Source organism: Lissotriton vulgaris, chromosome 3_1, assembly GCF_964263255.1.
Source record: "Lissotriton vulgaris chromosome 3_1, aLisVul1.2, whole genome shotgun sequence".
Classification (NCBI taxonomy): Eukaryota; Metazoa; Chordata; class Amphibia; order Caudata; family Salamandridae; genus Lissotriton; species Lissotriton vulgaris.
Window position 1 is genome coordinate 205568687 of NC_141689.1, and position 288358 is coordinate 205857044.

The window sequence follows — 288358 nt, forward strand, 5'->3', positions numbered from 1 at the left end:
ACAGGAGTCGCCACCACCTCAAGACACAACGTTACACCCAGGCAGCCTATCATCGCAATCTCGGATCAGCGACTTCTTCGAAAAAAAAAGTTCTCTCCAAGAGGGCTCTCCTTCCACTCATCCACTATGGCCCGACGCAGATTTTAATGCTGCCACTCAGAGCAAAAACTATTGCTCTCCTAGCCCAGTTTACATTAAAAACTCAATTCTGGAGAAACCCTCTCTGTCCTCGCCTAAATCCTTCGCTCCACATGAGGCACACCAGCTGCATACGCTCTCTCAGGAGGTTGCTTCTACGACCCAGGACAGTCTCTCTGCCTCACTGAGCACCTCCTTTGCAGCCCTGGGAAACTCATCCTCACCTGTTCTCGGTTCTGACCCCTTAAATACTACTGTATTAAACACTGCAACCAAGCTGCAAGTCCAAGCTCAGGTCTATGGCAGCGCCCAGCAGCAGACATCACCAGATCACCTTGATAACTGTAACGCGGCTAATCCAACTCTGAAGCCACAGCTTCAACACAGCCCAAACTTATGTTCAGTGGCTCCTTCAATTGGACATAATGACTATTCATCTTTAAACAAGAGTTACAACTATGATGACTCTTCCTTACCTAATAAACTATCCAACCGATTCCTGGCCTCCTTAGAAGCCCGAATCGAAGATTCACTTGCTCACTCACCGGGCCTTGCCCGCTCTCAAACACTCTTAGAACATTAACGGAGGACTGGGATTCTCCAGTGTTTACCTCCTCGGACACCACAAACTCAATTTTGGTCTCACTGACATCCCTGCATGCAAAGCAAGACGCAATAGCTAAAGCCACGTTATGGCAGTCGCAGAAAATGGAGCGGCAGATCGACCTAATGCAAACTCTGGCCTCAGCACTATCGGACCTGGGCTCCAGGATATCCTCTCTTGAAGGCTTGGTGGCGTTAACGGGTAATCCGAATTCTTGCCCGTGCTCCCCAATAATCATCAAACTTTCGTCTCTCCCCGAAATTTTGAGTGCAATCTTGAAAAGTGTGAAGTGCCATAAAAATGGAGAAGGTCCATTAAAGCCCACACGAGAGCCTCATCTTTCACTCACTGTTGAAGAGCCCTCATGCTCAGCCATAGTGCCCAGTCCATCCTCAGCGAGAAAAAATACTTCCCCCTATATCAGCCCAGTCACTACAAGTCCAGCCCGCTTTACCCCGGGGACTAGTCCCCGCCCCCCCAAAGCGGGGTCTGAACACACTGAAGTTACTAGTCAAACATCAACGTAATTATCAACTACACGATCTGTCTGCTCCGACACTGTCCATATGGACATGGCCCACAGCTTTCCCAATGTCTCATTGAAACCCTCACTGTCAAGGAGGGAGAAAAAGAAACTAAAAAACAATCCAGAAAACAACGCTTAGCGAAAAGGAGAGCGGGGCTTGAAGGCTCAGCAGACTCAGTTTGCCAGCCACGAAATCAAAGTGCCTCCCTTATTTTCCTATTTTCAACTTGCCTTCAAAATCCAAAACAAAAACCACTGAAACAAGCTTGCATGCCGTGGGTTTAAAGGCCACTAGCGAACAGCCCGGTCTATCAACCCAGGGAGGTCCTGGGGCCACAACAGCCATCGATTTAAACCTCCCACCAACAGCGAATGATCCATTACCTAAAAATTACAGTATCAAATATTCACGATCAAAGACCTAGGAATCAGACCATCAACGAACAGTCCGCTGTAGCAACATCATAAACACGGAAGAGTCCACTTGATTGTCAGGTAATGGCGAAACTACTGAAAGCGGACCCGCAAAGTGCAATAGAGGGCGACGCAACAAGCCGCTGTGCTTATCATCCATCTGAGGATCCATCTAGAGCCGGTTGGCTCTCCACTGTGCACATACAGAGATCTTGTCCTCCCCAATTGCCACAAGTATCAGAAACGGTAAGCCACTCGGGGGGGGAACAATCACCCACCTGAAGTTCGCCTCCAAACTCTGACGGCGCCAGCACCTTCAAACGACCCAGCTATGACCCAGAATCACCAGAACCTGGAAAAGGGAGCAGAACTAATCTTTTTTCCTCACTACGAGCATAAGGGCTCATATGACATCCTCAATAGAGGCAATCTCATCCGTCTATTCAAATGTGTTCCAGTGTTGTCTGGGGTCACCTCCCTAGACCTTATATCGGTCACGTTTTCTACAATACCAGGAAAAGGGGGCTCAGAGGCCACCACTACATCATGGTCCCAGGAATCCGTTACTAAAGCAATCCTTAGGGAAGCCAATTTATTTGAAAATTGGGGCATCGAAATGTGGGTTCCTACCCATCAAAAATATCCCCACGTTCTCCTCCCCCAGGCCCCAGTGAACCAGCATACTAGCGTACTGAAGGGGTCCCGGGGCAATACCCATGCCTGGCTTCCGGAAGCGTCAAAAGTAGACAATCTCTTAAACATCGCATGTCATAACAACCAACATTTGATAAGTTGCAACCCTAACTGTTCTGCCTTCTACGCAAACGATATTCACCACGGCTATTCTGCCCTTCAGCCTCTTACTAAATTAGTCCAGCAGCGCCCTTCCTAATGCAGGCGCCAGCCGGTTCAACCCTAAATTAACCATCTCATCCTGGAATGTGGCTGGGCTAAAGTCAATTCTTGCCTCAAAATCAGCCGTGGACTTCCTGAACAAAAGTGATATCATATGTCTCCAGGAGACTTGGTCTCTATCTCCATCGCCTCTGCTTGGCTATTACGAACTTTTTCAACAAGCCGTCCAGGCCAACCCCTACGGAAGACCCTCTGGGGGCCTCTCAATTTACATTAAGCACAGCTGCAGGATAACGGTCACACCTATTCCTTGGAACCTGACAACAGGGCAGACAGTACTTATCACCGGCCTCTTACTGTCAGGTAGGGCCCTCCCAATTCTCCTAATCAATTGTTACCATAATATAGCGAAAACCACAAAATCAACTGCAACTGATCTACTAGTAAAACATCTGGAAGATCTTCTATTGGAATTCGCACTTACGGAGGTACTGTTATTACGAGACTTTAACATCAAAGACCTTGCAACTAATGGTCTCCTAGCAAGGAAAACCAAAGAGCAGGAAGTAATGACCATTTTTCTAACAACCTACAACCTCCGGTCAGCCCAGCAAATTATACTGGAACAGCACCCGGGTGTTCATTTTCTGCCCACGTTTAGAACCATCTCAACAATTGACTATATTTTCTTATCACCGCTTTTGGGCAATAATCTGGCCAGGATGGAAATTCTAGATCTTATGGAGAGCGACCACAACCCCCTAACGTTAACATTGCATTTGCAAACGCCGGTTGACCCAGAAACAACAGAAGTGGGGCAATCATCGAGGGCCGAACTCCACACCTTGGCTAGAAGAATTAAATGGGATTCACTGGGCTCTGTCAAGGTGGGAATTTGGCTTAAGGCCGAAATAGCTAGCTTCAGACTAGAGGCCCCCACAGAATTACATCACCAGTGGGATAATGCCATCGTTAAATTACAGGATCTATTGGTAGGCCGCGTGGTTCAGCCTAGATCATCTGGGCCACGTCCGAAGCAAATTCATGATCCAGCACTAGCCTCCCAAAGAAAGACCCTCAGGAGGGCTGTGCGCAGGCACAAACCGATCGGAACTGTACATACTGCCAATAATGTGGCATTGCTGCGAAAGACCTTCAAGAAATCCTTATGGGAAACCAAGAGACTAAAAGAACAATCCGAGTGGCTAAAATATTCAACCTGCTTAAGGGCAACAGCCAGTCCAAGTTTTGGACCTACATGAACAAACTCCGTTCCACGAACAAGATGAGAAGAAACGCGGTTTGCGAAGAAGACTGGGCCCTGCACGTGTCCCAACTATATCGCAGTGATACCTCGGACCCAGTGGTGATCGGACTAGGAGATAGTGTTGAATCCACTCAAACAGAAACTCATGAGTTTACCACTGCAGCCGAGGTCTCCAAGCATCTGCGAAATATGAAAAATGACGGTGCTCCAGGGCCCAACGGTCTTCCGGCTGGGATATTTAAATGTGCCCTGGAAGAGTGGGCGGCCCTCTTGACTCCTCTATACAACAACGTGTTCAGGACTTGCCAGCTACCAGACTCATGGTTAGGCTCGATTCTATGCCCCATATTCAAGAAAGGAGATCCCATGCTCCCGGCTAATTACCGACTCATCGCACTGTTAGACCTTGAGGCAAAGGCATACGCACAATGTCTTCTTAGGGTGCTTGAAAAATGACTTGCTGACAACAACATAATACCATACTACCAAATGGGGTTTCAGGCATCAGCCTCCACAATAGACAATATCACCACTCTAGCTATCCTGAGTCAACAAGCAGCCCAAAAAAAACATCTTCCACTTTACTCCTGCTTTGTTGACTACAGCGCGGCTTTTGACAAAGTGTCTCGGAACACCTTGTGGAGGAAATTGAACAAGTGGGGGATCCCGCAGAGCCTCCTAAGACCACTCATCTCACTGCACAAGAACACATGGGTGCAAATCAAAACCGGCCCAAAGACAGTCTCTTCAAGAATTAGTGTCGCTGACGGGCTAAAGCAAGGCTGCGTTCTCGCCCCTCTCTTATTCAATCTTTATACAGCTGATCTTGGAACATTTTTAGAGAACAGCAATCTCCTTCCGCCAAAACTCAGTCCTGGTAAAAAGTCCCTGCATATATTACAATATGCGGATGACGTTGTAATAATGTACCAAGCCAAATCGGGTCTCCAACGAGCGTTAAGTACGCTCCATATATACAACATCGCTAATGCCTTGAAAATCAAACAGGCAAAAACCAAGGTACTGATATTTGGCAGATGTAAGAACAAGAAATCCTTAAGGTGGAACATCGGGCCTGCCAGGATCAATACAACCGTAAAATATAATTATTTGGGAGTCTGGTTCAATGAGACGTCTAGACCTACAGTTCATCTAGCTGCCGTGCAAAAGAAAGCAGGAGCAATCACATACTCCCTGACTCGGCTGAACCTGTCCCTGTGCAGTCCCTCTGCAGAATCCATTTTGAAGGTGATCAAAGCTACTCTACTTCCTGCCTTAACCTATGGGCATCAGGCCTTTCCCGGGGCATTCTCTGCTAGTCTTGATCTCGCCCAAATCTCCACCTATAAAAAAATCTTCCACCTCCCAAGCTTCATTCAGCGATCAAGACTACGTTTGGAGCTGGGCCTACAAAGACAATCAATTTACTGTGAGGCCGATACCCTGAAATATTTCATACGGCTATTAAAAGCCGGTGACAACACTTTAAAATCCCACCTAAAAGAAATCTTTTCCAGTCTTGGCAACCCTTGGAACACTCAGATTGCAAATGCCATAAGAGTGCTAGAGATGGAAAACGCATCCCTCTTTTTAGATTCCATTCCATACTCAGCCTGGAAAAATACCATCAATAGACAGGTCAAGTTAATTTCCCATCGCATGGATTTGCACTCTGTAAAAATATCATCCATTTTGCTCCCACTGAACTCTTCATATCTTCCTGGGAAACCGCAAGCCTATTTCCAGGAAAACTTAAATGCAGTGGCACAGAAGAACATTATGTTCATGCGACTTCTTGGCTTGCGTTCAACGGCTTTCAACAGATGGGCTCCAACAAGGGAGGGGGGGGTTTGCAGACTGTGCAATTACCACTCTGAGTCATGGCTGCATCTCCTGTGTTGTTGCCCGGCCCTAGCTGCCCCAAGAAAGTCTCTCTTAAAAACCTTGTATCTAAGATGGGGCATTAGGACATACTGGGAGGCTTCGGCTCTTTGTTTCGCATCCACTGACATTCAAGTGCTTGCAAGGTCGGGAACATTTGTGAGACTCTTGGACAATCTTCTGTCACCTTCATCGGCCCCCGCTCTCCCACGTCCTCCCCCTCAAAAACTCATCACAGACTTTTTTTCCCCGTGGTATAGCACTTTTTGTTTTTATTATCTTTCATTTTGGTTTTGCGTAGCAAAATGTTTATATCGGCAACTACAAGACTGTTTTCTTTAGAAGCACAACGGCCACTAAGCTCAGTGAGCAGTTTCTCAGCTTTGTGTTTCTGTTTTCTTTCTATTATCCTAAACATGACAAATGTGTTATTGCTGATTTTTTATATATGTGCTAATGCTGTTTTTATAGCAATGGTTTTAAGTAACTGTGCTAAACTAATAAAACTTTGAAACTATATATATGTCTTTTGTATATATTTTTGTAATATTGATAATAACATTATTTTGTGGTGTGCATGTGGTCATGAGCTCTGTGTAATCATGAAATAGTGTGTTTTCTAGCAAAGAGAGTGGTTGGCTTAAGATTTATTTCACAGTTGAACCATACATGAGTGACAGCTGTACATGTCACGTGAAATTTTGTGCTATATTTTAGCACAAAATGTGTCCTCTTGTACTAATCTATCATCAATATATATTTTGTGGTAAACAAAATAGTACAAAATGCAAAGACTGGCATTTTGGTTAATAATCGTAGTTTTGCAACATTTTGTTGCCTATTTCGTATCATTTTCACAAAAGAAATTACACAAATTTCACTTCGGGATACTCTAGTTCCTATTCAGGAAACACAGTTTTAAGCTCCAAAATTAGTCTTAGCTCGTGCTTGCAATTTCTCGATGTATTGATGTTTTTGTGGAAATTTTGTTAATGGTCCAGAGTGAAGCCAAGTGATTTGGCACTCTCAGTTTAAGATATTTTTTTTGTCAATCTATTTTTAAACTAGTGTACTAGAGGAGTGAGGAGAGATGAGTAGGAAATCAGTCTTTTTAGGCTTAAATTTTAGGTGATGGAGGTATTCCAAGACTGTGCATTATCTAAGGTTCAAGCTAGTAAAGAGTTGCCTGCATGAGTATGGGTAGTGGAGCAGCACAATTTTGATCCCACCCTAAGAAGATGCCGTAGGAGTGCATTATAATCATGTGTAGTCAGCACTCAATTATATTCTGTGTGATTAATGTTACTCAGAAAGATGTGGTATTGCATATTTAAAGTACTCCACATGAAAACTAATTAGATTTATAAAGGGTGTGCCTACAAATGTGACTAATTGAAATTCCTGCAATACTTATATATTAATATGTTAAGAGAAAGCTAAAGTTATAACATGTCTCATTGTGAAGCAGATGATATGATACATGTGCGTACTAATGTTTAGATATTTATACATGTAAAAAGAAACAATATACATATTGGTGTGTTTTGAAATAACATATTTTACATAATGTTTGGTAATAAGCACATATTTGTAACCATGTGCACTATTAATTTAACATGATTTTGCTGCCTCAGGTATAGTTTCAACACAATCTCACATTTCCTGTCTAACATTTATTTTCATTTAACCTTCAATTTAGAATGTGTTCGCTTGCATTTTTATTTTCACTGCAGGTGCACACAAAGATTCACTAGTTAGTAAAGAAGGGTGTGTGTTTTAATGGGATAGCGAGGTAATTTTACAAGGAGAAACACGGTAACAAGGAAGGAGGCGAGTTCTCATGTAGGAGGAGGAGAATGGCCAAAGACAAGTGAAATACCAAGTTTTTGATGTGGGAAAGATGGTGCCTGTAGCCAATTTGTCCCTAGATTGTGGAAATTTACCGGAACTGATCACATGATACACCTTGAATACAGACAATATTTTATTATGCAACTTAGTGAAGTCTAAAAATTGGGGTGTGCATTTTCTGGAGGAGAAAAGAAGGGGGTAGGGAAAGGGGGAACAAGAGAACATCTAATATTCCGGTTCAAAGGAGTAGGGTCCAATAGGAGCAAGTGCCCTCACACACCCCAAGAGGTGTCATGCTTCCTCATTTGGGCATGCTCCTCATTGGGCTGGCCCTGCAATGCCCGACAGGCACCCTCTAGGAGGCTCTTTGCTGGAGATCTTTTATTTGCCATATGATGAGGTGTTGGTTGTGTTGTGTGTGTAGTGTGGTGGCAAAAAGTGAATTAAAATAGATAATGTGCCTGAGTGGTTTACAATGATTGGAAGCATAGGAAAAAAACTTGAGAAACACCTTACGCACTCACGGCCATTGAAGTAGTCGTGCCATGACTAGTTTGTGTACCGGCGTAAACATGTGTAACCAAACATTTGTAGCAAACACTTGCCCTCATTAGGACCAAACCGGCCCCAGGAGGATAAGACAGAGTGTAAACACCTATTAGCGTCGGAAGGAAACAAACAGGGCACTTTCATGAAAATCAAGGCCTCTTACCCCGGTTCTGTTGTGGTTGTCATGACTGCTAGTTTGTACTTACTCAGACGCAAAGAAGCGTCTAACTGGAGACCTACCCAGGCTCTGCTTCTCGTGGAGACATGAGTCACAGGGTACGGTGCATTACATTGCATTCGCTTCCTGTCAGCATGAGCATGAAATGAGTAGATAGGTTCAAGGTCAATGGAAAGGGAAGAAAAACGCGATGTTAGCTGATATTGTCGTCTATTGTTCAGTTGAGAGACACTACCAATTATAATGATGATGTCTGATAAAAAAGTTTTTAAAGATCTCCTTCATATTAATGATGTAAAAAATATATACAAAAACCCCCCTTTTGTTTAATTGGAACACCATGTGGCAGTGAGTCTTCCATGGAGGCAGTGCATTTCGCATCTAATATTCTATGACTGCAAAGCGGATCGCATAAGATGACACACATCTCAAATAGAGTTGCCTGATGGCAGTGAGTTTTTTGATTGATGGAATACGACTCATATCTAATACTCAAAGAGTGGATGGCGTTTTGCATCACCTCTGTTATTATTTATCAAGGGAGGGTCCATGGGGAATTATCACCCGTGTTAGTGATTTCGGTGGACATTCCTCTTGTCAGGGTCAGGGTAGCTCTCCTAATGGTGATGGAACTTAAGGGATTGATGTGTTAGCATGTTCTCATCATCTGTGTGGGTAGATATTCTAGGTGGTGAGACCATTTATTCAGTTACACCCACGGGATGTCATCGTTCTTACCGTCTCTATGTAAGGATAACCTGAAAATCCAGTTTTGTTCTTTTCTGAATAAGCCTTCTTGTTGCAATTGTGGGTGTTTTGCAAGGAAGGTCAATTTAAAGTCATCAGGGGAATGGTCTACAGTGGTAACATGGGCACACATTTTGGTGGCTTACGTTTTGCAAAAACAACAATTGATGGACGGAATGTTGCACAATGGCAAAACATTCACCCCCAGTTTACTTTTTGCACCTTATATTACTCTGATGTTCTGTAATGCGCACCTTTACTGCTCTTGTAGTCATCCCCCTATGTTGTAGCTGACATGGGAAAGTGATCAAATAAATGCAGTTGCGTGTGTTGCAATTGGTGTGCTTCTTCTGTGTGAATGTCAAAGTGTCATTGAGCTGGATGGCCAGTGTCAAAGGACGTACATTGCAATGGCCACAAGATTAAAGTCCCACCACAGGCAGCAAATTCCAAAGAGGCCTTTGCACGGGTTTAGTGGGCGTTCTTGGCCTCATGTGGATCAGCATATCTTTCAGATTCGCTGTTCTCTTGTATGCAAATATAGAGAGATTTAACTATTTTAATTCACTTTTTGCCACCTGACAACACACTCAAGACACATCCCATGCACTCACACCTGATCATACCACAAACAAAAGATCTCCGGCAAAGAGACCCCTAGTGGTTGCCCTGCCCCGGTGAGGAACAGGCCCAAATGATGAAGCATGACACCTCTCGGGGTGTATGAGGGTACTTGCTCCTATTGGAGCCTACTCTTTTGACCTGGAACACTACATACTCTGGTTTTTCCCCCTTTCCCTATCCCTTCTTTTCTCCTAGAAGAGCTACAGACCTATTATTGCAAGGAGCAAGTTTGCTGGACTTTCCCAAGTTCCTGTGTTCTCACTTTTTAAGTAACTTAGTGAAGGACAGAGAGATATCTGAGGAATTCATGAGGTACCAACCTCGTGTTCTGCTTTGTGTGGCTTCTTGCTACATCACCCTTGGTTGGAGTTTCTTCTACTGAAGACTCTGACAACTGACACCTTTTATATTATTCATACTCACTCAATACTTCTTAGTTTAGGGTTGTCTTTTTTAAGGTAGTGTAGGAAGAGATAATGTGCTCATGCTGAACTTCGATAATCAATTGATGCTATTTAAAGTTCAATTCTTTTTCCTTATTACTTGCACTGCCATAACTACATTGTTGTATGCTTTTTGTTATATAGGGTAAAACTCTTTAGGAGATGTTTGGACACAGTCTGTTTGTCCTACATTTCTATACTGTAGTGTTGAGACTGATTTATATTAATCTCTTTCTGAATTTATAATTAAAACCTTTCTAATTTCAATCCTAGTTGTCAAGTATTTCTTGTGTAACCAATATACTGTAGTTGACTTCAATTGTGATTATTTCTCCCTCTTACCTCTCAAGCAAATAAAAAGACCATCTGGCTGATTAGGGGTGTTTAAGTAGGCCTGAGCTTTCTCAGTTGGTAGCAGAGTAGGCTAGTTATTTCTCGAAGTGAAAGGAGATAAAACCTAACCTAGAATAATCTAGACCCAACCCCAGTTGCCCTAGTCCAGAGCCCAAGATCAATCGAGACTTGGAGAATAGATGGCATTCCATTGGTGTTCATCAAAACAGCGGCGAAGGAGTAAGTATTAGTAGGGTTGTGTGTATGAGGAACTGCTTAGCTTGTGTTGAAATAGTGATTCTGTGATGCCTGGCGGAGATGTTGCGAGAGTTGTGTGAATGTGGTTGCCGAAGTTTTAATCGGGTCCGATGTGACCTAATATCCATAATAAAGATGCAGAAGACACTGTGTTGTAATAGTCTGCTAACGTTTTGTGGTGTGTGTCGTGAGATGTCATTGACGACCTAATTGAGACAGGGAACTTTCTTTGTGTAAAAGACAATGTTGTGATTAGTGTGGTGGACCTTTTGGGAGAAGCAAAGCTATACAGATGTAAGCGATTCCCCGCTGGTTGTGGTTTTGTTGGCGAACGTGTGTTTTTTGGGTGATTGAAATATATCAATTCTTTTAGTAAAGTAGACAATTGTTATTTTTTGTTTTTAATATAATTAGAGTTCATGAGAGAGAATGTGAGGAATTGTGAAGGAGGGTTAACTGCTGCAAAGAGCAAGAAAGTCATTAGAATGTGCCAATCTGGGATAGGTCCATTAGTGTAACCCTGCGTTGGGTTGGTTGCGTTCATTATTGTATGCTGCGCTGTTATTGGTTGTCGCATTGTTATGGAACTTGAAAATGTATTGAGTTTAGAATTTTTTTGGAATACTTCAGACAAAAGATTTTAAAATGTGATGTTTTAGAACATTAAGAGATATGATACAAGGAAATGTGAATGTACCTGTTAGAGTGTGCGAAGAGACACCACCGGAAGATATGCCAGCTCATTATATGGTGACACATGTAGTGCTCCACCCCATTATCTGGCAAATAAATTGGCATAGGGTCACAGAGAAAGAATGTGCATTAGCATTTCCACGCTATAGTAAATTTCATTTGAGGATAAGTAACAAAGTAAGAGGGATTTTGTTTTAAATGAAACCTTTACCTAGACCTATGCACTTTGAAGCTTTTATTGTGTGTGATCAAGCAGCACATGCAAAACAGAGAGACAAATATCACTTGAGAATAAAGAAAGCAATACTTGCATATGCAATTGCAAGCTGTAATGAACAAAAAAAGAGACGACGGGTAGACAAGATTGAGGGAGTGAGATTATACCCTGCCATAACATGTGAATTGAATGATATTGGAGGAGAGAGAAAGAAAAGGAAAAACAACAATACAGGAGTTTAACTTGAGAGCAGGGACACAAGTGACAGCCTTTTGGACAGACTGTTAGCAGAACACCCACCCCCATATAAACAGTCCCACTCTGGAAGCAGGGGAGGTATAAATGTTACTATAAATTCTGGATGTGCTTCAGCACTGGTAGCTCCGGTGTTGTTTGGGTTATATTGACAGGCATGATACAAACTCCAGTGGGAGGAAGTGTGCGACTGTGTGGTCCTGATTTTTCTGACATATGAAATTATAACTAGGCTTAAAAGTTTCCGGGCGCTCTTTCGGTACTGGTTACCATTAGTCCTATAGTCAATATGTATGACCCTGGTTTGATTTGGGATGGAAGTCAGAAAATGCCTGTTCCTAAAGAAGTGCGGACATTAGCGAAGGGAATAGACAGCCCCCATGTGAAATTTTTCCTGATAACCTCAACGAATGCAATTTCAGACCCCTCTGCAGTACAGAATGGATTCGGACTTATAAGGTTGTTTCCTGGATTTGCAGTTATGGATTTGCCTGTTTGGGAAACACTCCCAAAGTGTGTGACAGGATGCCTCATGGAAGTATTACACCAAAAAGAACTTCAGAGGGCCAACACATATTTGATGTTGAGATTTTAAATCAATCATGGAAGGTTCACAACAATATTTCAAATGAGAACCAGAATACAGAGACAAGCCACAGAACCATAAAATCGGCTATAAAGGTGGATTTGATTGATGTGGTTAAATTAAATACTGAATTAAATTAAATGAAAAAGCAGGAGCCTAGAGCTTACCTGAATAAATACTTACCAACAAAGTGAATTGCTAATAATGAGTAAAGATGTCACTAGGAGAGCGAGACAGGGTCATGAGATATAATCTGAGTTGCCTCAAAGATATGATTTTGAGTTAGAATGGACTAAAGTTTTACAGAAAACTCACAGAGATACATTCAGCGATCAGGACTTAGAGACCCTAAGATTACCAGGGTTCAATACTCAAATCCTAGATTCAGATTTGGAGCACATTGGACAAATGGAAAGGGAGAAAGAACAACGGGAGAACCACCTCCCTTAGGGGAAAGGGGAACGAGTGTCAAGGCTTTCCCTTTATGAGAGATATCAAGTGGAGGCTATGTGCATTTACCTTGGAGTAGACGTGATCATGCAGCATTTACCAATGATTTCCCGAGGTTGAAAGAAAAGCCTGTAGAGTGGTCCAAACAGGTCAATTGATTTGATAACATTTCAAAGGTGTTATGGATTGATTTGAATATGCTGTTTGAGTTTGAAGTTCCTAGTGATTTGTGACCTGCATATAAAAATAGCTACAGAATAGCCTGAAGACAACCCTGGGAGACATGCAGTGAGTCAAGGTCCATCACCCATAGTGATGAAAAAATAGAATCAGGTGATTACTTGGCTAAAGGCTATTGTGCCCCCACAAGATATTGACTGGGTAAAGACTGACAGGATGATCAAAGGACCTAAGGAGACAATTCATACATTCTACGAAAGATTGCTGCAGGCTTTAAAACAGTATAGTGGGATGGACAACCTAGAATCCAAGGATACAGAACAGTTTGTGTCCTTATTTGTGACTGTGTTTAGACCTGAAATGAGTGTGATGATTCAACAACATTTGATTTTGTGGCAGAATAAGTCAGTCAACGAAATGTTGCATTATGCTAAATATTGTTGTGATGAGATTGAGATGAAGCACAAGAAAAGTTGGTGATGGAGCAGATGAATGGATGAAGTTGATCATAGAGGAAGTCAATGTTAGCCTTATGTTGGGAATACCGTCCCTATGCAGGGAGTCTACTAGTCAGGGACTCCAATGTAACAAGGTAGGGGATTTCAAAGACAGGGAAGAGGAAGACTTGCTTCTATAGATCCCAAGACTGGAATTTATGTTGCCACTTTATAGAAGTCTAATACATGTCACTATTGTAAGAAGTTGGTGCATTGGAAGCATGAGTGTTGTCTTAATCCTACAAATCAAGGACAGAACGGCTGGGTAAATCAATCGCAGGATAATGTTATACAACCTCAGAATGTGCCCAGGCCAAGATTTCAAATTTCAGTTGCTTCCCAAGGTCCCATAATGCAAGACGCCTGATGCCACAGCAAGCTATAAATACCTCTCAATTTAAACCACAAAGCAGACAAGAGTGGAAACCAAAATGTGTCCAATAACAATCTATTCCAACAGTTCCCCATGTTTGAGACTTCCAATGGATACAGCTCACATCAGTCCTTATGCCGATGCCTGAAGGGGGAGGAAGACAGTACTCTTGGTGCAGTCTTAGAGGTGAACCTTTCCTGATCGACAATGGTGCTACCCGCTCTGAGGAACCAATGAATTTAACAGGATTTTTAACTCCAAAGGGGTTATTTGTATTCTGTTGCATACCTTTTGGGCTGGCTAGTGCAGCAGCGGTTTTCAGAGGTTAATAAAAGGTAAATCTTGATGGTTTAAATGGGGCAGCTGATTTCCAGCATAAAATGCATGTTTTCGGCAAAGATGCTAATGATCATGATCACAATCTGATAGAGGTTTTGATGGCCTTTATTGATAAAGGCGTCACTTTACACCCTGACAAATGGAAGTTCAAACAATCTGAGGTGGAGTACTTAGGCCATTTTATCAGTGGTTTAGGTATTAGGTCTAAGCAAAACCATGTTGAAATTATTACCAAGGCTCCTATTCCCAATTCCAAGGAGCAATTGGTGGCGTTCTTGCAATTAACTAAGTTTTACTCTGAATGTATTCCTAATTATGCCACCAAAGTGGATGCTTGTTACAGTTTGTTTGGACTGAGAATATGTCTGCTGCATTTCAAACGTTAAAGGAGTTCATTGTTGAGGCACCTTGTTTCAACCATTTATGGTTGGGAAACAGTGTGTGGTAATGGTAGATGCCAGCAATTACGGCTTAGGAGGTGTGCCTATTCAGAGAGATTGAGGTGAGGAATGGATAGTTGCTCATGATTCTAGAGCATTGCGGTTTTCAGAAAAAAACTACTCTGTAATTAAGAGCAAATTGTTGGCATGTGTGTGGGGTGCGGGAACATTTTGAAACCGTTGGTGGGGTACCAAACATTTTATCAAAATGAACCACAAGCCTTTAATTTACATGATGGCACCTGATGCGTTCTATGTAAATGTAAATGTATAGGCATTTATATAGCGCACTACTTACCCGTAGGGTCCCAAGGCGCTTCGACCGCTGCGAAACCCTTCCTGGCTTCCCTGAGAGATGGTCCCTTCATGGGTATCTCCAGGGTGAGACCAGGCATCCCCGGCGGTCTGGTGGGGCCGTTAGTGAAGATGAGGCAAGCTAATGCCCAGAGTTGCCGAGTGTGATCGCTGATCAGAGTGGGCACCGAGGCGAGAGAATTATCGAGTCCGCTGACCCTGGTCCAGAAACCTGCCGCGCCGGGAATTGAACCCTGGTCCCGGGCCGTCCTCTGCTCTCGGGTCTGCCGCCTCTAACCAGTGAGCCACACTACTTCACTATGTCTGCAAGGTTTGCAAGGTCAGCGTCCAGACTGCAGAATTTTCAGTGTCAATTAGAATTTGACATTGGAAAAAACTATGTGCATGCTGATTGTTGCATGGCCTTTTTACCCAAACCTTTCAGTGTTGATGATGTGAGATGATAGATAAGAAAGACTGCGAGGTAAGTTTCTAGGTGCTGAGCAACCCATTATTCTTGAATCTATATCACGGAGGAGAGGGACAAAGATATCAAGCTCATAAAGGTTAAGCATTGGATTTCGCATGGTTGGCCAGAGAAAAGGAATATATCTGGAGAATTTTTGGGATACTCCATGGTGCAGGAGGAATTGGTTGTGGAAAAAAGCATCATAGTATTGTGGACATAGTCCATGAATGTCACATGGGTATTTTGTGCACTAGAAAATGGGACAAGGAGATTTACTGGTGGCCTGTAGTGGATATGTTTCTTGAGTATAAAGTTGTGTGGCAAGTGCGCATCTAGTGATGAGTCAGCCAAAACCATTTGTGCTGAACCACAACCTGCTGAATTACCTCTTGACCCATAGCTGGTGAATTACGTCACTTCACCGAATGTTGGTGAATGTTTAGATGAAGGTTTTTCTCAGGAACTTGTAATTGAAAATAATCCTGAGTTTGTCAGTGCATTAATGGAGAACTTTTTCGACAAATGTGCTTTATGGGAGAATAGCTGTGTTCCATCCTGAGGCTAATGGTCAAGTTGAGAGGTTAAGACGTGTGGTTAATGAGCTGATCCAACTGGATGTAAATGGAGGTCTCAAATGGAGAAATGTGTTGCAGTCTATGCTGTTAACCTAATACTGTAACCAATGTGAGTCCCTTTGAGTTGTTGATAGGACACAAACCTAGTAGCAGATTGGTTCCTTGGTGGCTTACGAAAAACACAGGGGTGTTGGTTAAGTGGCTGAGGTAGGTTTCAAGGGGATAAGACGTAGAGTGTAGCAATATAAAAAGAAAATTAAACAAGAATTAAGGAGAAAGAAGGGTCCTGTAAGCAAGCAAATGGTCAAATTAGGTGATTTGGTTTGCATCAAGAAATTGAGAGTTGAGGGGAAGGGATGCTGTGAAGCTGCCAGAACAAGAGAACTACTGGGAGTATGTAAAAGTCAAGGAAGATTAGGGACTGCGGGCTGGAAGATGTTTGGGCTGGGATAGACTATATCATACCACACATCTCATCACTGATGCAGTGGTAAACTTTGTGACACAAGTGATTTTAGTACTGGGTTTTATATACAGATGCCTACAACACCCAGGATTCCTTTAATTTGGCAGATATTGTCTTGATCATCATCGTCCCCGTTATGAGTTCATGTAGAGGGGATGACAGTCCCTCCCTTCTTGAGAGTGATGGGAGGGTGTACTCTCCCAGTCAAGGGTATGTAGGCTCTGTGGCAGTTCTATGAAGCGCTATTCCATAACAGAAACAGACCACATTCCAGTGGGACCAGTTGCAATTGAGGTGGGAGGTGGTTCAGAATCGGCTTAAAGTGAATCAAGTGTAGAGCGAGTGAGTACTCAGTTTTGGTTTTTGGCAGGTTGTTCGAGGTTGGTGATTGACAGGTGGTGGTGGGTTTCAGCGGAGAAAGTCTGACCTGTGAGTGCATGGAGGTTGTTGCAGGGGGTCTGAGGCTGAAGCTCATAGGGGAATTGTGCAGTTGTGAGCAAAGGATAAGCTACATGTTGGTGTGGTCATGTGAAGAAATAGTGAATGTTATCTCCCATAAGCAGGCAAAGTCATATTCCTGTGAAGAGTAGATCATCCTGAAGGGATTCAAGGGAAGGTGTGGGCTATGCTGTAGTCGCTTGAAATGATATTCAAAGTTGAGTGGGGCAGGGTAAGTGGGATTTTGCTGTGTGTGTTGCGCCTTTCACTCAATTTTAAATATGTATCTCAGCTTCCTGCTGACACACTGTGTAACCAGGCACTTTAAATCACATCTCTGATGAATGGCGAGCCCTGACCTAAGGGATGTTTGCTCTTCCACCCAGATTGTCTCAGAAGGGATGATTTTGGTTAGTTGCATAGTAAGCATGGGCGAATTTTGCGAATCTCGCGTTCGCGAATTTTGCGGATTTGCGAACTCGCAATCCGCAAAATCCACGAATTCCCGCGAATTTGCGGATTTTTTTTTTTTTGTGTTCGCGCGTGTTTCTGCCAGTTCGCGAGGGTTTTTACAATTTCGCAATTTGCGAACTTACCTGTCGGGTCGCAAGTTTTGCGAACTTGTTGTTTCTACGTGTCCAGCCTGTTTGGGACACTCTTCTTCATCACTGCCACTCTCTGTCACCACTGCCACTCTCTGACTACTCATGCCACCCTCTGGCCCACCCATGCCACCCTCTGTTTCATCACCACACCCTCTGGTTGTCCAGTGTACATTATTTTCGGCAAAGCAAAGCACACCTTCCCTGCCTCAAGTGACCTGAAATAATTTGGGGCTGATTAATGTGTCACAGAATATTTTTTTAGCTGGCACCTGCTTCCTTAGTGCTTCCTGATTAGTGATCTTTTGCACTTGCTAAGTGCTTTCATTGTTGCAAAATTAGTTACAACACCTGCCCTGCCCCAACTGACAATAATGAATTAGGGGCTGATTAATGGATTTTAACTTCCAGCCTGGCTCCTGCTTGTCTCCCTTAGCTGTAATTCAGGACCTTTGTGGCATATGTGTAACTATTCTGAGGTTCAGAGCAGGGTCACATAATAGTTGCAACTGGCAACTGAACTCTGGAGGGGCCCCTCAGGAAGCACTACAGGAAATGGCTACTAATGATGAGCCTGAACTTTTGAACCTGGTAAGTAGTTTCAGTTTTGCTAAGATCGTATTTCTGCAATTTAGCACTTACTCGCGGGGTGCGAAGTTGTACTGGCAAGCCGCGAACTCACGCGAACAGTGCGAGCAAGCCATAAAATCCGCTGCTCGCGGATTTGCGGATTTTGCGGGAGATTCGCGGATCTCGCGGATTGCGAATTTACCGAAAATCCGCAAAATCCGCGAGCGAAACTGATTTTCCGCCCATGCTTATTGCATAGATACAGACACTGAGCCCTGGCCAACGTGTGCTCAAGACATTTGCCTGAGCACATCACAGGCATCCTAACACACCAGCAGCCCTTTTTTCTCATTTTCCCTTCACTTAAAACAGCAATGTAAGATGGCAAAATGCAAATGATTGACAGCCAAATAAAAAAATGGAATTGGTAAAGTACCTCTTATAAGCTAACGGGTCATCAAAGAGAAAAAAGAATGGACTAAAAAAAAAAAGGGAGCTGGAAGGATAAGCAAATGGAGATGTATGAGCCCCAAAGAAAAAGGCAAATAGTCTGAAAAAAATGTAAGCACAATGAGGGTGTGAACTACTTTTTTGAAGTAATTCCCATTCACAAAATACTATTTGGTTGATGCTTATGATGATAGACAACCACTAAAGCTGATGCCTAAAACCTGATGGACGACAGTGGTCCATTTGCTGAAAGGGGCTGTCCAAAAGCCCATTTCTCTATCCATATGCATGTGAATGTGGATGTTTTGTATAGGAATGTTATGTGGTTTGTTTAGTGATGACATTAGGTCTCATCAGACAGCTAAAAAGGTCGGTAGACAAAACCTAAAAAGTTTGTCCACTATTCACCCTTATGTTTTCCTTCAATTTCATGTCCTGTGTCTGCCGGGTATGCCCAGATGTGTGTCCCCTGATCAGTGTGCCACTGGAGCTAAGCTACATGCTCGTGTTGAGGCACAAAACCAGTCCCAGCAGTCTAATCTGGAGTATTCTTACTGAACCAAGACCAAGACTGATTTGCATATGGCTAGTTTCTGTCTGAGGTTGCCTAGTGAGCAAAAAAAGACACAATGGAAGACACCCATCCTAATTACTAGTGGCTGAAATTAATTCTACCAATCCACCCATCCCTTTTTAGGTTGAGCATTTGAGACCTCTTGTATACTTTAGTATATACTTACTATATACTTATATGTGTATGTACTTTGTGGGCTCTGAAGATCATCCCTAGGATGTGTCTGCTTCCGCTTAGGGACTTTTTTTCTGTTCAACTGCCTCTATTTAACTGTCTTGATTGAAAACGACCAGCAGAGGTCAGTAAAATACTAGATTTGCTTTCTGCTGAGAGACTTTCTTTTTCTTTTCTTTTTCTGGCAACTGCCTCTAATTAACTTTCTTGATCACGACCAGCAGAGGTCAGTAAAATAGCAGAATCCCTTTAGCATTCTCTAGATTCCAGTCCAGAGAAATTGTCCTCCACGAGCACCCGTAGACAATAATTTTTTTTTCAAATCTTGTATTTTCAATCATATGACCACTGAAGGCCCTGATTTTATATTAAAAACAGAGCAACTATACCATTTCCCACTGAAAGGTATTATTTCTCTCCATGTGTTCCCATACCTGGTGTGTCACACCGTTTGGTGCTTACTTTCCCTCCATGTTAAATAACAGTAGATGTTTCAGCACCAAGGCTAATGTGCCTCATAGCTAAATACATATAAGGTCCCAAAGGCGAGACCGATTGCATTGTAAATGCTTGTTTATTTTCCTTTCTTACTAGTAGGCTACTGTCAGATTTCCTACAATGGGATGTGCCATGAAAACAACCATGAGGGCAGTGGCGCTAATGTCCTGCTGTACAACCTGTCATATATGTGTTCATTCCTTACATGCATTATCATGGTTTACACTTATTAATATAGCGTAAAACGTATGCCATATTTGTTAAGGTGCTCAATGAGCCGGAACCTATTTAAATAATGCTGGTGCATCAAAATTACCTATTCATCAGGCTATTTTCTTTACACTGCTTTTTTAAAACACAATGTACCTCTGTGTCTACCTGAACACCCTGTTCTTGCAGTGTACCAAATAGCCAGGCATGCATGGTTACCTACCTACACGAGCGAATGCGTTTTGCAATATGGAGTGTGCAATCTGTCAACAAGGAAGGACCACATTTTGAAAAATGAATTCCTACTGCACATGCAATATATATATTTTCTGTGCCTAATGTCTCCAGCTACTGTTTAACTAAGATTGCAGTTGCAGGCGAGCCATCTGTCACATACAAATATGTCCAATGCCAACCTCCAATCTGACACGAAATTTGGTCTGCCATTAATGTCAAATCATTTATAATTTTGGATCGTAGCACAACAAAAGAAAGATGACAGGATACTATTTCACACCCTGATGTTTCAATGAATAAAAATTACGCCTGCCCTCTTGCAAAAATAATGACAGTGGCAAGGTGTCTCTAGAAGCCGGAAGCTAGCTTCAGAATGTGTGGCGCTAAACACACTTTCAGTTCAGGCACGTAATTTAACATTGCATGGCGTATATGTTGAAATTAATAAAAATGAAAAAGCAAGGATAAAATGGATTTTAAATAAAAAACCACTACTTGTTTTTAATTAAATTGACCAAGTAGTGCTTTTTTTAAATGCAGACTGCTGATGTGTTATGTGCCATATAACATTCACGTTGTACTAGTGGTGGTTTAAATAAAAACTCAAGTATGTAAAATAAGAAATTACAATCGAGGCAATCTTTTTCCATTTTAATAAGAAAGGTTGCGAAATATGATCGGTTAAAATTTTTATTAGACATGCAACAATGTATAGAAATAAACATGTTGCAATATATATATATTTTTTACAATACATCTAATTCTATTTGTGACTTCTTGCAAGCTCTTTTTGTAATATGGAGTGGAGAAAAACGTACCTGCACTTTTTTTGTAATCAGGAAATTAGTGCAATTTGGCAAGCAAACCCTAAATTAACCTATGCTTAACCCTATGGTAGCTTGGCTCAAAAGAGGTCAGGCTGAACTTAAAGCAGAGGTCACCAAACCTTTGGATGCTGAGACGCAAATGAAATGTTTTTAGGCATAAGGACCCCCATACAAAAATATCTAGAACTTGGTACTCCTCATTGTCGACAACCATAAATGCCCCAATTCCCATAGCAAATCATTTTAGGGTGGGAAAATAATATCAAACAGTGTTTAGCAAACCAAAGGTTCGTGGGTGGCTGTGGTTCGTGGTCAGTGGCTGACTACACAGTTAAAGCAAAACTCTCCAAAAAGAATTGCCAAAAATGCACAATGGTACATTATTTTTTACAAACAAAAGATAATTTGATAAAATGTATTCGGAGGATAACACCTTCCTGAACTAATGTGGTGGGTGGGCCTATTTTTCTCCAGAGAGAATGTCAATCTGTGGATGTATTCTTACTACTGCCTTGATAAGTTTGCGCTCCTATTCCAGTTGTGAACGGTAATTTGTCTTTAATATTGACAATGCTGAAAACCCAATCTCACCTAAATATGATGAGCTAAAAGGCAGAAGCCTCTTGACTGCAATTTTTGACAAACCTGAATGTTCTTTAGACATTTTCAGCCAAAATTCCCAATTAGATTTTGCTCAATTGCATCTAGAGAGCCTGGTTACTCTGGACCTCAATTATGTCTTCCTAAAGGTGCACTGGTAGAGGAGTACCTGCATCCAGTAAAGGCGGATGAAAGACCCAGTCATTGACATAATCAGTGTCTTCAGGAAAGTACTTTCCTAAACTGCCCCTGAGAGAAGGCAAGTGATTTTGTATTACCTCTGCAGAACTTTAAAGTTCATGTTCTGTGTCCTCAAGAGCTTCTGCGTAACATGCGCATGCCTCAAGCAGGCCACCTTGAATTAGTCTTCTCCGCAACTACAGCTTCTTCTTAAAGGCAGATATTTTTCTTATACATGGTGAAAGATGTACTTTCAGCTCTTGTGAAGAAAACTTCTAGTAAATCAATTTATCAAAGATGTCTGCAAGTTATGCTATACAAAGAGGCCAACGGGGATCACACAGCTGTTCTGCTATGTAGGGGTCCAAATCCAGACGGAATTGTCATACTTCATTTTTCAATTAAAAGATGCAATTTGGCACCTTCCTTCTGGATAACCACCAGACTTCTGTAAGGAAAATCAAACTATTGTGTTAAGCTCCCATTCCTGCTCATAAACTTGCAAGCAGGCAATCTCTAATGGGTGAGCTTTTATGAAATTAACAATTTTCACAGTAGAATTCAACACATCCTCATTTTCTTTATACATGTTTTGGACTGCAAGGGCTCCCTGGTGTATCCTACAGTGGGTCCATATAATATTAAGAGCCACTTTCAACACTTTGGCCCTTAGGCCTGCGCTAGCCCCACACATGGAAGGACCACCATCTGTACAGATCTAAACACCCATTTTAAGCCATTGGAGCACAGGAAATCATTGAGAATATCAAACAGTGCTGATGCTGTTGCCTGTCCCTTGATCGGCTTACTGATAAAAAAACAAATCTTCTAATATTGCAGTTTTCTGGCAGTAAGGAACTAAATGAGCTTCCTTAGATAAGTCAGTCGCTTCATCCAATTGCAAATAAACTCAATTTCAAGCATGCACGTCTGTGGATATCCTCTGACATGTTAGAGATGCAGCAGCAAACTGTTGTGTCTGACTGAGGTACCTTTTTAAACTTATCCACTGCTTTTTCACCAAGCATTGCTTGGCCATGTTGAGAATTGCAGGAAGAATCACTTTTTCCCCATCTGTTAAAGGCTTTTTGTTTTTGGCACTGTGGTATGCCGTTTGATAGGATGATTTCAATACATTTGTTGGTGTGGAAAATACATTTTTCACAGTGTCATTTTGGTGGATGATGTCTTCCGTTTATCTGGGAAACAAATCTCTATTCTTTCCTACCAGTGACCCATGTTTCATTTCCAAGTCTTGCTTTATTTTTTTGGTTTCATTCTTTCATTAGACAAGGTCATGCCACAAAAGGGGGACTCTAGAGAGCCCGTAGCAAGATGGCACACTTTAGTGCTGCTATCCTGGTCAAGACCACAAACCCCCCCAAGGCCTGTTTATTTAGCGCCATTCACGGTTGTAAGGACTATAACCTGACTCCTGTGGCACAGAGGAACACTTTGTGGTTACTTCTGCAATGTTTCATCGATTGGTGCTAGATGGCGGCCCTGGAGTCCACTGGCTGTTGAGCTCCCCTGCCAGGATTCTCTCTTGCCCCGCTGCTGTGTACCACATCTGAGATGTCTGACTTGAACACCACGCTTGCCTGACAGCATTTTTTTTTTGGTGGCGTGCCGAGGAGTGTTTGCATTCTTGTCTCCCTCTTTGCTTGTAGGGACGGACAGCTGCCATTTTGGGAGCTGGTGAATTAACGTTAGGTGCCGGCGTTGCGGCCCGTTTCCTGATTCGGCTGCCGCCGCGGCGAGAAGTGATTTCAGACAAATATAGGCTGTGGACTGACAGGCCCCATGTCCGTATAAAGCGACAGTCCCCATAGCACACTTTCATTCACTGTCCTATCTGCAGCCCCGATCTCTCCTGCATGTAAACCCTACCCTGCATCACTACCTGTGCTGTGGTGACACAGCACACTTTCTATATTCAGCACCATTTACCCGGCTGGTGGCGGATCACTATGGAGTCGGGTACCGCTGACTCTTCGGATCTGCACCTGAGCACGTCAGCTCCTAACGAGTTTGGAAGCGGACTTATATATGGAGGTATTGATTGCTGTACTTTGAATTTAGCTGCCAGTCTGCGTGCATTTTCCCCCGATTTCTTTACTGCTCCTTTCCCAACTCTGCAATCACTACCTGTGCGACCTGGCATGTGGCTGGAATGTGCGGCTAACATGGTGCCACAGTGATAGTTCTCCCGCCTAGTCTCATCTTCATAACCCTGTTAACCCTGGGACTGACTTGCAGTTTGCCGCAATTGCTGGAGTGTGTTGGGCCAGTACACCTCAGAGTTCTGCCCAATATTATACTCATTGTGGCACAGATCGACGCCACCATGACAATGAGCGTGTTGATGTGCGGAGTTGGTAGCTGCGCCCTCTTTCGTCGGGAGTACATTTCCTGGATCTGCTGTGCTGTGTGCTCCTGATGTAATTCTTGTGGAGGTGCTTTATCTAGATATGCTGCGAGTCAAATACATACCCTGATTTATCCGGCTGGGCAGTGGTTACGCTGCTGTGCTTATCTGCTGCACCTTCGCTGCTACACAACTCATGACTGTGTATTATACTGCACTGCATGAACGGAGCTGCAGGTCCTGGCGGCTGAGGTCAAGTTGTTGTCCATCTGGTGTGGAGAATAACATTGACGAAGGCCTACACCTGTCTTCATAAACTGGCTCTTTGCTGTGCTGCAGGTGATGGGGTCAAAGCAATCGATCAATCCTCTGCCTGGCCCTGGTTCTCTGGCCTTTTGTTTCTGCTCAGGCATTTCGCCCTCGACAGTCAATATCTGTGCTGGACCACAGCCGTAATGGCGAGGACAGACAAGCAGCAGAGCAAGTTGAAATTCGAGACCACGAAACACACAAAAGCCCAAACCTCTAACGCTTCAGACATGGACCCAGATCCTGAAGTGGGATCGAATACAAAAGTAGAGCGTCTGATATTGAACATGCAACAGAGTTTACAGTCCATAAACGCAGAGATCGATCGCTTCAACCTGCGCATGGATAGCATGGTGGCGAAAATAGATAAGCATGGTACCCAGATAGCGGATGCTAAGCAGCACATTTAGACTACGGAAGATCGCATGGAGGCTGTCAGCTCATTCTGTACCAGTATGGAGAAGCTGCTGGAGGTGATCAGAGTGAAGAATGAAAGCATTGAGGCTTGGTCCCACAGGAACAATCTTTGAATAACAGGCATTTCGATATGCGGCTTGTATCCCACCCGGCGCTTAACATTTCTTCAAAGTGCTCATACTGGAAAGTGCCCACCGTTCCTTGGCTGCCCGTCCTGTGCCTGGCGATCCACTGCGACCCATCATAGCCCGACTTTTGAATTAACGGGATCGGGACACAGCACTTTGTTTGGCCAGAGAAAAGGGCAGTCTGGACTATCAGGGAATGAAGGTGGGACTCTTTCCCGATTTCACCATAGCTGTGCATGAGGCGCATCAAGAATTTTAAGCTGTCAAAAAGAAACTGCAATCCCTTCGTATCCAATATGCGATGCTATACCCAGCCCGACTGCGGATCCAACATGCAAGGAAAGCGCGCATTTTCACAACGCCCAAAGAAAACCTGCAATATATACGGAGGATTCTGAGGGCTTAACACGTGGCACTCATAATGTTTGCTGTATTTAGTTGCATTATTCCTAATGGCTCACTGTGATATCTTAAATACTAGGCCCAGTTATTGTTAGTACATTATTTGGTTACTAGTTCGCAGCTGATCTTTATAACATCACCAACTATGTTCCTCATGTTGTATGTCAGTTGTAAAATGCTTCAATTCCTGATATTGTAAGTTGCTTACTCTATAATGTTGGCTCTCTGATTGTATTAGGTACGAGGGCACGTTAACTGTTCATGTGCTGATGGCTGGTTAGCCTACCTCTTTTTGTCTTGACCCACCCTGTTAATTTGGGGGACTGATGGCTACTAGTGACCCACAGTATGGGTATTCCCTGCAAGGTTCTTTCTTTCGTTCAGGTGCTCTATGGAGCCTTTGTGGTGTTGATTTCTGTATTTTCTTACAGTTTTTTCAAGACTTACAGATGCAACTGTATACGTGCTGTTTTGTTTTGAAACAGGGTACTCACAGCATGGTTCCAATGCTGATGTGGGTGGGGAGGCTTGTTGGGGAACACTATTACATTGTTAAAGCGTTGGTCACTTCACGTTGGCAGAGCGGGGGTTGCACTAAATTCATTTTTAGGCAATGGCACGGATACATTCCAAAACATCGATAGACATGACTTATTCCAAAGAATCCACAATGTCTTGGTTAAGTTGGAATGTTAGGGAGCTTAACAACCCTAAAAAAGTGCGGCAGGTGCTCTCATACCGGGATCGTCACCACTTCCAGATCGCTCAATTACAAGAGACTTACCTTAATAAATGGGCAGCTGCAACCATAGCTACCAGATGTGTGGGTGTGCGATTGGCTGCGTCTTACTCCTATGCACAGGGAGTTTTGATTCTTATAAAGAAGGGCATCCCTTTTGTGCCAATACATTTAGAGGAGGACGAAGAGGGACATCATAGTGCAGAGAACACTATGTGGTATGATGTTGGATATCGTGAACCTATAGGATCCCAATGTTGATGACCCTGCATTTTATGACTTGCTATGGGGCAAGCTTTCTAAACTACCGTCATCAGCCATTATCTGTGGGGGCAATTTTAATGTTGTTTTAGATCCTTTATTGGACAGAGTGTCGACAGTTGACCCCCTCCAAGAAAGTCACTGTGTCTGTGCATGACAGTATGGTGTCCCTGGGGCTTACGGACATTTGGTGATTGCGACACCCAGGCTCCCTGGAAGGTACGTGCCTTTCATGTGCACGCCGGGCATGGTCACTCATAGACTACTGGCTGGTTAAGCAAAATGTTGGTGCCTGGATTGTACATATTAAACATCTACCTAGGACATTGTTAGACCACTCCCTGGTATTCCTCAGCATGACACTACCATCTCACATCCCCACCCAATCCCAATGGCGACTACAACTGTCTTCCCTCTTAGGCCAGGTTTTTTGTGAGGGTATTTCTTACATAACACTGGGTTGGTTCAAACTGTCGAAACGCTATGAAAAGCTTTTAAAGTGACCATTCGGGGGGGGCCTGCATAGGTTTGCAAGCCGGAGTGTTGAAATCGTTGCATCGCACTATAGCTGCACTTGAGTGAGAACTGTGTCTCAACCCATGGAGACGCAGAGGCTCCATGGGTTGGGGGGGAAATCTGCGCCTTCCACTAAACTATGGTTACAGGACCTGGCATATTGTTGTGATCAGCTCACGTTCTTCACCGATTGCTTTGAAATTTTGACACAGCATTGGATTTGAATATGCGTGTGAGTTCATATACACAAAGTTGGATTCCAATACGCGCGTGTCAAATACGCTTGTGTTTTTTATCGAAAGCCCGAACAGACACATAAAAATGTCAATTTTTTTTGTTCAAAATCTTAAATCTCCGAAAGTTCTTCACTGATTGCTTTGAAATTTTGACACAATGTTGGATTTCAATACGCGCCTCTTTTTATATACACATCGTTGGATTCCACTACGTGCGTGTTGAATACACGCATGTTTTTAATTGAAAGCCCAAACAGACACATAAAAATGTCAATGTTGGTTTGTTCAAAGTCTTAAATCTCCGAAAGTTCTTCACCGATTGCTTTGAAACATTTACACAACGTTGGATTCGATTAAGTATGTGTTTATATATACACAATGTTGGATTCAAATACACGGTGTCCAATACGCACGTGTTTTTAATTGAAAGGCTGAACAGACCCTATTGATTTGGTTGCTGCGCAACAACTACAAGGGACGCATAGAGACAATAGTCTACATATATTAGGTTGGACTGTTGGTGTCAGGATGGCAGACCGGGAAGTGGGTGGAGGGAGTGGGTAGGAGTTGCTTCACTTTGTAACATTAAGAAAGGACGCATAGGGACAATAGTCTACATATATTAGGATGGGCAGTTGGTGTCAGGTTGGCAGACCGGGAAGTGGGTGGAGGGAGCGGGCAGGAGTTGGTTCACTTTGCAACATTAGCTCGTGTTTATATATACGCTGCGTGACCCCCTACTGCTTTCCTGTTTTGGCTTGATTTTAAACTTTTAAAAATAGAACTTGCACTTAGAAACATCGCGCTGCGCGAATATAGGACGCAGGCGCCTTAGCTTTGCAGTTTCATTGGGTAACATTAGGCAGAGCTTACCTGCACTCTAATTGTTTTGCACCCACATTTTGCGGGACAGAGGGATATTGGGGGGCTCTTTAGGAAAGCTTCGCGCTGCCGTTTTTGGCCGCCATATTGGGTTGGGCATCGAGGGGGTGAGCATACCTAGGTGCCATCTTGGGTGAGGGGCCAGCGGCTTGCCCTCACATGACTCTTGCGATCTACGGTACTAAGGATGGACGCCGCCCAAGCGCGCTGCGTTGGTGAGTAGCGGGCACGTCGTAGGCGCGCCAGAGGTGCACCAGAGGTAAGCCCGTTTGCGCCCGTTCATGCACAGGTTGCGCCGGGCGCCGGGATCGCTGCCTCTCTTACCTCCCATCGCTCTGTCTATTCTAGTTTAGAACTCAGGCAGCTCAGGCCGGACCAATCGCTTCGTGGACAGCAGCACATTGCTGTCCGCAGGTCGGAGGTGCTTGCCTGCGGTCTACTTAACGTGCGGTCCCTTTGTAAGCATCATACTGAGATAGCCTTGCTTATCGAGTCTCTTGGGCTGGACGTGCTCTTTCTTACGGAGACATGGACGCGGGCAGATAGTAATGTAGAACTGAGATTAGCATGCCCATCGGGCTACAAAATTAGTCACACTCCTCGTCTGAAGAACAGAGGTGGAGGAATAGGTTTTATTTTTAGAGAGACCTTAGCCCTCACTCAGTTGGAGATTAAGGAGGTGCAAGGTTTTGAATTGATGGGCTTCTCCTTTAAAGGACAGAAAGGAGTACTACAATCTGGGGTGCTTTGTTACAGACCTCCGGGTAACACAGTATCTACTCTGTCTGAACTGATCGATCTTATTTATGACCTCTCTAACTCTCATACTAGGTTATTAATCTTGGGCGATTTCAACCTGTGGCCAAATGGCCCTCTACATACTGCCTATAGTATTCTATGCCAGGCCTGCAGTAATATTCAGCTGCAACAGCTGGTACTCTCCACAACTCATCTGAGGGGCCATATTTTGGACTTAGTCTTTGCGGATACCATGCAGGTGTCGGTGAAGGACATAATCCCCCAGTGTTGGACGGACCATGCACTGGTCTCCTTCTCTCTTTATCTTTCAGTGGACTCTTCAAATGGTGCAGGGCCGAAGCCTACCAAAGTGGGCAGACCATGGTCTAAACTTTTCAAAACTCCAGCTTTGCCTATTCTACTTCCTGGCGAGTACGTGTTGGGGACTAACGCAGAAGAAAGCTATGCTTGTCTGTGTCAGCAAATCTTGAACTCTTTGGACAAGGTGGCTCCTCTCCGTAGGTCAAGGGATAGACAGAGACAAGCCAAGCCTTTGTAATCCACCTATCTCCAGCAGGTGAAGCAGCGATGCAAGCGGGCTGAAAGGGCCTGGAGGAAGCATTATTTAGACTTGGCAAAAAACATCTTTAAGCTCGCTTTGACGGAATATAAAGCACAGATTAAGTGTCCGAAGGCTACCTATCTTGAGGAAACACTGAATCAAGTGACTAAAAAGTCACAGACTTTGTTTAGGGTTGTTAGTGACCTTTCCCGGCCTGCATGTGCCCGTCATCTCAGGCTTTATGCGACTCTTTGGCAGTCGCTTTTGAAGACAAGATAGCTACCATCTTGAGCAGTCTTACCATGTCTGACTCTCAGCCCTTGGTGCCCCCGGCCGTTCCATCTATTCAGGGTGACCCGGAAGACCTACTTGACCGACCTCGGCTGAGCTGCTTCTCTGTCCCGCATTTCGATGATTTTTGTAGACTGGCACAGGCTGTGTCCTCGGGCTTTCCTATGGACCCCCTCCCTCATAAGTTCTGGAAACTTTTCCATGGGGAACTCTTTTGCCCACTGTATTCCATCTGTCTCCAATCCTTTGAAACCGCAATGGTTCCCGAGTGCTGGAAGCTAGCAGTGGTGTCCCCCCTTCTGAAGAAGCCCACATTAGACCCCACCTGCTCGGCGAACTACAGGCCTATTTCACTGCTCCCTTTCCCGGTTAAAATCATGGAGAAGTTGGCTACCCAGTCTCTGTCCAGATACCTGGAAGATAATATCTGTCTGGACGTGGCCCAGTTCGGTTTCTGGCCAGCGCATGGCACGGAGTCGGCACTGGTGGTCGTGTTGGACAAACTTCGTTTGCGAGTCGACACTGGTCAAGCAGCCTTTGTAGTGCTGCTCGACATGTCAGCCGCGTTCGACACGGTCAGCCACTCGACTCTCATCAGGAGACTGGAGGAGGCTGGGGTAACGGGGCTGGCACGGGACTGGCTAGTCTCAAACCTTAACAATAGGCAGCAGGTGGTGGCATTGCCACCTTTTAGATCAGGTGTGCGGAAGGGAGGGCAGGGTTTGCCCCAGGGCTCAGCCATCAGCCCAATACTATTCAACCTGTATCCATGCCCCCTTATTCAATTGATAAGTTCCATTGGTATCTCTGTATTTAATTATGCCGACGATACTCAATTAATTTTTTCCCTGGAAGGTAAAGATGCCGTTTCCTTAGAGATCTTTTACCGCTGCATGACAGCTACAGCAGACTGGCTGTGTTCCAACTCACTCCAGTTTAATAGGTCTAAAACGGAGGTGCTGTACTGCTCCAACGACCGTGTCCCACGATCCCTGCCAGAGGATTTCTGGCCCTCCTCCTTCTCGAGGGCAGTGATGGCAGCAGAGTCTGTCCACAATTTGGGGGTTATGTTTGGCCCAAATTTACAACTGGATGCCTTCGCCAGTAAGACCATTGCCACATGTATGACGTTGCTTCGTATGTTACGCAAAGTCCTTCCTATGCTCCCAGCACAGGCTAGACCTGAATTCGTGCGGGGGATTATTTTAAGCAGGTTGGGCTATTGTAACGCACTGCTTCTGGGAGCTCCTAAAACCTTGGTTGGTAAGCTTCAACGTATACAAAACATGGCAGCCAAGTTGGCTCTCTCGCATCCGCACACTGCCTCCTCCACTTCAGCGCTGCTTGATCTCCATTGGCTGCCTGTCCAGCAACAGATCCTTTTTAAGGCATCGTGTTTGGTTTTTAAAGCTTTGCATGGACAGGGACCTGTTCTGCTGCAGAATCTTTTCTCCTGGTATGCTACTCCTCGAACCTTGCGCTCCTCTTCGGCATGCCTGGTAACGGTTCCCAGGTTCCAGAGGTCAGGAATGGGAGGTCGCTCTTTGCGCGTTTCTGCTGCTAGGCTCTGAAATTCTCTTCCGCTTCCATTGAGAAGCCAAGGCGAATTTCCATCTTTTAAGAGAAATTTGAAAATGTACTTTTTTCCAAGAGTAGTGTGATCTCTATGAGTGTGTGCCAGTCATGTTTCGTCAAAGTGTCAGGATACCCTTTGGGTGACAGTGTTGCGCTTTATAAGATTGCAATACATACATACATACATACATACATACATACACAACGTTGGATTCAAATACGTACGTGTACAATACGTGTGTGTTTTTAATTTAAAGGCCGAACAGACCCTATCGATTTGCTTGCTGCACAACAACTACAAGGGATGCATAGAGACAATAGTCACAAAAACATATTGTGTACCCACAAGCATTGTGAAATTAAACATATTAGAAATGTGCGCTTACTCTTTTCTTTCTCGTCCATTTAATAAGACTGAGCCACAGCAACCCGTGGCCGGGTACAGCTAGTGTGTTAATAAAAAACAAAAAGATAAGGATTCATAACTCTGGTAATTAATGTACCTGCTGTTGAGAGAGGTGGAGTTTGGTCTAGTCCCTGTTTTGATTCACCATAAAATAGCACTGAGGGTTAAAGTGCCCACTGCAAAACATCTGTACCATGCAGGTCACAGAATTTTACATATATAGCTCAATGAGCTGCTGATTTTGTCACAGATATCCTTCTGTTATTAAGTTAAAATCGTAATGTAGCATGAACTTCCAACAAACAGCTGTTTTTCCCCTGTCTATCTTTATCCTGAGGTGTCTTCGGGTGGATAACAATTCCTATTAGTAAAGCCAACCCCAAACACAGTGTTACATTTTAAATCTGAGTTTTTACTTCTCCTGATCAAGCACTCTTGAAATATAATGTCGACCAGAATGGATGACATGTGACTCCTACACCATGTAGTCCTCATTGCATTATACATCATTTCAGTATATGTGTTCAATTGACTGTTTCTAATAGCAAAAGTAAAGAAATGCTCAGCATTTCTTTCCAAGGAAGGTGGCAACCCTGAACCCCTCAAGTGAGTGACACCAAGAGTGACAATTTCCTGTGAATAGAGCCAAGCAATGAACATTTCGAAAGTCACATTATTAGCATGTCTCCCTTTATTGTCTGTTGGATTTCTTCGCGCATATTGCTATGTACAATGGCTGTAATGCATGGGCTGCCACTTTAGTCCACAGCATCCGAGGAGAACCGTATTATTTTTTGTGCGATGCTGATGACTTGGTTTTTACAGCTGCATGGAACTGGAGGTTGCTGAACAGCATTCATCATAGTTAAAACATAGCATTTACAATCTTTAATGTTGAACTGTAAGGTCCAAGTGGGATGCTTTCTTTAATTTCAGGGGCAAAAAGTGGTCTTTATCTTCTTTCACACTGTTTTTACCAAAATGCTTTTATTTTTCACATTTTGAAAACAGACACATATTTTAACAACAACTGTCTCCTGGTTATATTAGGCTGTGATACCTGATCAGGCAAATGAAAGGGAGTATCTATATAATTAAAATAGCCCTTATAGGAATGATCATGCTCGATGCCGAAAAGGCATTGGATCGTGTAAACTGGGACTACCTATGGGGTATATTAAAGGTCTATAATATTAAGGGTGGTTTTTATGATTGGGTCCGAGCCTTATATGGGTCTCCAAATGCCAAGCTAACTTATTTAACTTACCAGTCTACACCTTTCAAGGTTCTTAGAGGCACAGGACAGTGGTGTCCTTTATCACCCCTACTTTTTGCTTTATATATAGAGTCATATATTAAACCTTTGCTTTTCAATCGATCTATTCTTCCTGATGTGTTAGGGTCTGAAGAATTAAAAGTCACGGCCTATGCCGACGACATCGCAGTATTTTCTACAGACCAAATAAAAGCATTAGAATCAATTCAAACTGAAGCAAGCTTATTTGGTTATTTTTAAGGATATAAACAGAACTTTAGTATGACGCAGACTATCCTTAACTTTCAATCAAGTCTGTCTATAGCTGGTGTCTGCGCGTCAGCTACTTATTTAGGTGTAAGATTGAGTCCGATATTCGCAAGATTATAAAAATGAATTACGATACTCTATTAAAATCAATAATATCTAAAATGAAGAATTGGCATAAATTACCAATTAGTATTATAAGGCGATGCAAAATTATAAAAATGATTGTATTACCTAAATTTCTTTATTTATTCAGGGCAATACCACTGAGAGCAAACTTGAGGGTGCCATTAGTAGTTTTATTTGGAGTTATAAACAGCCGAGACGAGCTATAAAATATTTAAAGCTTCCTTGCTGTCAAGCTGGATTTAAGTTACCAGACTTTAAATTATATTTCTGGGCCTCCTTCATGGGACGTCTTCATGATCTCCTAGATGCTAGGAGTAAACAAAGCTGCTATATTCTTGACATTGGCAAAGAGTGTAATATGTTCATGTATAGAATAAATGACCCAAACTATTTTAAGAGAGTCAGATTGAAGACTCTTAAAGATATAGTGTACATATGGTGGGAAATTACAGCTAATCATTCTCTGCCTCTGATACATCTTAATACGCCTATATGGGGGAACCCTTTATTTCCTGATGTTTTTCATGATGCAGTAGCTAAATCCTGGGATAGATTTGGTATTGAACAGCTCACTCATTTGTATAATACTGCTGGGTTCCGTACATTTTTAGATCTGCAAACATCATTTGGCCTCCCGAAAAATATGTTTTATAAATATCTGCAGCTTAGGGATTACCTACTAGGATCTAAATAGATAAAACAACCTATGGGCTCAGATTTATTGCAATATATGTATTCAGACTCAAAATTGACTATTAGTAAAGCATATCAGATACTTTCCCAAACTTGGGTGGATGATTACCCAAAGATAGCACTCAAATGGACTGGGATACTGGGCCAAGCTGTTAACTCGTCTAAGAAAGAAGAATCAATGGAGAACTTGAATAGCTCGGTTCACTCTATTAAGCTTAAAATGCAACAGTTCAAGACAATGTTTATGCTTTACTATACACCGGAACGAATAGCTAAATGGATAGATGTTGCTAATATAAATACAAATGATAAATGTAAATGTGCTAAGTGTGGAATGATAGCTGTAGATATTTTACATATGTTTGTTACTTGCCCGGATTTGGCTGTTTTCTGGAATGAGATACGAGATATTATAGCTGATCGTCTAAGCATTGATCTTTACTTAGCAGAGAAAGCGATTATGCTTGTTTGTAAGGCAGATGTACCTCTTAGACTAAGATCTCTAATATCAACTATGCTTGTAACTGCGTGCCTTTGTGTAGCCTGTGGTTGGAAATCTAAAACTCCTCCTAGAACTTTTGAATGGTGAACAGCATTAATGGATATTTTAGAAAAAGAGATGGCTATAGCTAAGGGCAGAGGCATAAGGTCAATGAAGAAGTTCTATCAAAGTTGGGGACTTTTGATAGATTAAGTAAGGAAGAGTATATACTTTTGTAATTTTTCTTTATACTCTATCTGTTTACTTATTGATTTACAGTATAATGGCATCTTCTTTTGTTCCTGCTGTTTATTTACTTTTCTATGTATGACTATGTTTAATGGATTATGATGATATGATTGCTTTGTTATTACAATGCTTACTCTCCCCCCCCCCAAATTTTTTAAAATAGCCCCACTCTGAACTAAAGTGCTGATGTTACTATTCAAGTGAACCAAGTGCACTGAACCCTCTGTAGAACAGCTTCCTTGTCTCTTCCATCCATGCATCTTTACAATCATTCACCCTTGCACTCACCTGCTGATATCCACAATTACTCTGTTACATTCTATCATTCTTCCATCATTCAATCTTTCCCCATTCCACCCATTCACCAAATCTGCCATTCATCCATTAATACACCCATCAACTCCTAGATATTGTCATGGGTGACAAGTAGCACTCTATAAATCTACTAATTGATTGATCAGCCCACTCTGCCATCCTTCCACCCATGGATCCAGTCACTCTGCCATATATCTCTTTTGCCATCCACCCACCTAATTTGTCATTGATCATCAACTTTGTCATTCATATCTTACTCCACTCTGCCACCCATTCATCCTGCCATTCATTCAGCTACTCTGACATCCTTTCTCCTGTCTATCCGACTATCGTTCACTCATCCTTTCACACACTTAATAAGGCAGCAGGGGTTCACAGCTCCTTTAGGTAGTGGTGAAGGGGCCCAGGGTTTCATTAATGAGATAACAGTGCAGGCGTCTGCACTTCCTTTAATGAATTTTCTTTTTACTGAGTTTTATATAGAGCGAACTTGCCAAATCGGGTATCAGAGTGCTTCACAAGCCCCAGTTTCATTACATGGGGACAAATTCATTTTTGTTAGGCACGGGGAGATTAAGTGATTTACCCAGAATTAAAGGATGTTCAGCGCCATTGCAGAGGCTCAACCCAGTTCCCCAGATTTGAGATTGACCACCCTAGCCATTAGGCCAACTGCTCTCCCCAATGAAGGAGTGGTGCAGGTGTTCATGGCATCTTTAGGTACCGGTGCAGGGTTCGCACCTCCTTTAGTGAGGTAACATTGCAGGGGCCTGCAACTCCTTAAATGAATGAGCAGTGCAGAGGCCTGTGATTCCATTAGATAGCTGTACAGGGGCCCGTGGATACTTGTGGTAGTGGTGCAGGGGCCCACTGTTCCTTTAAAAAGATAACAGTGCAGAGGGCTGTGGTTACGTTAATAAATAAGCGTTGCAGGGGTTCATGGTTCCTTTGGTTAGCAATGCAGGGGTCTGCAACTCCTTTAATGAGGTAACAGTGCAGGGGACTGCACCTCCCTTAATGAATGACCTGCTCAGGGGCCCATCGCTCCTTTAGGTAGCTGTGCAGGGGCCTGTGGCTCCTTTAAATGAGTGAGCAGTGGAGGAACCCATGATTCCCTGAGGTAGGACAGTGCATGTCTGCACAATGTAAAGTTGGCGGTGTCCCTCACTTTAAAAAACACATATATAGGGTTCAATTGTGCCCAAAATCTAGTCACCATGTGCTCCTGCCTCTCTGCCGAAATGACTGTGCAACCTTTTCCAGTAGTCACGTATTGTTGACGAGGCATGCGCAAAACTGGAGGGACGGGCGGCAGCTTTATTGGGAGGAGTGAACTGTACTCATTGAGTCGTCAGGCAGCACAGTGTACAGTGCAGCGCTCCAATTCTTGTCAACCTCCTACCATGCCAAATCCACACCGGAATGGACAGTCACGCCAAAAACACGGTGCAATTATGCGCCTGCCAAAAAATGCCCCTTTCCGCCACTTCTCCTATAATTCCAATGGTGCTCGATATGGATTATAGGTTTAGGGATGTCTTGAAATTGGTGAAAAAACAGCTTTTAAAACAAAAAGAGAGATGCTTTTGTGTGCCGACGGACAACCTGATATGCAAAAAGAAATGACGCTTAAAGAAAATTTCATAGATTAAAATATGCAGGGTGCACCGGGCATTACTCCTTTGCCCTATTCACCACAGCAATGGGGTTTCATAGCCTCTTGTACAGCTAAAGAATTTACAGCAGGAGACCTAGCTCTCAACCTTCTCATGGAACACATAATTAAATCAAACTTAATTGGTGCAAGCAACCTTGGACTGGGGCCGGACTGGACATAGCCGGCACCGGGCATTTTCCCAGTGGGCCAGAAATGTTGGGGCCGGTTTTGGACCAGTAGGGGCTGGTTTTGCTACTGGGGGCCAATTTTGCATCAGTGTTGCAATATCGGCCTCTTGTGACAAAAGCACAGCAGCACTGCTCCTGCTCGCTCCACCCCTAGCCCAAACCGGGGCCGATCAGACATAATTGTCAGGGCTGATTTGTGATCCCAGTTTGGCCCGGCCTTGCATTGACGTTCAAGATATCACTGCAGGATCGTGGTTCAGCTGTATATCATCTTGAACGTATAGAGGTGTAAAACAAGTGCACAACCATTGTTGAATAAAGCACCATCTTAAACAGTTGCTACATATAACAGCAAAAATGGAAATAACCCCTAAAATTTACAACAATCAAAGTAAATAAATGAACTGGAGTCCTTGTCCCAAACCCTGACATGGTTCAATAAGGTAAACAGATAGGAATGTATGTGTGTGTGTGTGTGTGAATATTGAAGAACTTTCATAAATCATTCCAAAGAACCATATATACAGCCCTAGTTTGCAGCATTTCCTGATATTCATGGTGTAGTCTCTCTGATTGGATGACAGTCGTTGAAAAGGTTGCTACGTTATGATTAGCTTCTTTTATGATGTCCTCCAATCAGAGCGCCCCTAGAGATCCCACTATTTTGAAGCCAAAACGAAGGGGAAACATTTTGTATTCAAGGCACGTGTGACTGAGGAATGTGCGACCCTCTTCTCGTGAATCTACAGACCCCCAGGGGGTCTCATCCCACAGATTGAAGACCTCCGAGTTGAAGACAGTGTGTAAAGTAGTTATACAGTACTCAAACAGTAATAAAGTGAAAACATACAAAAGAAAAATACCACACCAAGTTAGGAAAATAGAGTAAAATATTATACATTATTTGACACCAAAATGACAAAAATCCAATTGGTAGGAGAGGAGATATGCAATTTTAAAGATTTAAGTGAAAATAATGCTTAGAAGTACAAAGTGCAAACCTTGGTTATCTGGTTGCACTGGACTGGGAGAAAGTCACAAGTTCAAGCCAACCGCAAGGGAGCACAGCCCAGGTACAGGTACCTAGTTAGGCCCGCTGAACAAGAGTACCTTAAATCCTGGTTGCGGAGCATTGCGAGATTCTGTGTCAAGGATGTGAAATGCAACAGATGTGATACAAAGACCTGATGTTGAGATGCATTGTGCAGTGGTGGTTCCGGGAAGCTGTGAGACTGTGATGCGAATTCCTCAGTCGTTGTTGATGGTGTCATCCACTAGGGGCCTGCAATGCGTAGTCCTTCGTTGAAGATGTGTTGGGCACCTGCTGGTTCCGAAGAAGTTGCAGGGCTTGTGATGCAGAGTCCTGCGTTGTAGTCAAGGAAGCTGTTTTAAAGAGGCTTGCGATGGGAAGGTCTGCATGAAGAATGCATCGTGCAGCGGCGGTTCTGATGAGGCTGCGATGCAAAGTACTGCATCGGAGAATATTCGGGCAGCGGTTTCAATCCAGAATGTTGTGGGGTGGTGGTTCCGCTGGGACCACAGCTGAGCTGGAAGTGCACCATTTGTCCCACTTCAAATGGACCAGGACTGTGGTAGAACCACTTGGGAGGGTAGGACTCACAGCAGACAGAGTCCAGGTGCTGGGTTCCAGGTGGTTGGAGACTTCTGTCCCTAAGGATCTGGCCAAGAGGCCAGCCAAGAAGCTATATGAGTCACTCTGGTTATCATGGTTTCAAGATGCAGGTCCATTCCTTTACGAAGGCAGCAGGGCAACAGAGTCCTCCAGTCCTTCTGAGTCTTCTACAAATCCAAAGCCTTTGTGATGTGCCTATGTGGTAGGTGACAGCTACTACCCCTCATCAAGTCAGAGATGGCTCATCCTGTTCAACACTTATTGACATTTGTCTCATTGTCTTCCAGCAATGCTCAAAGACAAACTGCCAGCTAAACAGAGTCATGTGACCAAGGATATAGGCAGTAGGCACGAAATGCTTAGAGCAAGAATATGCCAACACTCTAAACGTGTCATTGTCAGAATTATGATTTACCATTAAAGGGGGTTTTAAATAAAAATTCTATGGGCACCTACCTCCCTGCTCTCATTTAAAAGTTGTCACTTGGTAAATGTAATAAGTTACCCCAATGTTATCCTAGGGAAAAGGCTGGCCTTGCAGTAGTAAAAAACAATAACATTTTAAAGACTTTTTCACTGCAAGGGCATTTAAAAGTACTTTTTAAATACATTATACCCTGCCGGCTGTTTAGGGCCTACCCATGGGGTGACATATGTATTAAAAAGAAATGTTTAGTCAGGGCAAAAGGTATTTATATCCAGGTCGAAATGGCCATTTAAACTTTGCACAAAGGCTGCAACGGCAGGCCTGAGACATGTTTAAAGGGCTGCTTAAGTACACTCTGTGCTGGAGGCCCATTAGTAGCACTTCATTCGAAGGCCCTGCGTACATGTAGTACCACTTTACCAGGTACTTACAAGTAAATTGAATGTGTTAATTGGGTGTAAGCCAATTTGACCATGTTTAAAAAAGAGAGAACACGCATGTTAGCACTGGGTAGCAGTGGTAAAGTGCACACAGTCCTAAGGCAAAAACAATGAGATCAACAACAAAAAAGAGAAGGCAGGCAAAAGGTTTGGAGGAAAAATACCCCATAACCATCAGGTGTAAGAGCCATGTTATGTCATGTTATTTGATATGACTTGCAAGCCACATGTTTGCATCCTAGATGGGCCAATCCAGCATCAGATTTGTCGAAGGTCCCTACAGATCTAGATATAAACAAGTTGACCCAAGAAATAAAGGGTTTGTGTAAGAAGTGATGCGCTGTTTTTAAGTTCACTTGTGACTTAATCAGTATGCATTTTACAGTATTTGTAAACAACTATCTATCATATTTTTAGACTTTAGATACCAAGCTATTTCACAAGAAAAGAATGTATCAATACTTAAATCTGGATAAATTGTCCTTGCTTATGCTAAATGTTAACAATGCAAAGTTTTATTTTGCTTGAGGGTAATTCAGCCCTGTCCTTTCCCAATCATCATTAACCTATGGGCATACAGTTACAAACTGAATTCTAAAGTCTTCGGGTTAGATCAACTTGACATCAAAACAAATGGAAGATATGTTTTCTGTATTATATAAAGATGTCTGATGCTGGTCTAAAATTACATCTACTTGTGTATCAATGTTTGGAATGACCTGGAAAATTGTTGATTTTCAGATGGCCCAGGGTGAAAATTTTATTTTTGCTCTGGATAGCTGGTGGAAATGTTAGGGAGATAGTGCATGGTCACCAGTGCAGACGGTGTAATCTGCAAATACCAGGTCACAATTGCATCAGTACTACCAGAGTCCAACCATAATACCAATTTTAATACTGTTTTAAGTCTGAATATTGTGCAACAGATAAATAATTTCTTTAGTCCACCTGTTCACTTGGATTACCTAAACTGTTTTGGAGAATCGGGACCTCTCATAGAGACAGGTGTTAATGGGAAACCCATCAACGTCACTGGGTTTCTCAGCTGCACATTGCTCAGTATCCTCATATCAGTTAGTGGTGGGAAAATTGCAAAGTTTCAGTTGGAGGCTTCTCAGCAGCTCCTGCCTTCCCAGTGGCTCAGCTGCCACAGTACCACGATGTATGATCATCCTGTCTATTTAGGGCAGTGCATTCATTGCTGTTCTTTACTATCCGAAGCTGTCATGCAATACATAACTTGCAGGCAAGTAAGAAAGAAAAATGCCCCTGATCAAAAATGAGAAATATGTTGCTAATTAGACAAGGCTGCCATGGAAGGGGCCAGTGGATATTGCAGTTTTGGTACCCCTGAGTCTGCTGAAATAGTCCCACATATTGTGACAATGTTTGTTGGGTGCAAACATTTATCCAAATTACATCTTAATGATTGTCTTATTTATTTTGAAAAAAAAATATCTATTCATTTACTGACAAAGCAACTGTCACAGAGGAAACATCATTGCATTTTCTTATACAAGAGGCAAACTGGTTATAACTAGAACAAAACAAAAAGTAACAATTATGTATAAGGGTTGAGGTAAAAAAGGCCTGCACCTGCTAACATCTGTGGCTACAAACTTATGATGATGGTGCTCATGAAACCAAGGAACACAACCCTGTTTGTTCCTTCATGGGCAAAGCCCAACGCACAAAGCAAGAAATATGGAATCCGCACCCATCAAGAAAATGTCTTAAACAGTCTCTGGTATCCACAGTAATTCAAGAAGTGATTCTCATAATAAACAGGTCCGGACTTGAATGGTGCTTCTTTTTCAATTCTTTATTATGATGATCAACAACAGATTAAAAATCCAGAATTGCATGTAAATTTTTCCTTTTAGCCAACGCGTTTCGTCTCATAAATTAGACTTCTTCAGGGCTCATAGAGCTGTCTTTACCAATAATAGTGCAAGAAATGGTCGTTCCTTTGTGATATCAGATTATTAAAATATTCTGTCAATCAAATTCCTTGTCTTGTATCAACAGAAAGGGCATGGTAGCCAGGAACGTGACAATCATCAATGGATGGGCAGCATACTTCTTTTTTTAGGTCAGTCTCTTCTAGACCAGTATTGACTGGATACCCAACAGCCAAGTGACTTGGTCATCACAACATCTTACAATAAAAGAGGACCTTAGGTCGTTTCTACCAATGTTGCACTTTTAATACCAATAGGTGGAATCACTGCAACTCAAAAAGAGCATCCCACATTTAGAGCTCTTTACATCATTTGTGAGAAATATAATGTAGATAGGTACTACTGCCCATCTCCATGTCAATTGATGGATGGGTATATGGATGGATGGAATGACGCATATATACTTTATATAGATACATGTATCTATATGGGACACGTTTGCTTACCATGTCTCAGGGTGCTCAGGTGCCTATAACTTTTGATCAGGATAAAGACTTGCAAACTGTTGTTTAGAAATAGTTCTTCCCCAAGCTTCAGAGGCAAAAGGTGTGCTATCTGTGGAGTCCTGTATTTGAGGAGAATATTTTTTTTTTTAGGTTATGTAGAATATAATTTAGGGAAACATTATGCACGATGCACTTGACTAGAATGTGTTCAGCAATTCCTTAAATATCCTGAGATACAATGGGTTTCCATAATCAATCCATGCAGTAGCTTTGGTGCTAATAACCACGTATTTCATAACAAATTGAATAAACAGAGAGTTTGTATAGACTCAGGTTTTTGAGAATGGGAAATTTGATGCAAATCCCAGTCCTTTCTCCTGGATCAGTGTAAGGCGCCTTCACAATACACCTTGGCCTGTAAGAGACTGTAATGGGTGGAAAACAGGAGGGAGCAGATAACACAAATGAGTTAGTTAAATAATCTCTGTGGATTGCTGGTCATATCAACAGGCGGGTAAGTAAGAGTGAATAATAAAACAATCTAAGTGGAAGGAAAATAAAAGACACACTATGGTGGTGTTAATAATATAATTACACCAACTGGTTTGGTACCCAAAATGAACAAGGAAGAAGGAACTTGCTCTATGTCAGAGCCCCAGCAGATGTGATGTCCCCAAAAAATGCTTCCTTTTGGAGCCCACATGCCACTGTACACTTGCAAGTATGCAATCAGCAGGAATTAATATTGTTGGTTGAAAAATCTAATCACTGCAGGTCTATGGACCCGTAGCCAGTGCGTGTTCAACTTGACATATCCCAAAGGTATAAAATCTTGACCCAAAGGCAGTACTGTACTGTCGCCTTGTGTGCCTATGAGACGTCTGTCAAGGTTGCTTCTCCCCACACTTTTTAGCAGATTAAAATCACCCACTGATATAGTGGGGAAGCTAAGTGAGTCTAGCAGGTCAACAATGAACTCTTTAGCATGAGAACAGATAGCACACTTTTCCACAAAGTCTGTGACAGCATTTGACAGCTTTTTGTTGACAAAGCCTCCAAAATACCTACAAACTACTTTAAGTTCCTTTGTTTCTCTACTATATCCTGTCATTGGATTATCATGACACCATTTTTTCTGTAGTCTTTCTTGGGGATGTCTACTGTTTGCTTTGGACAGAGAAGTCCAGTTATTAGTTGCCTCTTGTTTAGGTCTATACAAAGTCACTTTGGATTGTATATTTATAAGTCCAGTACTGATATCATATGTTGATATGCCAAGAGCAACCCAAATATGCATGCAAACGTAGCTATCTAAGCAAAACCCACACAGACGTTCACATTGAATCAATGTTTTCAATTCTCAATAATACAGCAAACTATACAAAAAATGTGGTAACCAGTTAAGCAAGAACAAGCTCACAGCAATTCAGGGAAAGTAACAAGCGGAATGTTCATAAATGGTGCTCCAGGAAGATCCAGAGTTGGTTACCACAACCTCATATTTATCTGCACAAGTGGAGTAACAGAAATAGAACAGAAACGTCCTTCCGAGCACTCAACAGTCAGTAGTATAATATCAATGAAAAAAGTTTCTTTCTTCAGTTGTCGGTCCAGTCGGCACAGTTTCCCGGATTTATTAGTTCCAATAATCAAAGACAATTCAGTTCCAATTCAAAGAGACTTCAGTACATCCAGTTCCAATTCACAAGATATACGCACAGCTAACACGTGTTTCGTCTTGCCAGTATAATGCAATTGACTTCTTCAGAGTTTATTCCAATCTTGAAATACAAAGTTTCCTCACTTTGGTAATTCAATTCAAATCATAAAAATAACGGTATTCTTCAAATCAAAACAATAGTCACTATAAACAGTCTTCGTCAGTATTCCTATAAGTAAAGTAATTTCTCCGTAATCCATAGTCAAACTTGACAAAAAAATCACCTCCATTAATCCCAGCTATACCATAATTTCAAGTTTATCTTCCTCTCGATCTGCACCCAGTAATCAAACCGCAACTTCACGTGTACGTGATCTCAACTCTGAAGCGACATCGCGCTACTAACTCCGGCGTCCCGGAAAAAAAAAATATATATATATAATTTTTTTAATACATATTTAGATATATATCACAAAGCAAAAATCCTGGGAGAAGATATTCTCAGGAAGGCTCGCACTCCACAGTTATAGTTTTCAACAAAGCTTTATTGGCAACACGTTTCACCCGATCACGGGCTTCCTCACGGACATTACAAAAGAAAACATGGCCCCCTATCGCCTTTAAAAAGCTCACATAGGTTGGATAGGCATCTTCTGTTTTGTAAATGGATGGTGTGACTCACTGATTAGAGGCGGCAGACCCGGGAGCAGAGGACGGCCCGGGACCAGGGTTCAATTCCCGACGCGGCAGGGTCGTGGACCAGAGTCAGCGGACTCGATAATTCTCACCTCGGTGCCTACTCTAACCAGGGATCACACTCGGCAACTCTGGGCATTAGCTTGCCTCATCTCCACAACAGCCCCCCACATATGCCGGGGATGCCTGGTTTCACCTTGGAGATACCCAGTAGGGACCATCTCACAGGGAAATCCAGGATGGGTTCCCCAGCTGTCTATTGCGCAGAGATAGTCCTTCGGCAGTCAATTCTAGCGCGTTAGAAACCCGCATTAAGATCTTCTTTTACTAACTTTTTACAGTGGAGATGGTAATCCTCCAATGCCTGGGTGTACAAAGGGGCTGAGGCCTTGGGAGTGTGTTTTTTTTAGGTCTCGCCTAGGCAGCGCATGCGCTGTCTCATCGAGAGATGCTGTATACACTATAATGGGGAAAGCTCCACCCACTTTCCACCCATCTTTTTGATTGGCTTTAATCATAAATTTTGCATTGTGATTGGTGTTTGACTTCTTAGTCCTGCCTCCTGACGCTTATGTCATTAATTAGCTCTTTCCCAGGATATCAGCCCCTTTACTCAAACACTTTTTTCTTGCCCTGTGTCCTCCTCGCCCCGCCCGCAGTTCACAGATTTTTTGCCCCTACCTTTTGTTTGTGCCTTCTTAAATTCGGAAGCTCTCATTTGTAAAGCAATATGTTTTGCATAAATGTGAGTCGTATTGCGTTGCAAATGCTTGTTTTTAAGTAGTGCGCAAAGTAAAGGAAGAGCAAAAACCAGAAGGCAGAGGTCTCGTGCCTGAGTGTGGGCGGAGCTCCCATGCACCACGGAGAGCCCAAGAGCTGCAGGGAATTGGAGAAAGCATGACAGCAGGAGTCCAGACCCATCCAGAAGTGGGACGGTAAGGTTTATTTTATATTTTTCATTTTTCTTTAATTAAACCCCCCGCATCCCCCCCCGTGATGACCCCATTTTCCATTTCCCCCCTCTCCCCCCCCCCACCCTCCCATCATGCCGGCCACGACTGAAGGGGAGATTAGTGATATGCCCAGAAGCCCAACATGTGTCTACGTTTCGAATTCTTTGGTTTAATATGAAAGTTTTCATGTTTATATGCCAGACAACAGAGCAATCCTAGCTTCCATGGTGACTTGATTGCGTGGTAAAACAACCAGTCAGTATTACGCTAATAATTTATTTTTATTCACACAACCATAAAGCACTGGCGGTAACACATTGTACAACAGTTCCTCTCTGCGACCACATCTCTTTACATTTGCTTTTCATTGCAGTATTCCATGCAAATCAAATATAGCGATTTACTTTCCGCTCGTGAATCGAAATGATTATATCTGTGCCATTGTTTCCAGCACGCAACATGAAGTGGTGTCTGATAAGTACAGCCTCCCCGCACCTGTGAGTAAACCTTCATCACAGGACACCTGTAGTTATTTTCCAGAACCTGCGCCAACTCGCTCTCTCAGACTGCAAGAGGGAATGTGCGAGTCAGTCAGGCCACAAATTAAAAAGGAAAATTAGCAATTTGTCATTATTTGCATTGAAGACTCCAGCAACATGATTAGGCTGCGATTTTTAAGAAAATATGATTTAGAGTGGACTTTCTCAGAAACACAATGCACATGAGATTGTGCAGATTTTTTATTTATTTCACCACCTGGATGATTGGAAGCGTTCCTAGGCCCTTGTTATTTTTATTGTTTTGTGTTCATTTAATTTTCGCTCCAATGCTGTTTCCATGGAGGGATTGCAGTCCCGCCCACTTTGGCGTCCTAATTGCCTGCTCAGTATTCGCTCTTAGCTTTTAGTGAACTTTTTTTATCTGTTCTTCTGCAGTATACTCGTCATCTTTTCAGCAGTTGAGATTGTTTATGAATGTGCTTGGATGGTGTGTCTCTAGATTGTTTTTTTTACGTAGCCTCAATGCACTAGTGGTTAAAACAACACCTGTGTCACCCTTTCAGGTATTTCTGTCTCTTAATATGTTCTTCTGCTCTCCATGTCTTCTTTTTCCTTTTCCTCGTCGCACTCCTTCTCTCACTTTCTCCACTTCTATCCTCTGTTCTTCTGTTTTCCTTAGCACTAGGCTTCTCCTTCTTCTTCACTGCCATTCTCTGTTGCTCTCTTTTTCTCTCGCTGTTTATCCTGCTTTCTCTCTTTCTTCCTCACTTTCTTCTTAACTTCCCTCACTAGATCCACCTCTCTCTTCTCCATCACCCTGTTGCTAGGCCACTCCATTGTCCTTTCCTACTCTCTCTACCTTTATCTTTCCATCACACTTTCTCAGCTAATTAGTCCTTTGCATCTTCCTTCCAGCTTTCCTCCCATTTCCCTTTTACTTATTCCCCTGCCTCTTTCACCTCTGTCTTCTTCTCTGTGTATCTCTCTCTCTCTCTCTCTCTCTCTCTCTCTCTCTCTCTCTCTCAGGCTTTCTCTTTTGATAGCTTCCTTGCGTTGGGTCTTACCTGCGACAGTACATCAAACACTCTCGCTTGTTTAGATCTGCCCTGAATATTTAGCAACATGGACAATGAGATAATACCGCTGCTTTAGCATAATGAATTGGTCCAAAACAGAATGTGTGTAAAACTAGTTCCAAAGGTTAAGGCAAATACTGCTTATATCTACGCAAATCCAGAAAGTTGGAGGATAGAAGACTGGTGGTAAAATCGGGCTTGGGTACACTCTTGTGTCACAGGTTAGTGTCATCAAAGGTAACATGGCTGCCACCGATTTATATGGGGGTCAAGAGTTTGCATTTAATGTAAGATTGCTCAGTGGGTTCACAAGTTTTGTTACAAAGATCCTTGTGTTACTGGCAGGTCATATGTTACGAGCCATGTAAAGTAGCTGAGTTAGTACGGTCTCAATTTAAAAAAATAAAAATCTCAGTTGAACCTGCGCGGCATACATTTAAGAGCCAGGATTTTTTTAGCTCCAACTTTCATTACAATAAATTTGAAAAAGTGGTTTCTAAAGTATAGTAATAATCACGCATTATTTTGTGAATACATTAATGCAGTTTGTTCTAAAACCCATATACATCATTCTGAGTGTACATCGCATACACAGGTCTACATATCAGGTTTCCATTCAGAGCCTGAGAAGCCTCCAGCAAGGTTACACTGCAGTCGTTTTTTGATTCTCTACATGACTGCTCGGTGTGGAGGCCAAGGTAGGTGTCTCATTTCCTTACCAAATGCTCCCTGCTATACCATCACTTAATAATAATAATAATAATAACATTCTTTATTCAGCTTATTTACAAAGGATAAACCATAAAAGAGAGAATTAATAAAACACATTACATTTTTACACAAATAATATAGTCGAGGCGCATGATTTTAGAAGAAATTCATACAAAGAGCTAATACAATAGAAGAAGATTGATTATAAAAATGTCATCAGAAATCAGCTCAGAATATCCTTAATGAGGGCGTTTATAAATTTTTCCTGTGCTTCATGATGCATTTTAAAAAGTTACTTACAAAATAACAGACATTTTTAGTTTCCAGCATTTGGAGTCTAAGAAGAGCGGGCCTGCATGGTCTCAGTCCCCAGTTCCTCAACATTGGTAGTAACCAGATTTTTCTATGCGGTTGATGGAATTTGCAGAGCATGATCACATGTAGAATGGATTGTATTGATAGTCCATCACACGGACAAGGTGGGAGAATAACTTCCCAACAGATTTTCGATGGAAACGTGACCAATCTAAAAAAAGTATTTAGCCTAAATCTGGTTATTAGCATTCTCTCATACGTTGATATTTGGAGTGTCAGATACGGGTGAATTCCTGGGGCTAATTGTACCATGTTTGCATGGACTACCGCAGGTTTTAATGATTCAGATGTCAGTCTTAGAGACTCCAAGTGTCTTAGTGCTAATTGTTTAAGGTCTCTCTTCGAGATGTCCATTATAGATTCTGGTTCAAGGAAGTAGTTCTCTAACCCTAGATCTTTGAAAAAGTCTCTTACATAAGAGAGCCATTTTACTTTAGTGGATTTGTCGAGGGCCATCGAATCAACAATGATGGACTGGGTCAGCGCGTTTTTATCAGATGTCCAGATGCGCCGCCACAGCATCAATGGTTCAGTTTTGATTAGATCCTCTATATAGGGTATTGCTAATTCCAGGTGCATGGCATAGGTTGAAGTACCTTTCGGGGTGGCTAGGAGAAATCTAAGAAAAACATTTTCAGCCTTCTGAATGGAGCTAGTGTCGGTGTATCCCCAGACTCCCGCGCCGTATAGGGCGATAGCCTGGCATTTAGCATTATAAATTTTCAATAGCTCCACTGGGGGCCTTTTTCCCAGTCTCTGAGAAAAGCTCGTTAGAGCGGCTATTGATCTCTTAAAGAGATGTCCCCTTGAATCTACTGCTGGCTTCCATGTCAAATGATCATCTATCATGATGCCCAGGTAAGGGTATTGGGGGGTGACCTCAAGCTTTTGATTATCTAGGTAGAAGGCCTTTGTTCTTCTTTGCCCCCTGCCTGCTGTCATGACAAAAGTTTTCTTCACATTCACCCGCAAATCCAGATTTCCCATGAAGGTCGTGTACCTATTCAGTGAGAGTTGGAGCTCGCGTGGTGTGCACGCGAGAATGACGGCGTCATCCGCGTAGAGCAGGGCGGGAATCAGGCGCTGGTTTATGCGTGGGAGGTCCTGAGCCCCCCTCAACATCTCCCCCTCCAGACCATTAGTGTAAAGTGAGAAGAGGAAGGGGGCCAGGACACATCCATGCCTGACTCCACGCCCTACGGTAAACAGGACTGTCAACTCGCCATTCAGGCCGAATCGCACTCTGGCCGTTGCGCTGGAATAGAGTTCCCTCAAAAAGTCCAAAAGAGATGATTCTACACCCATTTGTGCTAGGACCGTCCACAGTTTTGCATGCGATACGCAGTCAAACGCCGCGGAGAGGTCGACAAAGACCATGTAGATCTTGGTAACCTTGGCCTGTATATATTTTCCCATTATTAGGGTGAGATTGAGGGCCTGTTCTACTGTTCCGAAACCCTCCCGGAAGCCAAATTGGATATCGGAGATAATGCCTCGATCATACCATCACTTCCGTTAAAGGAATTACTTCATCCCTGTGAACATAACTTTTAAACATGCTGCACAGCAGCCACACTGCTGTACAACATAGCTTAAAAACATTGGCAAAGCCAATTGGCCCCTATATTTTCTCTTCGGCCCAGCTGTCCCCTTTTCTCAGATTCCCTCCATCTCAGTTTCATTTTCCTCCTTTATATAGTATCCTTTCTGTTTTCATTTTCTTTCCTCTTTCACTCTTTTGGTAGGTAATAGACATACGGCCACATGCATCAACCTATTTAGGAAGTGCAAACGGTGCGAATCTGTAAATTCGGCCGTTTGCGATTCCTAAATAAGTTTTTGGGATGCATCGTGCATTTTTGTGAAATTCGCTATTTTTAGCGATTTCCAAATATGCGATTGCTTTTAAGGAATCGCAAATTTGCGATTCCTTAAAAGCAATGCACGATTGTGTTTCAAATTGCGAATTCGCAATTAGGGGGTGCAAATTACCACGAGGGTGAACCTCGTGGTAATTTGCGAAAATGTATTAAAATGCTCAAAATTGCATTTGAAAACACTGTCATGTTACAGACACACATGTCCTTAGGACATGTGTGTGTGAAACATGCACCTCAAAATACATTTCAGGGGTGCAGGTGGGGTCCTTTGGACCCCCCCCTGCACCCATGGAATGCATTAACATTTTGCGAATCGCTAATTGAAATTCACAAAATGTCAATGCCTTCCCATTGATTCCTATGGTCCTTTTGCCCCATAGCAATCAATGGGAATTGCGAAATCGCAAATTAGAATTCGCATAATATTTGCTATTCGGTAAAAATTGCGATTTTTATTGAATCGCAAATATTATGCGATTTAAATCATGCATCCCATTTTGCGATTCCTTATTTGGGATTCCCTAAAAATCGCAAATAAGGAATCGCAAAACCTTACAATATTTAACATCTAAGTGTCGGACTTGGCGAGGGTCATTAAATCCCATCACCTGGCGGTGATATCCTACGCTGATGACACCCAGATTGTCTTGGCTATTAACAAAAATGGAGATGAAGTGGCATCCAATTTTAATCAGGGAATGCTAGCAATAAGTGACTGGATGTCCACAAATTGCTTGAAGCTTAACTCCGATAAAACGGAGGTGATGGTGTTTGGTAATCTTTCCCCAGTTTGGTCACCCACTTGGGGGCCTGCTGCCCTTGGACCACCTCCGTCCCCAGTGACCAAGGCAAGAAATCTAGGAGTCTTACTGGACACTAAACTTACTCTTATGCACCATGTTAATGCGGTGGTATCATCCTCATTTTACACCATGAGAATGATCAAAAAACTACTTCCTTATCTTCCCATGAGCATGGCCAGAACTCTGGTCAGTGCATTAGTGATATCTCGCATTGACTACTGTAACGCGCTCTTAGTCAATGCTCAGGAAGGAGTCATAAAAAAACTTCAGTTGGTGCAGAATGCTGCGGCCAGATTCATCACGGCCACCCCCAAGTATACCCATATTTTCGGCACTATTGAACAGCTTCATTGGTTGCCAGTAAAGAAAATATTTAAATTTAAATCACTCTGCATTGCGTATAAGGCAATTCACTCTCTAGGACCTGCTTTCTTAAAAGATACATTCTGCCCTTACAATCCTGTCAGATCCCTCCGCTTTTCTACTGCCGGTCTTGTGCAGGTCCCAAGGACTAAGAAAGTCTCTTGGGGCGACAGGTCCTTTATAGTGACCACTACCAAACTTTAGAATAGTCTTCCAAGCCAAATCAAAGCCTGTACTTCCTTTCTCTCTTTCCGCAAAGAGATAAAGACTTGGCTTTTCAAACAATTATTATTCATGGACAAGCACAGTGGACACTCAGCGCCAAGACACCCTCGGGTATTTGTGCGCTTAACAAATTTCCTAAATAATAAATAAATAAATGGCAGGAACATCCAGCACTAACGACCAACGCCAACACAGGATGACCGCAAAGCACCCAAACCGGGAGAAGGAGCTGGGACACAGAGACAGGCCAAGACATAGGCACTCGCAAAGAACGTAGGGGACACAACCCCCAGAACAGAACACCTCCTAAGGAATACAATGCTATGACCAGGAGGCAGCAGGTCAATGAGCAACCCAACACCAGCCGCTGGAAGACCAACCAGAAAGGCCAGGCAGCCAGAAACACACATCCTAACTGAACAGGAAAAGACAGGGGGAGAGCCATGCCAGAACCCAGCAAAGCACCACACCCCACCAGGAACAAGGCCAACAATGGGGCCCTATCCAAGAATAACCAAGAGGCGGCCAACACAGAGAACCAAAAGCAGGGCAAGGCAAACCCCCAAGGCCACAGAGACCAGGGGAACCCAAACACCAACCAGGCACAACAGGGAAAATGAATGAATGAGAGAGCATTTTTAAAGCGTGTGGTTACCCAAGGGCATCCCAGCGCTAACCCCGCCCCAAACAACACACACCAACTGTGACCCAAAACAATAAACCTGGGGGCCGACTGAAGGTGAAAAAAACACCATACCTCCTCTGAAAACAAACCACCGGCCGCCTGAGATGAGCCAGACCCTGGCAAAACAAGCAGGCAACCACCACCACTGACCACAGAGCCCCAGTCAGACACCCCATTACCATCAAGGGCAGAGAGAAAGTCACCAGAATCAGCCACAACAAGGCCAAAGAGGCAACAGAAAGCGGCTGGGTAGCCAAAGCGTAAGCTAATTAGCCTGCACAGGCATGCCAACTCCATAGCCCAGCCTACACCTGGAAGTGCAGAGCCAAGGAAAAAGCAGAACCGTACACCACCCAGAAACCCTACGAATCAGGAAGCCCCCAACTAGGACTGTTTTTCTCTGTGTAGAACATGTTAAAAGCCTGCCTGTAAGTGTAGATGGAAAAACAAACAATACATTTAAAAATCAAGGAGAAAAAAAGCATAAATTACGAAGGAGTGCAAACCCTTTCAGAGCGGCATGGCTAAATCATGTTTACTCTGTTGTCTGTTTCCAGCATTAACCAACAACTGCAAAAGAACAGAGCTGGCCATCAGCGCCCACCCATCCTCCTCCTAGCTTAGATTTTGACTGAGCCAGATGGAGCATACATGTCAAATATACAGCAACATGGCATTTTCCAAAGTAAGTAATTAAATAAATGGAATGCACAGCTGTCAGTCATACCCCCACTTCTACACTCGTGAGGACTCAACTCCACCACTACACAGAAATGTAGGTCTGCTGTGGTTGTTGTTGACTTCTTTACCTTTTATGTCACTCATGAAACGCCCTGAGGTATTCCATCAATCATCTCCAATCCTACTGACTGACTGCAAAGATATTATGTCACTGTGGTCATCATCATGGTGTTGTCCAACTCAGTCTGCAGTGTACCGAGTGAGTCCAGAGATTCCAAATTCAAAAATTCAATGGATCAGCCTGCAGTTGTAGTACAATTTTTTTATTAAACAACTAGGGAAACGTTGACTTGAGTCACTTTTAGTGTGTAGATTAAATAATTGTACACAATGAATTCACTTCATGCACAACAAACAATAAGACAAACACCAATCACTCCGAGTCAGCGTCCAATGCATGCCTCATTACCTGTTCCTTGCTCTCATCTTAAGTTAAGGGGCAGTCTCTCTTGGCTTGGAAATGAGGATAGATTGTAGTCATCATGTTCCATTTCTTTTGGAGGGACTCGACGAAGCAACATTTTCTTGTACTGTATCCTCCGTCCAATCATCATCTGGCTTAGGGAAATGGATTTTAGGCGAGTTCAGAATATGGAGCAGAGCTCAGAGGAGTGGACTTAACTTAAATGCTCGAAGCTGCAAATCCAATATGGCAATAAAAAGACTAGAAGACGGTGGTGATTGATTTGTTATGATTCGAAGTTTCGAACCAGAAAGACAGATACACACACAAATAAAAGTAAAATAAGAAAGAAAGAAAGTAAGAAGTTCAAAGCCTAGTTGTCAGGGAAGTTTAGCTCGTCCTCAAACTCTGGTGGTTCAACCAGAAGTAGGTAATCATCTAAGACACTACTACCGTCACCGAAGTCGTTCTCGTTATCGTCCTGCGTTGATTCACATATTTTGTTATTTAGTGGTATAAAGTGCTGATTCGTTTTGATCGTGGTTAACCTCTCCACATTTTTGGGCAAGAGACTAGTCTTTTTCTCTGTTGCAATGGCACAAGCAGCACTGAAAACACGCTTAGAAGAGACACCTGCAACAGGGAAAGCCAGATAGTTTTTCGCCAGCCTGCTGAACACTGACCATTGGCCCCTTTTCCCATACCAACACAGCAATTGGTATTGATCAATGTTGACCTCTGTTGGGTCATCCAAATAGGCCTAAACCATCCTCTCAATGTTCAGGGGTGCTCCACTTTGCTGGGACTCTTTTGTATTTCCATCAGCACTGGACCTAGCAAGACCTTGCTGTAAATACCAATCCCGTGCTGATTTTACTGGGGTTGGTGATGTTCTGGTTCTTGCTGTTGTCGTCAGTGTTGGTGACAGCTCTGAGCCAAACGCACTGCCCTCAGGCTCTGAAGTTGAACTTGAAGCCGGATGCCCTTCTGCAGAACTTGTTGTGGGTTTGAGTAGTGGGCCTTTAATTACCAGCCATTTATTTTCCAATTTATTGGCTGCCTCAGCTATCCACGTTTTGTACTGGGCAACATCCACTACTGAAAAAGGAATTAATGTCGTACTGTTCAGTGCTGATTTGTACCGTGGATCCAGAATTGTGGCACAACTGTAATGTTTTTCTGAAACAATGCGAGTTTGCACCCTTGTATTTTCAGCTAAGCAACAGGATATGCTCTCCACCAACGGATATGCTTTATTTTTTTCCTCCACACCTGTGTATGTTTCAAACACTTGCTTCAGCTGTTTGCCTAGCATGTGCAACAATGGGATAGCTTGGCCCATAGTACAGTCCTCCTTGCTGACTTCATGTGTGAAGAGCTCGAAAAGGAGTAGCTTCTCTGTCAGGTATTTAACTAGGCCCCATTGGTCCATCTGAACAGTCATGCCTTTCAAAGTAACATCCCCTCTTTGCATGACGTATTCATTGATTGATCTGTACTGCTCAAGCAGACATTCATGCATGTAATGTGTTGGCATGTCCTGGATGAGTGCTTTGACTGGAATTCTACAGTCACATTGAATGATCCTCAGCTGCTTCCAGGTTTTAAAAGAATGGCTGACATGTGTGCATATTCTTCTGCAGGTAGTCAGTAAGTTGCTGACCCAGGCTTCTTTTTTCAGAAAGTCTTGAACAATAATGGTAATGCAGTGCGCCAAACACAGGACCCTGAAATAGGCACCATCCTCCATGGCCTCATCTATATTAATGCCATTATCTGACTCTCAGCACACAGATGCCTTATTTATGTGAAGAAGAGTTGCCACCAGGGGAACAGAGGTTGGGAGGAGAGAGAGAGAGAGAGATTTGCCTTCTTCAGAGATCAGGTTGAGCTCTATTAGGCAGGTATTTTTTATTACTGCTCAACTATTTCTTTGAATGCTCGGTTAAAGTTCTCCTTTACAAAGCAAACACGTCACCAATAAATGAGACAAGTATTCATGATGTCTTCTACATGTACTCAATCATCAATTCTGAAAATTCCCTGAGCAATTACTTTTACTATTGTTATTTTTGGTAAGGATGGCTGAAATTAATTATATCCCCTTGATCCTGTCTGGGAGTGGGAATCTACATGCACAAACACCAGGTTAGCTTTAGGTTCAACAATTAGCTGTGGTTGAGAGTTATACACTTGAATTTTCTTTCTAATCTCCCCATTTATAATGTATTTTTTTATATTCGGTGGATCCCTTAAGATCTCTATAGAAGTAATGAATGTCCCTTACCAAACTGGCTAATAAATATGCTGGGTCTTATCTCATTTCAAAAGGTGGTTTCTCTGAGAAATGCAACTTGACTCAGTGAATTTTGCTGATGTAGCTATTACCTTTGAGTGGAAACAAGACTGGATCCTGAGGAGGTAAGTATCAGCGCTGGATTTCGAGGAGGGTGCCAGAACAGGATTGCGAGGTGTTCTCTCCCTAGATTTCGTAAAACCAAGCAGACCATTGTAATTTCAGCAAAGTTTTATAGAGTCATGTGCAAGAAGATCAAACTGATTGGGTCCAATGCATCCTAGTGGCCTATGTATCCTCTGATCCAGCTGTCCCACCAGAGGACCTGTTGTCACAGCAACAAAGCAGGGTTGTGCACCGGGCCTTCCCAATTTCCACATTCATGCTGGTATACTGAGTGGTGGCAGCTGAACTCCTTTGATTTTCAACTGATTGATGTTGTCTTGGCACCCCGGCAACCCTTGATGAAATCTGTATGCACTTTTCCTTAGGGACAAATGTGGCGCTTGGTACTGTACTCAACACCTAGTCCCCCTCCAGGTAAAGTTATCTGATGATCATGCCAGAGTACACAGAGTGGATGGACAGCTCTTTATGGGGCTCCCTGGAGCAAAGAAAGGCACAACTGTGCATAAGGGAACCTTCTCCTGCCGGACTTTCTAGTTTGAGCCCATTCACAGACCATCCTCCAAATACGTGCTTCTTTGGTATCTACCCAATATGTGAGGAATCTGAAGCTCGAAGTCTCTATCAAACGAAGAACTCACTTATCTTTGGTAGCACTCTTTCTGGTAGAGACTCTAACTGAAGATTCATCCCTGACCCTACCTTTCTCCCTGTTCTGTCGTTGACCTCGATGCATTAATAAGATCACAAGTCTGGGAATCTGCATATTGGTCATTCCAACTTGAATTTGGGGCTTTGCATATGAATGTACAGACAGTCTCGAAAGCAACTGACAGCAGTATTAGGGCGTGGTGCCTATAGAGCTCCCCAACAATTTCCTATCGGTGAGCAGAGGTACTGCCCAAACGTTGCCGGCCCCAGTCTGACGTCTGGGAAATTTTATTTCAAATAGTGAGGAATTTGCTGCTAGATAGAGGTTCTAGCAGAAAGAGTATTAGTGATGTTAAGAAACTTGTTTGAAAATTTGAACCTAGCACTGGATTAAAAGTACTTTCTGGACCCCACGTAGTTGGAAAATGCATACTAAGAACATTAGAGCCAGCAACACGTTCTGACTCATTTCTACTTCATCCGGAATCATATTTAATCCATATATTGTGTTCAGCCCTATGGCCTTGATTGAGCCAGAGAAGTGAGCACAATGACTTTGATTGGGCCAGGTGAGGGCAATATATTTACTGCACCCAGTATGTACTGATACAATGAGGTGATATATTTATTGGGTGCAGTAAATACCTCAGATTTGAAGTTTTTCACCGGAAAATGAGGAACTACGTGCGGAATTTGGTATTTTCTGGACCAAATTATACATGTTTCAAAATTTACAGCATGTTTCCCCCAGTAACTGACCACCATAGTTTGTCAAGAAAAAATTGAAAGGCTGTGGTATTTACTCTTGTTTGTCCAGGGATTGAAATGTATTTGCCACCCTTATACACACACACTTGTACTCAAGGTTCAACATTTGAAGCACCTTCTCTAAATTTCCCAAACAGTTGTTAGAGTTCTGAGGTTCTTTACACATTTTCACTAATTATGTGCTGACAAACTTCACTCATCTACCCAAGGCGAGTATTTTAACCCTGGAAGAACTATCATCATAAATGATGTAGGGAAAGAGGACCAGGACAGGACAAAGCCTTTGTGTACAAAGATCTGTTCCAAAGTTCAGAAGGGAGCCCATCTTAGACTTCCACCTACTGTCTGCACAATCTGTACATACTCTTTAATTCTGCCTGTATCTCCAAGATATTTATCAAAGTAAGCACATCTGGAAGGCACTGTTCCAGGGGTCCATCTATTAAGGAGGGGATGATAGTGTGTCTTCAGTCGGGCTGGGACAGAATATAAGAAAATGTCCAGCAATGTTGCTCAGTCACTGAGTTTATGAAATATTGACAGGCATGGAGTCACAGCCATCCGTCACCGTCGGAATAGAACAGGGGCCCTCCTCCTTTTTACAAATGATCCAATTAAAGGGAACACGTTAGCTATAAAAGTCAAAATCAACAATGCACTGTACACTGACAGCTCATCCAACATAAAAAATCAATACCTCATTCGTCTTCAGTGCCGCGGCACGAGCCAACAGTAGCAGATTTCCAACCTCTTTAGTCAATTATGACACTGTATCAATCGATCACATTTTAGTGCTTATTAATCACCTCTTTAAGACGAAAGCAAAGTAACTTAGCATCCTCCTGCAAATTTCATATTAATAGCATCATGTTTCGATTATTGCTCGCTTGTCATATTGCACAGAGATTTGTCACGTGTTCACTCACAAAAGACAAACATGTTTCGGTTTCTACACAATTATTCCAATTTTTGCGCCCACACACACACTACATACATTTCAGTTACAAAGTGCCATAAACACTGCATCAAAGTTTTTTTTTTTTAATCAATCTTTTTAACTGGGCAGAACTAGCTCCAGGAACAATAACACCTCCGAAAATCTGTGTGCTATTGTTCACTCAGACACACACCAGACCCTGTGAACATGGAAAAAACTCCCCCTGTCCTTGAGAATAACGGGTTTCATCCTCATTGATGACAACCTCAAGCCATTCTGAGTACTTTTACGGTTGTTCAACATTTTTATTCATGCCAAGTAAACAAAACATAAACATTCCAATTGCAATCAGAGCCCATTGTTAACGGCACCTTGCAGTGAACAGCCTCTCCCTTCAACAGACAACATGTCTTATTTAACAAAGCAAATGTTTTTTTTCCAGAAAATTATACATTTCCGTCTATGCAATTAAGTATGACAACCAGACAGAACAGTCCAGTTTTTTCAGTTACTGCTTTCAATAAACATTTCTATTTGGAGGAAACACGTTTTGAAGCTAAATCGTCTCTAAATAAACATGCAATTTTAACTGAAATGTCTATAACAAAAACAATCTGTCACACTAGATGCCATTATCTGTCATGCTAAAGACCAGGCTTGCTTCCTTTACAGGAGTCAGTGCATCTTTTGTGCCACATGCTGCAGTGTGTTGCAGCTATTTACTCTATTGTAGGTGCACCTCCTGAGAACATTTTGACTCAGGAAAGGTACACCAATTGTGTCACAAAAAAACACAAGGTGGGATTGGTGGGCACATCACCTACAGCACATCTGCAGGTCTATGATTGGTTGATGGTATATACTGTTAGGACTTGGCCATATGTGTGATGATGGATTTATTCTGTTTCTTGAGCCTGGATTGCCCATATCAGGGCTATTATCTTGGCTCCAAGGGCCACCAGTGATTTCCTCACATCAGTAATTCTTTCCTAAAGGCATCCTGGATGGAGATATCTAACCCTGAGAGCAGTTCTTCAGATCATGTTGGGTGGTCCTACTGGTGCATTGTTCTGAAGTGCCTTCTTAATGTCCATCAGGGTGTTGTCTGTGCCAGTAAGGTAACTTCATCTTTTTGGAGCGCTCAGCCATGCACTGAAGGTCCCGAGACTGCCTGATAACAAGCATATCAGCATGTTTTGTGGCTAGGCCATCTCCAATCACCTTTGCAGTGTATTTGTGGCAATCAGTGATACGAATGTCAAAGTTCAGAGTTTCATTTCCTTTTCAAGCGCTTTATGACAACCTGGAAATGTATTATGAGCTTTATGTTGGTACCCCTTCAGCACTGCTGTCACTGATGCTGTGTACTTTTATGGTGTTATGTCTTGCAGCAACAACATGATGTTCTCCCATCACTGCTTGCTGATGTGGGCTAAATGTATATGGACAACAACTAGTGGGAAAACCACTGGTATACCAAACGCACTGCAAAAATCATTTTAGAGTATAACAATGAAATCACATGAAACTGTACATGTTAATCACAAATTAACCAATAAAAGATTCAAGTTTGAGTCATGAATAAATCAGCTTCTGTATTCATTTTCATTTTCATGAATTACATGAAGGTTTTGATAGACTGCAGAACTTTTTCCTGTACTGCAGAAAAAACTATTCACACTGTTACTATTGACAAGACAATGTAAGCATTGCTGTCAATTTACAAAACTGATAACTGTAGAATCATTATTTTAGTTACACAACCAAAAAACAAATTAGAAAAGGCCCAATGCATTTCGGGTAGATCCCTTCTTCAGGGGAACTGTGAAAAAATGACAATAAAGAAAAAAGAAAAACAGCAATAAACATCATGTGAGAAGTTCGTATGTACATACTATTACATGAAATTTAGAAGATGTATGCTGCTTCAACATCCATAAGAGGTTGCAACTATGTTCAGCAGAGAAAACCTTATGGGTCTGCTTGAGGTCAAAAGAAAAGAAAACGTCAAGAAAGCAACCACCAAGGGTATCTGCATGCAAAAGAGTGCTCAGAAACTGTGCACCTGTGTTCAACTGAATTGTAGCAAGTGACATGATCGTGAGTTATAACTAGCATCACCACAACCGACAACTCCTTGTCATATAAGACTCACTTCGTGTTTTCAGTTGTGTTAAACTTGTCTGTACTGGAAGCCTTAAGGATAATACATGAAAATGAGGGTTGTAAGTATTATATAGCGCTGCAGTGTCTAAACAAGTAACAACATCTAGTGTCTTCCCGTGAAAGGCCTTCACATCAACACTTACTGTAATGTATGCTGCGTTGGAGATCTTCTCTCTTTTATAGGAATTTGAGCTACTGTCCCAGGGTACTGCGCAGAGCCAAAATCTACCACAGGTCAAGAAAACAAAACTCGCCTAAGTGTGCTGACATGCTATTTAGAACTCGAACCTGTGATGAACCGTTTTAACACAGTTGTGATACTACACGATGGAAAAGCTCACCATGTGTAACTTTAGCCGGCAAGTGTAAAGCTCCGGGGCAGTAAAGATTTTTTTCTCTGTAGTGGGATTGAGAGCTACTGTCTTTCAAGGTGCTGCGCTGGGCCAAAATCTGAACCTGGTCACGCGTACTTGTCGGTCAGAGGAATGTTTACGACTTGATGCTGGAACTTATCATGGCTCCATAACTTCAACTCAGAAGGACGACTGTTCATCTCTTCTATTGTATAATAACACTTGGAACTTTATTGCATAGAATATTTACGAAGGAATTGGGATTGAAAACAGCGTTGGTGGACAGAGTGCTGTGCAAATTGTTTTTCGGCCTTGAGAAAGCCCATATGGGGCGAAACGCGCGAATGCTGTGAAGAACCTGGTTTTAAAAAGAAATAAAAATTGATTTGGGTCTACACTACGTGATTCCTTTGGATTAAGAAATCGAATTTTGGAGTGCGAATTGCACATGGATAAAAGAAACTATTGATGACATGCACTGATGTGATCCCTTGTTTCATGGTTGGGACATTCTGTAACACCTTTGGTGGGCGGATTGTCCTTGGTTAATGCTTGAGGAGGATAAGCATTTTTCATATTATAGTTGCACTCTAAAACTGATATATGTTTGTAAATACTGTTCTTGGACAACAAGGAGACAAATGCTGATGTGCAGATCGAATATAGCAAATCCTTCCCCCTTTTTGTAAATCTTTGAAAATATATTGGTTTTCCTGCTGTCTCCCTTTCAAACAATGCAGTGCAGAAACATAGCTTGGTGAGCTTTGCTGCATTACATGAAATGTTAATAAATATGCACCTGAGTATTTAGGTAATGTGTCGCTGATGCATGAGTTTGAGCAATTTGAAATGGAAAGTAGATCACGTTCCTGCCTGTAACCATATCATTATTTTTTAGCACAGAATGTTTTTAGTGATTTTTATGACGATACCTCTTACTTGCACTTTGTTGCACCTGCTATTGACTTTCAATCAACTTCTACAGGCTCTCAGTTCCCATGCAATATCCCCTGTTGCTCTGCGGATATAAACAAGCTTTGTCTCTTAGTGCACTCCTTCATATCAAATATTGTTTAATCATTCTGATTTTACCAAGGAACTCATTTCAAAGTACTGCTTTCTTGGCTGGAGGTCATTTGGAGATCACAGGAAGTTTTTTGTTGATTAAAATCCTAGTTTCTCCTTATATAACATTTTTCATTCTTTTCCCTTCTTCGGTGTTCTGTTATCTAACTCCCTTGCATCTTTCTCCACTTCTCCTTCCTATATTCTGCTATTTTGTGGTCTTCATATGACGTCCTCATAAAAAACACATAAAGGGGCCGATTACAATGTAGGTCGGAAAGTCTCCAACCGCTAGTTGGATGCTTTCCGACCATTGTCGGAGATTTTCTCACCGACTCTGTCAGTGTGCGGTCTGACCAACTGATTACAAGGTCAAGTCAGAACATAATCCGGCCGGCTATTCCGACTCAGTTCAGACTGGCGCTCGGAATATTCCTATCGGTCGGAACCACACTACATCCCCTATGGGCGGCATTTCTGCCATCAGGATTACTATGTCGATTTCCGATAGCGTTTCCGTGCCGGCCTTTTTGACATGGAAAAGATGTGAGAAGTGACTTTGGGTGTCCCTAGCAGGGGCCCCTTGCCTATTACACCTACGTTTGGTAGTCCAGGGAGTACCTAGGCTAGCCCCCTGTGGAAACCTGCACCGTGTGGCAGGCACCATGAGATGCCTGGCACAGGGTGCAGGGCTTTACACATACACCCATTTCTCTTTGAGAGCCTAAATTGCGACCGATTAGGGCCATAGCACATGCTCCCATAGAGAACAGTGGTAATCCAACCGCACAGTGTGCGGTCGCAATGTAATCAGGCAGATGGAACCGCCGACCTCGAGTAGTACTCGAGTCCTAGATGGTGTCAGTCATTCGCAACTCTGTCCGACATTGTGTCATTTTGTGCAAATTGCATAACATATAATGTCATGCAATTACATTTAATAATAAGGTAATATAAACACACACCTTGCAATGTTTTTACACTCTGAACACCTGCACAAGCAATGTCATCCTCTCCATAAGTAAACTTGATATAGTGCCAAATTTTGAACTTCACATAATGCTGCATTTTCAAGTCATAGAGACCCCCAGTTTGATCTGCACCTCAACACAACCTAAATGAGACATCAACAGAACTTACTGAGATTGTGAACTTAGTGGAACAGTTTTTATTACAGTCATATCAAAATACACATATAGAAAACACATTCATGTAAAAAACATTTTTAGGTCAAATATTGGCAAAACATTGTGAAGTATTTGGAACTTGTGATAAAACAAAACGTCACTCAACAAACAATGCAGGATTTAGACTCATGAACACTAACAACACCAAAGACCTTCCGCATTCCTAAACGTTATTGGACCACATAGGTGTAACCACCTATATCAATGGGGGTGATCCTGTCTCACTGTCTCTTGTCCTCATCCCAGGGGCACCTACCCAAACACCAAGTTACCAAAAAGGGCTGCAATGGGGTGGCCAGGAGCAGCAGCCCCATGTCCACCTCGGTGATCTCTGAAAGGGGAATGCCATCTTCATGAAATATAACCTCACCCCTCAGCAGTTTGTGCGGAATCTTCCAGAGGCTACCCTGGTTGTGGCATGGCCTTGACAGCTTAGAATGTAGACATCACACAGCTACATTGATTGTCCTAGTCCTGATGTCCTTACCACAATTTTTGCGGGGGACCATATGGCACCAACAATGGGCTCTCCTGGGAGGACCTTTTCTAGCTGTGCAAACTCCTTCAAAATCACCTCCCTGAGCCCCTTGTGGCCCATTTTTACAAAGTCATTGCCTCCAAGGCGGAAGACAATGAGGTCCAGGAACTGAAATCAATGCAACCCCTGGATACTGTGATAAGCCGTTGTAAATGGGAAATGTGAAGGCCTTCGATCACACACCACCGGAAGGATACACCATGCAGGGCTTGGGCTTGGGCTTATGGACCAGTTGCAACCTCTAAGCCGCCTGCTGGACAGAGAAATCACCAACAACCCACATGACCTATGATGGCATCCTAATAAAAAACTGAAAAAACATAGGTATGAACACACAATGAGAAAGTGAAACCATGCAACAGAGCCCCTTCCCTGCAAGCTGGGGTGAATGTAGTGCTTATAGGACTTCAAATAACAGCGTCCTATCTTTTGTACCTCTTCACAAGACATGCCCGTGCCCACCGCTACCGTAGCCGCTCCTCTTCCAAAGGAGTGTGAAGAGTAACCATTAGAATCAACACTGGCAGCCCTAAGGGTGGCAGTCAAAACTGTTGTAAACTAATAACACGAAAGGCAATCATCATTTGGGTGGATGACCAAAGCAGATGCCCCTTGTGCAGGCCGAATGGCTTGGTAAGACCCCAATCGAGCCACAGGACATAAATGGGAGCCCGGGGCTGCTCTCAGTTGGCTTGCTGCATTTTTTCTCTCCTGATCAGTTTTGAACATTTACACTCAGAACAGTAGCCAGTCATCACCCAACCAACCTTCCCTCACTGTAGGCCCCCTGCAAATTCAGTCCTGGAGGACTTTACCAGTTCGCTTACTCTAAAGGAGCCGTAAAAGGGCACTGTGAATGTCGCTTCAAATAAAGTCATCTTGTATAGAGAAAAGAACACCTTTTGCGAGAATTTTAACCAATGTCTTCCACTTAGTGTATCCAACCAGGGCTCCATCACAGTCTGCCTCAAAGTTTGACTTTGCCCTGGTCAAGCACGACCATATGTCCCAAAGTGGTGCTATATGTTTTTAAGCACTAGAAAGTATTTATTTCTCAAAATTCATATCTCTGGATCCCTACATTGGATTTTTTCATTCTTATAAATTGAAGTTGGGTGTTTAGTGTGTTTTGTGTCTTACTTATTTAATGTATTGAGGTTTTGAAATGCTTTACACACCTGTCTACTAAGTTACTGCTGCCTGCTCATTGCCAGATACCAATGGTTGAAAAAGTAAATTATTTATTTAAGGAACTTGACTGGCCCTTTTATTGTTTTACTAGTGGTAAGTCACTATTTATCACTACTAATAATCCACTTTTCAACAGGGACACTGTTAGACCTGGCATCTTTGGCGTGGTTTCCCCTGTCTTTTTGCCTCTGCTTACTGTATTTTTGACACTGTGCTGGATTTCGTTTTTGCTAGTTTACATGCTTTGGGGACTTTGCCATTGCTGATCAGTGTCAAAGTAAAGTGCTCCCTGTGTATATTATTATTGTAATTGGTTATCCCTGATTGGCATATTTGTTTCACCAGAAGTCCCTAGTAAAGTGCACTGAGTGTGCCAGGGTTGGTGATATAAATGCTACTAATGGACCTGTAGCACTGATTGTGCCACCCATTTTATGGTGTCTCAGGCCTGCCACCGCAGTGCCTGTGTGCAGTCTGTGAACTGCTATGTCCTCCTGGTCAGTGTCCCCTCTGACCAAGCCTAACCGTTCCCTTTCTGTGCACATGGGTTACCCCTATGGAAGGCCCAAGGTACTCCCTTGGGCAGGGTGCAGTGTATGTGAAAGGGAGCGCATTTACTAGTGCAGGTGACATGCTCTGGTAGTGAATGACAGCCATTTTCGATTTTCACTATTGCAAGGCTACCTTGCCCATAGGCTATCATGGGGAATGCTGGCTACAGTCGCTACCAGCATAACTTCCCATAGGAGCAAGGTAGGACATAAAAGTCTGGTATACCTGAACTCAGAATTTAATAACACATCTTTTAGGAAAGGTGGTTTTTGAATCCTATGTTTGAGAACAGCACTTTTAGAAAGTGTCTGTTCTCATGTCTGACCTGTCTGTGTGCCTTGGCCTGTTTGTGAATTGACTGTCTTGTTTGTGAGTGACAGGGGCTGTGTGGCTCCCAGAGGCTGAGTGGGCCATCCCTGGGCTGAATAGCTCCATCTGCATCTAGAGTGGTGGGAGGGGGTAGCACCTGGGCCAGAATAGGGCTGTGTCTGCCTTCCACAATGCTGGCTCCACCTCCTGCTGGGCGGCTGACGACCCTGCCCCTCTCTCTGAAAGGAAAGGAGAGGACAGGAAAACAAAGTGCTCAAGGAACACCCAGAACTGGTTCAGACCAGGCTCAGAGCCCTCCTGCACAAAGGGAACAAAGACTTTTAGGGGTATAAGTACAGGACCCCAGACTACAGAAAATTAGATCATCCTGGAACCAAGAAGGAGCCTCTGCCAAGGAGAAAGCTGGAAGACTGAAGAAGGAACACTGTCCTGCTGTTGCTTTGCTGGAATGACCTGCAGTTGCTTTGCTGCAAAGGAGAGGTGAAGGACTTTGCTTTGTGCTGTGTCCCCTTGCTTGAAGGAATCTCCAAGGGCCTGAAGAAGAGCTGGCTCCCTGTTAAGAAGTCCCAGGAACAAAAGGACTTCACCCCCAGATTCCCTGAACTCTGCTGAGCGAGTTCTGTCCTTCCTAGAGTGCTTGGGCCAGCTGTGGTGCCTGTGGAAGTTGTACCTGTGTTAGGAAACTGGAAACCAAGATTTTAAAGACTTTCTGCAAGTTTTAACGCATTGCTCGCTTGCGGAGCGCATCCCCGTCAGTGTGAGGAAATTCCCGCCGCTATGAAGGCCGAGTCGTCGCATCCTTCGTTTTCGGGATGCACCAGTCCGGTGCGGGAAGATTACCATCGCTATGAGTATAATCGCAGAGCCTGTCGTCACTGGGTGAGACCGTCGCACCGCTTGCTTGCGGACCGCATCAATTCGCTGTGAGAGTCGTCGCAGAGCCATCGCATCGAGGGGCCGTGAGAGTAGAAGATCGCCGCTGAGCCGCGCATCGTCGACAAACCGGAGATCATCGCCGCCCTGAACATCGTCGCATCGTACCTTTTGCAAGCTGCTTCCACCGAAACCTGTGCACCGGAATCCACGCAAGGTATCGCTTCCCTCCCCATTCAGACCGGAGTCACCGCAACACACCCGGTACATCCAGCGGGGTTGGCGCATTGCCTCCCCAGGGTCTCAGGAGTGACTCATTGCTTGCTTTTCACCGCCACAGCTTTCTCTTGGAACTTTTGTCGCATCTAAAGGTACTGTTGGCTAAAACGTGACGCAACTGTGGATTATTTTAACGCAACCTTAAGAAAACTTTTGAAACCATATTCTTGAACTGTGTATGTTGGATTTTTGTCATTTTGGTCTTGTTTTGTTTAGATTAAATACCTTTATTTTTCTAAACTGTTGTGGAGACAGGGCAGGGATCCAGAGCACACTATATGTATCTGTATGGTATTTCCATGTTAATGTATTCATTCATTCGGGATAGATCAAACCAGATGTAAATTTCCAAAAGTTTTATTTATCAGCAGTGTTCACCTCTTGGGAATCACTGTACCTGTCACTCAAGCCTACACGTGTTTCATCACAGCATGTGGCTGTGACTCTTCAGGGCTGATCTTAATGATCAAGGCACGTGGTCGGGGAACCGGTGATAATTCCAACCCGGTCCTTATCGGGTGGTTTTTAGTTTTCAAGATCACGGCACCAGTCGGTTGGTCCGGTTGCCGTCAACAAATTGTTAATGTGAAGTTCACACGAATAGATTCAGTAGCGGTAAGGCCGTGTTCAGCCCGGTCTCCAAGTCCCGCACTTGGAGGCCGACGCTGTACGAGGCATAATTACGGGCTGAACACGGCCTTACCGCTACTGAATCTATTTGTGTGAACTTCACATTAACAATTTGTTGACGGCAACCGGACCAACCGACTGGTGCCGTGATCTTGAAAACTAAAAACCACCCGATAAGGACCGGGTTGGAATTATCACCGGTTCCCCGACCACGCGCCTTGATCATTAAGATCAGCCCTGAAGAGTCACAGCCACATGCTGTGATGAAACACGTGTAGGCTTGAGTGACAGGTACAGTGATTCCCAAGAGGTGAACACTGCTGATAAATAAAACTTTTGGAAATTTACATCTGGTTTGATCTATCCCGAATGAATGAATACATTAACATGGAAATACCATACAGATACATATAGTGTGCTCTGGATCCCTGCCCAATCATAATAAGAGGGAGGTTTCTGTACCCCGCTTTTTTCACAGAGGTTAAGGTTTTCCACTGACCAAGAAGCACCTACCTTGACACCACAACAAACTAATACCCTACCGTGAGAAGTTGAGCGCCAAAATTTCTGAATACCTAAAAACCTAATTGTTGACTATTCAAAAATGTTGTGGAGACAGTTTGTGATGTTTTCACTGTGTTACTGTGAGTGTTTGTACTAATAATTTGCACATTGCGTTTGATAATCCTGACTGCTCGTGCCAAATTTCCAAGGGGGTGAGCAGGGGTTATCTAAAGGGTGTATCCTTCTTACCCTGTCTAGAAGCAAGGGTCCCTATTTGCACAGTGGTACCTACCTTTGCCAACGAGAGACCCCCAGTTCTAATAGACGCCTACATGAATAAATAAATAAACGAATATGCATTTTAAGTGAAGCATTTTCAACAATCAGTGCTTTCTCTACAGAACCAATCAGAAAGTTTATAATGTAGGTTCTACATTTCAGACCCTGTGAATTCAATTCTACCATAACAACAACCCAGCAGAACAACAAATCGTGCAACAGACTGATTTCTCAGCATTGAGAGCCAAGCCCAATGAGAAAGAACAACACAGGGTAGAAAGCATCAACTCATTCTTTTTCATATTGACTGGGATACGCACTTCAATGGATGCTATCTCTAGAGGGCAGAGATTGGCTAAGCCAGCTATTCTCAGCCAATCACATTTATAATTCTTGCTTTTGCTACGAAAGCTTAGCTACATTGGATTTGTTTTCAAAGTCTTAAGCAGGGCATGATTGGAGAGGAGCAGTTGGCTTGGACTTGCTTCCACACCCGTGGGTAACGAAGTTGGGGAGATGATAGTTAGTAGTCGTATTGTGCACCTGCTACAGTCATTCTCACCTGTAAGTTGCCCCCTCCATCATCATGCAACCTCCACCTTAGCTTTGGCCATAATGAGGAGGGCAAATAACAGCGTCTAACACCCCCTGCAGATTGAGAAAGCTCTTTAAAAATATAGACATCACCTGTTAATGTTCATTATATTATTGACATTGTTTTCTCATTGTCACAGACTTTGTGGCTTTTTCCTTTTAATTTCCCTAAAGTTTGGCAACATCTCATTGAGCCAAAGCATTTGAGAGCCTCCGGGAGATTGCCAAATATGACTAGAATAAAGGGGTCCCAGTGAGGGAGAAGGACGTATTATTTAGAAACAACTTAATTAAATCCAGTAAACACAGAATACATCTATAATGTTTAATTCACATTATAGGAAAAAAGGCAACGATAAGTAAATATACAAATTGTCGTTGTATTAGTGCCCCTGGGGGTAAGGGGGAAGTGAAGTTGTGAGGGTAGGGTAGGGGGGAATTTGTGACAATAAAAACACATATCTATCAAACATTAGTATGATTTCAATGTCAGATACACAGTGAGGCGATCATAAATCAACACAGTGGTTCAAAATACACATGCCCCAATGTCCATACTATACAAGCATTGTGGGTAGGAGGAGGCTGTGTTTGAAGACAAGGAAGCGTGTCGACGTTTCGACCTTGTTAGAGCAGGAATGGTTGGGATCCTTGCAGGTGGGTCTTCATCAGGACGGGGGTAGTGGGGCATACAACCTAATATTAGAAAGATAAATATCATTCTTAGCACTGATCGAATCTCTAGTGTGTTGTGGGTAGACACATTATATTAAGAGCATACCTGAATAAATCAGTGTTGAGGACTAGTAATCAGGAAGAAAGTCGGTGACGGATATTCAATCCTGAGAAAAATCGTTAATGTACCCATTAGAAATATAGTAGAGCGAATAACATCCTAGTAACTAAGGCTAGGAAAGGAAGTTAGACTTACTTGGTAAATAAAGTCCAGTATCCCAAGGGGATGGGGCAGAGGATCCGAGCACTGGACGGGGAAGAACCACTCTACGTATCTGTACAAAGGGAACAATATTCAAAAATGGGCCGACCAGAGAGGACTAACTCGGAATGAGAATTCAATGGTCGGTGGGGCTTACCGAATTGCGTGGAGGTTCTTGCTGTCCGCGGTGTTAAAAGGATTACGTCCGATTAAATCTGGATACGTATCCTAAAATGGGGAGAGAGTAGAGGGGCGCCATAAGTATTTGGTTGGCAGGATGGAAAGCCAACAAGTGCTATAGGTCGGGAGCCGGTTGTAAAGAGTGCTTACCGGTCGAAAACGATTCGGCGTCTCTCTCTGGAAACCTCGAGGAGAATGCTGAACTTCCTGATGCCGTCGTTGACATAGCAACAGGAGGTCACATGGGCAAGAGTGATGGAAGAAAGACTAGAAAGTCGTCCGTTGCCATGGAAATCAGAATAATCAGGTCAGGGTTAGAGAAAAAAGGAACTCACTTGGGATACTGGACTTTATTTACCAAGTAAGTCTAACTTCCTTTCCTAGCCTTAGTTACTAGGATGCTATTCGCTCTACTATATTTCTAATGGGTACATTAATGATTATTCTCAGGATTGAATATCCGTCACCGACTTTCTTCCTGATTACTAGTCCTCAACACTGATTTATTCAGGTATGCTCTTAATATAATGTGTCTACCCACAACACACTAGAGATTCGATCAGTGCTAAGAATGATATTTATCTTTCTAATATTAGGTTGTATGCCCCACTACCCCCGTCCTGATGAAGACCCACGTGCAAGGATCCCAACCATTCCTGCTCTAACAGGGTCGAAACGTTGACACGCTTCCTTGTCTTCAAACACAGCCTCCTCCTACCCACAATGCTTGTATAGTATGGTCATTGGGGCATGTGTATTTTGAACCACTGTGTTGATTTATGATCGCCTCACTGTGTATCTGACATTGAACTCATACTAATGTTTGATAGATACCTGTTTTTATTGTCACGAATTCCCCCCTACCCTACCCTCACAACTTCACTTCCCCCTTACCCCCAGGGGCACTAATACAACGACAATTTGTATATTTACTTATCGTTGCCTTTTTTCCTATAATGTGAATTAAACATTATAGATGTATTCTGTGTTTACTGGATTTAATAAGTTGTTTCTAAATAATACGTTCTTCTCCCTCACTGGGACCCCTTTACTCATAACGCTAGATACCCAGGTCCCAGCGACTTTATTGGGTTAACCCTCTTCTTTGATACTATACTTCGTGCAGACGCTGTCTGCGAGGTTTCTCACTTAGAATTCAATTCTACATTCTAGGGTATTCACACAATTATGGTTGAACGTGAACTATTGTCTTATTCTGAAGATTATATTGATAAACTTCTAGAGAATCCTGATCATAATTTCTTAACAACGGACGTACCCACCATAGACTTTAGTCTAAAAGATAAAATCCAACGTCTAGAACGATTGGAAAAGAAATTGATCCGTACCCGCTGGCACAGACACCTACTCACGAAATATCTGAAAGAGAACATTATTCCTATTGGCCTACAGATAAAGATTGAACCAGCTATCTTTGTCGAGGTTCCTAAATTCAGGGAAGGGTTCAGCCATATATCGAACAACTGCTCTCGCCATTGGATGGTGCTTGGGATAGAAACAGCTGCCCAACAGATCCAAGTACTGACCAGCGAAATCAAGTCACTGAGAGCAGAGATTGCTGCGGATGCCAACCTAACAGGCGCTAAAGAAACCCTTAACAACTTGGAAGCCACCTTAAAAGATTTTGATCTGACCACCCAAAATCGGAGACTAGAGAAACTTGCCAGAGATATAAGACTTTATGATAAAAAGAAAACTTACCCCTACCTCCAAGACGACTATTATAAACAAGATCAACAGGGTAGATTCACCAACAGAGGCCGAGGAAGTTTTCGTGGTAGAAGGAATTACACCACCTTCTCCGATTCTTCCTGTAGTTCTGAAGGCGAACAAGAATTTGCAGGTCCAAGTCGCCCATATAACTACCCAGACTACGGATATCAATCACCTCAATACGTACCTTTTTTAGGACAACGACCCGCACCATGGCGTCCTCCGAGAGGAAGAGGGAACTATTCCAACAGAGGCCAAACACGTGGACAGAACCAGAACAACACCAACTGGGATACCGGACGAGGCCCAGCTCCGAAACAGGTGCATTTTCAACAGGAACAGCATGGAGAGAGAACCACACGGAACAAAACCTATCGCTGGTAAGGGATACTTCTACCACAAATCCTGTGGTGAACATTTCGCACTATACCCTGAATGAACATGAACTACGTGCACTAAGTAAAGGACTATCATATGTCCCCACCAATAGACCGGACCCCTTTACAGTCCGCACGGAACTGTTCAAATTTTTCAGGAAAGTCAGGCTCAAATACTTTTTCAGAAATGCTGGACCATACAAAAATCCTTCACATACGGGTCTAAGGATTCCATCCACGTTCGTCCCACCATCCTGTACCATGACTAACAAAATCTTGGCGTATGAGGCAGTTGTTTGGAGAGATGTAAATTCAACACTACTCAATCATACCTATACTAGGTACAACACCAGTAAAATTGAAAAAGATGCCCTCCAATCGCTGGCCAAGAACACAGAGGTTGTGATTAAACCTGCTGATAAGGGCGGTGCAATTGGTATTCAGGACGTCAAGAATTATGAATCTGAAATCCAACGACAACTAACAGATGGAATCAGCTATCAGAAACTACGTTCTGATCCCTCACGGGCAATAGCACGCGAGATTTTGGAAATAACTCAACTCGGATTGGATCTTGGCTTTCTCTCCAAAAACGAATTTGAATACCTCAACCAACCACATCCACGTTTGGCTATGATATATACACTGCCTAAAATTCATAAAGACATGACCAATCCACCTGGACGCCCGATTGTTTCCGGTTGTGGCTCTATATTAGAACCACTCGGAAGATACATTGATTTCTTCTTAAAACCTCTGGCAGAGGCCACTCAAACTTATTTAAGAGACACTCTACAAACCATCAATCTAGTTGAAAACTCACCATTTGACCCATTGAGAGAATTGATGGCTACTTGTGATGTGGTATCTCTCTATACCTGCATTCCGCAAGAGGAAGCATTAGCAGTCATCACAAGGTATTTGGACTCTAGACCAGCACCCATGCAAGTTCCAACCGAATTCATCACAGCTCTACTTCGGATTGCAATGACCAAAAACTTTTTCACATTCAAAAATGAATTCTTTCTACAAACCCAGGGGGTGGCAATGGGGGCTCCTTTCGCCCCAGATGTAGCCATTCTATATATGGCAGCCTTTGAAGATAACAACATACTTAATATTCAAAATCCCCTTCGAGATCATCTGAACCTTTGGGTTCGTTACATAGATGACATTTTAATTATCTGGAATGGTAACTCAACTACGCTCACTGACTTCCACATCTGGCTGAACCAACAATCACCCCATTTACAATTTACCATCAAATCTGACAACCAAAGTATAGATTTCCTGGATATTACCATCTACCATCAGCAAGGTCAACTTCTAACTACACTCTACAGAAAATCATCCAAGAGGAATTCCCTACTTCAATATAATAGTCACCATCCTCGTGCCCTAGGAGATAATCTTCCATTTGGTCAGTTCTTACGTGTTCGCAGAAACTGCTCCACGAAGGAACACTACTTCCAACAATCTGAAGACCTGTCGGACCGTCTGAAAGCACGTGGGTATCCTAAAAGACTGGTCACAAAAGCTCGCAAAAGAGCCTGGTTTTATCCCCGGGAGGAACTTCTGAAAATTAAGGACTCCACCACCAACCAAGTGGATCGCATTGTATGCGTTACCACTTTTTCTACCAAGAGTAACCAAATCAAGAAAATTGTTAACCACCACTGGCAATTGATTGCTGACGACATCAAACACCTAGACAACCCTCTCCATGCCTTCAGAAAATCCAAAAGTGTCAAGGACCATGTAGTGCGCTCTCTCCTTCCCACCAAGGAGGACCCAACCATCAGGTCACTTTGGAATCTCCAGCCGGTTACCGGCCACTTTAAATGTGGCCAATGTAAAGCCTGTACCAGCTCTATACAGACCAAAGAATTCCAACACAACCAGAATAAAATCCAACTGAAATCGCTAACTAACTGCAACACTGCAGTCGTGATATATGCCATCACCTGCCCGTGCAACCTCATTTATATTGGCCAAACTCAGCAAAAGATCAAACAACGTATCCTACAACATATGAGCAGAATCAGGTGTGAAGTGGTAGGTGCCCCACTAGTAGACCACTTTAGATCAGCGGCACACCCTCCTGAAAGCCTGAAAGGGGTTGTAATTGAGAAAGCCACCTTAGGCCCAAGGGGAGGTAATATCTCGAATATACTGAACATCAGGGAACTCAAATGGATGTTCTTTTTCGATTCCATCCAATCAGGTTTAAATGAACAGAACAGCTCTTTTTCACAGCTTGCCACTTTACCATAATGATGTTCACCTGCTTTCTAAATTGAACATATGACGTCTCTCTGTAACCTTGGTAGTCTATATATGTTCGGTACTGACTAATACTGCCTTTACCATCATGTGACAGGTACGCAGTACATTTCTTGATTAAGTACTACCTGATTGTTTTGTGATATAGCTGGCTGATGGTTACTTCTACACTAATGGATATTAATATTTAATAGTTTTCTGTCCTGTAATAATGAACACTGCCTTTACCATCTTGTGTTAGGTACGCAGTATAACTGATCAATTTTATTATAATTGCTTCACAAATTGTTATTTCATGCCCTGATAAACTGCCTTTACCATCTTGCGAGAGGTACGCAGTCCATTCACGCATGTTCGGCTTTACCATCAAGTTTTGAAAATCAATCCGTTACAATCTTTATTATGTTTCATGACATGAGGTCCAATTGTTACTATCCACCTATGAAGTTACCCACTCCATGGCTCCTAACTCTGCCGACCGATGAGATATGTGAGTTCCTTTTTTTTTTTTTTTTTTTTCTCTAACCCTGACCTGATTATTCTGATTTGCATGGCAACGGACGACTTTCTAGTCTTTCTTCCATCACTCTTGCCCATGTGACCTCCTGTTGCTATGTCAACGACGGCATCAGGAAGTTCGGCATTCTCCTCGAGGTTTCCAGAGAGAGACGCCAAATCGTTTTCGACCGGTAAGCACTCTTTACAACCGGCTCCCGACCTATAGCACTTGTTGGCTTTCCATCCTGGCGACCAAATACTTATGGCGCCCCTCTACTCTCTCCCCATTTTAGGATACGTATCCAGATTTAATCGGACGTAATCCTTTTAACACCGGGGACAGCAAGAACCTCCACGCAATTCGGTAAGCCCCGCCGACCATTGAATTCTCATTCCGAGTTAGTCCTCTCTGGTCGGCCCATTTTTGAATATTGTTCCCTTTGTACAGATACGTAGAGTGGTTCTTCCCCGTCCAGTGCTCGGATCCTCTGCCCCATCCCCTTGGGATACTGGACTTTATTTACCAAGTAAGTCTAACTTCCTTTCCTAGCCTTAGTTACTAGGATGCTATTCGCTCTACTATATTTCTAATGGGTACATTATTGATTTTTCTCAGGATTGAATATCCGTCACCGACTTTCTTCCTGATTACTAGTCCTCAACACTAATTTATTCAGGTATGCTCTTAATATAATGTGTCTACCCACAACACACTAGAGATTCGATCAGTGCTAAGAATGATATTTATCTTTCTAATATTAGGTTGTATGCCCCACTACCCCCGTCCTGATGAAGACCCACGTGCAAGGATCCCAACCATTCCTGCTCTAACAGGGTCGAAACGTCGACACGCTTCCTTGTCTTCAAACACAGCCTCCTCCTACCCATAATGCTTGTATAGTATGGACATTGGGGCATGTGTATTTTGAACCTCTGTGTTGATTTATGATCGCCTCACTGTGTATCTGACATTGAACTCATACTAATGTTTGATAGATACGTGTTTTTATTGTCACAAATTCCCCCCTACCCTACCCTCACAACTTCACTTCCCCCTTACCCCCAGGGGCACTAATACAACGACAATTTGTATATTTACTTATCGTTGCCTTTTTTCCTATAATGTGAATTTAACATTATAGATGTATTCTGTGTTTACTGGATTTAATTAAGTTGTTTCTAAATAATACGTTCTTCTCCCTCACTGGGACCCCTTTACTCATAACGCTAGATACCCAGGTCCCAGCGACTTTATTGGGTTAACCCTCTTCTTTGATACTATAAATATGACTAGAAGGCACACACCTGCTGCTCCCAAAGGCAACCATCAGGCCTCTTTTTGTTTTGTTGGTTTTATATAGCGCAAACTTGACCCAAAGATATTGGAGCACTTTATCTGAGCACCAGTTACATAACACAAGGACACATTAATTTGTGGTAGGCACAAGGAGATTAAGTGATTTGCCCAGAATCACAGGATGTTGAGCTGACACCGAGACTCATACCTTGTTCCTCATCTCCAAAGTCATCAGCTTTGGCCGTTAGGCCACATTCTCTTGTCGCTAGCCGAAAAAGAGTGCCCAAACAATAAAATAATATCTTGCTCGTGACCACATCAATCCTTTCACCAAAGCTGCTAGGGGCTTCGAGTTTCACTGATAAGCAATTAAACATGAAACAATATTAATCACGAACTCCAAATTGGAAGAAAAAAAAGTAAGTATAATTTCAGAGCATCAAAAATATGAGCGATGGAAAGAAATTAACTTCCCACCATTACTGTAACAAACAACAGGAAGGAGAGAGCGCGAACCAGCAATTACGGATGTTGAAACAAGAAAGCAGGCCTGCTTCAATCACCGCTGCAAACACACAGAGGCACCGGGAGGCGGTGGTTATGAGCCATCATGAAGAGAATAGCAGGCTTGATGAAGTACCCTGTAGAGCTACTCCTTTCACATGTCCTTCAGGAACTTGCCGAGTGCGCCGCGAGGTCTTTAATCAGGGAAATTCAATGTCAAAAGAATGTATCTGCATGCTATTAGGATTTGTAATGTATTGTGTCAGGCTTAGAGGCAAGAAAGGAAATGTTTAATAATGGAGTGCTTTGGTCTGGTGTTAGTTCTTGATCTCACGCTGAGACTAGTTCCAGATGCAATCTTTCATCTGTAGAAAGCATTTTGTTTGTTTCATGTTGTTATCAGCGCTCATCAAGAAATGCCAATTAGGAGACAAACATTGCTCATTATTTTATCAGTGTCTCTAGACGAATTAAAAAAAAAAAAATCAGAAACCTCCGGATGGAGATGGAATGGGTGAAAGGGAGCAATGGTTTCCATGCTTTCTAAATCAACGTAATATATAATTGATTAAGTTGTACCATGGGATATATTTTGCTAACAGCGATAGATAATCGACGCTTTGATTTTTTTTCTTTAGCTTTTCTGAGTTTTTGTCCATGACATGTTAGAAGGGTGCAAAATGCACATGATTTGCTTTCTGAAATATCGGATATAGCAGAAAAATTAGGTGAAATTGTACAAAATACAAAGCCAGTTTTTCTTGCACTAAAAATAGAACAAAAAACACAAGCCCTGCAAACAACACCCTCTTGCATTTTGTTGTTTTGGTGCGCTCGCGCTAACTTTACTCCAGGTTTTACTGTTTACTGTCACCATGAACAGTCCCTAATTGTGACATTTCCGGTATTTCACCAATAAGCACAAAACGAAATTGTCATAAATGGACGACATTTCGCAGGCATAATTCAAAAGTCGCCGAGACAATTTTGGTGTCAATGCAGGTGTAGTTTTAAAAAGAATCATTATTATTTAAAAATATGACAATGATCTGGAACACGTCTGAGTTTACAATGGCCTGCTACGTGAAGCAAACCAAAAAGTTAAACATTTATTACAGTATTAAGGGTATTTTTATATTAGCAATACTATTGTCAAACGAGGATTGTGATAGATAAATGTTGTATAAAATAGTTTTAAAGCCTTAATTTGCTGCTTTTAATAATGCACTTATTAGGTCTGACTTGACAGCGCAGCCGTCTGCAAGGCATATTGTGAATTCTTAAGCATGTACCTTGGCTCCATCCAGAAAGTCCTTCCATTGTTTACCATATGCAAAGTGCCCTCGATCGACCACAGTATCTGTCAAATTCAAATATTAATCTTCTATTTGTAATCTAGAGAGAAAGTAATCCTTTTCGTCATATTTTCCCAGAACTGACAAAGCCAACAGGATTGGCTTTTTCTCTTTTCAATGACAGTAACAATGACAATGGTATGCTGACATCATAAAGGTAAAAGTGAAAATAAATGAGCGGCTGTCTTGTTTTACCTACACTTTATTCAGTGCTTGGGGAAAAATCAGTCCCATGAGCACCAATTGTCATGGAGGAGATATTATTGCAAAGAGGATATTTCGCCTTTCTAATGATATCTCCCAAGTAGATCCCTGCTTCATTGGGCCTTTTTGCCACCTCCACAGGGCATAGGGGCAATTGGGGGATGTAGGAACCCACTTGATGCCAGAAGAAGGTAGCAAAGACTAACCTTGTGCCAGGAGCTGCAGTCCCTGAGTCCTGAAAAAAAACTATAGGGGGGCAGCATTGAATATCCTGACCCACTAGGCCTCTCGAGGTATCGCAGAGGGGTCCTGCCCCACTCCCCCCACCCCAAGCCAAGCCAAAATAAAGTAAAATATATATGGTACTATGGGAAAAAAATTCAAAGAGCAGAACCACCCTTTTCCACTAAAATCCCCCCAAGATGGGCCAGAGCCTAGGAGGGGGTGGTGCATTACATTATTTAATTTATAGTGGGGAGAGGGGCATGTGTGAGCCCCCCATCTTGAGCCAGGTATCTCTAAGGACCTGAGCAATTTATATTTGGCATGGAGCCGGTGAGTGGCAGGTATTGGCCACGGGGTTGCCTTGGGCAGGAGCTGAAATCTACTTTCTGGAACAACGCATTGCTTCCACTTTGGGAGCCGAATTTTTCCCTGCTCCCGCAGCATGGGAGCATGTTCACTGCTGCGGGGTCCAACCGACATCCAGAATGGTTGTCGGTTGGTTTGTTTCTCACACATTTTTTTCTAAGCAGAATTCAGTCCAACACTGGTGGTGTGGACCTCTGACATTGACCTAGATAGGTCATAGTACTTGTTGTTCTGTGTTTCTGTCAAGGAAAATAGGCTGCCTTTTTAAATGTTAATTTGGGCGGAGTACAGTGCATTGTCCCCTCATAAATTGTAGAGGACAGGAATAGGTAACAGTACATGCTTTGACGTCCGTGGACTGCGTCTTTTGTTGTAGGACTAAGTTTGAGTGGAGGGCGACCCTGTCCTTTTCCCCTCTGAGCTCCCATTGAGAATTTGACTCCCTCTAAAGCCCCCAATGTGAGGCAATGTTGTGGGTGCCCCGCTTGGAACGAATTCTACTCAAAAGGGTAAACCAATATTCCCTTGTGGGCTCGGTTAACTGTACACAGGTAGGTAAAATGTTCATCATTTTATCAATGATGCTTACGAATAAAATTCTCAACTGAATTAAATATGATTCACTTTTCATAGAATAATTTAAAGGAAAATAAATCAATCCAAATGCAGGTGTATATATTTTTTAAAGTTTGCATTGAAATTAGATCAAATAGTAACAGGGGTTCAAAACACAAATCTCATGGTACAAAGACAATATTTGTTACAACATTTTTACAAGTTTTTTGAACATATATCAATGTACTTGTTGGCTACTTTCTTGCATACAGCTGGGTACAGTGTTATTCAAAACACATGACTCTTAGAATGCTTTAACAACTTCTAATATAAAGTTGGGTTGTGCAAAAGATGTTTCGGTCTCAAATGTTGCACATATGTGAGACCATCTTCAGGACTGTGTCTTTGAATGAAAATGAAGGACCCCACTATGGACATTTAAAAGAGAACATAACTCTCATATACGAAAATGCTACTCTTAAAGTATACACCTGTTGTGCAAAGAGCACAAATTGCTCGTAGAATGTGAGGATAAAAGCCATAACCGTTGGCCATATTATCAAGAAAGGGCGATACATTATCGCTGCTTTTATCGGCAGGAAACTGCAGCTAAAGCGGCGTTAATGGGCTTGATAATATGCCCTTGTGAATTCCTATAGAAGTCCAGGTTAACAAGAGAACCTGGGCTTCTAAGGGAATTCACAAGGACATATTATCAAACCCATTATCGCTGCTTTAGCGGCAGTTTCCTGCCGATAAAAGCGGCGATAATGTATCGCCCTTTCTCGACAATATGGCCCCATGTTCTTACTCAATCTCCATTGTGTTATAGCCTCTCCAAAGATATCAGGAATTATAAATAATTGTGCCCAGGATGCAGAAGATCATACAATAAGATTTGTGGGAGGAAAGGGAAAGAAATTATTTTGAATAGAAACTTTGTTGGCAATGCTGCACACAAATTAGTTAGACAGACGGCCTTCACCAGACTGCGCCAGCTACAGTCTATTTGGCATCTTTTTGGGTGCCATGCATTAAAAAAATGCTTATTATGAGGCCAACAAATTGGTATTTGGCAGTGACAGAGCTGTAAAGTACAGGCAATGAGTAAACTGACAAAAAATAGTTCTGATGTCAACTTTTGGGTACTCACATAAAGATTGTAATCCCAGAGCAAACCTAATGCTGTTCTGAAATATTTACATGTGCAGGGCAGATATTGGTAGTTCATTAGCATACATCTAAAACCCTGAAAGGATATAGACCAATGTGAGGGATGGGGAAATGGCACAAACTGGTCAAATGTATCTGTGCAATGTTTTAATTTACCCATTTACTGTGGAATTAAATTAGGAAATCACTTTCTCATACTACTTTTCAATCTTGGAGTATGAGCTTGAAGAGTCTTAAGGCGTGCCGTCAAATAAAGTGATACATTTATGGTGAATCTTTGTTCAGATTATAGTGACATAAACTGTCTTTCCGACCTCAGACTACTGCGGCTTGGCCTATGATGGTAAAATGATCCCCGTGAGGATACCGATATAAAAATACAGTAAAATAAAGCACATTTTGACTTAAGTGTGGAATTTTCTGAATGCTTGCCCATTGATCACAAATTTATTCAGGCTAATAGACTGGAGGGCCACTGATTATTTTGTAAAGAAATAAGCACTGGATGCCAAAATATTTCTTGAAGGTCACAGCCCACTTCCCTTTTGGATCAGTCCACTTCAATATGGGGGCCACCCATTTTCCCTGCTTGTGCCATTCATTTCCACCACAGGCTTGGCACTGCCCACTACCTGGCACTGAGCAGGTCCTCGTGGCAGCTCCCCCTGCCACAGTTCTCCTGTCTGCTACCCTCTGCTGTCTTTCTACCTGTTGCCCTCTGTTTCTGCCTGTTTCTTGCACTGTGTTGCCTTTTCTGCTCGTTTTTCTGCCTTCTGTTTTTTATTTTCTGCTTGTCTTTCTGCCCTCTGTTTTGCCTTTTTTTCTCATTTTCTTCTCTCTGTTTTGCCTTCCCTGCCCATTTTTTTGCCCTCTGCTTTGCCCTCTTCTACCTTGTTTTGCCCTTTTCTTCTAGTTTTTCTGCCTTCTGTTTTGCTCACTTCTGCTTTGTTTTGCTTTTTCTGGGTGTCGTTCTGGTCTTTGTTTTGCCTTTTTCTGCACCTTTCTTCCCTCTTCCTGCCATCTCCTTCCTCCCGCCAGCTAGCACCCTGCCCCCAAGCACTTACTTAGAGAAGGTCGTAGTGGGCCCCATTGAGCAGGTCCTAATGCCAGCTCCCTTCGACAGTTCTGTCCAGCTTGAATGCTGTCTGCTACCCTCTGCTGTATGTCTACATGCTGCCTTCTGTTTATGCCTTCCCTGCTCATTTCTTGCTCTGCTTTGCCTCTTCTGCTCGTTTTCCTGCTCTCTGTTTTACCTTTTTCTGCACATTTTTCTCCCCTTTATTTCTGCTTGCTTTACTGCCATCGGTTTTGCCCTCTCCTGCTCAGTTGCACAGTTCTGTTCATTTTCTGCCCCTGTTATACCTTATTTGGCTTACTTTTCTGCCCTCTGTTTTGCCTTTTTGGCTCGTTTTTCTGCACTCTGTTTTGTCTTTTCTGCTCATTTTCCTGCCCTCTGTTTGTACTTTTATGCTTGTTCTTCTGCCCTCTTATTTGCCCTCTTCTGCTCTGTTTTGCCTAGCATAGAATGCTGGGACAATTCGAGACAGCATCATCCAGGAGTCACTAGACACAACTTCTCTTGCAACTCACCTCTGCCCTTTTTTGACATCACTGCCGGGCCTTTCTCACTAGATATTCATAGGGTAGCTCCCTCTGTTGGCTCCTGAGGCCTGGGCTCCCTCCTCAGTTTAATGGGTGTGGCTGGCCCATCCCTGGTACAGTGTGAAAGCTGATTGATTGATGCATATCCCTCATCTCCACCCCTTTTCCCCTTAGGTGCTGAGTGAAACACTGTTAATTGCTCCCTTTGTGTGGAGAGGCCTTTATTCTTGCTGCTGGAGAGAAATTAAATTAACTTGGTACATCAGGGTAACAAAAGGCATGGCCTCTGATTTTGAGCTGAGCCAGAGAAATATGACAATTTGGGATGACCAATAGGTTGTGCGGATATTGCCTTGGAACTCGCATATTTGATTTTTTCGCATAGGGTACACCCCATTTTGATATGTAACTGGACTTTGTAGGCCACAGCGATGTAAAACTGCACTCTAAGGCAGTTTCCTCCATGGGTTGAATTAAGTGTCACTACCGCCAACATAGTAAATCACGCTTAATTTCCCTATTAGTGTGCACTAACATTACAAGGCCTAACTCACTTCAAAATGGAATCCTGCAGAGTCCCATTTGCACCGGACTAGCTGGGCACCTTTACCATTCTGCGCACAACAGCAGTCTCACATACATGTGTAACCAGCCAAGTGCCTTCTTACCGTAGCTGCATTGCAGCTGCCTTATCTTAAAAGGTAGACACTGGAGCTATACATGTGCAGTTTGTTTGCCATGTGATTACTGTCATGTAGTAAGACTCACTCATTGTAAAAAGTCCAGAACTCAGTGATCCAAAAAGCAAAAAATCTAGGTGTACTGAATGGGTGGTCCCCATTTGCAACAACAATGGGACCGCTACAGAGAGTTGTATTTTTAATTTTTTTACTTATTGAGTTTTATATAGCACAAACCTGACCAGAGAGCATCACAATGCTTCACAGATTTAGCAGCATATAATTGAGATACATTTGGAGTAAATGCAGATACACAGTGATAGAAAGTGATGAGGCATACAAGGTATGAAATTTCATATGTTGAAATATGTAAGATACTTTTAGATACAAATAGATACTTGGTGACATTGTGAGATGAGGAGTACCAAGACATTGTGGAAAAATTGCTGATAGAATTTTGAGGTAGAAACAGTATACACAATACATATCGCTTTGCAGAGCACAGCTGCAAATGTGCACAATTTCCAGTGGAGTAAAACAATAACAGCAAAACATATAGTATCAATAAATATGACACAACAGGTTGAATAGAAGTAAAGATAAGCTTTGAATGTCTGAGGTAGCTGGGGATAAGGCCTCTAGTGGATGGGGGGAACTAGAGGCACAGATTTCCCTGGGGTAGTGGTGCACAGATTTATTTTGAGAGAGCACGGAGGGAGCCCGCAGGCTACGCAGGAGTTTTAAGTTGGGATTTGGTATGTTATGTTATATTATGTTAAAATGGATTTATGCCACGCTCAAATACTCAAGAGTGTCCTGGCGTGCAGCGTTACCCTGGTCTAATGGAGAAGAGAGTTAAATCGCCTGATTGAAAAGGAAGGTTTTGAGTTGTTTTTTTAAAAAGTCTGACGTCCTGAATAGACCGTAATTCCAGAGGAAGCGAGTTCCATGCTGTAGCTGCTTTAACAGAGAGGAACTAACCACCAGCCGCATCCTGCGGAATCAGGGGATCGCCTTCCGTCATTGGGTGGCTGAGCGCAAAGATCGACTGGGGACCTGGAAAACAAAAACGCTTCCTAATATACATTGGTCCAAGATCGTGCAAGGCTCTATGGGTCAAAGTAAGAGCCTTAAATTGCACTCTGTGGGCCACAGGAAGCCAATGAAGATCTCGTAAATGCTGTCTTACGCTAAATCTTTCTGAGATGTTAAACAGAATTCTAGCCCCAGCATTCTGTATGGTCTGCAATTTTTTTAAACACATATCCAAGGATGCCAATGTACAAGGCATTGGCATAGTCAATGCGAGAGAGGATTAGAGCGTGGGCGACCATCTCCTTGGCAGGCCTTGAAAGCATGGGGAAGTACCTTCTTAATGATTTAAGAGTGCCATAGCAGACTCCAGTGAGTTTCTTGATTTGCACCGAAAACCGAAGGTCTTCTCCAAACCAGACCCCTAAGTTCTTTGCAGGGACGCCCTCTAACTTGGGTCGAGGGAAGTCTGGTGGCCACAAGGTTTCTCTTAAGGTGGGTGGAAACTGACCATACAGAAGGACCTCCGACTTGTCCTCGTTGCATTTCTGTTGGGCATGAGCAAGCCACTGAAACAGACTAGAGACATTTCTGGGCAATTTCTGTCGACAAGTCGGAGTCCTTCCAGGTAATAGGAGCTGGGTGTCATCTGTGTAAGCTATTATTTTTGCTCCCAGCTCCTCTGCCAGAAAAATCAAAGGAGTCAGATAGGTATTAAAGAGCAAGGGGCTCAAAGTAGAACCCTGTGGGTCTCCAGTAGACATTTTCCTGGCAGCCAATGAAAAAGGTGGCATCCAGACCTGTAGAGTGCATTCTTCCAAAAAAGATGTCATCCAATCCCAGGCGGGACCAATGATGCAAATGTTTGAGAGTCGAGTGAGCAATAATTGATGGGGCACCATATCGAAGGCGGCAGAGAGGTCAAGCCCGCGTCCAGGCAATCCCTAATCACCTCAGCCATTTCCACCAGTGCGGTCTCAGCGCTATATGATGCCCTAAAACCGGATTGCGCCGGGTGGAGAACACCAGATGCTTCAGGATAGGCCTCAAGCTGACGAAAACCACCTATTCACAAACCTTAGTCAGTGCCGGGAGGAGAGAGATGGGGCGATAGCTCGCAAGTTTAAGCTGATCTAACGAAGGTTTTTTTTAAAGTGGCAGATGTTTTGCCTGTTTCCAATTTAAAGGTACAGTAGCAGTCTGTAGGGATAGATTGATAATCATATTCACCTCTGGATAGACCACCTCAGCAAACTAGGCCAGAACTCTAGCTGGACATGGATCCGTCGGGGAACCCGACGTTAGTGATTTGAGGATGGCCAATATATCAGACCAAGCGTTGGGCAGAAACTTCGTAAATGCAGAGGCCGATGGAGTAAGAGCTAAAAAGGACATTAGAGAGGGATCCCTCAGCACCCATGAGCCCGTCCCCAGGCTATCTTGGATGTTCTGAATATTTTCAATAAAAAAAGAAGACAGCTCCTCCACCATTCGATGAAGCTGGTAGGGCGGATTGTTCAGCTCAGGGTGCCGGAAAGCTTCTAACAATGGAAAAAATCTCCCTACTATTGTTATTAGCCTTGGCAATCCGCTCCGCATAAAAGCTACTTTTCGCCTCCCCAATGGCTGCATAGTACTCTCTCTGGGCCTTGCGAAGAGCACTTTTGCCCAAGGGACAATACTCCTAATGCCATTGTCGTTCCAGTTTTTTACATCCCAATTTAAGCCCTCTAAGAGTGCCAGAGTACCAAGGTTGAGATTGAGTCAGTCTTGATTGCCTATTGGAAAAGAGTTTGGAGGCGGAATCAACCCCTTAGCTGATCCAGGTGGTAAAACTATCTACCGCTCCTTCAAGATCATGGACTGCCGCCAGGCGTGAAAGTAGAAGGGCCTTAGAGAGGGCTGGGATATCGATCTTCAGTAATAGCTTGATTGGGCTATTTGTAGAGGAGAAGAAGCTTTAGTTTCTTCTTGAAGTGAGGGAAGAGTTAATTTTGCCGCAGTACCTGTGCACGGAGTTCCAGGTGAAGTTGAGGATGTGCGATTTCTCTCTCTTCAATTTTGTTGGGACTAAAAATGGTCTGTTTGAGCTTAGTAGTGGCCTCTTTTGCCAGCTTTTGAACATTTATTTGTGAGGTAGATTGGCTTTTCACTGTAGAGCGCTCCGTGGGTGAGGCAGACAGTTTTTAGTATGGCCCTTGCCTCGATAAGTAGCCAGTTGGATTGTTTCAGGTCGAGAGTGTTGTGATCAAAAAGCCTTTCCCTTGATACAAGTCTAGCCGCAGCATGAAGAGTGGCTTTCATTGGGGGCTAGAATTTGGGCACCCGTAACAATTGTGTTGCCATAGTCAAGCTTGGGTAAGACTAAGGATTACACAACAGTCTTTAGGCCTTTGCTGGGGATGAATGGTTTCACTTTTTTTGTTTTTTTCAGCATGTAGAATGCGCTTTTTGCAAATGCATTGATATGGTCTGTCATGATTAGGTGGGAGTAAATGGTAATCACCAGGGATTTGCCAGAGTTCGTGATGGACAGTTTGCAGTTTAAAGCAGTGATGTTGTTCACCCAGCATTCCACTGAAAAGGATTTTTTTTGGGATGGATGAGAAAGCGTCTAATTTTACTGGGGGTTGAGTTTGAGGTGTTTGCTGGTCAACCAGGCTTGAAATGCAAGGAGAGTGTTGCTTTGGTGCTGTGTGTCTGTGACTCATGACCTTTTCATGTAGAGTTTGGTGTCATCTGTATATAGATGGCATTCTAGTCTAGCTTGCCTCAGGATCATTGCCAAGGGTTCCATATAGAGGTCGAATAGTGTGGGAAACAGGATTCACCCTTCAGGGACTCCTTGGGAGACTGGTGTTGTTTTTGAGAATAAGTTATTGAGCATCATGAGCTGACAGCGTTTGCTTAGAAAGGAGGAGAACCACTGAAGGACAGTCCCATTGCTGTCTGCCCATTGTGAGAGTGTATTTAGGTTGATGCTGTTGTTGACAGTGTCAAAGGTGGCTGAGAGGTCTAGTAGGACTAGGACCCTGGCCTGGCCATCGTCCAAAGATCTCTGTATGTCGTCCATGATGTTTAGTCTAGCAGTCTCTGTACTGCAACCTTTCTTAAACCCGAATTGGAAGTTATAATTCTCAATAAGGCTGTTGAGTTGGACAAGCACACATTTTTTCATGGTTTTGGCGAGGAGGGGGAGGTTGGTTATTTGTCTGTAAGTTTTTATCTTGTTCTGATCGGCATCCGTTTTTTTGATGAGGGAGGTGGCCAGGCCGAGTTTGAGGGGAGCCAGCAGAGAGCCACTTAGAGTTGATGACTTTGGTCCAAATCGGTGAGATGATGTGCCTGAGAGTTTCCCCCATCGCAGCAGGGAGGGGATCAGAGATGTGAGATGCTGGCTTCATGATGGAGAGTAACTTGAGTACTTCTTCTTAAGGGGTGTATTTGAATTTAGACAAGGTTACATTTTCTTTCAGTTGAAGGGGGAAGAGGTTGTCATGCTTAGTTGGAGAGAGAGGGAGGCATTCATTCATTTACGATAGGGTTATGGGTTTGCCCTTTTTTACGGGGATGTCATTAGTGCAGGGTGTTCGATATTTGTTCCACAAAGAACGTGGTGAATTCTTCACAATACTCTGAAGGTTTGTTCTTGAAAGCTCGGGTAAGGAGGTTTGCTGTTTGATGATGGTGAATAGGTCTTTAAGTCTGTTCCTAGACCTGTCAAGTTGATCTCAGACGAAGGCAGATTTTTCTTTGAAGAAGTTTTTTTTGTATTTGTATTGTGGCGTTCAGCCCAGAGGAGCAAGAGATTGGATTCCGATGGTTGTTGTCTCCAGGTTTGCCATTTCAAGCACGTATGTCCCAAACCTGATGGTAATCACAAAGTTATGCAGTGTGGTCTGCAGTCATGAGCTGTAGGGTGCTGAGGAAGTCAAGGATGGATCTTGGCAAGAGCAGAAGGACAGAGGCTGGAGGATAGACTGCATTATTAGATTTCTGTATATGGGGAAACCAATGAAACTTTGATTTAGATTGGGTTATGAGGCACTTCAAGTTCAAAGATGGGATAAGAATATGTGCTCTTTAAAGGGACATGGTGATGTGGTTTGGGCTAAGCTGATGAACAAGGTATGAGGCAGTAGAAGGGAATGCCTTTTTGACTATTGGTCTTTGGAAAGATTAATAATTTCACCCATTGTGGTTGTGCCCAAAAAGGAGTTGGGGGATTTTTGGTTGATTCTACCCTTGTCTTGGCTGGAGGGTTATTCCGTTAATGACTTTATTTTGGAGGAGTTGAGCATTTAGATAATAAGCAGATTCGGCCTTTGAATGCTAGGTGCAATATAAACTCAGCTTTTCACCTGTTGACTGTTCATCCTTTGGATTTTGAACTTTTAGGAGGGCAGTTTGGTGGTTACTTCTTTTTTTATAAGGTATTGCCTAGAGGTTGCTCTATATTTCGTGCTTTGTTTGTGGTTTTTAGTAGCTTTTTGCAGCATTTGTTTGTATTTTCAACAGGTGCGGAATGCATGATGACTACTTAGATGATTCTTTTCATGTTTGCCCCTCACAACTTCACCAGAGTGTTTGGAGCTGCTGGTGAGATTTCAGGACTTAATACAGGACTCAGGTGTGCTTTTGGCTCCATAGACGATGGTGGGACCGAGTAAATGTCTGATTTTCTTGAAGTGAAACTACATTCAATGAGAATGGAAGCACAGCTGTCAGAGGAGAAACAGAGAACACTGCAGTACCTGTTGGAATGAATGAATTGAGTTTGAAAGAAAAAGAGAAAGTGGGGGATATCCAGGTTCTTACCTGGCACATACATTTTGTGTATAGGGTTGTTATGTTTCAATTAAGATACCCGTATATAGGTTTCCTGAATCATGCCCTTATATAGGCACAACTCTCATTGCCCTTATTTAGGCATGGGATTCCAGCCCTTATTTAGGCATCAGCCATGCAAACCAAATACAGGCATGGTCACCTACATCCATCCATCCCACGTCATGAGTTCTTGGAAAACCAGACTCTTAAGTCTTTAGGACTTCCCCTGCATAGATTATTGATTTCTCCAATAACTCATTTATTATGCATGAACATCTATTCCTTAGGGGTTCATACATGACGTTCCTCTGCCTGACTTTTACGTCAATACTGGCATTCCTAAACATCTTCAAGTTATAAATATACATGCACTTGCCATGGCAAAACCACGTCTCGGATGCACAGCTCGATACGGCTTGCCAGGGCAAGTGCAGAAGGAAATCGAGTCTCCGCCTGAAGCACTGGCCAGACGCTGTCATCCTCTTTGCAGAGAAACCAGCTCTAGTCTTTCTGGATCCCTTCGCTGGGTGTTAGATGGAGACACGAAAAGAGATTCTAACCTCTCTCATTCTAAAGGTATGGAGCAGACTAGAACCTAGAGGGACTTTGGGCAAATACTAACTATAGCTAAACTAGACTATAGAAAAACAGCTCCAACTTCTTACCTCATACTACACTTAGGTTAGGTACACTGGAGTAGAAATATTTAGAAGCACCAGATGATTATTGACATTTTAGCCTGTGTTATTTATGTATGTATTTTAGGATTATATCGATACAAAAGGGGATGATGGACGGAGCATTTGAGCAAATCAAATGCTCACCCCAGTCAACTGATCTGGGTTTAATCCATTACCATTCTTTAGCTCACTCTGCCACCCCAGTTCTGACATGGCCATATGCAAATCAGTCTGACCCTGTGCCTCATGGGAACAGTCCAGCCCGAACTGTCAAACCATGTCTTCCCTGGACCGGAAACAAGCATCCTGGGACCGGTTTCGGATTCATAATCCTCATCAGCCGGGCTATCTTGAATCCAGTGGCAAAGTGAGCAAGGGACTCACGTCTGAGCATATCCTGCCAACTTAGGACGGACAAAAACGGAAGCTCTCCTATAAAATATTGAAACTGATGCTAGTGCTGGCTAGACGTAGGGTCTGAAGATGGCTGGAATGCCAGAAACCAGTCCTCGGAATTTTGTTTCCGGTCCAGGGAATACTTGGCTTGGCAGTTCGGGCTGGACTGTTCCCATGAGGCACAGGGTCAGACTGATTTGCATATAGCCATGTCTGAAATGGGATGGCAGAGTCGGCTAAAGAACGGTGATGGATTAAACCCAGATCTTTTGACTGGATGTGAGTGTTTGATCGATTCAGATGCTCCGTCCATCATCACCCCCTTTTGTACCGCTTTTTGGCCGCCATAATTGTGGCTGGGTACGCTCAGACGGGAGTCCCTTGCTCACTTTGCCACTGGATTCAAGCAAGCCGGGCTGAAGGCGGCTGGAATTCCAGAAACCGGTCCTCAGAAGCTTGTTTCCGCTCCAGGGAAGAATTGGCTTGGCAGTTCGGGCTAGACTGTTCCCATGAGGCACAGGGTCAGACTGATTTGCATATAGCCATGTCTGAACTGGGGTGGCAGAGTGGGCTAAAGAACGGTGATGGATTAAACCCAGATCTTTTGACTGGGTGTGAGTGTTTGATTGATTCAGATGCTCCGTCCATCACCACCCCCTTTTGTACCGCTTTTTAGTCGCCATAAGTGTGGCAGGGTATGCTCAGACGTGAGTCCCTTGCTCAATTTGCCCCGGATTCAAGCAAGCCGGGCTGAAGACGGCACGAATGCCAGAAACCGGTCCTCGGAAGCTTGTTTCCCGTCCAGGGAAGACTTGGCTTGGCAGTTCAGGCTGGACTGTTCCCATGAGGCACAGGGTCAGACTGATTTGCATATAGCCATGTCTGAACTGGGGTGGCAAAGTGGGCTAAAGAACGGTGATGGATTAAACCCAGCTCTTTTGACTGGGTGTGAGTGTTTGATTGATTCTGATGCTCCGTCCATCACCACCCCCTTTTGTACCACTTTTTGGCCGCCATAAGTGTGGCAGTGTATGCTCAGACGTGAGTCCCTTGCTCACTTTGCCACTGGATTCAAGCAAGCCGGGCTGAAGACGGCTGGAATGCCAGAAACCGGTCCTCAGAAGCTTGTTTCCGGTCCAGGGAAGACTTGGCTTGGCAGTTCAGGCTGGACTATTCCCATGAGGCACAGGGTCAGACTGATTTGCATATAGCCATGTCTGAACTGGGGTGGCAGAGTGGGCTAAAGAACGGTGATGGATTAAACCCAGATCTTTTGACTGGGTGTGAGTGTTTGATTGATTCAGATGCTCCGTCCATCACCACCCCCTTTTGTACCTCTAGACGTAGGGTCGCCATCACGTGGATGGGACAGAGATCCCCCGAGGTAGACACATGGCTTAAGGATGTGAGGGAATGGACTCTCGCAGAGGGAACACACATGCAGAATACTAGTAGGGATGAAAAACTGCAAGAAGACCTGCTGGCATGGTGTACCATGTGTATGACAGGGTTGGCTACAGAACGGTATTCATCACACAGTGACTCTGAGGGAACTAGTGGAGAATTGTTTTCAGCGCTAGAATCTGAGGCTGAGGGGGAGGGAGGAGAAGTCCACTGAGGGGTTAACCGAACAGTGTATGTTGATGGGACTGGCCTGTTTTTCCTCACAATGTTATTTGTTATCTCCTTGCTATTCTACTGTGCCGCATGGGCTTAAGTGCTATCAGTTGTTGTCCTAAATCCGTGATGTGCCATAATGAGTCTGTCGAGCTGTGAACAAATGTTTTTAACAAGGCCTTGGGGGGGGGAGATTTTTTCTCTTGTATTTTGCAAAATTGAAAAATAAAGTTAAAAAAAAAATTCTTAGTGCGAACAAACCGATACAAAAGGGGATGATGGACGAAGCGTTTGAGCAAATCAAACAATCACCCCTAGTCAACTGATCTGGGTTTAATCATTGATGTGTTTTATCTAGGATCCCGATTCAATATTGTGACCTTATGCCCCTATACGGCTATAATCAATACATATTCCTATAATGGCATAATATTCAGAGCCATATTTTCAGTAAATCGCCTCTGCAGTCCATGACACAGCAGAAGCTACTTCCTTAGATTCCTAGAGAGCACATTCTTTCGACACACCAAACCCCCAGCAACCTGGGAAAGGCCCGCTTGCTTTGTTTTGATTTGTAATAGAACTCCTGCGAGCACTGTAAGAACGACCAGTTCTTAGTGACATCTTTATTGACGTCTTATGTCCAAACCTTACATCAAACTCGGCACCTTTCAGGTATAAATATACCAACGTTGCCTCAAGCAAATACACAGTGGTGATTCTGGAGCAGAGAAGCTAATCTACTTTCCGAGAGCCCAGCAGAAGCAAGAAGCCCACGGACGCTGCCCCTCCTCTTTGACGCTCTGAGAAAGAAGCTGTCTTTTCTCCTGCCGAGAAAATCCAGCTCCGGCGTTTCCAGCCTACCCTTGCGGGTGACTGGGATATCGGGTCCTGAGAGGGAGATACCAGACCTCCTACATTCTATTCCCAAGGTACAGTGCTGACTAAACCCGTAGAGAGAATTCTTGAACAGATCCTTGGCAAAAAACCTACTTAACTTAAATTGCTACTTACTTACTACTTCCCACGTATTAGGCTTAGGTCAGGTACACCGGGGTGGGCGTGTTTTAGAAGCACCAGTTGAGCATGTTACCCTATGTATATATATGTATATATATTTTTTCAATTTTAAAGTATCTTATGGCTAAGAAACCATATCAATGCTTTTACAGTATTATTGCATAATACTCTTTTTACTGTACGTACTTTGCTTTATCACAAGTCTTGCAATTGTGGCAATTCATTTCTCTTGCATGAGAAGGAAGACTGCTCAATAAATAATATCTTTTATTGAAAACGCCCGTCTCTCTATTCTCTGCACCCTGGTGAAATTAAATCTGCACAACTGACTGAGTGAAATAGCTGTCTATTGATTCACACGACTCTAGAGATTGACTCTTATTCTGAGGGAGCAAAGTTGTCATGTTTATGCGGTTGTCGGAAGCTGAATCCCTTCTTGTCTGAGCCAGGGAAGCTGATCACTTCCTATTCAATCTAGAAAGTTTCCAATGACCTCTGAGCTAGCTGGCGCAAACCTAAATTAAGTCTAACATAGTCAGTAGAGACCTAGAAGACATCAGTCCTACGTCTAAACTGCTGTTTATGTTATTCCAATGCGCAGGGCCTATAGGGAAAATAGGAACTACACTACATGGCGCCCAACGTTTGGTAAGGTGATAAAACTAATGCAAGATGTTAGAGTAACTCAGTCGTGCTTTTTCACACAGACCCTTTCTCCCGTAAATACTCCAATAGACGTCTGGAGTGGGTGAAAGGTTAAAATCCGCCGGAACTTAGTATGAAGAGATTCCTATGTAGAGTTTTTGGTTTAGTCAACGTTGAAGGATACAGTGTTCCAAAATATTGTGCACCTAATTTTTGTCTCCTTGAAACCTGATCTGCAACAAAAAACCTTTCTGACAGTAAAAATGCCAGACAGTGATGATGATAGGGATGCTGCTATATTAGCAGCCCGACTACTAGAGGATGACACAAGTCTCCTACAGAACGACTAGAATGCTATCCTTATTCCGGTCAACATAAGAAAAACTATAACTTTAAAACTTATAGAAAGCAGACTGTCATCACGAGGTGGTACAGTCATTTTTGTGATAGAGGCACACGAATATCGGCAGACAGAGGTATTCTATTCATGGATATACTTTCCAGTCGCAAACGCTACAACACACAAATTCCACTATTACAAAATAGAGGAACCACCGAAAGAATATACTCCTTTCCAGGATATTGAAATACCACTAAAATACCAAGAGCACCTGCTCTGGTTTAAAGGCGCCCTAAAACATATTGATCACATCACCAGGCTCGTCCCCTAGGTAGACCAGGAGCAACGTGGCCGGTTCTAGCCAGCTACACACCACATCCAGACATTGATAAAATGTCAAGAATGTCAAGAGAAGAACTTTTAGCACAGCTAAAATCACTAATTAAAATTCACAGACAGTTAGTCCAATATGTAATGAGGACTGCAACAGTCCAACCAGCTGTTAATATTCCACAGCTGACCCCTCATCAGGGGAACACAAAGAAAATGACACCCCAGAACATACAATCATGTCTAGGGAAAACACCCGCAAAACGGGAACAAATTCCATTCTGGCTAGCACAGAAATAACTCAAATAGAGGCAGTTTTCCCGAATACTACCCCTATTGAGAAACGCAGAATTCTGACTATCTGCCTTCCAATGGGGGTCGCACCACATGTGGAGGACTGTGACACTTGAGGTACAGTCTTTGCTTCCATTTACACAAAAACACATGGTGTTCCGTCTCTGGCGGTAATACCAAATGTGCTAAAACAGATTCAGAATGAACACGGTCCAGAACCTGCTTTAACTCTCGGTATGAAACTACTGAAAGACTTCAAGCAGGTCTCGGCTATATTATTAGCCAATATAAAAGGAGAAGCAGCGTCTGTGGCGATCCGCCAAAAATTGAAAGAAACAGATATAACAGATCAACCTATTGAGCTTGCCAGAATCATAGAGAAATGCTATGAAGAACTAGGTAGAGATAGTTTGGGTGGGAAACTGGTAAAACCCCAACTACTTGAAAATCCTGAAAAATTATTTATTACAAATAATCTAAACACTCCTAAAAAGAGCTGGGATGGAAATAAACAATCCACTCCCAAAGAAAGAAGGTAGCCAGTATTAAAGTAATCAAACATCCTGAGGATACTGAGGACACAGCTGAAAAACGGAGAGTGGGCACAGACGATGCTAGACAGCGCAGCAGAAATCAGCATAGCTCGCAAGATCCTGATGAATCATCTGGAGACAGTGGACACGAATGAATACATTCAAGGGGAAACTGCAGATACCAGAGTTAGCGAACCTCATAAAATATGCGAAATAACATTGCGTATAGAGGGAGATAAGACTAGGAAAATAAAGGGTCTGTTTTGGGATAACCTCTCAAAAGGCTATGACATCCTGTTAGCTGAGAAAGATTGGCCCCAGAGTTTGTTAGGGAGTGCCCTCATGGCGAAGAAATGATTATGCCTGCCTTCTCAAATAATATTCCAATTCACACTAAATATGTATATGCAAGGAAATGGGCAGTAGCTCTAGCACCTGGATTATATAAGAATCATGTAGGATGGGATGAGGACTCTCCTCCTCACAAAATCCAGTTAAAATGTCAACCTACTGCACAAAGGCAGTACCTGATTAAGCAAGAAGCTAAAAAACAAGTCAGGGAAATTTTAGATAAACTTGAATACCAAGGGGTGATTAAAACATGCACCTCTTAAATGAACAATCCTTTGTTTCCTGTCTCCAAACCAGACGATTCGTATTGTCTAGTCTTGGACTACAGACACCTTAACTCATGTTGCAAAACATTTGCTGTACAAAATTCGCGCAGTGCGGCACTAATGAATAACATAGTTCGCAAAAAATACAAAACAACATTAGACATTTCTAATGGGTTCTTTTGTCAAAATATTGCACCAGAAAGCAGGTACTTGACCACTTTCTCAATAATGGGGTCACAGACAAATTTCTGTAGACTCCCAAAGGTATTCCAGAACAGCCCAGGAATATTCTCAGCCTGAGTAATAGAGTTACTACAAATGTATGATGATGAGGCATTATCTTATGTCGATGACATCTATCTCACAGACGACGACTTGGATACTCACTTGAAGAGAGTGAACACCATAATACTTGGGTTCGCATCAGAGGGTTACAAATTCAACTTTAAAAAGTCATGAATTGCCCATCTAACAGTCTTATTTTTAGGATACAAATTATCAAGTGAAGGGAAAAGCCTAGCAGACAACTTCTTAGAGAAGTGTGCTGTACTCCAAGCACCGAAAACGCTGAAGAACTTACAATCGATTCTAGGCTTCCTGAATTTCGGAAGAACTTACATTCTGAATTATGCAGAGAGGGTTAAACCTCTCTACGAATTAATAAAACCTGATTTAAAACCAATCAACTGGACTCAAAAACACACAGAAATTTTGAGATCACTGCAAACAGACATGTTAGCTAAAACAAAATTAGAAACACGTGACAATACACGCAACCTTGTAATACGAGTCATCCCAGGAAGATGCGGATTCACGTACCTGACCTCTAATGAGGGAGAAACGGTACCAATAGCTTACAAATCACATTTGTACACAAAAGCAGAAAAAACATTCAGTCTTACAGAAAATACTATAAAGGCAGTTCAAACTGCTGTAGCAAGAGAACGAGCCCTAACCCAAGGCAAAAGAATAACTGTTCAGCAGAATCATTCTTCGAGGCGCTATTCTGCCCATTAAATCTAAAAACAGTGGCACTAGATCCAAAATGGATACAGTGGGAAAATTCTCTTAATACAGAAAAAGTGACATACTATTATGTCCCGAACATGAAAAAACTGAAAGATTTAAATATGAAGAAGAATATCCTCTGCCAATCGAAATTCTGCCTCTCCAACCAACAGTACTCTTGTATAATCTATACAGACAGATTTGTACAGCACTACAATGTAGATGATAAATCCTACAATGCAGCCTGCGCGATTGTTAAAGGTCGCTGGCTCTGCGGTAAATTCAGACCGAAAATAACAAAAACTGAATCAATGAGAAACTGTTCAGCTCAGCGAGCTGAAATCAGATCTTTAAAGATGGCGCTTGAAAATGCCGAACGTGAATTCCAGACACTAATAGTGTGCGATTCGCATTTCTGCGTCAAATCTTACAATAATGATTTGCAGAGCTGGGTTCAAAATGATTACAAAGATGACACAGGTGCCACAATCAAGCATAAAATGCTTTGGAAACATGTAGTTCTTTTAAAGAAGGAACTACAAAAGACTCACGTATACACACTCTGAGTCATCAGCGTGATGGCGTTCACGTTGCAGGGAATTCATTGGCTAATGTAGCCACAGCGGAAGCAACTAAACCGGCTTCCGTAGCCACAAAAAAGCGTTCAGAAAAATACATAGATGGGGAAACCATGCTGGCGGTAAAAACTTCTTCAAAAGACAACTGTGCGGCACTACCCGTGAATTATCCACTCAATTATACATACATCATTGACGCAAACTCCGTTCCTTTTGCTCGAATCCCTGGAGTGGGGGATAGGGTAATTCCAAACACGAACCGGAGAATCTTATTAATAGTAGACGCACACATGGGTGAAGTTCCAAGGCACAAACAGATGAAGGAATCACTGACAGAATTACAATCAGAATACTGGTGGCCGGGGATGAGCCTGCAACATTATAGATTTGCGAAGAGCTGTCCAGACTGCAACAGAGACCGCAGTAACGAGACAAATGGAGTATTGCCATGGCCAATTCTGTAGTTAGCATAAGGCTATCTATGCATAAAATCCAGTGTACTATTAATTCCTTTTAAGACTAAAATCACTTAAGAATGTGGCCCCAGCGCTCGGCTGACGCCAGAACTGTTATAAAAGATTTGCGAGTCTTTATCGGCACATACGCTATTGCCATGCTTCATTCTGACCAGGGTCCTGCTTTTAGCTCTCGAGCTTATAAGGAGGCCATGACCAGCATGGGCATTGTGTTGTGGTTCTCTTGTCCCTTCCATCCTGAGGGAAACGGGGTTGTGGAAAGAAAAAACCAAGACATAAAGCAATCTATAACGGCAGAGGTATTAGGTTCGGGTGATGGGTAGGTCCAGCATTTAACAAGTGTCCAATGTAGTCTAAATAACTTGCCAAGAAATTCTCTAAAAGGTTTCAGCCCGTACAAACTATTGTTCGGAACTAGAATGTATGTTCAGGACTTAGATAGTCATGCTTCAGTGGTAAAAGATAAGAAAAAATGCTTTGACATCAAAGATCGTTTGGCTGTTTTACAGTACTTAAATGAAACAAGAAAAGCCCTGAGCAACATAAAGTTAAAACAGCACCCAACAACCACTGAAGACACACCACCTGTCCCAGCAAGACCTGTCTGGATTCCAAAGATTGGGGATCTGGTCAGAGAGAAAATAGCGGTGAAGAAGGAATTTGGGCCTTTTTACAGAAAAGCAGTACCTGTCTTAGCAATCAACGGAACAAGATCAGTTGTACTACCGCCACTTGCTGGTAAAAAGGAGAACCGAGTTGTATCCATCGACCTGGTAAAACCACAATTATGTGGCCAATAATAAGTAGTAGGCCCAGTGGACTCTCAAGAAATTGCAGAATACAAACATTTGCTACAATCCAAGAGGTTCAGACTGAGAGACTAATCACATTTGATAAACCTACAGTGAATAAAAAAGGTCTATGCAACAACAATGTCATGGAACTTGTGCTTCTTGAAACCCAAATTGAAACAGTTCATCATGAAACACCAGTCTACAATGATGTAGCATCAGAATGTGCTATTGAAAGGCAAATTGAAAAAACAATTCCAACAATTGACAGAACTGCATCTGGCTACTTCATCAATTTCGAAAACTTTTCTTAAGATCAAAGCGAGCCTGAAGTAACGCCAGCAACAAGGACTTTTAAAGACAAAGCAAAAGAACTCTTTCATCAACTCAAAGAAACCTATCTCATTTCTCCTTGGTTAGAATTTTGGATTGTGCTAGGGGTATTTTTCCTCCTGCTTTGGCTCATCATGGTACTTTGTTTGGGAAAATTCATTGAGGGAAAATACAGTACAATGGACACAGCAAGTCAGAACATCAACTTAGTTCTGAAGCCACACAAGTCATCTCACATCGAGAAAGGGGAACTATCATCAGTGAATGTCACAGCCTTTCCAATACCCGGCGGGGTAGTTTGGGACAAAACAGATTACGAAATATCGAACTCTTGAAATATCCTCATCAGTTTAAGGTTTCATTAAGTGACTTTGTAAAACCAAGTACATTCTCTGATGATTGGGACTTTGAAAGCATAAATAATATGATGTCAGATTTAGTTATGTCAGCAAAATTTACAGAACATGATTATTTGCAAGGTTCATCAAATTATGAACAGATGTATTGCTATACCCATTATGCAGACCACTATTTACATAAATCTGCTCAACCTAGAAATGTTTTTAAATATAATCGATGGGAACATTGTGCAACTCCACCTAAAAGCAGTTCAAAAACATTCTATGAGAAATTCCAATACTTCTCAGGGTTTAACACAAGTGATGCAGAAACATTTTATTATAAACTGTTAGATAAAACAGGGACAAAAACTATGCTGACAAATACCAAATTGATATATTCCGAAGAATTTTATGAAAAAATGATTACATTTGGTTTTGATTTCTGGAGAAACAACATTGAAACAAAAACCATCCGGGGTACAAAAGATTGGCAGGTACAAGGCCTAGAAGCATTATTTCGAGCCTGCATGATCCCAGAACAAATAATGTTCTTGAATGACACATTCAACAAACTACCTGTTTTGGCCTAGCCAAAATCAAAGACTTAAACAAACGGTCTATTCCAAAGCCAATACCTGATAACACAACCTCAGATATTGAGATAGACGTTTCCCAAATTCTACATCAAAATAGAACACATCCTGATTGGAAAAAGTGGTTAATCTGGCCAACAGACACAAATAAATGTCAAGATAGATTCCTGAACAAAATACCGGGGTTAAAAATGACCAGACCAGACCCTAGATACTCCCAGAGACAACATCCAGGGATTGTAACTACATACAGTGTAGGGAAACTGTGCCTTGAATGGCTACAAACATCCACACTGGCAGAAATTAAGCAACACTTGTCTTTACTTAAAGATGGTGCTCACTTGCGCGATTTCATAATGGGACCACGCAAACAGCGTCAAAAACATTTCATAGCGGCCAGTATATACGCTGCTTACAACGAGGCATGGAAAGTGACTCAAATTGAGACAGCAGAGAAAATACGAGAAATTGATCGTATTAATTTGGAAAAATCACTTTCTGTAGTGGACAACAGGTTAATGACTCTGTCCTCCAGAACATATTCAATGCAGTTAGCGTTAGTTCCATGGTCACTTGCTGTATGCAAGCATTGTATCCTAACGGCCCTGGAGACTCAGAGGCGACAATTTGGCCTCAGTTGAATATCTCTTCTATACAAATTGATACTTTGAGCAGAATGAAGTCTGTGCTTTTACAGACAACAGTGCCCATCACGTCATCAAAAGAAACGTATGATCTTCAAGTTGCAAGGACAACAGCAAGAGAGATACATACACTTTTATCAACTAATTGCCCCTTGCATTTCGCTGAAAAGCTAAGCCAAATCCTAAATATGTCAGATGCCAGTGGTATCGCGAATGTATTTAAGACCATTTTTTTGGGACTGTTAACACCCTTCGAAGCAGTCCTGGGCATCTTTCCCAATTTCGTCCATTCGGTTTTTGGTGGCCTACCACTACTTTTGGGACTTGTAGCAGGAATCTTATTTTTGACTCTTCTGCTCCGCTAGCGCTGTTACAGAAGCAACAAACACCTACAATTCCTGCCGCCATTGACGGCGTGCTGCGAGGCCACGCCCACTTCGAGGCCACGCCCCGCCCTTCCTGTATATAAGCGCTGACTGCGAGCGCTGCATACAGATTCACTCACCCTCCTGAGGCAGAAAGCCGGGAGCGAGATTAGCTGTTTTTAAAACTTTTGTGTCACTTATAAGTTGTGTTATTTTAAAAAAAGCACCTACTTCGATTTCCTGGCACCTTCAGGACATGCCCTTTGAACTTTCTGCACAGCGGATGTAGCGCTGTTACAGAAGCAACAAACACCTTCAATTCCTGCCGCCAATGACGGCGTGCTGAGAGGCCACGCCCCCCGCCCTTCCTGTATATAAGCGCTGACTGCGAGCGCTGCATACAGATTCACTCACCCTCCTGAGGCGGAAAGCCGGGAGCGAGATTAGCTGTTTTTAAAACTTTTGTGTCACTTATAACTTGTGTTATTTAAAAAAAAAAGCACCTACTTCGATTTCTTGGCACCTTCAGGACGTGCCCTGTGAACTTTCTGCACAGCGGATCTAGCGCTGTTACAGAAGCAACAAACACCTACAATTCCTGCCGCCATTGACGGCGTGCTGCGAGGCCACGCCCACTTCGAGGCCACGCCCCCCCGCCCTTCCTGTATATAAGCGCTGACTGCGAGCGCTGCATACAAATTCACTCACCCTCCTGAGGCGGAAAGCCGGGAGCGAGATTAGCTGTTTTTAAAACTTTTGTGTCACTTATATTTGTGTTATTTTTAAAAAAGCACCTACTTTGAGTTACTGGCACCTTCAGGACGTGATCTCTTGACTGGGTGAGAGTATTCTGCTTAATTCAGAAACTCTGTCCATCACCACCCCCTGTTGTTTAACCTTCAGGACGTGCCCTTTGAACTTTCTGCACAGCGGATCTAGCGCTGTTACAGAAACAACAAACACCTACGGGCGCAGCGGGCGCACCGTTAGCGCGCTGAAGGCGCGCCTAAGGCAAGCCCGTCTTCGCCCGTCATCGCCAAGTCATCGCCTCTCGCAAGTCCCCCTGGTCGGACTCCATCAGCACCCCTTCACTACGACAGGAAACAACTACTTGCCTGGAACTCTGGACGGACCTGTGCCCACACAACACGTACGCTTGGTCACACGTGCCTTCAATGTAAAATCTGTCATTTTACTACAGCCAACCCCCACCACATTCGACAATTACAAGACTTACCCAAAACCACTCCCATTACGATCCTCCATCTCAACGTCAGGTCACTCATCAAACATCACCTTGAGGTTAACACCCTCATACTGGATGAAAACCCTGACATCCTCTTCCTCTGTGAAACCTGGTTACGGGATGGCACTTCAGTCATACCTAACCTCACGCTTCCAGACGACTACCTTATGTCGACCCTAAATAGGGATGGGAGAGGCGGAGGCATTGCTATAATCTACAAAAAACTATTTTCATGCTTATTCACCAAGAAAGATCTTCCCGACTGTGAATGTGCTCACTTCAAAATTACTATAAATCCCAACTTCACTATGTCGGGCCTCTACATCTATCACCCACCTGGACCTGCTTCAAAATTCATCGAAACTCTTCTTGAGACAGCAAACCCTCTAGTGTCTCCATACCACCCTTGGGGAATTCCATCATGAGACTTACCTAGACATCAACATGACCTATAGCACATTCCATGACTGGATTACAGGAGGTTTAGACGCTCTTATCCCTGCGAAATGGACGAAAGGACGTACCTCACCTTCCAATCCATGGTACAACGACACCCTCAAAGCCATGCGCAAAGACTGTAAAAGAGCTGAGCGCCTATGGAGAAGGGAATACAACAATGAAGATAAAAACAATTATCTATTGAAACAAAAAATGTACCACAAAGCCATCCGCGCCGCACGAACCGCCTTCTATGCAGATAAAATCAACTCGAGCCCTACCCCTGCCAAAGAAGTTTTTAAACTTGTTCAAGAACTACAGAGCTGCAAATCTCCTCCCCCTAGCATCTCCTCCGCGCAACAATGCGAGGATCTCGCCACGTTCTTTGTCGACAAAGTACAAAAGATCTATAGATCCTTCCCTCAGCACTCCCCCAGCCTCACTAAAATCACTAATCCCCCCCTAACTATATTATCTTGACCCACACACCAGAAATTTCCTTTGACAATCTCACCAAATTATGCCGAAAAGTCAAAACTGGCTCTCCGTCAGACCCCATGCGCCCGGCTCAATTGTTGGAGTCACTTAACTTTTTTCTACCTTCCCTGGCCTCTATTCTGAATCTCTCCTTCTCCTCAGCGAGTTTACCATCTGCCTGGAAGCAAGCGTGGGTTTCACCTATCATCAAGAAACCCACCCTAGATCCATCTAAACCGGAAAATTTCCGACCGATCTCTCTGCTTCCATGGCTGTCCAAACTGGCAGAAGCCCATGCTAACAGCATTCTGTCCCAACACATGGTCCAAAATAACATCCTGGACCCATCCCAAAATGGGTTCAGACCGGGCCATAGCACGGAGTCTGCTCTCCTGGCCACTACCGAGTACCTCCGGACGATCTTAGATGCCGGTCAAAGTGCTGCGCTGACTCTTCTCGACCTCAGCGCGGCCTTTGATACGGTATCCCACGACATCCTTCTTAATCGTCTGGAGACATTCGGAGTATCAGGCCTTGCTTTAAAGTGGTTCCGATCTTTCCTCAAGGACAGATCCTTCCGGGTCTCGACACCCCCCTTCCTATCTAAACCTCATCCCATTGCACAAGGAGTTCCGCAGGGCTCTTCGTTGAGCCCATCCCTTTTTAATCTTTATGTGCAACCTCTTGCGGCAGTGGCCAAAGAGTGGGGCCAGACACTGGCGTCGTACGCCGACGACACACAGCTGGCCATCACTCTTACGGAATACCCTTCCATCCTGGCCTCTAGATTTAAAAACGGTCTTTCCGCAGTAGCCCAATGGATGACAGACAACTGTTTACAGCTCAATGCTGGAAAAACAGAAGTGCTAGTCCTTGGTAAAAACACCAGCCATTGGAATGAGCACTGGTGGCTGTCTTCCTTAGGCACCACCCCACCCCCCAAATCCCTAGTTAAAAATCTAGGAGTGTGGATGGATTCCTCACTTAACTATCAGACCCATACCAAAAAAGTCGCTGGCACCTGTGTCGGCCTGCTGAGGAGTCTCAGCCACATACTTGGCTTCTTTGACGCTAAGGTCCGCCAGCTTATCATTCAAGCAACTATCCTCTCGCGTTTGGACTACGCCAATGTACTCCTCCTAGGCGCCAACAAAGGAGAGATAGCACGTCTGCAAAGTGTGCAGAACTCTGCGGCCAGAGCCTTAGTCGGCCTTCCTCGCAGATGTTCGGCAGAGCTACAATTCGCAAACTACACTGGCTACCCGTTGACTCCAGAATTAAATTTCAAAACCCTAATCGTGACCTTTAAAATTCTCAAACTCGGAAGTCCAACACTGCTACAACCTCTTCTCACTCCCTACGCTCCGTCACGCAACCTGCGATCCTCTAACCAGCCCCTTCTGTGCCTTCCTTGCATAAAACTTTGCTGCATGGGCGGCCGCTCCTTCAGGGTTCTGGGAGCCAAGCTATGGAACGATCTGCCACTAAATATCCGCTCCATAGAAAGTCTACCTGCCTTCCGAAAAGCCATTAAAACGCACCTATTCCCCTCCCCTAACTCTCCTCTCAGGCTAGGGTCTGTGGTTTTCTCTAGCACCGGGACGCCTCTTCACTGGGGCAGCTGTTTTGCGCTTTACCAAATCTATAGAATAGAATAGAATAGAATAGAATAGAATAGAATATGGCAAGCCAAAACACAGACATGACTCCGGCAACAATGGAGGAATCGATCCTGGCAATACGCTACCGGGACCGCATAACTAAAGTCCTTGGATTAGCTCGGCTAAGAGATCTGAATATGACCTGGTTTCTTTCGTTCAGACCTATATGGCAGAACTGCATCTTACCTGTGCTTCGATGTATGCTATGCGGAGAAGAATGCGTGTTAGACACAATGTCTTACACTACAATCAGCAGTACCAATGGATATCGATACTTTGCTAAGTCCAGTAACGGCTCATGCATCGTGTTGTCCCCAGCGGTTACCAATGCTGATGACAGCATTTGTTGAGACTTCTGCACATTGATTAGGTGGTGGCAGTGAAGCAAGGAATGAGAGCAACATCACTCAGGTACGACCCTCTGTGAGCATTGCTGATCCTGAAATCGATGATAGCAATCATTCTCACAACTGCCCGGTTACAGCACTATCATCCTTGGTTGAACTTTCACCTGAAGCTGTAGACTGTTTTTTTGCACATCTCTCTGAAGTCATGTTCTCCCCTGAACCAAAAGAATAACTTTAAGCCAAGCGGCACACAGCGTTCCCCTGAACTCTGAATCCGGCCTTCAGCTTTGAAAAACAAAAGCTACTGAAAACATTTGGAACTATTTTTTCCCCTGAAAGCGAAATTATTTTTTCCAAAATTCCAAAATACTTACTTTTTTTTTGGCACTTGTACTCGCTTGAAGTAGAACTATTCATAAAGAACAGAGCTTCTATTTTTAGATAATCTAGAGACAATATATTACCGCAGCCTCTAGCAAACTCACATGCAATTTCATTTATATGTGATGAATTAGTCTCGACCTTCTTTTCTGTAAATTAAGAGACTTTTCATGTGTAATTTTAGCAAATCATTCAACTGAATATATATGCACTTTTGAATGATTACACTGCTTAAAAACGTACAGTACCTATAACGTTATGTGTATTTCGCATACACCATTTCAAATGCAAAATGTTTTTTGGGGTGGGTTGGAATACACATGCATCTTTTTGCTTAGTTTTTAGTGATTGATGGACATAAAACCGTGGAGTGGGTGATGTGTTTTATCTAGGAACCCGATTCAATATTGTGACCTTATGCCCCTATACGGCTATTTTCAATACATATCCCTATAATGGCATAATATTCAGAGCCATATTTTCAGTAAATCGCCTCTGCTGTCCATGACACAGCAGAAGCTACTTCCTTAGATTCCTAGAGAGCACACCGAGTTTTTTCGACACACCAAACCCCCAGCAACCTGGGAAAGCCCCGCTTGCTTTGTTTTGATTTGTAATAGAACTCCTGCGAGCACTGTAAGAACGACCAGTTCTTAGTGACATCTATATTGACATCTTATGTCCAAACCTTACGTCAAACTCGGCACCTTTCAGGTATAAATATACCAACGTTGCCTTAAGCAAATACACAGTGGTGATTCTGGAGCAGAGCAGCTAATCTACTTTCCTAGATCCCAGCAGAAGCAAGAAGCCCACGGACGCTGCCCCTCCTCTTTGACGCGCTGAGAAAGACGCTGTCTTTTCTCATGCCGAGAAAATCCAGCTCCGGCATTTCCAGCCTACCCTTGCGGGTGACTGGGATATCAGGTCCTGAGAGGGAGATACCAGACCTCCTACATTCTATTCCCAAGGTACAGTGCTGACTAAACCCTTAGAGAGAATTCTTGAACAGATCCTTGGCAAAAAACCTACTTAACTTAAACTGCTACTTACTTACTCCTTCCCACGTATTAGGCTTAGGTCAGGTACACCGGGGTAGGCGTATTTTAGAAGCACCAGTTGAGCACGTTAGCCTATTTATATATATGTATATATATTTTATCCATTTTAAAGTATCTTATGGCTAAGAAACCATATCAATGCTTTTACAGTATTATTGCATAATACTCTTTTTACTGTACGTACTTTACTTTATCACAAGTCTTGCAATTGTGGCAATTCATTTCTCTTGCATGAGAAGGAAGACTGCTCAATAAATAACATCTTTTATTGAAAACGCCCGTCTCTCTATTCTCTGCACCCTGGTGAAATTAAATCTGCACAACTGACTGAATGAAATAGCTGTCTATTGTTTCACACGACTCTAGAGATTGACTCTTATTTTGAGGGAGCGAAGTTGTCATGTTTATGCGGTTGTCGGAAGCTGAATCCCTTCTTGTCTGAGCCAGGGAAGCTGATCACTTCCTATTCAGTCAAGAAAGTTTCCAGTGACCTCTGATCTAGCTGGCGCAAACCTCAATTAAGTCTAACATAGTCAGTAGAGACCTAGAAGACCTCAGTCCTACATCTAAACTGCTGTTTATGTTATTCCAATGCGCAGGGCCTATAGGGAAAATAGGAACTACACTACACCATCACCATTCTTTAGCTCACTCTTTTCAATTCTGTCTTACGATTGTAGCAGTTCATATCTCTTGCATTAGAAATAAGACTATTCAATAAACCCTTTTTATTGAAACGCCCATCTACCTATGTCTGTGTATCTCTGTAGAAACAAAGCATGCACGATTGACTGAGTGAAACTGTTATCTATTGTTTCCACGATTCTGAGAACCTTTCCGATTCTATGTTATGTTATGTTATGTTAATAACCTTTTGTATAGCGCACGTACACCCAGATGTTTCATGGCGCTGACTAGCAGGATCCCAGTGGATAGGAGGGTTATGCCTCGGCCTGAGTCAAAAGCCAGGTCTTAAGCTGTTTCTTGAACATTACGAGGTCAGTGCAGGAGCGGATCCCCAGAGGGAGGGAATTCCAGAGTCTGGAAGCAAAGGTCGCACACCAACGCCCTCCCTGACGTTGCAGTTTGAAAGTGGGAGTAACCAAGAATGAAGATTGGCAGACCGGAGGTTACGAGAAGGGATGTACCTGGGTAGGAGAATGTTAATGAATTGGGGACTGCGAGCATGGAGAGATTAAAAGACGATACATGCTGTTTTAAATTCTACCCATTGGGAAATAGGGAGCCAATGGAGTTGTTTTAACAAGGGCCTGGCTGATTGCCAATGAGGTTGCTGGTGGATCAATCTGGCTGCTTGATTCTGCACCAGTTGAATGCATTTACTGAGAAAAAGAGAGAGGCCCAGATAGATGGATTTGGCATAATCAAGGTGTGACAGTACTAACGCTATCACCACCTGGGTTAGCATCCGACTGATTTTCTTGATCCTGCAAAGCTGGTAAAAGCAGGAGGATACCACTGTGCCTACTTGGGTTTTCAGTGACAGATCCCTCTCAATGACTACTACCAGGCTCTTTACCGAGGTAGAGGGGGTAGGCGGGGAACTTAGTTCGGGGGGCCAATAGTGTGGACCCCAGAATATTTGGCTTTTGCTGTTAAGAACTAATTTGGTCTTGCCGGGGTTAAATTTTAAGTGATTAGAGTCCATCCAATAACAAATGTGCAGCATGGTATCCTTGAACTCCCTGATAGATTCAGGAGAATTGTCTATTGTAAAAATAAGTTGAAGGTCGTCTGCAATAATTGAATGTGACATCCTTGAACCTTTTCAGGGACTGGATCAAAGGAACAAGGTACAGATTGAACAAAAAGGGAGACAACGAAGAACCCTGAGGAACCCCACAGGGGATCGGAAATTTGGGGGCAGTGAAGGGGGCAAGGCGGACCGCTTGAGTGCGGTCGCTGAGAAAGGACCGAATCCAGCTGTAGGCTGAGTTGCAGATGCTAACTTGTTCGACACGGTCCAATAAGATGGCATGGTCAACCGTGTCAAACCTTGGCCGAGAGATCCAGTAGGACCAGAGCCTGAGGTATTCCCTTATCTGCATTGTCGCGAAGAGAATCCACAACAGCGGTGATAACAGTCTCGGTGAAATGAGCAGGGCGAAACCCAGCTTGATGAGGATCCAAGTAGTTAGATTGTTCAATAAAATTGGAGAGATGGGTGCTTACATGGGCTTCCAGGACCTTAGCCAAGTAGGGGAGAAGAGAGATTGGCCTATAATTGGAGAGGATTGAGACATCCGTGCCTGTTTTTTTTAGGAGGGGTACGACTACTGCCTCTTTAAAGACTTAAGGAACCATGCCCTGTGACAGAGAGGCATTGAGAAAGGTCAGAATGGGGGCGGAGAGGGCCGAGAAAATTTCCTTTAAAATATAAGAAGGGCAGCAGTCCTTAGGGGAGCCGGATTTTACCCTTATTAAAAGGGCTTGTAGGGAGTGTGCATTGAGAAGTGGAAACTGGTCGAAGGAGTGGGCGCTGGAGATTTGTGTGGGGGGTTCAGTTTAGGGTCAATAACTGAGATAATAGCTTTGATGGTAGTGATTTTATCAAAGAAGTATTGGTTAAGAGAGTTGGGTCAAAGTCGGTTTTGGAAGAGCTCTCTCCATGTTTGGCAATTTATTGACAATTGCAAAGATGGCTTTGGATTTATTTTCCAAATAAGTAATTATTTTTGAGAAATACGAGGCTTTGGCTTGGCTGATGGCCTTCTTATAAGCTGCACGGGCGGCCAGATAGAGGGATTTTACGTGTGGATCATAGTCTCTCCTCCATTTTCGTTCATTTCAAAGAATATCTAGTTTTTGGACCCTTAAGTCGTGAGAGAACCACTTCTAGGCGTCTGAACGGCGGGCGGTTTTGAATTTTTTCAGAGGGGCATGTACATTGCTCTCTGCTAGCAGCCAATGCGAGATATTGGTTTCAGCCTGCTCAAGGTCCATATTGTCGACTGGAATGGAGCTAGCTAAGCTTTCCAGAAGGGCTTGTTTGTCGATGGTGCTCCATTTTCTGATGAGGTTCCTTCCATTGCCGGGTGCTTACTATCAGTCGAGATAGAGATGGTAAATTTGAGCAGGAAATGATCAGACCATATGCAGGGGCATATGGTGAGTGTGGAGATAGTGACATTGTTACTCCACACCTGATCATGGGTATTTCCCTTAACATGCGTGGCGGAGGTAATGTGGTGGCAGAAATTAAGGCCAGAGAGAAGTTCCATGAATTCACTGGCCTGAGGGCCACCTAACTCATCGTTACACCAGTAGTTGAAATCTCCAAGTAGGAGAATTTTTGTGTAGTCTATAACCACAGTGGCTATTTGTTCGCACAGGGAAAGAAGGAATGAGGGCATATATTGAGGGGGTCTGTAGATTAAAACGCAAATCAGTGGGCCAAACTTAGATTCAAGTTTAATGATTAGGTTGACTGCTGCACGGAGATTCAGGGCGGACATAGAGGTAAAAAGATGGTCTTTCTTAATGATGGCTGCTACTCCACCGCCCGTCTTTCCTGGAGCCCGGTCGGCATGTATAATATAATATGAATCTGGAAGAGCTACCAGGATGTCCGGGGAGGAGTCAGTATTGAGCCATGTTTTGGTAATAAAAAAAACATCAGGTTTGTCGGAAAGGAGAAACAGGAAGATATCCAATTGATGCTTGACCAAGGAACGGGTATTAAGATAGGAGATGTGAAGTTTTAAGTTAGTGACTGGCACTAAAATGGGCCTCTTGCTCTGGCAGGGATTGATGGGCAGGAATTCTGATGTATTCGGGGAATCTCAGAAGATATCAAAGTGTTTTAGATAATCAAGAGTAGTGGGGCAGAGCGAGAATTTTGCCTGGTGTAGTGTTCTTAAATCTTCCGACGAATAAATGGTCGTTTGAGCAGGGGGACTGGCCTCTGGACACGTCCTGGCATGGACGGGTGCAGATGGGCTTGACTTTGGCACGCCTTTGGCGTGCCATCGGTGCGCCCGCTGCGGGCGTCCACTGCGTGTCCGGGTGGGTAGGGCCATTTGATCCTAACGAGTGCGGGAGGGCAGAGCAACTAGTCCGTCAACCCAAATCCTCCCCTAAAATGGCGGTTGAGGAAAACCCCCCGACAGCACCTAATCGGCTGAGGTGGGAAGGTAACAATGCAGGTCCGTGACAGACAGTGCAAAGGAATTTAATTAAACACCATTTTAAAATCGTACCGCTAAGCTATATTCCTGGCTTCCGCCTCAGGAATGAACTCTGCTAATCTGCGCACGTGGGCAGGGGCGTGTCTTTTATCCTTACGAGGGCGGGAGGGCAGAGCAACTAGTTTGTCAACCCAAATCCTCCCCTAAGATGGTGGCTGAGGAAAAACCCCCGACAGCACCTACTCGGCTGAGGTGGGAAGGTAACAATGCAGGTCAGTGACAGACAGTGCAAAAGAATTTAATAAAACACAATTTTAAAATCGTACTGCTAAGCTATATTCCCGGCTTCCGCCTCAGAAATGAACTCGGCTAATCTGCGCACGTGGGCAGGGGCTCATCTTTTATCCTTACGAGGGCGGGAGGGCAGAGCAACTAGTACGTCAACCCAAATCCTCCCCTAAGATGGCGGCTGAGGAAAACCCCAGACAGCACCTAATCGGCTGAGGTGGGAAGGTAATAATGCAGGTCAGTGACAGACAGTGCAAAAGAATTTAATAAAACACAATTTTAAAATCGTACCGCTAAGCTATAATCCCGGCTTCCGTCTCAGGAATGAACTCTGCTAATCTGTGCGCGTGTGCAGGGGCGCGTCTTTTATTCTTACGAGGGTGTAAGGGAAGAGCAACTAGTCCGTCAACCCAAATCCTCCCCTAAGATGGCGGCTGAGAAAAACCCCCTGACAGCACCTAATCGGCTGAGGTGGGAAGGTAACAATGCAGGTCAGTGACAGACAATGCAAAAGAATTTAATAAAACACAATTTTAAAATCATAATGCTAAGCTATATTCCCAGCTTCCGCCTCCGGAATAAACTCTGCTAATCTGCGCGCGTGAGCAGGGGCGCGTCTTTTATCCTTATGAGGGCAGGAGGGCAGAGCAACTAGTCCGTCAACTCAAATCCTCCCCGTAAGATGGCGGTTGATTAAAACCCCCCGACAGCACCTAATCGGCTGAGGTGGTAAGGTAACAATGCAGGTCAGTGACAGACAGTGCAAAAGAATTTAATAAAACACAATTTTAAAATCGTACCGCTAAGCTATATTCCCGGCTTCCGCCTCAGGAATGAACTCTGCTAATCTGCGCTTGGGCAGGGGCGAGTTTTTTATCCTTACGAGGGTGGGAGGACAGAGCAACTATTCCGTCAACCCAAATACTCCCCTAAAATTGCGGCTGAGGAAAACCCCCCGACAGCTCCTAATCGGCTGAGGTGGGAAGGTAACAATGCAGGTCAGGGACAAACAGTGCAAAAGAATTTAATAAAACACAATTTTAAAATTGTACCGCTAAGCTATATTCCCAGCTTCCGCCTCAGGAATGAACACTGCTAATTCTAAGGGAAATTTAGGGGCATATTAATAAGGGCTTTATCTCCGTTTTCTTGGCTTTAAAAGCCAAAAAAGCTGAGATAAATCTATCGCCCTATTTACAAGAGGGTGCTAACATGCATAATCGCATGTTATCACCCTTTTTTCCAGACGCCTCCCTTTGCATCTCTAATGAGATGCAAGTGGGCGTCACTGGGCAGTACAGCCTTTCAAATATCGCTGATGTGCACATCACGATATTTGCAAGGCTACCCCAGCATTTTATCAGACATTAGATTAGATTAGTTTTCTCCAAAACTAACATCTGCTAAAATCCTGACTTACCCATCCCTAACATAGGGGGTGGATTATGCTGCTATGACCACAGGGTCGTATCAGCAAGGTTATCGCCCTTTTGCAGGAAACATCGCTGGAAAACCAGCGATGTATCCTGCAAAACGGCAATTTCCCCCACTATCTCTGGAATTTTTATCGCGCTGGAGCAACGTGTTGTTGATAACACGCTACCAGGGCGATAAATTCCAGAGATAGACGGCGATGAAAAACAAGCGCTAAGCACGCTTTGTGTTATTCATCGCCGTTCCTTGCTGATATGCCCCAAAGTTGTCAATTTTTTTGCGGTTGTCAGAGACTAATTCCTTCTTATTCATTTAAGAAGTTTCTAGTGACCTCTGAGCTAGCTGGAACACACAGGTAATTAAGTTTAATGTACTCGATAGAGACATACTGACCTCAGTCCTATGTCAAAACTATAGTGTCTATCATTCCAATGCGCAGAGCCTATAAGGGGTATAGGAACTACACTACAGGGTGGTGAGGGCAGGTTGCCTATTCTATAGGTAATTGGGGTTGGTGCTGTCTAGTGCCACACTTCTCCATCACACAATCTCCTTGTCCACGAACCTGAAGGTTGACCTGAGAATTTGGCAGACATTTTTCATGGAATTCAATGGGGTTGGGGTGCCCTATTTTGAAATGGGGGTAAAAGCAGAGTAGTCTATTGAAATTTTCTGAGATGCAGTAGGTGTATCAGGCTTTGGATTTTTTGGCAAGGGAGGTGGTGTGCCGAGACTTGGCCCAAAAAGTGGACGTGTGGTAGTTGCTGCATCACATTTGTTATGTTTTTCCATTAGTAGTTTCTGTTCTGCTCTTGGGGAAACACTCTGCTAACAAGAAAGTTGTGTTTAACACTGACAATATGTCAGTAGTCAACATTTTTAGCAGGCAGTCTGCTGTGGATGTAAAGATTTTACAGCTTTTGAGGGTTTTTGTTTTGGAATGTTTGCATCGGAATGTAATTTTTAGGGTGAGGCACTTCCCCAGAGTTGGTGATGACATTTTGAATGCCCCCTCTCGTTATCAGTGGAAAAGATTTGTGGGCTTGCACAAACAAATTGAGCCGTCATTGTTGACATTCATTGGACAGGTGTATTGTCAGACATAGTTGGAAATTCTGCCATTGGGTGCTTGGAGAAGAAATCCTGAGGATGGTATTGAAAAACAGGGTGGATGTGGTTAATGTTTTGGATGCTGTTAATAACTGAGAAACGTTTGTCAGCAGTAACAATTTCAGGTGAGATTTTGGTATTTTTTGTGAAGATGTACTGGGGGTACGAGCCATCTCCTGGGGAAATAGGCTGGAGGATTTCGGAAGGTTGGGTCCCAAACTCGGTGGTAGAGTTAAAGTGTCAACGCCTCTGATGTTGTAGTTATTAAAAATATTGATTGATGTACTGCCAATAGTATGCAGAATTGCGATGGAGACTGTAGTATTTTCAGTGAATATGGTTTAGCTCTTTCATGGGGCATTCAGGGTCATGGAATTGTTGAGTTTGAAGATAATTGAAGGTTTGTGCTCAGGACAAGTTTGGTGGGGTTAGTGTGAGTGCAGAGGGGTCTTTTGTCATGGTGATAGTTCTGAAGGTTTCAATTCCCAGTTATTGGGGTTTTTTGCACAAGACCTTTGGCATTTTAGGGCTCACGCGGGCTGAGTTTGGTACAGATTCCTTTCGATTGGCATGTCAATGGAGGCAGTGCAGAGGGGTTGATCCAGTGAGAAAATATGAAAGGCAAGGAGATAGAAGTCAGGTTGTTACAAGCGCTATATTGAGCTTGAATGGGTTTTGTTTTAGTTTTTGTTATTGTTTGTGCTGTTTATAACAGGTTTTCTTGCAGTGCAGAGAAGAGGACATATTAAGGTCTGGACTAACTGACACCCATTTGTAAAGTGGGTTTCAAGACTGGTGAAAACTCGGAATTTGGGGAATAAATTGAGGTTTGACAACCTGAGGATACAAATAATGTTAGATTTGGGAGTCTCTAGTTGGCACAGGTAGGTGCTTGTGACAAATATGGACCCTTGCCTCTAGTTAGAGTAATGGGGTACACTTCTAAAATAACCCTTGTTCACCCCCTTGGTAGCTTGGTACGAGCAGACAGGCTTATCTCAGAGACAGTGTGTAAAGCATTTGTGACCATATACAGTAATCACGTGAAAATACTACAGATGGACACCACACAGGTTATATATTAAAATAAGTGTACTTTATATAGACTTATCAGAAGACCACAAACGACAAAATCCCCAATACTGTACTTAAAATGGTAGTTTTAGCTTAGTTCTCTTTAGTTCTTAAAATGTGACACTTTAAGTCAATGTACCTTATGATGTGACACGCAGGGCAAGAAAATTGTTGCAACGTGGAAATGCAGAAAAATCCGGTGCAAAGAAATAAAGACGTCAAATTCTTCCTGATGTGACACGCTTCTCCGATGATGCGAGAAGTTTCGATTCGATGCGTCAGCTGCAGCGGGAACACTCTAGTTCCGCGATGCGACGACAACAGCTTTGGCTGCAACACACTTTTCCGGCGAAACGCTTCCGCACAATATGACAACTACAGCGGCGACATTCAAGATGTGACGGCAGCAGCTCCGACGGCGGCACGCTTCTCCATGGATGCAAGGCGCTTTCCTTGATGTGGTGCAATACTACAGCTACGGTGACACGCTTCCTTTTCGTTGCGAGACGCTACTCTCGATGAGCTGCAATACGACAGCTACAGTGGCGGCATCAGAGATGTGACGGCAGCAGCAGTAACTGTGACACGCTTCTTCCTCTTGAGTCGCACTTCCAGCTCCTTGCGACACGCAGTCCCTCAGAAGGCCCAAAACAGCAGCAGGCACTTCCAAAGAACTATGGGGAGCAGGGGAGTGAAGTCTGCTGTCCCTGAGACTTCAGCAGGAGGCAAGCTCTGTTCCAAACCCTCGGAGATTCTTACAAGTCAATGAAAGTACACAAAGTCCCTTTCTCCTCTATTTGGTAGTCAGGCAACCACTGCAGGCCAATCCCCCAAGCAGCATTTCCGCTTAGGGATAGTCTCTCCTCAGTTTCTTCAGGTTCCTCTCCTCAGCAAAGGTTTCTTGTTGTTGTCCAAAAGTGATCTAAATTCTTGGGATCAGGGTCCCAATATTTATACCCCCAAATCATTTGTCCTCTGAGGGCAGAGGGGCCTTTGCCTGGCGCACTCTGTTGACATGATTCCTTCTCTTTTTTCACATTGCAGGTCAGAGACATCCGCCGCACCCACGGAAGTGGAGCCGGCATTGTGGAGGGAAGGCACAGCCCTATTCAGGTCCCAGGTGCAACTCCGCCCTCCCATCTAGATGCAGATCTCTCTATTCACCACTGGGCTGACTCATTCTGTCTCCTGGAATCCCCCAGCCCTGTCACTCAAACTCCAGACAAGGAATACACAACTTAGCAGTGGCAAGCTTGGCTAGTTAGGCAAGAAAATACCTACTTTCTAAAAGTGGTATTTTCAAACACAGAATGTTAAAACCAACTTCACTAAAAGATGTCTTTTATCATATTGAGTATCAGTATCAATATGAGGAGAGTAACCCTTATACGTCAAGGGAACAGGGTAAAGTAAAGCTCAAACAAAGTAAAGGGAGTTCCCTTGAGTTTGCTGAATTTAGACTGGTCAGTCTATTGTCTAATAGGTGACCCACACACATTCAATCACTCCACAATATCTAGGAACCATCAAAAAGACCAGACCCCCTGAGGGACGAGAGACAGAAAGGCATCAAGGTAAGATGGGCGTATGCGGAGGGTTCCCCATGTCAGAAGGAAGCGGGCCGTTCTTTAAAATTAGAGGGCAACATATCGAGTGGCACACGCTTCGTGGATGACCACATCACGATAGAGGAATAGTCAGCGGCAGTAATACAATTCACTTGAGTAACTGCGGAAAAGGAAAAAAAAGGGGGTGAGTTAGTCTTGAAACATAGAAGGATTCCATCCCCTATTTATATTTAAGAACAAGACAGCCCAATAGATAGCCAGAGGTAACGAGCGTGTATTTTAAAACAGGATTTTTCACAATATAAAAAACAAAGGTTTTACGTTATGCTAAGCATCCCGTGGGAACAAGAATTGTTAGTGTTCTAAGCGGTCAGGTAGATATATCCTGCATATAGACAGGTGCCAAATAGAGCAACAACAATATCGGGAATTATGTATAATTATGGTTAAAATCGAGTTTTACCCAACAAGGCAGGTATATTTACCTTATTGTATAACTTTACCTCATAGAATACGCTTGAAGGGAGAAGATTAAAGGAATCCCCAGCGTAACCACAACAGTGAGGAAAGCAAGAACCTTACTCTAAGCAGCCAACTAATTTTAATATTGGTAAGAGGTATTTCACCACCAACTGAGTAAAATGAAAGATGAGCCTTTTAGCCTGATTAGCGCCTTAAACTATCATAAATGATATTATCAATAGGTGCCTTCCTGTATACCTAAGGAAATTATCCAAACCAGCAGGAGGACGTAAAGAATCAAAATTAACAAAAGAACTTACATTGATCATCTTTTCTAGCAGTAAGTGCAATTTATTAAATGACTATGCATGGTATGGGCATTGAATAGCTTGTGATTGTAATACCTCTGTCTAATATTGCCACAGGCATCAGCATCTTAATTCATGAGGAGGTGTATGATTTGAGCTGCATAAAGACAACTCAAAAGGTGGGTACTTAATCATGGTACACCAACAACCCATAGGAATAGGGGTCTAGCCCAGACCGCAGATGGCGCTAGTATAATCATTACTATGTATGAATGTGGGACTGCATGTAAACTCTGGGATCACAACATTAGCACAGGGAAAGGTCTTGTTAAGCACACAGCAACATGTATGGAATTTAGCATTAGATCTAAAATAAATATAATACACAGATGAAATGTAGTCCGCCATTTAGACTTTGTATGAATAGAGAGAGTATAATAATCGTACATAATTATTGAACAGTTGTTTGATTAACTAAGATGATTGAAGATCAGACTGTTACTAGTATATAATTTTTCTTGTAAACGTACGCCGAGGATAAAGTTTGATAATGTATTTTATTAAATTGTCTCTACAGAACTGTTTAAATATTGTCCTGAAGAAGGTGGTGCGCACAGCAGAGATCCACCGAAACGCGTCAACTTGATTTGTTCATGAAAAATCATTTTAAAATGTGTGTTTGAATGTATTGTGTATTATGACTCTTGTTATGATACAATGAATTTCAATGGTGACAGAGTGCTTTAATTACAACAGTGCACCGTAAAATTGGCATAAGGAATATTTACATGTATGTTTTTAACTGGAATGTTTTTAGAATTTGTTTTTAAATAAAAAAATATTTTGATATACAATACACAAACTTACCGGCTACGTAGTACATAGTTTCCTTAGATTGTAAGTGCTCTTTTTGATGGTTCCTAGATATTGTGGAGTGATTGAATGTGTGTGGGTCACCTATTAGACAATAGACTGACCAGTCTAAATTCAGCAAACTCAAGGGAACTCCCTTTACTTTGTTTGAGCTTTTATCATATTGAGTTCAGGCATAATAAACTTGAATTCCTACCATGTTCCCTGAGTCAGTTAGGATTATAAAATGTAATAATCTAACTGCCCATTCTGGCCTATGGAAAGATAGCCATGCAATAGTGAAAGACAAAAATGGCTGTAATTCACTATTGGACATGCCACACACACCAGGGCATGTCCTACCATATATTTACAATGCACCCTGCCCTTGGGCCTACCATATGGGTGTCTGATATGAAGAAAAGGGAAGGTTTAGGGACTGGCAAGTTGGTGCACTTACCCAGTCAGCATGGCAGTACCAGACTGCGCACAGGCCCCGCAGTGGCAGGCATCAGATACACTTTACGAGACTGCTTTTGTGGGTGGCACAACCAGTGCTGCAAGCCCACTAGCAGCATTTGGTTTACAAGCCCTGGGCACACTCAGTGCACTGCACTATACTAGGGTCTGACCAGTAAACCAAATCAGGCAATCATGGAATCACTAATCCATACATCAATTTAGAATAGGGAGAGCATATGCAGTTTAGCACGGATCAGAAGTGGTAAAGTGCCCAAAGTCATAAAACCAACGAAAACAGGTCAGACAAAACACAGGGGGAAAGCAAAAAGTTCAGGTATGACCCTTCAAAAAAGGCCAAGCCTAACACAACCCCCTTTCAGCCAAAATTCAGGGTCGACCAATCACTATCTTGATGGGCTTCCCTGCCTTGAGAGATAGAACCTGGACCTGACCCGCAACAGCAGGGACATATTCTAGTTTTACGCCAATGTGAACCCATTTCTATTCTTCTGTTCATACTCTCAGGGTCCACCAAGCTAATCCATGGGGAACCATTCTCTTCACCACCATTATCTTCACCTGTGGACCCCACCTGTGCAGAATCTAACCTTAACCTGCTCACAGGTGTGTCCCAACAGACAGACAGCAAGTCACAGTGGCCACTGACAGTAGTCAGTGGTGAGACCCAGGCATTGTGCCTCTCAGGGCTCTCAAACCTCTGTGGCATCAGAGAGTGGGGGCAGTAGCCGCAGGTGCTTGGCACCCTTTGTCTGCTCCACCTCCTGTCAGGTCAGGTATGGCATCCTGGCACTGACCCTCCAGCCCTAGGCCTGTACCCGGTGGCTGGACGAGAGACTGGGGTGGCCTCTCTCACACCCAGTCCTCCTCCTTGGGGCCTTGTACCCTCCCACCTAGATTGGTACCCCTTTCCAGAATTGTCAGGGTGCCTGTAGCAGGTGTCCTGCACAATTCGCCCACCAATTCAGGGGTTCTATCCTGCAACTGGGTTTCCAGGTCAGGGGGGACACCCTGAAACTGGCCCTCCAACCTAGGGTTTAAACCCTTGAGTGCACCTGGGTCAGAGGCGAGGACTCCTTCCCTCTGCCCCCCCCTTTCCAGAGCACTGCACCCTCCCAACTGGAGTGGTACTGCTAGAAGCAACATGGGTCAGGGCAGTTACAGTTGTCCCACCCTCCAAGGGAAGACAACACCTGAACCTGGCCTCCCAACCCAGGGACCAACCCCTGCGGTTGAACACTTGCCTGGCAAACCAGGACTTCCTGGGGAATGCATATACCCTCCCCGAGGTTGACTGATAACTCATGTGTTGTATGACAGCCTTCCTGGCGCAGGTCTCCCAACTTCTCTCCCTCTGACAGTGCACGAAGATCGCCCAGGACAGAAGTGGTGTCACCATGGTCACTCCTTGGTGACTCAGCCCTTCTGGCTCGCCCCTGACCCACTGGTTCTTCCACTGGGGACTCTTTCCCAGTCTCACCCCTCAGTCTGGACTTTGGTACCCTCCACTTAGGAGCAGCACTGCCAGACACCAGAACTAATGGAGGACTGCTTACAGACACTAGGGAATCCCCCTCAACAGGCGGCCCATCAAGAAAGCCTAGGCTCCCCACCTGGTGTTCCCCTAAAGAACCACCCAGGCCCTGAGACTAGGTTTCTGGTACCTTGGGACACGCAGCCCCACACTCACTCCTTTTCCACTGAGACAGGACTTGAGCCCCTACACCATTCTTCCTACAACAGGACCTAGCTGGGGTACTCTGAACAACTTCCACCACTCCGGGTTCGAAGATACTTGAGCCACTCCCCACAGGGTCATTCCCCAATGCCTCACCAAACTTCTGGACTCCACTAAAAGGTCTGCCTCCAATGTGAGCTCCCTGGGGTCAGAGAACTCACTCTCCAACAGGTGTTGGCATAGCTCCGGAAAAAAGGGACTTACAATATGCTCTTCCACAATTGGATCACACAGCCCCCTACAAGGGTTAACTAAACAATCCTTCACCTCACCATACAGTGCCTCGCACCCGTACAAAACACCACTCTCCTGAGATTGGCAAGACTGTATCTGACTCTCTGTCATTCAACCCACATTCTTCTGGGTGGTCTTCACACTCACATACCAGGATTTCAACCATTGGGGAACCCCTCTCCCTGCACATCTCATCTAGAGTCAGTAGAGTGTCCCTACCACTATTAGGACCATGAACTCCTGCACCAGTTTCCCCATTCTCCTCCGGGAAGCTGTGCACTACTGGAACTACCTCAGCACTAGAAAATTCAATTTAGCTGCCACCATCTGAGCTGGACTCTACCTCCAACTCAGCCAAGCCAACTTTCTGAGCTATACACTTTTTCTTTTCAGCTAAGGCTCGCTCAATTTCCTTGCACTCCCGTTCTAGCTGCCTCAGCCTCCGGTCACGAGCACAAATCCAATTCCTCTCTTTACGAGTCATTATTTCCCACAAGGTTTAGGTACTGGCAAGTGGGTGCACTTGCCCAGTCAGCATGCCAGTACCAGTCTGCACACAGGCTCTGCAATGGCAGGCCACCAGACACACTTTACAAGACTGCTTCTGTGGGTGGCACAACCAGGGCTGCAAACCCACAAGCAGCATTTGGTTTACAAGCCCTGGGCACACTCAGTGCACTGTACTAGGGTCTGACCAGTAAACCAAATCAGCCAACAATGGAATCACTAATCCATACATTAATTTACAATAGTGGTAGCATATGCACTTTAGCACTGATCAGCAGTGGTAAAGTGACCAGAGTCACAAAACCAACAAAAACAGGTCAGACAAAATACAGGAGGAAGGCAAAAAGTTCAGGGATCACCCTGCAAAAAGGGCCAAGTCCAACAAGGACATATTAAGGTCAAGATTTGCTGACACTCATTTGTAAAGTGGGTTTCACGACTGGTGAAAACGCGGAATTTGGGGAATCAATTGAGGTTTGACAACCTGAGGATACAAATAACGTGGTTTGGTAAAGGGACGATGTGCTGGCATGAACTGCTGCCAAAATTGAACTTCTTGTCACAAGGTTCAAATTGTGTGGTTTCACTTCTCATTCACTTGGGGGGGAATGAGTTGGTGGAGATGAAAGTCTAGGCTAATTGGAGGTTATGAAGGCAGACTTGATGGAGATTAAGTGGGCATGGTCAGGAACGTCGGAGTTATGAGCAAAATTAATGCCCAGTTGATAGTGGAAGGTGGAAAAAAAGCAGGAGGCTATTGCCAGGGCAAGGAGGAAAGTTTAAAGAGAGATACATAATTCTGTAAAGGTGTTTTCAAATTGGAACATCCAGATATTAAGTTTGAAGAGAAACAGTTTTTAGGGATGATAGTGATCATCTTTCCATTGTCAGGTTGGAACTGTACTTGCTGCAAATGAGAAACACGCTGTTCACATTGCTGGTAGTTGCTTTCTAGTTTAGTTGGGGCTAAAACATTTTAGCATTTTTTCTGGTGGCGGTTTGGAATACGGTACCAGGATGGCAAGGAACATTTGCTTATGTTTAGCCTCAGATTGAAAGGTGCAAGGGGAGGATTCCTAAATGGGAAGTTAAGAGGAGGATTCCAAAGGTTGGTATATATGTTGTGATGCCATGAATAGGTGCAGCTTGTGCATGATGATAGTTTGCCAATGAACAGCAAAATGTTTTTGGGCTCATTTATGGGAGGGGGAGGTGGATGATCCAGTCTGTTCAATGTTTAGTGAGCAGTGGTGGCTGGCATAGGGAAGAGTGGTGAAGCTGTGGGAGGGAGGCGGGTCGGGGTGAAAGTTGCCAGGATAGGTAAAATTAATTATAATGTTTTATAAAACCACTTACCTTGCACTCGCCTCATCTCCAACTTGGTGATGCAGCGAGTGCAAGATAAGTGGTTTTATTTATTTTTTATTTTATTTAATTTTACCTATCCCATCATCTGTTGTCTTCATCGCCCCACCCCACCACATTTACCTGTGCAAGCTGCCACTGTTAGTGAGGGCGGATCTATTATAGTCTGTATGCCAAGTTGCTAAGGGTTTGTTTACCTGAACTTGCACTTGTCTCATTAACCACATCCGTGCGGGTGAGATTTACCGCCGGTGCTGAGCCCTAAGGAAAACGGGCGTGGTCATGACGGAACAGTTCCGTCATGAGCACAGCTCAACCGATGCTCATGACGGAACCGTTCCGTCATGAGCATCGAAGGGGTTAAAGAAGCCTTTACCTCGCTCTGCTTGGAGTTGAGTTACAAAGATACTTATTTGTAGTTTTTAGTTATGTTATGTTATAGAAACTTCTAAAGCGCAACAAATACCCAAAGGTGTCAAGGTCCTGAAGTGTCTTCTTGAAGTCAAAAAACAGTCCAGCCATATCGTGGCCAACTGCCTAGAATGGAAGGTGGCTACGTTTGTAGTTTCATGGCGCAATGTACTATTCTTCATACATCAAGTACGTTCCAAGTGATCAACACAAAACTCTATGTACCTGGGTCTACAGTATGTATTACATTTACAAAGGCTAATGAAAGCTGCCACACACTTTATTTTATAAATACACTGCCACACCAATGTTACCCATAGCCCAAAGCTGCTCAAGTGGCTCCCAATAAACCAGGCAGCAGAGTTGAGGGCCCTTTGCGTAGCTTAAAGAACAATTAATAACCTACATTAAACTTTTCTCCATTCTAGTTTTAATACAGAGAAAGCTCCCTTTCCTCTCCAAACAACCATGCATGGAATGCACTAATTTGGGCCTTTAAAAAGTAATACTTAAATTTCCATTTTACCACTCCCTAAAGACTAGTCTTTCTTCCACATAAGAAGCTCATCACTTTGGTATTTTAGTAGCCCTGGCTATGTGAATCATACAGTAGAGTTTATCCCTTAACATGTTTCATTTTCCCAATTTTAACCACCGCAGGGAGTAGTCGCTTTGCCGATGATTCACCCCTTTGGGGTCTTATTTACAAGCCCATTGTGCTGCCGGTGCATCACTTTTTTCGATGCACTGGTGGAGCAATGGGTTTGTCATTATTTACAAGGCCTGGCGCCAATAGTGAGTCCATTTTTATTATGCACCGGTGGCGCAGTGTACCTACCCATATTTACAAGGCGACAATAAGTCAGCAGGCGTGGCTTTTCATGGCCTTGTAAAAATTGGCTCCTTTCATTCATTACAGGGCGTTAAAGGGGCGTACCATCGGTGTTGCTTGGGTGTTCCCACACAACATCCATGGAACTTGACGCATTTCCAGATTTACAACATTTTGTAAAACTGGGAATGCATCAGAATCCTTCTCCTTCTCAGGGTAGGCATAGGAATGACGCAATGAGGAGAAATACTTTTATTTCTCCTTGTTGTTCCTTCTTTCTATATGTGCTGCATTCTGCAGCATGCATAAAAAGAGGAAAATCTCATTAGTTATTGTTCTTATGCAGGAAGGTGTGCCTTCCTGCAAAAAAACATCATTCCCTCAGCACAGGCAACTTTGCAAAATGAACACGGGTGCTAGCTCTGTCGCATGGCGTGCAATTGTGTGCCAGCGCAGGGGAAAGCACAGGGATGCGTCATATTGTTGTTTATGCGATGCATCTCTGTGCTTTAAAAATAACGCAGCTCGGTGCAGCTAAATGACTTGCAGCTTCGAACTGCATCATTTTCCTGTAGATGGGACCATTGTTGATTTTAAACTAAAAGACTCTATTATCTTATTTAATGAGTCGCCTTTGTTGTCTATTACATTTTGAAACTTATGGTTCACTTTCATCTGTCACTGATGAGCGCTCGCTAAAGTCAATGCACTTGTTCTTCCTTTCTTGTTCTTAAGTTTCCTCTTTTCCTTTTCTTGTGTTTCCACTGGGTCTGGTGGCTTAGCTGATTAATGCGTCCACTTTAGGGGCTTGTGTTTGACCTTATGGTCACAGGTTCAAATCCTGGGCTGTACTCAGCCTTTCATCTCTCTGAGGTGATAAAATTAGTACCATTGAGTTGGGTAACAATAAGCATCTGTTATTCAGCGCCAAGATACCCTTGGGTGAACGTGCAATTTACAAATACACATGTTGCATGTATAATTTTAACATCAATTGTTTAACGGAAACGTACATTATAATGCAATAAAAAAAATTAGAACTCGAAAGGTGCCGAATAAAAGTTCAACGACTGATTGTTCAGCACAACAGTAGCAAGGCATATTGGGACAGCTGGCTTCTCAGCTTTATGAACATTCCCACGGTGAACTTTGCAACAGTGATCACCTGCGGCTCAGGTGCATAGTGCAATCACGGATGAAAGGACAACCCAGGGACGGGAGGCTTGCAATCAGCACCGCTCTACTCTCTGACTCCTCAAGTGCTTGGCGAGAATAAGCTCCATAATAGCTTTCACAGCAAGATATGTACTCCAAGAGCTTTAAAACCATGCTCCACAGACAGCCCCTTGTGCTGACCAAATCCGTGTCCTCAGAGGCTCTGCTTCCTTTCTTCAACCTCTGAAGATTCTGCAATGCCTTTTTGAGTTGGCATGCTGTGTATGTGCAGCAAAATGTTTTCCCTTCCGGATCATGCATCTCGCAATGGCAGGTTGCCATCAGATGCATAGAGTAATAACTTCAGGGTCAAGTTGCACTTCACCTGAAAAGTGAAAGGCCGACAAAGGCATTTATGAATATGTGCAGAACCCTGTAGTACGACTGCGTGAACAATTAAAGTCCATTGGCAATTGGCCCCAAAACATCTAAAGTAATGAGAATTGCAACATTCAAGAAAAGTTATACACAATTAGTACAAATATTAAGGAGTGTGCCCTTTTTGGACTTCAAGAAAGGACATTTTTAGTCAATTCACTATGGCATTTTTGAGTATTTGAAGTAGGCCTGGGCAAAGGTCATTGGTTTCTGCTCTGCTGAACTCCGCAAAGTGCCAAAAAAGCTCCGCCGCGCTCTACATAGTTCCAAGAGCAGTGGAGTGTGGTAATTTGTGCTGCGCTCACTGATTTTTTTTGCCAGGAGTTTGTCCTGCACTGTAAAATCACTGCGAATGACACTACACGACAGTGGGCTCTCCTTCTTTCTGCCGCTCAAGTAGATATTCTACTTGAATAGCAGCTTCCTCAACGCGAGCTGCAGATTTCTCAACACGAGCGGTCACGACCTGCCGCATCTGCCGGCATTGAGAAATCTTGCTGGGAGGAGGTCTAGCATGCAATTTTTCTCGCTCAGCAACTTAATGTTGGTGAGCAGCACAAGAGAAAAAATCTCTGCTCCATTTCACTTCTTGGATATTTGCGGAACCCTGTGTGGCAAAACTCAGAGAACTCCGCCCGCAAAGCAGAATTTTTCACCCACCCCTAATTTGAAGTAGTACGCCTGCACAAATTTACCCGCTGCATCCTGGCTTTTGGTTAAACATCTTTTAAAGCAAACACTCATTGCATAAAACAGAGTGTAATTGCTATTTATTATCATTATTGAGCAGGTGGAGGGACATCAAGACCTACTCAAGTCATCGCTTCTCTTTAGTTATGGCCTGTCTACACATTAAACAATGGTAATGAGTGGCATTGTTTGGACTTATACCAGGTGCTACCTTATGTCCAGACTAAGCTATGCTTCTCTCTATGGTCAAACCAAGATGCCTGCTTGAGCAGACGCAGCCTTGCAAACCTCTCAGTGGTGCCACCGAATAAAGACCTCCGCTTCGGTACCGTGGAACAGTAGAATTGGTAGATTGTGATGTGCTGATTACCCAGATCATAGAAATGTTTTCCATCAAAATCTCGTACTTTTCCTCCAGAGAGATGAGGTAAGGGGTGGGAGTGTTGCAGCCTCGTAGGACTTGGCAGTGCTGAGAAGCTATCGAATGAGCTGCAATTTTTGGCCGGGAGAGCCCAGTGCATCCTCTTACCGGACCGCCCCCGCTCCCTCAGTGGATGCCTAATTGAGGGGCTAAAGATTCTCAGTGGCTAGGAGTAATCATTGTCGTTGTTCTGTGCACCGGGAGTGGCGCCTGCTCTGGATTCCTTCTTCACAAGCTCTGTAGACAAATACTGGAACCCCAACCCCTTGGAGACTGTAAGGTGAGGAATCTGGTGTGGCAACAATTTATAGTATCTATATATTAGGAGTATGACTGCTCCCTACATTCATGCTACCTGCTGCAGTAATTATTATATGGGGGTGAAGAACTGTGCTTATGGAGTTGGCTAATACACTAGTGAGCACAAGGGCTGATCTACGTTCCTTCAGACTGTAGAGTCTATTCTGAGGGACAAGGTACAACCATTAGAGCACTGGTAGGGAAGATGGGATAAGTTGTGCCGCAGCACTCAACGGATCCCACAACCTGATGACGGGGCCCATTATAGACATAATATGATGCGGAAATACATTTTGAAATTATGACTTTCTAAAGGAAATATTGTCACATGTAGGATAAACTAGGGGAGACATTGGTATCACAAAGTCTTGGGTGGACCCGCATGCCAGAATGTTGAAAAGAACTAAGGGACACAATATCTCACAAACAAGAAATATTAGCAAGATGGCACAAGGTGTGCCGGGCATGGGAACACTCTCAGGACCATCTCTGGCAGGATGGGGGAGGTACCGGGTACAGCCTCACTTATACCTGAATAGACTGTGTCCTGTCAACACACAAAGGAATTAATACCCCCCTGTAGGGAGTCTGTAGCCAGAGCAGGAAAGAGGACATATATGCACTTCAAGGGCATATCTTTGAAGTCTCCCCCACTTTAAGGGCTCCATTGGGTATTAGTACTGGACCTCAGACACCAACACTTCAGATTGACTAGGGAAAGGTACGGTATCTCACAATGCACCTCTATCTCATACACATCCATTTGGAATAACTGGGTATCGGCATAAGCCCATTGAAAGGGACATTGAGCCAGGGGAGGAGACGGCACCTAGTAAAGAATTCCCGGGACTGACAGGAAAGAGTAGAGGTCTAGAGTATACCTTACCAATAAATCAATGGGGTTCACCCACAGAATCAAGGGACCTGGGTATGAATAGCATAAAGAAAGATGGTCCTTGACTATGAATTACATAGACACTTAAATGAATTTCGTTTGTTTTTCTTATGCTGTTAAATTCGCATACATTGATTCAATCAAAACAATGGGAGAGATATAGTCAGTAGTAAACAAAACCCAAAGGGTTTGACATAAATGATTTAGAAAAACCCAGGGATTGTAAAAGCAATCAAAACATAACCACACTATGTGTATTTGTTATATCAAAAAATCAATTATTTATTTACAGTTAAATAAAACAGTTGTCTAAACGGCGCAATAGACTATCAAGAGTATAGTCAGTGAAGAAGGTAAAGGGGTGCTCAATTGAAAAGGAAATTTGGAGGAAAAGAGACAAAGCTAATGCACAGTTGTATTATTTACACAGAACAAAGCGGGATAGCCTCCGCTGTCTCATATGCCTGTCCCCTATGGTTGTCAACTGGGTGGTATGGGGGGTGGACACTGGGAGGGATACAGGCAGGTCAATTGGTAAGCGTCGACGTTTCGACCCTGATGCTCTTGGGGTATTGAGGACCTCAGCTGCGGGTCTTCTTCAGGACAGAAGGGGGGGGAGCGGGCGGGATGAGCGGCGGTGTAGCTGGGCCGTTATCCAACAGATTTTTTGATAATTTTTGATATAACAAATACACATAGTGTGGTTATGTTTTGATTGCTTTTACAATCCCTGGGTTTTTCTAAATCATTTATGTCAAACCCTTTGGGTTTTGTTTACTACTGACTATATCTCTCCCATTGTTTTGATTGAATCAATGTATGCGAATTTAACAGCATAAGAAAAACAAACAAAATTCATTTAAGTGTCTATGTAATTCATAGTCAAGGACCATCTTTCTTCATACTAGAGTATACCTTAAGCACAACGAAAGGGGGCTGTGAGCCCCAAGGTGTTACCAAATGCATGGTTGAGAATGTAAAAACAATTAATTTGGTCTCTTGGAACAAAGCGGGTCTCCAAAAAAAACTGGATAGCCCAGAATGGAATCATTACATCGAGAGATTTGAGATCTGCTTGTTCCAAGAGACATGGAGTTTGATCCCTCTTTATAAAAATGGCTATGCCACTCATTTTATCCCGGCAACCACTGTAGGGAGAGGCCGTCCATCAGGCGGTCTCCATATATGGATCAGTGTGGCACTAAATTGGACTGTCTTAGTGCATAAGTTGCTAACAGATGATATACTACACATTTCACTTAAAGGTCCTCACATCGCAACAACTATAGAGCTGTTTTGTGTATATGCTAGAGGCACACCGGGTGGCCAATTTTCTTCTACGTTAGCACTACTTGATTCAGCACTAGCAGATCTTCCTCCATTGTCTAATATTATTGTAGGTGGAGACTTGAATTGCACATATGAACCTTTAACTGATGAAGATTTGGTGGGATCCAGTGCAGAGGATTAAAAAGAGTCTATTCCCCTATTAAATCTGGAACCCATTAAGAAATGGTCCCCAAGAGCAAAACAACTAAACACTCTAACATTAGAACACAATCTACGTGCCCTAAATGGGAGGACTCTCTCTGACGCAAAGGGGCAATGACGTACAACAGACTTAGCTGCCCATCGCGCATTGATTATATCCTACTGGACATCAGATCTTGGGAAATACTAGTGGACATGGAGGTTATACAATCTCAAGATAGCGATCATAACCAACTCTGTATGAAAATCAAGGGGGGGAATGAGGGTAGAGCGATAAATGGCCCAGTAATGATCGCCAAAGAAGTAATCCCCACGCACTGTAACCGCAAGCTAAAATGGAACAGAGTTATGTGTCATGAGGATAAATTGACCAGCATCAAAGAGTTTGTGCAAACAGAATCTAGAGTACTAGAGACCCCCACGTCGCTGCAGGCGAATGACCCAATTTTTAACCTAGCTGATTCCTACAAAATCTTAATAGAGAAGATTGGTGCTTTTTTCACCATGGGAGAGACCAGAGGACCCATAAAGAACAAACTACACAACAAGGGAACCCCCTGGTACACGGCAGGATGTAGGGTAAAGAGGAAGGCCATTTCGTCTGCCATAAGGAGAAAAGATCCAATGGCTGTGAGGCTAGCTTGTAAGGACTATCAAATTAGTATTAAACTGGCCAAAAAAGAGTGGGAGGAATACCACTGGCAGCAACTTAAGAAAGCTGCCAGCTTGAAAGATTCAACCACTTTTTGGAATCTGATAAACAAATTTGTGAGAAGGGGTGTAGAGCCCATATTGAACGACATTACTGAGGAAGAATGGTACACCCATTTTGCAAAAGTGTACTGCGACCCCGCAAACATGGGGCAACACATAGTACCACCTATTACTATTATACCACATACCCATAGCGATGCCGAACCCTTTCACACTAGGGAAGTACAAGATGCCATTGGAAACTTATCCCCTGGTAAGGCAGCCGGCCCGGATGGGCTTCCTGGCGACGTATTATTATATGCACCCGAATTATGGTCAGGCTTCATCACCCTACTAATGAACTTGATCCTCCCGGGACATACTGTCCCTGAGTCATGGAAGGGTGCTGAGGTAGTGACCATATACAAGAAGGGCAATAGGGAGGGCCCCGCCAACTACAGACCAATTAGTCTTATCGATACCATCCAGAAAGTAGTTGGTAGGGTCATTGTTACCAGAATAGGGTCCTGGATAGAGGAAGGTAGTATACTCACCCACTTCCAGGCAGGTTTTAGGCGTAACGTAGGAACAATAGATCAGGTCTTCAGGTTGTATGCTATCTACTGGAAGACGGTTTGTGTGGCAAAGGGTAGTCTATATCTGGCCTTTATAGATTTAAAAATGGCATTTGATTTGGTCCCCCGAGACAAACTCTGGAAGGTGCTACTGGACAATGGGTTCCCCAGTTATCTCTTGGAGTTGATAGTAAGGCTCCACCAGGAAAATTACGCCAGAATTAGGTGGGGGACACAGGGACAACTAACTGGGAGGGTGCCTGAAAAGAGGGGAGTCAGCCAGGGATGTGCGATGGCCCGACATTGTTCTCCCTCTTTATCAATGGGGTGGTAGACCATTTGAGGGAGGACTCTGCGGATGCCCCTGCCCTGGCGGGGGAGAAAACACCTACTCTCCTCTTTGCAGACGACACCCTCTTATTGTCCAAAACCCCCTCGGGGCTCCAGAAGCTACTAGACAGATTTGGTGTATTTTGTGCCGAGAGGGGGCTGTAAACACAGCCAAAACCAAAGTGATGGTGTTGTCCGGAGGGAAAAAAGCCAGGAGAATAAGTGTAACACTGAATGGGTCACCACTAGAGGTGGTGGAGGAGTTTGATTACTTGGGTGTCAGGATTAACAACAGAATGAAATTGGACCCCCAGGTGGCCAAAATGCTCTTAAATCTCAAAAGAGCTGCTGGAGCAATCCTGAGGAATCAGCGCTTGTCCACCAGCAGACCAGTAGCTCCAGCCCTTACAGTCTACGATGGCAAGGCCTTGGCCTCTGCTATCTATGGCTCGGAGCTGTGGGGATGTGAAAACACCACGAACCTGGCAAGAGAGAGAATAAGTTTATGAGGGATATGGTTGCCCTTCCGCCCTCTACTCTGCTTAAACCACTTTTTATAGACATGGGAAAACATTCAATTTCAGATGTAGTGCGCCTCCGTCCCTTGTTTCTGGGTGTGCCTGAGAAGGACGCCAGAACTGGTAAACTATGCCCTAGTGTTGGATGAGTTGATTATTTTGAATAGTTCAAATAAGATCCACTGGCTAAACAAACTAAAGCAGATGGTTTTTAATTTATGTTTGGGAGAATTCTCGATCTCCCAATCCCCTCCCCATAAGCAAATTATTAAAAATCTTTACTAGGATTGGGTTCAGGCGGAGGAATCAAAAAGTACAAAGTGGGGGTCTCTAACTACAAAATTTTTGGAACACAAACCCACCAAGAAGTTTGAACCCTTCCTTGATTTCATCCAAATCCCAAGAGATAGGTCGCTCTTCATGAAAATGAGATACGGAGTACTTCCTCTGAATAAATTCATGGAGGGATGGAAAGGATTGAGGACTCATTCCCATACCTGTCCTGGTTGCCCATGTATGAGCAAATCTCTACCTCATTTCTTGTTCGCCTGTATAGCTTATAAAAAACCAAGAGCAAGATGGTTAAAACCTGTATGTAGAGAGTTGGGAGTGAGAGATTTTAGGATTGCTTTGCGTATTCTCTCATCAGATACTACATCTCTGTTTGTCAATTGTGGGATTGCTAAGTATTTATCAAATGCATGGTTCATACGAACAAGGCTGCTAAAAACTATTGAAGGTTAGACCGTGGCACTCAACGTGTCACTTAAACCCACAACTGCATATGACCTATGACCTTTTTATACATAACTAAGTGTCTTATATGTATATATCTTTTTATCTTTTTAAAATTATGAAATGAATCGAATATGATATTTTAGATATGTCTATTTTATGTTCAAAATGTTTGTACATTTATGTTATGTATATATCGAATAAAGTATTACAACAACAACAACACTTCAAGGGCATGTCTTTGAAGTCTCCCCCACTTTAAGGGCTCCATTGGGTATAAGTACTGGACCTCAGACACCAACACTTCAGTACACTTCTGGACCTGTGAATACTCTGCCAGGAAGAATGACAGCTGTGCTGCTGAAGGGCTGCCATTCTGTTGAATTACACTCTGCTGGACTCCTTCTCTGTGGTGCTGATCTGCTGTCTTCACCCTGTTGCCTGGGTGAGAAGGACTGGAGCTGCATCTCATGAACCCAGAGTGACTCCAGGGGCTAGTTGGCTGGCCCCCCCAATCTGAAACCTCAGGGACACAACAGACATCCTACCTTACATCTGCAACAGGACATCTGTGAGTAAACCCTGCCAAGTGGTGCCACACCAGTTCTGGACCCTTGGAAGTACGCCTAAAGTGATTAACAGTACAACCAATGCATCTTCTCCACTTAGTGGCACATCCCCGAGCAGAATCAACACATCTCACCTCCTGCGTGGATTAGACCCATTGCAAAAGACTCCTATGGCCGCCGTAACCCACATATTGGGATCAATGCATTGCTTTCAGACACAACACTGTACAACACTTTCCCTAGGACAGCTCTTCACATCTCTTGTTGATGGCAGCCTCAATGATGAAACTATGCATCACAGCTTCACAGGAACTGACTAATTGCCTCGACTGCGCATCATATCCCCGACATGGGTTCCCAAAGCAAGCGCCTTGAAACCTTACGGTGAAAGGCGCTATATAAGAACGTATGATTTACGATTTTATTTATTTACATCTAATCTGAGACAGGCAGCATGCACCACATGGTTAAAGTAAAGAAATGCCAATTTTCCGCCCAAAAGTGGCATTTTCAGAATTACTATTTAAAATCTGTCTTCTTCATAAATTTTGATTTTAAGTTGTGATTCTCGAGTTACCAGACTTTGAGGTCTTAGCTCTTCCCAATTGGAAATTGCGCTTATAAAATGAAAAACGATATTCCCGATGTTATCCAATGGCAGAGATAAACCTTACAATAGAGCAAAATGACTTGAAGAGTTTTTCACTACCAATACGTAGAAAATGTAAAAGCTCATGCCCTGCCTTTTAAATACATGCAATCTGTCCTCTGGGTTGTCCAGACCCAACCATATGTATAAAATGCGTAGTATTGGGCTTAACCAAAGGAATATTATGTCAGGTTCACATCGTAGTGTAAACTGCACACACAGGCTATGCAATGGCAGGCCTGAGGCATGGTTAAAGAACTATTTAAGTGTGTCGTACAATTAGTGCTGCAGACCGACTAGTAGCATCTATTTTACAGGCCATGGGTGCCCTTTACTTTGGATGTATAATTAAATTAAATATGCCAACTGGGGATGAACCAATATTACTATGCTCAATCAATCAATCAATCAATCATTTGTAAAGGGCACTACATACCCGCAAGGGTCTCAAGGCCCTGGGAGGGTGGGGGGGGGGGCTCTACTAATCGAACAGCCAGGTCTTGAGTATCCTCCTGAAGGTCAGCAGGTCTTGGGTCTTTCGTAGGCTCAGTGGGAGGGTGTTCCATGTCTTGGTGGTGAGGTGGGAGAAGGATCTCCCACCATTGGTTGTTCTACAGATGCACGTGACAGTGGCGAGTGACAGGTCGGCAGAGCATAGCTGGCGGTTGGGGATGTAGGGAGAGAGCCGTCTGTTGAGGTGAGGTAGGCTGGGCCGGTCTTGTGGAGTGCTTTGTGTGCGTGGATGAGGAGTTTGAAGGATATCCTCTTGTTGACGGGGAGCCATTGCATGTTTCTCAAGTGGGGGGGTGATGTGGCTGTGTCGTGGTACGTCGAGGGTCAGTTGTGCTGAGGCGTTTTGGATGCGTTGTAGTCGTTGGATGAGCTTGGTCGGGGTTCCCGCGTAGAAGGCATTTCCGTAGTCCGTAGAGGGCGCTTCCATATGTTTAGGGGGTAGAGCACAAGCACATTGGCACTGGTTAACAGTGGTAAAGTAAAAAAAGTCCTAATGCTAGCAAAAATTAGATCAGAAAAATTTAAGAAGTCAGGGAAAAGGTTGGGAGAAAGACCACCTTAAGGCTGCCAGGTCTAATACTTGTCTTCCCTAGCTGAAAGTAGGGAGAGCTACCCAACACCTTTGGAGTTCTCTTCACAAAGACAGGAGAATGTGGAGAGTCCAACAACATTGGCTGGGACTGTCCCTGGGTGGTACTCAGCCATTAAGTCCATTCCCTGTAGGGAGATGGGCCACCTCAATAGTTTGTGATTTTTACATTCCATGACCCTTCTGAGGAGCCTGTCATCTGGCTGAACCAGGAAGTTAGTCCCAAATAGATATGGTCTCAATTTCTTTAGTGCTCAGATCACAGCTAAAGCTTATCTCTGAATCACACTCCACCTGTGTTCCCTAGAAATTACCCTCCTATTAATGAAGGCTAACGGTTGATCTAGGCCCTCTTCATTCATCTATACTAAAAGTGAGCCTCTACCATGCTCTGAAGCATCTGTATGCCTGATGAATTGCTTGGAGAAATCTGGTGCCATGAATGTCTTGTCTTGCCCCATTTGTTCTGTCAGGAGGATATCATGAGCCAGTAGAAAGGCCCTGTGACACTGGGGGACCACCACCACACAAGCTGGCCCAGATCCAGGAGACTTATGCTCACTATAGAGAATATTATTCTCTCAGTATAGTAGGCAATCCCCAGAAGCTTTAGCTACTGCCTGGACTGAGGCCTGCTGCCTCAAGTCTTCCTTCTGCTCTTGGCAAAATTCTTCCCTGGAGGGCACATCCTCAACATGTCAGCTAGCAAGCTCAGGTAGGTTACCGAGGGCAGCAATGTCATACCCAGTTGGCTCGGGGCTCTCCTCCTCAAGGACCCATAAATCTCCACTGTGGGAACTTCAGGGGCTGGTTTCACACGCCACTTGCCCCTCTCCTTTGCAGTTTTCTGGGCCATTATTCCAAGATCCAGATGCCCTTGACTCTTTTTCTGGGCAGTAATGGACTGTGTGGTCATACAAAACACTCAGGCAATCCCATCATCTCCAACTGAAACCTGACCTATACCTCCCTCAAGTTAGTGAGCTCCAGGTTGTTGTACAACAACGAATAAAGAGGCATAGCAAGACTCACAGCTACTTTCAAAGTACCTGAGACCACCCCCCGCCCCCCACTGAAAGGGAGTCAGAACCACTGGTAGATGGCTCTCTCGATTGTCGACGACTATGACTTGGTGGAATGTATTCTGTAGGACCTACTCTGCAGACACTTGCCGACACCTGACAGTAGTCATGCTGGGTCCTGTGTCTCTACTCATTTCCCATTAATGGTGAATCACTGCCTATAATTTGAAATATTAGCTGGCATGTGGGCATTTGGCACAATTTTTCTATTCCCTAGGGACACTAGGGTTAAGCTTATCCGTTCCTCAAATTTAATTGGGACTATCTCCTCCCCGAGCGCTACACCTGCCAACCCAGGTGTCTGCCCACTGGTCGTAGCCTGTGCCTGCTTGAGACATTTGGAGTCACCTGTGTTGTGCACATATCTGTAGTACTAAGCACATTGGGGAACATACATCCCTGTCTTCTGATCAGAAAACCCCTTCTTCTTATGATCAGACTAGGACTGGTTACTACTACTCCCTTGATAATTGTTTTCAGGGCATTTTGAGAACTCCTTTTTTAAAGATTTTCTCTCTCCTCATTCTTCTGGTTGGAACCGTGACCACCTTTGTGAGAGTCCCCCCATATTCCTTTTTGAAAACTCTGGTGCTAGTCCAGAAGTTCGCCTCCTCAGCAAGCTTCCTGGGGTGAGTCAGCTTACGGTCTGCTAAGTGCTGGTGCAACTCTTGAAAACAAATACTAAGCCTGTGCACTCTTATTAATAAATCACTAACCTTGCTGCCTCCCACCCAACCATTCATTGCCTTACTGGGGAAATCCCAAAAATCTACTCAGGATAAGTTAAGGAGGCTCTGGCTGTCCCTGAATCTCTGTTGATACTTCTCAAGAGTCAGCCCAAATTTGGCAATTAAAATGGTCTTCATTAGAGTATGCTTTGTTTGGTCCCCAACTTCTACTGTAAGAAGTATGTCCCTCCTCGTAGTAGGCATGTGTTTCCCAGACCACCCCCCCAGTGCTCCTCAGAAACTGTGTAAAACTTCAGTGCAATTTCCTAAGCAGAAAACCACTAGTCAATGTCATCTCCAACCATATAACTTGGCACCAAATCCTTGGGTACACAAACCCTTTTCTTTCCTTCGGGCACTGCACGTCTGCTGACACAATTGCTGGAATCTGATTGCCTTGCACCCATTTTCAGCTCTTGCCGACCCCTTTCATGATCCAGGCTTTCCATAGTAAGTTTTCCACCATTTTTAATTTAGGCTTCTGCAGCTAGAATTCTTTCTCCTCCCTTCTGTCTATAAGCTCCTCTAGGGAAAGGCCATAGGAAGGGCCATCACCCCATTCCTTAACAGGAAGCTCCACTGCTCCTCAAAAGGGCTATCCTCCAGCTCATCGTCCTCTCCTGTGGTCTCACTCAGCGAAGAGTGAATTTCTGCCCAGGCCCGCATTGGCTTTTGCAACTCCATCTTTCTTGTGGTGCTCTTGGCATTCTCTGTACAGAAGTCTTTGAGCTGGGCCACAGCGTATACTTCTATGTTGGCCAGCTAAAATCCTATTCTTGTAGGTGCAGTTGTAGACCCAGCAGCCAGAGACATGATTAGGAAAAATCAAAAATCCAAATAGGGAGAATTTAAAATTCAAATTGGTCTTGGATGTGGATTGGTAGTGCATACCAAGTTACTGTATGGCACTGCACAAACACAATCCTTATTCCACCGCTGCCACCAGTGTTTGAAATTGGGTTGTTGGTTGACTTAGTCAAACAGCAACCACAGTCCTGGTCAGTGTAAGTGTCACACAAACCACAACTTAACCTGTGCAAACCCTTGGGTTTACTTGTACCTCACCCTGACTAGGATTTTGGTAACTGTTTGACCAGGGTGTACACCCCAGTTGACAACAACCCAGTTTCTAACATTGGTGAATTGTGGTGAGATTTGGACTTGTGCTTGTGGAGTGCCATACAGTGAGTTGTGTGCACTACCATTACTTATCTAGGACCATTATTCGGTTTTTCAAAATGTTTTCTTTTTTCTCTCATTTGATAATTTCTATAAATGTGATTCCTGCCTCACCTTCATACACTTGTTACTCTTTTGTTGTTGCACATGTGACACAGTGGCAGACTGGAAACTGATTCCAACTGCCTAGTAGACTAAAATGAGATGGACCTAGTCCCCATTGAGGACCTCAGCAGTGCTGAGCTGAGGAACTCCAGCAATGAGAGAGAGAGCTGTCCATGAAAAAAGGGTCCAGTAAGCAGAACCTGTGGGACACACTGCATGCTTTTGAGGAAGCATGTTGGGAGAAGGCTTCAATAGACGACTAAGAAGTTGATGACCCTGAGAAGCATAATGTGGAGGAGGAAGATAATGACTTAGCAGTGACTCTAGAGGAGAGAGGAGAGAGGGGAGCCCATAGAGGGGAGCCCATAGAGTGGATGTCCCCTGCTGGATGCAATATTGGAAGGAATATATCCTCCCAAACCTAGCCTCCTAAGGATGAGGAGGAGGAAGATAATGACTTAGCAGTGGCTCTAGAGGAGATTGGAGAGAGGGGAGCCCATAGAGGGGAGCCCATAGAGCGGATGTCCCCTGCTGGATGCAATGCTGGAAGGAATATATCCTCCCAAACCTAGCCTCCTAAGGAGTTGAAGGACAGACAGGCTTAAATGGAACCCAATTTGCAGCTGGTCCAATTGGCTGCAGAGAACCGAAGAGCTGATGCTCTGGTGGAGGAAAAGAGAGCTGAGGCAGAGAGTCGTGGAAGACATAAAGATCTTGTGGCATCATGAAGTAAGGATCTTGACTTTATGGCCAAACAGCTTTTGGAGTCTACCAAGAAGGGTGGCAGCAAAACTGAAGTGTCCAGTGCTGAAGGAAGGGTCCACATACCAGACACTTGTTGCTTTTTTTCAAAGAGGGAGATGACAAAGACAGGTGGTTACAGGCAAATTAGTTAGCTCTAGATCTGCACAGGTTCCCTGAGGAGGATTAGGGAGTTAACCTTTGGAGGCACGTTCTTGGTGATGGTAGGCTCTACTTGCAAGAGAGAAGGGGCACAAGCTGAGGTATCCCAACATGAAGGAGACCAATTTTAAGAGATGTGGATTCACCTCAGAAAAGTAAAGGTTGATATTCAGGGACAGTCAGAAACTGCTTCGCCAGTTTTGGAGGGATTTTGTGGGTCACTTTTGCAAGGCACTGGATGGTTGGGTGCAGGATAGTGAGATAATCACCTATGAGGGGCTGTGCAAAGTGTTTTTTCGAGAGAGCACATTTTCAGTCACTGTTTTTGAGGTCTACACCAAAACCTAGTTGACTTCAGGCTCACAGACCCCACAGAGCTTGCAAAGGAGGCAGAGCTCTGGATGAGTACCAGAGTATCTGAAAAGGCATTGGGAAATTATACTAAGATGGATGAATCAGGTTCTCCCCAGCAGAGTGAGGCATAGGTTTGCAGTGACCAAGAGAAGGACTAGTATTATGAGGGGGACTCTCTTGACCCTTCTTAGTATAGGAGGGACGGTTTTAGTGGGTGGAGGCTCACAGTGCCCTATTGCCAGCCCCAGAGCTTGGATTGTTCAAAAAGAGAGCACAGGAAGGGTCCATCCACTGGTGGGAACTTACAAGTGTCAGGAGAACTGGTTGGTGCGGCCACCACAGACGCCCCACCAGTTCTATTTTCTGGGGGTACCCCTCCATAGCAAAAGGCACAGAGGTCCAAATGGAGGGGCAGAAGGTGGAAACAGTCCACAGTGAAAATACCCTTGGGGCAGGGGTTACACGCTACTAGAATAGAGCATCCCAAGACTGACCTTGGAGATGCCAATTCTGGCTGGCAGGGGACCACATGTACTTTCACAGGGACAGAGGTCTGCGGACATGCACCACACAGACTCTTGCATGATACCAAGTGTGTCACCCTTGAGGGGGGTGGTGGTTCTCCCCAGTAAGTCCTGGCTCACCAGACACATGTTCAGCCTAAGGGTACACACAGACTGAAGGAGCGGTTTCAGGATACCACCCCTGAACTAGTGAGAGGCAGAGTTGAAATAGGTTGAAAAGCACCTGGGGCTACTGCCCCCCCTCCATTCTGAGACGCCTCAGAGGTTAAAGAAACCTCAGGAGCACATTGGGATCTCCTTGCCAGCCCCAAGACTGAAAAAGAGCTCTACCCAATATCCGAGCATAGAACCTCCATCAGTAGATGGCCGGGGGCCTGGCTCCTGCCTCTGACATCACTGGCCTCTGTTGGTTGCTGTGCAAATTCAAATAGTACTTTTGTAAAAGTGCATAATGTATTTTTATCATTCTGGTCTTGTTTTGTTATAATATAGAGATCGATTCTTATAAACCTTTGTGGAGTTTTTTGGTAGTGTATTCAAAGTGGTGCTGTGTGTGTGTGTTGAATAAATACTTTATATACTTTGTATGTCGATTTAGATTCCGTATGCATTTCCCGATTCATGCCCTTATAGAGGTGCATTTCACATTGCCCTTATATAGGCATAGAAATCCAGTCCTTATTTAGGCATAACTCATGCTACCCAAATACAGGCATGGGTACTTACATCCATTCCTCTATGTTACAACAAGTTCTTGGAAAACAGACTCTTACGCCGTTAGGGACTTCCCCTTGCTTGAATATTGATTTCTCCAAGAAACTCATTAGAAACTCATCATTATGCATGAACATCTATTCCTTAGAGGTTCATTCATGACGTTCATATGCCCTACTCTTACATCAATACTGGCATTCCTAAACACCTTCAAGGTATAAATATACCTTCACTTGCAGTTTGACTACCTACATGCACGACGCAGCTCACCACAGCAAGTCCCGAAGGAAGCCAACTCTCCAGCTGACGCACTGACCAGAAGCTGTCATCCTACTGCCGAGAAATCTAGCTCCAGTGTTTCTGACTCCCCTTGTGGGGTGTTGGGAAATCGAGTCCCGAGAAAGAGATACCAACTTCTCTCATTCTAAGGTATGGAGATGATTAGAACCTAGAGAAACCTTTGGTAATACTTGGAAAAAGTAAACTATAGCTAAGACAGCACCTACTTCTTCCCTCGTACTAGACCTAGGTTAGGTACACTGGGGTAGGCGTATTTTAGAAGCGCCAGTTGAGTATTTTAGCCTTTGTTATTTATGTATGAATTTTAATATCTGTCATAGCAACAGACAATGCTATTGCAGTATTATTTTATATTACTGTTTAAGCTGTATGGATTATACTTTGCATTCTGTCTAATGATTGCAGCAGGTCATATCTCTTGCATGAAAAATAAGACTGTTCAATAAACCCTTTTATTGAAACGCCCGTCTCTCTATTGCTATCAACTCTGCAGAAACGAAGCATGCACGATTGACTGAGTGAAATAGTTATCTATTGTTTCCACGACTCTGAAGATATTTTTCCGGTTCTAGGGGAAACAAAGTTGTCACGTTTATGCAGTTGTCAGAGACTAATCCCTTCTTGTTTATTCAAGAAAGTTTCAAGTGACCTCTAAGTTAGCTGGCACACACAATTAAGTGTAAAATACTCAATAGAGACATACTGACCTCTGTTCTATGTCAACTCTACAGTGTATGTAATTCCAATGCACAAAGCCTATTGGGAACATATGAACTACACTACATTGCCTCTGTGGATAAGCCTGCCTGCTCTGTGCCAAGCTATCAGAGGATAAACACAGATTATCTTCAATGTGTATCTAGCTGACGCTGACTAGAGTGGAGGGTTTAGCCTGGCCAGGGTACATACTGTAGCGACCAGAAAACCCCACTTCTAACATTGGTAATCAGCAGTGAGGACAGGACTTGTCTTTATGCATTACCATAGTCACACATTGTTCGCAACAACTCTGCACTAAGACCATTACATTTTTTCTCCTGTTCTCTCACATTGGTCATTTTTTAAATGTACTCTTTCAACTTCCTGCACCTGAGAGACTCTTTATTGCATCATTGGTGCCTTAGCAGAATGGGACTAATCCTTGATCTCAGTCTCCTGGTATACTACGCTAGGAGTGAGCTGATGGATTTCTGCAAGCAGACGGGGTTGACTGTGTTTAGGAGATCCACAAGGCGGTATCTCCCGGAAGCCCTTTATGCCATTGGGTAGGTGGTCTGGGGAAAGGCTTCAAAAGAAGGAACAGGAGTGTGATGATATTGAGAAGGCCCCTGAGAGGAAGGACCCCTTTGGAATTCTGAAGGACGCAAAACCTTAGAGTCTCGTGGAGTATGACAAACAAGAACCCCAAAAGGACAGTGTCCCTGAGAAGGATGAGGAGGAGGAAAAAATTACTGGGCAGATACTCCAGTGGAGAGAGGAAGCCCAACAGAGAGGGAATCCCCAGCCGGATCCATTGTCCAGATCAGTTTCTCCTTCCAAACTCTGTTTCCTGGGGAGTTCAAGGACAGACAAGCTGAGAAGGACCTTAGGCTGCTGCTGGATGAGCTGGTAGCAAAGGAGAGATGAGCTGAGGCTGACAAAACCCTGTATGATGAGAGGATGGCAGAGGCTGAAAGGGCTTCACCATGGAATAACCTGCTCTTGTGGAAATAGAAAACAGACTCAGCCCCTTATGCCTATAACATAGTCGAGAAACCTTTAGGAAATGGTAATACAAGTGAATTTACGGCTTGACTGCCTAGTACGTCCATTAAGATGAATAATAATAATAAAAATTCAAAATGCAAATAAAAATAAATAGTGATTGAATGCACGATAGTGCTATTGCATTAGGAATTCTGTAATACACAAGATCCAGATATCCTGTTTTTGATAACCCTACAAGGAGACAGGATATCTGGATCTTGTGTATTACAGAATTTCTAAAACAATAGCACTATCGTGCATTCACTCACTATTTATTTTTATTTTTATTTTGAATTTTTATTTTTAGTACGATCATCATTCATCTTAATGGACGTACTAGGCAGTCAAGCCGTAAATTCACTTGTATTACCATTTCCTAAAGGTTTCTCGACTATGTTATAGGCATAAGGGGCTGAGTCTGTTTTCTATTTTCATTATGAGCTTTACAAATCCCTGGGAGTTCCGCACCACGTGATCGGCCGGGCGGACTCGAGGAGAGATTGTTTGTTACTGAGGTGGCGATCGGCAGCAGAACACAATAGTAGGTAACCAGCAGTGTGTTAGAGTTCGTTTTCAGTTTTTTCAACGCTAATGACAGAGGAACTAATCTTGGGTCCTCGCATTCATTCACAGGCTCCCCGTCGTACCGGACGTTGGAAGCGTAAAGTTACAGGCGCCTGAGCTGGTAAGCGCCGTGTAGTGTATTTGGCAATCTAACCGTGAATTTCTGCCACTTGGGGTTCTGACAATCTATGTCATTTGCAACAGGAATTACGGGTACAGTGAGAAAAGTTAGTACCTCAAGGAAGGGCTGGAGGTGAACAACGCACAACAGCGTTTGATGGCACTGTGAGTTACAACCCACATACTTGGCTATGTATTTGTACACAGGGTGATTGGCCCTTTCTTTCACGTTTTCTGAGATTTAGATGATTGGCATTCTGGCAGAGGTTTTCTATTCCTTTAACTTCTCCTTTTGTGTAGGGTTTCCGGTTTCCATTTGATTTTTCTCTTTTGCGTACATGTGAAGGCTATTCCTCTGTCGCTCCCTAGCTTTATCGTTTCTTCTGGAACTGAATGTAAATAATGTAAATGTTGGATACATATCCATTTGTTGCTGTTTTCTAGGTCCCGTAGAGACTTCGAATCTGAATTGCATCATATCAAGACTCTTATTTCACATTCGAGAACAGTGCACCCCCTGAAGAAGGGTTCAGTTTGAACCCGAAATGCATTGGGACAAATGCACATAAGTTTTATAATTTCAAGTTTACTCATCAAGGCAATTCTAAAAACACTGTGAATTGTTGATTTTGTTTCAAGAACGTTTTTCAGTTAATATGTAAACATCAATGCTTGAACATAAAATGTAATGCATTTGGAGGAATTTTTGATTATGCTTTCGATCTAGTATGTATAATTTAGTGCATTAAAAGTAATGTGATTACAAACCCAACATATTTGATTATGCAAGAAGGTAACTTTTGAAAAAGGCTTACAGCCCACCAGCTGTGCATCTGACAGTCCAGGATTTTCCTTGGCCTTATACATATACAGTCAGTCAGTCTGACATCTACTCTAGATATTTGGTTTGGTGGACTTTGCTAAATCCAGATGTGTTCTCAGTCAACAAATTTCAACCCAACAGTGAAAATGGTTTCTTAGACTTTTCTAATGCAATACCGTTCATAAAATCTTTTCCCACACACTTGGTCTTGCTTCCCAGCAAGTGGTCCACGCGCATTATTGACTTAAGCTTTATGGAGACAACTGCAGCATTGTTGGAGTGCCATGCATTTAAATGGTGTAAGCGTCACAATGCACATACTTCAAAGTCCATTAGCCACCATGGGCAGAAAGATAGACTAGTGATTCTTCTAAACTCGGAACTCCTCTGAGCTTTAGGGCTGACGCTTTTTTGCACTCAAGACTGGATTATTTCTACATCGAGGAAAGTGACTACAAATAATAGGGTTTTTCACTCTCAGATTGCTCAACTAAAGGTCCAACAAAGCCTGGGGGTGAAACCCACTCCTACTTCAGTGGCTCAAAGTGACCTTTTTGCCTTTCCCGTGTCCTGTGATTTTCAAGGTGCTGTTGAACATATGGAACGAGTGCTCCTGGTTCACTGTATTGTTACAAAACTGGAGTCGGAAATTTTGAATTTCCTTGTTTTGAAGGAATATAAATCGATATTGTATATTGTTGGCCCAATGTATCCAATATACTAACATGTCACCTTAAGAAACCCCTTGTACATACACTCAAACCATGCATACATAAAGAATCGGGCATTGGCTGAACAAACGCAATTTTGTTATTCCTTTCCCTGTCTCTCTTCCTTTAGTTAGGAAAACACGGGACCTGCTACTGTGTAGAGAGCCTGAGAGTCAGCCTGGGCTATGAATGGACCATTGATTCTAACTTAGGAAACTCAAGGTCGCATCTGTCTTTCTCGTAGGATGAGCACATTCTTGCAGGCGCCGTGCCTGTACTCCCGTGCCCCAGAACAAAAGGGAGGCACCTTTACTGACCTACCCCCGGAAAAGTTTGAGCTGAGTTTCGAATCAATCAATTGTGCCTAATATGGGTCTTCCTGTTGGCTTTACGAGAAGTGGTACTTTTCCATGTATGGGGTCTTCATGAGGTATGCTGAAAGTACATATGCACTGTTTTTAATGTAATCCAGCAGTCTCCTCTGCTCACCTTTGAGGGTGAGAACGAGAGAGAGCCTCCCCTATATAGGGCGCTTTTGCAAAATAAACGATTGAACCTTCTCCATTGCTGACTGACTTATTCTTGGTAAATAAGGTATATGGGTTATTGGTAAGTATAGCTCTATGGTAAAACTGAAGTGTTTTCCCAGATGTTAAAAGTGCAATAAGCCCTCCCTTTGTGTTCTTCATCTCATCACTGGCCTCTTCCATCGTTGATATCTCTATGAAGTTGGAGGCTCTTTACCTGAAGTTTAATTCGCTGGGGCTTCAGACGAATGGACGCTGAAAAGAGCTAACCCACTATACCATTCAGCAACCATGTATTCTTATAATATACATTAGAGGTTGTTTACTCATGGTTCGACCCAATGAGTTTTCAATGTCTCTCTGATACTTCTTAGGAGATGCTGAAGTTTCCAACAAATTTTTCAATGTTAAATTTAGATCATTGGTTCAATAAGATATTTTATGGTACCTAGGTCAGACATTGAGGAGATTGAGGGATATGTGCCATATTGATTCAGCTCTAAGCATGGGCGAAATTTGCGAATTCGCGTTCCACGAATTCGCGTATTTCCCCGTGAAATCGCCCAAAAATCCGCGAATTTGCGAATTTTCCCGGGAAATTGCGGATTTTTTTGAGATTTGCCCTGGAGTACTCTCTACTGGCTAATCCAGTAAGTGCTACCTCATTGGGTAAATGTATAGTGCTTTTACTACACTGCAGCTGCGTAAAGGGCCAGAAGATGTGTCTCCAGTGACCATGTGTGCCTGTAACACAGGCACAGGCACACATGGTCACTGGAGACACATCTTCTGGCCCTTTACGCAGCTACAGTGTAGTAAAAGCACTGTGGGGCAGATTTACAAGCCGTTTGCGCCTCTTTTGTGCCGCAGTTGCGTAACTTTTGTGACGCAGCGGCAGCACAAAAGATGCGCCATGGTGCTGGGTATTAACAACGTGACGCATCTGAGAGATGCGTCACGTTGTAAAGCCCTGCGCCATCAGAGGCGTTCCGGCGCAGGGGAGGGCGTTCCTGCGCAGGAACGCCTCCTAAAAGTGGCTGAGTGAAATCTACAAGAATTTCACTCAGTCACTTTTAGGCCAATGCTGCGTCAAAACCCTGCGCCTGCTTGAAGCAGGCGCAAGGCTTGACGCAGCATTGGGGAGATAGGGCCCCCCAGAGCATTGCTGGAGCTGGGTCATGCTTGCGAAGCAGCTCCAGCAATGCGCTGTTTTTACGGCACAGATGCGTGACGCATCTGTGCCGTTTTTACCACATGGTGCGCCGCATTGTACATGCCGCGCACCATGGGTGTCGGAGCTCCGGCGCACAATAACTAGCGCATCCCTGGGGATGCGCCAGTTATTGTAAATCTGCCCCTATACATTTAGCCAACGAGGGAGCACTTACTGATTAGACAGTAGAAAGTACTCCAGTTGAGTAGAGGTATTGCACAAAAAAGTGGCATCTTCTTGGACAAACACGCAGGGTGGGATTCATTCTGCCCCCTGTTAGACTCGTGTTTTGTGCCCTTCTGCCCTCTGTTAGACTCGTTTTTCCCTTGTTTTTGTGCCCTTCTGCCCTCTGTTATTCCCTTGTTTTTGTGCCCTTCTGCCCTATGTTAGACTCGTTTTTGTGCCTTTCTACCCCCAGTTAGACTCATTTTTTGCGCCCTTCTGCCCTCTGTTAGACTAGTTTTTCCCTTGTTTTTCTGCCCTTCTGTCCTCTGTTAGACTGTTTTTTGTGCCCTTCTGCCCTCTGATAGACTCGTTTTTCCTTGTTTCTCTGCCTTTCTGCCCTTTGTTAGACTGCCTTTTGTGCCTTTCTGCCCTCTGCATCACCACTTCATCACTCAGCGCTACCCCAGCATCACTCAGAACCACCACATTATCACTCAGCACCACCACATTATCACTCAGCACCATCACAGCATCACTCAGCACACCACAGCATCACTCAGCACCACCACAGCACCACTCATCACCACCACAGCATCACTCATCACCACCACAGCACCACTCAGCACCACCACAGCATCACTCAGCACCACCACAGCATCACTCAGCACCACCACAGCACCAATCAGCGCCACCACAGCATCACTCAGCACCACCACAGCATCACTCAGCACCACCACATTATCACTCAGCACCACCACAGCACCACTCAGCACCACCACAGCATTACTCAGCACCACCACAGCACCACCCCAGTCAGTATCACTCAGCAACATCCCAGTATCACTCAGCACCACCACAGCACCACTCAGCACCACAGCACCACTCAGCACCATGACAGCACCACTCAGCGCCACCCAAGCATCAATCTGCGCAACCATTCAACAACAACTGGTTCAAATATGTTCTCTCAATGTTTCAAGCTTTATTACAAATGTCACAAAAATATGTTAATATTTCACTTCTGTTCTTGGATTTTCGTCACAATAAAATACACTGCGCATAATCTTCACAAAAGTTATTTACAAAAGTTTAAGCTATTACCATTATAAAATAAAATCACTTTTATTTAAGTATTCATTATTTAAAAAAATTAAAAGCCATTGTAATTTGTAATATCAATACATCTAAGTCACGTAAATACAAAACATGTTGCATTACAAATGCTATAGGTGCCACATTTACAAAAGTTATAACTATTGGCATTGTAAATGACAAAGCTATTAATTTAGCTATTTTCAAAACCAACACATAAATAAAAAAAATTGTCATTTACAAGACCAATAGCTCAAACTTTCCTAATGCGAAACCTATTGCATTGCAAATGCTTGTTTTTATATCTGTCAGTGCTTCCTGTTGAGGTTTAATTTTTATGACAGGCGCCTCATTGTCTACTTGTAACTATTCTCTGACCCTGCTTCAAGGGTCAGAGCAGGGTCAGAGAATAGTTGCAAGTAGGCAACGAGGCGCCAGGAAGCACTTACAGGCTTACAGCAGCAGGTGCCCAAATTGAAATTAATTTCTTTGTAACCCTTTTGTAAAAGGTTACAAAAAATTAGCTTCAACTTTTGCACCTGCTGCTGTAACCCTGTAAGTGCTTGGCTGAAAATTCGTCCCCGCTGATTCGCGGATTTTTCCGCAAATTCCGCGAGCGGAACGAATTTTCAGCCCATGCTTATTCAGCTCAGCTGTGATTTAAAGACCAAAGTTTTCCTCCTGTGACTTTCCATTGGTGACGGTTTGTGGTGACAACCAGCCTCAGTAGTGGAATTCTTCAGGATGGGATCAGAGAAGTTGCACACAGGCTTGCACTGATTATAATCCCTGCAAGGACTGTGATAGAGACTAATTACACAGCATAGCGAAGATATGCTGTGCGATTCATCTTAAGACACTCAATTCATAGGCTTCACAATTTCTGCTTCTGGTAAAATTTAGCATAGCACTTAAAAGTAGTGATAGGTTATTAGGATGCTTGGTGTTAGACCTAGCATCCTTGGCGTTTTTTCCCTCTATCTTTTTGCCTCTACCTCCTGTATTTTTGATGCTGTGCTGGATTTCGTTTTTGCTGGTTTAGATGCTTGGGACACTCTGCCACTGCTGATCAGTGTCAGAGTGTAAGTGCTCCCTGTGTAAATTGTTATTGTGATTGGATATACATGATTGGCATATTTGTATCACAAAGAAGTCCCTAGTGAAGTGCACTGGGTGTGCCAGGGCAGGTGATGACAAATGCTACTAGTGTGTGTGCAGTCTGTGAACTGCCATGTCCTCCTGGTCAGTGTCCCTACTGACCAGGCCTAACCCTTCCATTTCTGTGCACATTGGTCACCCCTATGGAAGGCCCAGGGTACACCCCTGGGCAGAATTCAGTGTATGTGAGAGGTATAGCATGTACTAGTGCAGGTGACATGCTCTGGTAGTGAATGGCAGCCAATTTCTTTTTTCACTATTGTAAGGCTACCTTGCCCATAGGCTATTATGGAGAATGCTGGCTACAGTGGCTACCAGCATATCTTCCCATAGGAGCAAGGTAGGACATAAACGTCTGGTATCCCTGAACTCAGAATTTAATAACCAATCTTTTAGGAAAGGTGGGCTTTATCTCCTGTGTTTGAGAACAGCACTTTTAGAAAGTTGCTGTTCTCTTGTCTGACCTTTCTGTGTGCCTTGGCCTGTTTGTGAATTGACTGTCTGGTTTGAGAGTGACAGAGAATGGGGAGCCCCCAGGAGGCCGGCTGGGTCAGCCCTGAACTGAATGACTGCACTTGCAACTTGAGTGGTGGGAGGAGATAGCACCTGCTTTGTTTGGTCCCCAACTTCTACTGTAAGAAGTATGTCCCTCCTCGTAGTAGGCATGTGTTTCCCAGACCACCCCCCCAGTGCTCCTCAGAAACTGTGTGAAACTTCAGTGCAATTTCTTAAGCAGAAAACCACTAGTCAATGTCATCTCCAACCATATAACTTGGCACCAAATCCTTGGGTACACAAACCCTTTTCTTTCCTTCGGGTACTGCACGTCTGCTGACACAATTGCTGGAATCTGATTGCCTTGCGCCCATTTCCAGCTCTTGTCGACCCCTTTCATGATCCAGGCTTTCCATAGTAAGTTTTCCACCATTTTTAATTTAGGCTTCTGCAGCTAGAATTCTTTCTCCTCCCTTCTGTCTATAAGCTCCTCTAGGGAAAGGCCATAGGAAGGGCCATCACCCCATTCCTTAACAGGAAGCTCCACTGCTCCTCAAAAGGGCTATCCTCCAGCTCATCGTCCTCTCCTGTGGTCTCACTCAGCGAAGAGTGAATTTCTGCCCAGGCCCGCATTGGCTTTTGCAACTCCATCTTTCTTGTGGTGCTCTTGGCATTCTCTGTACAGAAGTCTTTGAGCTGGGCCACAGCGTATACTTCTATGTTGGCCAGCTAAAATCCCATTCTTGTAGGTGCAGTTGTAGACCCAGCAGCCAGAGACATGATTAGGAAAAATCAAAAATCCAAATAGGGAGAATTTAAAATTCAAATTGGTCTTGGATGTGGATTGGTAGTGCATACCAAGTTACTGTATGGCACTGCACAAACACAATCCTTATTCCACCGCTGCCACCAGTGTTTGAAATTGGGTTGTTGGTTGACTTAGTCAAACAGCAACCACAGTCCTGGTCAGTGTAAGTGTCACACAAACCACAACTTAACCTGTGCAAACCCTTGGGTTTACTTGTACCTCACCCTGACTAGGACTTTGGTAACTGTTTGACCAGGGTGTACACCCCAGTTGACAACAACCCAGTTTCTAACATTGGTGAATTGTGGTGAGATTTGGACTTGTGCTTGTGGAGTGCCATACAGTGAGTTGTGTGCACTACCATTACTTATCTAGGACCATTATTCGGTTTTTCAAAATGTTTTCTTTTTTCTCTCATTCGATAATTTCTATAAATGTGATTCCTGCCTCACCTTCATACACTTGTTACTCTTTTGTTGTTGCACATGTGACACAGTGGCAGACTGGAAACGGATTCCAACTGCCTAGTAGACTAAAATGAGATGGACCTAGTCCCCATTGAGGACCTCAGCAGGGCTGAGCTGAGGAACTCCAGCAATGAGAGAGAGAGCTGTCCATGAAAAAAGGTCCAGTAAGCAGAACCTGTGGGACACACTACATGCTTTTGAGGAAGCATGTTGGGAGAAGGCTTCAATAGACGACTAAGATGTTGATGACCCTGAGAAGCATAATGAGGAGGAGGAAGATAATGATTTAGCAGTGGCTCTAGAGGAGAGAGGAGAGAGGGGAGCCCATAGAGGGGAGCCCATAGAGTGGATGTCCCCTGCTGGATGCAATACTGGAAGTAATATATCCTCCCAAACATAGCCTCCTAAGGATGATGAGGAGGAAGATAATGACTTAGCAGTGGCTCTAGAGGAGATTGGAGAGAGGGGAGCCCATAGAGGGGAGCCCATAGAGCGGATGTCCCCTGCTGGATGCAATGCTGGAAGGAATATATCCTCCCAAACCTAGCCTCCTAAGGAGTTGAAGGACAGACAGGCTTGAATGGAACCCAATTTTCAGCTGGTCCAATTGGCTGCAGAGAACCGAAGAGCTGATGCTCTGGTGGAGGAAAAGAGAGCTGAGGCAGAGAGTCGTGGAAGACATAAAGATCTTGTGGCATCATGAAGTAAGGATCTTGACTTTATGGCCAAACAGCTTTTGGAGTCTACCAAGAAGGGTGGCAGCAAAACTGAAGTGTCCAGTGCTGATGGAAGGGTCCACATACCAGACACTTGTTGCTTTTTTTCAAAGAGGGAGATGACAAAGACAGGTGGTTACAGGCAAATTAGTTAGCTTTAGATCTGCACAGGTTCCCTGAGGAGGATTAGGGAGTTAAACTTTGGAGGCACGTTCTTGGTGATGGTAGGCTCTACTTGCAAGAGAGAAGGGGCACAAGCTGAGGTATCCCAACATGAAGGAGACCAATTTTAAGAGATGTGGATTCACCTCAGATAAGTAAAGGTTGATATTCAGGGACAGTCAGAAACTGCTTCGCCAGTTTTGGAGGGATTTTGTGGGTCACTTTTGCAAGGCACTGGATGGTTGGGTGCAGGATAGTGAGATAAACACCTATGAGGGGCTGTGCAAAGTGTTTTTTTCGAGAGAGCACATTTTCAGTCACTGTTTTTGAGGTCTACACCAAAACCTAGTTGACTTCAGGCTCACAGACCCCACAGAGCTTGCAAAGGAGGCAGAGCTCTGGATGAGTACCAGAGTATCTGAAAAGGCATTGGGAAATTATACTAAGATGGATGAATCAGGTTCTCCCCAGCAGAGTGAGGCATAGGTTTGCAGTGACCAAGAGAAGGACTAGTATTATGAGGGGGACTCTCTTGACCCTTCTTAGTATAGGAGGGACGGTTTTAGTGGGTGGAGGCTCACAGTGCCCTATTGCCAGCCCCAGAGCTTGGATTGTTCAAAAAGAGAGCACAGGAAGGGTCCATCCACTGGTGGGAACTTACAAGTGTCAGGAGAACTGGTTGGTGCGGCCACCACAGACGCCCCACCAGTTCTATTTTCTGGGGGTACCCCTCCATAGCAAAGGGTACAGAGGTCCAAATGGAGGGGCAGAAGGTGGAAACAGTCCACAGTGAAAAAACCCTTGGGGCAGGGGTTACACGCTACTAGAACAGAGCATCCCAAGACTGACCTTGGAGATGCCAATTCTGGCTGGCAGGGGGCCACATGTACTTTCACAGGGACAGAGGTCTGCGGACATGCACCACACAGACTCTTGCATGATACCAAGTGTGTCACCCTTGAGGGGGGTGGTGGTTCTCCCCAGTAAGTCCTGGCTCACCAGACACATGTTCAGCCTAAGGGTACACACAGACTGAAGGAGCGGTTTCAGGATACCACCCCTGAACTAGTGAGAGGCAGAGTTGAAATAGGTTGAAAAGCACCTGCGGCTACTGCCCCCCCTCCATTCTGAGACGCCTCAGAGGTTAAAGAAACCTCAGGAGCACATAGGGATCTCCTTGCCAGCCCCTAGACTGAAAAAGAGCCCTACCCAATATCCGAGCATAGAACCTCCATCAGTAGATGGCCGGGGGCCTGGCTCCTGCCTCTGACATCACTGGCCTCTGTTGGTTGCTGTGCAAATTCAAATAGTACTTTTGTAAAAGTGCATAATGTATTTTTATCATTCTGGTCTTGTTTTGTTATAATATAGAGATCTAACCCTTTGTGGAGTTTTTTGGTAGTGTATTCAAAGTGGTGCTGTGTGTGTGTGTTGAATAAATACTTTATATACTTTGTATGTCGATTTAGATTCCGTATGCATTTCCCGATTCATGCCCTTATAGAGGTGCATTTCACATTGCCCTTATATAGGCATAGAAATCCAGTCCTTATTTAGGCATAACTCATGCTACCCAAATACAGGCATGGGTACTTACATCCATTCCTCTATGTTACAACAAGTTCTTGGAAAACCAGACTCTTAATCCGTTAGGGACTTCCCCTTGCTTGAATATTGATTTCTCCAAGAAACTCATTAGAAAATCATCATTATGCATGAACATCTATTCCTTAGAGGTTCATTCATGACGTTCATATGCCCTACTCTTACATCAATACAGGCATTCCTAAACACCTTCAAGGTATAAATATACCTTCACTTGCTACGGCAAAGCACGGTGTGGTTCTGTACAGTTTGACTACCTACATGCACGACGCAGCTCACCACAGCAAGTCCCGAAGGAAGCCAACTCTCCAGCTGACGCACTGACCAGAAGCTGTCATCCTACTGCCGAGAAATCCAGCTCCAGTGTTTCTGACTCCCCTTGTGGGGTGTTGGGAAATCGAGTCCCGAGAAAGAGATACCAACTTCTCTCATTCTAAGATATGGAGATGATTAGAACCTAGAGAAACCTTTGGTAATACTTGGAAAAACGAAACTATAGCTAAGACAGCACCTACTTCTTCCCTCGTACTAGACCTAGGTTAGGTACACTGGGGTAGGCGTATTTTAGAAGCGCCAGTTGAGTATTTTAGCCTTTGTTATTTATGTATGAATTTTAATATCTGTCATAGCAACAGACAATGCTATTGCAGTATTATTTTATATTACTGTTTAAGCTGTATGGATTATACTTTGCATTCTGTCTGATGATTGCAGCAGGTCATATCTCTTACATGAAAAATAAGACTGTTCAATAAACCCTTTTATTGAAACGCCCGTCTCTCTATTGCTATCAACTCTGCAGAAACGAAGCATGCACGATTGACTGAGTGAAATAGTTATCTATTGTTTCCACGACTCTGAAGATATTTTTCCGGTTCTAGGGGAAACAAAGTTGTCACGTTTATGCAGTTGTCAGAGACTAATCCCTTCTTGTTTATTCAAGAAAGTTTCAAGTGACCTCTAAGTTAGCTGGCACACACAATTAAGTGTAAAATACTCAATAGAGACATACTGACCTCTGTCCTATGTCAACTCTATAGTGTATGTAATTCCAATGCACAAAGCCTATTGGGAACATATGAACTACACTACATTGCCTCTGTGGATAAGCCTGCCTGCTCTGTGCCAAGCTATCAGAGAATAAACACAGATTATCTTCAATGTGTATCTAGCTGACGCTGACTAGAGTGGAGGGTTTAGCCTGGCCAGGGTACATACTGTAGCGACCAGAAAACCCCACTTCTAACATTGGTAATCAGCAGTGAGGACAGGACTTGTCTTTATGCATTACCATAGTCACACATTGTTCACAACAACTCTGCACTAAGACCATTACATTTTTTCTCCTGTTCTCTCACATTGGTCATTTTTTAAATGTACTTATTCAACTTCCTGCACCTGAGAGACTCTTTATTGCATCATTGGTGCCTTAGCAGAATGGGACTAATCCTTGATCTCAGTCTCCTGGTATACTACGCTAGGAGTGAGCTGATGGATTTCTGCAAGCAGACGGGGTTGACTGTGTTTAGGAGATCCACAAGGCGGTATCTCCCGGAAGCCCTGTATGCCATTGGGTAGGTGGTCTGGGGAAAGGCTTCAAAAGAAGGAACAGGAGTGTGATGATATTGAGAAGGCCCCTGAGAGGAAGGACCCCTTTGGAATTCTGAAGGACGCAAAACCTTAGAGTCTCGTGGAGTATGACAAACAAGAACCCCAAAAGGACAGTGTCCCTGAGAAGGATGAGGAGGAGGAGGAGGAAAAAATTACTGGGCAGATACTCCAGTGGAGAGAGGAAGCCCAACAGAGAGGGAATCCCCAGCCGGATCCATTGTCCAGATCAGTTTCTCCTTCCAAACTCTGTTTCCTGGGGAGTTCAAGGACAGACAAGCTGAGAAGGACCTTAGGCTGCTGCTGGATGAGCTGGTAGCAAAGGAGAGATGAGCTGAGGCTGACAAAACCCTGTATGATGAGAGGATGGCAGAGGCTGAAAGGGCTTCACCATGGAATAACCTGCTCTTGTGGAAATAGAAAACAGACTCAGCCCCTTATGCCTATAACATAGTCGAGAAACCTTTAGGAAATGGTAATACAAGTGAATTTACGGCTTGACTGCCTAGTACGTCCATTAAGATGAATAATAATAATAAAAATTCAAAATAATAATAAAAATAAATAGTGAGTGAATGCACGATAGTGCTATTGCATTAGGAATTCTGTAATACACAAGATCCAGATATCCTGTTTTTGATAACCCTACAAGGAGACAGGATATCTGGATCTTGTGTATTACAGAATTTCTAAAACAATAGCACTATCGTGCATTCACTCACTATTTATTTTTATTTGCATTTTGAATTTTTATTTTTAGTACGATCATCATTCATCTTAATGGACGTACTAGGCAGTCAAGCCGTAAATTCACTTGTATTACCATTTCCTAAAGGTTTCTCGACTATGTTATAGGCATAAGGGGCTGAGTCTGTTTTCTATTTTCATTATGAGCTTTACAAATCCCTGGGAGTTCCGCACCATGTGATCAGCCAGGCGGACTCGAGGAGAGATTGTTTGTTACTGAGGTGGCGATCGGCAGCAGAACACACTAGTAGGTAACCAGCAGTGTGTTAGAGTTTGTTTTCAGTTTTTTCAACGCTAATGACAGAGGAACTAATCTTGGGTCCTCGCATTCATTCACAGGCTCCCCGTCGTACCGGACGTTGGAAGCGTGAAGTTACAGGCGCCTGAGCTGGTAAGCGCTGTGTAGTGTATTTGGCAATCTAACCGTGAATTTCTGCCACTTGGGGTTCTGACAATCTATGTCATTTGCAACAGGAATTACGGGTACAGTGAGAAAAGTTAGTACCTCAAGGAAGGGCTGGAGGTGAACAACGCACAACAGCGTTTGATGGCACTGTGAGTTACAACCCACATACTTGGCTATGTATTTGTACACAGGGTGATTGGCCCTTTCTTTCATGTTTTCTGAGATTTAGATGATTGGCATTCTGGCAGAGGTTTTCTATTCCTTTAACTTCTCTTTTTGTGTAGGGATTCCGGTTTCCATTTGATTTTTCTCTTTTGCGTACATGTGAAGGCTATTCCTCTGTGGCTCCCTAGCTTTATCGTTTCTTCTGGAACTGAATGTAAATAATGTAAATGTTGGATACATATCCATTTGTTGCTGTTTTCTAGGTCCCGTAGAGACTTCGAATCTGAATTGCATCATATCAAGACTCTTATTTCACATTCGAGAACAGTGCATTCCCTGAAGAAGGGTTCAGTTTGAACCCGAAATGCATTGGGACAAATGCACATAAGTTTTATAATTTCAAGTTTACTCATCAAGGCAATTCTAAAAACACTGTGAATTGTTGATTTTGTTTCAAGAACGTTTTTCAGTTAATATGTAAACATCAATGCTTGAACATAAAATGTAATGCATTTGGAGGAATTTTTGATTATGCTTTTTATCTAGTATGTATATTTAGTGCATTAAAAGTAATGTGATTACAAACCCAACATATTTGATTATGCAAGAAGGTAACTTTTGAAAAAGGCTTACAGCCCACCAGCTGTGCATCTGACAGTCCAGGATTTTCCTTGGCCTTATACATATAGAGTCAGTCAGTCTGACATCTACTCTATATATTTAGTTTGGTGGACTTTGCTAAATCCAGATGTGTTCTCAGTCAACAATATCAACCCAACAGTGAAAATGGTTTCTTAGACTTTTTTAATGGAATACCGTTCATAAAATCTTTTCCCACACACTTGGTCTTGCTTTCCAGCAAGTGGTCCATGCGCATTATTGACTTAAGCTTTATGGAGACAACTGCAGCATTGTTGGAGTGCCATGCATTTAAATGGTGTAAGCGTCACAATGCACATACTTCAAAGTCCAATAGCCACCATGGGCAGAAAGATAGACTAGTGATTCTTCTAAACTCGGAACTCCTCTGAGCTTTAGGGCTGACGCTTTTCTGCACTCAAGACTGGATTATTTCTACATCAAGGAAAGTGACTACAAATAATAGGGTTTTTCATTCTCAGATTGCTCAACTAAAGGCCCAACAAAGCCTGGGGGTGAATCCCACATCCTACTTCAGTAGCTCAAAGTGACCTTTTTGCCTTTCCCGTGTCCTGTGATTTTGAAGGTGCTGTTGAACATATGGAACGAGTGCTCCTGGTTCACTGTATTGTTACAAAACTGGAGTCGGAAATTTTGAATTTCCTTGTTTTGAAGGAATATAAATCGATATTGTATATTGTTGGCCCAATGTATCCAATATACTAACATGTCACCTTAGGAAACCCCTTGTACATACACTCAAACCATGCATACATAAAGAATCGGGCATTGGCTGAACAAACGCCATTTTGTTATTCCTTTCCCTGTCTCTCTTCCTTTAGTTAGGAAAACACGGGACCTGCTACTGTGTAGAGAGCCTGAGAGGTCCGCCTGGGCTATGAATGGACCATTGATTCTAACTTAGGAAACTCAAGGTCGCATCTGTCTTTCTCGTAGGATGAGCACATTCTTGCAGGCGCCGTGTCTGTACTCCCGTGCCCCAGAACAAAAGGGAGGCACCTTTACTGGCCTACCCCCGGAAAAGTTTGAGCTGAGTTTCGAATCAATCAATTGTGCCTAATATGGGTTTTCCTGTTGGCTTTACGAGAAGTGGTACTTTTCCATGTACGGGGTCTTCATGAGGTATGCTGAAAGTACATATGCACTGTTTTTAATGTAATCCAGCAGTCTCCTCTGCTCACCTTTGAGGGTGAGAACGAGAGAGAGCCTCCCCTATATAGGGCGCTTTTGCAAAATAAACGATTGAACCTTCTCCATTGCCGACTGACTTATTCTTGGTAAATAAGGTATATGGGCTATTGGTAAGTATAGCTCTATGGTAAAACTGAAGTGTTTTCCCAGATGTTAAAAGCGCAATAAGCCCTCCCTTTGGGTTCTTCATCTCATCACTGGCCTCTTCCATCGTTGATATCTCTATGAAGTTGGAGGCTCTTTACCTGAAGTCTGATTTGCTGGGGCTTCAGACGAATGGACGCTGAAAAGAGCTAACCCACTATACCATTCAGCAACCTTGTATTCTTATAATATACATTAGAGGTTGTTTACTCATGGTTCGACCCAATGAGTTTTCAATGTCTCTCTGATACTTCTTAGGAGATGCTGAAGTTTCCAACAAATTTTTCAATGTTAAATTTAGATCATTGGTTCAATAAGATATTTTATGGTACCTAGGTCAGACATTGAGGAGATTGAGGGATATGTGCCATATTGATTCAGCTCTAAGCATGGGCGAAATTTGCGAATTCGCGTTCCACGAATTCGCGTATTTCCCCGTGAAATCGCCCAAAAATCTGCAAATTTTCCCGGGAAATCGCGGATTTTTTTGAGATTTGCCCTGGAGTACTTTCTACTGGCTAATCCAGTAAGTGCTACCTCATTGGGTAAATGTATAGTGCTTTTACTACACTGCAGCTGCGTAAAGGGCCAGAAGATATGTCTCCAGTGACCATGTGTGCCTGTAACACAGGCACAGGCACACATGGTCACTGGAGACACATCTTCTGGCCCTTTACGCAGCTACAGTGTAGTAAAAGCACTGTGGGGCAGATTTACAAGCCGTTTGCGCCTCTTTTGTGCCGCAGTTGCGTAACTTTTGTGACGCAGCGGCAGCACAAAACATGCGCCATGGTGCTGGGTATTAACAACGTGACGCATCTGAGAGATGCGTCACGTTGTAAAGCCCTACGTCATCAGAGGCGTTCCGGCGCAGGGGAGGGCGTTCCTGCGCAGGAACGCCTCCTAAAAGTGGCTGAGTGAAATCTACAAGAATTTCACTCAGTCACTTTTAGGCCAATGCTGCGTCAAAACCCTGCGCCTGCTTGAAGCAGGCGCAAGGCTTGACGCAGCATTGGGGAGATAGGGCCCCCCAGAGCATTGCTGGAGCTGCGTCATGCTTGCGAAGTAGCTCCAGCAATGCGCTGCTTTTATGGCACAGATGCGTGACGCATCTGTGCCGTTTTTACCACATGGTGCGCCGCATTGTAAATGCCGCGCACCATGGGTGTCCGAGCTCCGGCGCACAATAACTGACGCATCCCTGGGGATGTGCCAGTTATTGTAAATCTGCCCCTATACATTTAGCCAACGAGGGAGCACTTACTGATTAGTAGAGGTATTGCACAAAAAAGTGGCATCTTCTTGGACAAACACGCAGGGCGGGATTCATTCTGCCCCCTGTTAGACTCGTGTTTTGTGCCCTTCTGCCCTCTGTTAGACTCGTTTTTCCCTTGTTTTTGTGCCCTTCTGCCCTCTGTTAGACTCGTTTTTCCCTTGTTTTTGTGCCCTTCTGCCCTCTGTTATACTCGTTTTTTGTGCCCTTCTGCCCTCTGTTATTCCCTTGTTTTTGTGCCCTTCTGCCCTATGTTAGACTCGTTTTTGTGCCTTTCTACCCCCAGTTAGACTCATTTTTTGTGCCCTTCTGCCCTCTTTTAGACTAGTTTTTCCCTTGTTTTTCTGCCCTTCTGTCCTCTGTTAGACTGTTTTTTGTGCCCTTCTGCCCTCTGATAGACTCGTTTTTCCTTGTTTCTCTGCCTTTCTGCCCTTTGTTAGACTGCCTTTTGTGCCTTTCTGCCCTCTGCATCACCACATCATCACTCAGCGCTACCCCAGCATCACTCAGCACCACCACATTATCACTCAGCACCACCACATTATCACTCAGCACCACCACAGCACCACTCAGCACCACCACAGCATCACTCAGCACCACCACAGCATCACTCAGCACCACCACAGCATCACTCAGCACCACCACCGCACCACTCAGCGCCACCACAGCACCACTCAGTGCCACCACAGTATCACTCAGCACCACCACAGCATCAATCAGCACCACCTCATTATCACTCAGCACCACCACAGCATAACTCAGCACCATCACAGCATCACTCAGCACCACCACAGCATCACTCAGCACCACCACAGCACCACTCATCACCACCACAGCATCACTCATCACCACCACAGCACCACTCAGCACCACCACTGCATCACTCAGCACCACCACAGCATCACTCAGCACCACCACAGCACCAATCAGCGCCACCACAGCATCACTCAGCACCACCACAGCATCACTCAGCACCACCACATTATCACTCAGCACCACCACAGCACCACTCAGCACCACCACAGCATCACTCAGCACCACCACCGCACCACTCAGCACCACCCTAGTCAGTATCACTCAGCAACATCCCAGTATCACTCAGCACCACCACAGCACCACTCAGCATCACCACAGCACCACTCAGCACCATGACAGCACCACTCAGCGCCACCCAAGCATCAATCTGCGCAACCATTCAACAACAACTGGTTCAAATATGTTCTCTCAATGTTTAAGCTTTATTACAAATGTCACAAAAATATGTCAATATTTCACTTCTGTTCTTGGATTTTCGTCACAATAAAATACACTGCACATAATCTTCACAAAAGTTATTTACAAAAGTTTAAGCTATTGCCATTATAAAATAAAATCACTTTTATTTAAGTATTCATTATTTAAAAAAATTAAAAGCCATTGTAATTTGTAATATCAATACATCTACGTCACGTTAATACAAAACATGTTGCATTACAAATGCTATAGGTGTCACATTTACAAAAGTTATAACTATTGGCATTGTAAATGACAAAGCTATTAATTTAGCTATTTTCAAAACCAACACATAAATAAAAAAAATTGTCATTTACAAGACCAATAGCTCAAACTTTCCTAATGCGAAACCTATTGCATTGCAAATGCTTGTTTTTATATCTGTCAGTGCTTCCTGTTGAGGTTTAATTTTTGTGACAGGCGCCTCATTGTCTACTTGTAACTATTCTCTGACCCTGCTTCAAGGGTCAGAGCAGGGTCAGAGAATAGTTGCAAGTAGGCAATGAGGCGCCAGGAAGCACTTACAGGCTTACAGAAGCAGTTGCCCAAATTGAAATTAATTTCTTTGTAACCCTTTTGTAAAAGGTTACAAAAAATTAGCTTCAACTTTTGCACCTGCTGCTGTAACCCTGTAAGTGCTTGGCTGAAAATTCGTCCCCGCTGATTCGCGGATTTTTCCGCAAATTCCGCGAGCAGAACAAATTTTCAGCCCATGCTTATTCAGCTTAGCTGTGGTTTAAAGACCAAAGTTTTCCTCCTGTGACTTTCCATTGGTGACGGTTTGTGGTGACAACCAGCCTCAGTAGTGGAATTCTTCAGGATGGGATCAGAGAAGTTGCACACAGGCTTGCACTGATTATAATCCCTGCAAGGACTGTGATAGAGACTAATTACACAGCATAGCGAAGATATGCTGTGCGATTCATCTTAAAACACTCAATTCATAGGCTTCACAATTTCTGCTTCTGGTAAAATTTAGCATAGCACTTAGAAGTAGTGATAGGTTATTAGGATGCTTGGTGTTAGACCTGGCATCCTTGGCGTGTTTTCCCTCAATCTTTTTGCCTCTACCTCCTGTATTTTTGATGCTGTGCTGGATTTCATTTTTGCTGGTTTTGATGCTTGGGACACTCTGCCACTGCTGATCAGTGTCAGAGTGTAAGTGCTCCCTGTGTAAATTGTTATTGTGATTGGATGTACATGATTGGCATATTTGTATCACAAAGAAGTCCCTAGTGAAGTGCACTGGGTGTGCCAGGGCAGGTGATGACAAATGCTACTAGTGTGTGTGCAGTCTGTGAACTGCCATGTCCTCCTGGTCAGTGTCCCTACTGACCAGGCCTAACCCTTCCATTTCTGTGCACATTGGTCACCCCTATGGAAGGCCCAGGGTACACCCCTGGGCAGAATTCAGTGTATATGAGAGGTATAGCATGTACTAGTGCAGGTGACATGCTCTGGTAGTGAATGGCAGCCATTTTCGTTTTTCACTATTGTAAGGCTACCTTGCCCATAGGCTATTATGGAGAATGCTGGCTACAGTGGCTACCAGCATATCTTCCCATAGGAGCAAGGTAGGACATAAACGTCTGGTATCCCTGAACTCAGAATTTAATAACCCATCTTTTAGGAAAGGTGGTCTTTATCTCATGTGTTTGAGAACAGCACTTTTACAAAGTTGCTGTTCTCTTGTCTGACCTTTCTGTGTGCCTTGGCCTGTTTGTGAATTGACTGTCTGGTTTGAGAGTGACAGAGGATGGGGAGCCCCCAGGAGGCCGGCTGGGTCAGCCCTGGACTGAATGACTGCACTTGCAACTTGAGTGGTGGGAGGAGACAGCACCTGGGCCTGAATAGGGCTGTGCCTGCCTTCCACACTGCTGGCTCCACCTCCTGCTGGGCGGCTGATGACCCTGCCCCTCACTCTGAAAGGAAGGGGGAAGCCACGAAAACAAAGTGCTCAAGGAACTCCCAGAATTGGTTCAGACCGTGCTCAGGGCCCACTTGCACAAAGAGAACAAAGTATTTCAGGGGTATAAGTACAGGACCCCTGACAACCGAAAATTAGATCATCCTGTGATCAAGAAGGAACCTCAGCCAAGGAGAAAGCTGAAACTGAAGAAGGAAGACTGCCCTGCTGTTGCTCTGCTGGACTGACCTGCTGTTGCTTTGCTGCCAAGGAGAGGGGATGGACTTTGCTTTGTGCTGTGTCCCCTGTCTTGAAGGAATCTCCAAGGGCCTGAGAAGAACTGGCTCCATGTTCTGAAGTCCCAGGAACAAAAGGACTTCACCCCCAACTTCCCTGAACTCTAGTTCTGTCTTTTCCTGGAGTGTGTGGCCCATGTGTGGTGCCTCTAGAAGTTGTACCTGTGTTGGTAAGCTGGAAACCAAGCTTTTAAAAACTTTCGGCAAGTTTTGATGCATTGCTCGCTTGCGGGGCGCATCCCCGACAATGGGAGGAAATTCCCACCGCTACGAAGGTCGAGATTGTCGCAGCGCCTGTTGCCGCTCCCAGAGCTGTTGCATTCTTCATTTTCGGGACACACCAGACAGGAGGGGGAAGATTACCATCGCTGCGAGTGTCCTCGCAGAGCATGTCGTCGCTGGGTGAGATCGCTGCACCGCTTGCTTGCGGACCGCATCACGTCGCTGCGAGTGCCGTCGCAGAAGCCATCGCAACGAGGAGCTGCGAGGGAGAGATAACCGCTGGTCCGTGCATCGTCGCCCCGGAGATCATCGCAACTCCAAAGATCATCGCATCGTGCCTTTGAGAGAGAAAACTTCCTACAGAACCTACACACCGGAATCCATACAAGTCCACCTTCCTCCCCATACATGCTGGATTCTTCGCAACACGCCCGCAGCATCGCCTCCCCAGGGTCTCAGGAGCAACGCATCGCTTGTTTTCCACCACACCAGCTTCTGCTTTGGAACTTTGTCGCATTTAAAAGGTACTGTTGGCTAAACGTCACGCAACTGTGGATTATTTTATCGCAACCTTAAGAACTCTTTTGCAACCATATTGTTGAACTGTGTATGCTGGATTTTTGTCGTTTTGGTCTTGTGTAGTTTAGAATAAATACCTTTATTTTTCTAAACTGTTGTGGAGTCAGTTTGTGGTGTTTTCAATGTGTTACTGTGATTGTTGGTACAAATACTTTACACATTGCTTTTGGATAAGCCTGATTGCTTGTGCCAAGCCACCAAAGGGGTGAGCAGAGGTTATCTAAAGAGTGTTTCCTCCTTACCCTGACTAGAAGCAAAGGTCCCTATTTGGACAGAGGTACCTACCTCTGCCAACTAGAGACCCCCAGTTCTAACACTTGGAAATTGCAAGGCATGTAAGAAATGTTCATTTTTTCTCGCTGGTCATGTCATGAATTGCTGTATTCATTTTCTTATTCTATGTGGTTACAGTTCATACCTTAAGCACCAAAATTGGGTTTTAGAAATAACATTTTAAAGTTTATTCTCTAGCTGTTAGTGCTATTTTGAGTCGATGATTCATTTACAAATGAGGGTTTGGGGTTCCACTGTGTCCCAGAACTCCTCTACCAGGACTAATTGTGACCACAAAACACCACCCGCACATTATTGCTCAGTGAGTTTTGCATGAGTCTCATTCCAACTGCATTACAGATTTGTCTTGGTGCATTGTACTCCGTGTACCAGGGAGTTAGAAATCGAACCCCTGCAACCATGGTAACATTTTCAAAAGTGTAGGAAAAAAGTCAATATAAATCTTGTTACCTGAAGTGTTATTCTTTGTGACCAAAACCTAAGCCAGTACACAGGAGAACTGGAGCTTTTTCATGCAGGGACCTTTGCATGAAGTTCCTACCTGAAAGACTGCTCTATTTTCTAAATCTCTCCTTCATTATGGCTTCTTTCCTGACTCAGATCTTGTCTCAGTTGACAGGGTGACATCTTCTAAACTCTTACAGTGTTCCACAGCTGGAGGACAAGGAAGGTCCGTACACCAGAGATACTCCAACTTTAAGCTTTGACTGTAAGAGAGTAGGTCAGTACTAAGCTCAGCAACACAACACATTTATTTGCAATGTAAGATACTTGTCGCAGTTGTCTGTGATCGGCTTTGTGGAACTTACATTTACTGCTGCTGTAAAGGATTTTTATTACTAGGTTATTTCATGTTAAATGTCATTGATTTTCAACTAAGCACATCACCACTACTACTGCAGCATCATCTGTCAGTTACGCACTGATAAAGAAGAGAAATTAAGTGATAATGTTCTGATTATTTCTTTTGATCTTAAATGCTGTGAATACCACCCAGTCATAATTTTGTTACTCTACCATGAAAGTAATCAACTTGCAAACTGTTATGGTACAGGATAGGAGGTGGAAGAATTACCCTTATAGGGCTCATAAAAAGGATGTGTCAAGATATCTATCTCACTATTGAACTGCATTTACCTAGGGAATAACTCAGTTAAATTAGAATTACCTATAAATATTATAGGCAGTTCTGCATTTAAGAGAATTCTGTGGGTCCAATTCACAAAAATGAAAGTAAAAATACAGGCATAGATACACTCCTCCTTCTGAACACATAAATTCAGCTTTACTACTGGGAAAGTTTGGTGAAGTCCTTCACGCTCTGTGGATGCCTTCAAAGGGGAGGAGTTTTCACATGGGAAAATCGAGCCCACTTTGCAAATATACTTCTTTTATTTGCTTTTGCTTTTCCCCTATACAATTCCAACAAATCTGGGGGTGATTCATTACCCTTCCTATCCTGGAAATGGATTTTCTCCAGCCCTGTGCTAGAATAAATCTCTGACTATTTCCAGAAATGGAAAAGGGTCATAACACACTTTGGGAGTACCCACAAATGCACATTTCTTGGTGGGCGTTTGCAAACTCCCAAAGGATCCCATACCTTGTAACACCCTGTTCCTACTCCTTGAGCACGAGTTGCAAAAGTAGATTTCTCGATACTTGTACCAGAGATGGGTGCAATCATAAAACCATGAATGCCCACCAAGAATACCTTTATGGACTTCAGGTATGCGTAAAATTTATAAATTTGGATTTAAACCAATGCTGGCGACTAAATTTACCTTTGTAAATAGGACTGTGTGTTTTTGACCAAATATTCAACCCTACTACAGTAAAATTAAATTCTAGGTAAAATGATTTCTCACATTACTGTTCAGTGCGATGTATCCTTTGCAGTAACTGCTTATTAATGCAATCAATCAATCAATCAATCAGAGTACTTGTAAAGCGCGCTACTTACCCATGAGGGTCTCAAGGCTTTGAGGGGAGGGGGGGTGCTGCTACTGCTCCAAGAGCCAGGTCTTGAGGAGTCTTCTGAAGGCGAGTAGGTCTTCAGTCTGTTGTATGGGTAGGGAGGGTGTTCCAGGTCTTGGCAGCGAGGTGGGAGAAGGATCTGCCGCCGGAGGTCATTCGTTGGATGCGGGGGACAGGGGCGAGGGCGGGGCTAGCGGAGCGGAGCTGGTGGGTGGGGGTGTAGAAGCTGAGTCTGCTGTTAAGGTAGGCTGGTCCGGCGTTGTGGAGTGCTTTGTGTGTGTGGGTGAGGAGCTTGAAGGTGATCCTCTTGTCGACAGGGAGCCAGTGTAGGTCTCTCAGGTGGGGGATGTTAAAGATCAGTGCAGGGGTTTGTTAACATGTTGCTTGGCCCCTCACTAACATCTATATTTAGCCAACAATAGAACATCTATACAACCAGCTGGAGTTATTGAGCAGGGATGCAATGGAGTCCATTTTCATTTCAATTCTAAGGCGTTACGTCACGTCCACCTCCGTCAATAAATACCTTCTGATATCTCTCTTGCCACACGACTAAATGTTTTCACCAATGACATTCCTGCAATGGTTTCTGGATAGTTTGCAAGATAGCTCCTGTTACAAGCACTGCAGTTAGCTGGTTTGTGTTTAACCCGTATTTCTTTATTTCACTCCTCTGCCTTAAGAGGTTCCCAAGTGGCTTTTACCTTGAGCAGATGTCTGTCATGTGGAACTTTATGGAGGGTTCCCGGAAAATACAAATAAATCATGCAGCGTGCAATGACATTGACATCCTTGACTGTAACCTTCTCAAAGTCAAGAGGTAGGCAGATTTGTGTTCCTTCCTAGGATTAGTCTATTGCATGGGGGATTGTATATCTGCACAGCCCTTCTACACCTGCAAGTGCGAGAACGCATTGATAGTCAGGGTTTCCTCGTTCAAACCATTTCAATTATTGTAAAGAAATCGCATATCATGGCACGCTCTCACAATGTGTTACTACATTTCTCTCCAGTGGCATCTAAACTGCATTGTACGGCAGAAATGACACGAGACTTTGCTCAGTAATTATTTCACAGTTAACTTTTCCCGGTTTTTACATGTTTCGTTGAACTCACGTGCTCACTAAGGGGCAGAGACACAAGAAAATGTCAGAGCGCAGAGCTGCACCAAATTTGGCAGCTCCGCACTCTTACATTTTCAAAATGCCCTTTTCACGGGGTGCAAAAAACGCTTTCTAGCACCAACGCAAGCACCCTGCCGCCATGTTGAATGGGTGGCTGTGCTGCAGTGACGACTGTTCATGTACTGGAAGGGATACCATCCAGCACATATCAATCAATAACGGCAAATACCGGAATGCAGCATACATGGCTACATTAATATTTCTCCTCGTTGCATCATTCTAATGCCTGGTATTTCATGGCATTAGTTATTTGCGCTGCCTCAGCCTTGTAAATCTGGGGCAGTATCAAAAAGCAATGGGTGTTGCATTGCAACGCCCACAGCAACACCCACTGCACGCCTATTTGCCGCAGAGGACTGCGTTGGAAAGGGGCATATTTACAATCTGGTGTTAAGCCATGCAAAGTGGCTTAGCGCTATATTATCTACGTGGAAAATGACGCTGCGCCACCAGAGCATCAAAAACATTGGCACTCCATTGGTGTTGAGGGCTTGTAAATATGCCGTTAAGTTTGATCAAAAATAATTAGCAGTGGGCATTAGGGACATGGGCATGTTCAAGCAGACCACAGCTGGCATTAGGTCCCATTTAGGTGGCTATCTGCCTATATGTACACCAGTAAGTTAGGTGTATGATCTCAGTGAATGTGTAATGTCAACTTACAAAGGCCTTTTAGGAAACGTATGTGAAATGCAAGCACAAAAGGCAAATGTGTATTAAACTGCCACATGTATTATACAATCCGCACATGTAAGTAAAAGTGCTGCTCAGGTGTAAATGTTGTGTAGACAGGAAAAAAGGTTTTTAAAAACTGGGACTATCAATTTTTCTTATTCCAATACTGTTATTTGATATTGGGATGTCTGGATGCAAATGCAAAAGTTTCTGTCAAGAGTTACCACATCAAACGTGTATTTCGCAAATTGAAAATCTCATAATTCATTATTGGGACATGACCATCACAGATCCTTCTCCCCTTCAACCCTATTGACTGTCAGTTTGATATTTGAGGAAACACTGATTTGGCTGGGAACATGGATGAAGTGATTGACTTGGTTTACTTGACTAGGTTTAAATTTGAGCGCCCATAGTAATGCAAGTGCAGGTGGGATTGAGTAGTGACTCTGCCAGGCGATCACACACTTCTCCCTGGATGTTTTTATACACTCTGACTACTCTGTACAGTGGACCGGCACCCTGTTAGCTAGCAGGATCCCCAGAGGCAATGATTTGCACTCATTGCAGTAGGCCAGATTTAGTGGCTGATTGTCACTGTTGATGGTCCTCTTGAGTGAGGGAGATATATATACATTGTGAACAACCATCTCTTCTAACACTGAACCAGGAAAACAGTGTACCTTTTTGGTACCTGTTCACACACCTTCAACCTCAGGACATTGCCCACTTCATTTTGAGTTCGCACACATAGGGGCTCATTAGGATGGCGGATGGACTGCAGTCCGTCTGCCATCCTAGTGTAAGCCGGGACCGTCCGCCATACATGCGGTGGTCCCATACCAAAAAATCAGGATGCGACCGCCACCATGGGGGACGCATTCTGAAGTTTAACATTGTGGCGGGTACTGCGGAAAGCAGCACCCGCCGCAATGTAATTATGCCATGTTGCGCATTTCATAGCACTACTTGGCAGGCACTAGACGGTGCCTTCCATGTAGTGCTGTGAAATGTAGAGGGGTAACATGGCAACCCCCCAAGTGCACCTTTGCCTACTCCAACACAAGAGGGGCCCTCAACGGACCCCCAAACACAATCCCCACCAGCCTTTCCATGGCGGTGGAAGACTGCCTCCAGCGATCATCGTAATTTGGCAAAAGGTGCCTGTTAGGCACTACCGCCATATTACTGGTGAGGACCGCTCCACGAGGCAATCCAAAGGATTTCCTGTGGCGGTTCCATGGCGGACGTTCTTTATGACTGCCACAGTTGTGGTGTGATTCCCCCCGCTATCCTAATTTGGCGGGGGAAAATCACGGTCGGCGTATGGAAGGACCGCCACTGCATGGCTGGCGGTGACGGTCCTTCTGCTATCCAAATGAGCCCCATAGTGTGGATCTATTTGAGATTGCATTCCCATTGTGTATGTATTCATGTAGTTGTTCATGAACCTTTGAAGTGCACATGCACAGGTTTCCTGTCTCCCCTGCCCTGGCTCCAGACCAACTACAGGAGGTATTCAGCCCTTTGTGTGGAGGCAGTGCACATCCTATTCATGTGTAAGTATGGCTTTGGCCAGCGCTGGCCTCCCATCCTGCCCGTGATTGTCCATCCAGGAACAATTAAGCTCTCTTTTGTGTGGCTATCTAGAAGAAATACACAAAGCCCAACTGTCAGCTACACTCAGTCGTGTGACCCAGAGACAGGCTGCAGGCACTAAATGGCTAAGGCAGGAAAATGCCAACTTTCTAAAAGTGTTAAGTAGAGGTGCCTACAAGGGATTTTATTTGAGAGATGTAACTTTTAGTATGTTATACTTAGAATTACTTGGTGGTTCAGTCTATTCAGATCTTTAGCCATATAAAAAAATCTAAACATTCAATAAATGTAACAGAAAGGACAGAAAAAACACGGGGATATCTTTTTGTAAATATACAATTTTTTATATAAAGCAAATTGAAGAAAGTGCAATCAGAAGAAATTTATTCAGTAATAAATTGTGAAAGAGGTTTGTGCAAATTATCCTACAAATCATGAATATCAACATCTATTCCAACACAATCAGAAAAGTAACATTTCTGACGATACAGATAGCAGTCACTTTAGTACACTGAATATTTGGGAAATAGATGATAGAGTCGACTTTTCGGTCTTTTGTGGCGTTTATCCGTCAGACCGATGAGCATTGCATATAACAAAGACCCCTATGTAGACATAATGCATACAATTACATTTAAAAAAACTAAAATTAACTTTGATCTAATAATACAACTGTTAAACAAGATAACCCGTGTAGAAAAAAGAAAAATAGAGAAAGTGAAAGTGGCAACCCATTCTGTTTTATTTGTTTTAGTTGTAACAAAGTGATTTTGAAGATCAAGGTTCAATCATTTGTGCATAGAGCGAGGGCCAATATGATTCAAATGCCTCTCACCCCAGCGATATTAAAAATATATTATTTGGCAATATTCCTATGCTTGCTTATTAAAGATCCGGTATTTTAATTGGACCCAGTAGGGTTAACACAATTTAGAAAGGAGTCAAATTGGCTCCAAGACTTCAATATCGAAGCTATCACTGCGAGACAAGACATTTGGGATGCTTTTAGATGAAAATAGCACATTACTCAATGTGGTGCTAACGCTTTTCACAGGCTGTTTGTGAACATACCTGGTCCCGTACTTGAAATAAACCCAGCAGGCTAATGACAATTTCAGGAGGGTAGCATTTTAAAAATTATAATTTAAAATCTGACCACTATAAGAGAGGAGTTGTAATTTCTTTTCCAAAGACACCAAACATAAACTATTTAGATGTTCCTAGGTAAAGGTAACAGCTTATTAAATTTATTAAGATAGCTCCAATGTTGCCCTATGGGAGAGGTAGGCCTTGCAATATTGATAAACAAATGTAAGAGTTTTTCACTATCAGGACATGTAAAACTAAAAAGTATATGTTCAGCCTTTTAAATGCACAACACTCTGCCCCTAGGCTATTTACGGCCTACCTTAGGGCTGACTTATTTATATTAAAAGGAAAGGTTTGGGACTGGCAAAGGTTTATTATGCCAGGTCAAAATGGCAGTTTAAAACTGCACACACAGGCTGCAGTGGCAGTTCTGGGACATGTTTAATAAGCTACTCAAGAGTTTGACACATTCAGTGCTGCAGTCTCTCTCATAAAATATAATTAACAGTACCTGTGCACATCTAGTAAAACTTTGCTAGATACTTACAGGTAACCTAAATAAGCCAATTTGGTTTAAGCCAATTCTACCATGGTTTAAGGAGAGAGCACAAGCACTTTGGTTCTGGTGAGCGGTTGTAAATTGTGCAGAGCCCTAAAAGCCAACAGAAATGGGTTTGGAAAACAGGAGAGTGAAGCCAAACTGTTGGGGATGACCCCACAGAAAGGGCCAAGTTGAAATTCTCCCCACACCTAATAATTGTTCTTGTTACGGGAGCAGTTTTCATACCATATTAAGGCAAACACTTGCTGAACACCTAATGCAATTAGCCTCCAGGAGCTTCAGGCAGGGAAAAAGGTAAATTTCTAAAAGTCATTTTTCCCTAATATGTGTTAATACTTTCACTTCAATATTGAATTTCTTTTCATAAAATACCCAAAAAGTAGTTAAAGTATTTTTCTAGTTGGCCCCTAACTTGATATTGCAGAATTTCACTTAGTGTTTCACCACATTAGTTTATGGTCACTTCACTGGGGATCACAAAATCGCTGGGATATGTTATAGTGTAAATACTGCGTACATTACGAAATACTTTTGTCGTAACTATCGTGACTATGAAAAAAAGCGAGTCACTTCGGCTGAAGTAAGCATTACTTTGATAAAATTGTTGTGTAAGAATTTTTGAGAGTTTTTTAAAGAGATTTTGGATAAAACACTCTAATTACAATTGTTGGTATTATTGCCTTGACCAGACTCAGTAAGGTCTCACTTTGATTGTTAATGCCCTTGATTAATTCAAGCAAGTTATATTTTATTGTGGAATCTGTATTGTTTTGATAAATGACTTCCTTGTGAACATTGTTAATTTCCTCTCATCTTAGTGTGTAGTACTCTTTTCGGTCTGGTGGATTCAAAAACCTTTATTCTGAAAGAAGACAGAGAGAGGGCCTTGGGTCAGCCCTCTAAAATGACTACTTTAAGACAGTGTCCATCACATCTTGGATGGTATAAGAAATGTAATTCAGTATCACTGTCTTTCTATTGGCCATTAAGTGTATTTTTTCACCTCCTGTGGAGATTAGTTCTGCTGAAATGCATCTAGTCTTCAGATCTGGTAGTGACTGTTTCGTGAACAATGAAGTAATTTTGACATGAAGACCTCTCACTCTGAAAGCAAAACATTCTACATTTTAACAATATGCTTACTTCAAGTGTGATGTAAATAGATATGTACATGGACCGCAAAGGTGGTCAGGCTATGTTTGATTAAATCATTGTGTGCTAAAGACAGCTAAAAATAATGCGAAGACAATGCTGTAGTAAAAGACTCATGAGACCTTTAATAGCAATTTTACTTATGTGTCCAAATCATATTTAAACAGTTTTCTTCTTAAGTGGATTCTGTGGATTTATGTTTAATGCCTGGGAATGTTTCTGTGTTCTCTGTGCAAATGGCTGTGGGCCCTATTTCTCCTGCCTCCTGTGTTCCATCAACCAATATGCAAGAAAAACATATTCAGGAACTCTCTGGACCAGCTAACATGACCAAGGCTACTCTCACACAAGAGACGGGAGCTAAGCAAGCCACATGGGTCAAGGAGTTTAGACTGTAAACAGTGTTGTGATGTTATGTGCTGAACTGGAAGGAAGATACACAACAGTGGAACCAGTTTAAAACAAAGTGTCAACGTTATACAGAAGGGATACAATCACTCAATGAAGCAGTAAAATCAGCCATGGTACTCTTCAGAAATGACAGGTCATATTTATAGATAGGAATGAGTAGGGTAACCAGGCATCATTTCAGAATGGGCTTCTGTCAAGCCAGACATCAGATAGGATATATACGCCAAATCCTATGAATATTTCTAGGACAACTTTCCCGCCAACGATATCAATCAATAAAGTAGTGGTTGCCTGTCTACTCTACAACACCCTACTTTCTAGACCTATACCTATATTTCTTTTTTCCCCGAATAAAGATTTACCTACAAGATAGGAGAACATTTTATCTCACTTACCCCTGCTGATATCCAGGCAGTCTCCCTCCTTGTGGAGGTTGCGCAGTCACTTGGCGAACGGGACACTCTAGTGACAGACCCAATGATGATGCTTATCCACCAAACCACACTAAGCAGTGAAGATTACATACGCCACAGACTGTGATCATGTGGTTGAGGGTCTCTGCAGAATTTATCCTTGAGACTCTGGCATTGAGACCGTTGAGGTTCAGTCACACCCCCTTTTTTGATTGATAACCAGTATTGCTTGAAAGCTGAATAGACCTCTGCTTCTTCCTTCCCCCTATTGATTAGTAAAACCTTCAACCTGACAGGTTATTTGGAGCCATTGTGTACTTTCTCATGTTCATTCTACTGCCTGGGGGGATGGTGACCAAGAGATACCTATATTGAGCCTTCATGCACTATCCGTAGTAGTTTATCAGTCTAGTCTTCATAGTAAGTAGGGCAGGCAGGTTGGAATATTTAGGCAAGAGATGGTCCCACTGTGGGTATCATGGCCAAGCGAGGAAACCTCTCAGGCCATACATTAGATGGCCATACATTAATGAGTGTAACCGTATTTCTATTAAAGAAAACACAATTGATTTCTTATTCCAATGAATTGTACCCCTGTCATAGTAATTCCTCAAATACCCATCTTGAACTGGCTTCTTCTAATAAAAAACGACATCGGCAAGAATAGTCTTACAGGCATTTTTGAGCACTTTAGAAAACATTGTTTCAGAAAATGCGCATTTTCATTTTTTAGTAGGCTATATATATATGTTTTCATTGAGGGTTATCTTTACTTTGGTCTTTTGTTGCTGCATTACATATACTTCATTAAGTTTCTATTTATGAAGGGTGCTCTTGTTTTGGGCTTCGTTCAGCATAGGGTAGCCTCATTGTGGGTATCTTTTCCACCAAGATTCTTCTGCTAAAGTTGTAGCAAGGATGACATTATAAAATAAATCAGTGGTAATGGGACAATTTTCAGAGTGGGGGTACTGCTACTGCCAACAATGGTACATCATGGAAATCACAGGCTTGGTGAAAAATCAAAGCTCTATATGGAGGAAAAGTGTACCAAATGAGCAATGTGTTAGGATTGAAGTTTATGTTCAGTGCTGCATTGTCCTATATATATGAGTACAACGACTACAACGCATACAGAACGCCTCTGCACGACTCATCCTCGACATCCCTCACCACAGCCACATATCCGGACACCTGAGAAACCTGCACTGGCTCCCCGTCAACAAGAGGATCACATTCAGGCTCCTCACCCATGCACACAAAGCACTCCACCACATGGGCCGAGAATACCTCAACAGCCGCCTCTCGTTCTACGCCCCCACGCCAGCTCCACTCGCCCTCGCCATCGTCCCAAGTATACGCCGAACCACAATGGGAGGAGGATCGTTCTCCTACCTGGCCGCCAAGACATGGAACTCCCTCCCCACACACCTACGACTGACCCAGGACCATCTCACATTCAGGAGGCACCTCAAGACCTGGCTATTCGAGCAGTGATAGCACCCCCCTCCCTCAAGCGCCTTGAGACCCTCACGGGTGAGTAACGCGCTCTATAAATGTTATTAATTGATTGATTGATTGATTGATTGATGAGTAAAGCATGGAGTGCTAGGGTTCTGCCATGTACAGAGAGCATTTTTCCATTGAAATATACTCTTCAAATGATCATAACATTTGAATCAGGCATGCAACTGTACTGCAAAACCTATATGGAGAACAAACAATAACTTGTGGAAACATCATTTAGGTCATTACTTAACACACAACTAAAGTGTCTTAGGGTGATTTGACCATATTAAAAGCTTTGTCTTCATCTGAATTCACAATTTAAAAAAAACAATATGCCTTTTTGCACTTTAATTTCTGCTGGTATATTTTGAAATATTTGTGAAGTTCTGTGGTGGAAAACATTAGACAGACGTCATACTTTTCCTTTCATATTCAACACCCTGGGAGGGTTGTTTCTTGGTTGCAAAACAAACTCACTTTGCAGTAAGGGAAGGGGAAAGTAAACCCCAATCTCCATGGTAAAAAAAGAATGAGTAGCAAATTATAAAAAATCATTGCCTGGCATGTGAGTTGTGTCTTTTATTGTATTGTAAATGCTGCAAAATAGAAAAAATGGAAGTCCATTGCATTCATCAGTTGGATTTGGCCCTTTCTGCAGGGTCATCCCCAATTTTTTTTCCTTCACTCTCCTGTTTTATGAACGCTTTTTTGTTGACATTTAGTACACTACACACTTTAACACTGCTAACCAGTTCTAAATTGCTTGTGCTCTCTCCTATAAACATGGTAAAACTGACTTACAACCACTTACACCCATTGAATTTATGTATACGCCCCTAGTAATTTGGACCTACATGTACAAAGCCCTGTAGAATAAATGCTACTAGTTGGCCTGCAGCATTGATTGTGACACCCATGTGAGTAGCCCTTTGAAACATGTCTCAGACCGCCATTGCAGCTTGTGTGTGCAGTTTTAAATTGCCATTTCATCTAAAACTCTCTTTTCAATACATATAAGCCCCCCCACCCCCCCCCCACCAAGGTAGGCCCTAAACAGCCAGTAGGGCAGGGTGCAGTGTATTTCACAATTTGGACATGTACTTTTAGGTTTTACATGTCCTGGTAGTGAAAAACTATTATATTCATTCTTCACTTCTGCAAGGCCTAACTCTCCAAGTAGGATAACATTTAGTTACTTTATTAAATGTAATAAGCGCTAACTTTAAATTGGAAACAGGTAGGAATGATGAGTTTGGTATTTAAAGAATTGTAATTTATACCCCCCTTTAATGGTAAAGTTGAATTTTAAATCACAACTCTGAAAATGCCACTTTCAGAAAATTTGGATTTTCCTGTCCTTTCCATTTCGTGCCCGCAGCCTGTTTTCTGGATCACATGACTAGGAGTACTGGCAGTTGGCCTGTGCATTGCTCCCATAAAGTAAGACAATGGGGGGAATAGGTGTTGGCAGGATGGGCCATCTCTGATATGATATGGGGGAGCTGTCTCCTAACACACTTTCAGATCACAAAGCCTCTGTCTGAGCACACTCGCAAATGGTTTTTCACTAGTATAATGTGTCCCATACAAGCTCGGGTAGAGAGGCAGGAAACTCCAAGGACCTCTAGAAATTTCTCATACTACAAAGCTGGCACTAAGGATAATTTAGTGGACCTTTAGACGCAACTCTTCAGTACATCTGGACCTATGAATACTGCAGAAGGACTGTTGTGCTGCTTTGCTGTCAGAATGACCCTGAACCACTGCTGCCTGCTGCCACGCTTGTTGAGAAGCCAAATGGGCCTGCACTCTTCATTCCAAGCTGACCTCAAGGGTCAGCAGACTGACTTCCTGTTCTGAGCTACAGGGACATAAAAAGCTCCAGACGCCTCCCCTGCGTTGTCCAGCTGATCTGCAGCTTGGCTTTTGAAGGCAACTCTTTCAGCTGGGCTAACCTAGTCCCTGTACTCCATTACAGTCTGCCTGAACTTGTGACTTTCACCCAGTCCTGCATGACCAAATAACTACGAGTAGCGATTTTTTGCTTTTAGGTGTTATATTTACCTGAAATTTTTAAAATAGCATATCTCCAGTTCTACTGATTGAATCTTTGTCAATATAGTCTCAAATTTATGAAATGTTACTCTATTTTTCTAAATCATGTGGGATTGTTTTGTTGTAATTTAACTTTATTACTGTTGGAAGTGCTGCATAAATACTTTACACATTGTTTTAAGTCAAGCTTGATTGCTTTTGAGACAAGGTACCAGAGGATTAAGAACAGGTTAATTTGGAGTTTTCTTCTGTTTCGCCTTGACAGAGATTGTGGTTGTTGCTTTAGTAGGGTTTAACCCCCCCCCCAACCAGTAACTCAATTTCTTACACCTTCATTCTCTTTTTGAACTCCTGCAAGGTTATCCTGGGGGTGCTTCTGCACCTCCTGCAACCCTAGCTCCAGTGCCCTGGTATTAAAGGGATTTTCATCTATAATTTATTGTTCAGTTTAGACCCTCTTTCCAAATGCCTCTGTAGTTGTGACACCAGAACTCACCAGCTCTATCATACTTGCAAGATCTCCAATATTTTGTCAGATTCTGTGGTTTCAGTAGCTGAAATATCAGATTGAATCTCTTTTGAGAGATGAGGCACTAAATTAAGTGTACTATTCTGGACTCCTCCTATAATTCCTCATTTTTGAGGGAAAATTGAGCCTACCATCCAGGAATGAGATTTTGCATGCGGTTTTACACATGTGTTTTTGTAAAGTACATATGAAGCTTGCTCCAGCAAGTGTTTACACACTCATGCTGATGTTGCATAAAGAGTGTTTTTGAATTTAAATTTGACTTAGTTTATACTGGAATATGATTTTGAACCCAGGTGTTTTTACTCCAAAACATGGTTTACGCTCTGTAAAGTATTTTCATATTTCTGAAGATCTTTCACGCAGAGGAATGTCGAGCTTTTTGAGGGTGTGTAACTGAAAAATGAGGTTATATACAAAAATGCAAAAATAAGGCATCTTATGACACATTTCCTCTCTGTACCAAATAACAATCTGCTGTTGCATCTTGTGTCTGTCCCATGCTGAATATACTATCTCAAATTGCAAAAAACAGACATGCGAGCTACACATATTTCTGTACTTGGATATCAACAACCATATGTTAAATACATTGTTTGTTAACTAAAAGCCCCAACAAACATGCAGCATAGCTGAGGATGATAAAAGTTATATTATACCTTTCATCTCACTGACACGCCGTTATCTCACCTTCCTCCACGCCACCTACCTGCTCATAATGACACACACACCCAGCAGGGAATTAAACCAGGGATCATAATGTCAGCTTAAATTGTGGCATCCTATAAGCTGGAAAAAAGCTCATTCTACAAATTACTGCATAGAACTTTGCCACAGACCTCCTGCTATCCCCTACAGCTCACTTCATCACCCCCTACCTAACTGCTCCTTATCTGGTACAACTACATCAAAATCACAGCACAGAAAAAGATTAACAGAAGGACCCTCCTATCCATAGATGTGATCCACATGAGATGTGCCATTACTCAAATTAAGACTGCTGACTACTAACCACAGTCCAAGTTGGTTATCCACTCCCAAAAATGAACAGCTTGAAATATCTTTCTTATACAAGCACTCTTCTCTGATAAACTACCCTCTGATAGCGCACGCCAACCCCAAGCCTTCAGAGCATTCCTCCATGCAGGGTCTGTAACACATGCCACACACCGCAATACTCCATGATCGCAGAGAATACCAGTAAATATGATATCATTGTACACCATGACAAATTGTCGCATTCTAATCTAGGACCCCGATCAATACTGTGACCTTATGCCCCTATACGGCTATAATCCATTTATACCCCTATAATGGCATAAACGATCAAGAGCGATATTTCAGAAACTCGTCTCTGGCCTAACACGATCAGAGCCACATTTCAGAATCTCTTCCTCTGCAGCTCAGTAGAGCAAATGACACAGCAGAAGCCACTATCTAAGATTCCTAGATTACACTCTGAGTTCTTCAACAAGATAAAACTCAGCAACCTGGGAAAACCCCACTTGCTATGTTTTGATTAGTAATAGAACTCTAATGAGCACTGAGAGACGATCACTTCCTAGTGACATCTTTATTGACGTCTTAAGTCCAAAAACTTACGTCAAACAAGGCACCTTACAGGTATAAATATTACTAACGTTGCCTTAAGCAAACGCTGCCTCAACGACATCGATGATAGCGATGGTGTGGTGAACATAGCAGCAGAACAGCTGTCCCTTACAGAGCCCAGCAGATACAAGCTGCCCACGGACGCTGCCCCTCCTCCTCCTCCTCGACGCGCTGAGAGAGACGCTGTCTTTTCTCCTGCCTAGAAAATCCAGCTCCGGCGTTTCCAGCCTGCTCTTGCGAGTGACTGGGATATCGAGTCCTGGAAGGAGATACAAGACCTCCAACATTCTATTTCAGAGGTATGGTGTTGACTAAACCCTTAGAGAGACTTCTTGAAGCAAACCTTGGCAAAACCAACTTAACTAAAACTGCTACTTACTTACTCCCTTCCAAGTATTAGGCTTAGGTCAGGTACACTGGGGTAGGCGTAGTTAGTAGCACCAGTTGAGTACGTTAGCTGAATGTATATATGAATGTATATATTTTATTCATTTTAACCATTGTATGGCTAAGAAACCATATCAATGCTTTTACAGTATTATTTCGCAATCCTCATTTTACTGTACGCACTTTTTATAATAACTAGTCTTGCAATTGTGGCAATTCATTTCTCTTGCATGAGAAGAAAGACTGTTCAATAAATAATACCTTTTTATTGAAAACGCCAGTCTCTCTTTTCTCTGCATCTTGGTGAAAGTAATCTGCACAACTGACTGAGTAAAATAACTGTCTATTGTTTCACACGACTCTAGAGATTGACTCTTATTCTAAGGAGCAAAGTTGTCATGTTTATGCAGTTGTTGGAAAACTGAATCCCTTCTTGTCTGTACCAGGGAAGCTGATCACTTCCTATTCAGTCAAGAAAGTTTCCAGTGACCTCTGAGCTAGTTGGTAACAAATAAGCATGGGCGGAAAATCCATTCAGCTCGCGAATTTTGCGGATTTTCGGTAAATTCGCAATCCGCGAACGCTCGCGAATTTACCGAAAATCCGCAAATTTGCACGCAGCGGATTTTTTTTTCTTGGTGATACAATTTTGCGGCGTGCGGTGTAAGTTCGCAATTGCGAACATGTAGGCAGCAACAATCTCGCACTCGCGAAATTACACAAATTGCAATTCTGCACAAGAAATCCACTAGCAAGCAGCATAGACCTTCTGAAAATGATGATTTTTATCAGAATAACTCCTCAGGTTGACATTTGCCTGCACTTTTTTGGATTTGAGGCCTTTTAACTTTCTTTGGATCACTTTTGGATTAGAAATCAACTTTCACAAGTAAGCTTGTTTGGGGCATTACAGTTGCTGTAATGCTGTTCTGCAGAAAAACGAGTTTTGCAAAAGTGAAAGCATTCAGCAGGTTCAAAAGTTCAAACTCATCATTAGTAACCATTCCCTGTCGTTCTTCCTGACTGGGGCCCCTCCAGAGTTCAGTTGCTAGTTGCAACAATTGTATGACCCTGCTCTGACCCTCACAGAAGGCTCATAGAATAGCTACAAGTAGGCCATAAAAGGTCCTGGAAAAAAAAATTGCACTGCAACAGAAAGCAAATTACAGATAAGAAAGCAGGTGCCAGACTGGAATTTTAAAACAGTGACACATTAATAAATCAACCCCAAATTAATTCATGTCAGTTGAAGCAGGGCTGGTGTGCTTGCTTTTCCCCCCCATAATCTACAGTGATGATGAACCAGAGGGTGGCATTGATGTACCAGAGGGTGGCATGGGTGAAACAGAGGGTGGCAGGGGTGAAACAGAGGGTGCTGGGAACCTGTGATGATGAACCAGACGTAGAAACAACATAATCGCGACCGTTGCGAGCCGACATGTAAGTTCGCAATTGCGAACTGGTACAAAGCCCTCGCGAACTGGCAGAAATCCTTGCGAACACAAAATTTTAAAAAATCCTCAAATTCGCGAGAATTCGCAGATTTTGCGGATTGCGAGTTCGCAAATTCGCAAAATTCGCGAACGCCAGATTCGCAAAATTTGCTCATGCTTAGTAACAAACTCAATTAAGTTTAGCATAGTCAGTAGAGACCAGGAAGACCGCACTTCTACGTCCATACTACTGTTTATGTTATTCCAATGTGCAGGGCCTATTGGAAAAATAGGAACTACACTACATGGCGCCCAACGTTTGGTAAGGCGATAAAACTAACGCAAGACGTTAGAGTAACTCAGTCGTGCATTTTTCACACAGACCCCTTTCTACCGTAAATACTCCAATAGACGTCTGGAGTGGGTGAAAGGTTAAAATCCGCCCGAAGTTAGTAGGAAGAGATTCCTATGTAAAGCTCTGGTTTATTCAACGTTGAAGGATATAGTGTTCCAAAATATTGTGCACCTAATCTTTGTCTCCTTGGAGACCTGCTCTGCAAAAACCTACATTTCATAAAATGTCAGACTTAGAAAACAGAACCGCTGCACCCGCAGTAAATTGCGACTGAGCAGGGTCCCGACGGTATTAATGAACCGGATGCAATAATCATTCCGGCACATTTAAGAAAATCTATAACGTTAAAACTTATAGAAAATGGACTGACCACACAAGGTGGCACAGTCGTCTTTGTGATAGAGGCACACGAATATCGGCAGACAGAGGTAATCTGTTCTTGGATAAAATTTCCAGCGGCAAACGCCACAACACACGAGTTCCACTATTACAAAATAGGGGATCCACCAGAAGAGTACGCTCCTTTCGAGGAGATTGAAATCCCATTAAAATTCCAAGAGCATCTGCTCTGGTTTAAAGGTGCCCTAAAACATAATGATCATATTACCAGGCTCTGTCCACTAGGTAGACCAGGAGCAACGTGGCCGGTTCTAGCCAGCTACACTCCACATCCAGACATTGATAAAATGTGAAGTGAAGAACTCTTAGTTAAAATAAGAGAATTAACAAAGGCATATAGAGAGTTAGTTCAATTGGCAATGGAGGATAAAACGATCCGCCAGAAATTGAAGGAAACAGATATAACAGATCAACCAATTGAGCTTGCCAGAATTATAGAAAAATTTTATGAAGAACTAGGTAGAGACAGCTTGGGTGGAAAACCAGTAAAGCCCCAACTGCTCGAAAATCCTGAAAAATTATTTATTAAAATATAATTCAAACACTCCTAAAAAGAGCTGGGATGGAAATAAACAATCCCCTCCCAAAGAAAAGTTTTCCAGTCCAGAGGAAGGTCTCCTCGATGGAGGGAAAGAACTCCGACTCGAGAACACCAGTATCCCCAGAGGGAGCCCTCTGAGAAAAGATATAACCTTAGAAATAGGGATAATTTGAAGAAGTCTGATAGATATCAAAGTATTGATACACGTCCCTCTCGATCTTTTTCGCAGAAATCGGAAAGAAGAGGACGGTCAGACCCAGGAGAGCACACCAAGTCCAAAGACAAGGAACCTGCTCAAAGTAAAAAATCTCAATTTCCAAGAAAGAAGGTAGTCAGTATTAGAATAATCGAACATGCCGAGAATACTGAGGACACCGTTGAAAAATGGGGAGTGGGCACAGACATTGCTAGACAGTGCAGCAGAAATCACCATAGCTCGCAAGATCCTGATGAGTCATCTGGAGACAGTGGGCACGAATGAATACATTCAAGTAGAAACTGCCGACACCAGAGTTAGCGAGCCCCATAAGATATACGAAATAACACTGCGTATAGAGGGTGATAAGACTAGGAAAATAAGAGGTCTATTTTGGGATAAACTCTCAAAAGGCTATGACATTCTGTTAGCTGAAAAAGATTGTCCCCCAGAGTCTGTCAGGGAGTGCCCTCGTGGCAAAGAAATGATTATGCCTGCCTTCTCGAATCACATTCAGTATCCCAGGCAGTATCCCATTAAGCAAGAAGCTAAAAAACAAGTCAGGGGGATCAACTTGAATACCAGGGGGTGATTGAAACATGCACCTCTCAAATGAACAATCCTTTGTTTCCTGTCTTAAAGCCAGACAATTCATATTGTCTAGTTTTGGACTACAGACACCTTAATGCATGTTGCAAAACATTTGCAGTACAACATTTGCATAGTGCTGCACTAATGAATAACATAGTTAGGAAAAAATATAAAACGACATTAGACACATCAAATGGTTTCTTTTGTCAAAATATTGCACCAGAAAGCAGATACTTGAACGCTTTCTCAGCAATGGGGTCGCAGAAAAATTTCGGTAGGCTCCCACAAGGATTCAAGAACAGCCCAGGACTATTTTCAGCCAGAGTAACAGAGTTACTACAAATATATGATGATGAGGCATTATCTTATGTAGATGATATCTATCTCATATCTATCTCACAGACGACGACTTGGAGACTCACTTGAAAAGAGTGAACACCATAATACTTGGGTTCGCGGCAGAGGGTTACAAATTCAACTTTAAAAAGTCTCGAATTGCCCATCTGACAGTATTATTTTAGGATACGAATTATCAAGTGAAGGAAAAAGCCTAGCGGGCAACTTCTTAGAGAAGTGCGCTGTACTCCGAGCACCAAAAACGCTGAAGAACTTACAATCGATTCTAGGTTTCCTGAATTTCGGAAGAACTTACATTCTAAATTATGCGGAGAGGGTGAAACCTCTCTACGAACTAATTAAACCTGATTTTAAACCAATCACTTGGACTCAAAAACACACAGAAATTTTGAGATCACTGCAAACAGACATGTTAGCAAAAACAAAATTGGATACACGTGATAACACACGCAATCTTGTAATCCGAGTCATCCCAGGAAGATGCGGATTCATGTACCTGACCTCTAATGAGGGAGAAAAGGTACCAATAGCTTACAAATCACATTTGTACAGACAAGCAGAAAAAACATTCAGTCCTACAGAAAATACTGTAAAAGCAGTACAAACTGCATTAGCGAATGAACGAGAACTAGAACATGGCAAAAGGATTAATATCCTCACAGCGAAATCTGCCTTCGAGGCGCTATTCAGCCCAGTAAACCTGCCTACAGTGTCACTGGATCCCAAATGGATACAGTGTGTAAATTCTCTTGGAGCGGAAGATGTGAAATACTATTTCGCCCCGCAACTCGAAAAACAGAAGATTTGACTTATGAAGAAGAATATCCTCTGCCAATCGAACTTCTGCCTCTCCAACAATACTGCTGTATAATCTATACAGATAGATTTGTACAGCATTTCAACGTAGAGAACAAATCCTACGATGCAGCCTGTGCGATTGTTAAAGGTCGTTGGCTGTGCGGTAAATTCAGACCGAAAATAACAAAACTGAATCAGTGAGAAACTGTTCGGCTCAGCGAGCTGAAATCAGATCTTTAAAGATGGCGCTTGAAAATGCGGAACGTGAATTCCCGACACTAATCGTGTGCGATTCACATTTTTGCGTCAACTCTTACAATAATAAGTTGCAGAACTGGATTCAAAATGATTATAAAGATGACACAGGTGCCACAATAAAGCATAAAATGCTTTGGAAACAAATAGCTCTTTTACAGAAAGAACTACAAAAGACTCACGTGATACACAATCTGAGTCATCGACGTGATGGCGTTCACGTTGCAGAGAATTCATTGGCTAATACAGCCACAGCGGAAGCAACTAAACCGGCTTCTGTAGCCACAAAAAAGCGTTCAGAAAAATACATAGACGGGGAAACCATGCTAGCAGTAAAAATGTCTGTAAAAGGCGACTGTGCAGCACTACCTGTGAACTATCCACTCAATTATGCATACGTAATTGATGCTATCTCCGTTCCTTTTGCTCGAATCTCTGGAGTGGGGGATAGGTTCATTCCAAACATGAACCGGGGAAAATTATTAATAGCAGACGCACACATGGGTGAAGGTCCGAGGCACATTAAGATCAAGGAATCTCTAACTGAAGTACAATCAGTATACTGGTGGCCGGGGATGAGCGTGCAACACCAATTATATGTGAAGGACTGTCCCAACTGTGACAGGGATTGCAGTAGTGAACTGGTCCAGTCTGCTGCCGAGCTACCGTTTAGAGACAGGGTAATGCTGTATATATGCCATCCAGCCTCCTATTAATTATTTAAGACTAGAATTCACTTAGAAAATGTGGCCCCAGTGCTCGGCTGACGCCAGAACGGTTATAAAAGATCTGCGAGTCTTTATCGGCACATACGCAATTGCCATGTTCCATTCTGACCAGGGTCCTGCTTTCAACTCTCGAGCGTATAAGGAGGCCATGGACAGCATGGGCATTGGCTTGCGATACTCTTGTCCATCACACCCCGAAGGGAACAGTGTAGTGGAAAGAAAAAACCGGGACATAAAGCAATCTATAACAGCGAAGGTATTAGGTTCGGGTGATGGGTGGGTCAAACATTTAATAAGTGTCCAGTTAAGTCTTAACAATTTGCCAAGAAATTCTCTAAAATGTTTTAGCCCATACGAACTATTGTTCGGAACTAGAATGTACATTCAGGACTTAGATAGTCAGGTATCAGTGGTAGATGATAAGAATAAAGACTTTGACATCAAAGACCGTTTGGCTGTTTTACAGGACTTGAATGAAACAAGAAAATCCTTAAGCAACATAAAGTTAAAACAACAGCCAACTACCACTGACGAGGCACCACCAGCCCTAGCAAGGCCTGTCTGGATTCCAAAGACTGGGGATCTAGTCAGAGAAAAAAATAGCGGTGAAGAAGGAATTTGGGCCTTCTTACAGAAAAGCAGTACCTGTCTTGGCAATCAACGGAACAAGATCAGTAGTACTCTCGCCCCTTGCTGGTAAAAAGGAGAACAGAGTTGTATCAATCGACCTGGTAAACCACAAACATGTGGCCTATATTCAACAGTAGGCCCAGTGGACTCCCGAGAAACAACAGAATACCCAAACTTGCAACAATTCAAGAGGTTCCAACCTTAAAGACTAATCACATTTGATAAACCTGCAGTGCACAGAGAGGGACTACGCAATAATGCCATGGAACTCGTGCCTCTTCAAACACAGATTGAAACAGTTCATCAAGAAACACCAGTCTACAATGACGTGGCATCAGAATGTGCTACCGAAAGACAAATTGAAAGAACAATCCCAACAATTGACAGAACTGCCTCTGGCTACTTCATCAATTTCGATACCTTTTTTGAAGATCAAAACAACACCGAAGTGATGCCAGAAACAAACACTTTTAAAGAAAAAGCAGCAGAACTCTTTCATCAACTCAAGGAAATTTACCTTATCTCTCCATGGTTAAGGTTCTGGTTTGGTCTAGGTGTATTTTTCCTCCTGCTTTGGCTCATCATGGTACTATGTTTTTGAAAATTCATTGAGGGAAAATACAGTTCAATGGACACAGCAAGTCAGAACATCAACTTAGTCCTCAAACCACACAGATCATCCCACGTGAAGAAAAGAGAACTGTCAACAGTAAATTTCACAGCCATTCCAATACCCGGCGGGGGAGTATGGGACAAAACTGACTATGAAGTATATGGTCCGGTCGAAATCTTGAAATATCCTCATCAGTTCAAGGTTTCCTTAAGTGACTTTGTAAAACCAAGTGCATTTTCTGATGATTGATATTTTGAAAGTATTAATAATATGATGTCTGATTTAGTGTTGTCAGCAAGATTTACAGAACATGATTATATACAAGGTTCGTCTAGTTATGAACAGATGTACTGCTTCTCACATTATGGGGATCATTACTTACATAAATCTGCACAACCTAGAAATGTTTTTAAATATAATCAATGGGAACAATGTGCTACTCCACCTAAAAGCAGTTCTAAAACATTCTATGAGAAATTTCAGTACTTCTCAGGGTTTAACACCAGTGATGCAGAAACGTTTTATTATAAACTGTTAGATAAAACAGGATTGAAAACAATGCTGACAAATACTAAATTGATATATTCAGAAGCATTTTATGAAAAAATGATGACATTTGGTTTTGATTATTGGAAAAATAACATTGAAACAAAAACAATATGGGGTACAAAAGATTGGCAGGTACAAGGCATAGAAGCATTATATCGAGCCTGAATGATCCCAGAACAATTAATGTTTTTAAATGACACAATTCACCAAACAACCTTTCTTGGCCTAGCTAAGATTAAAGACCTTAACAAACCATCTATTCCGAAACCAATACCTGATAATGCAACAACAGATATTGAAATAGACGTATCTAAAATTTTACATCTAATCAGAACACATCCTGATTGGAAAAAGTGGTTAATCTGGCCTATTGACACAAACAACTGTCAAGATATATTCCTGAATAAAACACAGGGGTTAACAATGACCAGACCAGACCCTAGATACTCCCAGAGACAACATCCAGGGATAGTAACAACATACAGTGTAGGGAATCTGTGCCTTGAATGGCTAGAATCATCCACACTGGCAGAAATTAAGCAACACTTATCTTTACTTAAAGATGGTGCTGATTTGCGCGATTTCATTCTGGGACCACGCAAACAGCGTCAAAAACGTTTCATAGCGACCAGTATATATGCGGCTTACAACGAGGCTTGGAAAGTCACACAAATTGAAACAGCTGAAAAAATACGAAAAATTGATCGTATTAATTTGGAAAAATCACTTTCTGTTGTGGACAATGGGTTAATAACTCTGTCCTCCAGAATATATTCACTGGACAGTATTGTATCATCTGCCATAGATATAATGGACAAGGGCTTGCTAATGTTACAGCATGGCCAGTCACAATTGCGTTATATTGTACAGTTAGGCTGGACGCTGCAAAATCTTCTTTCAGGCTATGTGCCATGGCGTTTAATCAACACAACGTCATTGTTTTCCATCTTTAACCTTACTGATAAACAAATCAGCTTGGCACAGAAAGGAGCAGACTATACAATCCTGAGCATCGAAAAACTTGAGAGATTACCTTTGACAATGTCAGTATGTCCTGTCATTGAATGGATAATACACGGGATTATCACAATTCCGATAACAACTTTCCGATTTAAAAATTGCCTTGAATACATACCGACTGGCCAGTATGAACGTTTGGGTAAAGGATACATTAAGTCAGCATGGAAATTACCATACACACACACATGCTATAGTGACAGCAACAAAAATGTATTTCTTAGTGGTGAAAACTGCAAACATTCACTAAGCGGTATACTTTTGTGCCAAGGTATTAATTTACATGGAGCCTGTGAAGGAAATTCAAACAACCTTTCATGCCACCAACATGTCACACCTGCAACGCAGATAGAGCCTTTCTTTAAGCAGCTCTCGAATGGGGGTTACATTCTAAAAACGGATTACAGCTTGTTAGAACTGGGGGTCTCTAGTTGGCAGAGGTAGGTACCACCGTCCAAATAGGGACCCTTGCTTCCAGTCAGGACAAGGAGATAACCCTCTCAGATAACCCCTGCTCGCCCTCAAGGTAGCTTGGCCTGAGCAGTCTAGGCTAACCAGAGGCAATGCGTTAAGTATTTGTACCAACACTCACAGTAACACAGTGAAAACACCACAAACTGATTCCACAACAGTTTAGGAAAATAAAGATATTTATTCTAAACTACACAAGACCAAAACGGCAAAAATCCAACATACAGTTCAAGGATATGGTTTCAAAAAGAGAGTTCTTCAGGTTGTAATCAAAGTTCTTTAGTTACGATCAAATAATCCACAGATGCGTGAAAAGTTCACAGTTGCGCCACGCTGACTCACAGTACCTTTTAGTTGCAAAAAAGTTCCACAAGCAGGAAGCTGGTGCGGTGGAAACAAGCGATGCGCTACTCCTGAGACCCTGGGGAGGCGATGCGACAGCCCCGCTGCAGCAGCGGGCGTGCGGCGACGAATCCGGTCTGTAAGGGGAGGAAGGCAGCTTGCGTAGATTCCGGTGCGTAGGTTCCGTGGGAAGTCTGTTCTCGCAAAGGCACGATGTGATGATCTCGTAGGGGCGGCGACGATCTCCGGGCGACGATGCGCGGTCCAGCGGTGATCCTCTCTCTCGCAGCTCCTCGATGAGATGCTTCTGCAACGGTGTTTGCAGCGACGTGATGCGGTCCGCAAGCAAGCGGCGCGGCGATCTCACCCAGACGACAGGCTCTGCGACGACACTCGCAGCGATGTTCGATTCTCCCGCACCGGTTTGGTGTGTCCCGCAAACGAAGGGTGCGGCGGCTCCGGCAGCGATGTCAGGCGCTGCACCGATCTCGACCTTTGTAGCGGCGGGAAACTTCTAGCACTGTCGGGGATGCGCTCCGCAAGCGAGCGATGCGACACTTTTCAGCTTCACAAGTTTCTCAGCTTAGTCTCAAGCTTCCCAGCTCAGGTTCAACTTCTAGAGGCCCCACAACTGGATCAAGCACTCTACGACGGACAGAACTCTCTCAGCAGAGTTCGGGGAGACTGGGGGTGAAGTCCTTTTGATCCTGGGATTTCAGAAACAGGGAGCCAGCTCTTCTCAGGCCCTTGGAGATCCCTTCAAGACAGGGGACACAGCTCACAGCAAAGTCCTTCCCCTCTCCTTGGCAGCAAAGCAACAGCAGGTCAGTCCGGCAGAGCAACAGCAGGACAGTCTTCCTTCTTCAGAGTCAGCTTTCTCCTTGGCTGAGGTTCTTTCTTGATTCCAGGATGATCTAATTTTCTGTTGTCAGGGGTCCTGTACTTATACCCCTAAAGTCTTTGTTCTTTCAGTGCATGTGGGCCCTGAGCCCGGTCTGAACCAGTTCTGGGTGGATCTTGAGCACCTTGATGTGCTGGCTGCATCTTTCCTTTCAGAGTGAGGGGCAGAGTCCTCAGCCGCCCAGCAGGAGGTGGAGCCAGCATTGTGGCAAGCAGGCACAGCCCTATTCAGCCCAGGTGCTAACCCCGCCCACCACTCAGGTAGCAATTGCTCCACTCAGCCTAGTGCTGACTCATCCAGCCTCGGGGGGAATTCCCCAGCCCCTGTCACTCACAAACCAGACAGTCAATACACAAACCTTCCCAGGCACACAGAAGGGTCAGACAAGAGAACAGCAACTTTCTAAAAGTGCGGTTCTCAAACACAGGATCTAAAAACCACCTTTCCTAAAAGATGCGTTATTAAATCCTGAGTTCAGGGATACCAGATACTTATGTCCTATCTTGTTCCTATGGGAAGAAACGCTGTTAACCACTGTAGCCAGCATCCCCATGTTAACCTATGGAGCAAGATAGCCTTACAATAGTGAAAAACGAAAATGGCTGTAATTCACTACCAGAGCATGTCACCTGCACCAGTACATGCTCTACCTTTCACATACACGGCACCCTGCCCAGGGGGGTACCTTGGGCCTTCCATAGGGGTGACTGATGTGCACGAAAAGGGAAGGGTTAGGCCTGGTCAGCGGGGACGCCAACCAGGAGGACATGGCAGTTCTAAACTGCCCGTAGGCGCTGCAGTGGCAGGCCTGAGACACCATTTTAGAGCTACTCCTGTGGGTGGCACAATCAGTGCTGCAGGCCCACTAGTAGCATTCGTCATCACCGGCCCTGGCACACCCCGTGCACTTTACTAGGGACTTCGTGGTGATACAAATATGCCAAACATGGATATCCAATCATGATAACAATTTACATAGGGAGCACTTACACTCTGGCACTGATCAGCAGTGGCAGAGTGTCCAAAGCATCTAAACCAGCAAAAACGAATCCAGCACAGCATCAAAAATTCAGGAGGCAGAGGCAGAAAGATAGGGGTAATCACGCCAAAGATGTCAGGTCTAACACGTGTCCCCTCCAGCTGAAAGTGGGGAGAACTACCCACCCTCTTGGGAGTTCTCTTCACTAAGGCGGAAAAACCTGGACAGACCATCAGCGTTGGCGTGTTCTGTACCAGGGCGGTGTTCCACCGTAAAGTCCATTCCCTGTAGGGAGATGGACCACCTCAACAGTTTTGGATTTTCACCCCTCATGTGCATTAACCACCTGAGGGGCCTGTGGTCGGTCTGAACACGAAAGTGAGTCCCAAACAGGTAGGGCCTCAACTTTTTCAGAGCCCAGACCACAGCAAAAGCCTCCCTTTCAATCGCACTCCACTTCTGTTCCCTGGGGAGTAGCCTCCGACTAATGAAAGCTACTGGCTGGTCTCCATTCTCCTCAGTGGCTTGTGAGAGTACTGCTCCCACACCATGCTCTGAAGCGTCCGTCTGAACTATGAACTCACTGGAAAAGTCAGGTGCCTTGAGCACCGGTGCTGTGCACATCGCAGTCTTCAGGGCCTCAAAAGCAGTTTGGCAGGCGTCAGTCCAGTCAACTCTTTTGGGCAACTTCTTGGAAGTGAGTTCTGTCAAGGGGGCGACAATGGTGCCATATCCCTTGACAAACCGTCTGTAATACCCGGTGAGTCCTAAAAAGGCTCTCACCTCTGTCTGGGTCTTGGGGGGCTCCCAAGCCAGAATGGTATCGATCTTTGCCTGTAGGGGCGCCACCTGGCCGCTCCCCACCTGGTGTCCCAAATACACCACAGATCCCTGCCCTATCTGGCACTTGCTGGCCTTGATAGTGAGGCCTGCCTTCTGCAGAGCCTTCAACACTTCGCAGAGGTGTTGCAAGTGTTCTTCCCACGTGGAGCTGAACACAGCAATGTCATCCAGGTATGCGGCGCTGAATTCCTCCAGCCCGGACAGTACCTGGTTAACCAGTCTCTGGAACGTGGCAGGGGCATTCTTCAACCCAAAGGGCATGACACGGAACTGGAAGTGCCCCTCTGGCGTTGAAAATGCTGACCTCTCTTTGGCCCCGTCAGTTAAGGCAATCTGCCAGTACCCCGAAGTCAAATCGAATGTACTGAGGTACTTGGCAGCTCCCAACCGATCCACGAGCTCATCAGCTCTGGGGATAGGGTGTGCGTCAGTCTTCGTGACCGCATTGAGCCCACGGTAGTCAACGCAAAACCGGAGTTCTGGCGGGCCACCGGGGGTAGCAGCTTTCTGGGGACCAAGACCACTGGGCTAGCCCAGGGGCTGCTGGAGGGCTCAATCACCCCTAGCGCCAACATCTTGGAAACCTCTTCCTTGATGCTGGCCCTGACCTTGTCAGCTACCCTGTAAAATGTTTGCTTCACAGGCAGACTGTCTCCAGTGTCCACGTCATGGACGCACCAGTTGGTGACTCCTGGGGTCAGGGAGAACAGAGAGGAGAACTGACCCAAAACTTGGCGACAGTCGCTCTGCTGTTCTGGGGTCAGGGTGGGCGAGAGGACCACATCATCCACTGACCCATCGTGCTCCTTAACTGCCAGGAGGTCAGGGAGAGGATTGCTATCCTCTTCCATCCCTGCATCTGTAGCCATGAGCATGGTTACTTCAGACCTCTCAAAGTGTGGTTTGAGGCGGTTCACGTGCAGAACTCTCAGGGGCTGCCTGGGAGTCTTCAGGTTAACCAGGTAGGTTACCTCGCCCTTCCTTTCCACCACCTCGTATGGCCCAGACCACTTGTCTTGGAGCGCGCAAGGCTCCACTGGCGCCATCACCCACGCTTTCTGCCCAGGTTGAAACTCGACCAGAGTGGTATTCTGGTCGTACCATCTTTTCATTTCTTCCTGGCTCGCTTCTAGGTTCGCCTGAGCGAGTTTCCTGAAGCGCTGTGTCTGGTTGCGGATGGCCAGCACATAGCTGAACACATCCTGGGGGGTTTTCCCACGGGACTTTTCCCAACCCTCCTTCACCAGCGAGAGAGGTCCTCTGACAGGGTGGCCATACAGGAGTTCGAAGGGACTGAACCCTAAGGACTTCTGAGGCACCTCCCTGTAGGCAAACAAAAGGCATGGTAACAAGACGTCCCACTTACGTCTCATGGGCTCCGCTAGGCCCATTATCATACCTTTCAGGGTCCGGTTGAACCTTTCAACCAGCCCATTTCCTTGAGGGTGGTAAGGAGTGGTGAACTTATAAGTTACCCCACACTCCTCCCACAGAGACTTCATGTACCTAGAGATGAAGTTGGTACCCCGGTCGGAGACCACCTCTCTGGGGAACCCCACACGGGAAAAGATCCCCATCAATGCACAGCCCACCACGGGTGCTGTGATTGTCCTGAGAGGGACTGCTTCCGGGTACCCGGTGGCATGGTCCACCAAGACCAGGATGAACCTGTTGCCTAAGGCTGTCTTGGGGTCCAGGGGCCCTACGATATCTATGCCCACCCGCTCGAAAGGGGTGCTCACCACTGGGAAGGGTTGAAGGGGGGCCTTCAACTTTATTCCAGTCTTGCCACTAGCTTGACAGGTTTGGCAAGATCTGCAAAAGGAACCGACGTGCTTCCTCATCTGGGGCCAGTGGAAGTGGGTGACAAGCCGGTTCAGGGTCTTGTCTTGCCCCAGATGTCCTGCGAGAGGCACGTCATGAGCCAGACCCATTAGGAAGTTTCTGAAGCACTCGGGTACCACCAGCACACGGGCTGCACCGGGCTCAGCAAACTTAGACTCGCTATAGAGTAGGTCACCTTCCCAGTAGACATAGTGATCTTTGACTGCTCCACCTGCTGCCTGATCTACAGCCTGTTGCCGCAGACCAATGAGGGAAGGGCATTCCTTCTGCACCTGGCAGAACTCCTCCCTGGAGGGAACACCTTCTTGCTGCCAATGGGTCAGCTCAGGTAGATCTCCCAGTTCGGCCACCTGTTCCCCTGTAGGTTCCAGGGCATCCCCCTCAGGTTCTGCTTCCTCCTGGACCGTGGGAACGGCTGGGGCTGGTTTCCCGCGCCCTCTGCCTCTTCCTCTCCTGGCAGGTTTCTGGGCCACTGTTTCAGGCTCCAGCTCTGCTGATTCACCCTTACTGGCTGCCATAGCACGCGTGGTCACGCAGATCCACGCAGGCAGACCCAACATCTCCAAGTGAGTTCGGTGTTCTATGTCCTTCCATGGAGAACTCTCCAGGTCGTTGCCTAACAGACAGTCCACAGGCAAGGCATCACTGACAACTACCTCCAAAAGACCAGAGACTCCTCCCCATTCAAAGGAAACCTTCGCTAACTTGCAGAGGCGCACTGAGCTGTCAGCGGCCACTACAGGGCGGAGTACGCCAGGGATGATTTGCTCGTCCGGCACCCACTGACACCTCACGGATGTCACACTGGCTCCGGTGTCTCTCAGAGCTTCAACCTCCCTCCCATTGATGGTCACCTTCTGCCCATATTTCTTAGTGTTAGAGGGCAGTAAGGTTTCCGGGACCATCTCTCGGTCTCCTAGCGAGACAAGGGTCATGACTGCTAGCTCTCCCCAATCACAAGAAACCAAATCCCCACCCAAAGCTACACTAGCTAACGCTGGGGCAGGAGCACCAGTGGGTGCGGGCTTCTTCTTGGGACATTTCGGAGCAATATGGCCCACCTCGTTGCAGTGATAGCAGGTAGCGGGACCCTGGTTATTTCTCTTGTCCCGCCTACCCTTAGAGGGCCATGGCTGTTTAGGCTTGGGGGTTTGGGAATCCTTTTCCGGGGAACTACTTTGGGGCCCTTGTGAGAACTCCTTTTGGTTACCCTTGTCCCCCCCACTCTTCTGCTGGGGACCCTGCCCACCTTTGGCTGTGGTAGCCACAATTCCTTTGTGGACCCTGGTACTGGTCCAGCGGTCCGCCTCCTTAGCAAGCTCAATGGGGTCTGTCAGCTTGCTGTCTAAAAGATGCTGGCGCAGCTCTGGAACAGAAAGACTACTCAAGTGCTCCCAACTGATTAAATGCAACAACCCCTTCACATCAGTTACTTTACTGCCCTTCATCCAACCTTCCAGTGCACGCGAGTATCCATTCACACACTCCATCCAAGTCTCAGACTCTTTCTTCTTGGAGTTTCTAAACTGCAGTCTGTACTGCTCTGGAGTAAGGCCATACCTGAGACATAAGGCCTCCTTCATATTGGGGTAGGTCATGGCACCTGTCAACTCTAAGGGCTCTAGAGCACTCCTCCCAGACGTCTCAAAATGTTTCCACAGGCCCGCCCCCCAATACTTGTCAGGCACATCATTCATCTTCAATGCAATTTAATACGAAGTGAACCAGGCATAAATATCCTCACTCCTATGGTAATTCTGTGCCAGGTCTTTGGGAATATATACTTTACCCCCATGCACTGGCTGTGCGCTGCCACCATTAGAACTGGCATCCACCTCCTTGTTTTTCAGATCCAGCTCTTTCAGTCTCAACTCGTGAGCCAAAAGCAATTTCTTCTCCTCTAAGGCGCGGGCATTCTTGCTCTCCTCCGCCGCCTTCTCTACTTCCAATTGCTTCATCTTCATTTTCATGTCCTCCAGGTCATATATTCTTATTCTTTGATTTTCCTGTAACTCTTCTGGGGTGAGGCCCCTACTGGAGTGGTTGCTGCCAGCTCCTGAGCCTACTCTGCCCACTGGCAGATCTTTGCCTTGAAAAGCACTTTCTACATCCACAGTATCATTTCCTTCCTGTGCCTCCCAATGGGTTTTCAAGATTCTCTGCAACTCCTCCTTCCTGTAGGCGCTCTTTATGGGGCACTCAAACTGCTGGCAGAAGTACCTAAGATGCTTTACCGGGTAGGAGTACAGATCCTCAATCGAGAATTCCAAATCTATATCTGCCTCCTCACTGGGCGCCTTCCCATTCAGAGACATGATGCTTTTCGAAGAGTTACTCAAAAATAGAACTCAAAAACCAATAGTATGCGGTGGCGTAATGGTCTGCACTCACTAGTGATGTACACCAATTACTGTGGGTCAAGTACAAATACAAGTTCAAATCCCACCGCCTGACCACTAATGTTAGAACTGGGGGTCTCTAGTTGGCAGAGGTAGGTACCACCGTCCAAATAGGGACCCTTGCTTCTAGTCAGGACAAGGAGATAACCCTCTCAGATAACCCCTGCTCGCCCTCAAGGTAGCTTGGCCTGAGCAGTCTAGGCTAACCAGAGGCAATGCGTTAAGTATTTGTACCAACACTCACAGTAACACAGTGAAAACACCACAAACTGATTCCACAACAGTTTAGGAAAATAAAGATATTTATTCTAAACTACACAAGACCAAAACGGCAAAAATCCAACATACAGTTCAAGGATATGGTTTCAAAAAGAGAGTTCTTCAGGTTGTAATCAAAGTTCTTTAGTTGCGATCAAATAATCCACAGATGCGTGAAAAGTTCACAGTTGCGCCACGCTGACTCACAGTACCTTTTAGTTGCAACAAAGTTCCACAAGCAGGAAGCTGGTGCGGTGGAAACAAGCGATGCGCTACTCCTGAGACCCTGGGGAGGCGATGCGACAGCCCCGCTGCAGCAGCGGGCGTGCAGCGACGATTCCGGTCTGTAAGGGGAGGAAGGCAGCTTGCGTAGATTCCGGTGCGTAGGTTCCGTGGGAAGTCTGTTCTCGCAAAGGCACGATGTGATGATCTCGTAGGGGCGGCGACGATCTCCGGGGCGACGATGCGCGGTCCAGCGGTGATCCTCTCTCTCGCAGCTCCTCGATGAAATGCTTCTGCAACGATGTTTGCAGCGACGTGATGCGGTCCGCAAGCAAGCGGCGCGGCGATATCACCCAGTCGACAGGCTCTGCAACGACACTCGCAGCGATGTTCGATTCTCCCGCACCGGTCTGGTGCGTCCCGCAAACGAAGGGTGCGGCGGCTCCGGCAGCGATGTCAGGCGCTGCTCCGATCTCGACCTTCGTAGCGGTGGGAAACTTCTCGCACTGTCGGGGATGCGCTCCGCAAGCGAGCGATGCAACACTTTTCAGCTTCACAAGTTTCTCAGCTTAGTCTCAAGCTTCCCAGCTCAGGTTCAACTTCTAGAGGCCCCACAACTGGATCAAGCACTCAACGAAGGACAGAACTCTCTCAGCAGAGTTCGGGGAGACTGGGGGTGAAGTCCTTTTGTTCCTGGGACTTCGGAAACAGGGAGCCAGCTCTTCTCAGGCCCTTGGAGATCCCTTCAAGACAGGGGACACAGCTCACAGCAAAGTCCTTCCCCTCTCTTTGGCAGCAAAGCAACAGCAGGTCAGTCTGGCAGAGCAACAGCAGGACAGTCTTCCTTCTTCAGAGTCAGCTTTCTCCTTGGCAGAGGTTCTTTCTTGATTCCAGGATGATCTAATTTTCTGTTGTCAGGGGTCCTGTACTTATACCCCTAAAGTCTTTGTTCTTTCAGTGCATGTGGGCCCTGAGCCCGGTCTGAACCAGTTCTGGGTGGATCTTGAGCACCTTGATGTGCTGGCTGCATCTTTCCTTTCAGAGTGAGGGGCAGAGTCCTCAGCCGCCCAGCAGGAGGTGGAGCCAGCATTGTGGCAAGCAGGCACAGCCCTATTCAGCCCAGGTGCTAACCCCGCCCACCACTCAGGTAGCAATTGCTCCACTCAGCCTAGTGCTGACTCATCCAGCCTCGGGGGGAATTCCCCAGCCCCTGTCACTCACAAACCAGACAGTCAATACACAAACCTTCCCAGGCACACAGAAGGGTCAGACAAGAGAACAGCAACTTTCTAAAAGTGCGGTTCTCAAACACAGGATCTAAAAACCACCTTTCCTAAAAGATGCGTTATTAAATCCTGAGTTCAGGGATACCAGATACTTATGTCCTATCTTGTTCCTATGGGAAGAAACGCTGTTAACCACTGTAGCCAGCATCCCCCATGTTAACCTATGGAGCAAGATAGCCTTACAATAGTGAAAAACGAAAATGGCTGTAATTCACTACCAGAGCATGTCACCTGCACCAGTACATGCTCTACCTTTCACATACACGGCACCCTGCCCAGGGGGGTACCTTGGGCCTTCCATAGGGGTGACTGATGTGCACGAAAAGGGAAGGGTTAGGCCTGGTCAGCGGGGACGCCGACCAGGAGGACATGGCAGTTCTAAACTGCCCGTAGGCGCTGCAGTGGCAGGCCCGAGACACCATTTTAGAGCTACTCCTGTGGGTGGCACAATCAGTGCTGCAGGCCCACTCGTAGCATTCGTCATCACCGGCCCTGGCACACCCCGTGCACTTTACTAGGGACTTTGTGGTGATACAAATATGCCAAACATGGATATCCAATCATGATAACAATTTACATAGGGAGCACTTACACTCTGGCACTGATCAGCAGTGGCAGAGTGTCCAAAGCATCTAAACCAGCAAAAACGAATCCAGCACAGCATCAAAAATTCAGGAGGCAGAGGCAGAAAGATAGGGGTAATCACGCCAAAGATGTCAGGTCTAACACAGCTGTTGTGGCCTTTTGCCAGGGAAAGCATATCTCGTAAGCGTAACTTCCATGGTCAAATGCTGTATGCAAGCATTGTTTCCAAATGGCCCTGGAGACATGGAGACTCCCATATGGCCTTGTTTGAACGTCTCTTCTATACAAATTGATACTTTAAGCAGAATGAAGTCTGTGCTTTTGCAGACAACAGTGCCCATCATGTCTTCAAAAGAGACGTATGATCTCCTAGTTGCAAGGACAACATCAGAGATTCATGACCTTTTATCAACAAATTGCCCCGTGCATTTCACAGAAATGCTTAGCCAAATTCTAAATATGTCAAGTGCCATAGGCATCCCAGGCGTATTTAAGACCATTTTTACGGGACTGTTAACACCATTCAAAGCAATTCTAGGAATCATTCCTAATTTTGTCCATTCAGTCTTTGGCGGCATACCCCTAATTTTGGGACTTGTAGCAGGCATTTTATTTTTGACCCTCCTGCTCCGATATGGCAAGCCAAAACTCAGACATGACTCCGGCAGGAATGGAAGAAACGATCCTAGCAATACGCTACCGGGACCGAATAACTAGAGTCCTTGGATTGGCCAGACTGAGAGATCTGAACATGACCTGGTTTCTTTCATTCAGACCTATATGGCAGACCTGCATCTTACCTGTGCTTTGATGTATGCTATGCGGAGATGAGTGCGTTTTGGACACCTATCTTGGACTTCCATCAGCAGTACCAATGGATATCGATACTTTGCTAAGTCCTGTAATGGCTCACACATTGTGTTGTCCCCAGCGGCTACCAATCCTGATGACGGCATTCGTTGAGACTCCTGTGCTACGACTAGGTGGTGACAGTGGAGCGAGAAATAAAAGCAACATCACCCAGGTACGACCTTCTGTGAGCATTGCTGATCCAGACTTTGATGATAGCAATCATTCTCACACCTGCCAAGTTACAGCACTATCGAACTTGGTCGAACTGTCACCTGATTTTGTAGACCAATTTTTTGAGAGCCTGTCTGATATGATGTTCTCCCCTGAACAGAAACAATAACTTTTGAAAAGCATTCCGACACACAGCGTTCCCATGAACTCTGAATTCGGCCTTGAGTTTTGATCAACAAATCTACTGAAAAGCGTTGGTACTCTATTCCCCCGTTCACCAAGAAATTTTTTTGGGGGAATTTAATTTTTTTTCAAAATATTTAACTTTTTTCTGGCACTAAAATTCTTTGCTTAAAGTAGACCTATTCATAAAGAACAGAACTTCTATTTATAGGTAATTCTAGAGACATAAAAACTTTACATCAGCCTCTAGCAAATGTTACAGCAATTGCATTTCTATGTGATGAAATTATCTCGCCCTTCTTTTCTGTATTAAGAGATATTTCATGTGAAATTTTTCGCAAAATCATTCATTGATTACATATGCTATAATTTTGAATGATTTCTTTGCTTAAAGACGTACAGTACAATCCATGTATTTGAAATACGCCATTTCAAATGCGAATATGTATTTTGGGGTGGGTAACGTTACACATGCATCTTTTTGCTATAGTTTTTAGTTAATTGATGGACATAAATTCGTGGAGTGGGTGTCGCGTTCTAATCTAGGACCCTGATCAATACTATGACCTTATGCCCCTATATGGCTATAATCCATTTATACCCCTATAATGGCATAAACGATCAAGAGCGATATTTCAGAAACTCGTCTCTGGCCTAACACGATCAGAGCCACATTTCAGAATCTCTTCCTCTGCAGCTCATTAGAGCAAATGACACAGCAGAAGCAACTAGCCAAGATTCTTAGATTTCACCCCGAGTTCTTCAACAAGATAAAACTCAGCAACCTGGGAAAAACCCGCTTGCTATGTTTTGATTAGTAATAGAACTCTAATGAGCACTGAGAGACGATCACTTCCTAGTGACATCTTTATTGACGTCTTATGTCCAAAAACTTACGTCAAACAAGGCACCTTTCAGGTATAAATATTACCAACGTTGCCTTATGCAAACGCTGCCTCAACGACATCGATGATAGCGACGGTGTGGTGAACATAGGAGCAGAACAGCTGTCCCTTACAGAGCCTAGCAGATACAAGCTGCCCACGGACGCTGCCCCTCCTCCTCCTTGACGCGCTGAGAGAGACGCTGTCTTTTCTCCTGCCGAGAAAATCCAGCTCCGGCGTTTCCAGCCTACTCTTGCGAGTGACTGGGATATCGAGTCCTGGAAGGAGATACAAGACCTCCAACATTCTAATTCAGAGGTATGGTGTTGACTAAACCCTTAGAGAGAATTCTTGAAGCAAACCTTGGCAAAACCAACTTAACTAAAACTGCTACTTACTTACTCCCTTCCAAGTATTAGGCTTAGGTCAGGTACACTGGGGTAGGCGTAGTTAGAAGCACCAGTTGAGTACGTTAGCTGAATGTATATATGAATGTATATATTTTATTCATTTTAACCATTGTATGGCTAAGAAACCATATCAATGCTTTTACAGTAATATTTCGCAATCCTCATTTTACTGTACGCACTTTTTATAATAACTAGTCTTGCAATTGTGGCAATTCATTTCTCTTGCATGAGAAGAAAGACTGTTCAATAAATAATAACTTTTTATTGAAAACGCCCGTCTCTCTATTCTCTGCATCTTGGTGAAAGTAATCTGCACAACTGACTGAGTAAAATAACTGTCTATTGTTTCACACGACTCTAGAGATTGACTCTTATTCTAAGGAGCAAAGTTGTCATGTTTATGCGGTTGTTGGAAAACTGAATCCCTTCTTGTCTGTACCAGGGAAGCTGATTACTTCCTATTCAGTCAAGAAAGTTTCCAGTGACCTCTGAGCTAGTTGGTAACAAACCCAATTAGGTTTAGCATAGTCAGTAGAGACCTGGAAGACCGCACTTCTACGTCCATACTACTGTTTATGTTATTCCAATGCACAGGGCCTATTGGGAAAATAAGAACTACACTACAAAATGTATGCTTAATAAGGAGAATTTCGATAAATGCAATTTCTGTGACCACCATTGTATATGTACATACAATAATGAACTTGTATAAGTGCTGTTGAATCCACTCAAGATTACATCCCTATCAACCCCAAGTCAGAGTTACGTGGTCAGACATGCCCTGCGAACCAAACCCAAGCCTACTATTTGATAGGTCAGAGCTGAGGTTACACTTAGACCAAAGATAATTGCACAAGAGGGAAAACCTGGATTGATCCCACATACAGGCAGCTACACCACAAAAGGTCTGAGGAGATTAGCCCCAATAAAACATAATTGACCAAAGAGACGTGCATTCCCAAAATACCACAAAGTTAGATGCAACATGTAGTTAGGCAGTGATCACGCGCTCCCTATGCTGGACATCTGGACACATAAACACTGGCCCACATTGGGTTTCCACAGTTAGAGAACCAACTGTGTCCCCGTATCAGATGGTTGATTTATGGTTCATGACTCGGCCCGAATTTACATGCTCAATGTGTAATCTGTTTACTGTACTTCAAGAACTGTATATAATGCTGGCCAAAATCTTTGTACATCTAGACAGTCTTCAGACACGCCTATGTTGCTGCTCTCCCGGCCGCTGTGTTTAATTAAACGAACATGTTCCTGTTTTGCCAAATGCCTGTTGTCTTTTCATTTTCTCAAGGTAAATTCACATCTGAGCATCACCAATATGCTGATGGCAAGATACCAGTCTCTAAGGCTGTATTAGAGGACTTCTCTGGTTGCCCCTCAACTTAACGAGTGTTACAGCTGCCTATGAAACAGAGACTGAGTTGATGGTGCAGGAGCAGCATTCACCCCAACGTTATGTTGAACCACATTGCTCTGTTGCCTGATAAGAAGTTTGACAATAGATGCCTCAGATCAGAGCATGTTATTTAAATGCATCTTCAAAAATCACCTTGAAAAAAATCTTTTTTAAATGTATAACCTTCTGCAGCTGCTTGGGGGCTGGACCAAATTGTGCTACAAAGCGAGGCCCCGACTTCCGCTGCGAAGGATGATTGCGGGCTGTCTCGGGCGTATCCCGGGAAAGGGCGGGCCCAGGGCAGGCCCATCCCGAGCCAGTCAGAAACCAGAGGAGGCGGGACTGGGTCACACCCCCCCTAACATTTAATTGTCAAGGTACTTCTTCTTGTTCATTGCTATTTTGAATTTGTATAACATACTTTAATCAGAGACTTAAGGACATTTTGACCCTTTGATTGCACCATGTTGTCTTCTTCTCAGCTCTTTGGTGACTTTTATTTGTGCCTGCTTGTAGATAGTGGGTACGGCTAAACAGAAATCAGGACGGGGGAGGCTGGGTCTGCAGGAAGAAAAAAAATATAAGAAAATTAGTAAATTGTTTGGAAGAATGCGAGCATATCCATGTACAGGAGCCCATAGATTCTATTTCTAGGGTGGAAAAATCCCCAGCCATATTGCGGAAAACAAGCACAGAATACAAAACAACAGGGCTGCAAGGTTTTCACTGAGGTCCAGATTGCTCTGTGTCTGACTCCTTTTGTTGTTCTCCCCATTGTATCCCTTTCCTTTATACAGCAAGCATAGATCTGCATGTGGATGCTTTCCCATGTACCAACTGCTTTGCCCTTTAAGCATGCTACAGGTCGAGCAGAGATTTGATAGAGATGCTGCAAGTGCTATCAGTGAAGTTATTTTACCAACTTCTGGATGCCCTGTTGCTAATGAGTTTTGACCTCCCCTGTTAAATCTCTGGAATGGATGAGGTGGGTGTTTTCAAATCCATAGTAGCCTCCCTGTCTGCCACAGTAAACTTACTACTAGCCTTAAGAAGGCTCCCAGTAGCTCTCATTTCCCGACAGTTTCAGCAGCTTACATCCCTGACTGTGCCTCCACCTATAGTGCAGATGATACTACCCTTGAATCATAAATCGTGCCCCTTGAAAAGCTCTGTGCCTAGATTAAAGGTTATGAGGGGCAAAATACCAACTAAATATATGTCTGGCATTTCAGATATCAAACATTCATAAATTAGGGGACACACACTTAACTCAGTTCATGCACACCTATACAGCTCCCCACAGAGAGAAATTTGAGAAGCACTACATACCCAGTCAGGGGGAATCACGCAACCTGTGCTCCTATTTTGATGATCCATGTTCCGAAACAGACCAAAATATCCACTATAGAGACAGGGGAGTCCTTTGAAAACAAGGCCATACCCTGGATCCACCATGTCCGGGGTATGTCACACAATTATCCGAGACGACTATGTTGATGCAACAAGAACAGCAAATAGCAGCACTGTGTTCGACAATGTTGAGTTGACTTTGTCTTCTTCCAATTTCGCTGATAACCTGGTTGCATTAGACTCAAGAAAGCCCCGCCTGGCCTCTCTAATACCCAGTTCAAATATTAGTAACCACGTTTGTACAAGCATAGCGGGTCCCATTTCTCCTTTTAGCCGTGTTGATTGACGCTCCATTTGCAGACATGCAGATGTCCCAATTGCTAGCCTAGCTTGAGTACTATCTTGGGAGGTCAGCTGTGAGACAGTTTCTACTCCCAGCTCTTTCTCAATGAACATTGCAGACAAAATGACTCCAAAACTAGTTGGAGACAGTACATTGATTGGTCATGAGCCTCTGGTACCTCTGATCTTTAAAACTAGCATAAAAAATAGGCCTGAAATTACAAATTCTATTGCTGTGGCCTGTATGAATGCTCCTTCAAGTCCCATTATTTTGAAAGAGAAGGATCTTATATGCTCCACTCAAGATGGCGTTCTTATGCCAGAAATCACCCATCAGTCTTACTTTTTCTTCCCCAAAAAATGTATTCCGTTGAATATTGTTGAGTTCTCCCCAACCTATTTCATGGAAAATGACGGGGCTAAGGACCAAGCTAGATAATGTAGATTAGGGACTGTATATCACAACTTTTATTTGTGTTCATTATAGGAGGCATGGTTTTATTACATATAGCAATTATGCTCTCTTCTTCACAGCAGGCAGGCCGGTGGGAGGGCCTATCATATGGTTAAGAATTTTGTTCGGCTGCAATGTAAAAAGATGATATACTGACTCCCTGGTTATATTAACACTCAGCTTAATGCCCAAGAAAAGGCCTCCTGACCTTGTTATAAACAAATATAATGGAACTACCCCTTTTTCACATGGATAAATATTTAAAAAATCTTAAATGCATTTTGCCAGATCTGTTCTCTCCCATCGAGTAATCATTGCAGGAGAGTTTAATGTGTGCTTAGAGCCCTGCACAGTATACCTAGACCGTATTATGGAAGAGGACCATTTATGAGGTATTTCATCACTCAATTCTACATGCAAATCACCTTAATTAGGTGCATCAGTATTAAAGATTGTAGTTATCTTGGTTACGTATGGTTTAAGATCAGGTTTAAGATCAGGGAACCGGCGATTCCCTTCAGATTGAGATGAAAGGTCCACTTTTACTTGAAGGAATTACTATAGCCGTATTGACTGCATTTTTTTGACTTAGAATATGGCCTGCTATATCTGATAAGGCATTATGTGTTCACCATGAAAGCAACCATTTCCCACTTGTATTACTCTAGGATAGGATGGCAAGCGATAGGAGAGGGGATGTAGAAGATCTTAATCCGTGTTGGCCAATAGCAATAAAAGAGCGTTCAAATGGGAGGCTTTCCTAAACTCTGAGGAATTGTTAGCCAATCTATATCAACTTATACTAAATTAATTTACTGTATTATTGCAAAATATTTAACTCGTGGGCAGTCATGTGCATCTCATAGCAACTTTTTTGTAGATAAGGCCTTCTATTTGCAAAAATGTGCAAGGAGAAAAAGGGCTTGAAATCCACAAGGTCCAATGAATGGTTTGACTATATTTGTAGATCTGCCAAGGGTGCTCTTATCAAAGCCCTAAAAAGCAAGAACAGATCTCAGATTGTTTTAGCTATGGGGAAGTGTGTTAGTACCTCAAAGGCAAGCAAAGCTTTGAGGGAAGAAGGAGTATGAAAAAATGTATTGATGGCATTAGGAGCTAAAGACAACAAACTTCTGGCAGCTGGTATTCCAATTAGGCGTACCAACAGGCTGAGGCCAGATTGGCACATCCCCCCCTGAGGAAAAGATCTTACATTTTGGGGGTCTTTACCAGACACATACCAAAATAGCAGGTAGGGAGGTCAATCTATCAATATCTTCTGGAGACTGTGGGGGTGAATAATACAAGGAATTAACTCTTGAAGAACCCACCTAAGCTATATCAGCGCAGAAGCCAAGGAAAACTCCAGGCTTAGACAAAATCCTGGTTATCCTTCATAGAAGTGGACTGCAGATTTGAGCCCCAGACATACATTTTGTGTACCACCCTCTTGGCAGGGGGTTGGGTCCCTGATTCTTAGAAAGGCACTATAATAGTACTGATCCATGAAAAGGGAGATAGAGCTACCCCAAGCAATTATAGACCTATAAGCTTATATTACAACATCCAGAAAGTTTTCAGCTCCCAGACACTTAATAGGTTATGGAATTGGATTGTGAAATATAAGGTGCTATCACAATTACAGGCAGGGTTTAGGCAAGAAATTAGTACAGTTGACCAAATTATATGCTGTTTAGCTCTCAAGTGAAGGACCATAAATCTTGAGAATTACAGGTTCTCTGCGGCCTTCATTGATCTTCGATCTGCTTTTGATTTTGTCCCAAGGGTTCCATGTTCAAATATTGTTAACATAAATATCGTCTGATAAAAATATCGTCACTAAAACATCGTTTACATAAATATCGTCATCCTATACTTAAACTAGAATTCACACAAATATCGATATTTTTTTATCGACAACCCTAATATCGTTCACACTAATATCGACTACTTAAATATCGACTACTACATTATCGACTTTATTTTAAATAACATTACCTTTGACATATATATCGACTACACTAACATCGACGACCTATGTGCTCTAAAAATATACAAAAAATATCGACGTTTTGTTTAGAACTCGAAATGCACTATTCTTGAATTTACTCTTTTTTTTGATTTTTTTTTTACAAAACTATGAACACATATTATTTTTTGGTTTTCCTATTACTTATTTGTAACATAAAATATTAATATAGCGAATTTTTTTTTACTTTTACTGATACTATATTACACTCCGATGGCCTAAATATGATAAACATTTCTTTATTTTCAACATATAAACGATTTAAATATTACACAAAAATGTAACTTATAACACATTTTCATATATTCTTTTACAAACAAACAGTGAAACAACATAGTATTACGAAAATAACGGTTTTCCCATGCCAAATAACGTTCTCAACCAATGAATTTGAATTTTCACTAATTGAACAAATCAAAAAGTACCATTAATTAACTCACTAATATAAATACAATGACACACTTAACGTAATTTACCATTTTTGGCCCAACCTTGGAGAAAAACGGTTACCTTGCTGAGAGAAGAGAATACAAACCAACGACTACAACTACAATACATCACACTACACTTCAAGTAAGTTAAATACCATTTTTTCTTCGAAGTTACTATAAGTAGATAAAGTCCCTATTTTTAAAACTGTTGATCTTTAGAGTGAAAACTAAACATGTTGAACTTATCAACAACGACAATACAGTTAGATGTAAAAACATTTATAAACTACCTTATCCATGTCTATTTAGATAGCTGATACAAATTATTTAAACTTGCTAAGTAAATGTACAATGTAAATAATATGTATCCAACTATTATCATCCAAATACTACAAGTAACACAATGATAATTTTTTCCACAGACTCTACAAAATTATTTGCCTATCTACAACTACACTACCAACATCCTCTACTACATCAAGTAAGTATAGTCAGTATATCTATAACAATTCAGAAAGTAAAATGATACACCTATTACACTAAAGTATTTCTTTCTATTATTCTTTAACACTACTACAGAACGTAAAAGGGAGACAATTCTGAAAAAGAAATAAGAATAAAAGGTTTACCAGTGAAGCCACATAGTAAGTATATGTTTACACTTTTGCCTAGTCTTATACACACCTCTAAAATGGTGTTCAATGTTCTAAAAAAGACATATATATATTTCCACAGATCTACCTTAGACATGGCAACTGGAGATACTTTCATTACTTCGCAAAAAGGAAAACTAATGCTGAGCTACATGGGTTACACCTACACCCAAGAAAGAGTGAAAGCTAATAAGACCCATTGGAAATGTAGTAAATATTACTCAAATGCATGCTATGGTAGAGCAACAACTGTTGATAACAATGTGGTAAATGTACGTGAGCATAACCACCCACCAAATGTAACTGAAGTGGAAGTGAGAGAAGCACTAGAAACATTGAAAGATGCTAGTACAGGATCACAAGAAACAAGCACTAGCATTTTGAAAAATGTTTTAAGCAAAGTGCCTGAACATGTGACAGGACAGCTACCTTCTATTCCCAACTTAAAGAGATTAATTGCTAAAACTAAACGTGCTTCTGATCCAACTCCACCCACACCAGAAAGTTTTCAGGATATAAAAATATATCCAGAATATACCATTACACATAATGAGGATAAATTCTTAATGTATGACAACAACAGTCATGACAAAAGAATTTTACTTTTTGCTACTAATAGTAATTTGCAAAAGCTTAAATCATGTGAAACATGGATGATGGACGGGACTTTTAAAGTTTGTCCCAAACCTTTCTATCAACTTTACACCATTCATGGGGAATACCAAGATACAAATATACCTCTAATTTATACTCTGCTGCCAAACAAAACAAATACTACCTACGTTGAAATTTTAACAACGATCAAAGAATTAACTGATAATTACTATCCTCAAAGAATTGTAATTGACTTTGAAATGGCCATGATTCAAGCTATCCTTAAAATATATCCCCATACCTCCATACAAGGTTGTTATTATCACTACAACCAAAGCATATGGAGGCACTTACAAAAATCAACTTTAAGCATTGAATATTGTACAAACAGTAACTTTGCTTATCAAATAAAGAAGTTGATAGCATTAGCATATGTACCAACAACAGAAGTAGCTAACTACTACAATTTATTAATTGACAGCCCTTTCTACCGCACCAATGAAAAAAAGCTAACTCCCTTCTTAGACTACTTTGAAGATACATGGGTTGGAAGATTACATCGTTCAGGCCACCGTAGACAACCTAAATTTCAAATTCCATGGTGGAATGTCTATGCTAGTACAATAGCCCAGAAAGCTAAAACTAATAACGCAGTTGAAGGATGGCATAATGCCTTCCAAGCGACTTTAGGAAGAAGTCAACCAACACTTCACAAACTGATCCAAAGCATTAAAAAAGAGCAAAGCTACCAAGAACTCAGAATAGAGCAATCACTTTCAAAAATTGGCCCTAAACTAAGTAAGCAAACATTAAACATGTACGAATATCTCCAGCAAAAAACTAGAATGTACCCAAGTATAGAAGGTCTAGAATACTTAGATCTAATAGCTAAATCAATCCTTTAAATATATATTCCCAAAAAGTGAGCAAAGGACAATTAAAGATAATATGTAGTTAAATATCGTAATATTATGTCATGTAAAATGATCATTAATATATTTTTACAAGACATAATAATATAACATTTAACTAAACAGTAGACTATACCACAATGCAACACAAAAGTAAATATCACTTTTACTTACGGTTCTGCTGCTGTAGAATATGTTCCATGGTGATAATTTCCACAGGAATAATACCAAAAGCTATCCATATCCAATATCGAAAAATCCCAACAAAATGCAAAAAATACAACTGTTTGATAATACTCCCGTTGCAATCCTCTCGAATTAGAAACCATAAAAAAGTAGATAAATCTTCACGAGTAAAAAAAGTAGAGACCCCGAAAATGCAGGACATTTTCAAAAATATGTACCTGCTTAAAAAAAAAAAACGTCACAGTCCATCTGCTCACCAAAACGAAGACCTGTAAATTATCGAAAAAATAACAAACCTCAAAACATTGGAAATACGCATAGCCTACACATAGCATATAACACAAAAAAACAATCTGAATTCATCCATTAATACAACAGTAAACGTTACTTTTGTTCGAACTACCTCACAAAGTACGCTCTCCATAACGACGCAAAATAACACGTAATTCGCACATAATATGTAAAGTACTACACATATCTACACGTACACACTACAACTATCACTAAACTTAAGTTAAATATCTTTAAAAGTAAAGTGAAACAAACTTACCTTCACCAACAAGAAACAGCTCCCAACCGCGAGCTTCCGTTTTCTAAAATGACCCAAACAACGGTGTTGATAGAATAAAAAGTGAAGTTCCAAAAAGTAAAATGGCTGCATAATAAAAACTAAAATAGGACAAAATAGCCTTTAACTAAAAAATAAACAGTATTAAATAGCATAATGTATGCAATATGTATTAATAATTTTTTTTTTCTTGTTAAAAACATATGAATATTGTAAAAGAGACATTAATATGTTTAAAAGAGTTATGTATTAATTGTTTTTTATTAAAAAAATGTATTTCATTGTTAAATATTTTTCTCAGATATTACAAAATGTAAATTTATGTTATGTACATATCTTGATAAAAAAATATGCCATAATAAATATGTAATATATTAAATTTTAATAATAATTATTAAAATTTAATATAATAATTTATGTATAATACAAACAGTATTTATGTAAAAAAATGCTATATAATTTGTAACCAAAAATTATGTTAAATGTTTTTTGAAAAATAGTAATATCTTTGCAATACCAAATTAAACTCTCAATAAAAAAAAAAAAAAATTAAATTGTTTCTTAATTTTGACTTGTCATATTAATGTAAAAATGTTATAAAAATGTTTTCAATGTATATTTATGAAATGAATATTACTACATAACATATATGATTCTTATTAAAAATAATAAATAGATACTGCTGAATTAAAAATAATAATAATTCTGCTGGACAGTAAACCATAATAAATTACTATTCTAATTCCAATTCAACATAACTCAGGGAAAGTCCTGGATAATAAACCATAAAAAATTACTATTCTAACTCCAAACATAACTTAACTCAGGAAATGTGCTGGATAGTAAACCATAATAAATTACTATTCTAACTCCAAACATAACTTAACTCAGGGAATGTGCTGGATAGTAAACCATAATAAATTACTATTCTAACTCCAAACATAACTTAACTCAGGGAATGTGCTGGATAGTAAACCATAATAAATTACTATTCTAACTCCAATCCAACAGAAGTCATGGAAAGTGCTGGATAGTAAACCATAATAATTTACTATTCTAACTCCAATCCAACATAAGTCAGGGAAAGTGCTGGATAGTAAACCATAATAATTTACTATTCTAACTCCAATCCAACATAACTCAGGGAAAGTGCTGGATAGTAAAGCATAATAAATTACTATTCTAACTCCAATCCAACATAAGTCAGGGAAAGTGCTGGATAGTAAAGCATAATAAATTACTATTCTAACTCCAATCCAACATAAGTCAGGGAAAGTGCTGGATAATAAACCATACTAAATTACTATTCTAACTCCAATCCAACATAAGTCAGGGAAAGTGCTGGATAGTAAAGCATAATAAATTACTATTCTAACTCCAATCCAACATAAGTCAGGGAAAGTGCTGGATAATAAAGCATAATAAATTACTATTCTAACTCCAATCCAACATAAGTCAGGGAAAGTGCTGGATAATAAACCATACTAAATTACTATTCTAACTCCAATCCAACATAAGTCAGGGAAAGTGCTGGATAATAAACCATAATAATTTACTATTCTAACTCCAATCCAACATAATTCAGGGAAAGTGCTGGATAATAAACCATAATAATTTACTATTCTAACTCCAATCCAACATAAGTCAGGGAAAGTGCTGGATAGTAAACCATAATAAATTACTATTCTAACTCCAATCCAACATAAGTCAGGGAAAGTGCTGGATAATAAACCATAATAATTTACTATTCCAACTCCAATCCAACATAAGTCAGGGAAAGTGCTGGATAGTAAACCATAATAAATTACTATTCTAACTCCAATCCAACATAAGTCAGGGAAAGTGCTGGATAGTAAACCATAATAAATTACTATTCTAACTCCAATCCAACATAAGTCAGGGAAAGTGCTGGATAGTAAACAATAATAAATTACTATTCTAACTCCAAACATAACTTAACTCAGGGAATGTGCTGGACAGTAAAATTTAAAAAATTACTATTCTAACTCCAATCAAACTTATATCAGGGAATGTGCAGGATAGTAAACAATATACATATTACAATTAAAATTTCGTGACAATTTCAAATTTTGATTTGTAAATTTCGAATTCTGATTAAATTTCTAATTTGTTCTTAATTTTCGATTTTTTTAATACATATTATCTAATTTACTACCCACCCTTATCCCCTATTATACCAATAACCCGCTACTAAAATATTAATATGAAATTTTTCACTATCATTACAAAAATAATTTCGTTTAAATTTCTAAATTTTATTGTTAAATTTCTATTTCTAATTTATTTTCGATTTTTTTATTATTTATCTTTTTTTTATTAATTTTCAAATTAATACCCACCCTTAGCCCCTAAAATACCAATGACCCACTACTAAAATTTAAATATGAATTATTAATTAATGATTACAAATAAAATTTCGTGAAAAATTCTAACTAGAAATTTTAAATTTCGAATTCTGATTAAATTCATAATTTGTTCATTTTTTATATTAAATTTGAAATTACTACCCACCCTTATCCCCTATAATACCAATAACCCGCTACTAAAATGTTAACAAATCTTTTGTAAAAAATATTTTTTTATAATTATTATTATTAAAAGTATTTTTCAAATTTTTTTGAAAAAATAATAATAATTATTTTTTTTTTTAAACATTATATTTTTTTGACGATATTATATACAACGATTTTTTAGTCAACGATATTCTATTCTTCGATATTTTTGTTTGACGATATTTATGTCATTCTAACAAAATGATATTTTTTACAACGATATTTACTAAGACGATATTTTTTTCTTTCGATATTCTTACCACGATATTAATGCTAGTCGATATTTTCCCGTCGATATTCTATCTTAATACCGTCCCAAGGAAGAACTAGGGGAAATCCTCTGCAGGATAGGTGTCCCAAGAGGTCTGTTGACCCTAATCCAGGCACTTTATACAGACAATTATGCGAGGGTCAGGTGGGAACCTACGGAGGAACTGACAGATGAAATACTAATTTTAAGAGGAGTGCACTAAGGATGCTTACTGGCCCCCATGTTCTTCCTCCCATATGTGAATGAGTGCTTACTTTACCTTTTTTACTGTTGGAATGATTCCCCCAAGATTAAAAATCAAAAGACACTGTACTTATTATTTGCTGATGGCACCTTGTTACTGTCTAAAGGTCCCTGGTAATTATGCATACTACTCAAGATGTTTTTCCTATATTACAGAGATCATGGATTAGAAACCAACAATATCAAAACAAAGTACATGGCATTTGGAGATCACAAGGCCTAAAGAAGAACTGTACTATTAAATGGGGTTGCACTTGAGAAGTAATCTGAGTTTGATTATCTGGGGTTCAGCTGGAAGATTCACACAGGTGGGCAGCTCAGTTGAGGAGGAGCAATCTGTCCCTAAAACAGTGTGCAGGGTTCATTATGAGGTTTACAAACAGGGCACCCTCTTGAAACATTTACAAAATTCAAGCATTTGGGGCGGCTCTTAATAGAGCTGACATTTAGGGCCATTGTAATTTGCAGATTCTGGAAAGGGCAGAGAATAGTTTTCTCAAATTGCTGTTATGTTTCATAAAGGTATCCCAAAATCGGCTCAGGTAAAATGCACCTTTCACCTACATTCCCCTGATATTACACTGCACAACAGTTGTTAGGACTGACTTTTTACCTAGTAACGGTAATGTCTAAAGATGACATGGAGTTTTCTCCCAAAAGCTTAAGCTTCATTCATTATGCATGAGGATTCTTGGAATCACAGAAGGACAGCAGGTCTACCATCTACTGCAGAATAAATATGTATAAGGCTCATTCCTTCTGTCACCCTAGTCCGATATGACACAGCAAGGTATATCCCCAAGGGGTACTACTTTGGGTATATATACACCATATCTTGCTGAGGTAGTCGGAGGAGAAAATGACTTCCATGCCGACACACTGACGCTGATTTTCCTGCATGTAGACACTCCAGGTCGCAGAGGTCTGACATCCCTTGTGGGGTGTCCATCTCGAGACCAAGACAGGGTCCCACAGTCTCTCACTTCAGGTAATGGGGTTGACTTTCTCCTAGAGGGATTCTTGGCTTTACACCCACATACATGCTAGGTACACTCAAGTATATCTAGTTAGGGTTGCATCGTAGCACTACGCATTTTATTGTTATTAATTTTATATACTTGCCTGTATTCATCGGTTTAGCACAATGGCAGAAATCTACCATCCTTTTGCTCTCTTAGTGCTTATAAACATGTATATCTGTTACTGTCTAATGGTTGTTTCAACATACCTATTTTACACTAGAATGATGCAGGTTCAATAAATACTTATTGAAAAACGTCCCCATTGTTTATTCTGTGTATCTCTCTGAGACGAAGTGAGCACGAGTGACTGAGCGAAAAATAGTACACTGTTTCCATGATCTTGAGGGATCAGGGTTGTCATGTTCAATAGTTGCCAAGAACTATTCTCTCGTTGGTAATAGAGGTTTCAAGTGGTACTGTGAGCTAGATGGTTTACAGGCTAACATACCCGGTAGGGGTGTCTAGATTCAGTCTGACAACAACCCTATAGTGTATGTTGTCTAAACCTGCAGATCCTATATAGTTTTATATGAACTACACAACATTGCCGCTAAAAATTCCCCGAGCACCCCCACAATACCCATACATATGGATCCAATGTTGAGATCCATTTCTACTATTGCATCTCTGAGACTGATTCAGTATTGGATAAGGGTGTGGGTCACAGAAGCACTAGAGCCCTATAGGGAATGGCTCTGAGGCCTACTAGTGGGTGTGTGTGTTAATAGGATCCCTGGGTGAGTTCTATAAAGATGTGGCTATGTAAGCTAAGGCTTGGGGATTTCTGGTCAACCCCTCAAGATTTACCGCATAATGCTATTGAGAAGTTTAAAGTAGCCTACTGGGACTGTGTGCTGATAGAAAACAAATTCACGACAACTTCGGGTAGCCTGACTGATGTTTTTCTTTCATTTAGATGTGGCGTTGGGTTCAATATGTATTTAGACATGGTCACTAAACCTTTTGCAAGGGCACTTTTTATTAAGTTTAGAATGGGCACATTACGAATAGCTTCTTTAACTTGCCTTTAGAAGAAATAGTCAGGTCTATAAAATATGTGCCCTATGGGATGTGAGGTTCCAGAGTCCATTGAACATGTTTTATGTTTTTTGCACAGCCTACCCAAAGCAACATGCCTGTTGGATTAGACCACTGTGAAAATGATGAACTTCAAGAACCGCATTACCACACTGAGAGTATATAAAACGAATATGAGTGGCTCGGTTGTCTTTTCAAGTGGCAACATTTTAACAGCAATATGGTATCTGCGGTCCAAGAAAACCGTTGCTTAAGAAAGGATTCTAGGGATATTTTAAACTTCCCACATTTCCGCTGAGAGGGTTGTAACCTTTTTTTAGAATTGTTATCAATTGGTAGTGCTTTTATATGTACATACATATTTAGTATCATTCATTTTATGTGTGCATAATTGTATATTGCTGTCTTGTATGGGTTTCTTATTAATTAAAATATAGGAAATGATGATGATGATACTTTCCTATTCTCCTGTTTTCTTTCTTTCTCTCCTTTGTTCCTTTCCATCATTCATCATTACCTATTTTTGATCCTTCTTTCCTTTCCTTCTCCTCTTCATTTATCATTTTCTTCTTTCCTTTCCTTCCTTTCTTTCTTCATTCATTCTTTCTGCTCATTTTCTTCATGCTTCATTTGTTGCTTCTCTTTTAGCCCCTTTTCCTTTCTTTCTTCCCTTCCTTCTTTTCTTAATTTTCTCCTTCATTCTTTTTTCACTTTCCTTCCTTTCATTCTGGCCTTTCTCTTTTTTTACCTTTTGCCAATCTGATTCTGTCTGTCCTGAATTCAGCCTCCCTGCCTTTCTTCCCTCCTCTTGTTCCTTCCTTCTTTCTTTCCTCTAGTCCTTCCTCTCAGCTCTTACAATCTTTTTCCTTCTTTCTTTCTCTCCTATTTTTATATCCTTTTTAAAGTACTTAACTTCCTATGGAGAACTCTCCATTTATTAATTTGGGTTTCATCATTGCCTCACAGATATAATCATGGGCAAGGAGATGGTTGCAGTTATATTTTTACTTGTCTGCATGTACCTTATTGCCAAATGTCCTAGTTAAGGGTGCGAGGTATATGTTAAAAATAACTTTCAGATGTAGTTGTGTCTGAGGGGCATATTAGCAAGAACCTTGTTAACTTTATCACCATTTTAGCGGCAGGAAACTGCTGCTAAAACGGTGATAATGGGCTTGCTAATATGCGTTGTAGAATTCCAATAGAAGCCCAGGTTAGATGTCCTGCACATCTAACCTGGATGTACTTGAGTGTACCGAGCATGTATGTGGGTGTAAAGCCAAGAATCACTCTAGGAGAAAGTCAACCCCATTACTTGAAGTGAGAGACTGTGGGACCCCGTCTTGGTCTCGAGGTGGACACCCCGTGAGGGATGTCAGTCCACTGTGAGCTGAAGTGTCTGCATGCAAGAAACTCAGCGTCTTGCGTCAGTGTGTCAACATGGAAGTCTTTCTCCTCTGCCTATTCTGGCAAAGATATGGTGTATATATACTAAAATGTACCCTCAGGGGATTTTACCTTGCTGTGTCATGTCAGCCGAGGATGACAGAAGGGTTGACCCTTATACATAGGTATTATGCAGAAGATGGTAATCCTGCTGCGATTCTGAGAATCTTCATGCATCATTATTGAGTCTAGTTTTCGGAGAAAACCACACAGCATTTAATGCAGTGCTTAACTAGGTAAAAGGTCAATACCAACATCTGTTATGTAATGTAATGGTATGGTAAATGTAGGTGAATGTTTGGGAGAATACTTGGGCCTATATTGGGAGTACCCTATGAAACATTAAACACAGTGAACTCGACTCTACGAGCTACAGTGACATCTGCCAATGTGAGATCTGCACTTTCCCGCAATGTCAGCCCGCAATGACCGCCAACCCAAAACTCCAGCAACGTCCCCTAAGACCAACCTGATCTTTGCGCTACAGTGACACCATGACTGCTCTTTGTGCTACATCAACGCTTATCCACAACACTATCCCTGCTCCTTGAAGCACCCTACACTGAAAACTGGACTAGTTGCACCATACTTTGAGAAGGTGAGGTTTTCAGCTGGACTAACCTGATCCCTGTATCTGGCCCAGGCTCAATCGCGGCCAGGATGAACTTGTGACTTTCTCTACCAAAACCAGAGGACCGTAAGTGGTGCTTTGTGCTTTTAGGGCGTATACTTACCTAAACTTTTGAAATTGTCTATCTTTGGTTCTACTAATTGGATGTTTGTCATTCTGGTACAATTTTATTGATTAAAGGTACTCTATTTTTCGAAGTTGCTGTGGGAATTTGCTTATTTTGTGTTTTCACTTAATATTGTTGGAGTGATGCATAAATATTTACCACATCTCCTCTAAGCTAAGCCTAACTGCTTTAGAGCCAAGCTACAACAGGGTTAAGCCAGGTAAATTTAGTGACTTTTGTGATTCACTGTGACAGGAGTTGTAGTTGCTGCTTGAGACGGGTCTTCAACGCCCTCAATCAAAAACCCAATTTTCTACAGCTTACAGTAAAAACCCTATGGTAGTCAGTGTGCAAACACACAGCATCTTGGAGCACACGCTGTGCTTCATGGAAGGCAGCCTTTAAGCGTGCCAGCACAGATTATGACAGTAGCATGTTTACAATAAATATCGATCAACCCTGCTTTTTCCCTCTTGTGCATCACAGTGCTGCACCTTTGTTTGCTGCATTGCATTGCACAAAACATTATAAAGCTGTGCTGAGTCTTAAGTGCACATGCCAGGGGTGTAGCTAGCCATCAATAGTGCAGCAGGTGCATTGGTACCAATACCCACAAGTCTTAAGGGCTAATTGTTGTCAAATTTTACTACCTACAGGAGGGGCATTTTTCTTCCTTGCAGCAGGGCCTATTGCTATCTTGCTATGCCACAGGCATCTGCTTGTGCGGCAGATGTCTTTACGGATCAGATGAATACCAAATAGGACACTGAGTTTATTTTAGGTTGCTCAGCATTTATTTTATTTTTCGTATGCAAATTCCCAAAGCAAGAGATTGTTTGTGAAAAGCAAAATTTCAATGTGCCTGATGCGCACAGAGTGTTCTTCCTCTGCATCATGAATACTGTTTGTTTTTCTTGCCTCAGTGTACCATGCTTTGAATGGACAGCCCAGGTAAGGAAAAACAATTATGATTGCCTCCCCCAAAATGGAGAGGCTGTTTTGGGATGGATTGACAGGCCAAGGTTTTCTACAGTAGGGGCCAACTGAGGCTCTGCTGTCTGAAACTGAGTAGTTGCTGCAGCTGTAAATGAAGCAGAGGAACTACGAGTTTAGCCAGGCAGGAGCTATGTATACTGTTTTCTGGCGGCTGCTCCTCAGAAATAGTGGAGGAGCGTCACTCCACTTGATCAGAGCCAGCAGCTGAAAAATAAAGCAATATTTTCTTATTGCTTTATTTTTCAGCTGCCAGCTGAGGCTGCGTGTGTAGGGAAGGGTGAGGCTGGGCCATGGGAGGAAGGAACACATCTAAGTGCGCATGACTGTTTGGCCGGCCATCTTAGGCCAGCCAACAGACATGTGCACTTAGGTTTCTTTAACTTGGCTGTATTCTACAGCCCAGTGGAGAAACGCCACCGACTCCCTGTGCCTGAGCAGAGAGTCAATCTAGCCAGTTCAGGCCAATCCAAGTGCTACTCTTACAGTATGAAAGCAGCGTCTGGTTTGGATGGGGACATGGTCAGATTGGCAATGTGGGCAATCGGGCATTGGCTGATGAACCGATGGGCCATTGCCTGAGTGACAGCAGAGGGCCATTTTTTTAAGGCGTCTGCCAACTGTCTACAGTGCCCTACTGTCCCCCTCAGCCCCACCGCCTCACCTACCTGCGTAGGCAATTGTAAAATGGGGCTGTCAGGAGCAGGTGGGCTCAAGACGCACAGTGCTATGTTCAGAGGAGGGGCGGGCAGCAATGCTTTGGCTTGCAGCTGCATTGTTAGGTGGCCAGTATTGAAGCTTTGACACCTTCACCGTGTTTTCTGTGTGCTGGCCCACCCTAGAAGCAGTGTACTTCCTCTGCCCCTTCTCCACAAGCTGCTACACTGAGGCCATGTTGAGGTGAGGTAGGGAGGGGTGTGAAGATGCTAAGAGGTCAGGTGGTGTTGTTACCTTTGCACCATTTCTCCTTGCCCTCCTTCCTCCCCTCTCATTCGTGTGTCCTGTACCAGATCTCAACCCCATTGGGGTTTCGCGTTCAGCTCATGGTGAGTGGGGAAAGGGGGTTGTGTGCAGAGGTTTCGCAGAGAGGCTTGGTGTAGCATTGCTCCTTCTGGTCCATTCTCACCTAGGCCCCCATGAGGCAAGGCTGCCCAGAACTAAAGAAATGTCTTTTATCTGAACCACTCCTCCATCAGTTCTTCGCACTTAGGTCATGGGGGGATGCACAAAGATTAAGAAGCCCTGCTGGAAGGTCAGGTGTTGTGGCCATTTTCACCTCAGACTGTCCAGCCAAAATTATATTATTTAATTTACTAGCATGCACCAGTTTTTCAGGGAGTGGCATGCCCTTGCTGGAGAGATCGATGTTCTTTCTAGTCACAGTTATGACTCATCATATGTTAGCACATGTGGTTAGTGTGCCTTCTGCAACAAAGAGCAAAGTGTTACTTGCAGATCACTGATATATGTTATGTAGATAGCTCAGTGAGTTACTACTTTTGTCATGGAGGTCCTTTTGTTACTTGCAGTGCATAAATTATAAACAGGCCACTGCAATTAAGCGACAGGAAAGGACCAAATTATGAGGTAAGAAAATGCAAATTATGGTGCATAGCGTGGTACATTTTGTTATAGTATTACTTCATCATTTTTTTTATCATTTTTAAACATTGTAAACCTGTCTCAGCAAATGTTTCACCTTATAAGTATTAGCTTAACAATAAAATACTATAATAAGATACTGAGAGATGAGCATTCAGCCTTTGCAAAGAGCCTTCCAATGTGCAGGAACATGTCTTGCAATGTTTTTAGTAACTTAGAGCCAATCGAATAGAAACACATTTTTGGGGTGAATTCTGCAGATTATGCAGCAAATGATGAATTAAATAGCAAATACGGCAAATCCATAATTATAAGGAAAATGCAGCACCCACTGAATCGCATAAATCCAGTGGCTCTAAATATAATCCTTTCACTGCAGCACTGTGAGCTATGCACCATCATCATGAAGTTGCATGAAAAGTGCAAGGCATTGATTTAGAAACTTATGTTTTTTTTTTAATCAGTCTTTCTCTGTTCTGAGATTGCTAAAAAGGGTTATTTGGGTAGTAATAAAGTTTCACTAGTACAGGTAATCCCAACCATTGTGTGATGTTTTAAGTTGACTGTGTTCCTCCAGACCAAGCACTCTTACCATATGGTGCTAACCAGTATAGGAGATATTTACATGTTACACCTTGTAACTCTTATTGTTTTATGTAATTTCTATTATATTGATCTACACACTTGAATGATTCATTCTCTGAGTACAATATATGAGGGTGATGAAAATCTCCCTGACTTCCTATACTGGGACAAATAGCTCTACAAAAAAACGTAAATTAATATATATATATCTATATATATATATATATATATCACTGAAAAAACCATAGGTTATAGACCATATATAGTTAGGAATTCGCATTTACAAAACCTTATTTTACTCACACAAAACCATTGAAATTCCATACATAGTTAGTTGCACTAACTATATATCGCGCACCCGCAATCCACTGCTGATGATGTCACATATTACATCATTCATGACATGGTCAGTGACATCACTGATGACATCACTGATGACATCTCAAATGACATCACTGATGACATCTCAAATGACATCACTGATGACATCACTGATGACATCTCATTTGACATTACTGATCACATCACTGATGATATCATTCATGTGATAATACGATGAACCTCTTCAGACTCTAATATAACCTTAGATACAATCAGTGTAAACAGACACTCACAGACTGTCACTCATTCATGGAGTTACTCACACACCTAGTCAGTCATGCAAAGAATCAATCACACCTCCATTTCCTCAACTATACAGTTATACAAACTTTACTTATTCAAACATATACTAACACATATTTACTCTCTTATACAATCCCTGATACAAGTTCACAATGATCCATACAGCCACTCACACATTCACTGGCTCTTATGCACAGTTATTTATATATGTCAACTCTCACATGTACTGTGTTTTACATATGTACTTACTTTGACATGTAGCACTGAGATATCCATTCACTCACCAATACACTCATGCACACAGTCAACCGCCCATACAGCTGTTTCCACATGCACTTTTGAAACCATACATCTAGTGAATCAACTGCTCACACATCTATGCACAGAGTCATACACCTCCCAGCCACCCACACACACACTCAGTCTCCCATACAAATACTTGGGCAACCAATCAATAACCCATATAGTTACTCATATAGCTACTTATCAACACATGCAACAGTTTACAGAACAACAGACATAATGATGCACAAATTAAGACAGTTTAGTCACTAACCCATGCACTCAGTGGGACACATTTAATCACTCACTCATACAGTCAGTCATGCACCTACTAAATCCTTCATCCAGACACTTATACATCCACTCATTCTTCAATATGTAAGACATATTTTAACTTTACAGAAGCATACAGTCACTGGATGTTGTCATCAGTGATGTCATCAGTGATGTCATTTGAGATGTCATCAGTGATGTCATCAGTGATGTCACTGACCATGTCATGAATGATGTAATATGTGACATCATCAGCAGTGGATTGCGGGTGCGCGATATATAGTTAGTGCAACTAACTATGTATGGAATTTCAATGGTTTTGTGTGAGTAAAATAAGGTTTTGTAAATGCGAATTCCTAACTATATATGGTCTATAACCTATGGTTTTTTCAGTGAATTTTCAAGGTTTTGTAAATGCTAATTCCTAACTATATATGGTCTATAGCCTATGGTTTTTTCAGTGAATTTTCAAGGTTTTGTAAATGCTAATTCCTAACTATATATGGTCTATAACCTATGGTTTTTTCAGTGAATATATATATATACATACATATATAAACATATATCATCTGTATATCTATATAAATACAAACATAAATGCATGCATACATATACTTATATGCATACAGATGCATGTTATTTACATGAAAGTTGAAAAAACACTAATAAAAGCAAAGCTAAAAAGCCACCTCATTACAAACAGAATGGCTTTAACTTAAACGAGGGCGAGATCTATTGCATTTTCAATGCTTGTTTACTTTGGTTCCATCAAGAAGGCATTCAGATGTGTCACACATTTGCCATAAATTCTGAATGTTAGCACTCTAGTTCCACATTAGATCACTGTAGTAAAGCTACTGCTCACCAGGGACGTCTGCTGCTGGTATTCAAAGTGCATGTTTCAGTCTGCATGTCAGAATTCTTTTAATGAAATAGAAGAGGATTTGAGAAGTCACTCAAAATGATCCCTAATTTTTCTTTCTGAAGCACTAATCATACTTTCTATGGCAAAATTAACCCCCTCATGTTGTTCCTTTTTAAATTGAATGTTTTCAGACTTACCACTTCATTCCAATCAAGAAGGCTTCTGGTGTGCCATACTTTTGTCATAAGTAAGACTGTTAGCGCTCTAGTTGTTCTTTAGAACACTCTGGGACATTCTGTCATTGGGCTATACTTGGGGTACATCTGGGTGATATTTGGGCTACATGTAGGCTCTTTTGTCTCTGGTGGCCATCTTGGGAGACTGTATGTCAGAATTTTTTAATGAAATTGAAGAGGGTCTGAGAAGTCACTCAAAATGTGCCCTAATTTTTCTTTCTGCAGCACTAATAATACCTTCTATTGCATAACATAGTCCCTCATTTTGTTCCCTTTTAAAATAAATGTTTTAAGAGTTACCACTTTATTCCCATCACGATGGCTCCAGGTGTGCTATACCTTTGTAATAAGTAGGACTGTTAGCGCTCTAGTTGTTCTTTAGAACACTCTGGGACATTCTGTCATTGGGCTATACTTGGGCTACATCTGGGTGAAATTTGGGCTACATTTGGGCTCTTTTGTCTCTGGTGGCCATTTTGGGAGACTGCATGTCAGAATGTTTTAATGAAATAGAAAAGGATTTGAGAAGTCACTCAAAATGTGCCCTAATTTTTCATTCTGCAGCACTAATCATACTTTCTATGGCAAAATATACCCCCTCATGTTGTTTCTTTTTAAATTAAATGTTTTAAGAGTTACCACTTTATTCCAATCAAGATGGCTTCAGGTGTGCCATACCTTTGTAATAAGTAGGACTGTTAGCGCTCTAGTTGTTCTTTAGAACACTCTGGGACATTCTGTCATTGGGCTATACTTGGGCTACATCTGGGTGATATTTGGGCTACATTTGGGCTCTTTTGTCTCTGGTGGCCATTTTGGGAGACTGCATGTCAGAATGTTTTAATGAAATAGAAAAGGATTTGAGAAGTCACTCAAAATGTGCCCTAATTTTTCATTCTGCAGCACTAATCATACTTTCTATGGCAAAATATACCCCCTCATGTTGTTTCTTTTTAAATTAAATGTTTTAAGAGTTACCACTTTATTCCAATCAAGATGGCTTCAGGTGTGCCATACCTTTGTAATAAGTAGGACTGTTAGCGCTCTAGTTGTTCTTTAGAACACTCTAGGAGGCTGCAGTAGAACACAAAGGAATCAACTGACAGTCTCTGTCCTTGTTGGATGTACATGTTTTACTGAGAATGTCAGACTTCATTTTCACATGACTGAGAAAGATAATGTGAATTTACAGAAAATATGCTTTCAGTTTAGCTTATAGATCCCCTTCCAAACCACTGTGGGAAAATCATGAGATATTAGTTTTCTTTCGAACAATATTCACGATATCACAGCAGAAGGTTTTTTCACATGGTAAAATCACCTTAGAACCCACCACAATTCCTAAAACGAGTATGGTACCATCAACAAATGATTTATAATGTAACTAAAGTCCTAAAACCCTCTATTAACTACAATGCTTTTTAATGAGGTGCTATCATGTATATTGGTCCCAAGATGGCTGCCAACAATTCTTGGATGAAGTGCTGACAGCCAATCAGATCAGATGTGTGGTTAGGCTCCGCCCAGATATATATCTTTTTTTGAACCTAAATTACTCAAAATCCACTGGAGCACATATATTGAGACCTAGCAAAGGCACATCGGGCTAACAGTCCCTACAATTTTGCCAAGTTTCGTGCAAATCCATTCAGCCGTTCGAGCTAAAAGTGAGGCCAACCGCCCTATGGAAATTAACATGGGAAAAACGCGTTTTGGGACCCCCCTTTTTTCTCGGCCCCCCCTTAATGAAACCCCCCCAAATTGTCAGGGGCTGCTCAGAAGCAAAATGTTCCATTTTCCTGAAAATTTCAGCCAATTCCGTCCACAAACGCCAAAGTTATTAGACATAGAATTTTCAAAAATCCCATAGAGAAAAAATCCTAACTATATATACCTACTGGCGACCGCCAGTAGGTAATATATATGCATGTTGCTTACGTGCAGGGGTTGAGCAAAGTCAGTAAACATTCTCCAAGTAATAGTTTCTCTTAAACATTTGTGAAGTGATAACAAACAATGCACCTTTAGATCCCTCCATTCCACTGGCATCTAGGTGTCAGGCTAGAGATAGCTCCCAACCATGATGAGATGCTGATAATAGGAGAGGTGATGGCCCTCTAAGTGGCCTTTATGATGGGCCATGCTGGACATGATATAAGAAACCTCCCTCCCCCATTGCAGATTGCTCCTCTGAACGGAAAGAAGAAATCCTACGAGCACTGCTGAAAGTGTTCCAGGATTGGCAAATTTTATCAGAACAAATTCAGAATATTTCAGTGGGGTCAGTCCAGATTCCAGGACCAACTCAATACCGGCTGCCTGATCGGCAATCCAGCTGGATTCCCCCCCTATCCTGGTACTGTACCCAACTCAGTGGTCAACTCAGTACTGTAAAAGGCTGAGCGTACTGCTCGGAGATTAAATCGGTGACCATGTTGTCAAACAAGGATCCCTGCAGTGGATGCATTAGCCCACTGCATCGCCAGACCATGCTACTCCTCATGAGACTCTGCTCATGCTGCGATGATGTTATTAGAGAAAGACTTATCTGAGCATTAAAGTGTAGTTGGTAGCCGATGCAGGTCAAATCAGGAAAGAGCAGAAGCGTGTCTTCACTCACTTCCTGTCGTCTGGAGATGGACTCACCAGGCCCATCCATTTCCTCTGTGACCTGCTGAATGCTGGAGTCCACGCCGGCCTACTACCCATTTCCTTGACACCTTACCTACAGGCAGCTTTTCACACACTGCCAGCTCAAACTTTGTTGCTGAGCTGACACCTCAGCTAGCTTTTTCTCCTTGAAAACCTTACATAGCACTACCTGACCAGCCCCTGAGCTGCCATCTTCACCAGCTAAGCAGGACTGGAAACAGGCAAAGCCCTATCAACTTTTTCTCAAATATGCGAATGCTGAACTGCCATGTACTGTCTGCCAGTTGAACCTGTCTCTAAACCAGCTATGTCAGCTTCTTTTGCTGTTTTTCCTGGATGGCGACATGACGATTTTCACTAGCAAGGCCCCTCTTCCTGCTCTTGAAGACTAGAAAAAAGGGATGTATATTTGAACTCTTTTGAACTTTAAGAATATGGATCAAATAAATTGATTTGAAGATTACGACTAGAAAAAAGGTAACGCTGTTTGAAAGGGTTTGGCGGTTAAATATTTTTATGGCTGATTTTAAATTCTTATTTACAAACATCAGCATTTAATAAGGAGAGAACTACAGGTAATTTCCCCTACTTCCAATTTTAAATTACATTTGCATCCGAGCATCTGTCCCAGGGTCTGCAGGGAACAGAAGAAGAATGGAGGAGAGCTGAAGCGCGAGGTGGATGCAGGATAGGGTGACCAGGTGTCAAGGATTTGCCCCTATAGTCACGGTTTTTTGCCAGCTATCCAGGCAGATTTCAGGAAATTAAACTCATGTCCCAATTTTAGGTCGAGCATTTGAAACCTCTTGTATATACTTTAGTATATATACTTTAGTATATACTTATATGTGTATGTACTTTGTGTTCTCTGGAGATCAGTCCTAGGACTTGTCTGCTTCCGCTTAGGGACTTATTTTTCTGTTCAACTGCCTTTATGTCTTGATAGAAAACGACCAGCAGAGGTCAGTAAAATACCAAATTTGCTTTCTGCTGAGGGACTTTCTTTTTTAAATTTTTCTGCCAACTGCCTCTGTTTTACTTTCTTGATGGAAAACGACCTGCAGAGGTCAGTAAAATACCAGAATCACTTTAGCATTCTCTAGATTCCAGTCCATAGAAATTGTCTTCCATGAGCACCCGTAGACAATAATAATTGTTTTCTAAATCTTGTATTTTCAGTGACATGACCACTGAAGGCCCTGCTTTTATGTTAAAACAGAGCTTTGGACTAAACCATTTCCTGCTGATAGGCAATATTTCTCTCCATGTGTTTCCGAACCCGACGTGTTACGCAGTTTGGTGCTAATGTGCTGCATAGCTGAATACATATAAGGTCCCAAAGGCAAGACCAATTGCATTGCAAATGCTTGTTTTGAGAGGGTTGGCTGAAAAGGGTGGGAGTTATAAGTTTTTTTGTTTTGCAAAGCAGGGATAGTTAGCAGATGTTATAAGAAAGCAATTTAATCAACGTGCATGCAACTGGCTTTAAAAATGGCACGTTATGTATTTTCTTACTGCCTTTTCTGTAATTTTCTGCTAAGGAACACTGTCACACTGTGCACTATTTTGAAGTAAAAATGCAGTCCTTCTTCTATTTTTGGGGAAATGTCCCGGTGTTTTGCTTAAAAATTGTGGTCACCCTACTGCAGGATTAGGCACCATGGTTTATATTTTTGATTTTTAATTCAAAATCCCCCGCTGCTGCTGCTGCTGCTGCCCTACATTGCAGCAGCTGTGACTGCTGTTCTCACATGCTTGTGAACTCTAAATGAAGCAACAAATCCCAGGGTCGTCCTGTAGAGCGAAATCATTGAAGTTGGTTTGCATCTAGACACAATAGATGAAGCCCGGACCTTCACTATGAAAAACATGTACCATTCTTCTGCTGTCGATTAGTGGAATACCATAAATAACACCAACAAATATCATTCTCAGTGCTTAGAAACCGCCAGCTCGTGGTATGAAGCGCTATTCAGCAAGTCCACCGTGTAACTATGACGATCGCTTCTCTGAGACTGCAATCTACATGCGCTGATCAGAGATGTTCAAAAGAAAGGGGGGCACTTCGTGACCCAGCGCTGCTTTAAGTAAATATTTTCATAATAAGGGAGAATGAAAAGCATTCTATTAATTTCTCTCTGCTCTAATGAGCCCATCGGATCATCTCGCGGTATCTCTTCTGCCGCTTGCCAGAGGAACGCTTGAATGGAACTATCTGCTTCAGAAGATGCGGCTGACTGATTACTGTAATTCATAGGGCCTTAATTAGCTGCACAAACCATTAGCTACAATTAGGCTATTATAAAACACTTGATGCACAGTGTCATCCGTGGGCCTCATTTATCCTCCCAGCCGGCATGGCAGCCGGATTGGGTGGGAGAGGAAATGGCGCCAGTTTCCCCGCGCAGGCTAATCACCAATGATTTTTGATTTAAGACAAAGCCGATAGCATCGTTCAATGAATCTCAATAGACGTGTAATCCGTGTCTGTGCGTTCTGCGTTTTTACAGAAATGGCGCCAAAACCGAACAGTCGAAGTGTTCCCGTCAAGCGCCTGGGGGCTAGCGCCTTGCGGGGCATATTATCAAGGGGGTTTATCTCCGCTTTTTTGGCTTTAAAAGCCAAGAAGGCGGAGATAAAATTATCTCCCTATTACCTAGCTGTCGCTAACACCAGTTAGCGACAGCTAGTAGGAGATAGCGACCATCTTGGGCCCCACTTTGCATGTCAGTGATATTTATCACTAATGACATGCAAAGTGGGCGTGCCAAGATGTTAGCGACTGAAAACAGTCGCTAACATCGCTATCTCCTATTACCAACTTTTGGAGATATTCGCGCTAAGCGCGAATATCTCCAAAAGCTAACACCTGCCCTGAGCAGTTCTTAGCCATGTTATCCAATGGGTGGTGGATAACATGGCTAATAGCATTAGCTCGGTAATGCATGAATATTGCTGACTTATTCGGCGATATTCATGCATTGCGGCGATTTTTATCGCATTTGCGATAAACCTTGGTAATACCAAGGTTTATTTGCGGTAAAAATCGCCACAGCTCAGCGGTAAATGTTTGTCTCTAACCAAGCAATAGCGATAATTATCGCTATTGCTTGGTAATATGCCCATGCATTCTTTGCTTAAGACAGGCAGTGGGAATCCCGAAGAGGCATTTGGGTCATTTTTGTAGTGTAAACCCACCCTGTCTGTCTAAGAAATACACAAGAGAAGAACAGAGCATTTCAGAGCAGTCTTGAGAGGTAAGAACGTCTAAGGACAGAGAGAGGCCGTCATTATGGAAAGCAGCTCCGAGTTCCTCAGATCACGTGAGTCGTTAAAGGCCCGTAAAGAAGGAGTCATTAGAGTGAAGTCATGCAGGCTGGAAATTCATTCGTAAATTTTGTCCTTGGATTCACGGGACATTGCCATGTATTAAGGTTTCATATTAGAACGCGGTGTGTAAGATTCCCCTAGTAAATTGTGGTTAATAGGACTGAAAGGCCAGAGGGCCGCACCGAGAATGGGGTCATTTAACCCCCAGTGTAAATATTGGAGAAGCTAAAACTCTCTTCCTCAAATTGCGTTTGGGCCCGTGGTGGGCGAAGGTTTCATCTCAGACAACGAGGCATGCGGTGGGGAACGGCGCATGGAAGCGCCATCAGCTTCAGTTCTGCTCCTGCTAGGACTTCATTGACCAAGATTTGTGCTCACAATTACCCTTACTCATCTTACAAAGCGAGCAAGAACCTGTGGTGATTATCACCTACAGGGTGTTAATGCAAAATCAGGTGCAAATACTTCCTGAGCCCACTATGTACTACTGCTCAGGAGAAAGGGCCAGTTGTACGACTGCCTTTAGCGGTCGCAAACGGGAAATCGGCCCGTTTCCGACCGCCAAAAAGGGTTCTATCATGTAAATGTAAATGTACAGGAATTTATATAGCGCAAATCACCAAGCGGTTTCTAAGCGCTTGCTTAGGGAACCCGTCCTGGTATTCCCCTATGAGATAACCCCTGCAGGGTATCCGCAATGTGAAAGCCAGGCATCCCATCGCGAGGGGCCGTTGTGGAGATTAAGCAAGCTATTGCCCAGAGTCGCAGAGTGTGAACCCGTGAATCGAGTAGGCACCAGAGCAAGAATTGTCGAGTCCATGGACATTTTAGGACTCAAGACCCCGCCGAGCCGGGAATTGAACCCTAATCCAGGGCTGACCTCTGCTTCCAGATCTGCCTCCTCTAACCAGTGAGCCACACTTCTCCCAAACCTTTTTTGAGAGCAGGTAACCTGCTGCAGACTTGCAAAATAGGTTTTGCAAGTTGCTAATAAGAAGGGGCGTGCCAAGGGCGTCCCTTCCTAACACAGAGTCGCTGGGTGATGTGAGATTGTTTTGCGAGTGCAAATGGGAAAACAGTCGCATTTACCACCAAGTTCAAATTGATGGTAAGCCAGTCGCGAATGGGAAGTGGCCCCTTGGGGACTCTCCCCTTTGCGATTGGCAGTGAAAATGTTTGTTAAGAGCAGGCAGAGTCGAAAATGAAACTGAAACGTTCATTTTATTTTTAATACATAACCTCACCCCTGCCAAGCAGACATTTCAAGCAATGTACATCAATTCACATAGCAGTGATAAATACATTGACACATTTTACACGATAATAAGACATAAAGTGGCATGCGCATCCATCAATAATTACAAAATGTAAGCAGTAAATCATGCTATAACTGCATACTGTCCAGCAATAAATACAACCTCTAATCCATAACTTCCTAAACTAGCTCATCTAGGCAAATCATCCTCCAGCCGATCCTAAAAGAATCCACTCACTCAAGGGTGCCCATACCAGTGCCACTTTTTTGCGGACATTTTTACCTTTCCGTGCATACACTGCTTTTTCCATGTGATAGATTGCTAAAAGCCATGCCAGCCAATGATGAAACGAGGTAGGGAAGGGTTCAGCCAAGCTGTATTTTAAACACAGCCGCACTACTGCCATAGCAACAAACATAAAAGGTTGAGTTCTAATGGGCAGCACTTCATTATGGACAGCAAGAAGCACCAATTGAGGGGATACATCAATTTGAACTCCCATACACCTGACATCTTGGACACCTTGTGACTGTCGTCCCCCCACTTAGCTATTTTCCCAGGAGCTATACAGAAAAGCACGTTTTAAAATGCTAGACCTGTAAATTGATGGCTACTAAAAAGGATTGATCCCAAACTAGCAAATTAGTCAAATCATTGACTGGTGTGTGCATCTTTTCTTGCCACCCTTTCGGATGTGTATCTACCTCATTCTGCATCAAACTGTTCAAGGCACAATAGAGGGATCCTATTGAGGTTTCCCCACCAATAATCATCTCAATGATCTTTACCTTAAGGATCACTACAAGCCCCCTCCTTTCTTCCTAAAAAAATACTTGATCTGTTAATATTTTTAAAATTCCTTCTATTCAAGCTTGTATTTCTACTTTATAGTCTCAAAAGTATCAACTGTCCCAGCTGAAACAAAATCCCCTTGTAGTAACTACCTTCTAAGGCAGGAGTCCCAAAAAATACAAGGTAAAAGAGTGTTACTGTGCACAGGTGTATAATAATTAAGACAGACCATCAAACAGGGGGGCAATTAGCGTCTACCTAGGATGCCACGTTAAGCACTCTCCACGGCTTCAGCCTGAGAATAGGGGAATGGTGGTGATTTAAGGATAATTCAATCCCTGTATCAAGATATGTGGGAGAAAGCATTTGAAACCCTAATATTACCGGATTGGTCCTGCGGTACAGATGGTGAAGGCTCGTTTGGTGGCATCATTGGCGAGGCTGACCAGCTTTGCGGTTGTGAAGCTAAGCTGACGGTCAGGGTGGAAGATGCTGCAGAGGCTGAGCAAGTCAGGTAAGGAGAAAGAATGTGAAGACACTGCCAGGCATGCACAGCTGCACAACCTCTTCCATGCCGCGCGATAGGAAGGAAAGCAGTGGGTGTGGAGCTGGATGACGACAGGAACAGAAGCCAGGAGCCATGAGAGAGAAGTGGGACCACAAAAGGGCTCAAGATTCCTACAGGACAGCCATGAGAGGGTGGGCAGAAGCAGCCACTAATTCCTGCAATTTTTACACCTGCAGGCATATGGCAGTCTCTGAAGAGAACCGAACTGGAAAGCGTGCAGGGAGCTGATGAACAGACTGATTCTCGAGCTAAAGAGGAGGCTGTGAGTAATACTGTGGGTCACTGTCGGCGGTATGGCTCTACAGGAGCAGTTGCTACTCCTAAATATCTGGTGCACAACTTAATGGATGCTGTGGATGAGAGCATGGCACAAGGGGGAGAATCTGAGGCACCTGCAAAGGTTTTGAGTACTTTGGAGTGGGGGGAATGTAAGGTGAGAAGGGGAAAAATGCTCTGAAATCAGGTATCTCTTTTTTCGGTAACAAGAAATCCCTGAAGAGCCCCAGTTTGTTGACTGATGCTGCCTCCCCAGAGCAAGGCGAAATGTTTTATTCGCTCACTGATGAGTCTGATTTGTTTGGTCTAAGCGATGTGCTATCTGATGAAGACTCTTGTTCAAGGGCCTCTGGTGGAAGTATTAGCAGTGGTTTTAATAAACCAGTAACTCAGAAATTACCTGCAACCTTGAAGAGATGTAAAAAAAAGTGTAGATCCTCCAGCAAAGGGGCAGACCCAGTCTTAAGTATTCCACCAGTTAAAATGGGATTATTCAGCTACCCGTTTATGAAGAGAATGAGCATGGGGTAGGAGGCCAGTCTCTGGATGGGACATCCGTGGGTTAGGAGCTGCAGATCCCCCTTCTATGGAGCACATCTATAATATGTTAAAGCAGATGCAGGGGGAAGCCCGATCAGAGAATCAGAGGGCTAATTTGGCTCCAAAAACGCTGCAGGGGGTGATATGTAAAATTAATATGATATGCTCTGATATGGCAGTGAGAGTTGCCACAGTGGAAGAATGGATCATGTCTGTGGTAGAAGATATTTGGAAGATACAAGAGCATGTTGAAGAGTATGAGACACAAATGGTTGATGTTCCGTGGAAGTTAGAGGAATTTGAAAATCACCAGAGGCTAAACAACTTGAGGTTTCTAGGCTTAGCCGAAAACGTTGAAGGGGATGATATCAGGGCATTTATGTTAGCTTGCAAAAAGAGCACTTTATACATTGGGACTGAGGCACAGAAGTGCAGCGAGTGCAAGGTTTCCAAGGTTTCCACTGATAATGAGGAAAAGTCGAAAAGCAGATCAGATGGAAAAACTGAGTATAATTTAGGTCTTTTTTGGTCATTTGTTTTCTCCAGCAGACAATGTCTGAAAAAGCTCAGCCCAGAGCTAAATGATCTTTTGAAGATCAAACTTTTTTGTGTGCCCTGATTTCTGCCATGAAAATTGCAAAAAACAAAGTTGATGGACAGAATGTAGAACAATGTCATACATTCACCCCAGTACAAGGATCTGGGCCTAAATCCATTGTTTTTTGCACTCCACACCACCCTGGGTTAGACACTGGCTATATGCAAATCAGCTCTGACCCTGTGCCTCATGGGAACAGTCCAGTCCGAACTACCAAGCCATGTCTTTCCCAGACCGGAATCAAGCATCCAAGGACCGGTTTCTGGCTATCAGCCTTCATCAGCCTGGATAGTTTGACTCCAGTGGTGTGGAGAGCCTGGGACTCACGTCTGAGTATACCCAGCACACTCGGGGTGATAATTGCAAAAAACACAGTTGATGGACAGAATGTAGAACAATGTCATAAATTCACCCCAGTACAAGGATCTGGGCTCAAATCCATCGTTTTTTTGCACTCAACACCACCCTGGGTTAGACACTGGCTATATGCAAATCAGCTCTGACCCTGTGCCTCATGGGAACAGTCCAGTCCATTGTCTAACCCAAGGTGGTGTGGAGTGCAAAAAAACGATGGATTTGGGCCCAGATCTTTGGACTGGGGTGAATGTGTGACATTGATCCACATTCTGTCCATCACCTGATTTCTGCCATGCTACTGCAGAAAGGATGTGGCAGTTGCATCAGATGTTTTTTCTCTTTCAGGGGGATAGTATGTCTGCTGTTTTTGTTGAATTCTGCTCGCTTAAACGTTCTTTTCAATGGAAAAACTCTGACATCTACCTCAGAAATAAAAGTACAAGAATTTCTAAAAGAGATCTCAGCAGGACCCAGAGGCTCTGGGCTGGGTTGAGTTAGGCATGTGAATGGAGGGCTCCTTTACTAGATATGTGAATCGATGTAACTGTGTGCAGTCTTTCCTGTCGGCTGATAGTAGTGATATAGTGTTTGGATAGTTTTCTCTTGTTGTTGGCAGGTATTAGGTATGAGGCTGAATAGACCACGGGTGGCCATTGATTTACAGAGGTTGATTGCAGATATAATTTGCATGCAAGGGATGCATATACAGAATGCACAGCTAAATGTCTTAGATGGCTTAGAATTCGAAGCCTTATGCTGCACTTCTCAAGGGACCCACACTTGAGGAGTGGCTATACTGGCAGGGAGGGGTGGCTGTAGTGTTTCTTGGTCTAGAGCAGATACATTTTCTGCAGACCTGTTGTAGGATGTTGCTCCCCCTCAGGCTACTTCACACTTTGCTCTTTATATGGCTCTGTTATGGATGATCCTACTGTCTTTAATTGGTTAAATAATGAATTACCGCTGCAGCCTCTCCCGCTTATTGTATGCAGGGACTTTAATATTAACTTAGCCAATGGGGTTCTCAAGGAGGGTTCTAACCTTTATCAAGGCTGAAAGTCTAAGGTTTATGGATCCTTGGTAAATCTGGGGGTAAACCATGAACCAGTGAATGTATGGGGGAAAAGGGTCATTGGACCCTGGATTTACCCTTTTCCCTGATCCCCACTGGGTGTATGCATGGTTGGACTATTTTTATATCTCAGAGGTGCTGATACAGAACTCACGGATCATCAAATACACTAGGGTTATGTCAGATCATAACCCATTGGTGTTGGAGGTAAAATGGCCCTTCTCTATACTTCGGGTCATAGTTGGTCATTTGAAAGGGCACTGCTGCTGGACACAGATTATATAAAATACATGATGGATTGTATTCCCGCATTCATGGCCAATAAATCTGGCAGCATATCTGTAGGAGTGATTTGGGATACCTTCAAGGCTAGGGTGCGGGAGTGATCATGAGGTTTAGTGTAGAGCATCAAAGGAATGAGAAACTGTAAGTGACGGATTTGTATTAGACGCTGGCAAAGGCGTAGGCCTATTTGATCAATGCAGTGTCAGCAGGATTGGAGATTGAGACTGCACAATAGCAAATGTCGATTGCCAGAGCCACAATTACAGATATCTCTACAAGAAAAGCAGCTGATAAATATATCGTCTGGCGAGAAACATTTTACGAATATAATGGAAGGGTAAGGCAGTCTTTGGCGATCAGAACACAGACAAAACACCCTCCAGGGGCAGACTAAGGACATTTGGGATCCTCAGTTGAGTTTAATATCCGACTCAGAAGGAATATGTGTGGCCTTTCAGGGGTTTTACCAGCAGCTGTATTCTAATGATGTGGGAGAAGGAAGTAGGGATATGGAGGGTTATCTGGATTATGTTTTTTGAAGATGTTTTAGATTAAGACGTCATGGAACTGTTAAAACAGCCTATCACATTGCTAGCTTAAGTTCAGGGAAAGGCTACTGGGACGGATTTGATAAAGGGGGAATATTCTAAGACCTTCTCAGCATACTGGGGATTTATTTCAGCAAGTACAGAGGGAAGCACATCCTCCAGAGTAATGTGCTATGGTCAATATAATAATTTTCTGTAGAAAAATAAACCACTACAAGAACTGGCCTCATATCGGACAATTACTCTGATGAATCGTGATTCTAAGATGCATTCTAAGGTTTTGGCATTACGATTATCTGCAGTGATTTGCCCGTTGTGGCCCCAGTGCAGCTTGGACGTCTTCCTGGAAGGGGAACAACCGACCTTATTCGCCGGGTTATTGCTCTTTTTGAAGCAGCAGCATCATTAGGAGACCCTATGGCATCCATACTTTTGGATGCGGAAAAAGCATTCTATAGGGTCTCCTGGTCGTATCTTTGGGTGGCTTTGGCAAGTAGAAGGATAGGCCCAGGGTTTTTGAAGCCTGTCAGTGCTCTCTATCGTAGCCATTTGACAAAATTTCATTGATGAGGGATACTCAGAACCAGTGATTATACAACAGGGCACAACGCAAGGATGTGTATGTTCCCCACTATGTTTGATTTTTATATCGGCCCGCTTGTTAGGTGAATACAGAACAGCTCTGCAATTTTACCAATGTGTGCTCATGGATGGGAGACAAAAATTCTGGCTCATGCCGATGATCTGGCTGCTATTACACCTGACCCTAGGATTGTTCTGATCAAAATGGAAAGAGAGGCTGGCAGATTTGGGAGCTTTTTGGGGAATTTGCTGAATCAAGAAAAGACACAAGCTGTCTTTAATAAGAAAATTGAATTTGTGGTAGACGATGGTTGAGTCAATGGTTTATTTTGTAGTCAAAATTAAGGCAGCTATTGAGATGATTGTAGAAATCAATCTGACTCCTTCATTCCAAAAAACTAAGCTGGATTTTGGGAGACGGAATAGTTTAAGGATGTCCTTAATAGGGAGGAGTAATATGATCAAAAATAATTTTCTACTGAAAATTGTATACTTCTGCTGGGCTATTCCTCTTGAAGTGGGGAATAAGTGGTTTAAAGATATAGATGGGATGTTATCATGCTTCCTATGGGCATATGTGAAACCCGGAAGGGCGTTTATTTTTATGACTCTCCCAAGAGAACAAGTATGCTTGCCTATTCCAATTCCTATGGTATATTATTGGGCCTCAGCAATACAACAGTTAACCACCCTTCTGCAATTTAAATGGTTGGCTTCGGGGGTGTAATAGCACTCCCACAATATATGAACTTTTGCTCAGTGAAAAGTCCTGGGGATGTTTGCTTTAGCAGATTGAGTTTGAATATTTCAAGAGAGTGCATTTTAAGATATTGGGTGGTGCATTCTGTATTTGGGAAACGGTTCGAAAGAGGGCCAGACATTCCCAATGGAATATTAATGAGGCAAGTCCTTTTATACCCATTTCGCAATCTCAAACAGTGTCTCAGACACCGTTGTACATCAGTGTTTGCGATTTGTAATTTGTGAGTCGCAAAAACATGCAATTGTGAGTCACTAACACTGAGGGTCATATATGAAGTCCTAATTGACCTCAAGATCTCCCAAGGTTCTTCGGGACTCTGTCTTCAAATATGTAGCTCAAGAGTGGCATGGCTATCATAACCTCACATGAGGATCGCCTCTGATGCTGGGAAGGACCACTGTGTTATTTAAGTGCATATCTGGTTCGGCCCATGATCAAGGTATCTCAGATGCTTTTTTGTCCACTTGAAAGATGGGCCAGCATCTAACAAAGTATGTAGCCAATTTGTCCTGTGTGCCCTAAAGTGAGATCTTTACCATGATTTGACTGTGGCAACAGTGTGAAAAATTAGCTTCGGTAGACTATTATAAAATAAGCAAACAAGATGGCAAATGCTCCTCTAGAAACAACAAGTAATTGTGTGCACCTTGTAGTGACCACTACCTCCTTCTGGGAGTGATTGGTCTTCACCATTTTCATCCTTTCACTGTAATTGTGCAGTTAGCAAAGTGTTACTCCTCTCTCAGCGCTCTAACTTATTGGTCTTGAGTCAGAGGCAGTGGCCCACTACAGCTGATTTAGCCTACGTTGGAGGAGCACAGTACAGTGTCATTGGCTAAGATACCGTCAAGTAATTGGAGAAGTACCTGCATCGGAATGCAATTTCATCAGCTCTTTCCTAAATTGGTTTTGGTCTGAGGTGGTGGTGAAGGACACAGAGATGTCATGCATAGAAGGAGGAGGCCTTTTTTATTTTTGTTCTTTTTTGTGCAGCTACATCTCCAGTCTAATGCTGTCGAGCTATGATTGTGCTGGGAGCTATTGGAAAAGGTGAGCATGTCAGCTGGGTAAGCAGTTGTGCTGTTCATAATGGGTTTGTAGATGATGCTGCAAGTTTTAAAGACTAACAAGAGGATCCAGTGAAGTTCCCATAGTGTGTGGGTGATATTTTAATAATTCTTGTGGCCCTTTGTGAGACTTTACCATGACATGTAGGTTGCCCTCTCATGAGGCCGGTGTGGAGTCTGGCAAGTCAGCGACCAACCAGATACATGAGCCAAAGAGCCTAAACTGCAGGTCTGACATCTCTTTCTAGGAGGAATAGTTTCACATTCCTAAGTAGAGAGTGCTGATTAAGCATGGGCGAATTTTGCGGATCTCGCGTTCGCGAATTTGCGGATTTTTGAACTCGCAATCCGCAAAATCCGCGAATTCTTGCGAATTTGCGGATTTTTTTTTTTTTTTGTGTTCGCAAGGATTTCTGCCAGTTCGCGAGGGTTTCGTACCAGTTCGCAATTGCGAACTTACATTTCGTCGCGCAACGGTCGCGAATTATGTTGTTTCTACGTCTGGTTCATCATCACAGGTTCCCAGCACCCTCTGTTTCACCACTGCAACCCTCTGTTACATCAATGCCACCCTCTGGTTCATCATTACTGTAGATTATGGGGGGGAAAAGCAAGCACACCATCCCTGCTTCAACTCAGATGAATTAATTTGGGGTTAGTTTATTAATGTGTCACTGTTTTAAAATTCCAGTCTGGCACCTGCTTCCTTATCTGTAATTTTGCTTTCTGTTGCAGTGCATTTTTTTTCCCCAGGACCTTCTTTGTGGCCTACTTGTAGCTATTGTATGAGCCTGCTGTGAGGGTCAGAGCAGGGTCATACAATTGTTGCAACTAGCAACTGAATTCTGGAGGGGCCCCAGTCAGGAAGCACTACCGGGAATTGTTACTAATGATGAGTTTGAACTCTTGCCCCTGCCGAGTGCTTTCACTTTTGAAAAACTCGTTTTTCTGCAATTTCGCGGGGTTCGCGGGGTGCGAACACGCGCAAGATCGGATTCGGAAGCCGCAAATTCGTGCGAATATGCAATTTGTTTTTTTTGCAGCGTGTTAGTTGGCAAGGTTTTGTGCGTTTTTGCGAGCCGCTCGTAGCGCAAGACGCGAAGTTACCCTCGCGGTCATGCAAGGGCGCAGCCATCTTGTTTGCCTGACGTATTTCCGTTTCCGGGCGCGAAGTGTAATCTCGCAAAGTCCGCGGTTTGCCAGTACAGTCTCGCGCGTGTTCGCAAGGAAAATCTCGCGCGAACTTACCCGCGCGGTCGTGAACGGGCGCGGCCATCTTGTTTCTCATTCATTGCTATGGTTCTGGGCATGGTCTTTGTATCCTCTGTCAATCTCTGCCATCCTTTGCTTGTTTGAAGTTTTTTTTTATCTATTTTACTTATTATCTATCCCTCTATTTTTCTAGCCCTATATTTTTGTGTTTACTGCTACTTTTGGTTAATTTTAAACTACTTTTGTAAACTCTTTTCTTTTCTTCTCTTCCCTATTCTATTTTCTTTATTCCTTTCCGCCCAGACCATGGTGAAGGGAGCCGGGAAGCATCCCGAGAAGGGGAAGGGTCCCGCACCCCGTGTCCGGCTCCCGTGCGGGCGTTTGAGGGGGGAGCTAGTGATGCCACGGGAGATCTTTACCCCGGAGGAGGTGGGCCAACTCATTTTTTATGTTCAGCGCCGCCTCCCCAGGACCATCATGGGAGGCGGCAAGATCAGTGCCGGGTACGGGGCCCGGGAGCGCCGGAAGCGGTGGGAGAAGGTGTGCCAGGCCATTTACCACCACTCTCGGGTCTGGCGCACCTACAACCAGGCCACCCACCGCTGGACGGATGTCCTGACCCGTGAGCGAGATCTGCTCGACCTCCTTGGCCTTGAGATCCCCGGGCTTGGTGAGTAGTAGTAGCTATGTCTTTACTACTATGTTTTCTCCTGCTGTGTTATTATATTGCAAATTTTTGTTTTTTTTACAAGAGCAATAATGCTGCTCATTACATTGTAGGTACATTTTATTTCAAAATCTTCTGTGCATTTCAGGTACACTGCTCTCCTTCTCAGTAGTGTTGCTACTATGCTTATTTGTTTTAGATTTTGTGTTCATTTCATTGGCCTGTGAAATTATGTATGAGTGTAGTTGAAAGAACTGCGCAATGCTACACACTAAGGTTCAGATTTTTAATTACCGGCGCATCCCTGCAAAGTTGCAGGGATGCGCCAGTAATTGTGCGTCACGCCACCATCACCCATGGTGCGCCGTATTACAATGCGGCGCGCCATGGGCCCAAAACGTCACCAAAGCGTTACGCATCTGTGCCGTAAAGGTGGCGCATTGCTGGAGTTGCGTCGCAACGATGGTGCAGCTCCATCAATTCTCTGGGGTGCCCTATCTCCCCAATGCTGCGTCAAGCCGTACGTCTGCTTCAAGCAGGCGCAGGGTTTGAGTCACGCATCATTGTCCTCAAAGTGACTGATTGAAATCTTGTAGATTTCCCTCAGCCACTTTTAGGATGCGTTCCTGCGCAGGAACGCCCTCCCTTGCGCCGGAACACCCCTATTGGCGCAGGGCTTTACAACGTGATGCATCTCCCAGATGCGTCACGTTGTTAATATACGCCGCACCATTGCGCCTCTTATGTGCTGTCGCTGCGTCACAAAAGTCACGCAACAATGGAGCAAAAGAGCCGCAAGGGCCTTATAAATCAGCCCCTACAGACTCAAGTCCAGTCCTTCCTTTGTACACATGGCGATAAGAAGAAATAGTGGTGGTGGATTAATAGTTTGAGTATTTTAATGACTGGTGAATGTAGTAGGAAACTTTAGTGTTGTCGCTGATCTTCAATCACAATGGACTTTGGCTGTCACTTTGCGTGCTGCGGACTGCTGCCTGCCAATCCTAGGCAAACCTTTTTAGTACTTTGTTTAGTGAGTTACATAGGGTAGTTTCCAATTCGACGGTCCGCAAATCAAGCAATACTAAAGTAATGACGTAGTCGACCACATGAGATTGGTCAATAATATATCCCGTGGAGTCGTTCCCTATTTGCTATTTCGCAAAAATATTTTGTTACTTTGTTAGTTCTTTTTTAAATGTTTGATTTGGTTGAGAAATAAATATCATCCATGTTTTCTGTTTTTCTTTCTTTCATGTTGTACATCAGCTTCCCCCAGGGGCAAGAGGAGGACACAGGAGGAGGAGGAGGAGGGTGCTGTTGTCGATGCAGGCCAGGACCGGGCAGTCGAGGGCTCCTTTGCTGGCCCCAGTAAGTTTTAATTTTAATATAGAGTACTTATTTTTTCCTAGCGTTCCTCATTCGATTTTTTCTAAATCGTCTTTGATCTTCTTGTAGACAGGATCTAAATTCTTATCCCTATGACTCCGTGTGGTATTACTAGATTATTCTTATTAGTCTGTCTGTGTAGCTAACTAAGATTGCACATTTGGCATTTCCATTGGACTCCCATTCTAGTCAGCAATAGCTCTATGCACTGAGTGTAGTCCTCTGGGATTGTCCATATTGTCTTTTCAAGTATTCTAAATGTTTATGCTTTGACCATTGCCAACAATAAAAAGGTGAATGACCACCACCAAGAAATAATAAGATACTACTTTACTTTTGGTTTGGATAGGACAATCCATTCTACTACTGTTGCAGGGACAAATCTGCACAAACAGAACTATGGACACTAAATAATGCATCGCTTAGCTTATCAATTATAATAGGTGCTGTAACTGTTAGACTTTCCACATACCTCAGTGATAACAGACTTTGTAGTTGAACCCCGGCCCCAATCTCCTTACTGACTAGATAGTGTGGCAGAGTCATTTAGCTCCCAAAGTCACCGATGGCAGAGGCACGGACTCATGCTTGCAAAAATTCGAAAACCTTTAGCTCATCCACTCTAGTCTGGAGGACCAAAAACCACAGACTCTATTTAAGTTTAAAAGCTTTATTAAAAGTAAACACATTTATTAAATTCAAGTTTGTCATAAAAGTGAACGTGTAACTGAAAATGGAAAAGTGCTTAGTGCTGACGATTAATTGGACACATTTCTTGTGGTCGAGCCGAGCTCTCACCTGGTTTGAACTTGATCCTGCTCGTGTTCTTAGAAGTCAAGGTTCTGTCTGTTAGGAGAAAAAGTGGTGCGTGTTAAAAAGTAAAAAGCAAACATTCATCAGTTGTGCCAAAAAGTGCAGCAAGACAACAGCCTTCCCTGGAAAAAGGGACCTTTTTACTCTAGAGTACACAGTCAAAAATTATTAAATTGTACACTTTTTTTCACATTTCTTTCTTCCTCCTAGACCAAATATTATATAGTAGTGAGTGGTGTATTCTAACATTATTAAATGTACTTTGTAGGTGGAACATCTGGAGACGGGGCCAGCGCGGAGGTGGTGGCATTGGACGAGGAGGACAACTCTGGGGAGGAGGCGGTGCAAGTGCCGGAAAAGGACATGCCTGTGAGGGTTCACACGGTGGTGGCGGGCAGAGGTAAGCTATACATTCCTTAGTCATTGAGATTGAAGACTGCAGAGTGTGCTTTCTGCACGGGTGTATTATAAAAAAAGCAGGTAGTAGCCTCCTCTAAATGTACTTCGACTTAGCTGTGAAGTTTTTGGCGAGAAGAATCCCAATCAGATCTGAGGTGAACTTGATGGATGGGATGAACGAAAAGCGAAAGAAGGGTGTAAGTAAGTGTGGAAGCACGAGAAATGTAATGATGACTGGCAAAGAAGAATGATATGTGTTTGCTTGGTCCCCGAGGTGGCTGGGAAGGTAAGAAAATGGTATGGTGCATGGCTGGGTGAATGATGAAGCAAGGATGGGTGGAAGGAGAACAGCCTGGGTGGGTGAGACAGAAACTGTATGTGTGCAATATACTTTGAATGGATGGATGCCTGGATCATTCATGGTACTATCTGACTCTTAGATAGCATATGTGAATCTAGAGAGAGTAGACGGTCACTGGATGAACTAAGTGTTACTTTGAAGAGCATGTAACACCGCACCCGCACGTCCGTTCCAGTGTAGGAAAGGCAAGGAAAAGAAGTTGTAACGTTGTCCAAAGACTACCATGAATAGTAGCAGTAGTTTGTATTGCAACTGCAAGCACAGCATATATCCAGTTATTACGGTGGGCACTCCCTACCTCCCTTAATAACTTTAGTTTAGTAGTAGTACGTCATTCATGTGTGGGGGTATCACTGTTCACTCAATAATAAGCAAAGCACCTAAAGTCATCCCATATGTCATCAAATACATCCCATGTGAAGTGATAGATAATCAGATAATTTAGCTTCTTCATTTTCCTTTTCTAATACTCATTTGCACTGTAGGGTGAAAGCTAAATTAATTAAGCAGTAGCCCTTTTAACAGAGTATTCTCAGTGCCACCCGTAATAGAAAAGTAAGAGCTTCACCACCTGCATGTACTGGACCGGTACAGTAACGCAAGTCTGTCTCACTCACCATGGTGTGCGTCTGTTTTTCTCGGGTGCAAGTTCACTGCGCTGGCATTATGCCGGCTTGCATAAGATAACGTACCAATTGTCCTAAACAAGAGAGAAGAAGAAGAATAAGAGTGGTGTACTGTCATAGTCGACTGTAATAGAAGTCCATAGTGCTCGTAGAATTTGTTCCTTAAACTCCCACTAATGTTAGAGCAAGGATGAAGAAGTCGGAGGTTACATAGATACTGTCCTCAATAGTTATGCACTGTGCTTTCAATTTGCTACTTGTACTGTGACAACTTTCTGCTCAATCATTTTGTGTTAATCTTAAGGAGCATTGGTTACAGACTATGTCTTTCTTTTTTCATGTAGTTGCTCCTTCCAAATCCAAGACACCATCAAGGAGGAAGGAGCAGGCTCGAATGGCCCGGCAACGGAGGCTGGATGCCACTGTTGCTGAATATCGGCGGCTGGTAGCCCTGGAGGAGGAGGAGACGCAGTCTGGAACAACAACAACGTCCACTGGGACAGCTGCCTCCTCCTCCGTGCGGGCTGCCAGCCAGCGCAGTGCTCCAGCGGTACGGAGCCGGGCTACCAAAGCCAAACGCCACCGCCCAGCAGCAAAGAAAGCAGCTGCCCCTCACAGGAATTGCAAGGCACACCGGCGCCGCTTATCCCTCAGACTGTCCTACCTGGAGCAGGAGGTCCATAATTATAAGAACGTGGTGGAGGGCCTCCGCTTCGAACTTGCCACCCTCCGCAAGGAGCATGATGCCCTGGCTGCTAATTCCAACAGCACCCTGCCATAGTGTCCCTTGCCCCTTTTTTAGAGACTTTTGGGGGGTGGGAATTGGGAGTTGTGATTTTTGGGGACTTTTGAAGGACAATCGTTGGGGTTAGGGAGGGTCTTGCGGGAGATTCTTTTGTTAGGGCTATAAAAATATACTTTTTGAAACTTTATCTGACCATACCTGTTTTTTACTGCTTTTGAGTCTGGTGGGTGGGGGTTTAACATAACAGTAAGTTTGTTTTCCTGAATAGTCCTAGGACTTTAGTAGTACTACCGTCAATCAAATCTCTCGTCTCTCCTAATACTCCATTATACTACCTCCAACCAAACGCCTATCTTACCTGTAATTTCTGTTTGCAAGTAGGGCTAGGCCCAGGGCTGGCTCCACGGGAAACAGCAAATAAGGTTGGCAATCCTGGGCGGATAAAATTTCCTCATAGCGGTGGTACTAGTGGTATGACACAGTGGCAGTTGCTTGCCTATGAAAAAAAGAAAATGAAATCTGGTTTGTGCTCCTGAGCAATACAAAGGTACAATACAGAATATAGCAGGTGACAGAAGTACACTAGAACAGTGCCACGTTGTAGCCTAACAAATGTTAAAGTATAACTAATTCGGTTGAAGTTCTTTGACATTAGCCATGGGTCTTTGTCAAGCAGAGTAAGAATATATCATCGGATTTCTTCACCAGCCTGTTGCTATCACCTTATCCTCCCCAGCAAGTGTGTGGATTTATTGCTGTAATTTAGTCACACATCAATCAAAACCACACAGCCCGGGGGAAGAGGGTTAGGGTTTGAAAAATGGATGGGTACGGGGGTTTTTGGGAAAGGTTTTGGGAGACAAGAAAAAGTAGCACAGCATGGACGAACAATTGTGAACATAAACAAATCTTTGGGTACAAACCTATCCATCAATCTTTGAAAGTGCATACACTACTGTAACTGCATGCATGTCAGTTAAAAGTAATTAGTACTTTCGACAACTGTGGAAGAAAGAATGCGACAGTACAGGGCGTGGGTGGAAATATTGATAACTATATTCAACATAAGGTCTCTGTAGCCAGATACCTGAGAGCCTTGCTGGTCACTATAAATCCATTCACAACAACACTCAATGGGGTTGGTCTGGAAGGTGTCAGGTTTACTCCCCGTGATCCAGTCGATGCAAATATGGTTCCACTTCCAAATGTCACCAACACCCAGAAGTGTAAACACAGGGTGTTCGAGGCATTAGGCGGGGGAGAAAAATAACAAACTAAAATAAAAAATGTGGGATGGGTAAAGGTAGGGTCAGCAGGGAAAGGATACCTGTAACAGAAGACAAGACAGGCATCAGTGAAGTGCTGTCCTAACATACAAGGGTACTCTCATATAGTCTCACTAAATAGTCTGCAAGTCTCCCGCCTACTCATGGGAAATGTAGTTTCATAGTACGGTAGGCGCTTAGGGGCTGCGTAACCTGACAGAAGGTATAGTAGATAGAAAAGGAGAAATTGCTTTTTTTCTAGGTGTCCCCTCACTCACCAGGGTTGCCCCTTGGTGACATGCTTCATCATTGGGGCCATCCCAGTCCTCTACGGCCTGGGGCGTGCTGCGACTTGCGAATTACGTAGGAGCACTTACAAATGACTATGTGTGGTGCAGATGTGATAGTGGAGTGGACTAAGTGATGTGTTAAGGGATCAATGTAGAAGCAGAGAGAGAGCCAAGAAATGCAGTCACAGTCAGAGAAAAAGGCAAGGGATACTGTATCTATGTGGTTGTAGTGGTCCTGTTGGAAGTGGTAAGTAAGTTGCCCGCAGAAAAAAAATCCTCCTATTAGCGGCACTCCTCCATTGCAGCCGACGCTTCGTCCATCGATGTTGGTCACCAGAAGACACCCTGTCCACTGCCTGCCTGATGCTGAATTGTGGCTCGCTACTGTGAAGCCTGACTCCATCCTTTTTTCCCCATTGCAGAGACTGAAACCCGGCCTGTAATTATTCAACGAAAAACAGGAAGTGATATAATATTACAACACCACTGATAAATAAATATAAGGCATGTAGGCTGTGGAGTGCAAAAAGTCACAATTTGTTTTTCCTAGTAGACAGTACAATGTTTTTGAAAGTGCGTACTCTGAGTCACCTTTTGAAGGATGTATGGGCAAATTAATGTATCGGATCTTGCCCCTCAAGCTAGGTGTACTGTAAACTGTGTTTTAGAACAAAATTAGATCTTCCTAGCAGTGCTCCCACCCAGACCCTTACTAAAGCCAGTCGCAAAAATGTAGAAGACCCCCAATCAAATCTCAAAAAACGAGGCCTAGCAGAAAACTGGTGACAAAACTTACTTTGAAAGTAAAAGTAGGCCGAAGTACCCTAATTACCCATTACCCACCGTGGATTGCATTCAAACCACTTGCAAGCAACCAAGCAAAAGTAGCCATAGCCAGCATCGCTCCAAGACTCGAAATCCCCCCCACTCAAACACATGCAATAGAAATACTGCTAACCCTAACGAACCCTAAGTTAAGAATAGTGGCAAAGGCTTTCTTTAACTATGCCAAATCCCCCCTTTCCCACCATGGATTTTCTTCAAATGACTTGCAACCAAAATTACACATTCTCACGAGTGCTCTAAGACCCCAGAACTCAGTTTGAAAAATCTAGAACACCCCGAAACACATGCAATCCTGCTGATAGGGCTAACCCTAACGAACCCTAAGTTACAAAAAGTGCCAAAACTAAAGGCTTTTCCGCGCGGATTTTGTCCCAACCACTTCTACCCGGTATTAGACCTTCCCAGGAATGCCCCAAGACCCGGCAACCCACCCGCCAAGAAGCGTAACACCCCCAAACAGGCCAAAAGCAAAATCTCATACTTGCAATATTTCTGGGCCTTCGGTCCAAACGCGCTGCGTAGCTAGGCCATAAGTCGGGGTTGGCACGACGGATTTCCTGAAAAGCAAATGCAATCAAGATTAGAGTGTCCCAGCAGTGCTCCCAGACCACGAAACTCACCCGCAAACAGACGGAACCCCCCCTAAGAGCACCTCAAAGGCAAGCAAGTCATCAAAAACACAAAAAAAATTCCGCCTGGGATTTGGTCCAAAACACTTTTATCCGGTATTAGAGCTTCCCAGCAATGGCCCCAGAGCCGTCAACCCAGGAGAAAACGAGTAGAAGACCCCCAAACAGCCAAAGAGCAAAAGTACAAAAATGGGGACTTAGTCACTTTTTCACAAATTTCCCAAATCACTCCGCGCGCGCTCTGCAGCTAGGCCCTAAGTCCCCTCAGCCACCATGGATTTGCTTCAAACCTCTTGCAAAGTAAAGTATATATAGCCAGCAGTGCTCCCACACCACGAAACTCACCCGCAAACACCAGGAAGCCCCCCAAACAGGCCCCCGAAAACGCTACATAGAGCAAAATGTCAGAAATAGCCCAAAAAAAAATCGGCCTGGATTTTGTCCCAACCACTTCTACCCGGTATTAGACCTTCCCAGGAATGCCCCAAGACCCGGCAACCCACCCGCCAAGAAGCATAACACCCCCAAACAGGCCAAAAGCAAAATCTCATACTTGCAATATTTCTGGGCCTTCGGTCCAAACGCGCTGCGTAGCTAGGCCATAAGTCGGGGTTGGCACGACGGATTTCCTGAAAAGCAAATGCAATCAAGATTAGAGTGTCCCAGCAGTGCTCCCAGACCACGAAACTCACCCGCAAACACCAGGAAGCCCCCCAAACAGGCCCCCGAAAACGCTACATAGAGCAAAATGTCTGAAATAGCCCAAAAAAAATCGGCCTGGATTTTGTCCCAACCACTTCTACCCGGTATTAGACCTTCCCAGGAATGCCCCAAGACCCGGCAACCCACCCGCCAAGAAGCATAACACCCCCAAACAGGCCAAAAGCAAAATCTCATACTTGCAATATTTCTGGGCCTTCGGTCAAACGCGCTGCGTAGCTAGGCCATAAGTCGGGGTTGGCACGACGGATTTCCTGAAAAGCAAATGCAATCAAGATTAGAGTGTCCCAGCAGTGCTCCCAGACCACGAAACTCACCCGCAAACACCAGGAAGCCCCCCAAACAGGCCCCCGAAAACGCTACATAGAGCAAAATGTCTGAAATAGCCCAAAAAAAATCGGCCTGGATTTTGTCCCAACCACTTCTACCCGGTATTAGACCTTCCCAGGAATGCCCCAAGACCCGGCAACCCACCCGCCAAGAAGCATAACACCCCCAAACAGGCCAAAAGCAAACTCTCATACTTGCAATATTTCTGGGCCTTCGGTCCAAACGCGCTGCGTAGCTGGGCCATAAGTCGGGGTTGGCACGACGGATTTCCTGAAAAGCAAATGCAATCAAGATTAGAGTGTCCCAGCAGTGCTCCCAGACCACGAAACTCACCCGCAAACACCAGGAAGCCCCCCAAACAGGCCCCCGAAAACGCTACATAGAGCAAAATGTCAGAAATAGCCCAAAAGAAAATCGGCCTGGATTTTGTCCCAACCACTTCTACCCGGTATTAGACCTTCCCAGGAATGCCCCAAGACCCGGCAACCCACCCGCCAAGAAGTATAACACCCCCAAACAGGCCAAAAGCAAACTCTCATACTTGCAATATTTCTGGGCCTTCGGTCCAAACGCGCTGCGTAGCTGGGCCATAAGTCGGGGTTGGCACGACGGATTTCCTGAAAAGCAAATGCAATCAAGATTAGAGTGTCCCAGCAGTGCTCCCAGACCACGAAACTCACCCACAAACACCAGGAAGCCCCCCAAACAGGCCCCCGAAAACGCTACATAGAGCAAAATGTCAGAAATAGCCCAAAAAAAAATCGGCCTGGATTTAGTCCCAACCACTTCTACCCGGTATTAGACCTTCCCAGGAATGCCCCAAGACCCGGCAACCCACCCGCCAAGAAGTATAACACCCCCAAACAGGCCAAAAGCAAACTCTCATACTTGCAATATTTCTGGGCCTTCGGTCCAAACGCGCTGCGTAGCTGGGCCATAAGTCGGGGTTGGCACGACGGATTTCCTGAAAAGCAAATGCAATCAAGATTAGAGTGTCCCAGCAATGCTCTCAGACCATGAAACTCACCCACAAACAGACGGAACCCCCCCTAAGAGCACCTCAAAGGCAAGCAAGTCATCAAAAACACAAAAAAATTTCCGCCTCGGATTTGGCACAAACCACTTTTAGTGCTTCCCAGCAATGGCCCCAGACCCGTCAACTCACCTGCAAAGAGGTAGAACAACACCCCCACAAGTGCTGAGTCTTTCTTCATTGGGCGTAAACCAGCCCTCTGCTTTGATGGAAATAGGAGTCTGGAGGAGGAGGATAGAGGAGCATGTTCTTCTGAACTTGTGAACCTGAGGAATGCAGACTGCGGCACCTTCAAATAAATTAGCAAACAAGTGAAGACAGTTCTGCTGATGGGCTTGTCTTTGTGATTATCTGATTAAAGTTTGAATTATATTAACTGTGCACAACAAAGAAAGACAGACACACAGGAATAAAAGTGAATAAGGATGAAAAAGAAAGTTATTGATTCGTTGTCTCATTTTCAGGGCTCGAAGTCGGAATCACGGTCCAGGAATAAGAATAAGGCTTCGTCATCATACTCTGCGAATTCAGCCCGGGTGAGGTCAGTGCCACCTGACAGAGTAGAAATTCCCTCATCTATGGTGCTGGCCACCTCCTCTTCATCCGGCACGCTCTCTCGTACTCTTATATCTGGTGGTATGAGGTGCTGATTCATCTTGATCATTGTTAACCTCTCCACATTTTTGGGCGAGAGGCGGCTCCGTTTGGGAGTTACAATCCCACCAGCCGCACTGAAAACCCGTTCAGAAGACACACTTGCGAGTGGGCAAGACAAGTAGTTTAAAGCCAGGTTGGTGAGCTGTGGCCACAATTCTTTTTTCCCATGCCAATACGCCAATGGGTCAGAATTAACATAGACCTCTGTGGAGTCATTCAGATAGTCCTTCACCATCGACTCAAGGTCCTCCTCCAAGGTTCCTCCACTTTGCGTAGCTCTTGCTGTGCCTCTGGCCTTTTGAGAACCAAACCCACGCAGAGCTAGCCAATCCTCTTCAGCCTCCAATGTTTCTGCTGTATTTCGTGCAGATGATGCGGTTGCCGGTGTCTTTAACGGCTGAGAGGTCACTTGTGCCACAGCCACAGGTGCAGAAGTGGATTGTTTTGACTGGGGATGGCCTGCTGATGTACTGCCATTTCCTTCAATTTCCAGCCGTTCTGTTTCAAACTTCTTGGCTGACAAGGCTAGCCAACGTTTGTACTTTGTAACATCTTCATCAGCAAAAGGAAAGAATGCTCTGCCTGCCAGCGCCTTTTTGTAGCGTGGATCCAGAATAGTAGCACAAATGTAATGCTGTTCTGAGTGGATCTTTTGAAGACGTTCATCACCTTGTAGGAGCTCTAATAATTTCTCAGCCAGAAGCAAAGAGTCTTTCTTTTTGTCATCTTTTCGAAACACAGAACACACCTCCTTCAGTTGGTCCTCCAGCATGTACAACAATGGGATAGCTTTTCCCAAATTAGAGTCCTCCTTGCTGACTGCACGTGTGAAGACCTCAAAAGGACGAAGCATGCGTGTTAGGCTTTCAACTATGTTCCATTGCGGCCCACCCATCCTCAGCTCCTCTATACCCTCTTTCAAGAAAAATTGATCGAGTTGCGTATACTGCTCATACAGACGCTCAAGCATGTAGAAGGTTGAGTTCCAACGTGTTACCACCTCCTGGATGAGTGCTTTCACTGGCATTTGACTTTGATATAGCATGCTCCTCAGCTGCTTGCGGGCCTTAAAAGAATGCCTGAAATGCTTGCAAATTTTTCGGCAGTTCTCCAATACACTGTACGCTGCACTGCGTTTATTACCCAAGAATTTTTGGACAACCAGGTTTATACAGTGCGCCAAACACGGCACTCTGAAATAGTAACCGTCCCTCATGGCCTTAACTATATTGGAGCCATTGTCTGTGGAAACATAACCAACCTTGCGTTTTAGTGGGGACAGACAGTTAAGGACCTTTGTGTTAAAGACATCCAAAATGTTTTCTGCTGTGTGACGTTTCTCCAAACCAAACATGGCTAGTGTTGCATGTTTCCGAGCACCTTTAAAAACAATGTTAGTGTCAACACCTGAGTTTAGCTTTGCTTTAGCCCCTGAAAAAGAGACCCAGTGTGCAGTGATGCACATGTAATCAGCGCCTGCGCCACTGGTCCACATGTCTGTTGTCAGATGTATAGTGTGAACAGCACTCTTCTGCAAAGCTGCCCCAATCACCTTCAGAACATCTTCATGTAGTGCTGGAACCGCAACTCGGGCAAAATAGAACCGGCTAGGAACCTTCCATTTAGGGCAGAGCGCTGTCACTAATTCTAGAAAACCAACCCCTTCTACAAAAGAAAAAGGGAGAAGGTCCAGAGCTAGCATTTTAGCCAGCTTAGTGTTATACAGACGGGTCATTGGGTGGTTGCGTTCATATTGCGCTTCTGTAAACAACATCTTTTTAATGTTGCCCTGGACCAATGATTTACGGGATGATGATGATCTCTTCGACCCAGTTACGCTCGCTGATGAACTTTTCCGCATTGATGTCTCACTCTCTCCCACACTCTTAGTGTGGCTCCCATGGGGTGTGCTGCTGACATGGGAACTGGGTGTAAGTGAAGTGTTTGAATCGTCTTCTACCTCCTCGTCATCAGCAGATGAGAAATCAACGTTTTCATTACGTGCAATTCCGGCTTTCTTGACCGCCTCTAGGTGCGGAAACCATTGGACAGGGTGCCTTCTCTCAAGATGACCTCTCTGGCCTCCGGTACCATAGTTAGAACCAAGCTTACCACGACTAAATCGAAGCTTACAAAGGCTACAAATGGCTACGTTTTCCTTTTTTGGGCAAACACTAAAGAAGTCCCAAACTGGAGACTTGAAATGTCTTCGGGGGCCGGAGGAGGCGGCGATACTGGTGGTGGTGGTCCTGCTGCTAATGACAGATGAAGTGGAGGATGTGGATTGCCGAACTTCAGTACGTTTTGCACTTTCACCACCACGAATTGAGGTCGAGGACGAGGTGGGTACCTTCTTGCGAGGAAGAAATATGGAAGCGGTAGGTTTTGGTGTACTACTTAACTCCAAATCTAATGATTCCATTTCCATTGCCTCCTCGCCGACATCATCATCACGCTCAGCAGCTTCTCGGGATAGGGTCAAAATGTCTCTTTGCTGCATGCCCGGTGGGGCTGCAGTGACCTTTGTGATGACTGCCTCGTCGTCATCGTGAGAGGCTTCATCACCAGCAGTATCTGTCACTTCTTGTTGAGCCTCATCACACTCCATAGGTTTGAGTTTTTGGACGACCTTCCTTTTACGCTTAGGTACCGGTGGCAGATCATGGTGTGCCTCTGCCTCACTGTCAGACCGCAGTTGTCGTGGTTCCCAAGACAGATCACTTGCACCAGAACGAGGTGGGCTTGAAGAAGATGTAGACACCCCCCTTGATCTTTTCCTTGCTAGGGATGTGGAAGACAATGAATGATCATCAGGAGGAGTGGCTTCCAATGATACCTCAGCTTCATTGTCGATTTCCAAATGTGCCCCTACTTCGGGAGGAACAACTATTGTGGGCACTTGTGAACGTCCATGCACCTTTGCTTGCGCATCTCCTTTTGCTGCCTCTCCTTCCACATGTACTTGGGCGTGTACTTGCACATGGTGTTGTTGTTGCGGCTGTGGTTGTTCAACACTTGTCAGATGAGTTACAACAACCTGTGTTGATTCAGGGACATTGCTGCTACTTTCTTGCGATGAGCCAACATCACTGGTCGATGGTGATTGGAGAAGTACACTGACTGCCTCTGAAGCACTCAAGGGCTTTGACTTAAGTTGGCGTGGTGGTGGAGGCACTGAACCCAATGGAGCAGGGGTGCTGCTCTCAGGTTGGTCCCCAGCAGATCCTGCTGCTGCAGGCGTACTTTTTTTTTTGCTCCCAAAAAAAGTGGCGGGTGGCACACCAGCCTCCTTGGTAACTTGCTTCTTCTGCTCCTTACTAGCAACTTTCTTGCTAGAGGAGCTACGGAGAACTTTCTTTGGGGCCATCTTCTTCAGAGCAGGTCAGACAGCAGGCCGCAGTTGCACGAATTGTAGAGTTGTCTGAGGCCAGACGTGACGTCGCGTGACGTTATGCTGCACACACACACCGCTGCAGGACTTCTTCCTGGCACTGGTGGTTCTCTTGAGTCTTGTGCACCTAAAAAAAATGGAAGACAGAGGAACATCAGTTCAGTTATAGAGCACAAAAAAATCGAAAAACACTGCAAAATCAGCACAATCCCAATCCATCCATGCCCTCCATAATGTTTAAATTCAAGACAACCCACAGAAAGACTAGGCCCATGCAAGACTCACTACCCCTGGGCATAAATAAAGGTTGAAAAGTAGGCAAAATGGTTGGAGGCCTAACAACAAAGCCTGCATTCAAAATGGCCACTTGCCTGCCAAGCACATGGCCAGTGCCTGTAGCTGCACTCAAAATGGCCACCAGCCACATGGCATGTCCCTCCCCATGAACACCCCCAAAAATCGAAAAACACTGCAAAATCAGCACAATCCCATTCCATCCATGATGTTTAAATTCAAGACAGCCCACAGAAAGACTAGGCCCCATGCACCACTCACTACCCCTGGTCAAGGCCCCAACAACAGGTCAAAAATCGAAAAACACAACATTTTACAAAAAAAAAAAATCGAAAAACACAGAAAAATCAGCACAATCCCAATTCATCTATGGCCTCCATGATGTTTAAATTCAAGACAACCCACAGAAATACTAGGCCCATGCAAGACTCACTACCCCTGGCATAAATAAAGGTTGAAAAGTAGGCAAAATGGTTGGAGGCCTAACAACAAAGCCTGCATTCAAAATGGCCACTTGCCTGCCAGCACATGGCCAGTGCCTGTAGCTGCACTCAAAATGGCCACCAGCCACATGGCATGTCCCTCCCCATGAACACCCCCAAAAATCGAAAAACACTGCAAAATCAGCACAATCCCATTCCATCCATGATGTTTAAATTCAAGACAGCCCACAGAAAGACTAGGCCCCATGCACCACTCACTACCCCTGGTCAAGGCCCCAACAACAGGTCAAAAATCGAAAAACACAAAATTTTACAAAAAAAAAAAATCGAAAAACACAGAAAAATCAGCACAATCCCAATTCATCTATGGCCTCCATGATGTTTAAATTCAAGACAACCCACAGAAATACTAGGCCCATGCAAGACTCACTACCCCTGGCATAAATAAAGGTTGAAAAGTAGGCAAAATGGTTGGAGGCCTAACAACAAAGCCTGCATTCAAAATGGCCACTTGCCTGCCAGCACATGGCAAGTGCCTGTAGCTGCACTCAAAATGGCCACCAGCCACATGGCATGTCCCTCCCCATGAACACCCCCAAAAATCGAAAAACACTGCAAAATCAGCACAATCCCATTCCATCCATGATGTTTAAATTCAAGACAGCCCACAGAAAGACTAGGCCCCATGCACCACTCACTACCCCTGGTCAAGGCCCCAACAACAGGTCAAAAATCGAAAAACACAAAATTTTACAAAAAAAAAAAAATCGAAAAACACAGAAAAATCAGCACAATCCCAATTCATCTATGGCCTCCATGATGTTTAAATTCAAGACAACCCACAGAAATACTAGGCCCATGCAAGACTCACTACCCCTGGCATAAATAAAGGTTGAAAAGTAGGCAAAATGGTTGGAGGCCTAACAACAAAGCCTGCATTCAAAATGGCCACTTGCCTGCCAGCACATGGCAAGTGCCTGTAGCTGCACTCAAAATGGCCACCAGCCACATGGCATGTCCCTCCCCATGAACACCCCCAAAAATCGAAAAACACTGCAAAATCAGCACAATCCCATTCCATCCATGATGTTTAAATTCAAGACAGCCCACAGAAAGACTAGGCCCCATGCACCACTCACTACCCCTGGTCAAGGCCCCAACAACAGGTCAAAAATCGAAAAACACAAAATTTTACAAAAAAAAAAAATCGAAAAACACAGAAAAATCAGCACAATCCCATTCCATCCATGGCCTCCATGATGTTTAAATTCAAGACAACCCACAGAAATACTAGGCCCATGCAAGACTCACTACCCCTGGCATAAATAAAGGTTGAAAAGTAGGCAAAATGGTTGGAGGCCTAACAACAAAGCCTGCATTCAAAATGGCCACTTGCCTGCCAGCACATGGCAAGTGCCTGTAGCTGCACTCAAAATGGCCACCAGCCACATGGCATGTCCCTCCCCATGAACACCCCCAAAAATCGAAAAACACTGCAAAATCAGCACAATCCCATTCCATCCATGGCCTCCATGATGTTTAAATTCAAGACAACCCACAGAAATACTAGGCCCATGCAAGACTCACTACCCCTGGCATAAATAAAGGTTGAAAAGTAGGCAAAATGGTTGGAGGCCTAACAACAAAGCCTGCATTCAAAATGGCCACTTGCCTGCCAGCACATGGCCAGTGCCTGTAGCTGCACTCAAAATGGCCACCAGCCACATGGCATGTCCCTCCCCATGAACACCCCCAAAAATCGAAAAACACTGCAAAATCAGCACAATCCCATTCCATCCATGATGTTTAAATTCAAGACAGCCCACAGAAAGACTAGGCCCCATGCACCACTCACTACCCCTGGTCAAGGCCCCAACAACAGGTCAAAAATCGAAAAACACAAAATTTTACAAAAAAATCGAAAAACACAGAAAAATCAGCACAATCCCAATTCATCTATGGCCTCCATGATGTTTAAATTCAAGACAACCCACAGAAAGAATCAGTCCACCCACCACTGAGTACCCCTGGGAAAAGGCCCCAAAACAGCCCAAAAATCGAAAATCCCAAAATTTTAGTTGCAGCAACTGTAATGCCCCAAACAAACTTACTTGTAAAATTTCTAATCCAACAGTGATCCAAAGAAAGCCAAAAAGGCCTCAAATCCAAAGATCCAGCAGCATCCACAAAAGGTAATCCTTCCAGGTCCACATCCGAATGAAAAGTGACCAGGAGATGGACAAAGCACTGGGAGGAGCCTGCTGAACAGGAACAGGAAGTTGAAGACTATGGGGCACTTCCTTCCTCCCACCCCCCTGCCCCCCTCCCCAAAATGGACTCCTCGCTAAAAAAGTGCAGGCAAATGTCAAACTAAGGAGTTATTCACATAAAAATCATCATTTCTAGAAGGTTTATGCTGCTTGCTGGTGGATTTCTTGTGCAGAATTGCAAATTTATATTTTCGCGTGCCGCATCTCAAATCTCGCAATTGCGAAGTACCGCGAGACGTGATCTCGTCGTACTCGCGTTGACAAACTATCGCTGGCAAGCCGCGATGACGTAATCGCGCTCGCCAATTCCCGCGGGATCACACAGCAAGATCCAAAATGGCGCAGCACTCGCAAACTATCGAAAAAAACAACTCGGCAAACGATGATAAACGCCGCGCGCCGCAAAAATTGTATCACCAACGCCGCGCGCCGCCAAAAAAATCCGCTGCGTGCGAATTTGCGGATTTTGCGGGAAATCCGCAAATCTCGCGGATTGCGGATTTCCCGAAAATCCGCAAAATCCGCGAGCGGAACGGATTTTCCGCCCACGCTTAGTGCTGATACCTAGCCGATGCTTGTTCTTCTTGAGTAGTAGTCGGATTTCAGTTTGGTGGCGTTAAGCTTCAGGTAGGTGCTGGACATCCAGGTCAGGTTGATGTGAGGCATTGGATGTCTAAAGAAGCAGGGACTTACAATTAAAGTTGTGTGTAGTCAGTGATTTGCTGAATTTTAATGTTGCCATGAGGGAGTATTGTACAAACAGGCTCGATTTAAATGGGAGCTTCCAAGGTCATAGGAAGTTTCTGGGACCTGAAGTGGGTTCTATAGGACAACAACCAGAGAAGAATGATGCCAGTTGATCTCCTTCAAGTCTTCCGGTTTGGATGAGGCTAGGAAGGTTGATTGAGTCAAAGGTGGCTAGGAGATCCAAAAATATGAGGAGAGATGAGTCTTGTTGATATATGGCCACAAGGCCAGCATCCATGAATTATACGGTGTCTGTCTTCATGCTACTTCATGATCTGAAGAATGACTGTCAAGAAGAGGTGGCTTGCACTGACAGCATCTGTGATTCCATTCAACATTAAGTGCTTCAGTCACGCAGTCGATCATCGGCCTCCTGCGTATCACGTTTCGTATCAAGCATAATTTTCCATCTTTTCATACCTTCATCTAGATTGTAATCAGCAGCAGATGTGTTCTTATTTACATTAATGTAGCTTTCAAATGATAATTTCAAACTGTCTCTAATGTAATCTTAACTAACACACACATACAAGAAACTCAAGCATCTGTGAGGAACTACTACATATTTTATTTTCTGAGCTTCACATTTGAGACTGACCGTAGTCTGGAACCAGAAGATTTTTTTGCCAAATCCTCTATGCTTTTCAACTTACATGTGCATAGGAGTGTTCCACTAAAATTCTTGGATTGCTAGTGGGCGTTTTAAAAATTGTTCAATTGATTTAAATGCCACAGGAACATGTTGACATCAAGTAATCTAAAGTTTGAACTTGTATTCTGAGTGGAAATCGTTTGCTTAGCTGTGCTATCTCACCCTGTAGGCACTTTGAATTGATGTATGCCTAATTATGATTGCGCTGGAGTTTTCCTACCAGTTGGAAGCCTGAGGATTGTAGGTGTCTATACCATTTATTTAATTTCAAGCATGCTGAAATTTAACAGAGAAAATGTATGATATGTATGCAACATGTAGGTTTTGGTGCAGTACGTTATTCCACAAAAACTCAGAATTGATGGAGGTTACTGCACCAATACATAGCAAACCCTAGAAGGTCAGATTGTATGTGATAAATAAAAATAAAGAAAGAAAAACGACACCTCCAGGGTCCCCAGAAACAGAGACATTTGCCATATGTATATTGACTTTTAGGATGTTTGGAAGGTACATACATTGTTCTGCCAGTTGAAGAAACAACACTTTCCTGCATAAATATTAATAAGATATATGATTCAGAGAGCAAGTCCCCAGTTGGCAAAGCAAAATAATTTCCTTCTTGAAGAGAGGAAAGTATACTGTGTTCTTCTTGGGAGGCAACGTGTGAACTGATATGCTGAACTTTAATGTTTCTTGTAAGGTGTTCCAACATGCACCAAGAAGATGGCATTATAATTCAACTGGATAGTGGTAAACACATTGTGGCAAACAATAATGTACGCACTAAACAATAAATTATCGCAGGATGTTTTCACAAATGGAAGATGGGACAGGCGGTAATGTTTATGTCTGTCAAGGGAGAGCTTTACCTGTTTCTTGGTGCTTCCATATGGACATTTCTTTGAGTCACGACTTGGTTTGGGGAGGTGCTATTGAGCAAAGCAGAGCAGCACAGAGCACAGAGCATCGAGTCGTTGAGTCAGGAGAGGTCCTGGAGCGCCGGTGCATGGAGCTGGCTGGCTGGTGGGTGAATCCGGGCTGTAGCCGAGGCAGAGAGTCTGAGACCCGAGCCCCGAGAGAGAGAGTTGCATCGGTGTCAAGCACACGGGTCCAGCATCCAGGCTCTCTTGACGCGGTACGCAGAACACTGCACACAGCCTACGGCACCCGGTACAACCGGAGGCCGACGGCCCTGTTGACTGCGGGGGGATTCTGGAGGAACAAGCGGCATGAGCAAAGGGGATTTTGAGGCCCGCGGCCTGGCAGCACCGCCTTCCTCCACTTGCACTGTACCTCGAGCCACGAGTCAGGCCAAGCTAAGCTGCAACCGGTGAGAGTGCTTCTTTCTTCATTTGTGCTTTTCTTCGTCCCCTGCTGCCAGGCATTGTCATAAAAGAGGAACATTATCAATTTAAAATTGAAACTTGAACTTGAACTTAAAACTTAACCAGCTCAAGTCCTAAGCCTAATCAAAATAGGTTAATTTAAGGTGCAAAAACAACCTGCTTGCTGCTTCCTCCCTACATCCCCCTGCTCCTCCCGCCCCCCCCCCCACCCTCACCCTCACCCTCACCCTCACTCCTCTGCCCATAAAAGTGATACAGGACCTAGAGACTCGAGGCTCGAGGTTTGAGTCTGGGGCTGAAAAAACCTAGAGAGGCTAAGGGGGGTTGCACAAAAGGGATGAAACGGCCGCGGTGGAGATAGTGGCAATTCGTGTTACAGTTGCAGCAGGGAGCTATTAACTCTCATTAACTCTTGCTAAATCCCACTCTGAACTCACATCAACTCCTATTAATCCAAGGCACAATCCTCATCCCCAAATCTAATTATATGCTGCAAGTTATTTACAGAAAAAATGAGAGACACAGCCGAAAGAAACGGGCATACAAAGCCAGATGGAAAGGGCAGCGCCACAACACATAAGAGCCATCATAATTTCAGAAAGGACATCAGGCTAAAAAGGCTGAAGACGCAGATTAATCACACCCGCGAAGAGCAAAAACAGACCCCACTGCCTGCCAAGCGCTGAGACAGCTAAAAGGCACCCCGAGTGGGATGGATATGCTTAGACATGAGACCCATGCTCTCCACACCACTGGAGTCAAGCTATCCTGGCTGAAGACAGCTGATAGCCAGAAACGGGTCCTAGGATGCTTGATTCCGGTCAAAGAAAGACATGGCTTGGCAGTTCGGGCTGGACTGTTCCCATGAGGCACAGGGTCAAGACTGATTTGCATACGGCCATGTCTGAACTGGGGTGGTGTGGAGTGCAAAAAAACGATGGATTTAGGCCCAGATCTCTGTACTGGGTTGAATGTATGACATTGTTCTGCATTCTGTCCATCAATTGTTGTTTTTGCAACCAAAGGAAACTAATATGGCAACTAAAAAAGGACGCTGGCGAGGCCTTTAGGGGAAAACTTCTACACGATGCCAAAACAAATAACAGCGCACAGTTTTGGAAAAAGATCAATAGCCTGATCAACGAGCGAAGCCAGGGGATCGAATCCCACGTGACGGAAGAGGCTTGGACAACCTATATTAGCACACATTTTACCGACACCCAAGAATCGCGGAAAGAAACTGGCAATGCTAATTTCAGGATTAAAGAACATACGTCCCCACACAAAGAAAACTCCATAAGTCACGAGGTACTATTAATCACAAACTTACAAATATCCAATAGAATCTCGAAAGGGAGAACAGAGGGAGCCCCTGGCCCAAATTGCATACCCCCAATCGTATTCAAACAAGAACTAGAATACTGGGCCACTGCCTTTAAACCTATGTTTGAAAAAATATTTCAGATCTCAACAATTCCACGATCATGGAGGGGGCAATAATTTCACCAATATTCAAAAAATGTGATAGAAAAGACCCAAGCAGCTATCAGTTAAAAGCCTTACTAGACAACGAGGCAAAGTACTATGCGGGCCTCTTACTTCAGGAGCTGACATCGTGGGCGGAAGAAACATCAGCAATCCCATTTATCAAACCAGTTTCAGGTAAAACATGGTGACGACCACAAATATTCTAGCGTTATCACTTCTGATTGATTCAGCCCTAGAGGGAAAACATCCCCTATATCTGTGTTATATTGATTACAGCTCCGCATTTGACCACGTAAATAGAAATCTGCTGTGGCAAAAACTAAAGAGAATGAAAATTCCTTCAACACTGCTGAATCAGCGAATCCGCTTACACAGCAACACGTGGGTCCAGGTTAAACTAGGAACCGGTGACTTCTTAACTAAGAAAATCCCAACTAGCACAGGAGTAAATCAAGGATGCGTGTTAGCACCAATTTTAATTTACCTCTCTATGGCCGAACTATCAACTACACTAAATGAAAACAACTCACACGCACCAAAATTAGGGGGCACCCAGCTGTCCAATCTATTCTACGCAGACGATTTGGTGATAATCAGCGGGGCTCTGATTGTCTTACAGCGGCTCCTCAACATCGCCTCGCAATACTACAGAACAAAGAAACTCAGTATCAGCTATAACAAAATAAAAGTCATGTGCCTTAACCATCACAAAAATACATCAACACATAGCTGGTACTTGGACACAACAAAACTCAAAGTTTCAAATAAATATTGTTATCTGGGAGTGACTATAGATCACAGGGGGAGCTTTACACAACAATGAGAGGAGATAAAAAAGAGAGGCCTAATGACAGCTGTATCTCTAAGAAATCTGAAAATCAAGATCATTGGTCCAAACTTCTATCCACTACCAAACTGATCGAAGGCAAATTGATACCATCTATTACATATGGAAGCGAAGCAATGAGAGGCAGGGACACCGGAACATTAGAAGGAGTAATAACAAGAGCGATGCGGATGATGTTTGGCCTCCCGAGGTACACTTCTCCGGCTCAGATTCGACTCGAATTTGGGCTGGTAAAGGAAGAGCTTGCACGCAAGCGAAGCATACCTCAAAAGCTGGTATAAAATTAGCAGGGGAGAGGCAAATACCCTCAACGCACTCCTCTGGAAAGAGCTACAAAGTAAAGATAATATCCCAGCAAGGCTTTTTCTAGAGGACGCAATAAAACAACTGGGGGTGTGACAACTGTAGGATCTGCAATGGAACCTGGCAGGCTTTAAAAAAGCAGTGAACAACATTGTCAGGAAAGAATCTCTCTTACAGGACAAAGCTTCACTAACGAAGCGAGCACATGGCTGGCTAACTGTACAAACCTACAATGAACTTACACCACAGACATATCTTTTGACCAGCTTCACCAAAAAAACAAAAGAGTCATTCTTAAAACACCGGCAAGGAGTACTGCCCTCAGCAGACTACATGGCCCCTTGGCTGCGTCCCCCAAAACCAGCAAAATGCCGCCTGTGCGGGAATGACGAGGAAAACATCGTACACCTCATTACCATCTGCAAGGAGCTGTATGTAGCAAGACCGCAGGAACCTGTTGAGACCCCTATTTATTAAAAAAGGAATCAGGTCCTGCAGACAAGCAGCCCTGGCCTGCTTCTCAGGCAACAAAGTCCAAATGGCCTGCCGACTTGTAAAATAGACTCGTAGAAATCAGAATCAACATAAGGAAAGAACAAACGGATAAAGATAGCGCATCCTCCATACCCCTAGAACAAAAACATTGAGACTGCTCAGAGGCACAACTGGCTAATAAAATCAAATAATGACAGATTACTAAAAGCCACGAGCTTACAGGGAAAAGGAGGGCCTGCCTCCCATAAGGAATGGTGACTGCGAACAAAGTTTTGAATGGGAAAGGAGGCTAGGATAGACACAAGAAACCATCCCCGAGGAAATGCAGAAGCGCCCAGCGGCAGACGTACACCCCCTTTTTAATCCTTTTTAATTCTAATTTTTTAGCATTGTCCAAACTGAAGTCCTTTTCTCTCTTTTAACTTACCTCAAGTACCATTCCCTACGCAGGCTGCAAATACTTATAACTGTTTATATTGTTGCTGGTTTTGTAATGGTTTTTATTAACTGTACAGTAAAGTATTATTAGAGTTATTATTATTATTATTATTATTATTATTATTATTATTATTATTATTATTATTATTATTATTATTATTATTATTATTATTATTATTATTATCATCATTATTATTATCATTATTATTATTATATGGGCATTTCTTTGGGCAGCAGTAGTGTTAGTCCAGTAAGAGAGTAGGTTGTGGCCCTCAAGTGATAGAGGCTCTGTTGATAGACACAACTTTCTAAATACAGTAGAAGGGGTATTTGCAAGATGTAATTTTATGATAAATAGTAAGATATGGATTTAACTTTGTTAAACCTAATAAAATAACACAAAGGAATTTTATTCTTTGAACACTTTCATAACTAACAAAGAAATGGGTATCACTGTAACACTGAGGGACCACCTTACATTGATCTCTATTTAAGAGGGATTTGAATGTTCTGGTTTGCACTGTGCACATTTGTAAATGTATTTTCAGTATTTAGTTAGAAACTGTTCTTGTTAAAAATAAAAACACTGCATGGCTATTGAATGTGTTGTGAGCGTTGCTGATTTCTAGGTCTGTACTCCACACGACCTCCCTAAATGTTCATTTAATTGCTGTGGCTCAATGGCTAGAGGTGGCAGACCCAGAAGCTGAGATCAGCCCGGGACCAGGGTTCGATTCCTAACGCGGCAGGGTCTTGGGTCAAAATGTCCGCGGGCCGGATAATTCTCGCCTCGGCGCCTACTCTAACCTTGGGTCCCACTCTGCAACTCTAGGTAATAGCTTGCTTAATCTTCACAACGGCCCCTTCAACGCTGGGGATGCCTGGTCTCACCTTGGGGGTTCCCAGAAGGGACCATCTCACAGGGAAAGCCAGGACGGGTTCCTCAGCGGTATACAGCGCTGGGACGCCCGCGGTGTGGGCAGCTGTGCGCTTTACAAGGATACAACATTTACATTTTACCCTGAGGATGGTCTAGATGTACTAAGCATTTTTGGAGTCACAACTACCCAATTCAGGGAATCAGCCATTTTGCGACCTCAAGAAATAATTTTCACATTGTGATTATGCTACTAAATTGTAATGTGGAATTGCAAATACATACTGATTCAATATTTGGAAAGTGCATGTTTAGGGCGTCACTTCCAAATACTGGATCAGAACGGGATGCAAAGCATTCACACATTTTCACCAACTCAAAGTTTAGAATGTGTGGAAAAAATGTTCTAGCAGGCAGTTGTCACATGGACCTCAAACAATGATTTTGAAACCTCACCTTTTTTCTTTTTAAACGCATCAGGTTTTCCTTTCCTATCTCAACAATTTCTGGTATTACCAGCTTGAACAGCTAGAGTGCTGCTCACTCCATAAAAAAAGCAACTACAGCACATAATGATACATGTGCCATTAGCAACACTCCCAGGATGGGCAATGTGTCCAAACAAAGTGACACTGATATGCATGTTGCAATAAAGAGGCACAGATCATACCTGCAGTGATCGTGTTTTGGATTTTTTGGACAGCTGCTTCACTTCCCCAAAGCTTCTACATCTACATTCAAGTGGGTGATGACAAAGATAGTTGGGCTTTATATTGTAATATTATCAGGTGCTCTGGCAAAGAATCATTGTAGGGTAGAAAATGTAAATAGAATACTGATATCAGAGCTGCCCAATATTATACCGGGAGCCCGGGAGAGAAGCGATCCAGTGGGGCAGCTTAAGGTAACAAGAGAGACAGCACTCAGAAAGAACAGGCTCTCAGGTGATAATGTAGCATTTAGAATACCTAACAATAAGAATATGCAATACATGCATATAACAGTATTACTAATAAAGGGAATGGGGGGTAAAGCACTTGTAAGTTTTCACATGGCAGGACTGAAGCTCAGTGTGTGGTCACCCATGAGTGCTGTTGCAGAGCCTGACTGCATAGATCCACATTTAGGATACACGTGCAAAGGCCGAGTCTGAGGGTTTGATACCTTTAGTGATGTTCTAAAGGTAATTTAAGCTCAAGCTTAGCATGAAGATAACAATCATAGTGGATGAGGAGCTAGAGAGGAATAATGCTTGTCAGGAAAGAACAAAGAGTAAAGGGACCACTTGGAAAGCAAGCAAGTAACAACCACACAAGGAAATCGAAAGCACCTCAGGATTAAGGTGAATCAAGAATCAAGGATTTAGCTATAGATCAAGAATCAAGATTATACTGGAAACAAGGATTAGCAATAACTCAGTGTTGGGATTGGCCCTTTCTGCAGAGTCATCCCTGATCCTGTTTGCCTTCCTCCTGCTTTCAGAACCTGTTTTTGTTTCCCTTGGCACCTTACCACTGCTAACCAGTGTTGAAGTCCTTTTTTTATAGCCAATTAGTACATTTAATTTACTTGAAAGTCCCTAGTAAATTAGTATTTAATGTCCCCAGGGCTTGTAAACTCAATGATACTATTGGGCCTACAGCACTCGTTGTGCAAGCTACTTATGTTGTCTTTTAAAAATGTCTCAGGCCTTCCATTGTAGTCTGTATGTGGGATTTTAAACAGTCATTCCGACCAGGGCAGATACACCTTTTGCCAGGTCTAAACCTTCCTTTTTAATACATATAAGTCAGCCCCTGGTAAGCCCTAAAAAGGCCAGAGTGCAAGGTTCAGTGTTTCTAAAAGGTTGGACATTTACTTTTAACTTTTACATGCCCTGGTTGTGAAAACCTCTCTACTGCTAGTTTTTTTTCCCAGTTAATATATATATATATATAAAACTTGGGCTGAGTATTACCATCCTCTGAGTGCGTGCATTATATATATATATACACACACATATATATATATATACATATCAACACTCCACAATGCTTGTCAGCACAACCACGGAGAAACGGACACTTCTCATAGTTTTACGTTTGTAGATATTTTATTTTCTTCTTTTTTAAGTGAATTGCATGTGCAAAAATCTGACGCGTTTTGGCGAACCCAGTCGCCTTGCTCACCAGACAAAAGTGCAAAGCGCCCAACATAATTTTAAAACACCAACACCAATCAGCTTGAAGGCTGTCATCCGATCCATAATGCCCATAGTAGACAGACTAATTCCACATAATGGTTACTGGACAACAGACTGGCGGTTGCATAAGTGTCACCCAAATAAGATTTTTTTATTTTTATTAATTATTTTCAAATGGATACATTTCAAACTTCGTGGACATGTACATTGTTGAATATACAAATGTGGCTAAACATTACCTGTTCTAATACAGAATTAAAATATAAAAGGCATACACATCCCCTCATTTTGGCCCTTATCTGGACCCATAAAAATGAAAATGGAGAGAGTAAACACATTAATGTTCCCTTAACTAAATAAGTACATTTCAAATAATCACTGCAGAATACAAAATGTGTTCATCGCCCCAACAATTTTGCTGGGAGTGTATATGGCAAAATATTAAACATAGCCACATGCATAGAAATTCTTCACAATTTAAGTCCTAAGTTCTTAACCAATCTTCGCCATGTCCATAGGGATGACAGTTTAAAGTGCTAATGTGTAAAGTGCTTAAGAATAAAGTGCAAAAAAGTTCCCAGCCGGGAACCCTATTCAAAAATCATTAAATGTTGGTCAAGGAGAAGGCAGTAAGATCAAAATGTTGCTGTTATGACATGTTTCCGATTTGAACACCGCCAAAAGACAGCATCAGCCGCCAAAATTACAGTGACAGTTAGCATGTAATGTCAACTACTGTGTTTCTCATTAATATCCCAAGCTGGTATTACGGGTCAATATATCTGTGCAAATGGTGCCAATAAATAGTATAAAAGCACCAATTCATAAATCCATATAAATTAGTGATAAAACACACATCAACCGGACACCAGATAAAGATACAAAAGCTTATCCCTTAATAGATAGTTAAAAACAGAATAATAGCCATCATAAAAATAGAATTAAACCAGAAATTTAGAATTTTAAGATATAAAACATATGTACCTAAAGATTCAGCTCATGTATCTATAGACAACGATATCTGGAGAACTAAAGAAAATGATGTAAGTCTTCACAGATATTCAAACCTCTAGGAGTCTTAGTGTCGAGCTCCAAAATATATTTGCTCTCTAATTGTCAGAGCAATTTCTCCCTATTGCCTCCTCTTTTATTTTGGGGGACGCTGTCTATCACAAAATATTGCAGAACATTAAGATTGTTGTTGTGTTCTGCTCTAACGTGACGGGAAACGGGATATGATGGATCTGAATTCACAGTTGCTCTTAAGTGCTGTAAGATGCGGCTATGAACTTAGAGTTTTGTACTCCCCACATATTGGAGTCCACAAATGCATTCGAGGACATACACTGCATGATCTGTCTTGCAAGTGTAATGCCCTCCTATCTTGATTGGGTCATCAGACAATGCATTTGTGTAGGCGTTGGTTTTAACCCCAAACCTACAGGCTCAACAGGTACTGCACTTGGAAAAAACATTTTAGGAGAGAGCCAATTGTCTTTCTTATAGAGCTCAGGACTCGTTCTCACCAAATCACTCCTCATTGAGTGAGCTTTACGATACGTAAAATTGGGTTTAGTTGGTAAAACTGTATTTAAAACTCCGTCAGTTAAAATTATTGGCCATTGAGAACTAATGATCTTCCTTATGGTCTGTGACTGTCTATTAAATGTGGAGATGAATCTACACTGAGTTTCAGATTTCTCCTCTTGATGTTGAATCATATCACCACTCGTAGACACACTTATCTTGGCAGACACTTTTGATGTGGTTTGGAACAATGTTGCTCTGTCTTTCCCATTAGCCTTTTTTATAGCCAGATCAAAATTGTTAGCATTGTATCCTCGTGCCAAAAGTCTGCACTTAGCATTTTCTTATACATCCTTTAACGCTGTCTCAGAGCTACAAGCTCTGCGAATTCTCAAAAATTCGCCATAAGGAAGACTGGCTATCGTGTGATGCGGGTGGAAACTGGAGGCGTGCAAATAAAGTATTGCCAGCCGTCGGTTTTTGATATAGACTTGTTTCTATGACCTCATTTTGAATTGTGACTTGAATCTCAAGGAAGGTAGTGGATTGGGATTCAATGTGTGAGGTGAATGTCAGATTGAGCTCATTGACATTGATACGCTCAACAAATCTCTTAGCATCCCCCTCCGTCCCCTTCCAAACAATAAAAACATTGTCTATGTATCCCCACATATGCATCACATGTTGATCATAAAGTGCCCTGTGCTCTCTTCTGAGGACATGCTCCTCCCACCACCCTACATGTAAACACACATAACTAGGGGAGAAGCAGGCCCCCATCGCCACACCTTGTTTTTGTCTGTACACCTTGCCATCAAACATGAAAACATTGTTAAATAAACATATTTGTATCATTCCCGACATACATTCCAATGTTCTGGTGTTTCAGAAAATATCCTATCGCATGAAGACCATCATCATGTCTGATGCTAGTGTATAGCGAGGAAATATCAAGAGTTAAAAACACCAAGTCTTTAGTTTCAGTACAAAGGATGAAGGCGCTCTAAATGGGCTGTTGCCAGGTAGAGATATGTCGATATTCTCCTGTTGAGCTGCCATTTGAGTGGCTTCTATCTCAGGTTCTGTTGTATTATCACGAAAGGCATGGAGTGTTGTTAATAACGGAATTTCTCCAGCTGTGAGAACCCCTTGTGATGCTGGTGCTTGTGACGCAACCTTCGCCTTTGTTTGACCATAGTTCTTGATTGTAAAATATTTTTTAAGTTTAAGTTTACGGATGAATTTGTAGACATCCAAAGTTGCTTTCTGGGCAATAACTCAGACCCAATGCCAAAAGCTGTTTCTTAGCATCATTTAGTTCTATATTAGTCAAATTGATAATGGTGTTATTGCACGCTGTGTTTACTTGTGCCAGTTCCTTTTCTTTGCTCGCCCCTTGCCTTGCGCGCCTTGAACATCTCCTACTTTCTCTCCTCCGACGATTCCTTTCTTTGATTGTGGGCCTTGTGGATTTCTCGGTCGTAAGGACTGTAGTCTCTGTTCTATGATAAAATCCATTTCCTCTGCATAGGAAATTGGGCCCAATAATGAAAGTGAACAAGAAGAAGAAGAGCTCTCCATACAACTGCCTTGGTCAGAATCTGTGTCACTAAAAACAATACTTGAATCCGAACTTGAGGCCGCTTTATCCAAGGCTATTGCTTGGTCCATATTGTTGGAGATAACAGGCAAAGCCTTAGATTTAATCAGCGCCTTCTGTTTTTTGATGAAATAATACTTACGAGCAAAGATAAAAACCTGCCCTTGCTCGTAGTAGTTTTTGTCACGTGCAACTTTCCACACTTTCCGGGTTTTGATGGTCTCCTCATTTTTGTTTCTTCTTTCACCCTGGATACGTGTGATTTCTTTGAGGTCAACCTTTCGATCTATTTTAGCATATTTAATGAGCAGACAAACAAGGCGCATAGACGCGTCTAAGTTACTTTCCGCCCACTCTTTCAGGAGTTGCGGGTTTGGGCTGTCAAAAGTGGGTGTATCAGATAGGCCAGATAACTCTCTAGTGCTTCTCCACCTATACCTAGGAACAGTATGAAGCTAATTCCCAATTCCTTCCTGAGACTCGCTTGGCCGCACACAATGGATAGTTATGCGACCAATAGAGACCCACGGGGGAAAGGGGATGGGACAGAGAAGAGACTGCCACACAATGTCTTCTTGCCGTCTGCCGTTTCGTCTGGGCACTTCACTCTGTCGGATAGGCCAGATAACTCTCTAGTGCTTCTCCACCTATACGCAGGAACAGTATGAAGCTAATTCCCAATTCCTTCCTGAGACTCGCTCGGCCGCACACAATGGATAGTTATGCGACCAATAGTGCCCCACAGGGGAAAGGGGATGGGACAGAGAAGAGGCTTCCACACAATGTCTTCTTGCCGTCAGTCTTCTGACTTCTGACTTCGATTGTCTTTTTACTCTTCTTGGCTGCTTGCATTTTTGCTGTAAATCAAAAAGTTATTTTTCTTAATCCATCAATACTTGTAACACTAAACTTTATCTCTGGTTTCCTTCGATCCTACCTGCCCATGTGTGGCTTTTTGCTTCTCTTCTGTTTTCTTTCTTTTATCTTGCTTGTTTTCTTGCTTTTACTTCTTCTTTTCTATTCTTATATAATTTGCTGTAACACAGAATTTATCTTTGATTTCTTTCTCTCCACTAAGGTACTCTAACTGTTATCATTCAATCTTATTTGTTTTACAGACCTCCTCACCTTATCTTATTGCTTCCTTGCCTCGATGTGGGTTCAGTTGGTAAGTATTATTATCGTCTGACTTCTCGATTTCTTTGTGTAAGATGGCTACTAATACCTTTTCTGTTGGAATTATCGCTTGATCTGTAATCTCTTCTGTGATTCCTTCAGTTCCCTTTTTAAAAAAAAAAAATGTATTGACATTTTTTTTCCCCATTTTCTTTATAACATGAGCAGGGCACAATAAATTACAAAACAATAGAACACAGAATCATACATACATATTCCAATATTCATCTAGACAAGTTCTTGGTCTTTTAACCGTCAGTACCTAACTTCCATCGAATAAAAGGACTCCAAATTTGCATACCCAGTTTTTTACCCTTTTTCCCCTTCCTAGCATATATGGCTGTTTCCAGTTTTTGTATTGATAGTACTTTGCCTAGCCATTGATGGTATGATGGAGGGTTAGGATCAAGCCAAGCAGAAGCCACTAACAATCTCAGGATCGCCATTGCTACAAAAATAACATTTCTACAACTCGGCTGCCCGTCAACACTAACCCCCAATAACATAATAGCTGGGGTTAACTCTATTGTTATTGACAGTGCATTCTGGAAAAAATTCACAATATCCTGTTTCGTCTTGTCCAGATGGGGACAAACTGAAAAAATATGTATCAGATCAGCTTCTGTGCTGCCACATCTAAAACAAGTAGGACTAGATATGCCCCCCCACTGGGTAATCTTCGCGGGTGTATAATATAGGTGGTATAATATCCTATAGTGTTGGGCCTGAAGGGACGATGAACACAGCATTTTACTCCCCATTTCTAATGACTCAGTGAAGATATCCCTGCCTATATCTAAACCAATAGACCACTTATCTATCCATTTCTCTAGCTCATCTTTCTTTAGTTTTGTCATCTCTAAATAAAACCTCTTAATAGTACAATCAAAGCCGCCTTCTATAAGGTCCATCACCATATTTCTTTCGAACCCCAATGTGCCCCCTTGTTTATTTGATATACAGCTTCTTATTTGAAGGTATTTAAAGAAGTGTTTTGTATCGAAAGCATGCCTATTTTGCGATTCCGTAAATTGTAAAGTTCCATAACCGCCCAACATATCTCCAAACTTTCTTATCCCCCGCCTCTCCCATTCTTGAAAGACTGCTCCTGAGAAAACCTCACTAGGTAAGGAAGGGTTATCTTTTAATATAGTATATGCAATATACTTCCCAATTCCCACCTTTTTAGCAAACCCTTTCCAAATATTATATGCAGCCATTACTGTCTTAAATCGTGTTCTTATGAAGTAACTTTCCTCCGTGAATCTCAGAAATACATTTTCAGTATTTATACCCAGAACCAAACCATAAATAGCGAGCGTACCAAACTTGTCCCAACCTTCCACTTCAGCGCCTCCAATCAAGCCCACCATACCTTGCAATGCTGCTGCCCAATAATAGAGCTTTAAATCCGGTAGTGACCAGCCTCCTCTTTCCCGCGGGAGCGACATAAATCTCAATGCCCTCCACGTCTTACCTTTTGCCCAAATAAAACGGTTAACCATCTGTTCACAAATTTTAAACCACTTATTGTCAACTAAAAGTGGGATTGCCCTAAAAATGTAAAAATAATTCGGCAGAACCAGCATTTTGATAATATTGACTCGTCCTAGTAGTGACAAGTGAAGATTCTCATATCGGTCCAGATCTTTCTTTACTTTATCTATTATTGAGACAATGTTTTTTTCCACCAAGGCATCGAGATCAGCTGAGATATTGATTCCTAGATACATCCCTGCCTGAACCACTCGATTATCATCGCAGAAAGTCATTGAGTTTTTGATGATCTGAGTCTTTGAAGTATTCAAGGGATACCCCGAAACTTGCCCAAATCTGCGAGCCTCTGCCTCTACCAGCTCAGTCGCCTCCGTGGGGTTTGGTGTTATCACCGCCACATCGTCAGCGTAAGCAAGTATCTTACAGGGACCCACTAATGTATTTAACAGGGTGATATCTGCACATAACTCTATCCTCCGGATTAGTGGATCCATATACATGGTGAAAAACAGCGGGGAGCATGGGCACCCCTGCCGTGTACCTCTCTTAATCTGAAATTGTCCTGTGATGCCTCCGTTTACTCTTAAGGCCGCAACCGGTTCCCTATACAGAGTCTGTAAAGCTTTCACGAAACCCCCCTTAATCCCAGCTCTTATTAGGGTGTGCCACAGATAGTCCCAGGAGACCCGATCAAACGCCTTTTCAGCATCTAACAGCATTACTGCCATCGGATCTCCTGTGACCTCGGTGGCATCAAACATGGTTATAACTTTCCGGGTGTGGTGTGTCGTCCCTCTTCCGGGAATAAAACCGTGTTGGTTACTACTGACTAGGGCACCTATTACTCCTGCGAATCTCGTTGCAAGGGCTTTCGAATATATTTTTGTATCGTTGTTCATCAACGTAATTGGTCTGTAGGACCCTGGCTCAATCGCCGGCTTCCCTTTTTTTAATATTAAAACAATATCTGCACCCCCCCAAGATTTTGGGATAGATTCCCCCGTCTGAGCAGCTTGCATTGTTCTACTTAAATCCTGCCCTAGACTCCCCCGGAAAGTTTTATAAAACTCTAGAGGGAGCTGATCCGGGCCAGCGGCCTTTCCTGAAGGGAGATTGCCCATAGCCTCTTTGATTTCAGTATAATCCAGCAGCTTCTCTAATCCTTCTGTGTCTTCAGTAGAAACCCTCTCAGCCGGGATATTCTGAAGATATTCACTTATCTCTTCAGCATTACTGGGGTATTGGTCATCATATAGTGTCTGATAAAATTTCCTAAACACTTCCCTAATTTCCTCAGAGTCTGAGTGTAGCCTTCCATTTTCATCCCTAATCTCCCTGACAGTCCCAGCTGCCGCTATCTGCCTAGTGCGCATGGCAAGAACATGTCTAACTTTTTCGCTAAACTCGTAGCATCTCTCCCTTCTAATAGTGTAATATTGGGCTGCCTTGTTTGCCAAGTCTTCCTCCGCTTCACTTTTTACTTTCATTAATTCTATGATTGATTGTTCTATCGGTTCACCCATTATTACGCACTTATTAAGCTGTTCCTCTGCCTCTAAGACGGCCCTCTCTATGGCACTATCCCTAAGTCGTTCTACTTTCCGTTTATATGCGCTAAAGCTGCATGTCTCTCCACGGGCACCGGCCTTAAAGGCGTCCCATATAACTCCCACCGGAGCACTCCCTCTATTATTCTCAAAGAACTCGCTGATCCATTTGGACATGTGCTGTATATAGTTATTATCCAAGAGGAGCCCTCTTTCAAATGTCCAAACCCTAATTAATCTTGTTCTCCCTTCTAGCTTCATTGTTAATATTAGGGGGTCACTGAGAATTCATGGAAGCCTATCAATTTCTACTCTGGTCATTAAGTCATTAGATATCAAAAAATAATCTAATCGGACACATATACGATGTGGTGCGGAGTAATATGTAAAGCCTGTTTGATCCGATCCAATTCTACCCCAGACGTCTTGCAGAATATTATTCTCTAAAAGATCAACCAAAGCTTTATGTACTCTTTTCTTCCTGCCTTTATAGCTTCTAGTCAGACCTACCCCCAGCCCCTCTGCCCCATTAATGTTTAAGTCACCACCTATAATAACCTGAGGAGGCCAACCTGCTAACTCGGCATCTAAAAACTGTAAAATTTCTGGATCATCCTGTGTTGAGCCGTAGACTGCCACCAAAGTTGTCCATACTCCCTCTATTAAGATCTCAACCATAGCCCATCTACCCCGTTGATCTTCTAGTTTTTTTCCGATTACCACATTTTTATTCCTTGAGAGAATAGCTACCCCTCTGTTTTTCGTCCCTTGCTTAGACCTTGCTATTAAATGGAACCCCAACTGATTAAGACAGAACTCCTGGGTACTCATTATATGCGTTTCTTGCAGGAATACGTAGTCTACATTCATCTGTCGCAATCGGGCTCCTATCTTTTGTCTTTTTTGAACGACGTTTAAGCCACATACGTTCCACGTTACGAATCTAAGAGACATATCTAGTTTTTAAGGGACTACTGGCTGACTGCCAACAACTAATTACCAATCTTCCAAGCTTGTCCAAGCTTGTTCTTCGCTACTTCTATTTCACAGATTCCCATTTTAATACCCTCAATCCATTCAGCTCGATACCCGTGCTTCCATTCTAGATCAAGTTCTTCATAATCCAGACAAATTCCAATGCCCAAGTGCCCTGTCCCTGCTCCCCCCCGCCCCCACCCCAGACAACCCTCCCACAGAGACCCACCCCCCCCTACAGGCAAATAGGTCCAATGGACCTATGTCTGACCGACGATGCCTACAGGATGTCACGCCCTCCCTCCCCTGATTCTCTTAAACCATAAATTCCACTCATGGTGCTCCCCCTGAGATAATATTGAAAACCATCTGCCCCCGTTATCACCTAGAACTAATGACACCCACCAGTACGCCAATACACAACAACACACACCTACCCCTCTCCCCGACACAAAGAAAAAATATACAATCTTAACTCATAGGCCAAATATTTAGACAGGCAATAGGCTTCTCCTACTGCATAGTGTTATTAATCACTCTCTTTTTTTACTACTTCTTACGGGAAATGTCTGTAATAGCAACTGCTTGGGCGTCATGCTCCACAAGGTCCTTATGTTGTGCCTTGTGTTGACCTCTAGTTTCACGCAAAAAACTGAGATACTCTTGCGCCATAATTTCAGAATAGAAGATCTTAAAGTTTCCATTTAGACCAATCTTCAATCGTGCTGGAAACATAAGGTAAGCCTCACAACCAATGTTCTGAAAGGGAGTGATCATCTGTCTCATCCGCCATCGCCTTTCCACGGTGGCATGGCAGAAGTCGGGATGGGCGAAGAAAACAACATCCTTATAGGTACGCTTTGCTTGGGGGTTTGCCTTGCTGATTATCTCTCCACGTAGGAAAAAGTTCCCTACATAGAATAATATTGCGCGGGGCTTACCCTGTGTCTCCTTCCGTGTCATCGGGAACCGGTGTGCCCGTTGTACCTCGTGCTCCCAATCCCATGAAGCCATCTCTGGAAAAGCACCCTTTAATAACTCAACAACAAATCCCTGTACGTCCCCCCCTCCTTTCCTTCCTGTACCCCAAGTAGTCTGACGTTATTACGCCTTTGTCTGTTTTTGAAATCCTCCAGTTTACAGAGCATGTCCGCTGTTGTCTTATCCTGATCTCTCCTAGCGTCCTGTAGTTTGAGGAAATCGTCCTCAAATTTTCCTGTTCTGTTCTCCACCTCAGATACTCTCCCAACCATTTCTTCGTACATTTTATTGATTTTATGCAAAGAAGTTTTAATTTTTTTATTTGCATGTCAGGCTCTTCTGCTTGCCCTTTGACTCTCAGCACGAGCCCCACCCTGTATTTGCTTTAAAGTAGAAAACAAGACTTCAAAGTTAGAGGCACCCCCCTCAGGCCCCTGAGAGTTAGCATCGTGGATACCCATATCTATGTTCTCAGGCCCCCCGTAGACAGTGCATGATTTTCCAGTGTATTATCCCAATCAAGTTTCTTTGCAACTGATTTCGCTGAAGCTCCCCGAGATGCTCTGGCCAAGTTCTTTCGTCTAGGGTTATTTTTAGCTTTACTCTTACATTTGGGTCTGCTGTTCAATACTGGTTTAATCATTTATTTATTTATTAATCAATTTGTAACGCGCAAACTAAACCCGAAGGTGTCAAGTCGCCTATCCAAAAAATCAAAAATGCAGAGCACAACTACAAGTATGCGCGTGCAAAGAGGTGGGTCTTCAGGGCAGATCTAAAAGATTGTAGAGTGGGGAGAGACCTTAATTCAAGAGGGAGAGCGTTCCACCACTTTGGGGCCAGACTGGAAAAAGCTTTGCCCCCCCCATCAAGTCTTCCAAATACGCGGAACAGAGAGAAGAAGTCTGTTTGAGGAGCGAAGGTTTCTGCCAGGATTGTAATGGGACAAAATAGATCCAATGCCGGTAGGGCTATTTTTAGTTAAAGCCTTGTAGACCAGACACATGGTCTTAAAAAGTATCCGGTCCTCAACAGGAAGCCAGTGGAGATGCTTCCGGGCAGAGGTGGCAGAGGCACGTCGGGTAGATCCAGAACAAATCTGGCTGCTGCGTTCTGGACCACCTGCAAGCGCTGTAGCTGACTTTTATTCAGTCCCGCATACAGCGCATTGCAATAGTCCAGACGGGACCCCAGGAGGGCAACGGCAAGTTGCTTTCTTGCCTGCAAAGAGAGGTAGTGCCTGATTTTCCTTAGTATGTGGATGATACCCCAGCAGGTCGATACAGTCCTGTTGACCTGTTGGCACATACTAAGGATGGGATCAATGATAACCCCAAGGTTTTTAGCTGAGGAAGTAGGATCAGGACAGGCACCCAGTGAATCCGGCCACCACTCAGCTGACCAGATCTCTTCCTTTCCTCCAAACACCATCACCTTAGTCTTCTCCCCATTCAGTTTCAATGAATTGTGAATCATCCATTGGCCGACTGCCTCCATAAAAGATCTAGAATTGGCGGCAGTCGACGTAACTGACTGGGAGAGAGAGACGAGGATCTGGGTGTCATCCGCAAAGGAGACTACCTCCATCGCAAAAGATCTGATAAGTCTGGCAAGGGGGGTCACATAAATGTTGAAAAGGGTGGGACTAAGCGCCGACCCTTGAGGGACCCCACATTGCACAGACAGGGATGGAGATAGAAACTGACCCAGCATCACCCTTTGCTCTCTATGGTCAAGAAAAGAGGAAAGGAGCCCTAGGGCCGCCCCCCGAACTCCAATCTCCCTCAGTCGAGATGTTAAGACCGGGGGAGAAAGGGTATCGAAGGCAGCCGTGAGGTCTAAAAGGATCAGGAGGGAGGTCTGTCTCCCATCCAAACGTGTGTGGATGTTATCAAGCACTATGGTGAGGGCAGACTCTGTGCTATGTTCCCTCCTGAAACCATGCTGGGAAAGATCCAGACAACCCGAACTCTCCACAAAGGCAGCAAGATGTTTATTTAAATGGGCTTCTAACATCTTTGCGGGAGCCGGGAGCAGTGAGATGGGGCGAAAGTTTTTTAATACCCCAGGGTCAAGAGAAGGTTTCTTGAGCAGTGGTTTTACCACAGCATTTTTCCGCTGCTGGGGAAAAATGCCCTCCCTCATCGCCCTATTCATGATGTCAACCAGAGGGGGAAGGAAGGATTCTCTACACTGCTTAAGGATCTTTAAAGGGCAGGCATCTAGCGGAGAACCAGATTTAGTTTTGTTGAGAAGAATCTCTAAATCCTGGCAAGAGAGAGGAGGAAAGGATTCCAGACCACCGGACCGAGGTAGCTCTGCAAAAGCAGAGTCCGAAACAGCGGGAGCCGAAGGCTCAGCAGTAGAGGATCTTTGCGATTCCAAAGCAATGTAAATGTCCGATATTTTGGACTGAAAGAAGGTGGCTATCCTATTACAAAGCTCCTGGGATGCAATAACAGGGTCAGGGATCTGGAGAGATGTAAGAGAGTCCACAATCCTGAAAAGCTCTTTAGGAGATGAAAGTGAAGCTGTGAGGCCGTAAAGTATTCTTGTTTGGTCCTAATCACTTCCGACTTGTATCTTTTTAACAGGATTTTGTGGGCTTCCCTGTCCTTTTGGTCCCAACTAGAATGCCATAGGCGCTCCTGTCTCCTTACTTCCTGTCTAAGGAGTCTTAATTGTTCTGAGAACCAGGGAGCTGAGGGTCTATTCCTGGCTGAATAACAGGACCTAGCAGGAGCCAGTTCATCCAAGGCCTCCGTGATGGTCTTTTCATATTGTAATACCGCCGACGAAATCATCTCTATGGCAGCGGTCTTTTGTCTCGCTTTTGGGGCCTTTTGAACTGTCTCCTGCTCCAAATCGATAGGCTCCGTATTGCTATCCAAAGAGATTGAAGCGCTGTCCGATTCTGACTCATTATCAATTTCTGAATCAGTGCCCACTGCAGAGCCTACTGACGTTTCCAAATCTGAGTCTGAGTCTGGCTCTAAGTCCGAGCTGCTGTTCTCACTCTCACCCTCGTCATCTGCCTCATCATTGCCTGTGAAAAAGACATCCTCGCTGGGGGAAGCCAAATTAGATCCTAAGACAACTGGTGTTTTTTTGCCAATTTTATGGGTTACATTTGCGTTTGCGTTTACAGAATTCTTGACCCCTGATTTCACTAAGTCGAGGGCTGCCTCTTCATCATCTACGTTCTCTTGAATAAATTCTGGCGCTGATATTACATTAAATTGCCCATTCTTATCAGTTGTGTCTGTATCAGCACAGGCTCTATGTAGTTCATGGGGTGTCTCTGTCTCTTTAAGTGTAGTTTCTTTAGTAATTTATTTCGCCTTTAATTGCTCAGCCTCGCCCCCTACCATGTCCGTAGAAAGCCCTGGTGATCTCGAGGGCTCTGTAATCTCACTACGACTAACGGGCTCCACCAAGCGGTTCACTCCCTCAGTTGCTTCAGTCGCTTCCGTGAGGGTGTTAGGCTGTTTCTCTCCGCACAAGGATGCCAATGTCGGAACCGTAAACACCTGATGTGGAGCTGGCTGGACATTCGGTAAAGGTGAGAATGTTTCCACTATTGTAGTTTGTCGAAGCGATGTCTCTCTCCCTACCACCTCGCCAGCAAAAGTCTGCACCTCGTTGCTTTTTTTAAGTGAAGCCGTCATCCTTTTCTTCTCCGTTTCCTTTTCTCGGATCTTCTGCATTTTTCTCTCCTTCGCAGCCTCTCGTCTCTGTTGCACTTTGGATCTCGCTTTACCTCTCAGGTTAGAGGCTGGAGCGCCGGAATCATCTGTGGGCGCTTCCTCTTCATCATTGCCCCATCCATCTTGATCACGAGTTTTCTTGGGAGACCGCAGGAGCTTAGGAGCCATTACCCTCGATAGCTTCTCCCAATGAATCTGCCCAGACCACACAGTCCGCGCTGCAAAGAAGGAAATAATCTTGGATAGGGTCTTTTCCTTTAGCTGAGTTAAATATTCTGCTCGTACAGGCCAAAGAAAAGTCACTCCAAGCATCGCATTCAGCATCCAGCGTCCAACAGCTGTCTGTTCTCTTGTCTATTCCTCCGGTTTTATCACAGTGTCGCCTCGTTTGATCTAGTATACCAATTTCAGGTATTCCATTTAGAGCATCGACTTGTGATAGACGGAGCTGATGAAAAAAAAGCCAAGGGATGAGCCCCAGATGAGCCGATTACACCACCATCAGGAGGAGAGTCAGGCGTGACTTTCCTCTACAGCGTCTCGGCGGCCATCTTGCCTCCAGACTATTCCTTCAGTTCCCAATCTAGACGAGGAATCTGCCTTTCCGTTTTGTGCTCCAGGACGATAGGTTATGACAAAGTCATATTCAGAAAAATACAACGACCATCGTAGTTGTCTAGGAGTCAATGTGCGCGCTGACTTAAAAAACTTTAGGTTTCTGTGATCCGTATATACGGTTACCACATGTTTTGCTCCCATAAGGTAGTGTCTCCACTCCTTGAAGGCATCCTTGATGACCAGCAGTTATTTTTCTGTGATGGTGTAGTTAATATCTGGAGCGGTCAGCTTCCTGGAATGAAATGCTCCAGGATGGAGCTTTCCAGTCTGTTTATGTCTTTGAGACAACACTCCTCCTAATGCCAAATTGGATGCATCCATTTCTACAAAGAATGGTTCTGTCGGGTCGGGGTGCAACAAAATGAGAGCAGTGGTAAAGTCTTCCTTTAATTGATTAAAGACTGTCTCTGCTTCTGGATTCCAAGAAAACAGAGCTCCTTTTCTGAACAATCGGGTTATTGGAATCAATTTCTTACCGAAGTCTTGAATGAATCTTCAATAGAAATTAGCAAATCCTATAAAGCTCTGTACCTCCTTCACTGACTTTGGTGAGTTCCATTTGAGCACTGCCTTAATCTTGTTCTCATCCATCGTAATTCCATTGGATGCTAACACAATCCCCAGAAACTCCACAGATGTGACACTGAAGGCGCATTTCTCTAATTTTACGTACAGATGGTTTTCTTTCAGTTTTTGCATGTAAAGAAGGTTTCACAGTGAATGAATCTTCGATAAAAATTAGCAAATCCTATAAAGCTCTGTACCTCCTTCAATGTCCACCCTGGTGTCAGCATAATCAAATAGTTCGGTGGGGCAAACGCTTAGGCCTAAGCAGAGCGTCTGTTTTTCTTTTTGAGTCAGAGTTCTTGAAGATAAATTAATTATAGTGTTATTTACCATATGTTCATCCATGGTTACTTTCTTTTCTTGTAACCTGTAAATTGTAAATTTGTAAGAAAACTTAAATTGAACAAATGGCATTCTTTTAGACAGAAAAAAGCTATTACTGATCCTGTGGTGAGGGCAGATTCGCCTGATCTAACAAGGGAGGATGTTGATATGTTAAACACTGTCTACTCGTTAGCAGGTATCACCATGGATAGTCAGTATAACTATCAAATAACATGTCCGAGTGAAATGGGGACAGATAGCGCCGCGTGTACATCATTCAAACTTAAATCTGTATTCTGTCCCAATATGCCCCATGATGCAATAGATACATTCCATGAGGTAGTCACGAAGAAACTTACCAAACTGAAACATAAACATGAGAAGTTTTCTAGTAAAGATATGAATCTCACTAAGGAACAAAAAGAGTTCATTTTCGCATTTGCAGAAGATAAAAATGTTATTCTTAGACCTTCTGATAAGGGAGGGATTATTATTTTTTGGGGTAGGGAGATGTACACTAAAGAGGCTCTAAAACAACTGGATACATGTCACTTCTACTGTAAATATAATATGGGAGACTATAATGAGAGCATTATAGAGACATGGGATAAGCTTAATGAATGGCGCACTGAAGGCCTACTCTCATGGCAGGAATTCTGCTTTCTTAAAAAAGACTACCCTAAATTACCTATTTTTTACCTTCTGCCGAAGGTTCATAAAAACGCAATTGACCCTTCAGGTAGACCGATTATTTCATTTATTGGTAGCGTTAACGAAAACGTATCACAATACATTGATCATTTTCTGAGAGATTTTGTCTGTAAATTACCTTCCTATATCAGGGATACCACAGACTTTTTAAATACAATAGACAACTTGCAATGGGTAGAGGGATCTCTGCTCATTAAAATGGACGTAAATGCTCTCTATACTATAATAGATCACGTCCAGGGTATGGAAGCCAGCTATTATTTTCTGAAAAATAGGGACACTTGCTTTTCGGACCACACATGCATGCTTATTGAAATGATGAAACTGTGTTTGAGAAATAACATCTTCATGTTCGACGGTGCCCTGTACAAACAAGTTCGTGGGACAGCGATGGGTTCAGCATTTGCTCCTAGCTTCGCCAACCTTTTCCTAGGAAAGTGGGAGGAGGAAATTAGAAGAGATGCTGATCTTGCAGAAGATTTCACCAGGGTTAAAACATGGATCAGATATATAGATGATCTGTTCTTGGTTTGGCAAGGGACAGAAGAGGAAGCAATGAGATTCATCAGTAAACTGAACACTAACAGTCTCACACACAACATCAGCTCTAAGTGTGTAGAATTCCTGGACACAGAAATTGACGTTGTTGATGGCAATCTTATGTCTAAACTACACACAAAGGACACTGCTGGCAACAGCTTACTTCATGCCCTCAGTGCTCACCCAGATCCACTCAAATGAAGCATTTCTTATGGTGAGTTACTGAGGGCTAGAAGAAATTGCAGCAGTGATGAAGGTTTTGCCTCTGAGCAGGAAACCATGTTAGCAAGATTCAGGGAAAGAGGTTATCCCGAATGAGTCCTTACAAAAGCAGTGAAGAAAGTTGCAGAGGTTAAAAGACCAGAAACCCTTATTCCAAAACCCAAAAATCTTTCTGATAACATTACAACTAGAGTTATCACTACCTTCAATCAAAAATCAGGTCAGATCCAAAATATTCTTGCTAACAATTGGAAAATCCTTAAAGCAGACAACATAGTTAGTCCATCACTCAAAGAAAGACCTCAAATTACCTACAGAAGAGGTAGAAATTTGAGGGATATTCTAATAAATGGAGACATTTCTGAAAATAAAAAACATCAAATATAAGACCTTAAAGGCTTCTATCCCTGGGGCCACTGCAGGGCATGTAAAGTAAGCTTCATGGTGAAGGAAGTTGAAATCCCAGGGAAACTTGAATGCAAAAAGATTGAACAGTTTTTTGACATGCAATACCAAGTATGTCATTTACTTTTTAGATTGTCCCTACAAACGAAGATATGTGGGTAGTACCACCTGCATGGTGAAAAAACGTATACAAGAACGTCTTAGAGCAATCACACATGTAGATAGTAGATACCTCATTGCGAGACACTTTCACGAGTTCCACCAATCTAACAACGCTCTCCTCAGATATTTTGCAGTAGAACAAGTCAACATAGGGAGACGAGGTGGTAATCGAGAACTTGCCCTGAGAAAAAGAGAATCCTGATGGATAATGGAGCTCGAAACGAGATTCCCTGGGGGTCATAACTTAGATTAGGAACTTGCAACACATCTGCACGAGGATTAGGTCACCAGTTTTCAAGGAGTTGTCTAGTAACAAGTCTGGTTCAAAGTAGTAATTGGATTTTGATATAGAAGTTGATACAGTAATAGGTGTATGATTTAGAATTGCTTATCTGTGCTCTAAAATGTTTTTATAATTCAGTATGAATATTTTAACTGTATGTATGTATGTTTCTATGTTTCTTCTAGGAGGAAAGGAAGGGAGAACTCACTTTTTTCACATACACTTCAAGGTTTCCCTACCCCCTTTCCCTCACCTGGATGGAAGACACAACTTCACTTGTATGAAAAAGAGACAATCACCCCCACTTCTGCACTGGTATCTGGCCATGCCTGGCATGTTGACTTAATAAAGTGTATCATCAACTGGGTTAACTGGGTTTCACATAGAGTTTAAGTGAACCATCCTATTAAGCTACTGCGCTAATATAGTACCGTTGAATAGAGGTCTCCTGCAGTAGACAACCGATATAAAATGGGTTATCTCTATATTTAGGTAATTTCGGACACTAGACCGAGAGAAATGAAACTCATGGACTCATGTACTGTCCTTACTCGATGGGTTTGCAAACATACACTTGATCGACAGTCCTGTGAGACTCGAATAAAGCGGAAGAATTTGCCGTACAAATTAGGAATTACTATATTCTGTTTATTTATATGTTAATAGATCAAGAAGTATGAGGAGTATAATTTGAATGTAAAACTTTATTGTTTACGTCTGAAAATCACCACTCCAAGATGGCGGAATCTTATCTGTGTAAAGTCAATTGACCTTACCCTTAACCTTATCTATGTTTACTTTTGTATTTAACATGCCGGTTCTGGCAGTATGGTTAAACGTGTGATCAAGGCAAATTGGGTGTCGAAACGCGTAGCGTGAACTAAGAATAAAGAACCTGCTGCTGTAATCTCCTGAGTGCGCGTCTTGCATATAAGCAAACTGTGGATTATATATATATATATACATATGTATATATATATATATATATATATATATATATATATATATATATATATATATATATATATATATATATATATATATATATATATATATATATAGTAGAGGCAAATCATCGCAAATCCTATATTACCAATAGTGTGCACAAGACACCCACAGTGACATCCATAATTAAACTGATTCAAGAAACAAGTTAGGACAGTTACCACGAAAGAGAGAAGAGTCATTTTCTGTGCTCTACATGGATAGTAATGATGAACAGCAATGCAGAAAGTCTGAAATTCTGTTGCATAGCTCATAACCTTACACCAGTAACTGTGCGTGGATATTCCACTGAAAAATGGGAAATTGATTGTGGGGAATGTTAATTTGCTTCGCCTTGTTATAATAATCCCTAAACCAGGTTCTTTTCTGCCGCTTCTTCCCGTGAATCCATTAAGGTGATTTATTAGAAGGTGGGTGACATATGCAAGTGATCAGGCACAATCCCCTTGCACCAGCCTCTTACGTATTTAAAATGTGAATAATTTAAGTGCAGTGTTGTTACTGATGTATTGTGATGTATCAGACATATTCAAGGAAAGTGTAATTGTTTGTCAATTTCTCTTCCATGCTCATTTGAACCAATATGTCGTACACCCTGGCAAGTTGAAAGACTTCCAAATATTAGCTTGCATCTATATAGTCTGTATTGGAAAGTTAGCACACGAGGTTACATTTTTTAAAAGATTAATGCAAACAGTTGAAAATCCCAACTTTCTAACAAGCTCCACTTTGGAACATAAAAGAGTGACTCGAAACTTCTCATTTTAGAGGGCTGTAAAATAACCTGCTCATTTTTCATAAACGATTTAAATCTTTTCCTACATGGAATGTCATAAACCTGTGCATTAAGACTGAAGCACAAAGTGGTTTTAAAAAATAGAATGATCTAATATAAAAACACAATCAAATGTTCTAAAGAGCACATTTCACAGAGGGAAGTAGTACAACTCATAAAGTGGTTAAATTATGTACTAACAGCTGGCTGTTCACATCAAGCATGTACAGTACATTTTACACACTAAAATTCGTTTCAAAGTTTCTTGAATAACTAAGATGGATTTTAAGGGCAATATATCTCTGAAAGCTGCACACCGGTGTTCTACTTTACTCAGTTGTAGCGCAAATGCAGTTTGATTTCAAATGCTTTTTCAATACCTAAGTGACCAAATAGTATATACATTTTTCCTTTACAGCACTTTTTATTTCACAAAGCATAGATGCTTAAAGGAAGCTTCTTCAACACTCGAGCTGTAATGATGCGGGTAGAGTGATTGGAATTCGGTCTATTCCACGATAACTGAGTAAAGAGATGGGTAGTAATCGTCAAAGCTTGAATAACCTTCTATTTATTTCATCGCTGGAAACAGACCAGAGCCATGTTAATAACTAGAAAGTGTGCTTGCATAGGTTAAGGTAATTTGAAAGCTATTTGTAATGCATCAGGCAAATAGACCAGATGGTTATTGTATTTATAAGAGGAACATATAATTCCGTGCTGGGGGTAGGTTGTGAGGGTGTGTGAACTGCAATGATTTTTTTACTTTACTTCCTTCTGAGCAAAATGTGTATTTATTTTTACAGATACGTTTTCTGCTCACAGAGTAGTGAACATTTTATGCTGTATGCACCCATTTTCTGTCAACCTGGGGTGGTGGGTGTTGTGGCCCTCTTGGGTGTCCGGGCTGCATGATGAGTGGCTCCATGTCATCTGTTGCCCTACTGATGACGCCCTGGGCTGGGCTCCCTTTTGTGGTGCAGGCTCCCATCCGACTTTACATCAGGTCTGAGCATTTGTTAATTTCCTGCTGCTAACGCACCTTATCGCCTGTTCTGGGTTCTTATCGCTGTTCTGGCTGGTCATTGAGAATGTTGAGGTGTTGTGTTGTTGCAGCTTTTTGTACGGGAATGCCTACTCTGCATCTCATTAGCGATAGTAGTGGGGGTCCTCTGTGGCAATGTTTATTGTGGCTGCTATCGCGGGTAAACTGGTGCTGTGGGTTGTTAACACCAGCTTGTGAATGGGGAGGTAAATTTATCACGACTTTGGCTGCAATAAAGTGCCGTTAATTCGGCGATCCCTCCTTGTGAATATACCCCTTTAAGTTAAAAAATCTAAGTAAATGGCTAAGATACATTTTTGCTTAATTTAATGTAAAGGAACCAAACACTTACCCTGCTGGAGTGGCATGGAATAATAACAAAAGAAGCCACACTCCTTATATAACATTAACATTACATAACATAACATTAAATAACACTAAAATTACATAACATTAATATCAACATAACATAACATAACATTAAGATTAATATTACATAACAAAACATTAGCATAACATAACAATACCATAACATTAACATTACATAACACATCATATCCTCCTATGTACTTGATGCCACAGGTTATTGGCTGAAGAGGGGTGTTACCCCGAAACCAGTCCCAGGATGCTTGTTTCTGCTTCAGGGAAGACCTGGCTTGGCAGTTCGGGCTGGACTGTCCCCATGAGGCACAGGGTATAGACTGATTTGCATTTAGCTGTGTCTGAACTGACGTGGTAATGCGAGCTAAAGAACGATGATGGATTCAACAGAGATCTGTGACTTGTGGTGAGTGTTTGAAAAGTTTCAGCACTCCGTCCATCATCTCTTTGTGTTTGCTTTGTTTTCCCTAAGTTGGCAGGGTTTGCCCAGATGTGGGTCCCTAGCTCACTTTGCCACTGGATTCAAGCTAGCCTGGCAAAAGAGGGATGTTTCCCCAAAACTCGTCACATGATGCTTGTTTCCGGTTCAGGGAAGACCTGAGGTGGCAAAGTGAGCTAAAGAACAATGAAGGATTCAACCCATATCTGTGACTGGGGGGTGAATGTTTGAAAAGTTTCAGCACTCCGTCCATCATCTCTTTGTGTTTGCTTTATTGGGGATGGGCACATATTGCATGTCAGCCTTTGTGTTTTTGCCTGAGGATGCAGATATATGTGCAAGGTCTTAACATCACTTTTCTCTACCTTACTATTCTGCAAGTGTATGCACCTCTGGCACAACCATTTTTTGCCATGCTCTACTAAATTAATTTACTAGCACCCATTTTGTACGTGATATTATTGTGTGTAGATTGAGATGTACATCTCTTTACTGTTTTAATGGTTTCTACCATTTGTCCTATATATAAATGGGTGCTCTTTCTGTGTAAGGGGAGCTTAGGAAGCAACAGATATTTTCACTGATTGCACTGCATTTTACAATGTGTTTGCTTGGTTGGGTTTTTGCTGCTCTGACATATATTTTACCTGTTTTTTCTGCCTTTTCACCAAATATCCAGGGTCTGTTAGTGGCTTTGAAGGAAGATTGTTGGGAAGCAATTTCTGTTTTGATGCAATTTATCTAGGGAGAAGTGGGCACTTGCATTATTTTCTCCAAACTTGGGTAGGCTCTTTTCACAGGTAGCAGGTTCTCATTTGCAGGTCTTTTGTCACACACTTGCTGGGCCTACACATGTATCCTGGGATAAGTATGGTCTCAGTTTACCTGCTTTTCCTCAGTTTAAGGAAAAACAGTGTTCCTTACTGTCAGAAGTCATCTCTGACTTTCAAATTAGTGCATTACTAATTATGTCTACTCTTTGTTAAATTATATATATTTAGCCTATACTGATCATTTCGAATCATATATCTATATAATAGTTGACCAATAAAAAGTACATTCTTGCACCTTTGGAGGGGGAGAATAATTTTAATCAGCATATAAAAAAATTACATTTGGACTAGAGTCTCTGTAATAAAGTGGGTTATCGAATGGACTTGGGGGAAGTCCACCAGTAGTAGTAAATCACTGACCTGTTAGGTCCAGACACAGGTTTCAATAATTTAAACCTGAGCTCAACTCCTGGTATATGGTTGTATGTGATTTCATTGAAAAATGAATTAATAAAATATTATTACTGAGAAACTATTTAATTAATTCTGTTTAATGAAAATTTTCAAAATGAATAGCATTTACGTTGTTATAGAAACCAATTATTAGAATGGCTTTTTGGTTGAAATTGACTTTTGAAGGCATATTTTTTAAGTGTAAATGCATTGGTTGCAGGTCTAACTTTCAGGAACAATTTTGCTGGAGATATTTATTTCAGTTCTTTATTTCAGGGGACATGATTTCATATTTATATCTTTTACATTGTCAAACATTGACTTCAGAAGCTTTTAATTTGCTGACCCATCACCCACCCGTCAACACTATCCATTGTTGATCCTTCACAACCCCTAAACAACATCAAACCCTGACCCATAAATCCCTGACCACTTCTAAACTACACTCCTGAAGTCCAAAAGCCCTTTCTACCCCAAACATCCACTACCTCTAACACCACAAATTCCGGACCTTAAATACCTTTTTCTACATCCAAGCCCCACCCATACCACCTTAACGCACTTCAGCATACCCAAACTCCACCTATCTCAAAACTCTGAAAAACCCTCACTGACTTAAACACCAGACATCTCTGACCCATTAGAACACCTTATCACCCTAAACTAAACATCCTTGAACCCTAGAAACCCCTTTCTTCATCTAAACTCCACCCATTCCTGGTTCCTTAAAAGCCCTCACCAACCCATAACAAATCAAAAAAACGTATCACCACCCCAGCTGCTACCCATAATTGACCCTTAAATACCCTCTTCAGCCCTAAGCCCCTCCCATCCATGAATTCTAAAACCCCTCAACATCCTTGCACCACTCATCCCTGAAACCTCAAACCACCTCACGCACCTAAACATCACTGATCTGTGAACCGCAAATATCCCTCACAATCCCCAATATTGCACCTATCTCTGAACCCTAAAAACACTCTTTCTGTCCCTGAACTCCAGGTATTCTTGACCCCTAAAATCCCCTCATCACTCTAAGCATTATACATCCTTGAAACCAAAAACCCCACAGTAGTCCGCAACTCCTTCTACTGTGAATACAATTTTGGGTTTTTCCTTAAAATGATCTTTCTTTGAATGTTTTATTTTGTTCGATTTCCTTAAAATTGTCTTTCCTTAACAGTGGTTTTACAGGATTTGGTTTCCTCCAAAGTAGTTTCTCAGTTTTTGTTTTCCATTAATTCAGACACATCACTGGTAGCTATGGAACAGAGCAGACATGCTTAACTCAACAAAATCATCTTGGAAACGAGTCAATAGTCACTGTGTGCAGTTGCCTGGAACCTAGATGTGATTTCAGGCCAAGCGCAATGGAACATGAGTCGGATAAGTCAAGCAGGATCATCCTGGTAAAACCTTTACCATTTGACTCTGTCTATGAAATGGAAGTCAAATTCCTCCAACGGGGCAAGGTGCAGAATGTATCCACTGAAATCTTTTCAAAGCTGGATTGACACTTGATAAGGTCCTACTGAAGCTGTTGCTTTTGACAGGAAAAGCTAAGAGCAGGAGAAATTCATATTCCGTTGCCACTGTCCTTGCATCAGATAGATACTTTTTTCATCTATACCTCCTCAAGATTTCTACTTAGCCTTAAACTAAGTATACTTAGTCCTAGGGCCAGATGTAGGTAAAAGTCATTTACCGATTCTTAAATACCAAATTTTACCGAATCGGTATTCATGAATCGGTAAATGAGATGTAGGGAAAAAATCGGTATCAAATACCGAATCAGAAAAAATCGGTATCGGACTTTCGATATTTACCGAATCGGAATTTACCAAATCGGTAATTACCGAATCGGTAATGGCCATTCAACCCTATAGGAATGCATTGAGAATACCGAATCGGTAAATACCGAATCGGTAAATTCCGAATCGGAAAGCAAGCAAAAGTGAAACTAATGAAAACAGCCAATCAGGTGCCACCACCCTCCCCCTCCCTACCAGGGAGTGGCTACCCAGTCAGCTGCAACTCATTAGAAGGTTCTGGAGAGGCAGTCAGAGCTGAGCAGAGAGACAGAACAGCAGGGAGAGTTTGTTTGGAGTGAAATACAGGAAAAATGGCAAGCAGCACTGAGAGCCAGAAGGCTGAGAGAAAAAGAAAAATAAAGTTCAGCAGCATGGAGCTGCAGGTACTGGTGGAGGAAGTGGTGAGAGTCCACAAACAGCTATTTGGCAGGCAGTCCCTCACTGTACCTGAGTCAGCTAAAATAAAACTGTGGCTTGCCATAGGAGAGAAGGTAAATGCAGTGGGTGTGACATCCAGGAGCATTGAGGACCTGAAGAAAAGATTTTATGATATCAGGAGCCTCACCCAAAAAAAGATGGCAGAAATCCATAAGCAGGCTGGTGTCACCGGTGGAGGCAGGAAACCCAGCGCCCCCCCTGACTGACCTGGAGGAACTGGTGGCCTCAACCATCGAGCCTGACAGTGTTGTGGGAGTAGGAGATGTGGACAGCTCAGCCAGAGCTACAAGAAAAGGTAAGAGGCTTGCGCAGCATGATACCCCATAGCAACCAGCTTCCCTTTAGCCTTTGTGTACAGGCCAACCCCAGTCCAGTACTGCTAGCACTATACAGGAGCAATGCATTATGGGAAATGTAGTCAGCAAATGTAGGACCATGTGTAACTGCATAGACATCAGCTAGGCACTGAAAGCAAATCAGAGGAATAAAAGTCAAATGTGTAAAGCATTTATTGTAGTGACTGTGACACATTAGCACTCAGTTGACATACGGTTCTTTATACCTAGGGGCAACATCAGGCAGTGGACCATCAGCATCAGAAGGGACTGCACCAGCGAGGGAGGATAGTGTGGAGGCAGGGCCAAGCACTGTACAAGCCTCGCAGGAGGAGGAAGACACCACTGCCATCTTCAATGAGGATGATACTGTACAGTCCCTCGTGTTTCCCCACTCCCCACACCTTTCTCAATCCCCCCATTGGTGTTCTCACCAGAGAACTCCCCATCACGGTCCCTGTCAGCACCTGCAACCTCACCAGCCAGGAGGAGAATGGTGGCCCCACTGAGAGTTATGGCGGGAGCAGAGGGTGAGGCTCCAGCAACCGTACAAGTCACTCCTGCTGCACTGCAGTCCACCAATCAGTCCAGCAGCTCTCGCAGACGCCAACGCACTCCCAGCAGTGCAGGTCCACCTGGAGATGGCACTGTGTTCCGTGGCCTTGAGGGGAGCATGGTGCGTATCCAGCGCATGCAGGGCAAATCAATACAGGCCTGCCACCGCCAATTCCCAATCCTAAACCAACAAATCGGAGACATGGGCAAGGGCATCAGTGACTTAGTAGACAGTAATAGGGAGGTTGCAAAGACAAACACTGACATTGCATCAGGAATGCAACAAATGACCACCGCCATCACCCAGCTCTGCGCTAAAATGGATACCCTGGAGCACACAAGGCGCAGGGATGCGTGTGTGCACAATAGGGCCATGAATAGGCTGGCCACTGCAACATCCCAGCTATGCCGTAGAGGTGTCAATATGCAGGAGAGCCGCACGCAGAACAGAGGCCATGATAATTTCACATACTGCTGCAAATCCTGCCCTGGACGTGGCAGAGGCAGACGAAAGCAGTAGCCGCAGCAGCTTGGCAAGCGCTGTGGTTGAGCCACGCAGGAGCACCAGGTGCTCAGCTGAGCCTGCAGGCCATGCAGAAGGCAGTGAGCTACATCTCAGTGGCTCTGGGAAGCGCGGCCACAAATGACATTGCCGGTGTTAGTGAGGCAACTCGGGACAGACATTCCCCACGTTAATTTAGTTTGTTTTGTTGCACATCAGTGCATGAACGTTGTGGCAACATTAAATTTTGTTTTTCACATTCACAACCAGTCTGTGTCTCTTTACTCACTCAGAAATAGTTGTGTGTAATCACCTCAGGTCTGTATCTGCCATCACTTGATGTTGACACTCCAGCAGGTTGTGTTTCAGGCACAGCAATGTCGTCGTCATGATCCTCGTAGTTTGACAACTCCACCTCAGTACCCTTCTTCACCGCAAGGTTGTGCAACATGGCACAGGCAGCAATGATCTTACAGCAGGTGATGGGGGTATACTGCCTTGCACCTCCACTCTTGTGCAAGCATCTGAATCTGCTTTTCCAGATGCCAAAGGTCCGTTCAACCACATTCCTTGTGCTTTTGTGGGCCCGGTTATACCTCTTTTGGCTGGGTGTTGAGGGGTTGAGGTAGGGGGTGAGTATGAATGAGCGGAGGGCATATGCACTGTCTCCTAGAAGGAAAAGGGAAGACATTACTCACATGCATACATGTACTTCATACTGCATTCGGTATTATGGGGGTCACACACTGTGTCTTACCTAGGAGGTATCCTTCGCCAAATTCCCCTGCAGTCAGCCGTGCATAGATCCCGCTGTTTTGAAATATATAGGAGTCGTGGGTACTCCCAGGGAATTTTGCCACAAGGTCAGTGATGGCGCACTTTGCATTGCAAATCACCTGCACATTGATGTTGTGCGTTGACTTCCTA